General features: G+C 38.6%; 1 protein-coding gene across 12 annotated transcripts; it reads right to left on the bottom strand.

The window, feature by feature from the left end:
• Window positions 1–28,060: 28,060 nt before the first annotated feature.
• On the bottom strand, window positions 28,061–169,891 carry CNOT4 (CCR4-NOT transcription complex subunit 4). Of its 12 annotated transcripts, XM_033432389.2 has the most exons (13): window positions 169,665–169,891; window positions 168,859–168,946; window positions 108,734–108,999; window positions 94,241–94,438; window positions 87,082–87,168; window positions 86,222–86,323; window positions 85,355–85,480; window positions 82,473–82,606; window positions 64,076–64,133; window positions 61,229–61,478; window positions 59,836–60,336; window positions 30,128–30,340; window positions 28,061–29,444 (listed from the first exon to the last, which is right to left on the bottom strand). In XM_033432389.2, the coding sequence occupies exons 3-13, from the start codon at window positions 108,905–108,907 to the stop codon at window positions 29,143–29,145; spliced, it is 2,145 nt and encodes a 714-aa protein (XP_033288280.1). In that variant the 5' UTR covers window positions 108,908–108,999; window positions 168,859–168,946; window positions 169,665–169,891; the 3' UTR covers window positions 28,061–29,142. The 12 variants fall into 12 exon arrangements, 10 of the variants coding, with proteins under 10 accessions (XP_033288280.1, XP_049571044.1, XP_012389375.1 ...); XM_049715087.1 differs by lacking the exon at window positions 30,128–30,340 and having other exon boundaries at window positions 82,482–82,606; XM_012533921.3 differs by lacking the exon at window positions 168,859–168,946.
• Window positions 169,892–204,675: the final 34,784 nt, after the last annotated feature.

Raw genomic sequence — 204,675 nt, 5'->3', positions numbered from 1 at the left:
CTGAGGAAAAAAGAGGAGGGGCAGAAGGAAAGAGCGGCTGGCTGATTGGCTGGTTGGTTGACTGATGCTGGGTAGGCTACACAGAACAGCAGAGCGCGCAGTTTGCAGTGGGGGAGACGTGGTCTGTCATTCCCCTGCTTGGCAGCCATACGCACTTCACTTTCCCTCTCCCAGCCTCGGTGTCCCCTTCTAACTCTTGGATGGTTGCAAAAATACTCGAAGTCTGTGTGGCTGCCTGTTACGTGCGCCGGTGATTGAGCTCACCGGGCTGGGGCAGGTACAGCTGCCAGCAAACTCACCTCATACCTTCTCCCTGGACCCCTCGGAATTCTCAGAAAGGTGATGGGGAGGGAAACACTGACTGAGGGAAATGTTAGTTTGGGGTCTTTTTTTTTTTTTTTTTTTTTCCTATTAAGAGTCAATGACTCAAAGAGTGTTCTCAGCCTGATGACCTCTGAATGTTCTAAGTTCTGTCTAGATATCAACTTGGACCATCTGAAGGTTATGGAAACCACTTCTGTAATCGTTTTAAAACAGTTTTCTGGGAAATTGACCTTGTATGAGGTCCCACATGAAAAAAAAAAACTAGAACTGAGAGTGGGGAAAAACTTGTCTTCGTTGAGAACGGCTGGTTCTTCGCTTCTGATAAAAGTGTGAGACTTCTGTGAAACCCGTCAGTCATGGCTGGTAGAAAGCATAGGGCCTGATCAAAATACATCTTTTGTTGTAAACTACCTTACATCACTTATGCAAAGCACTGGGACAAAAAATAAAATAAGGTACACAGTGTACCTGAGATTCCTGTGTGTCAGAGATGAGTCACTAGCATATTAAAGACACACATAGAAACAAGTGACATCCCAGAGGTATTTTAGAGCAGGGGCTTCTCAGATGGAGGTGGAAGAAGTCCCATCTCAGGGCATATCCGGATACAGGAAGCGCCTTTATCCCAGGAGAATCCCTGGGCGGGAAAATTCTGTGAGCCTTGGAGCAGCTGAAGATCGCCTACAAATACCTTTTTGAAGGAAGAATGAACTCTTAACGAAGCTTCCCTGCCAGTGAGCACTGGTGTGAGAAGGGGGGCCACAAAGTCTCCTGGTTGGAATTGTCTGTCAACTCAACACACGAGCTGTAATTTCGCCAAAAGCCTTGCTCCAAAGAGGCACTGTGCTGAGGCTTGGCATTTTATAGTGCTTCACAGTTTGCAAAGACCTTCCAGTGCATCCTCTCGTTTGATTCTCACAACCCAGTTTAAGGATGAGGAGACTGAGGCTTGTCCGAGGTCCCCTTGTAAATGGGAGAATGGAACCCTCCTCTTTCGGTGTCGAGGGCAGCTGCTGGCAGGTGCTTCCCTGTGAGTACAGGGACAGCTTGCCAGCTCTCAGGAGCAGACCAGCAGAGCAGCAGGAGACTCTGCTGCAGAGGGAGCAGCAGTGGGAAGGAGGGTGCCTGAGGGGGAAGTGAATCCCTTGGCCCTCTGACTCCATCCATTCCCCATACAGCCTCCCACTCCCTGATGTGCCCCTCTAGCTTTGCTTCCTAACACTTCCATTCAGCTGACTCTAGCCAATGGGATTGACCATATCCCTCCAAACGTGGCCTCAATTATCCTGCCTCAGTGCCTTTGCTCACCCTGTGCTCCCTACCTGATCCCCACGACCCTGCTTCCCCTAAACCCACCTTCAAAGAGCTCAATGCCTCCTTTTCCTGTACCTCTTCTGCTTCCCCCACCCGATATGATTGCCCTCCTTGTACTCCCAACACATCTTGTCACTCTGTTATGTAATTCACCATCTTCTCCCTTGTATCAGAAATATTTTTTTATACCCCGCTTTCCCCTAGCTAGGCCGTAAGCTTTCAAGGTGGGGAAGCTGTCTTCCGCATGTTTATATCCCTAGAAGATTCTAGCAAAGCAATATGCACTTGAAAACCAAAAACATCTCAGAAAATGGCCTCTTAATCTGGGTGCTGAAACTGAGGCTTTGAAGAAAATGACAAGACAGGCCACCGAAAAAAAATCAGATGTGTCCAGACTCTTCCACTCCCCACTGGCCTCAGGTGACCAATGAGGTGGAAAACATCACAGCCTTCAGAAAATGGAGTCTTCAACTTATTTCCCAAGATTTTTTTTTTTTTGGCTTCCATAAGGTAGTGGCAGAAGTGTTTTTTCTTTTTTTTTTTTTTAAAAAAAGGCCCAAAATGGAGTCACTTATGCTAAGCCCCATGTTGGCAAACCAAGACTTAATATCTCAGCTAACTGCAGTTTCAGTCTCTCCCAGGAATGTAACCTTTAACCAGTCAGTCGAATTATCTGGTCAGCACTAGTGAGCTGATCTGCCTGGTAGACACCTGCTTTCAGGAAAGTGACCTCACCTGAAACAATCCACTCTTTGATAGAATAACTTCCTTGCCCTGCCTCCTCTGCCTATAAAACTCTTCCATTTTGTACAGCTCCTCAAAGCTCCTTTCTATTTGCTATGATGGGATGCTGCCTGTTTCATGAATCATTGAATAAAGTCAATTAGAGCTTTAAATTTACTCCATTGAATTTTGTTTTTTAACAGAAGGAATTCTGAGCAGAAGACAGGAGATTTCTCTCAGGTGTCTTCCACAATATTCCAGAAGAGATGGTCAGGGTCTCTTTACCAGAAGGCTGACCAGCAGTGGGCAGGGTCTGACAGCCTGGCTCCAGGTGATAGTTCTGAGGGCCCAGCCTAGGTTCGTGGGTGGCACCTGTCCCACAGACACTATGGCTGCGCCTGGTTGGGGGAGGCTCTTTCTGGCTACGGTGGGCAGAGGGTCCCCACTCAGTCGCCCCTGTTGTTTTTAGGTGGCCAAAATAGGTTGGAGAGAATGGTGGGACCAGGGCTCAAGGACGAGCTACAGAGGCCTCCAGATAGGTTACTGTCACTTTACTTCTCTGGGCCTCAGTTTCCTCATCTGTAAAATGGGAACAGAGGTGCATGCTTCATTGGCTTGAAGGTAGAAAACAAAGTACATAAAGTGCCTGGGGCATACTGGTTATTCAGTAAATGTTAGTTCTCTCTCTCTCTCTCTCTCTCTGCTTCCCTCTCTTTGTCTTGCTTCAGAAAGGGCTTCTGATCAAAGAAATCATAATGCTGAGAAACCTACAAAACAATCATTTAGACTCAACAGAGTAAAGCAAAGAGGACTTTTCAGCTCTCCCTTCTTCCTTTGTAATTCATTCACAGAGTTTGGCACCCAGGGAGGAATCTTTGCCTCTGTGAGGGTGAGGTTGGGAGGACAGCTCTAATAATCCAAAGTCTTACCTAGAACACGAGTCAATGTCCTTAGCACTAAAAATGAACCCACATTAGGACTTCATGCTGGGACCCCCTCCAGGCATCTTTCCTCCTTTCTGCTACTCCACCCCACCCCTTATGTTTCCCTCTCTTCTACCAGCGCTCACCAAGGGCTCGGGGTGCTCACAGCTGGTGATGGCAGAGTTCATGGCCGCTTAGGGTCTTCTCCTGTTGGCTTCCTCTCAGAACAAAAAAGAAGCCGCTCCAGGAGAGGAAGATTAACTTCTCACCGCCAGCCAAAATAATCAGAGAAAGAGGAGGATCTGGGCCAGCTCCAGGGAGGGTGGGGCCTCCAAGCCCCACCTGCTGGTCTGCAACAGACTCCCCCTCCAGCCCTCTCGGGTCACACTGCAGGGGACCAAGGTGCCTTCAGTGGCAGGGAATGTTTCACAATTTGATAAGTATGGGTAATTGCAGGAGAAGTTAATGATCCCTCTTGCTACCAAGGAAACAAATCAGGGTGCAGCCTCTTGGGATGTGGCAGGAGAGCACTTTCCGGAAGCCAGGTTTCCAGGGGCAGGAAATGAGGGGGATGAGGGTGAGGCTCTGGGCTGAACATAGAGGCTTTTCTGTGTTCTAAAGCTGATTTCTAGTGACCGGCTGAGCCGAAATGAAAGCATTGCAAAAGTAGCGCAAGTAGCCTGGCCCCTGAGATGTACTAATGCAGTCATTAGAGACGGAAAGGTGTTGCTGCTGACCTGGGAGAGGCCACTAAGGCTCATGGCGGGAGCAAAGGCCTCAGGTGAGAGACGGAGGAAAAAAATGCTTCTAATCCTTGGGTGCTTGTCTCCCTAATACCCAGAAACTTCTAATAACCCCCCTTTCAGAGAGACAAGTCCAGGAAGGTATAGTCTTGCTCTTATTCTACACACGGCACTAAAACGCTCCTCCAAAACTCTCAATAAACCCCACTCTATGAAGTCCAGTGCAAGCAAATACCTGCTATTCATAATGATGGAATGTTCTGGAATGGGTAGCACTGGGTCTCAAGTTTCGGGAAACACACAGTGGGACACACGTAGACGTTGATGGGAGTCGGTCCAAGAGGAAGCCCTGAAAAATACAACAATGAGAAGTCTGACAAGGGAGGGGACAGAGCTGACTTAGGCTGTAACAGAAAAACCAAAGTTAGAAGAAGAGAGTCAAAGGTCCGTAATTACTGAAAACTTTGCACTGCACTACACCTTTTTTTTTTTTTTTTGCGGTACGCGGGCCTCTCACTGTTGTGGCCTCTCCCGTTGCGGAGCACAGGCTCCGGACGCGCAGGCTCAGCCGCTCCGCGGCATGTGGTATCTTCCCGGACCGGGGCACGAACCCGTGTCCCCTGCATCGGCAGGCGGACCCTCAACCACTGCGCCACCAGGGAAGCCCCCCCCTTTTTTTTTTTTAATCTTAATGTGCACAAAAAAAACAGCATTCACATCCTTATTTTACAGGATTAAAAATCCTGTAAATTCAGGTTTTTTTAAGATTAAGAAATTTGGGTGTCGATGGGTTAAGCTATTTGCGCAAGAGTCATAGCAAATACAGGAGCCGAGATTCAAACCCAGACAGTCTTGTTCCACAGTCCTCGGGGCTCAAGGAGATGCCCAACAGAGACAGGCAAGCGCCCTGGGTCTGAAGATGCACAAGGTGGGGCTCGGAGGAGATGGTCCAGGGAGTGTGGCCGGAGGGGCTTCCCCATGCTACCTGGAAAGGAAACACAGATCCTCTACAAAAGGCACCAGGGGCTCCAAGTTCACCTGAGAAGGGAAGGTGAGGCTGCTCGGCTCCAGGCGGCATGGGTCCTGCAGCTGTCGGGGTCCCCTGGGCACACTAAGTGTTCAGTTCCCAGGGCGTGTGAGGCAGGAGGTAAGGAGAGAGACCAGGTGCCAACATTCAATGGACAGTGAAGACCACGAGCTTCGGCTGTTGCTCCAGGAAGGCCAGGCTGGGGGGTGCGGGGGTCCGAGGGGGGGCTGCCTGCACTACCCCCAGCCCCCCTACCCTCACAGACCTGTGGGCACAGGCAAAGTTGAGGTCACGCTGGACATCTCTTTTCCCTGTCACCTTCTGGGACGGCACAGAAGTGGGGGGCTTCTCAGCCTCTGCCCTCCCCACACTTAAGGTCCTTCCTCACTCCACTTCACCCTTTCCTCTCCCTGCCGTTGGCTGGGGTGTACAATTAAACTCCTCTGTAACCTGAGACAAAATGGTGCGGGATTAGCTACACAACTGAGGCAAAGCAGAAAGATGGTCTCCTGTCACCCCTTCGTTTGGTTGCCTGTACAGTGTGTTCAGAGCCTTCCTCCCTCTTTATCCTCAGGTTCTCTCTTCTGAGCCTGACGCTCTGTCCCACACGGTTCTTTGTACAGGCCCTCCCAGCGTTCACCCTTTGGCTTGCGGTCACCGCCGCTGTCCCCACCTTGCTCAGCAGCTCGGAGGCGGAGCCGAGCCAGTCCCTTTCCTCTTCCTCCACCTTCCACGCCTTAGAAGTCACTTCCAGGGAATTCCCTAGCGGTCCAGGGGTTAGGACTCGGCAATTTCACTGCCGAGGGCCCGGGTTTCGTCCCTGGTCAGGGAACTATAAGATCCCGCAAGCCGCGCGCCTCGGCCAAAAAAAAAAAAAAGTCACTTCCACAGACTAGTCCCTCCACTCATCACTAGCCAGGCCCGGCTTTGAAACAGGAGGGAAGGGAGCAGGGCATAGCCTTTAAACAAATGACATAGCCCTTAAGGATATGACGTGAACCGGCTAGAACCTACTAGGTCCAAGATGGCTGAAGATTCGACTCCCAGTAGCCCTTGAGCCTCGCTATACGCTCATTATAATATATTAACATGCTAATGACACACCCACAGGCGCCACGGCAGTTCTGTGGCCGACCATAAAAGGCCAAAAAGTGGGCGGTGGTTCATTTCCTGGAAATCCCCGCCCCTTCTCCAAGATAGTTGAAATAATCCTCCTCCTCATTAGCCTATGAAATTACCCAACCCATAAACACTAACCACCCCATATTTCGGGGCCCCTAGCCTTCTGAGATGGCCCACGCTCTGTCTGTGGAGTGTGTTCCTCCCATGGCTGCTCTCACTTTCCGAGATGACCCCATGCCCTGGGGCCACTCTTGCCTTTTGAGACTGTCCGCATTCTATGGAATGTGTATCTCTCTAAATAAATCCACTTCTTACCTATCGCTTTGGCTCTCACTGAATTCTTTCTGCACTGAGACACAAAGAACCTGAACCGGGCTTCCCTGGTGGCGCAGTGGTTGAGAGTCCACCTGCCGATGCAGGGGACACGGGTTCGTGCCCCGGTCCGGGAAGACCCCACATGCCGCGGAGCGGCTAGGCCCATGAGCCATGGCCGCTGAGCCTGCGCGTCCGGAGCCTGTGCTCCGCAACGGGAGAGGCCACAACAGTGAAAGGCCCGCGTACCGAAAACTAAATAAATAAAAAGAACCTGAACTTCAGTCGGTCCTGAGACCAGGTGTGTGATTTTAATTAAAAGACAGTGGGTTCAAGTCCCAATCTGGGTTTTGGCTGGGTTCAAGTCCCGTCTGATTTGTGCAGTTTCAGCTTCTGCTACCATTTCTCACCCCTAAGCCACGGTGGTACCCGCAACTCTCCCACGGTCTCAGCTGCCCCAGCTGGTGGTCCTGCCCTCCCTCCCCAGCTGGAATGATCCTGCTACCCCATACACACACCAGCCTGAGGTTCGCCACACACACCCAAAACATTCACATGTGATTATTATTTATGACGCTGTGTTTCAAGTTACGGAAATCTAGTTCTAATAATTAGCTCTCGCAATGAGAGAAATTGGTTTTAAGAACATGGAGTCTCTCTGGGAACCCATGATCTTTCCTCAAACACATGAAAGAGTTAAAACTCTTCCATTACATTTGCACACATAAACTTCTAATCCCAAATTTGAGGCAGTTCCTCAGGCCCCAGCCACTTTGGGAGGAGAAAGGCACTGGACCTCTCCATATGTAATGCATCATGGCCCCACCGAAAGCACCATCTTTGTGTGGAATAAGCTACACAGGGAGGCTTGACCTGGACCTTTTCACTGTTGAGGGCAGCTAAATTGGCTGTTGGCTGTCATAGGACGGAATCTGCCAAGAGACAGCCATAGGGCAAGTCACACCTGACAGCAAGAAGGAAAGAGGCCAGCAGCGTTTCTCAGAAGGTCAAGCTAAACTCAGGGCGCACCTCTTGGTTTTGCCATTGAGAATCCATTTAGCCTCCCCTCATTTTCCTCTTGGGAACCATCCTGACCCACAGCAACCAGTCCATGGGCTTCAGGCAGGGTTTCTCTGCCCCGTGGTGCCCTGCATGAGGGTGAGGGGCCAGCTGGAGCACTGCAAACTCCTGGCCACAGCCTTGGATTAGCAATGGTCATGGCAACCAACCAGAGACAACAGATGCAATGGAACTTTGCTGGGCCTCTGGGGAGAGAGGCATTCTCTCTTTCTCACTAAACCTGAACCTAAAGGATGCTGGTCTGTAGCTGCTGACAGCCATCTCATGATACATAGACCAGATCCCAGTGATATTTGAATCTATACATCAAGCCATACACCTCTGCTCAAAAGTTCTCTTTTTGGCTTAAACAAATTTGATTTGTGTTTTCTGTCATTTGCAACCAAAAAACCAATCCACAACTTATACTTTTATCTCCAGTCCTAGACTCGTTCTAGAATAACTTATACAACATTTGCCAACTATTTACCCTTCACCAACAATGACTGTTAAATTTCAAGGGCATTAAAAATAACTTAAACATCGATTCCAATGCTGACGACCTCAACATATTTCTACACAACAGAATCAATTGTCTAAAATGTGACAAAAACAACCCAAGAGAGTATTGAGGAAACAATTTAAGACTACTTGTCTCTGAGATGCTTCATTCAAATGAAAACCTAATTCGTTAATCTTATACTGTTGATGTGAAAGGCCAAGAGACCAACACTAGTCGTGGAGGCTGGGGGTTTCTAAATCTTTATCAAGCTCTGACTTGTTTTAACAGAAATTGAAGGTGTAGAATTTTAGGTTTGTATCTGCAAACTTATTTACTTCAAATTTTGATATGTGCAGTTTGGGAAAGCTGCCTCAAGTGGATTGTGGCTTTTAATTTATGACCTCCTGGTCTAAATAATTCCCATACTCATGCTTAATTAAATCCCCGTTTATAATGCAGGGATTGGCAAACTATGACTCATAGGCGAAACCTGGCCCATGGCCCATTTGTGTAAATAGAGTTTTCTTGGAACACATGCATGCCCATTCATTTATATATTCTCTATCGCGGCTTTTGTGTAACAAGGGCAGCGTTGAATAGTTGTGACAAGCCAGAAAGCCTAAAATAATTTATTAACTGGTCCTTTATAGAAAAAGTTCGCGGATTCTTGCTCTAGGACACCAGTCCAAAAACTTTAAACATCTTCAGCATATACTTTTTCACCTATAATTATACAATGGAGGTATGATTTAAATAAATAAATTTAAACAAAGTATAACTAAGAACTTTTTTAAAATCTTATTTTCTGGACTTCCCTGGTGGCACAGTGGTTAAGAATCTGCCTGGCAATGCAGGGGACACACGTTTGAGCCCTGGTCCGGGAAGATTCCACATGCCGCGGAGCAACTAAGCCCATGAGCCACAACTGCTGAGCCCGTGTGCCACAACTACTGAAGCCCACGCGCCTAGAGCCCGTGCTCTGCAACAAGAGTAGCCCCCGCTCGATGCAACTAGAGAAAAGCCTGAATGCAGCAACGAAGACCCAATGCAGCCAAAAATAAATCTTTTTTAAAAATCCTATATTCTCTTCTTTTTTTATATATCGTTTTCAGATTCTTTTCCATTATAGGTTATTACAAGATATCGAATATAGTTCCCTGTGCTACATAGTAGGTCCTTGTTGTTTATTTTATATATAGTAGTGTGTATCTGCCCTATTTTCTCTTCTTCAGTCGATATCAGTATTTGCATTTCTCTTCCAAAGCTCAACATACTACGAGCTTTCCTTTGAGTTCACTCTTCCAGAGCCCAGGTATGACTCCAGGGCTGCTTTTTTCTTTTTTCTCTGTTCTTGTGTAACTAAATCCTTCTGCTAACCCTTCAGCTTGTCTCTGTCTTTCTGTGTCCATGTCCTTCTGTTGGGCAAGCCAGGCCCAGGGAATAATATCCAGGTGGGGTCCCAGGAGACAGGGCTGGACTCCTGGATGAGATGGTACTGACGGGGGGGCAGCTGACTGTAAAACCAAAACCTGAAACCAGCTTGTGGGGTTGAAAACCATTACTCCAATACAACCAGGCAGATTCCAAAGTTAGAAAACAGGTTGCCAAAATTTAGCTGCTGCTCCAAGCTGCCCCTTGCCCTGCAGCCAGCTTTGGTGTCTTTTTCATTCCAGCTCTCCCTACAGCACCCTCTGCTACCCCCGCTGCCGGGTCAGTGAGACTTGGAGAAGAGGGTGGGGCTGGATGGGCAGAGACCAATGAAAGTCAGATGGGTTCTCATGCAAAGACACCTCTGGCATGAGAGGTCCTGAGTTTACAGACTCCATCAGCTTGAAGTGCCCTATCTGACCTTTTCCGCAGGCCTGAGCACCATTCTGCAGCCTTCTTGGGTCACCTTGTGACCCACATATTCCAGAGGGCAATATTCCAGAGCCCTTCTTGGCAACTCATAACTCACCCTGCTACTGCCTGGCCATTAGAGGATCTGGAAAATCAGAGGATGCCTGGTAGGTGTAAATCAAAGGCTATGAGTTAGTGTTCTTAGTTGCAAGCAACAGAAACTGACTTTGACCAACTTAAGCAAAAAATGGGCAGTTATTTGAAGAGCGCTGGTAGCTCAGTGAAGAGTTGAATGAAGAGTTGACCAACCAGGAGTTGGAAGGATAGCAGTAGTGGGTCTAGGGTCACAGCAGAAGGAACACGGACTTTCTCTTTCGGGGTATTACCTTCGGGTAACTCAGCCCCATCCACCGTCTCTTCCTTGTGCCATCACTCAGAAGTCAGACTCCAAGGAGACGGGATCTGATTGGGCCCGCCTGGGTTATGTGCCCACCCCTGCAGGCAGCCCACGGCATTAGGGTGGAGGTGGGGTCCTGCAGCTGGCAGCTCTCTGGGAGGCGTAGAATGGGGAAGGGGCAGTTTTTCCAAAGGAAAGGGAAGAAAGGCAGGAGGAAGATGCAGGAAGGAGGCAGCCACTCGGCACCGTCACCATGATAGGGAACATCCTGGGTGGGGGAGCCCAGCAAGTCTTCCCACGCATGTTCTGTGCTATTGCAGCAAGTGAACCGGCCATGTGGTCAGTAGGCAATACAACAGTGGAGTGGGCCTGCTTCTATGCTCCTGCCACGCAGAAGCGCTTTCCACCTCTACCCGCCACTAAGCACACACCTGGAAGGGGATTATCTGCTGCCCTCCCCACTTCCCCAAGAAACAGAAGTTTACTGTAGCTGGTACACCCTGGTTCTGCACTATTAATGCGTGTTTCTTGTGCAGATGTTTTCCTCTCCCCACTCTCCACCTATTCTAGATGACACAGCTCTAAGGCAGGCAGGCAGGAACCCTGAACTGATAAAGTTTTTTAACAACACAGTTAATTTCTTGCACCCTTTGATTTTCCGGACTGAGAGTCCTACCCTCCAGTGTGGAAACTCCCCTGGCTGGCTGAGGCTCCTCAGGCAGAGGCGACTCACAGACCCGAAGGAGCGCCTTTCACGGCTGTGGGGAGCCGGATAGAATCACACGCAGCAACATGGAGCCTCTCAAGTACAGGGCTCAGGGTGACTCCCCAGGCTGCAAGAGGGGGAGGGTCCCACAGAACACTAAATGGCTTGAGCAGATCCAGGGACAACGGCAGGACAAAGAGGGGGGGGATGCAGACTGTTACAGGCTGCGGACCAGATTCAATCCTGATTCACAGGAAAAGACTAGAAAAAGAGGGGCATGGAGGATGAAGTTTAAGCCCCCTACGCCAGACTTGGAATTTCTAAAAGAACTAACCCTCTTCCTGCAGAGGGAAGGGGCCATTCCAAGAGGCCTCTAGGGCAGAGTGGTGTTTGCCAGAACGTGGCACTGGCTGGTACCAGGCAGGTGTCACCGACCATCAGGCGGGAAGTGGGGCACTTTACCGGAGGGGCCCTCGGTGCCCAGCAAATGGTAGGGGCCGGACCCAATGCAGAAACTGAGTATGGGGGAGGATTCTGAACCCACAGCAAAGCTGGAGCAAATAAGGCATAGTTCCAAGACAGCTCTTCAGAATGTAGGGCCTGTGAGGGTCCTTTTTGTCTGTGCTTCCAGGAGTTTCTGCCATTTCAAGGGCAACTTGACCCATAGACTCATGAGCCCTCAGCTAAAAGTGTGGAAGTGAGGTGTGTGCTTGGGAACGTCTCAGGAGACCAGGGGCCCAGAGGCAGGAGCCATGAGGGTCCCACACAATCCTAGCCCCAGCTGACCCCCTACCCCTGCGATGGCAGCCAGCTGAGGCCCAGGGAAAATGACTGGAAGAAGCAGATGCGGCTGGAGACTGGGGGCAGGAAGCAGCCCACGTTTACTTGCTGCCTTTGAGGCTGAGAACCCAGGGAATAAAGCACCCCCTTCAGGTGAGACACTCAGAGGCTTATCCAGATTCAAGACAAGTTCTGCTGGGCCCCTGGGTGGGAAGGAGAGGAGGAGGGGCGGGCACGGTGCCAGGACGGAGGGGAGAGCTCTTTGCCCAGGATCCAGTCTCAGCCAGCTGTCCTGAGAGACCCTGGGGAGTGGCTCACCCACAGAGCCAGGCACAGTTTGTGCGGGGCAGAACCAGTGTCTGCTCCCCCCACCCCCTTCTTTGTTGGGACATAAGACTTATTAGGAAGACGCTGTAGAAGAATGATGTTTTGGAAATAATAATAGTGCTAGATTCCTCAGGCCCCCCAAAAAAAAAATCACTATTTATAAAGGGAAGGATTTCACCCTGCAGGTAGTTGAGGGGGGTCAATGATGAGGGGAAATGGAGAAAGTCAGAGCCTTGGGGGGCGTCTTCAAGAGGTGGCTGAGCCCCACTTCCTGAGGGAGAGTCCAGCAAGAGGACAGCAAGACCCAGAAGGGACCATCTGCATGACAGGTCCAAGTGGCAGGGACCCACACTCCACCCTCCCAGGTCACTGAAGCAGCTGAAGGATTCCTGGATCCTCGAGCCAGAGCATCAGAGAATCAGAGGTGATCATGATGGCTGATGGGCCTGAAATGACAAGAACCTTCTTGTGGGGACCTACGTGAACTGAAGAACATGGACCAGAGAGACAATAGACACCTCCGGGGACACCTGAGAGCACAGGTGACTCTGGGCCCAATGGGGCCTTCCCTAAAGCCTTGGCACTACCAATGTGCTCCCGAACTTAGCCACAAACTCCAGGAAAGGGGAAACCCCAGTCCAAAGGTTAAACACCTGCCATCCCAGTAGAATGGAGGGGCACAATAAAAATGAGTGTTTTCTACTTTTGGCCCACCTGCATTTTTCTGATTGAAATTCATACTTGTTACGGACACCATAAGGAGAAAGGAAGGCTGAGCCTCTGCATACGTAGAACATTTCTCCAGGAGTAGCAGCTGTGGCTGTGTGGGCCACGGGCAAAGCAGAGTCAGTGTTTGTCTTCCCCACACGCCACCTCCGTGCTCAAATCAGGGACTAGTTATCATGGAGGGGGCCCGTGGTTGGCCTCCATTGCACCATCCCCAGTGTTGTACTGGAGACAGTGGTGTCCTGGCACTGGGCTCCATCGTAGTTCCTCTGCTCTCCAGGGGTTGATGGCAGCAGAGTGGGGTGGGAGCCCAGGTCTGAGGACCCCACCCAGCTCCTGTATGTCTTCCCCACTCGAGTGTGGGCACCGGTTCCTCTCTGTGAACCAGCTGCAGCAGTTGTGGGAGCCCAGGGCCGGAGACCTTCCAAGATCTGTGCTATACACTGAATGTTTGCGCTCCCCCCAAATTCATATGTTAAATCCTAATGCCCAATGTGATGGTATTTGGAAGTGGGGCCTTTGGGAGGTGATTAGGTCATAGGGATGGAGCCCTCATAAATGGGATTAATGCCCTTATGAAAGAGACACCAGAGACTTCCCTCGACCCTTCTGCCATGTGAGGACACAGCAAGAAGATGGCCGTCTATGAACCAGGAAGTGGGTCCTCACCAGACACTGAAACTGCCATCGACTTGATTTTGGACTTAGCCTCCAGAACTGTTGTTAAAGCCATCTGGTCTATGGTATTTCTATTATTACAGCCCAAACAGAGTAAGACAATCTGGCATGTGTGGAATTCCCTTGTGATTGGCTTTACAAGGAGAGAGTGGCTTTGGCCTCTGGGCTTTTTTCTTCGCTCAATTTCTCTCAATAGGAGTTTGACCTAAATACTTTTTGCACGTGGTATCCGTCTTCTCATCGATCATTTCTAAGGGGGGCTGAGGAGCAGTGGAGCTTGGGCTACACATTAAAGATGCTTCTCCTGAGAGGCACACAAGGTGACCGTCATGGGTGGTTTCTGCCCAGCTCTGACCAAGACCCACGTGAACTCAGTCCTCCACTGAATGCCAGCCTGGCAAGATGTTCAAAGGCTGATTTCAGGGCCTACTAGTGTGAACATTGCTTCTCCCTTTTTTGCCTCCAACTTCTTTCTGGGAAGTAGAATTCTAGATTATGAAAGCTGAAAGGAACTATAGAAGAAACTAAGGTCCAGAGAAGGAGGGAACCTGCTTGGTCCACACGCCTCATCTCAGTGAATGACACCAGCATCCACCAATACCCAAGCCAGAGCTCAGTTCACCATATGCAAGTCTTCCCAAGTTCTACCAAATTCATCTTCTATAATAAATATATCGCATGTGTGTCCAGTTCTTCAATGGTAGCAAGTATATTAATTTCATCTAAGCCAACTTCATTACATCAACTCTTCAAACATAAATCTAGTCATGTCATTCTCCTTTTTAAAACTCTCTCTTACTCACCCATGCCCTGCAGATACAGTCAAATGAACACTTAGCCTGGCCTATGATGTCCTTCAGGATTGGCTCCTCCAAGCCCCATTGATCCCCATCAGAGTGTCTGGCACACACAGTAAGTCCTCCATGAAGAGCAACTGGACTGAATGCCATCATCCAGGCCTGTTCAATATGTCTCAGTCAATAACTTGTGGCTGTGAACTCTTGGGCTAGGTCTTGTCCACAAAGAGGTAGACTCCAACACCTTCCCTTCCACAGTCCACAGGTTCTGGCTACAAAACCATAGGGGATGCCTGGAAGCACAGGTTCCAGTCTTCTCTACCTGAGCCCAGGATTGACACCATGAGATGGACTACCGGTCGAGGAGCCCCCCAGGGCATGAGATGCTGCTGTCACAGCGGGGAGGAACTGGGCTGGGTTTTCTCTAAAACTTTAGAAATCTCATCTCCATTTCAGAGGATGACACAGCCCCTCCCTCAGAAAGGGGCATAGCTTAACCAAGGTCTTTGGCCTCCATGCTGGTTTTAAAATGTACCTGGGATTTTACTTTCATTCAGGTAAGATGAGGCCGACAGATTAGGAGATGACTGCCATTGAAAAGGTAGTTTGTTACTCACAGGTCCCAAGAAGCGGGGCATGGCCCACGACGTAGGGCCACACAGAGAAGCACCTGAGTCAGTCACGGGGCAGAACGAGGGAGGGGAAAGCTTGGGCAAAGGCCTGTCTTGTGTCTTTTTTGCAGGAAGGAATGAGTGAGGCAGGGTAAGTAGCTGAACAGGCTTAAGATTGGTTAGTGTGAATAATTCTGGGGGGCTCTGGGGCTTAGGTGTTGTCACCACTTGTGTGGTATCTTGCCCTGGGAGGATTAGGGCAGGGGGATGGATGGCGGCTTGGCCAGATGAAGGAGGTGGTTGAGGGTACGCTCTGGATTGGATGGTTAGCATATGAAAGGCACACTCACAGGTGAGTCACTTGCTATCTCTAAGAATTGGCTAGCCCTGAGAAGGGCAGTCTTTCTCTGGCCAGTGAGCCCCAAATGCCAGGAAACAAGAAACTATAGTTAATACAATACTAGATGGAGAGGTTTTAAGTGTTTCACAGTCTCACCGCTCACCAGAGCAGCTCCTCGGGGGTGCTACCTTTGCTCCCATCCCCTTTGTAATGACCCCAGAAGTCCGTTCTTCCATGAAAACGGCTCATGGAGAAGGACCATGGAAGGCTTCTGGGAGAGAGGAGTGAGAGTCCTAAATAAAACATTTCCTTGCCATCCTTTTTTAACAAGATTTGCAGTTTGGTGGGAAAAAATAGACTGATGTTGGAGTGGAGGTAGAAGGAGAGAGGTGCCAGAGAGCTCAGAAGAAAGTGGCTACAAGACGGCTTAGAGCCCAGGAGGGTCCCTGCGGCTTGAGTCACCTGCTCCTTAGTCACCTGGCTTTTGGTCTGGGATCAAACTGGACAGTCGCAAAGGTCAGTCCTTGCTGATGTCTGTCTCCTTCCCTCCCTCAGACCTGCTCTGGGCTGGAGCAAGGCGTGTAGAGAACTGGGAAGTGGGGGGCGGATACAGCTGCTATCAAAGCAGAGGCACAAGGAATTCCCTGGCGGTGCTCTTACTGCCGAGGTCGTGGGTTCAGTCTCAGGTCAGGGAACTAAGATCCTGCAGGAAAAAGAAAAAGAAAAGAAAAAAAAGCAGCACAATCAGGCTTAGCGACTTGGATTTGTGGAGAAGGAAGATATTAAGGGATTGCGTTAACAGCTCTGAAAACTATAAACAGGACGGGGGGTGGGAGGGGGTCGTTCTGTCAGGGCGACTGAGGAGTGAGTCCCCCAACGCTGAGCTCAGAGGTCTAGTCAGTTCCGTGTCTCACGGAATTTTCTTTGCAGGAAACTTGCGCACACCTGCATAAGTCTACACACCCTTCTCCTGATACTGTCTGGTTTTGGTTTGGGGTTTTTTCTTTCCCAGGATCCTGAAAGGGCTGGACCTTTATCTGCCCTGTGTCTTGTGTCCTGGGAAAGTCCAAAAGTCGCTCCAGTTGCTGCAGGGGATGTGAATGAGTTTCCTGAGCAACTCCACTCGCTGGGTGGACACTCAGAAGAATTTGGGGGGTAGGCTCAGAAGTCCCCAGAAGGGGTCTAAGAGGTCCTGGGCCACCAGGTCAAGCATACTTCTTCTAAGACAGTCTTGTAAAAGTGACTGCAGTGGCCAGGACACCCTCATTGACCAGAGGGCTCTGGTGGGTGCTGTGGGTGTGTGTTTGGAGGATGGGGGCAGGGGAAGAATGGTGAAATGGTGGAGCAGGGCAGGTAGAAATCAAAAGGCATCGTAATGGTAGGTTCAGCGGTGGCTGTTTGGGGCAGACATGTTATATTTTAGGCTCAGGGACTTCCATGGCGGTCCAGTGGTTAGGACTCTGCGCTTCCACTGCAGGGGAGGTGGGTTCAGTCCCTGGTTGGGAAACTGAGATCCCACATGCTGCGTGGCCGAAAAAAACTTTTTTTGAGGCTTAAACCATACACTCCATAAGTGTATGTGGAGGCTCTAGAAGCTGGTGAATCCGAAGTACAGTGTAATAGTCTTGGCATAAAATGATCAAGTCGTGACAGAAGCATTTGAATAAACCTAGACCCAGGCCAGGACAACCCTTGTAATAAGAGCCTCCTGATGGACCTGTCGCTCAGGTCTTACCTTCCCTCCTGTCTCAGAAATGGCAACCACCAGCCCTCACAAGGTATCCTTCCCCTCAGTGAAGCCCTGACCCCGTTATTTCCTGAACCCAAAGTTAGTTGTTTTAATGCAACACAGCACCCTGCTCCCCAACACTGAAAAGTGACCAGCCTGGCCCCCCGAACTGTCACCATGCCTCCAATAATTAGCTTAGAACGTGTTCCCAGACCAATGACCGCTCTGGGAACCCAGATGGGGCACTTAGCCCTTTAGAGAACAAAGTAGATGATTCGAATCCAACAAAATGGTTTTGGGAGGGAACAAAGAAGAACGTCCTGCGGGGAGGGTTGCATTTGTGCCAGGTCTTGTTGGGTCAGGGAGGGCTTCGTAAAGGAGGCTGGGCTGGGAGGGATGCTGCGGGAGGCTGTGCAGTGGGAGAACCGGAGGGGCTGGTGCTGAAGGCGCAGAGGTTACACACCTGCCGTCTCTATCGCCCCCCGCATCGCCTTGAAGCAGCCCCCGTTGCCATTCACAGGATGGTTCTGTGGGCGAGACCATGTCATGGTTCCAGTGGATGGCACTTTGGTTGATCTTACACTTGATAACACACTTTCTTCCATAATTGTTTCCTGGCATAGAGATAAGGGAATTGCTTCACTCAACTCTAGGATGCCCAGCGGAAGATGAAACAGATCCATATACCAACTTGGGGACGGTGGGAACTGTCGAGTGACTTCACGGAGATCATTTGGGATGTTCTGTGATAGAAATGCCTGTGGGGTTTTCTGCCCCGAAATGTTTTCTGCGGGACTGGAGGGCTGCTCTCTTTGGCATCAGTTCTCTTAATTCCGGCAGCTCCTCAGAGTCTCTCTAAGGACCCCTAGGACCCAGGCCGCTGCCCTTCTCCTTTCAGCTCGGACATCATCAAGGCAGGCTCAGGCCACTCTCTGGGCTCTGATGCTGAATGGGGTGTCAGCTAACAGGCTGCACTGTGCTGACCTGTCCCTGGGGACAGTGGTGCAGTCTGGAGCTCCAGAGGGTGAGCACGCAGCACACCAGCACACTGTGAACTCTCTCCACGCAAGGGGGACACACCAGGACCCTCAGCTCTCGTGGAACTCCTGAGCCCTCTGAGGATGGCTTCCACGGGGCAATGAGTGCCTCAGTCGTGGGCGCTCACCTGGCTGGCTCCGCTGTCTTCTCCTGTGCTGACCCTGTGGGTGGATGGCCCCAAGGAAGCAGGGGAACAAGGTCTCCCACACTCCTCCTTGCTCATGCCCGTCTCCCTGTTCAGATTTTGCAGGGGATGTGGTAGGTATGATAGGAAGACAGTAGAGCTGGGGGCATCGTGGCTGCAGGGAACTGCTGCAAGCAGAGAGCGCCAGCAGGGAGTGTCCCCAACCCTAGCTTTACCACTGAGGGCAAGTGGGGTCGCTGGTAAGTAGCACTCGAAGACTAAAACCCACCTCTGCGCTCCCAGCCAGCGTCCTCTGGACTGACCCAGACAATTCCTTTCCTGTCCTCTACTTGGGGCCTCCTTCGCTTTATCACCTTGCAGTCTGCCAGAGCCTGTGTGACAGAGAACGAGGGGAGCAGTGACACCCAGTGGAGGAATCATCACCATCTCTCTCCTTCCTGGAGACGGGAATTGGCCTGCCTTCTGCTTGGCCTGAATCCTGAACAGATCTCACCTTCCCAGGACTGGGCTTGAGTCCTGTCCGTGGTGCTGACATCCCAGGGTGGGAGGAAAGGCAAGCTGACTGGAAGGTGCCGGAAGGGCCTGACATGTGACCTCTGCTGCCTCGAGGGAAGCCCACGAAGCCACGCCTGGCTCCAAGTGCCTCTCCCAGGACCAGTCCACTTCTCTCCACCCAGGGAGGCAGCCCTACACAGGAAGAGGCACGTGGGGCTGATGGACGAGGTTGGCCTGGGGACACAGAGTCACCTTCCTGCCCTTTACCCTGATAGCTTTTTCACCCCGATAACTGGGGTTTTCAGAGGTACTTTCTCAGATGGACCACACCCTGATCTCTGGCCACCCCAAAACAATCATAAAATCTTGAATTTTGGAAGAAACTTTAGAGATCATAGAGAGGTCCAACTTCTGAGCTGGTGTGGCATTCCCCCATATGGCTCTGCCCCAGAACAGGCTGTTTAGTTTGTGTGCACAGCTTCATGAACACCAAGCCCTGTCCCAGGAGACTGAAGCATGGTTCAAGAGCACCCCCTACTGTCAGCCTTCTGTGGGCCCCAACCTGGTGGTGAGGGCACTTGGACACCTTCACCCCTCCCAAAGCCCCAAACCCAGGATTTTTTTGCCATGTCTATTTATTAAAACTCCTGGTACTCTCCACCACCTCCTTTCCTTTCTTTGCTGTAAGACTGATAAGTATTTTGGGGCGACATCAAATTATTCTGATGGGGTCTATTTCAGATATATGCTAACCTCAACTAGGCCCTTGCTACTTGTTTACCACTTTTTTTTTTTATGCATTCTCCTGCCTTCCTGCTACATTTTCCAAAGTGCTAGTTGTCCATTTTGTATGTTCTTAAGCTCCAAATCCTGATTCTACCTCTGGCCTTCTCATTATACTGAGTTTATGGATTCCCTTAAGATTTCTTATATTTACCTCAAAACCCTCTGTCTTATTTGCTACTATCTTGGAGGAAAAAGTATCCCTCTTCCTAAGAGTAAACCTCCACGTGTGCTCTTGAGTCAATTTGGCATTCTTGTTCAAATTTACTTTTCCCAATAGTTTTGTCTTCTCTGACTTCTAACAGGCTTACGGTTTCCTGGGGACAGGCGGGGCGGGGCAGGGGCGGGCAGGAAGCTGCCTTGACTCTGCTTTTGCCTCTCAGATTGTGTTGTCACCATCTCTTCATCAAACATCTTTGCCATACATTATGTCTAATCCTTTAATTCCTATTCATCCTTCATTCTTCAACCTACTGCCACAGGCTTTCAGTACCTCCTCTGGATTAAAACCAGTTCTTGGAAGATCATTACTGATCGCCTACCTGTAAAATTTACTAGTACCCCACCACCCAAAGTTTCCTTGCTTGCCTCATTTATTCAAACAGGATGGCAGGCAGTATGCTAAGCCCTGGGAACACGCGGACAGAAAGAAACAAAACATCCCTTCTTCATACAAAAGGTACAACAGGAGTAGGACCACCTAAATTTGAGAGACGTCTTCAAGGAGATTACCAGGGTGAGGATAAGACTGGTGTTCTCCATTCCAGGTTGAGAGAACAGAAATGTGTGGCACAGACAGACAGTCACATGAAACAGAGAGTATCACTGTCTGTCCGGGAGAAGGCCCTGGGTACCACACTAGCAAAACTTAAACTTCACTATGAAGGTATTGGGGGTGGGTGGTTTTGGAGAGTTTTGAAGGGAAGTGACATAACCCATTTTAGATGCTCTAAACCGCAGGTGCTAGCTTGTCTGCTGACAATTAATCATCAGCCCTACATCCTGCTACCCTCCCTTCGCATCACAGTTCTCAGGTTCCCTCCAACAGGATCCCAGGTTAGACCCTGCAGATAAGAGGCACAAAAGTGAAATTTGTGGGCTTCCCTGGTGGCGCAGTGGTTGAGAATCTGCCTGCTAATGCAGGGGACACGGGTTCGAGCCCTGGTCTGGGAGGATCCCACATGCCGCGGAGCAACTAGGCCCGTGAGCCACAACTACTGAGGCTGTGCGTCTGGAGCCTGTGCTCCGCAACAAGAGAGGCTGCCATAGTGAGAGGCCCGCGCACCGCCATGAAGAGTGGCCCCTCTTGCCACAACTAGAGAAAGCCCTCGCACAGAAACGAAGACGCAACACAACAAAAATAAATAAATTAATTAAAAAAGTGAAATTTGTAAGGTGAGAAAGAAGAAGTCTAACTCCTAGAATTGGCAGCTGTGGGCGGTGGGTGGCCACTGGCAAACGTGGGGTTTTGGTAGCTACTTTCCAGAGCCCTCCTGAGAATCACCAAGTTGGCGCTGCAGGCAGCTGAGAGAAAGCTCCTTGGCGAAGGCTTTCCTGGGGCCACAGCGCTTCCAGATCTCCTGAAAGCCAGCGAGGTCCTCCTGATCTTTCCTCTCCCAGCCCTTCCAGTGGTTGTAACATCCCTGATTTCCTGATGAAACCCTGATACAGGATGCCATTTTGAATAAGTCTTGCCTAGAAATGGTCCTACATCGACACCATATACTCAGTTCTCCTTCATGTCAGATCACTAATCTCTATTTTCCCCAAGATTTCTATCTCACTTCTCTCCACTGTAAAGATGACTCCAAAACTATATATATATATATATATATATATATATATATATATATATATTTACTTTTAGCCTTTCTCCTAAGCTCCACATCCAAATTTCCAATTATTTCCTGGACACCTCCACCTGGATGACCTGCTGAAACCTCTAACTCAACAAATTCGATAAGAATCGCCTTCCTTTTAGGGACTTCCCTGGTGGCGCAGTGGTTAAGAATCCGCCTGCCAATGCAGGAGACACGGGTTCGATCTCTGGTCTGGGAAGATCCCACATGTCATGGAGCAACTAAGCCCATGGGCCACAACTACTGAGCCTGTGCTCTAGAGCCTGCGAGCCACAACTACTGAGCCTGCGTGCCACAACTACTGAAGCCCATGCGCCTAGAGCCCGTGCTCTGCAACAAGAGAAGCCACTACAATGAGAAGCCCGCACACTGCATCAAAGAGTAGCCCCCGCTCGCCACAACTAGAGAAAACCAGCATGCAGCAACGAAGACACAACACAGCCAAAAATAATAAATAAATAAATAAATTTATTTTTTAAAAAAAGGAATAGCCTTCCTTTTAAACTACTTCCTTTTCATGAGTCCACAGTTCTTTTAAGCACAATACAGTTATTTATTCCAGTTATCTGGCTGAAAACCACAGGCACACTACATTTCACGCTCATTCAGGTAAACATTTATTGAGAGGCTACAATATGCCAGGCCCTTTGCTAAGTGCTGGGACTAGAATGGTTAACAGGTAGATGTGTTCCCTGCTCTCAGAGCTTAAAGTCCAGTGCAGGATCTAGGAGAAACCTAAACACATTTCTGAAATACCTTAAAAAAAATCCTTTACCTGTAACTTGCAAAAATTCAACATTCTGAAATATCTTTTGAATTATTTCCCCTTCTCTTTCCCACCCCCCTTATCAACCAGTAACATTCACCTGGACTATTTCTCTAGTTTTACTAGCTAGACCTTTTATTGCATCATGGGCTTTTTTATGTTTTGATGAAAAACACATGCATATACAGTATTTTGCAGAAAATTTCAGGGGGTCATCAACAGTCCCTTTGAGGCCAAACCCCAGGTTCTTGGGGTTTCTCATTAACCTAAAGAACCCCACCTCAGTGTCTCTCTCATCTTCACCATTCCCGCCTAGGGCTGTGTGTTTATAAAGCACAACCCTATCATGTCTCTCTCCTGAAACAGAAACTGTTAGTGGCCCATTTTCAACAAAAGCAGTGCCCAGTACACCCTCAGGCCTTCTCTCTCAAAAGTGCCCTGCACAAACCCAGGTTCCTTCCAAACTGAGATGCAACCCCCAAATACGCCCTACGCAAGCTCATCACGAGGGCTTTCTTTGCTCAGGCTGTCCCCTCACCCAAGTCTCAGCTTATCCAAAGCTCTCACTTCTTTGAGCTACTCTGACATTTTGTACTTCAGACATTTACATCCGGTCTTAGTTTTAGAGTTGATTATCCAAACTTTTTCAGAGTAAGAGAGCAGGAATCATCTTATCTTCGTACCTCCTGAAGCACCTGGCGTAATGCCCAGCCCAAAGCAGATGTTTGGAAAAAATGTTAGACTAAACTCAAATTTCCCTTTCACATCTTAGTCCCACTTGTGTCCTTCATGCTTTTTCCTCTCCTACGTAACTGTCCTTCAAATATTTGAAGACAATTACCTTGTCCCTTGTTCCTTATCTGCACAAAATCCAGAAGATCCTGGCTAACTTGGTGATCTAATTCAATGTCAACAATAGTCAGTATAAGCACAAAATAGTCAAGAAGTCCCTAAGGGTTCTATTTCCCAACTAACCTTCGACTCACACTCTATGATTTGGGGCAAGCAGTATCTCCTCATACCCTTTCTTCTACCACCACTTAGCTAAAATAAGAGGGAAACAAATCATCTCACCCTCATCTTAGTCATTTCTTGTAAACAAGAGAGGTGGCAAAGCACTTGGAGCTTTGGAACAGAAAGGGAGTATGACCAAAGTTATGGATAAATGTAACTGAGAATGGTTAACAACTAGCTTTAGCTCTGCTATTAAATCTGTGACCCAGGACAAAACTCAACTTTTTGGGGCCTGTTTACCTACTTTTTGCATATTACGGAGACTGATAAAAGCCGAGGAATTTACACCACTGAAACAACATTAAAAAAAAATCTTCTGGACGATATGTAATCTTCTGGACCTTAGGCATTTTATCAATTGTACTTCAGTTTTGCAAATACGAAAGCTGAAAACAAAAAAGCCACAGATCATTGTTTCTTTAAATTCTCTTATGAGTTATTTATGAGCCTTAGAGTTTTAAAATCACCCAGCCTACACAAAAAAAAGTTCTGTTTGGCCTATTAACCTCTATTGGTTTTATACACCTACTTCCATCAACTCTGAAGGGAAGTTGTGGAAGGAAGTGCAAGGACTCCACTTACAAACAGCTGCTTAACACACCCCGTTTCCCTCAGAGATGGATCAAATGCAGAATATATTCTTTAAAATGACCAATTCTTATTAGATGTGCCTTGAACATTTGGGCCAATGTTTATGTTCTTTCCCAAATTATTTGGGTTGCCACCAATAGAAACAGTTATCTTACCCTTTAAAGGGATATTTTTCTAATCATGTACTCATTTCTTTAAATCAGTTTGTTCAGAAACAATTTTAGAAATGAATTTTCAAAGGCGGCTCTTCCTGGTAGGAAATTGCCTGCATGTCTAAAGGCTATGTCTAGACTAAGTTAATAATGCGTTCAGCACAAAGAAGTAAGTACTGATTTTTGTGACAAAATAAGTATTTGGTTTTTTAAAGAATTCATGCTAATGTCCTCGGTCATCTTTCACTTGGATAGAACACTTGAGTGGAAATAGCCACATGTGACAAAGGATATGTCTCACGATTCTGTTTAAGGTACATAAGCTGTCAGCTCTTGAAAGTTTACATACCCTAAATATAATAAGGACCTTAAATCAAATGATGTTGGTAAAAACTTGATAGAAAACTCCAATAACAAGTGCAGTGTATATGCCATGTCTTCAAATTTGGGCAAGCGTTGGTGGAGATCACTAACTGCATTCAGCTCTGTATTGGTCATCATAGCATAATCCTGGTGGAAACACACTGTTGACAATTATTACCTGTTCACAAAATCCAATTCATATAGAGTTAAGGATAGGCTATTCTTTCCTCCTCTGCAGTTTCTGGAATTGCTCTAATTCAATGTAGCCTAGAAAATGACCCACAGCCATCTGACTTGCAACCTCCCCTAAGACTGCAGTAAAAGTTGCCTTCAACATCTCGACTAAAATTTTAACCATTAATATAATACCCTGTATGATGAGCTTTTGGAAAACAAACTACTGATTGTAAATCAAAAGAGCTTCATCGGAAAAGACGATGTTAAAAGGAGAGAAACCACTTCAAGTTCAACAAAACAAACATGTGGGCAGGTGCTATTCAAACCAAGGTCCATAGCAAGAAGCTCCCTCTACTGCCCGACAAACGATGCCTATTAGCTTATAAAACCAGAGCACAAATCTGCACTAAGGCGGTAGCTTAAACCTACACACTTAACTTAAAATTAGAATAAAGAAAAAAGTAGGGAAACCCTGAGAGCAGACGACAGAACAAAATGCGGTGACCGAGAAAGCAGCGGGTTGAGCTTCACTTGGCTGATTGAGAAGCTTCAAGCTAACAGCGGGGAAAGCTGAGATCCAACACAATTCACACCACAGAATCCTCAAGGGCACATAAACTGACAGTGCCAGGTACCCCTAGAACCAAGGATAAACTCTGCAGGGTGGGGCTAAAATAAAGATTACTGAGAAAGCTGTTTTAAGAAGTTAGTTCCCTAAATTCATTCCCCAACTCCACACCATAGCGCAACCACACTTCTCCTAAGTGGGCAGATATTTGGAGACAATCTCTGGAGAGAAAAGGACTGAAAACAGGGATGAAGTAAATATACTCATACTGAATACAGAGACCACCGCGACAGCTCCGGCAGTCAGACCCTCACCCTCTAGGCCGGCCAGTATAAGACTCTTCTCTATGGAATCTGACCAGCCCAGGAGAAAAAGCCCAAAGACATTGACATTAGAGCTTCCCCAACACAGAGCCCATCCAGATCTTCCAACAGTGAAGTTCAAAGTTGGCATGCCTTCATGTTTACAAAACTTCCTATCAGCTTTTTAGTCTTATTCAAGAGCAGGTATCAAGGGCTACCAGAGATCTGAGAAGTCTCTTAATATAGAAGATAGAGATCAAAGCAAAACAAACAGATAAAACCAACTTGAAGAAATAGAAACAATGCAAGGAGAATAAACCTATAAATATAAACAAAGTTGAGATAAAACTTCCTAGAAAGAAGAGCAAAAGACAAAGATGGCAAACTGGATAATAGGAGAAAGTCCAGAATAATGGGATTTTTAGAAACGGAAAACAGTGAAAATAATTGCAAGAAATTCACTGGTGAAATAAGTCAAGAAAATTTCCCAGAATTGAAGGACATGAGCCAACAGATTTTAAAAACCTAGTGTGTATCCACTGTGTTCAGCACAATGAATTAAAATAGACCCACACCAAGGAACACAGAAAACAATTTCTACAGGCTTCCAGAGAGGGAGACAATAGGATTACATATAAAGGATCAGAGTGGCTTTTGATTTCTTTTTAACAGCAATACTGAGAGCAAGAAGACAATAGAGTAATGCCTTCAAAATTCTAAAGGAAAAAATATCTACAACTTAGAATTGTCTATCCACCAAACTATCAACTGAAACAGAATATTTTTGTATATGCAAATTACTAAAATATTTATTTCCCACATGCATTTCTCAAGAAGTTACTGGAGGATGCACTTCAACAAAATTAGAGAAGAAGAAAAAAAAAGACTAAGAAATGGCATATAAAAATACAGGGGAAAGTAGACCCAAGAAAGGAGAGAGGTGAAAGGAAATACTAGGAATGTCAGCTGTGCACCAGATCTGAGTACTGTGAGCCGAGACAGACACTGAGGGTTGTCAGTACCAAGATTCCCACTGCTGTTAACACCAGCAGACTGCCTAAATCAGTTTGGTCCAGGTTCTTTTCTGTACTTATCTGATTTTGACCAAACCTAATGAAATTTCTGTTCTCCCCTCCACGCCCTGGTGAACTGATCAGCTGACGCTTATTTTAAACCACCCCACTCCCATGGGTTGGGCTTTGATCAACTCCAGAGGGCTGAGGGAAGCCACGGAGAGCTTAGACACAGGAAACAGAGAGCAGACCACTCTGCCAGACATCCAGGATCGGGCTCACAACAGCCCTGTCGGATGCCCTGACTGCACTGGACCCTCTTTTCCAGGATTCATTCATGACCTTGCACACTGTCTTCCCCAGAATTGGCTTTTATAAATTATCAGAGAAACTAAAGCCAAGCTATGACCTAAAGAATCTGTTCAATTTATCTTCCCCTAAAAGCCTTGATCTGATAGTGACAATACTGCCCTTCACTTACACAGCTAAGTTTTGATTTGCTACTTAGCTTTTTAAAACAAAGCAATGCATTATCCAGGGGTACATATGCAAGTGGCAAAACTCTAAAGAAAGATCAGCACAGAAATCAAGATAATGGTGATTTGTGGATGGTAAGGAAAGAAAAGGAAATAAAATTGGAAAGGGACAGATAGGAGGTCTTTCAAGATATTATAGGTTCTATTTTTAACTTGGGTGGTAGGCACACTGATTTTTATTGTTTTATTATTCTGTGAATGATATTTACATATTTTATAAAGTATTCTGTATGATTCATTAAACATACGCACAATCACAGCACAGCCATGCAGAACAGAATTTCCCTCCCTTCACATTTTTGTTGATATACCAATGTCAGGAATATCCAAACCGCCCCCTACAATCCCCCAAAGCCTTGATTACAATTCACTACTACCTGATATTGCTTGTGTGTCGGGCCACCACTTTCCAGTACAATGTGAAGATTCAGGTGACTGAAGCAAAGCCTACAGACCAGAGAAAGCCTAGTCTATAGAGACATTTATTTGAGACAATCTGCTTTACATTTTTCAAAAACTGTGTTAAAAATTTGTTTTTGGTAGCAAATTGAAGTACAGAGTAAATGTAAGAAGGAGAAAATCAATCTGAAAGCACAGAATGTAAAATTTAAAAGATCTCCTTAGTTCATCCTACAAAGATCCCCTTAATGGATGTAGCTGGAAATATGCCATCTCCAGCTTTGGACTTCTGAATGTAACCCAAATCATACAGATTCCTAGCAACCTTGTACCCTCTTTTGGTTAGTGGTGTGACCATCTCTCCATCATTAGGTACTCCCCAGAATGAATGGTTGGTCACGAAAGATTTCTCTGTGGGCTTCCTCTACCAGTGTTTCCTGATCTCTTTCCCGTCGTGGCGCTCACATGTGCTGCTAATTGTATGGCACCCTGACCGCTGGGGCTGCCAGGTCTCCCTGAGACGACCAACATCTCAGCACAACCCAGCCTATCTGCTTCTTCGTGGCCCATGAGGCTTCTCAGTTGGGAAGCTGAGAAGCTTCTGAGTTGGGAAGCTCTGGTCTGCACAACACAACAGCACAAAGAAGCATCTTCTACTGAAAGCCACCAGAAGAGGAATTCTTGAGGATAAGATGGGCTGACCTTCAAAGATGGCAACGACCGACAGTAAAATGAATTTTTTTCTGATTTCTTCTTCTAACCCATCCTCCCTATTGCTGAAGATGTAAAATCAATGGAAACACCTGACGACTGTCAACACAAAATGTTCCAAATTCACATGCAATAAAATGGAAAAACAAAAACAAGAACAACCCAAGGGTCATCATCAAGTTTTCTGTTTTATTTAAGATTTTAGTTTTAATTCTGAAGAAAGAGGTACATTTCCTTTTTTTAGTTTTAGCATTAGGTTATAACCAGGTTTCTGTTTTCTTTTCTCCTGTCTTTTCAATACTGCACAAATGTCCAGAAACCACAGGGTTAAGTAAAAGCTGCAGGCGAGGTCGTCAGAGATTTGCTCCTGATGGTGATCAGGTGGCCCCAGAGCAGCGCTATCTCAGAGTGCCCTTAGTCAGGTGAATTTAAGGTAAAAAGAAAAAAGGATTCTGACAGAGGAGAAAGATTGAAGAAATCACTTATATTTCAGCACTTATATTATGCATAGGTATTAAATCTGTGAATACTTTTTTTCTTTAAAACATTTGAATTTACTTTAAATCTAAAGCCAAAATTTTTTCTCCTTTAAAAAATCACTTCTCCCCTCCTTAAACCCTTTAGCAATAGGCCAGTTACTACCGCAGATCAATTTGTCTCTCCATCAACTTCCGATAAATTCTTTTGCTTAACAACACAATCGAGTCCTCTCCATCAACTTGCCAAAAGAATTAAAAATTAAATTAAAAGCATTTTCCCTGCAATAGTGATAAGTTGAATACAAGATGGATGCCAGGACCACTGCTTTCCCCCATGCATTTAGCCATCTCATTTCAATCAACCTGGTTTTCAAACTTCTGCAGTTGATAATGCATTTACTTCACCTTCCCTATAAATTAATCATCATTTTCTGCTAAGCAGATTATGTCATTATTATGCACAACAGACAAGCAGTAATTTTCTAAGTATCGAGACTGCCCTTTGATTTCTTTTCTTTCCTCCTTAAAAAGGCATTTTTAGAAAACATTCAACAGTGTCACTCAAATGCTGGATCAACAGAAACTTTTACAATAAAAAAAAAGATGGTAATGACCCTGCGATCGCATTGCATCTGGGGGTAGGGAGAAACAAAACTGATCAGGAACTGGATTCTTCAGAACATAAGAGATGAGAAGGGAGCTGTGGGTCGGCTGAGAGGGCGAAAACAGGGTGGGACAAATCCTGCATTTTCTAATGAATTCTCCTCTTTCCCTAATGGCGGTCCAGTGTTGAACTCTGTAACAAATCTGTGGGGGTTTTGCTGGGGGGTCTGAAGGCTGTCTGAAAGCCTGGGGGTGGCGAGTGAAAGCTGGAAGGATTTGAAGGAGGAGGGTAGGGATTCCAACTGGCTCTGTGCAAAGGGATCTGTGTGCTGAAGGGGGCGCTGTGGTGGGTTTGTGATGGAGCAGCATTGGGGCCGTCCATCTCTGTGAGGGCCTGAAGGGATTTTAGCCAGTGTGGAGGATTGTCATCTTGAAGAGAGTCTAAACTGTTTCCTGAAGATGCTGGAATACCTAAGGAGAGAAAAGAAAACAAGAAGGAAGATGGTGAGTTTGTGCAGAAAGCATAAGAATTTCATCAAACAAAAAATTTTAAGGCGCTTAGCTTCTCCAAAAAGAAACAAAGAATTACAATTTTAAACTCCTTCCAAATAATACCTTCTCAGTCTTACGTTCCTTTTATTCCCCACCCACAATGACCACGATTTATTGTCACACAAACCCATGCCTCCTCTTCAACTATACAGACATCATCCCCCAGTGTCACAGAGGCAGAGTTGCCAAAATGAGTCCCCAGGATTGCATGATGTTATTTCCCAATTGTGCTTCTCCTTCTCTAATAGGGATACATGAACAAGATAGCCTTATAATAGAGAGCTTTATTTTTTAAAGTGGAGTATGTTCCTTTGAGAGGATAAGTCAGATCCTTTTGTACTTTGAGACCTACAAAATACACACATTCTGTCAGATGTTAGCACCTACTTACACCAAAAGAAGCAACCTAGGTACCAAATGTCTTGTTACACAACTAGGCCAACAGAGTTAACTGAGGCTACGTGACCCCGGAGAACGAAACAAGCTACCACACACTTGTGGCTTTGGGAAGATTACGTTGAAGAGATCTCTTGTTTTTAGTTAATCTGTGCTAAAAACCAAACTGATGGCAGTCAGTGGAGCTGAAGGAGTGAGAAAGTTACCTGTGATGATGGCTGGGTCTGTCCAGCTGCCAGGGCTGTCCCAACTCGGGCTGTCGGTGGTGGCAGTGTTGGACGTTGGTGCACTGTGGCTGGCGTTGGAGGGGGAAGAAGAATTGGGCAGTCCACCAAAGTTGATGTTAATGTTGGGTAGAAGTGCCCTTAGCCCGTCCTGCCATTCCTTCATATTTAAACTCTCTACAGAACTGCTGTTGTCTGGGAGATTTACCAACAAAAAAATGAAAGATAAAAAAAAAAAATAAAAAGCTGACGTTAGAAACATATGTTGTTCTTTAGTGGTTAAGCGGGAGAAGAATTATTCTTTCTTTATTGAGCATTTAAAATGGGTTTTCCTAGCAAGATAAACTTGGTTAGGATTTTGCTCATGAGCTCAGAGCCCCTGAAATAAGTGAGGAAAAAATTGCTCAAGGATCAGGAGAGGGATCCTTGTCCTTCTTATAGACTCTTTACCATTTTCACTTGTAAGTCAATAATCCAGTTTAAAGACTCAATGCTCCAGAGCACAATTTAGTTCCAGCTACATTATAAAGTTTCAGTTAGTGGGGCATTTAGCCAGCTGAGCTGATTTACGCTATAAAAAAAACAAGGCTGTAAAGTTCAATATAGGAGTGTATTCTGAGCCCATTAAATGAAAGAAAAGTCATTTTATGAAGAATAAACATAAGACAATAGAAAAAGAAAAATAATTAAGTTCTTCCTGATTATAAAACTGATCATGTATTTCAGAGGAGAAAGGCAGTAATGAATAGGCTTTTGAATTTGAAAAGAGTATTTTTCCATTAGTCACAAAGGCCAAGGAGACAAGGGCGAAGCTACCTTTTAGATGGAATCATTTCCAGCAGTCTGCCCACTCTATTCTTACAGTTCTACCCATCATTTAAAACACAAGTCCTGGAGTACTACAGTTAGTTCTCTGGTTCTACTTACAAGTAGCATCAAATATGATAAAATACTATCAAGATAAAAAGGCTTTCATAAATTGTGACTAAACTCACTTGATCTCTACTGCCATCCAGAAGCCACATGGTATATAACTAATTGGCTGGGGGGAGGGGAGGGGAAGCGTAAAGTGTAACTACTACTTAGAATAACTGCTTTATTGAAAATAGGATGGTAGGTCAAACTACCAACTGTGGTTTTTGAGAAGAGCATAGAAAATTATTTCTGGTTCTACAGAATTGATGAGCAGTCACCACTGATGATGATGATGACGACGATGACAACGATATTCGATCAGGTACAGTCTATGCTATTTGGTGAATTCAGAGTTTTCTTTTTATAATGTTTCCTTTGCACCAATCACTAACCTATGCCAAATTATAACATTTCAGCAAGTGAAGCTTTTGATCCTATTGATGTTATTTATAAAAAGACAAAAAACTACAACCAAATGCAACAAAAGTCATCTCTGAATTTACTTAGATGAAGAAAAGACAATCTACACTACAGACTAGTCAATAGAAAGGAAAATAAATTCTTCAAACTGAATTCCAATTCACAATCAGTGTAATTTCCTGAAGCTTACCCTTCTATTTGCATCCTATCTGACATTTGCATTGTGTTGTACAATTCACAAAGCACTCTTATAGTCCATTATTATTTCATTTGATCCTCATGTTGTGAGGTAGGCAGAGCAGGGGGAATAGTGTGCATTTAACAGATAAAGAAATAGACTCTAGAATAATTTGCACATGTCACATGACTTGTACCATCAAGACCTGAAACCCAGACCCTGAGTTGTTTTTTGTTTAGTAACACCGAGCTCTCACTCTTATATAGACTATTTACTTTATATTTGTATAGACAATTAACTGGCTTTTTAATAGGTTAAATGTTTAAGGCAAATCCCAGGGGCTTGTGAGACCCATGATGAAAAGGAAGCAAAAAAGAAACACGGAAACATTATAGTATGTCCATCAGCCATGACTAGTAGGAGAAATACTTCGCTAAAGGAACAAACTGGAATTTGCAGCCAGGGGAGAAAAATTCTAATCAACAACACAATCATCAATTCCCCCCACCCCCTAGTCCACTCCAGCTGCATGAGGCATTAACAAGATGACACTAATAAAGTCCTAGAATACCCCCAATTACAGGAAGGTTCGGTGGCTACATTCTAACCTTTAAAGTAGTCACACTGTCAGACTGAATAACTTAACTTGTTTTCAATTAACCAAAAACTGAACTCTAAACAAGGAAAACTTCACAGGAGGGAAATAAAATCTCCCTGATATAAAAAGGTGATGTACAACTACATGGGAAAATTTTCAGGAAGATTAATGCTCTTGAACTTTACGTAGCCAAAGTCAATAAGAAGCCTATGCAGATGATTTGAGGTTCCCTCTTTCACTGCACAGGGAAAAAGAAAAAAACCCATAACTTAGTAAAACCCATTTTCTCCTTACTTTTGCTTTACAGTTAGTGAGAACTGGAATTAAGGAACTTTGCATTAACAGAATAACATTTGCATTTATATAAAGTTTATCTGAAAATCAGTATTACAATAAAATCGACAGACATTTGTTCACAGGCAGGGGATATATGGGAACTCTCTGTACTCTCCACTCAATCTTGCTGTGAACTTAACACTGCTCTAAAAAAATAACATCTATTTAAAAAACAGATATTTGTTTCTCTGGTTTTAGGCTAATGAAATCAAGCAAGAGTATGTTAGCCAAAGACATTCACAGACGGCACATGATATAGAAACAGTGAGAAACTTAGATCCTCCCAGGTGAACTATGATTATAAGATACCTTGGGGAATAAATTAGCTAGTTTATAATTCTCACAATCTTGCCAAAAACAAAGTCATGTGCCTAGACATCTTGGGAGCCTGATAGCATGGAGGATTGGTTTATAGTGGAGGTGTGAGTGTCACTAGGAACTGGACTGACGCATTAGCTCTGGGAATGGGACCACTATTCTAAGTAGTTTACAAGAAGAAAAGTTTTCTTCACTGTTTTCTCTACTACTGCTATGCCAAGTGTTGGCACAAGGAAGGGGCAAGAAAAAGGAAATCAGATAAATCCTAACCCCATGAAAATTTCAACAGCCACACTTGAAATCACCTCCTCTACCTCCCTGCCCACCCTCCCACCCCACCTCTGACCCAAATTTGTTTTGGCCGAGAGGGCTTCTGGTAATTCCATTCCTTGCGATACATACAGCAGGGCTGATTAACCTCAGCACTACTGACATTTTGGACTACATAATTCACTCCTCGTCGTGAGGGGGCTGTCCTGTGCACGGTAGGATGTTTAGCAGCACCGCTGGATGCTAGCAGTGTGCGCACAACTACCCCCACCCCCAATTCTGACAATGAAAAATGTCTCGACATTGCCAAATGGCTACTGGGGGGGCGGGCGCAAAACCATCCCTGGCTGATAACCACTGACACAAAGGAAGCTGATTCCTTTGTTTCTAGGACTCTAAATAATTCCACTCGAATACACATTTCCTTTTAAATAGTACCAGGACAGGACACCTGGATGCAACCTGACGCAACTTCATTTCCCTTTATTTATATACGACTTCACACTGGCATACGATTCACTATGTACAAGTCCGTAGGTCTAACGGAGAAAACACTGGGCTGAAAATTGCAGATGGGCTGTATAAGGCAACCGTAATTAATATAACCTGGAGCATGTAAGTAAGTCTCTTAGTATGCTTCATAAGTAAGAATAACATCTGCTTTCTTCTCTCGTAAGGATAAAATAAGAGAAGGGAAAGCAATTTGAAGACCATTTATTACTTGATAGGTGCCTAACAACAGTTTTTTTCTAATACTCAATACTGAATAGATAGTAGTTTCCAAAAAGCCAAGTTAAGAAGATTTCTCACTTGCCAGGAACTGGCTCTGGGCACAACAGTCTCCTCCTAGCAATGGAGGGATAATACCCGATATTCTCACAGAGGTACTGTGTAGTCAATCTAACTAACAAGCCTTCTCACCACCAACACAGTACAAAGACAAAGAAGACATAAAAAGCCCTTTAAACTTTCCATAAGCAAACTACAATGAAAATCAAGTCACTGAACATACTTTATACTAAATGATACTAATTTTATTTTTAAAGTATTTAATTAGTAGTAGTGTAATATATTAGGGAAGGATTGTATATTTTTAAAGGATTGCTAATATGTTTAAATGTTTTATGATGTTAAAAATTAATTTTAATTTATAATTTCCAAATATGTACAAAACCACTGTTTTCGGTTCTAAATAATTTGAGGGCAGGAGAGCGGGTGAAGTTGTTTGTAGTAGTTTTATTTTTCAGAGTAGAACTCAAAGACAGAATTTAAAGTACTTTCAAGATGCCATATACCACACTCTCATATTTCATTGTGTAAGAAGTACCAGTATACTTCAGTTTACCTAGCACAGGACACATTTTATTAAAGAAGAAATTATGGTTAAAATTCTGCCAGTTTGCTGGTAGCCTAACACCCAGTCCGTAACAAGCCAATCACCGCTCACTAAGCAGCTGACAAGTCTAGATTTTAGCAACAGTGGCAACAACAAAAAATGTATGTGTTAAAGCTGCCAAGATAAAAGTCAAAGCAACTATTTACTGAATGCCTACAGTGTCTAAGGAGGACAAAGCCCTTAAGCCATGACTCCTGTTTTCAAGGAGCTTAAAGTCTAGATGGTGAGACAATGCAAATATGGGAAAAACTCAATAACCACAACCTGATAAACCAACAGAAGAAATGTCATGGGGTTGTACATGATTAATAAAGGCTATAAAAGTTTACTAAAAAGAGAGGCTAGTTAGGCACACGTGTGGAAATGTGCTGGTGGGTGAACAAGAGTTGCAGTCTTTCATTCATGGAGTTAAGTTCATGGAGTTAAAATTCGTAGATGCCCTGAGCCTGAAAACCCCACGACAGGTTAAAACTATCTTTGGTATTTTTACATAACACAAAACTAGTCTAACTACTTACTAGGAAATACACATACACATTTTATAAGCAATGATTATATTACAAAATAAAATGAAGCTGTGTCTGACATCAGGCCTTTCACAGAAAATCATAAAGCAGGAAAAGACGAATGGCTTAGGCAAGAGCACACATTACAGCAGCCAAGTGGATTTCCTCAGATTAACTGCAATATATTGTTATAAAATGTAAAACTTTGCTACAGAGAACAAGGCTGTGGAAAATCTGCTCCTTGTGATAAATTGTCACTGGTGACAAGCCAATGAGTTTTTCTGGCTTGCATAAAATCTTCACCTAAAAGAACAATTTTCAAATTGGTTTCACGGACTGCAAAACCACCTCAGGAGCCACTGGGGAGGAAGGGGACAGGGTAGTAGGACAACACATCCCTCCCACCTCCTGATTTCATCTATTTCCATTTTAGGGTAGCAATAAGATTCCATTTGAAAAACAAGATCGCTAAGAGGGAAGACAGAAGATCTATGTATAATGACAACATGGTGAAATAAAGCACACTTAAGGGGGAACCCTAAAACAAAAGGCTATTCCAAGTTTTTGTTTCCTCTAATACAGTTTACACCACCAGGTCGGGATTCTGTCTCCACTTGGAATTTTGCCTCTACCTTCTTTTTGGTACCCCCTCCACATGGTCTTTTTATTATAAACACATAGGCCTTATTAATTAAACTAGCTAGATGTAACTACAGTCACAAATCCACCAATCTGTCCACTTTCATGTTTGGGCAGGGACAACTGGCTCACATATTCGGCCCTGATCCTTAGGCTACTCCATTCCCGACTGCAGTCCCTAGGACCAGAGACCTCTTATTTCAAGTTATTATATATTTCTGGTAGCAGTCTCCGCCAACTGGGAAGTAGTCACTGAGTGTTCCAGTCACAAAATATTCTTGAAAGAGTTTCTTCTGTTCATCCGTTTTTAATCCTTATCTCATAGCTACTTCCCAAAGTCTCAGTCTTCAATCTGATCTTTTTTTCTCACAAGATTTATCTTCCTTTTCTTCACCGCTGTCCTTTACAGTTCGAAGCCAGAGGCTACTTCCAATAGGTAGGTTACTTAGTGAAACAAATCTTTCTTGGTACAAGGGGTCCATCAGAAATCTAGTTCCCATTATGGTTAGTTCTTACCAGTTAGACTCTCAAATATTCATGCATTTTTAGAAGGACATACAGTACAGCCTGTCTCAGCCACTCTACCCCTCACTACACTCCCCACTCTGCCCCCAGCCCTGTTAAGATACTAATTCCTGTGAGTTTGGGGACAGAGTCCATCTCCACCAGTATATGATTTCAAGAAAGCCTAAACTTTCTCAAACTTCAACATATCTCTAAGCAACTCAAATATAAATGAATTATGCTTGTCCTATATGCAAAACCAAACTTTAAACAACACACAAAATTTCTCCTATCAGAACTTAAAGCCTTCATGACACAGGCATGTTGTTCTTTAGGACAGTCCCAAAAATCATTTCAACTTATTAACTAAAATATGAATGAATTCTTTCAAACAGATTTATAAAATCAGTTTGTTTGTGAAAAAATGTTATTCTACTTAAAAAGAACTGACCCTCAAATTTCTAAGATTATGCTTTATTATAAAAAGCAAGATAGACCACTACTGCAGAGCAGATTTGCTGGGGCACAAAATCTTAAGGATTTAATAGACCTGAAAGTAGAGATTAAACTATGTGAAAAATTCTAAGAACTCAATGAAAAAGAGTTCTGAGAACAGAAGAACTTGAACAATGTATTAACAAAAAACAGTCAAATTTTATTCCCACTAGCAGAAGGAAGTAGAAATGACATAAACAGGAAAAGAGAGGCCTTGAGGATTAACTAAATATGATTTAGGCTTTCTGGACTCTGTCTTTACTTCCTGCCTTTCTCTTTGTCTAGAATGCTTTCCCAATCTCTTTGACTAATTTTTATTCAATCTTCCAAAAGTCCAAGTCTTCCACTCAGATAATTCTGGATGACAGCACTGTGGTCTGAACCACACTCATGTGGCAGCACACTGTGCTGTGACATCCAGTATGTACACCCTTATGTGTACTCACATCTTCTCTCACAACTCTAATGAAAGGCCTGCAATAGGCTATTTTATAGATACTTGAGCATGCAGCTCAGTGTCTTAGAAACTTGATGTGTTTCAAGATATCTGCTGAGTCAAAGATCCAACTTGAGAGGAGCTGAAAAACCACCTTCCCCCAAAAAGCCTATTTATTTCACATCTGTATAATGCTACGAATCAAGCTGTTCTCTCAAAAAAGATGCAAATCTTTCTGACGGCAGGAATGAGCTAAATTTGAGGGCCCAAAAGGCCTCTCTGAAAAAAGAGGCCACTAAAATGCTGTTTTCAATACTGCTTGAGATGCCAAAACACAAGCAAATATAATTTTTAAAATCCAATGCACCAAAATAAATAAGGAATGCTTTTTAAAAAAGATATTCTAATATTATGTGTACAGGATAGTAAACAGGCCTATTAGCTATATTCTATCCACTTTTCTACTCTAGACACTATTCATTCACTCACTATGCACTTGATGTACTTGATTACCTTAGTACCAACAATCCAATGAACTAAGTAAGTAGTAGTTTCATTTTACAAATGAGGAGACTAAGTAGACTCTGGTAGTTTAAAGAATTTGCCAAAGGTTATATAGTTCAAAAGTGCTGAAGTCAGTAATCATATCCATTCTGACTCCAAAGTGTTCGTTCTCACCACTGAGCACACTACCAACTAGTCCGTGTCCTGGCAGGACTCATGGGCCAAGAGAAGGGGAGGTCAGACACATTTAAACAACTACACCATGTAATAGTAAGTGTTGTTCTGGTATGAACAAAGTCCTGTGGGGCACAAAGAAGAAAATGAACAATTCTGCCATTCTGCATGCAGGACAAATGATGACTGGAGAAGCTCAAGGGAAGAGAAGCTGATATGGAAAAGGGAAACGGCATTCCGTACAGAGAGAGCAGGAGAAGCAGCTAATCACAAAATACAGTAGGAACACTGCACGATATACGTAGATGTGTTTTACACAATGTGTACTTTTCTCTTCTAGAATGTTCCTACGAGGATCTATGTTTGTTTTGGGGGAAGAATCAGACCATCTAATGAGAACCAGGAAAACATCTAGATGTTTGCTTTATGAAGGATCTAAGGAAGTAAAATCTATTAAAAAAAAAACAGGAAAAAATACCTATGGAAAAAAGTCTATATATAAAGCTGTACATCGAATGAAGAAAAAGTAAACTTAAAAGTTAATGCAGAAGATAAATACATTCTTAGAAGCATTATAAACTGGATTAGATGGAACCAAGAAACAGAACTAAATGATGGGTAGGGACAAAAATCCATTATAAGAAATCTATAAAATCTGTAATTGGAAGCTTGGAGGAAAGCATTTAGGTGAGCACAAAACTGAGAACTATGAACAAAAGCCCCATGAGGACATCCAAGGACGACTGAAGGAACTTATCATCCAGGAGAAGATATACAGATCCACCAGAATATGATTTCACTGAATTATAAAACTGCAGAGACATGGAGGATGTCAACCACCCTGACATCTCTGAGATCTAAATCTACCAGAAGAAAATAAACCTGAGAAAATTCACCTCCTGACCACCCCTCTTTCCCAAGTTGGAAACGAGGGAAAATTTTATTCTGGACTTCTGACCAACAAAGAACAGGCTGGCTATTGTGAATACAATAGAAGCCCTAAGGACTTCCCTGGTGGCACAGTGGTTGGGAATCCGCCTGCCAATGCAGGGGACACAGGTTTGAGCCATGGTCCGGGAAGATCCCACATGCTGCAGAGCAACTAAGCCCATGTGCCACAACTGTTGAGCCTGCACTCTGGAGCCCGCAAGTCACAGCTGCTGAGTCCGCATGCCACAACTACTGAAGCCCACGTGCCTAGAGCCCATGCTCCACAATGAGCTCACGTGCCACAACGAAGAGTAGACCCCGCTCACCACAACTAGAGAAAGCCCGCGCATAGCAGTGAAGACCCAATGCAGCCAAATAAATAAATAAATTTATTTTTTAAAAAATAGAAGCCCTAAGAGTATGTGACATAATTTTAGGACTTTAAGAAGCAAGGAATGAGACTAACTAGATTGAGTTCTTGGATGGCTGGCATCCTGGCTACTTTTGCAATCACCACAGTGTATTGCATTCACCAGTTTATATATTAGTTCTTTTGCCTAGACTGTGAGCTCCTCCAGGAAAGGGCCTTGATTTAATCCTCTATGTATATAGTGAATAGTTACTGAACCTGAACCTCAAGAAGCATTTAATGTTTCCTAAATGAACAGCCCTGAACATTTGCTTCCAGGTTTTTTTGAGAAAACATCTTTCCAAAGGTTTAAAAAAAAAAAAAAGGAAGGGTAGGTCAGGATGGTCCCCTGGTTACAGGAGACAGTGATTCATAGGCCACAGAAGATGCTAAAATATGAACATTCTGACTATGCAATAAATAATTCTAATAAGGAAAAGAAATTGGGGCGAAATCTAAAGAAACCAGTTCTTGTGCAGGGAGAATCTCATGGGATAAGATGTGAAAAGCAAGCTTAGAAAAGCTGGATAGAGTTATGTAACCTACCTGTAGATAAAGTATCATAATCCTTGAGGATTAAAATCAGAATCCATAATGATCTGAAGCTTGTGAAAAATGCTGAAGGCAAAAAAAAGCTAAGTTTGGAAAAGGAGAAAATTAGGAAAAGCCACTGCTCAGCCTGTCATAATGCTAAGTCCTCAGAAAAGCCAGAACTATGTAGTTCCATCTTCATTTTGCTTCCTTCCATCTTCTTTATAAAACAGCATGATCGGGCTTCCCTGGTGGCGCAGTGGTTGAGAGTCCGCCTGCCGATGCAGGGGACGCAGGTTCGTGCCCCGGTCTGGGATGATCCCACATGCCGCGGAGCGGCTGGGCCTGTGAGCCATGGCCGCGGAGCCTGCGCGTCCGGAGCCTGTGCTCCGCAACGGGAGACGCCACAGCAGTGAGAGGCCCGCGTACCAAAAAAAAAAAAAAAAAAAAAAAAGAAAAAAAAAAAACAAACAAAAAAAACCAGCATGATCCTCAAACCAGAAAGGACAGATTAAGCAATGTGGAGAGAGAACTGTAAGTCAGAAGAGATGCAAAGACAGTAAAAGAACATCTATTCAATTTAAATAAGTTTAAAATTTCCAGGTGCAAAATGGATTCTATTCCAGGGTGTTAATCCTCACAGATGTCATCACAAAACCACTGTTAAGAGAAGTTCCGGGACTTCCCTGGTGGTGCAGTGGTTAAGAATCCACCTGCCATTGCAGGGGACACGGGTACGATCCCTGGTCCTGGAAGATCCCACATGCCGCGGAGCACCTAAGTCCCTGTGCCACAACTACTGAAGCCTGAGCGCTCTAGGGCCCACATGCCACAACTACTGAGCCCGCGTGCCTAGATCCTGTGCTGTGCAACAAGAGAAGCCACCACAATGAGAAGCCTGCTCACCGCAACTAGAAAGAGCTCATGCACAGCAATGAAGACCCGACGCAGCCAAGAAAAAAAGAAAGAGAAGTGCTGGGAAAGGAAGAAAAGGCAGACTCTAGAAGCTACATCATTAATATAAAATGAGTTCTTGGGAAAATTCGGAAACAGATTAGAAGCTGGATTTCTTTAGAAATGAATATGATAGGCTTAGCAAGCACTGCTCTACTGCTTACGTTTGCAGGCATTTTTTGTGAGAAATAATATGTAGCATTTTGGCTAAAACCTCAGCTCCTTTCCAAATGAAATACACAGGAAGTTCAACTTTGAGGTGGAACAGCAGTCATGGAGGCAGCTTCTACTGACAACTGTTTTCTACTGGAAATGTCCTCCTTCTAAATGCTATGGTCCATTTCCTTTCTTCTTCTATTGCCTGCCCAAACTCAAAAACTTTGCAGCTAAACTCCACTTCCAACCCACTGACACATCAATCCCATAAAACAAATGGAATAGAGTGATCAATGAAAGCCAAAATGCATTTCCATAAAGAACCAACCATATCAAAGTAATTTATCCTTTGGACAGGCTTTCTAGGATTGTCATAACTACAACAGATGTTGAATTCAGCAGTTTTTGGAAAGTTTTCTAGTGGTAACATTTTGGTATATGATAGTAAAGTACAGCATGGATGACAGCAGTGTTTAGATGAACTGTCACAGAATTTAAGATACTGTGTGTTAGCCTGAAAGTTCCTGAGATAGTGCTTGGCTTATCTTTGACTCCATGCTTTATATTATATTTAACAAAACCTACAAAGTTTATTTAAATATGCAAACAGAAAACTAATTCTAGAGAGGACAGAATCAATAATTAAAATTATACCTATTCTTAAATTAAAATTCTTAAAATCTTCACACAAATGTTATTACTGTTACTAATAACATTTATCTATCACTTTATAATCATGTAGTTTTTCATATGATAAACTTGTAAGATGGTGATATACAACAGGATACACTCTAACTACACCAAATCCAAACACATAAAATTTAACATGTATACATTCAGATTTTTAAAAATTCATTAGCAAAGTGTAGGATGGAAGAGATCTAACCAGTCATGTCTATGAAAAAAGGTTTAGTGGTTTCACTTATATCATTTGATATAACAATTGGGTAATGGATCTTCTAAATAGGTAACATTAAAGTGTCTAAATTAGCAATGGTATGACATTGAGCAAATCACAAATGATAATCACTCTGAGCCTCAGTTTTCTCATTTACAAAATAGGGATAATAACCCCACAGGATTTTTTTTTTTTTTTGCGGTACGCGGGCCTCTCACTGTTGTGGCCTCTCCCATTGCGGCAGAGCACAGGCTCCGGACGCGCAGCCTCAGCGGCCATGGCTCACGGGCCCAGCCGCTCCCTGGCACGTGGGATCTTCCCAGACCGGGGCACGAACCCGTGTCCCCTGCATCGGCAGGCGGACTCTCACCACTGCGCCACCAGGGAAGCCCCCCACAGGATATTTTTATAAAAAGACTCTGTAACCTCTAAAGGAATATACGAACTTTAGTAATAAGAACAGTGTTAATGAAAAAGGAGATTACCTAATCACGTCTGGATTATTAAAGTGTGAGCTTCATATTTTAAGAAAGGCATTCAGGGACTTCCCTGGTTGTGCAGTGGTTAAGAATCTGCCTGCCATTGCAGGGGACACGGGTTTGAGCCCTGGTCCGGGGAGATCCCACATGCCGTGGAGCAACTAAGCCTGTGTGCCACAACTACTGAGCCCGTGCACCACAACTACTGAAGCCCGCACACCTAGAGCCTGTGCTCCGCAACGAGAAGCCACCGCAATGAGAAGTATGCGCATCTAAACGAAGAGTAGCCCCTGGTCACAACTAGAAGAAGCCCGCATGCAGCCATGAAGACCCAACGCAGCCAAAAATAAACATATAAAATTTAAAAAAAAAAGGCATTCATTGTCATGCCAAAATATGTGTAGAGGAGAAGTGGGCTACAGAGAGAACTAGAAACCATGTTAGGTGTGAAAAGGTTAAAAGGACTAAGTTTGTTTCATTGAGGTCTAGTAGTTACTAGACAAGCGGAAACTGCCTTCACATATTTGACAAGAAGTATAAATGGGAAAAAGACTTTGGTTTAGCCAAGAGAAAAAATTCTTTAACAATTATAAGTTCCCTAAAGAGAGCTCCCTACTTAGGAAAGTATTAAGTTCCCCAAACAGCTCTTCATTACCCACACAGAGAGTTCTGGAAAATAAGGTATTTATTTAGAAAGACTTTCTGAATTGTGTGTATACATATGTATGTATATGTATGTGTATATATGTGTGTGTATATATATATATTTGTGAGTATCACAAATGAGAAATTGGAGGTAAGAAAAGTATTGGTTAGGTGAAATTTTTTAAAGTTTGTGTGTGTGAAGGGAGGGAGCAGTGTGTGATCCTTGGGAAAATAAGGATCAGTCAAGAGCTGAATTTCCAGAGTTCAGAGGTAAAGACAGAAGAGAAGGACTGATCATAGAGTGGTGAGGGGAATCTTAACACTGAACTGAAGGCCACAGTTCAACCAAGAGGTGAGATAATTCATGTGGAAACGAATCTAATTAAGGTCTCCAGAAGTCCAGATTTAACACAAAGCAGATCTAGATCCAGGCTTTGCAGACCTCCAGAAATAATAATCAGACACTAACATTACTCTCTCAGCCATGAGTTTTCATTCAACAAACATTTATCGAATATCTACTCTATTATTTTCTCTGGGGCTTGATGCTATAGCGTTTTACAGCAGCTTCCTAGAAGTCTTGCTGCTCTGCTTGTTTTGTATTTCTTCAACGGATCCCTGGAGTTTGGCTATTCAGAACAAAGCAGTGATAGCTTTTGATCGTTTAGTGCCAATAAAATATTTTTATGCGAGTATAAGTTCCTCTCCAGGCCTGAAGAGGAACTTGCACTAAGACCAAAGTATTTTGCTGCCTATGCAGCAAATCCCCATATGGTTATATGTCTACTGAAAGTCCTAAGGTTTCTGATGTTCATAATTTTCCAAACTAAAAGATTTCTAAATTTTCTAAAAGTTATTTAAAAACATACAGCCAGTTTTTACTCCATTTGATTACACAGCTCACTTTTGACAGTGAAGATCAGTCTCATCTTTTTCTGAAAGATGGCTCCTATCTTAAGGGTTTATATCAAAGACATAAAACTCCCCCCAAAAGAAGACTAAAATTATCCATGCTCTGAAACATGATTTTAATTGACAAATTCTTCATAACCCAACTCTGAGCTTTATTTTTAGAAAGTATCTTTTTAGGCATTAAAATAATCATTTGCTTTGTTTCTTAATTTTAGAAAAAAGATTATTTTTAGGAAACGAAGTAAATGCCTCATTATCCTGAAACTAAATAACATAGATATGGGTATAGTCATGGTAATAAACATTTCCAACCCAACTGACCAAGCATACATCTTTCTCCCTCACTATTTTCACAAACCAGAGATATTTGTTAAAGTTTGTTTTGAGGTTGTTTTATAAATAAACATTTGATTTTTCAAAACAAGAATGCAAATTTGAAATCTACTTATTTTTTAGCTATGTGAAATGTATGATTTAAGAAAAAATAAGACTATTTTGCTTCTTCTTCCTCCTTACTATTTATTCTTATACTGGGGAAAATACAGAAACTTTTTGCCTCCAATTTTCAAATTATGCTTCAATTTAGAAAGACTTAACATAAGACTGCATCCTTTCCAGAACTACAAAAGATGATACTCCTGTGGAGGAAAGCATTTCAAAAGGCCTATATGCTGATGAATTTAAAGAGCTATATGCTTACCATCAGTTCACTAAGGGGCCTTAGTTTAAAAATCATTTTTGAAATATACTTATTTAAGTGTTCATCCTTCGCTATGATTTATTATAGTTCAGTTGCAAAAGAATGCCAGAGATGGTCTTGACAGAACCAAATCTCAATCAGTGTAGAAGAAAGGAAAGCAGGAAGGAACGAGGGAAGGAAGATCATATGAACACAATCTTAAATATAAATTAGAAACTACAATTCCTATTTCACCACATCCAGGTTTATACTGAACTAGAACATTTTACTGAAAAAAAATTAGTTCTATTAAAAATCACACATATTTGTGAAGCACTTTATTTTAGTAGTATTGTCTAGAATGTATTTTTAAAGAGCTAGAATAACTTAGAAGTAGGAGAAAGTGAATAACACCAATCTTACAATGTCAAAAGTCTACCAATTTGACACTTGTTACTCAATCTACTCCAAACCCAGACTGTGCTTTCTGCTTAAATGTGCTGTTTTGATTTAAAAGAGAGAAGAAAAAAATAATATGATCATTTAAAATCAAAAGCTAGTTTGGAAATAAGACCAGATACTGAGAAGGAAATTGGGAGGTAAATGACCAGAGACTCTGAGTAAACAGCAGCCTGACAGAGCACTTTCTTCTCCTTTGAAATGGGAAAATTCAGGCCTGTCAGGGATCCTGTAGGGTAATCACACAGGTAGTGCACATTAAGATCTAGTCAAGACCGCCCCCTCTAATTGTGGTTAAGTTACACAGAGATAGAAACAATTTCTTGTTTGTCCAAAGAAAGAAAAAGAAACTGGATAGAGAGGTGAGTACAAACTATCAGAATAAGACTCCAGCTAGTCAGGAATTAAAACCTGAAAGCATGTTCTAAAACTAAGGTTGCAGGGCTGTAGGTATTTATTTGGAAATTATGTAAGATCTTTGCTTACTTTAGTAATAAGCTTCATTCCAATCACCTACCATTTAAAATACAGGTGAGGTTTTGCAGCATTGACTACACTAAGACTCAAGAAATGTCATTCTTATTTGTGACTCTGGGACTGGGGAAGGCCACTGTTAGGTTAATTAGTGAATGTTAATAGTTTAGATGTAAAAATAAAAAACAAACCAAAAAAACCCATACCTGGTAGCAAATCATACCCTAAGTGAGGGATGAGGGAATAGGGCATATATATATCAGTAATCCATAATCACAAACTTTATAAAAACGTATTTTAATAGAGAAAACATAAGTGCAACAATGGTATGTAGCCCAACACTCAGCTTAAGGCCAATAAGAAACCTTCCTACTTTGTTGATGAAGTCATAACCCAGGGCCTCCTTTTACCTTAAGCTGAATACTCAATTTATAGATGTAGTAAAGGAAAAAAATGAATGGTTTCAGGGTGTCAGTCTTCTTGCAAATGCCAACATATAAAACGACAATGTTTAAAAACATCCCAGTAATGTTCCAGATCACTATGTTCTGCTCCGTAGACACATTATTTCAGTACGCAAGACTGATAACAGAGTATAAACGCTAGTATAGTCCTTGGGAAGAGATCTCACCATATTAGGAAACATCACTAGGCTACAAAAGTTGATTGCAGTCAGCATTCCTGCATTTCTTCTTGGAGATGATGATGGTATTATCATCTTTAAATCCTTGTGGAGCTTTCCCTCTTTTTCATTATGCTGAAAACAACAACCTCCTTGATTGAAAAAAAAATCAGCAGATATGCTATCATTTTACATAGTGTAGCATATAGTAGCTCTTCAAAGATGAACCTAAAATCACCCCTTTAGTGTGGGTGTAGTATATCCTGGTGCCATTACTATAAGCATTTTTTTCATTCTGTAACATTAGAGATATCACCAGTCTAGGTGTCATGCATGTTGATCCTTAAATGCTCTTTGGCACTGCAGAAAAATGCTGGGTAAATTTAATGCCACCTGTTTTACTGTTTATTTTGGTTCTGACATTTGTACTTTAAGTCTACATTAAGAGTACCTGCAAGGTTACAATTTCCCCCCACTAAAGTTACTCCAAGGTCATTGGGCCACATTTAACACAAGGCTGTTTTAACAACTTACAGGATCTGTAATAACAGTTGCCAGCAGATACACAATCTGAAAGTCTTCAATTCATTACTTGCACTGATATTCACAGTTGAAAGCCCTTGACTTGTGAGAACTACTAAAATAAACTGTAAGACACAACAAAGTTTAGAGAAGAGACATATTCTGAATCTTGAAGTTTTTTTCTCCTTGAATTACATATACAAAAGCATATTCACATGGTGAGGGCTAGGAAAACATAAAACTGTGGTTAGAATGTGATTATGGGCAATCACAATCCTTCTGAGCCTTGTTTATTAATAGCGTTATTATTATTTGGTCTTTAAAAGTGGATTGTTGAAGACTGTATGTCTCATAGCTCTGAAATTTCATGATTCTAAAACGTCTTTTTCTTATTATCCTTTCCTTAGGTTTTCCAAAAGAGTAAGACATGGGATGGATATGCTTAGTAGTGGAAGTGAAAATTGATGAGAAAAAGCTATGAAAATATTTGTTCAGATAAAAGCATGACCAGGGGTGAAGTGGGCACCTGTACTGTAACCCTGCTGCATTTAAACAGGGTCTTAATTTCTTTTTTAAAAAAAAACCTTTAGAGAAAGTCACAGAGAGATGGTCTGAGATTTTTTCACCTGCCACATTCACTAAGTGGAGGATTTAAATGAAAATTACTATATATAAACGAATGTACATGCACACACACAACACTCAACCTCACTCCCAGACACAGAGCCAGGCTTATTTATTTCCTTTGCTAAGTAAGCTTTCTCTTAGGTGATGTGCTAATCAAATGTCATGAAGACAGAAGGACTATTATTACCACTTAAGAACTATTCAGACAGTTGCTTTAAACGTTTTTACCCGAGTCTAGATGCAGCTGTTACCACACAGCCCCAACAAGGACAGGCCAAAATTCTCACAGCCACAGTGGGTTATTTATTCAATTTTAACATTAAGATAATTAAAGAACAGTCCTACTGGGCCACCAAATTGTTCACTTTAAAGTAGTTAATTGTATGTTATATGAATTTCACCAAAAAAAAAAAAAAAGGTACTGGGTGCTTTAAAGGCTTTATAAATTATATGGAGGGGAAAAAAAACTTTTGGGGTGTTACACAATAGTGGGTCTTAGGACCAAACTGGAGCTGGAACAACAAAACTGTTCTAAGCACAGTATGTTCTTAGGGGTTGGGTCGGAGCTTCCAGGAACCTCAAAAATAACCATAAAATGTGAGGCAGGCTAAGAACAAAGTCAAGTCAATAGCTGCCTTATGAAGGCTGGTGTGAAGGAAGCTGGAGTAAATAGATTGGTTCTCAAGTACAATAATTACCAGCTGGTTCATGGAACTTCTAGGTACTTCTGTCCAATTCTCAAGCAGCTTATATTACTTAAGCTTGCCTTCAATTCTAGGTACCTGATAGGTATAAACTAGATTTTTATATAACTCAAACCCAGGGTATACTCTCCAAAGCGCCAGAACAGAGTAGATACACCTTAATTAATCTTGAATTCCCAAGAGTGATTCTTTAGAAAAAGCTCCTGGTTAAAGAAGCTGTGGTCTAATATGCCTAGCAATACAAGGTTGCTAAGACTACTAAATCACAGGGCAGTAAGGAGATCCAAGGAGCAGCGGCTTCTCAATCCATCAACATGGTTCCACAAACTTAGCATTCTTAAGCAATAACTTATACTTTGAAGCATTATCATTTTTAAATGTCACAGGTGATATCTTAGCTGACATATACGGAACAAGTCCAGTGAATTTAAAAATATTTTAGAAGGGCTTCAGGTAGGATTTTAATTTAGTCAGGAAATTAAGGATGCTTTCAAACTAGGCATGTTTGCTATTAATTGAATGAGAAAAAATATATATTATATATTCATATCTCCATCTCTGAGTTCAATAACTTGTAGGTTTGTGTCTATTTACAAAGCACATTCTCTTTTGGGGAAAGTTGTCAAAATATTTTTATAACCTGTTATAATAAAATTCTTAAGTTCTCTCTACTTTCACCAATCTACTGCTTTTAATACCAATTTGTCATATAATTAAAGCAGAATGACCTAGTCCAACTAAGAAGAGATACTTTCCCTATGTAGGTGGAAAGCTGATTCTTTCCAGTTTGCATTTAAGCTTGGGAAAAACTAGTTCACACCTGTAATATGGGCTCCTCAAGCTAGCAGACTCATCATATGGCACACCTACCCCCTCTGTCTAAACCTTTCATGTCATAAGTAACACACTCACTGGGCATACGTACACCTGTCCAATCTCATCTCTGGCTTTTCCCAGGCATTCCCTTGCACTCTGCGTTCACATCCTCCTACTGTGCTTTGAGAAAGCAATGTTTACTCCACTGTGGGACGTTTTCCTTTGAATCACCTTCAACTTATAGGAAACGTGATCCAGGTTCCCGCAGGCAATACCATGCTTTCTGCAATTCTCTCTCACACAGTCTGACTTCCTACTCTCAAAAAAGGACTGGAGGGAAAGCAGGGAGAGAAAAGACCACAGGGGTAACGAAAGCTTGCCTTCTTTCCAACCTCTAGCCCTAATGTTAGACATCTATCTACCATCCTTTCTCTGGTTCTCACTCATCATTTAGCACTGAGTGGTTATCATACTGACCACAGTCTCCTAATCTGTCCTTCCCTTAACAATACTATACCTGTTCTTTGTCCTCATCAAAACCTGAAATCAGTGAACTCCCTTCAACACACTCGCACCACTGGATATTTCCTGCCTTACTGGACTCTTCCTGATCACAAGGTTATATCAGTTTTGTCTTCTTAAATATCTTTGTGTCCTTTCCTTCTTCACCCTCTAACCAAACTCTCATATTTGCTTTGTCCACTCCTGATGCTTTGTGTTGAATCACTGGAACATACAAAACCATATATATCTGGACACTAAAATTTTAAATTTGATTCTTATCTTGACTCAGCAATTCTTAAATTTCTTTCCGATGCACTTCTAGGCTTATTCTCACAGACTTATTTAATTTCTTTCTTTCTTTTTTTTTTAATAGGTTCCCAACTCCACTCTTTCACCCCCATTTTCTCACACAATATGCATTCAATAATTACTGATATGAGCACCTTCATCTATTCTCATTTTCTCTAATCTCACATTCTCTCTCCTAGATTTTCTGATTGTTTTTACAAATAGCAAAGGAAGATATATCCCATCTCTTTTAAGTCAAACCCATAACCTTACTCCGTCTCAGGAGTTTATCTCCTCCCAGCACCTACAGAAATGTGTTACTCTACTGGTTAGCCTATCTTCTCTTCCGCACTATCTATGGTGTCCTCTCAATTGACTCTATATGCTCTGCCTTTAAAAATTTAGCTATCTCCCTTATCTTAAAGCAATGCCTTCTAAGATCTACCACCCATCTAATTAGCATCTTGTTTTTCTCTTCCCCTTTGTTGCCAAAGGCCTTCAGTCGATGACTGCTGTATCCATATCCTTGACATTTCCTCATGAATCCTAGAAATCTGCTTTCCATCTGTATCTTTTTATGAAAGTAACATTTTTTTTTTTTTTTTTTTTTTGCGGTACGCGGGTCCCTCACTGCTGTGGCCTCTCCCATTGCGGAGCACAAGCTCCGGACGCACAGGCTCAGCAGCCATGGCTCACGGGCCTAGCCGCTACGCGGCACGTGGGATCTTCCCAGACCGGGGCACGAACCCGTGTCCCCTGCATTGGCAGGCGGACTCTCAACCACTGCGCCACCAGGGAAGCCCCTGAAAGTAACATTTTTAAAGGTCATTAGAGACTTGGCCAAACCCAAAGCCCTTTTCCTAGATCTCATTCTTTCTGACTTCTAATTCATAATTTCTTCTCCAATCCTACTAGTTATTACTATTCCAGCCCAGGCCATCTTATTTGCAATGACATACTGGAACTGCTTTCTAACTGGTCCTAATTTCAAGCAAATGTATTACAGAATTAATCTTCTTAAAATGCTACAATCAAGTTACATCTTTGCCAAAGAACGTGTAGTTCTCTAACACTGACCACATCCACATCAAGACTAAACTATTCTTCCTAGTTTTCAAGGCTTTTGCACACTTATCCCACCTTCCTATATGACCTGTAATACCTCAGACGAGTCCATCTCCTTACTATCCTTCCCTCCTGACCCTTAGCAGACCATGCTAATCTCCATTCCCGATTCTTTGTTCAATATGTTGCCTTTGTTCAATATGTTGCCTTTACTGTATTTTCCACTTCCATCATTTAATTTCAAGCCATCCTTCAAAAGCAAAAAGCCCCACACTTTTTATGAAGGTTTTCCCTGAATCTGCTCACAGTAACTTCTCTAACTCCTATTTTTACTTTTGTATCAGCAAAGTGTCTGATACACTACAAACATTTCTAAACATTTCATGTGTGAATACCTGTACATACTACTACCATTTATTCAGCACAAGGAGACAACGTAGTAGATATTCAAATAAAAAGACTGAGAGAAGACACATAGCACTAATGGCAGAAGGACTAGCTTGAAACCAGGTAATTGACTTGGTTATATTTTGTAGAAAAAGACATATATATCATCATTTTGTGATATTACCTCTTTAAAAGAAAAAAACATTTTTAAGTTATTGTGCTCTCAATTGTATGATATACAACTCTTAAGCAAATATGGGAAAGCTTCATGATCAAATAAACAAAAGAATCTAAAACCTTACAACTCAATATAGGATAAAATGTCCCCCCGTTTTTATATATGCATAAATAACATGGTGGTCTTCATTTCGTAAGATTTCAATGCACCTGCAATTCGTTCCTTTCTCTTGGCTTTCTGAGGTAAGGCCTCTGTGGGAGTAGCTCCCTATGTACCTGTATCACAGCAGAGGAGAGCTCTGTCAGTCTTGAAGGTGCTTGGAATACTGTACAAATAGGAGCCATGTCAGTAAAAATGTGCACACAATGCATTAAAGTTTTCTTTCTTTCTTTCTTTTTTTTTTTTTTGCGGTACGCGGGCCTCTCACTGTTGTGGCCTCTCCCGTTGCGGAGCATAGGCTCTGGACGCGCAGGCTCAGCGGCCATGGCGCACGGGCCTAGCCGCTCCGCGGCATGTGGGATCTTCCCGGACCGGGGCATGAACCCGTGTCCCCTACATCGGCAGGCAGACTCTCAACCACTGCGCCACCAGGGAAGCCCTAAAGTTTTCTTTAAAAGAACATATATAGAGGAAGCTGTACTTAATCGCCACAACACTAAGAGTAAGACATGAGCACACACACGACTGAGAAATACTTAAATTAGAATAATGAATGTATGTCTCTCCCGTTAAAATTTTTTTCACTCTCTCCAAATTATCATATATTTTAAAATTTCAAATATCAGTATTCAATACCCTTTGTTGCCACTGTCAGAGCAATGAATAATGAAATGAGTCTGGACTGCTCTGGCTGTTCCTGTGGTTAAAATATATCAAGAGCTGACCCTATAGAAATAATTGAAATAAAACTGTCACTAGACTGTTACCCTTGATAATAGGATCTATACTTTATTCAGCCTTGTATCCCTCAAGATCTAGCTCAAGTCACTACAAAGAATAGGCACTCAAATATTAATGCTTCGTTGAAATAAGAGGAGAGTATACAAAAGCACCACCTGTAAAAACAAAATGCAACAGTAGAATGAAAAGGAAAGTATTATTAATCAGAAAATATTTTCTAATGGAATCTTTAAGAAATTAAAAAGAGGCACTTGACATTCATCATAAGATCAAAATCATTCAACCCAGGTCTATATCCTACACACTGGCACTAAGAACTGCTGCTCTGAAATGTTTTTTTAAAAGTTAAGGATATAAAAGCATATAAAGTTTCCCTTGTGTATGACAGATCAATCAGGAAGGAATTTATCAAAAACTAATTTGAAGTTTTTAGAATTTCTCATTCTTTACCATCATTTGGTTTCATCAATTTACTTGCTAAGTGAAGCAGTACTTTCTTTCACATGTTGTGTAACTTTTTCTGTGTTTTAGTATAATTAATTCTGACTGACTTTAAGACTTCACTTTTTAAAACCATAATATATATATTAAGTAAGCAAAACAGCGAAGCTTACTTGTTTAGGCTTACAAAGTCTTGGAATTACAGTTAGTTAAATGATAATCTTTAGCTAGTATATGTGAAAATATCTAAGTTGAAGCCTAATTACCCAAGAAAGCATTTTTCCCATTATGGTGTGTATGTGGAAAGTGGGGGCGGGGGCAGAAGGGGAAGCAGGCAGAAAGACAGTCCTGGGCTCTAGCAAGTCTGGTAAACTACCTGACAGTTTTATGGCAATGGCCAGGAATGAGAAAGGATAGAGAAAGCTACCACAGGAAAAAAGCCTTGTTTAACAAGTATATCTCTCAAAACAGTAAGTAAATGGGAGCTAACCACCTCATGTTTTTGTAAGAAGATCTGAGTGATGAAAGGCTTGCACTGAAGGCTGGAGAAAACTATGCGCTAGTAAGCCCTATTACAGGGAGCCCAAGTTTGTTCACAAAGCCAAGGAGCCTCAGCACCACGGGAGACATTAAGTGGATGTCTTGGCCTCTCACAGCAAAAATGAAACCATAATCAACACATACTAAAAGACTTCATATTCAACACATGCTAAAAGGCTAAGAAATCTACAATATTTTATTTGTATTTTCTAAATTTCTCATAACGCTGTCTTAAAGTCATTTCTAGATAGAAGTTAGAGATTATCATTTATGCAGAATTTTACAAAAATAATTAAAATGGCTAGATAATTAGTTGTTTCTACACCCTCAGCTAACCAAATTGAAGGATATCTAAGAATAGATTTTAGTTTACCCACTATACCTCAGGACAAACCCATTTAACTTGTGTATTATATCTAATAGAAAGTTATTAGACTTTACATAGAGAGGGAACCCTGAAAACTCCAACTCCAACATGATATTAAGTATCACTCCTAGTAAGGTATTTCATTATTATCATTATTATTATTTTAAATCTCTAGGCTTCCTTTTTTGGTATTCATGCTACTCTTTTAATATTTTTTTTAATTAAGGCGTATCTTTTATATCACAATGTTTTTTTTTAAAATCTCAAGAGGAGATCTGACTTTCCCCTTTTTTCCCAGATGCTTAATTTAGGCAGAACATAGTCATGTTTTCTGAACCAGCTTTTGTCTAATGCTCAGAACTGAATTCAGTTTATTTTCTTTCATTATCAGCTTTAGAACTATTTCAAGAAATTGTCTATTATCCAAAAACATCACTTCAACATTATAGCCGAATAAAGTACACCACTATTCTCTGTGATTAACTAAAATTACCTATGACAACTTACGTGGCCTAATTTTAGAGGATCCCCAATCTCTTCTCTTCCACCTTAGTCTCATTCTGGTCAGGTACTTGTAATATAGTTTTATTATCACACTTCAATTGTGAAACAATGAAATTTCCAAACAAATATCCCACAGAACTACCATTTTTCCAATAAAAATGTTACACTACTATGGTTGCTTCTCACATACAATATTTACCTCATATTCAAGTTTCTGATAAATCAACTGTAAGTTGAAATTCTGTTTCTGAGGCAATTTCCCGGTATACTAGGCAGTGCATTAGAAAAGAGATTATATTGCATTTAGTCTATAATAATTATCTCTTAAGCGTCTCTATATAATTAACAACCATTCAAAAAGAAAGTGCAAATGTGCAAATCAGAGAGAACAAAGACAGTTTCTAAACATGTAATGCATAATATAGGATAAATCCATACAACTACAAACAATTGCTGACAACATTCTTCTGAGCATTAAATGACACCACCAATTTTGTTTTATATGTATTCTTTCTTCTCAAGTATTCAAAGAATGCAAGACATTATCTTCTTAATTTTCAAATTTTCATGAATATATTAGGATATTACCATTTTTTCACAAATCAGAAAACAAGGAACTACCATTATCTTTGAATATTTTCAATTAATAGAGCCAAAATAACAATTCTAGCTAATCTCATCTGGGATCTTAATTATAGTACTACAAGTTTATTTGTGTGAGTTAAAAAATAGTATCACTCATGAGAAACAATGCCAAAATTATTATGCTAATAAATTGTGTTAAAGGCCTAATGAAGAAATACTTTAGCAACTATGAGGTAACACACTAGTTGTAGGCATGAGGAACGTTTATATTGGCTCTTTTGGGTGTATACATTAAATGCAAAATCAGAAAGGAATCATGCAAAAATCCGGTTGCCCATGCAAGCACCCCAGAGTCTAATCCTCTCCTCTCAGTTCTGTTGTCAGGCCACAGTAGTGTGGAGACTTGTAGGCTGCTGTCCTTGTTGTAATGAATGGGAAGAGGCTGACAGTGGCATGGTCGAAACCTTCACCTCTTCTTCCCCTGTGGAAAAGTCAGTCATGGTCTAGTTATGGGTGACTAGATTTGTTAACAGTCCCTTTAAAAATGACTTCAATATTTGGAATACTGATACATATATAAAATACATGCGTAATGGCTGGAATGCGGGTGTGAAACAAGACATGAATTTTAAAATATAAACTTATCAAGTACCTAGAAAATAGTTATACTCCAATCACACCCTTAAATTTAACACTGTCAGATTTAAGAACAAATATAATAGATTTAGAATTATAAATATACAAAAAGGAAAAAAAAAAAGAGACCAGGAAAGCCATTCTTTTCCAAGCCAATTGGACCCCTTATATATTTAGACACTCCTAACAGTAAGCAGTATTTTGTGAAAAAATTAAAACTAAATTCACAGAAGTGAAAATGTGATTTTTTAAAAGGGAAAAATGACAAATCCATGTTTTAAAAGCAGTAATTATGTTTAGAAAAAAGAAATAAAAAGATGTAAATATTAATTTAGCAAATTACCATACAGCATCTGAAAATTCAATGTGCACTTTTGAAGTAATCAGCAAATAGTAAAATGCTAACAATACAATGATCCAATTGACTGAAAGTGAGATGACTACTTCTAGGTCAGAGAACTGTACATGAAATGAGATCAGTTCTCCCAATTATAATTGATAATGACTACAAGTGACTTGTTTCACACGTGACTCAAAATTCAATCAAGTCACTGTTAAAACAGCTAATTCAGAAACTAAGAATTTTTTTTTTAATGCCCTCTCTTAAGTAAAATTCAAATGAACAAAAACACGAACAAAAATCTAATCCTAAACAGTTTCAAATATTTTTCTAGGTATATTCCGAAACAACAATGTTTACAGACTTAGACTATTATTTGTCTTCCAAATAATTTTTAGCATTATGGAATAAAAACATCTTGGTAGGGAGTCCTTTGAAAAACACATCTGCAAAGTTACACTTGGAAAGACAGCTTAACTGATAACATGAAGATAAAGACTTTCAGTCTTTAGAACAGGTTATTTCATAGTGTTTCAGTAAATTGGCAAAGATTCTATAAATCCCAAATACATAGCAAGGAGGCTGTGTAAAGGAAATTTTAGACTAGAGTTCTTGGTGAGAACGTGGTACTTAGAAGAACTAAGCAAGAGATTAATTTTCATCAAGTCAATGAAATTCATTCTATTTTGTAACTACAGGTCATATTCCTGAGATGGGCCAACTGTCTCATGAATAGATACTGTTGATAAAAAGGGACCTCCCAACTGTGTGAGAGCAAAAATCACTTACTATGGGAAGAAAGCCATGTTAAAGTAAATGCCAGTAATTTTCATTTATGAAGGAGAACATCAATGTTGTAATGAAAAACCATTTTAGTTACTAAATCTGAGATCTGGGTTCTTATCCTAATTCTACTACTAATTGAATGTGTGACTTTTAACAAATTATTTAACCTTTCCAGAACACAGCTTTGTCATTCCTAAAATGAAGGAGTTGAACAAGGTAGGTCAATTTTTAGGACTAGAAAAGTCACTTTTTAAAACAAAAGCACGTGGTTCCAATAATAAAAAAGGTCTGAATGGACTTCACTATTACTGCCCACTGATCAAAGTTTCCCCTCAAGAATATTCCAAAAATCCTTCTAAATTTAGCAAACTGAATATGCAGCCAAGAAAATGCTGCTAAAAAGATTTCACTTAATTAAGGAAATAACTAATTTTAAACACAAAAATGATTTCAATTTGGCAGAGGAAATGGAAACCATGTTTCTGTCAAACCTCTGGCAACTGTCCTTCCCATGACAGGTTTCAGTGTATCAAATTTTAATAATTAACTGAAACAAACCAAAACTTAAAATTTAAATACAAATATATAATAAATATAGACATAGTTTCTGTATGATACACAGAAGACTGACACCTCTGAGTATTTACTCCTAAAGTTCAGGAACCTCATTTTGCTCTACATATCTAAAGAATAAATATACATGCCTTTTCCAGCACTGAATATTGTCTAAGTATATCTTAAAGTGGCAGGCCTCACTAAAACAGTATGTACTCTCCACTATGAAGCACTTGACAGCTACCTGTGTAAGATACCATGATATTCACTGCAGAATACAGAGTTAGGCCTTTTTCAATAGTTCAACTCAAGTACAACTGAGTTACAGCTAGGGGTGGGAGGCAGATATTGCCTACCTATTAAATTGCTTCAAATAATTCACAGTTAAGATGTACACAGTTTTTCATAATTTTAGTTTGTCATTTCTAATTGTTACTGAAAATCCTCAATCATCTGGCTACAATTATAAAACTATTCTGTTTTGAGGCTCAGCACATTCAGCTTTCTGAGGTATTTGCCAAATATTTATAAGCCATGGAAGGATTCTATAACTCTTGATAACAATTTAAAATATTTTGGTACATTAAAACTAAAATTTCTCTAGTCGTGAGAGCCTTAAAAGTAATCTAACAATAAGCTTAATCATAAGTCACCATTTAAATACCAAGGTAGTATGCATAGTCAAAAACTGAAAATCTGAAATAACAAACTCTCCCCACCTCCCACAAAATACAACAATGATTCAGAACCTATAGTCGGTGACTTCATTCTTAGAATTTCTGGGAAAAAAATGTATTTTATGCTCTATGGTTGAGTATACGCTAAAAGAAAAGCCCACCAAGATAGGACCATAATTTAATGCCACATTTTTTTCATAAAGCACCTACTTTAGATGAAGATTTCAAATGACTAACATGAGGACAACTACACTCAAAAATCAGTGATTACTCATCACCCCTGTGGCATCTCCAGAATATATACTGGCTTGAAATATTTGGTTTAAAACTGCTCATTTTGTACTAATGGACAATATGATAACTATGAAATCAGAAGAACAGATAATTTTTGAAGATGGTCATGTAATAAGTCAAATAAAAGTACACAATGAAGACAGCTAAGAACTAGTTCCACAAAGGCATCATCCTTCCTATCAGATCAAGTCCATACTGTTTTGCCTCACCGTCAGAGCTCTCCGTCCTCTCATCCATTCTATGTATAAAATATATGAAGGACCTCCTGGTATAGAAGGCAGTTCTAATGCTTCTTAATGTAATGACATACTAAATCCTGCCTCTACGCCTTCATTCAGGAGTTTCCATCAACATAAAAGGTTTTTTCCTTTCCCTCCTGCTAACCCAAATCCAGGATACAGATCAATTCCTATTTCTTCAATGAAGCCTCCCCAACAATTTATAGGCTCCACTGATGTGTTTTGGATTCCAGTACCATATGGTTACCACTTTCATACACAGTCTTATTTTATCTCGTCAACTATACTGTACAGTACCTGGAAATAGTAGCCATATTTTATACTTGTTCTGTATTATCCACATGGCCCAGTTCATTGTTGGGCAAACAGATACCCAAATATTTATAGTATTGGTTTAATATTTTATTGTTAAATGTTTAGAATATTTAGGGGAACTTAGCTTTAACTTTTAGTGTTATAATGTTATGAGATACACTACTAGTAATTTAAATGCCACATTTCTAAATGGTTGAAACAAAGCAAAACAAAACACAATTACGTTCTAATATGCTGTCTACAATGGATGAAAAAAAGAGTACCAGGAACTGAACACTTAGTGTTTCACAAGTGAATATCATGTAGAAGAGGACTGAAAAATGTCACTCTCGATTACCTACTAACTACCATATCAGATGAACAAATAACATGAGTCCCACCAATGTGCAAACCACTACATTAGGTGCTATCATGCTTATATGTAAATTAACTTCACTGTATCAACAGCCACAAACCATACTCTCTTAACCCAACTACTTGTCTTGAAAATGAAATGTTGTTGGTCACAAAGAGAATAGAGCCAAAGAATTTTGATGGATCTCTGTAAATTTATCTATCAACCTTGCTAAAAACAAGAGAACGAACGCTTTGCTGGTAACAGCACATTATTACAATAATGCTGTGCCACGTCATATCACAAAGGCCATGAAAAGGGATAAAAATAAATTTTATAAGTTATGTAACAGAGTGAAGGACTATTCTATTCTACTTGAGAGAATCAGGAGAGAACAAACTCTTTTACCAGTCATATCTAAAGCCCAAATTAAATTTTGAAAAACCATTAATAAGAAAGATTCCTTTAGATATAGAGGTCACTTGATCTAATAAATATCATATGGGACCTTAAAAGCCAAAAGTTCTGAAACCTTCAAGGGTAGCAGTACAAAACCAGAAGTATTCTGGCATCACTTACAGGAACCTAATATTTACCCCAGAAATAAAAACATGACAGACTAAAAGGAAAAATATCTCTCCTTGAACAATTTCTTTTTCACAGAAAGTATACTTATACACATATGTGTGTGAAACACTAATAATGAGAGTTCTCAAATATTAAGTCCTTTATTAACATATAGCACAGTTTTGATGTGTGTGTGTGTGTGTTTGTACGTGTCTATCAGTCAAAATAAGTAAGTTGTCAAAAGGAGTTAAGAGAGTGGCTTTATCCCTCATGCTCTCACTAATTACCATCTCTAAAAAATTTTTTTGAACCAGTTTACTTTTAGAATGTATAATCAGAATTTTTACCATGGTGTTGGACTTTATGGCACCATAATTTCAGAGCCCTTCTTTTTTCTTTGTCTTTTTGCATTTATATGCCATAAGAAAGTCTGGTAACTATTCTATTAAGTAAAATGCTTCCAAGCAATAACTAGGTATAATACTCCACCATCCTTATAAAGCTCACTATTACAAGGCATCCATCCAATTAAAATTTTTTTAGATTATGATAGTTTTTCCCATTGAAATTTCCAAGACTGATGATAAATACTTTCTGTTATTCAAAAGTTCCCTCCCTACCCACCCAACAACCTGAAGGCATGAGTTATTCACAAATTCTCAAAGGCTATAAATGAACCTACCTGCTATAGGGATCCCTCCCAGACCTGTGTTGTGCTGTGGCGGGAGATTCAAGTCCAAGAAATTACTATTTGAGGTGGGATTTGCTGTGTGGTTCAAGTGCATGATGCTATTGCGTGGAAAGGCCATCCAAGGATAGCGGGCTGCCTGGCCTGGAAAACTGAATGAATTATAAACCGCTCGGTGCTGCTGAAATTGAGGGAACCTCTGTGGCAAGACCGAAAAGGTACTATTCAGACTCGAGTTGGCATTTGCAGGTGCAGCAGGATGCAGGAATCCAGAGCCCGGACCTTTGGCGGTTGTAGTGTGTGAAGAGGAGTTCTGAAGAGATGTGGGCGAAAGGGAAGGTTGGTCTTGGACTGACAGTTCCTTTTCAATCAGGTCTGCTAAGGCTTTTCGAGTGACATCAAAGGGATCAAAACCCAAGTCATCCTCTGGTTGTTTAGAAGAACCAAAGCCAAATGCTGCTTGCCAGTCTGTAGAAGACGATACTGGGATTGTTTCTGGTGGGAAAAAGAATGAGCGATGAATTTAAAATATATAGCTCACTTCCACACTAGTGCAACATCATACTATAACACAAAGGCAAATATATGCAAAATCTACATAATTTCTTAGAACATTACGATTGTAAAATTACAAAAGTCCTCAGATACTTCTAGCAATGATTTCATCCATAAGTTACTAACTTCAAAAACTGAACGATATAGACTGATTTTGCTGATCAAAGAAAACAAAGTACTACTTGAAACCCAAATTATACTCTCAACTATTCATCATCAAAACCCAAAGTAAGTCATTTAAATGAAATAAATAAATATAATAGAATTTAATTAGTAAAGTTTATTTTTGAAATGTATTTATCAAAGACAAAGTATATGTTTGAATATACGCTTTACATACTACTACTATAACTTAATGAAAAAAGTATCCATTTAACCTTCATATTTTTAAATTGTCTTAAAAAAATTGTCTTGATTTTGTGTTATCCTTCACATTAATGAGAACTTACAATGAATGAAATTGGAAATGTCTCAAAATGTAACTTTAAAAATTAACTAACATACTTCTTTGTCAGCTGGGGAAACATTTCTAAAAATATAACTATACAAACACAAATCTAATTAAAAATTGTAAGCCCTTAATACTTCCTAGAGGAATAAGCATTCGATTATTGGAAAAATGATCTAACCCTTGATTTTTGGAGAAATTTGTCTGTTAACATGGTAAGTTCTAGGTCACAGAACTACTTACCTAACCATCCAATTCCTTGCCATTTAAAAGTTTACATTTTTATGAAAAAGGGAGTGGACAAAAAAGGGATAAAAACACATCCAGCAAAGGTCTCATTTTAGTCTGAGTATAATTACTAACACACATAGTATTGTTATATACCTGATGTGAAGAGGCTCTGTGGTTCTGGTGCTGTAGGCCAGTCACTGGATGCCTGTGGGGAACTGGGGAAAGGAGGAAGCCCACTTGGGATAGGGTTGGGATGGCGAAAATTGTCTGAGAATAATGACTGTGACTCAGTTACTGCCCCTTCAAAAGGAGACCGTGCACTGTGATTGGATGAACTGATGGGGATGACTGGATTGGATTTTGATAAACCAGGTGGTGGTGAAGGTGTATCACTGTTAGATATCTAAATAAAATGGAAAAAGAAAAGAATAATCAATATAAGTTTATACAATGTAATAAGCCATAGTTTAAAAGGCTTGCAATGAAAGGTATTAGAATAGTGATTTTCAAAAACTGGGGTACTTAAAGACTTTTTTATGAGAGCATAAATTTTCAAAAAAATCCATCAACTTACATATGTACTCTTTTATAAAACTGACCCTCCTGAAAAGACACAGCCAGTATCCTCTCCTTTTACAACCTAATTTCTCTTACTTTACAAAGACAATACTATTTCTCACTCTCTGGGATCTAACTATAGTATTTTGCCCAAGTGTGAAAACTTTCTGGGAGCCAAACAAAACTTTATTAGAAATATTAAGATTAGTGATGACACAGTGACTGACTCTAATGACTAGATTCTTTGGCAAACTAGATGATTCCCAATACTTCAGTTTTAAACAAAATGGAAAGAAGATCTAATCAAGCTATTTCCAAAAGCATCATTAAAAATAGTTTTTATAAGAAATCTTAATATGATTCTTAGGTATTTAATTCACAAGGAGTTCAAAAATTTGAGTGATATTGATATAATAACTCTTTCTTCCATCTACTTATTTATATGAACAAGATGTCTCAGCACCTGTATTTAGAAAAATGAAAACATGGCTAGATTGCTGCTGAAACATCTCCTTGTACCAATAGGTAATATTCATCCATGCATGCAAAAAAACTAATTTTAAAATGCCCTATCCACTTCATTAAGAGGTAAATTTCCAATACAATTTTAGTGTTTATGTTTAATGATTTTTTAATCAAAATCTATGCTTATATATATATTGCTTTGATCAAATCAATACTACAAATAAATTCAGAAGAAAGAAGTTTGGCATTGTGTCAACAAAATATTTTTATTTCCAATTCAAAATTTATATGTCTACTTTTATTTGAGAGAATGCCTATCAAGCATAAACTATATATATATATATATATATATATATTTAATTTAATTTAATTTATTTTTGGCTGTGTTGTGTCTTCATTGTTGTGCGTGGACTTTCTCTAGTTGCGGTGAGCAGGGACTACTCTTCGTTGCAGTGCACGGGCTTCTCATTGCAGTGGCTTCTCTTGTTGCGGAACACGGGCTCTAGGCACATGGGCTTCAGTAGTTGCAGCACGCAGGCTCAGTAGTTGTGGCTTGCAGACCCTAGAGCGCAGGCTCAGTAGTTGTGGCTCACGGGCTTAGTTGCTCCGTGGCATGTGGGATCTTCCTGGACCAGGGCTCGAACCCATGTCCCCTGCATTGGCAGGCGATTCTTAACCACTGAGCCACCAGGGAAGTCCCAAGCGTAAACTATATTGCATTAAGAAAAAATTCTGTAATACCAGTGAAAATTAAAAAATGAGTTCAAGTAATGATGTAAAATTTCTGATTGTTAAAGAATAGCTTGTGTAAATGGATGAGGGAGTAACAAAACATTCTGATACTTAAATCTCTCAGATACTTATTAAAACCCAATGTAGCATGTTTATTTAAAAATACCAAAATTTATAATAAGCTGGAAATTACATCCTTTGCAGCTATTTTTAACTTATTATGAAAAAAATTTAATGTTAACTTAAAATATACAAGGGGATATAAAGATTTTCAAATTCTTTCATGGAAACTGTGAACAACAAGTTTAGAAAAACAATGTATTTTAGATCTCTAAGTTTCTCACACTGTGGGGAACTGGCTGTTCTTTACAGAAGAGATTAGAAACTACACTTTTTTTTTTTTTAAACCAAAGTAAGAGGTGTACAGAAACTTAAGTAGTGAAAAGCTAGCAACTAGACAAGATGATACAAGGCATGCTCTAAAGATCAGGACCTCATTCTGTATCATAGTGGATGCAACTTTGAACTTAACTATTTGGTTTATCATTTCAAAGCCAAAAGTCATTTGAGGGAAGGGGGAAAACTTGGGGTCAAGTTCACCGAGAGAAATAGAAAATTAAAGTTAGTTTGGGATTAGCAGATGCAAACTATTATCTATAGGATGGATAAACAACAAGGTCCTACTGTATAGCACAGGGAACTATATTCAGTATCCTGTGATAAACCACAGTAGAAAATAATATGAAAAAGAATATATATATGTATAACTGAGTCACTGTACTGTACAGCAGAAATTAACACAACATTGTAAATCAACTATACTTCAATAAAATTTAAAAAAAAAAAGAAAAGAAAATTAAAGTTGACAGCAAGGGACAAGGGGAGCATGGGGCAGAGAAACAACTCAAAATCAAGAATGCAGAAGGCGTGTTAGTCTGGGACCATTTCACGTAGGGTCAGAAAGACCAAGAATATCAGGGACTCCAAGGACACTAATGTATTAGCACACAGTACAATAACATATGGTCATAATGATAATTCTGAGTGATCAAGAAAGGGTTAAATTGTGCTCTATTCTGTGGAGAAAAAGAGGGCTAATACATTTAACAAAGATGTCCACTAAAAGTGTTTTTAAATTGTTTCAGTATTTAAAGTATTTTTCACTATCTAGAAAATTCACTCACATAGAATGTCTTGTTTCAGCAGATGGCAGATAAATGAAAGAATACAGTATCAAAATCTTACCTGCTGGGAATTATCACCATTCCCTATGCTGAGAGAATCGGAAGGTTTGTCAATGGGGCTGTAAATAGGAAAAAATAAAATCAAATCAGAGTACATTTACTCCCCACAACCAAAGCCAGAAAAATAGACATTTTATCATCTTAACATTTATTGAAGCACTCTGATGTAAGACATTAGGTTAGATGCTGGGGACACAAAGAAGTATAAGATAAAATCTCTATCCTTGAGCAATTTACAGTCTAATTAGATTCTCAAAAAACAACGGGTGAAACAATGGCTTATGAAAAGAAAAGTATTGCTTAAAATGGATACTAATCCATTATTTAGTTTTGTGCCCATGATAAACACATTCCCCATTAAAATTCTTGAAATAATACTCACCTATTTTTCTAGTGCTTAATGGAGGGCATAAAAGTTACTGAAATGTTATCTACATTTCTTAAAGGCAATACCTTTCTTTAATACTTCAATATCCTAATCATAACCCTAGAGAAGGCATATGTAAGTGTACACACACACACACACACACACACACACACAGGAGAGTAACAGAAAGAAACTTTTGTGCAAACTATTGCCTCAAACTAAAACAGTAAAACTTGACTTCCACAAGAGAAAATGCAGTATCACAGTAAAGTAACACAGATTTGCTAACTTCAAGTCCATTTTAACTCATCTGACTTAAAAACAAAAATCTTTATAAACATTATAACACTGACCTAGCAAGTCATTTCTACAACTAACTTTAACCCAGCACATGAACAAAAGATAAGTATTAGTACCCATACACTAATACTTATTTCTGATACAATATTATAGCAAAAAAATTTAAGATTCCAAATTTCTCAAAATTATTTTATTGCCTGGAAACATATACAAAGTCACCTTACAAACAGACAACTTACTGGTACCATATTTAATTGTTCTAGAAAAATTTAACAAGAACCCAACCTGAATACCAAGTGTATCTTCTGCAGAAACACTGCCAGATGCTCTTGAATCTGATTGATAAGTCTGAAATTTACTTGAAGAGCATATTTACTTCTTATTATTCACAGTATATCAATAAATCAATTCATAATATTGTCAAGTGGGTAATACAAATAATTTTAAGATATAGCACTGAGCCCACTTAATTTAGAGGCAGTTGGGGAAACAAAACAGGTACACACCAACAAATATCAGCCAGTGTCAACTATTAAATGAACTGTTTAAACATTAAATGCCATAAATCTTTAGAAGAAAGAGAAGCCACCCCAAGTGGGGCAATTAGGAAAAGTCTCCTAGGGAAGTTCAAATTTAACTAGGTCCTTAAAAAGATGTGCACATTGGGAGGAGGAAGGGAAAGGGGGAAAAACAGCATTAAAGGTAGGAAGAGCAAGTGTTTCAAGAATCAAAAGGTCATAGAAAAGGTTGAGAGAAAGGTAAGTAGTTTAGCTAACATATAGGATGATTTTAACAATGGGAGGTAAGGATAGAAAGGTAAGACACCAGAGGCCAATGGAAATTTTTTTGAGCACAGAAATGTTATGTAATAAATAAAGCAGTGTTTTAGAAAGATTAATTTGGTGATAGCATGAAGAACAGGCTTGAATATAATTCAGATAATCTGAGATAAACTTGCAATATTTTTAAAAAATTTACTGTGGTAAAATACACTTAATATAAAATTTACCATCTTGACAATTTTTAAGTGTACATTTCAGTGGTATTAAATACACACACCTTGTTGTACAACTATCACCAACATCCACACACATAACTCTTTTAATCTTATGAAAATGAAATTCTATACCTACTAAACAACAACTTCCCATTTTCCCCTCCTTCCAGCATCTACCATATACTTTCTGTTTAGATGACTTTGACTATTCTAAATGCCTTGTATATAAGTGGAATCAGAGTATTTGTCTTTTTTGTGACTAGCTTATTCCATAAATAATGTTCTCGAAGTTCATCCATGTTGTAACATACTGCAGAATTTCCTTCCTTTTTAAAACTGAATATTACATTGTATATATGTACCACATTTTGCTTGTCCATTCATCTGTCCATGGACACTGAGATTGCTTCTACATTTAAGCTACTGTGAGTAATGGGGCTATGATGTAATGGTACAAATATCGCTTTAATATACTGCTTTCAATTCTTTTACATGTATATAAAGAAGTGGAATTGGTGGGTCATATGGTAATTTTACTTTTAATTTTTTGAGGAACTGCCGTACTGTCTTCCACTATAGCTGTACCATTATACATTCTCACCAACAGTGCACAAGGACTCCAATATCCCCACATTCTTTCAAACACTTGTTTTCTGCTTTTTTGATAGCGGCTATGCTAACGGGTGGGAGGAGAATGGGTATGAGGAGATGTCTCATTGTAGTTTTGAGCTGCATATCCCTAATGATTAGTGATGTTGTGCATCTTTTCATATGCTTATTGGCCATTTACATATCTTCTTTGGAGAAATGTCTATTCAAGTCCTTTGCCCATTTCTGAACTGGGTTATTTGATTTTTTTGTTGTTGAGTTTTAGGCGCTCTCTACATATCCTGGTTAATAATCATTATCAGATATATAATTTGTAAATATTTTTTCCCATTCTGTAGCTTGTGGATAGTGTCTTTCGACTTACAAATATTTTTAAGTTTTCATGAAGTCCAATTTGTCTATTTTTTCTTTTGTGCCTTTGGTGTAATATCCAAGAAATCACTGCCAAATTCAATGTCATGAAGCTTTTGTCCTATACTTTCTCTTAAGGTTTTTTTGGGGGGGGGGGTGTTTTAGGTCTTAAATTTAGGTGCTTGATCCATTTTGAATTAATTTTTGAATACGGTGTTAGGTAAGGATCCAACTTCATTCTTCTGCATGTAGATACCCAGTTTTCCCAGCACCATCTGTTGAAAAGATTGTCCTTTCCCCAGTAGTCTGGCCTTGGTACCCTTGTCAAGTCATTTGGCCATATTTGTGACAGTTAATATTTATGGACTGTCTATTTCACTGGTCTATACGTCTATCTTTATGTTGATCCCACACTATTTTGATTACTGCAGCTTTGTATAAGTTTTGAAATCAGGGAGTGTGGGTCCTCCAGTTTTATTCTTCTCGTTCAAGATTATATTGGCTATTTGGAGTCTTCTGAGATTCTATATGAATTTTAGGATGGATCTTTTACCTGCAAAAAATGTCACTGGGATTTCTGACATGATTGGGATTGAATCTGTAGATTGCTTTGGGTAGAATTGACTTTTTAATATTAAGTATTCCAATCCATGAACATGAGATGTTGTTTTCATTTATTTATGTGGCTTTTTAAATTTCTTTCAGCAATGTTTCATAGTTTTCTTGTACAAGTCTTTCACTTCCTTGGTTAATTCCTAAGTATTTTATTCTTTTGATCCTACTGTGAATGAAATTGCTTTTGTAATTTCTTTTCAGATTGTCCACTGTTCATGTATAGAAATGCAAATGATTTTTGCGTGTTGACTCTGTATCTTGCTACACTGTTGAATTCACTTATTAGTTCTAACAGGTGTGTGTGTGTGTGTGTGTGTGTGTGTGTGTGTATGATCTTTAGGATTTTCTACATCTAAAACCATACCATCTGCAAAAAGAGATAATTTTACTTATTCTTTTTTTTTTTTTTTACTGTACGCAGGCCTCTCACTGTTGTGGCCTCTCCCGTTGTGGAGCACAGGCTCCAGACACGCAGGCTCAGCGGCCATGGCTCACGGGCCCAGCCGCTCCGCGGCATGTGGGATCTTCCCGGACTGGGGCACAAACCCGTGTCCCCTGCATCGGCAGGCGGACTCTCAACCACTGTACCACCAGGGAAGCCCAATTTTACTTATTCTTTTCCAATTTAGATGCCTCTTCTTTTTCTTGGCTAATTGCTATGGCTAGAAAATACAATACTGTGTTGAACAGAAGTAGTGAAAGCAGGCATCCCTACCTTGTTCCTCACCTCAGAGGAAAAGCTTTCAGTCCTTCCACCATTGAAAAACCACTGTGGTTTTTCATATATGGCTCTTACTATGCTGAAGTAGCTTCCTTCTGTTCCTAAGTTAATTGTTTTTGTCATGAAAGAGTGTTTAATTTTGTCAAATGCTTTTTCTGCATCTATTGAGAGGATCCTGTGGCTTTTATCCTACATTCTGTTGATGTGGCATATTGAACTGCTCAAGTTTCACACATTAGACCATCCTTGCGTTCTAGGAATAAACCACACTTGGTCTTGGTGCATAATCCTTTTAATGTGCTGAATTCTGTATGCTCATGTTCTGTTAAAGATATATGCATCAATGTTCATTAGGGGTTCAAAGTTTGCTTTTCTTACAGTGTCTTTGTCTGGCTTCCGTTATCAGGGAATGTTGGCCTCAAAGAATGAGTTAGGAATCATTCCCTTCTCTTCAATTTTTGGGAAAAACTTGAGAAGGATTGGTATTAGTTCTCCTTTAAATATTTGGTAGAATTCACCAGTGGAGCCATTAGATCCAGGACCTTTCTTTGTTGGGAGATATTTGATTACTAATTCAATCTCCTAACTGGTTATACATTTATTCATGTATTTTATTTCTTTGTAACATAGTCTTGGTAGGTTTTATGTTTCTGGGAATCTGTCTCTTTCATCTAGGTGATCCAATTTGTTGGCATAAAACTGTTCACAGTACTCTCTTATAATCCTTTTTATTTTTTGTAGAATCTGTAATGTTTCCACTTTAATTTCTTATATTAGTAATTTGAGCTGTCTCTTTTTTTTCTTAGTTCACCTAGCTAAAGCTTTGTCAGTTTTGTTGATATTTTTGAAGAACCAACATTTGGTTTCATTGATTTTCTCTACTGTTTTTCTATTCTCTATTTCATTTATCTCTGCTCGAATCTTTATTATTTCCTTCCTTCTGCTTGCTTTGGGCTTATTTGTTCTTTTTCTAGTTCCTTAAATTATGAGGTTAGATTGTTGACTTGGGATCTTTCTTATTTTTTTAAATGTAATAATAGCACTTATAGCTATAAATTTCCCCCTTAGCACCACTTTTGCTGCTTCCCAGAAGTTTTGGTATGTTGTGCTTTCATTTTCATTCATTTAAGTATTTTCTAATTTCCTTGTCATTTCTTCTTTGTTTGACCCATTAGTTGTTTAAAAGTGTTGTTTAATTTCCACAATTTTCTAGATTTCCTTTTGTTAATGATTTCTAATTTCATCCTATTGTGGTCAGAAAAGATACTTGGTATGTTTATCTTTTTAAATCTATTGAATCTTAATTTGTGGTCTAACATATGGTCTATCCTGGAAAATGTCCCACGTGCACTTGAGAAGAATGTGTATTCTGTTGTTGGGTACAGTGTTCTGTATATGTCTGTTAGATCTAGTTAGTTTGTATTGTTTAAATCCTCTCCTTATGCTTTGTCTGATTGTTCTATCCATCATTGTGAGTGGGATACTGAAGTCTCCAGCTATGACTGCAAAACTATTTCTCCCTTCAATTCTGTCAGTTTTTCCTTCATATATTTCGGTGGTCATTGGGTGTGTAAATGTTTATCACTGTCCTATCTTCTTGCTGTAATGAAACTTTTATTAATGTATAATGTCCTTCTTTGTCTCATATAATCCTGTTTTATTTAAAGTCTGTTACGTCTGATATTAGTATAGCCACCCCTGATCTTTTTTGGTTCCTATTTGCACAGAATTATCTTTTCCCATCCTTTCACTTTCAACCTGTTTGTGTTCTGGGGTCTAATGTGAGTCTCTTGTAGACAGCATATAGCTGGATAGTGTATTTTTATCCATTCTGCCAATCTCTGTCTTTTGATTGGAGAACTGAACCCATTTACATTTAACATAACTAGTGATATGGAGTTATTATGTCATCATGCTATTTGTTTTCTATATGCCTTATAGCTTCCTCCACACTCCTCATTTCTTTTATGTTTGATTTTTCTGTAGTGAAATGTTTAAATTCCTTTCTCATTTCCTTTTGTGTATATTCTAGAGCTCCTTTCTTTGTTGTTAGCATGGGAAATACATTTACTATTCTGAAGTCACAACAGTCTACCTTAAATTTATACTAACTTAACTTTCATAATATACAAAATTTCTGCTCTTTTACAGTTTCATCCTTATCCCTTTTGGTTACTGATGTCACAAAATTACACCTTCATACATTGTGTGCCCCCAATAATTCTTTTAAATGCAATTTCTTAAATTATGTAGAAAACAAGATTTGAAGTCACAAACCAAAGTTTCAGTAATACCAGCTTTTACACTAAAGTACTGGACCTTAAATGTACTAACCTCAAGTCATATAGGAAGAAAAAAGTATAGTGACAAACCATTGTTATAATAACACTAGCTTTCATAATAGCTCACTTATTTACTTTTATTGAGATCTTTATTTCTCCATACAGCTTTGGGTTACCATCCAGTGTCCTTTCATTTCATCTTGCAAGACTCCTTGAGCATTTCTTGCAGGGCAGATCTAGAGGTCCTGAACTCCCTCAGCTTTTGTTTATTTGGGAATGTCTTAATTTCTCCCTCACTCTTTGAGGACAGTTTTGCTGTACAGAAGATGCTTGGCTGGTGTATATACGTATTTTTTTCCTTTTAGCACTCTGAATCTATTAGCCCACTGCCTTCGGGCCTCCAAAGTTTCTAATGAGAAATCTGCTGATAATCTTACTGAAGATCCCCTTCTATGTGATGATTTTCTTCTGCTGCTTGCAAGATTCTCTCCTTTGTCCTGATTATCATGTCTGTCTCACTGTGGATCTCTGAATTCACCTTAATTAGAATTTGTTAAGCTTCTTGGATGTTTATATTTAGCAAATTGGGGAGGTTTTCAGTCATTATCTCTTCAAATATTCTCTCTGCATCTTTCTCTCTCTCGTCTCCCTGGAACTCCAGTAATGCATCTGCTGGTCCACTTGGAGTCCTACAGGTCCCTTAGGCTCTGCTGACCTTTCCTCAATCTTTGTGTGTGTGTGTGTGTGTTCCTCAGACTAGATAATTTCCATCACCCTATCTTCAAGTTTGCTGATTCTTTCTCCTGCCTGCTCAAATCTGCATTTGACTCCTCTAGAATATTTTTCATTTCAATTATTATACTTTTCAGCTCCAGAATTTTTTAGTTTCTTTTAAAAATTTCTACCTTTTATTTTTTAAAATATTTATTTATTTGACTGCATCGGGTCTTAGTTGTGGCACGCAGGCTCTCTAGTTGTGGCACGCAGGCTCTAGAGCATGTTAGTTGCCCTGCGGCATGTGGGATCTTAGCTCCCGGACCAGGGATCAAACCCATGGCCCCTGCACTGGAAGGCGGATTCTTAACCACTAGACCACCTGGGAAGTCTACCTTTTATTGATGTTTCCTTTTTTGTTCACACATCACTTTCTTGACTTTCTCCACATTTTCCTTTAATTCTTTAAGAATCTTTAAGAGAGTTGCTTTAAAGACTCTGTCCAGTATATCTGCCATTAGGTCTTTTCCAGGGATGGTTTCTGTTGCTTTATTTTCTTTTGAATGGACCATTCTTTTCTGTTTCTTTTTATGCCGTCTGATTTGTTGTTTAACACTGGCCATTTGAAATCTATCTAGTAACATGGTACCTCTGGAAATCAGATTCTTCCCCTTCTCCAGTGTTTGCTCTTTTTGTTACTGGTTGTTGTTTTGTTTTTTTCTTTTTTGATTGTTGTAGGCTGTCTCTGTGCTGAGAATCGGTCTTAGGTGTAAACTTAAGGTCTTCTCAGGTCTATTCTGAGCCTTCCCTGGACATGCAGTCACTTTCTAATTTTCCCCATTATATGTGGTTGTTTTTGAATGTCCTAGGTCTTAGTGTCTGGCTCCCAAAAGGGGAAAAAGCAAAAATTAAAGGAGTATGGCAGGAGGGTGTCAGTCCTTTAAATCCCCTGAAATCACTTCAGAGAGGAAGGGACTTGCAACTTGGGAAAGGTGCAACAATGACTGCCTGCCTCTTCGTCTGCACCTGTGATTGGAAGCAATAATCAGCATTCAGAGCAGAGATCCTCAACATTTGAGAACACGGTCCTCTTTCTCCACCCTGTCTCCCACAAGCTATATGCAAGCTGCTCCAGGAACATGTACATAGCACCTGCCATGTGGCTGGGGGTGGGGGAGGGGTAGCTGCTACTGTGCTAAGGCTGAAATTGACCGAAGTTAACTGCCAAGTCTTTCCCTGGAAGTTGCAAGCCTTCAAAAGACCTCAGAGTTCCAAAATAGTTACATCAGACAGATTAAGCAAGTGTAACTGTTGCCCAGGTGGAGAGAGTGATTCCTGGGGCTATCTACTCTGCCACCTTCCCCAAATTTGCACTATTCTTATAAGGGAATACAGGCTTCAAGTTGAGAGGAAGGAGTAGTCATAGAAACAGATGGATGAAATCAAGCTATTACATAGGAAGAACTTCAGTGTCTTGGTCTTGGTTCACCTCCTCAGTCGCCACCATTAAAACGCACTAAATAATAATTTTCAATATAGATGAAGTCAATCTTGCTAATGTCAAGGGCAATATATGAAAATATTATGACATTCAGAATTAAATCTTGAGACTGTTTCCGGACTACAACTAATTAGGATAACTTATATCATCTTTTCCACCATGCCACCTGCAGTTTCATAAGCAGTGATTCATTGACACTTAACGCTTTACCTGGGAAGGTTTTATCAAAGATCTCTAGATCAAAATTTCTAGATCACTGTCATCAATCCAAAGACAGCTGCTGAAAAATCAGGATCAGGGCAAGATATTAGTAAGCTTAAGTTCCATTCAGTTTTAGTATATTCTTCAATTTATTTTAAGAATTAACAAATTCAAGGAATAATAAATGAGAGCTTTAGAAATAAGGATATAACTAGAAAGTTTTATTTTTTAGGTAAAAGGTCAATTAAAATTAAACCTGCCATAGTAAGTGCAACTGTAAGTGCAAAAATGGCAAATAAAGATGGGGGACTCCCTGCAAATGAATGTATAAACCCAAAAGAAAGAAAAAGTGTATTTTTGAAGTCTAATTGCAATAAATGTGAACTTCTTGCACTCTGATGGCTGAACAGAAAACACGTATCTCAAAGCTACCACTAACAGGTCAGAGTTCTCACAACTCTCCTGGCATCAGGTGTCCAAATTCCATTAAGCTCTGTCATACTAACAAATTTGTTGTTTTACATTCAACATCCATCCACCCATTATCATGCCAAGATGGTGAAGAAAAGAAAGCAAACTTTAATAAATATCACATTTACTAATGAAGATAGAGACCTATTTCCTGGGGTTCCCTGGGAATGGCTCTAGAACAGGCTCCAGGTTTAGTACTGGTCCTGGGTTTGGTTCTGGCACTCTTTGTGATACCATGCCTAGTGTGGGCTCCAGTGCTGGTCCCAGATCCAGCCCTGCTCAAGCAGTGGCTCTAACTCCAGGCTTAGCTCTGGCCCCCTGTGCCAGTGTGGGCTCCACCTCTAATGACTCAAGTTCTGGCTCTAGTGGTTGTTCTAGCTCATCCACTTGTCTGTTAGAGACCACAATGAGCCTATGTTTCAGGTTATTTCCTCTGTTCCTGAAGATTAACTCTCTCCTGGTAGTAGCACCCAAAAGCCTCATCCCTGGGGCTTCAGGAGTAGAGGAAGTACAGCAGGTTCTCGGGTAAGTCCGCCTCAGTAAGAGGTTGGTAGTGGTGGACTTTAGTTAGCACGAATGACTGCAGTACCTCCTGGTGCAGGGCTGCACTTCATCATCGTTCAACCAAGAACAGGTAATACCCCCTCCCAATGATTCACTTAAGTGCAACAGAAAGGTATCAGAGATGGTCTTCAGTAGCTGGCATTCCTGGCGGTGTTGGAAAAGAACTGCCGATTCTAGGGATGTGAGCTGACCAGACTGAACCAGAGAACCAAGGACCAGGCAATCAAGAGTAGGTTCATGTTAGAAATAATCACCACACAGAGGGTATCTGTCTTCAGCTCCTGCTTCAGATCCTGGTAGGTGTATCCGACCATGAAGCTGATAAATGTGTGATTCCTGTTGCACCCAGCAGTCCCCTATTGTTGCCCTTTCCAGAACCACCTGAACACGGCTCCACCAGTCAGGCAGCCAGAGTACCAAATTAAAGCCTGACTCTGCTCCTTCTTGGGGTACAAAGCTTTCTGGTTTGAAGTCAGAATGTTGAACTTCTGGAAACTTTGTACAGTTGGCCCTCAATATCCATGGGTTCCACATCCTCAGATTCAAGAATATTCAGAGAAGAAAACATTTTAGAAAGTTCCAAAAAGCAAACTTGAATTTCTCTTGTGCCAGCAACTATTTACTTAGCATATACATTGTATTAGGTATCATAAGTAATCCAGAGATAATTTAAAGTACACAGGAGGATGTGTGTAGGTTATGTGCAAATACTACACCATTTTATATAAGGGACTTGAGCATATGAGGATTTTGTTATCCTAAGGGACTGATCCCCATGAATACTGAAGGATGACTGTAATTGATGAAGCTTACAGTCAGTGGAGACTTTTGCAGTCAGTGACCCACTGTCTTCCTGGAATCTCATCAGCAGCCTCGTCTGGACAGTGAACTTCCTCCCCATCTTGAGGATGAGGGGTCAATGGGGAGTTTAGGAAACATAGGGCTGGGTTTCTACCACAAAGGCTAGGAACAGATCTAAAAGCAACTCTGTGTATGGGGCCTTCCACAGGTCCACCCCTTTAGTCAGAGGTCATCCTGACAGCTAACCAGGCAACTGAGTTCCTTCAGCAGCTGATTCAGGTGAAAGAACAACTTTGCTCCAGCTGTGAACACTTCTCCAGCTGATTCAACCCATCGTCCAGGGGGGGCTCCAGATGCAGGTGTTTTGCTGCTGGACCTTCCATTAATTAGGGTGATTAATTGGCCTAGCAGTGCTTTGGAGGCATCCAGCACCTCCTTTCTCCTTTAGTCCAGTTCACTGAGAATTTCCTGCAAAAGCTGCTGCTGTCTGGTCTGACGGGCGCCCATAGAGGGTATTCTCACTGGGGTCTGGGTCTTACATGGGAAGCAGAAGACATCCTGCTGGTCTTTCAGTTGGCTGATGGATTTCACCAGCTTCTCCATCATAGCCCTTAATTCTAGGGTCCAGGATTCAATCTCATGCTGCTGGCTTTCCACAGGTGCTTCGAGGTCTGCCTCTCCTTGCTCCGAATGAGCCCTCTGAGCCTGGATCAGAATTAAAGAGATCAAAGATTGTCTCAGCCAATTAGGTATGGCCCCGAGGAAAGGCCAGAATGTCCCAACAGAATTTTTGCAAGTTGTGCTGTAGTAACAAACACGCAAGGTCCTGGCTGCATCCATACTCATAGTTCAGTTGGTTTAAGAAGTGGAAGAATAGCATGTTAGCCCTGGAATCATTGCTGTCCAGTAATAACACGAAGGGAAAGAGAAATTGAGACCCCTGAACCACACAGTTGACTGAAAAGCAATGGCTTCAAGTGGGATTGAGAAATTCTAATAGGTAGTTAGGGTTCATAACAATCAAGATATTATTTCCAGAAGGTAAAGCTGTGTGTATAAATCCCTGCAGATAAAAATTTGTAAACGTGTTTTCATACAGTCTCATTAAAAATCTTTTTTAAGTTCTAGTCCTAAATAGTTCTGAAACCTATGGCGAAATTACAGATTTCTCAGGATTAAATATTTTCCAACTAACCCAACAGTTGGAATCTGGTGCTATGGAGCTTTTCAAAATATAAATATTTATATTTATCTATTGAAAGTATAGAGTATATATAGATCTAGATTCTGTCCTTGAAGATTCTGATTCAGTTAGTCCAAATTGAGATACCTAGTGTCTGATGATCACTGCACTAGTGCAAAAGGAACACAGTGAAAAGGCATCAAGTCTCCTCAAAGTCTCTGAAGTTATTAGACTTTAGAGCCAGAAGGAATCATTAATATCAAATTGAAATACTCTGTTTTACAGATAAAGAAACCAAAATTCACAACTATCTGAAGCAGGTAGTGTGACACTGCTGTGCCTCCGTTTGGATCTTCAGATGCTCAGCCAACTCTGCTACCTTCTAACTGGCCCTTTGGGCAGTTTTGAGTTTGATTTCCTTTTATTTCCTTGGTGGCGACAGCACCAAATTCCTAAATATAGTCTTCTTGGCTGCTTTCTAAAATTTGCAACATAAAACAAGTAGTCACATAGTAGAAGAATCAAAGAAAAATTCATTTTTAAGAACTGGGAGTGGGATAGGAAAAATACTGAGGAAGTCTAGTTCCCTTGTTTCTCACTTTCACAAGATAAAAATAGTAGTCATGGTTGTACTAATTTTTGTTGCATTTTGAATATAAAGTAAAATTTAAGCCAGATGTCAATATAATGGACATTTCCAAATTTCTGTCATGTTACTATATACCCAAGTACATATTCACACCGCTCCTAAATATTCCCATATTTATTGAGAATAATTCATTTTAATTTTTCATGCTCACCAGAGTCTTAAATAACTGAGATAAACATTTGCTACTGCAAAGGACGAATTTAAGTTATAGACAGGAAGCTTGCTTTTATAGAATTTATTTTGATACAGGGGCTTCAAATATACATTAACATTGAAAATATCACTTTGCTACTAAAATATGGCCACATCTTAAGTAACATGACACAATTAACATGGCAAGAAAAAAAAGCCTCAATAAACCTAGACTAACTGTAGGTGGCAAATATGATTCTAATTGGAATTTTCTCATAACTCCAGGACATACCAAATATGAATGAAAATAAATGTTATGATTACTAGTAAGCACAAAAAATTAATTATCATTAATATTAAAACTGAAGGATGGACATCCACCATCCTAAACATATCATAAGACTGTGGCAAGCTTTCAAAAACAACAGAAAAATCTCCATCTATTCATTATAATTTTGTATTTCAGTAATAAAGTTTGATCTTAAAAAGATACTAAGTTGAATTTAAACACACAATTGCTCATCTGATGTGCCTTTTCTTCTAGTCTAAGAAATAAGGGCACCAAAAACTCTATCTCTAACCGTTTCCTCCCATCCCTCCCAACATAACCCTTCCCCTCCCTTCCCCTCCCTCATTACACCCACCCTCTGGAAAAAATACCAGTAGCTCTCTATCCTTTTTGAAAATATTCTACTTAGGTGGAGCAAGATACCAGAGTTGACTTACTAGTTTTCCAAGTATGTATGTGTACATGTGCAGTAACTTTATATATCCAAATACATCATGGGAATAAAATTTAAGAAAAATAAGGAAAGACTGAGAAATAAGTTCAGAAAAATCTCATAATTCATGAATTTTAATGTAAATATCCAATTTTAGCAAACTTTACTATCTACTTAATTTACTAGTAAGCAGCCCTTAGTTTTATACAAAAATAAAAGTAGGGAACTGCAAATCATCTACCTATTTCAAAAATGGGAATGCCTTTCTGGGGATCCATTTTACAAAAAAAAATGTAGGCTACCTTTCATGGCACTTGGCCATACTTTGAGAATTACTGCTTTACACTGCTCCTCCTCCAGAAAAATTTAGACACACACACACACACACACACACATACACACACACACATTTCACATAAAATTTCAGAGATCACAGATACTCAGAAGCCTATGCGTGATTTAACACGCTCTACTGAGACTATTTTGTACAAGTCTCTGGACCATATCCTTTCTAAATCTCAGGGATTTACCAAATGATGTTAGTACAGAAGAACAGGATTCACGCAGTGACTACCCCCATTCTGCTAAATAAATAAGGCACTCTGGCTATGGCTTCTGTCTCTCAGAGCTTATATTTGACTTTCAATAAAAATATAGCTGTATATATTTTTTAAAGATGTACATTTTCCTTCAATGTGATAAAAACTGACAAATTTCTATAGAAGTTTTCCATTCATCTTTTCTTTAGCTTATCCTCTACTGCCACCAATCTGTGGTTTAGGGAAGGTTTTGCTTAACCTTCCTTGGAATTTACAGTACATCCACTATATTTAAGCCTTAAGTACCAGAGATCTTTAAGGTCAAACTACATACAGTTATGGCATAGTTTCATTTAATTGATTTAGTTTGATTCATGTCAGAGTTTTTAATTCATGTTAGAGTCTTAAATTTCACCTATTCTAGACTAAGAAATGGCAGAGTGGGAGAATGAGCTTGGGCTTAAAAGTGACAGAGACTTTAGGTCAGAATCTGGTCTATCACTTATTTGTGTAGGATACTGGTAAATTATCTAAACTCTCTGAGACTTAGTATTCTTGCCAGTAGTAAAATACCAATGATGGCTACCACACAGGACTACTGAGGAGATTAAATGAACACAGAAGACACCAAATTTCTGTTCAACCCTCTTTCTACCTAAATCTAAAGCTGAACATCTTGATTCCTTCAACGGTGGCTTCTTTGAGCCACATAAAGTCAGAACCACTTACCTTGAGTGATCTGCACACCCCATAATCTGTCCCCCACATACTTGTAGGTAGGCCTATGCACTGTCCTGGGCATATAGCAGCCATCTAGCTACTACTATTCCTGTCTCAGTCTTCAGTTGGTGCACAAATAGTGCCTCAATGTAAATAAAGGTATCTCAAAGCCCCAAACTTAAAAACAAAATATCCAGTCCACAAGCATCACTACTGCATGGCTCCCTTACTCCCCATTCTTTACATTTGTATTCATCATTTCAAAGTAACTTACTAATATAGAAAAACAGCATATCTACAGTCAATACTCAATCTGACTGATACACTCTCAAACTCATAATAATGGGGATGTGTGTGTGAAGAACAAATGACACACATCCTCTAATTTATTACTCAAGTGAGACAGGAATAAGACATATTATAGAAAATTTCACTTACTAACATTAATGTGCATCAGGGGACCATGTCAGGGTTCAGTGACGATTAGTAGCTATGATACTTTTAATATTTGTACTCTGGATTAATTACAAATGAAAAATGTACATTTTAAGTTTAATGTCAATCTATAAAGTTCCAAGTTTTGTTTTCTTGCAATTCTTCTAAAACTGCTACTCACTACACAGGAATGCCAAGAAAAGAGGAAAAGGAACCATTCTTTTTCTTTGTGTCCCTGGAAAGTCTAATTCTCAATTTATCTTGAATAAGAAAAATGTTCTCTGTAGGGCAGGACCATAGAAAGAGTTGTACTGCTCATCTTTCTAACTTGGCAGACTAAACTTATCTACAAATTTATATAACTTTATACAAACTTATCTACAAATTCATCCCTACCACTGTACCTTGTATGGTGGCAACGTAGAAATGAAGACCAAAGCAGACTTTCAGTAATACTGACAGTCAAACTTACTCTCTTACAGGGGTTAGCATGGAAAGAAAACAAACTATAGGAGCTGCCAAAAAACCAAAACAACAAACCCACAACTCTCTGTAACCTGGGCCATTAACTGTCCTTAATAAATTTGGGGGACTTGCATTAAACAAACAAAAAACAACCCTTCTCCCTCCCCCCAAAACCTTCCTATATCATGTACTTATGAAAAGCAAAGGTAACTATGTCAAAATTTATTCTGGTCCCCGCTGAAGTTCAGTTGCACTGGTTTTGGGCAAAATTATCAAATGGGAATACTGTTTTAAATTCCCCTTTTTCTTCTTTTTTCCCTCTACAACTTGTGGCTGCTATAACACTCCTCTCCTGTTACTGAAACAGTTACAAATGTGCTCTGACTACACCTTATATGAAGGCAAAGTCAATAAAATATTAGTAAATCTATTAATAAGGGATCACAAAAAAAATAAAGAAAGCTAACTACTGTTAAAATGCTAAAAAGACATTTGTAAATTCCAATTTTCACTTCCAATCTAAAGAAAAAAGCTCATAAATTAAAAATAGCAAGGTATTTTCGCATTGTGATTAAAAATTTATCTCAAATAAATGGTTAAAATCATATTTAAGAGTGAATAAAACACTGGAGAGATCTCTATAAAAGTAATGCAACAGGATGCCTGCTAGCACCACTTTCTAACACTGTTCTTTAATTTTTAGCCTAGGGATTCTCAAGTAGGAAGAGATGATGGTGGGAGATCCGATTTTAAAATGCAGGGAAAAGACCAAAAAAAATCTTTCCTGAGAGACACCAAAGACTTAAATAGAGAGATATACCACATTAATGGTTGAGAGGATTCAATGTTATACTGCAGAATATAAATTCTCCCAAAATTGATCTATAAACTCAAGTATTTTGAAACAAACAGACTTGGTCAACTAATGGGAGAAGCCAGTCTATATACTGCACAGAAAACACTTAAATACCAATAAAACATGGCAAAGAGATACGAATTCACAATGCATAAGTTCACTATATTAATCAACTATAAATCAAAATGAGATTTTTTGTTTATCAAATTGGTAAATGTGCAGAAAAAAATACTCAATTCAAGTAAACAGGTACTCACAATCATTGACTCAGAGGTTCTAAGAGCATCAAAACTATAACCAAAATGTTTACATGAAAAAATGTTCATCACAGTATTATAAATAATAGCACCAAAATGAAAGTAAGATAATATACATCAGCAGGAGACTGGTTTAATAAATTTTAAATACTCACATATAATGGAATACTACACAGTCATAAAAATTGCTTTCATAACATGGGAAAATATTCATAATAATGGGTATTAAATTTTAAAATGTAACAAACCAATGTGTTTTGTGTATATATACATTCACAGGAAGGAAAAGGACTACAAGGAAATATACACTGCAAGGAAGATACATCAAATCATTTTCAGTGAAAACGTCTGAGTATTGAGATCACATACAATTTTTACTTTCTTCTTTATGCTTTTGTATATTTTTCAGATTTCCTTCAATAGAAACATGACTTTTATATTCAGGGAATAACAAATGTAGCAAAGAGAACATCTAAATTTTACGTTTCTGCTCTGAATTCTCTAGGGGCTATAAACCAGAATATGACTTTAATTAGAATGACAACACTTTTAATGAGAATAAAGATGTGTATTTAAAAGCATCTGAAATAAATTTTTACTACAATAACCTCATTCTTATATAATGCACTACAGAGTTAGCAACCAATGAGGTAAATAATAGCATAGGTTCATAATAAAATAAACATATGGGGTGGGGACAAAAAGATCAACGGAAAGGGTCAAAGCTTATCAACCCAAAAAGATTTTAAACTTAGCTTTTATTCTTAGCTTTGATAAAACAAATTTCACATAGTTTATTATATAGTAATCTTATGTTTTGCTCTATGGCCTCATATATTTATATACACATGTACATATGTGTGTGCAAATAAATAGGAAGTATTTAAATTTGAATTGCCTTTATAAATAATCTTTACTATCAAAGTGAATAAACTTAACAAGGACTTCAAGAATTTAAATACAAGAATAAGTTTTGAAGAAACTGGCTCTGATAACAATTCCTGTAGTTATTATTAGCTATGTTTAAAAAATGGCCCTTACATTATTTTAGTGCTAAATAAACATGGGACTACAATGCGACTATGTAATAACCAGACATTTAAAACATCACTTAAACGAATTTAACTTTGGAATAAATTTTTTTAAAAAGAAAATCGACCTATTTAAATTAATTACAGCTATTTACTTTAAATGAATTCACTTTACAAAAGTCAGACTTATCAAAAAAAAAAAAAGATCCTGACACATCAAACTTAAGGTACATTCATAATAAAGTATAACCCCCAAATTATTGTTTTATTAATCATACCATTTTCTCACAGGCCATAACCAAATACAATCCAAGATGTGAAGATCACCATATCAGAATAAGACTCAATACATAAAATTATAAATTTGTTTAAACATCAACAGAATATAGGTCTACGCAAAAATAAGTTGTCTCCAAGATGAATAAGATCTGAATATGCGATACCCTCCTCACTCAGAGGACATAAGACTTCGGTGATTCCTGAGACTAGACAACCATGAATACTTCTATCCCCAACAAAAAATGCTTCAGATAACGCCCACTGTCCCTTTTACAGTGTTTTCCCCCTCATTACATCAGGAGGGAAACCCCAATTAGGTGACAAGAGCCTTTTAAATAACCCACATCTCTTAATTTCCTTTTTATCAAGGAGAGTGTTCCCAGGGCTCAGGGTAGTCTGCAAATCAATGCAAAGGGGAAGCATCAAGAGGCTCATCTGCAGTATTACCAGGGAGCAGCAGGCAGCAAATATTCAAACCCAGAAATTGTGACTCAACATTTCCTATATAGTACAACAATTCTGCACAAATGACAGACATTGTCAAGAAGGATCCTGCCTGAAAAAGATGTAGAATGAAAAGAGAAGATTGACAGACATGAAGGTAAGGTATCTGATTACACTAATATCGGTACTTACGTATCATACCTCTGCAGTGGTGTCACTTTGTTCTTATTCTTATCAACTGAACCCGTAGACAGCTGAAGAAAATTGGGGTTTAATTTATATAATTCTTGAAGTAGCTTCTGTTCATATTCTTGGTGTTTACCCGCCTAGTGGAAGAAGAAATTAAAACTGCAGTGGGACTCACAAAGTGGCTGGTATAAAATGCTGATGTACTTTATGAATTACTAAAGCTATTCTAAATAAAACACATAAGGATTTGTCATGGCGTCAGAGAAACCTGTGAGGAAAATGTCACAGAACTTCTAGACCAATGAAAGTTCTTGCAACAAAACTACAGGAGACATATTCCATTAACTAAGGCATTTCATCACCCACTTTATGTGGAGAAAAGAATATTAACAGACAACATTTTTGCTAGTTTAAAAAACTAGAGGGGCCCTTTTAAACTTACTTCCCCATCTTTCACATAAGAATTAAGTCTTCTAACAGGTCATTACAGAAGTTTCTGAAAATCACTGAAAAATTAGTCTCTCTTTTTAGAAGATTGATAAGTAACACACAGATGAAGAGTTTTACTATATTTTTCATTATCCTAACACTAATTAGCACATTAATTTGTTTTTACATAAAAGTTAATATATTTTAAACTTTAGACCAGAGGATGGCAATTTAGAGCCAGCCACTTTGTTTTTATAAATAAAGTTTTACTGGAACACTCATGCTCATTCATTCATGTGTTATCTATGACCTCTTTTGTGCTACAACAGCAAAGTTGAATAGTTGCTGCAGAGATCATATTCCCAGAAAACATAAAATATTTACTAACTGGCCCTTTACATAAAAAGTTTGTGAATCCCTGCTCTATACACAACAAAGACAACTCTGTATTTACTGGAGTTGGTAGCTGTCTATCAGAAGGCAGTGTCACAAATGTGATGGAATAAATCAGAAAGACTGACTGTGGAAACTAGGCACATACAAAAAATAAATTACAGTACAATGAAATTACTCTGAATAACTTTTTACTATCTGCATGTATATTATGACTGCAATGACATTTTTTACTTACCTGCAGGGTTGTTAATTATTTTAAAAGTGTGGTCTAAATAGATGTTATGGGAAAACCAAAACCAGAACAGAACAGATCAAAGCAAAAACAAAACAATAAAAACAAGGGCAGTATCATCTAATTGAGCACAACTGTATCATATATATTGCACAATGCATTGTTCCCTGTTCTGAGAGGGCTCTTGCCTGTTCACCTGGGTCTATAAATATTTCATATGGTACTAAATTTTGAGTTATGCAGTAACAAGGAAAGATCTGGTTTTTGCCATGATATAATTTGCTCAAGTTTCCTTTCTACATTGACAAAGTGTTTTAACGAGGAAACCCCTTTTCAAAGTAATTCTGAACTAAGATAAAGAAGAGCAAGATGAATTCAGGACAACAATATGAAATGAATTTTAAATTGTTAAGAAAAAACACAGTTTAGATGCGGGTTTTACATCTTTAAAACATAAAAAGCCCTGAAAATTCTTTCTGCAAGCAATACTTCAGGAGATATTATGGCTTTCGTTAGCCACAAAGAGCTCAAATTGGTATTCAAATGATTTAACAGGGGCAGTTCATAGAGACAGGTTAAATCCCATTACAAATAAATTCTAAGGGACTGTCCATCCATGTCCTTTTACTCTTCAATAATACTTAAGTGAGATCAACTGGGGCTTAGAAATTCCTTGACAGAGATTTTCATTGTAATAGTACCCATAGGTAAAACACAGTTCCCACTAGTCAAAATTCAGCATGAAATGGTTCAACCTTAGACTTCATCCAAAAGAAGAAAAAAATCAAGATGCATTTATTGGATAAGCAAGAAATAAGTCAGTCATCCATCCCCGTTAAATATCACAGAGAACTTATTTTAACACTGTTTTTAGATCATAAAGACAATACATACTGTCAAGAAATCCCAATATATTTATTATAATGGGATTTAATCTGTAGTAACTCCAAGTCAAAAAAGGTAATATTTCATTTCATTTAACAATCTGCTCTGAAAGGAGCCCCTCCTAGACTGTCTCTAGCTTGACTTGGAGAATGAAAGGCAGTAATCAATGCCCCCCACCTTCTAAATGAGAAGTATTCCTGCAAAAGTCCACAGCAACAATCTGAAGTCCTCACCTATAATAGGGAAGTGCAGTATTGTGCTTTGGCATAATCCTCATTTAATATGCCGTATGGTCAACATTTTTACTTGTAAAGGCATGTTTATACTACAAATTGAAAGGAGACAGGAGAACAGGAAATGTAAAAAAGAACACAGGAAAATAAGCCTTCAATTCACCCTTTACAGGACACTGACTCACTGGATACTTTCATGGGAAGAATCATTTTATAAAAATAATGTTAGCTTTTCAGCAGCATCTAATAGAGTATTATTTTCTAGCATGCTCTGTGAAGAGTAGAGATGGGGTGGGGGACCTCATAATTACAATATCCCACTTAGCTTTCATTTTGCTGACATTCCCCCTAAAGTAGCATTTACCAAAATACTTTCCTTGGTCAATTAAGTCCTGGTTCTACATACCCCTCTGGGATATGTATTAGCATATTAAAGACTCTAAGAAGTGTTGCTGGGGTTGGGGGGGGGAATCTGTTTATCTTCATTAATCAAGCATTTTCAAACTTAGTGGACCACAGAACCACTTTTATTGTAACAATATCCTGCAGAACTGGTATTCCATGGAACACTATGTATTTGGAAAATGCTACTTTAAAGTAATACCAGTTTAAAGAAAAAGAAAATTCTTAGTTTTTGCTTTTGTAATTTTAACTTATAAAGAAAAATACTTCCTTTTCTGCAAAGTTGATAATTCACATTACTTTACTACCTGCATTTCCTCTTTTGTGAAGCTGGCCGCCTCGTCCCCCAATTCATGTAGGTACATGCAGTCAGGCTTTGGACACTGCATATTCTTTAAGAAGTAACTGCAGTATTTTGTTGTACCTAGAGATGCCTGCAGCAAGAGGAGGAAAGCGGAGGGGGGGAGGGAAAAAGACCCAAAATGTGAACTGACACCACAATGAAAATTTCCATATTTAGTGTTTTCATTTCACCTAAAATGAGGCACAGGCACAACAAAACAAAGTATGGCTGTGAATACTAGAGAACTAAACTATTATTAGCAGGATTTATTAAAGATGATGATCATTTAAAAGAACTAAAAAAAAAATCTCGGCCTATGGTTTCCAGAGCTTGAGCACCCAGATTATTTCCCTAGAGGTCAGAAGAGTAGAAAGACAAAATCTGTTCCATGTTTTAAGTGGTTAGGCACATAAGGCAAATTCCTTTTTCTAATTATGCCATCCTTCTTCCACTTACTTAAAAGCATTGCTTGGTGGGACCCTTCATGCAAACCTGAACTGATCAATGCCCAAATATTTAAGGACAACAAATCAGAACAATTATCTATTTCTGACAAGGAGAGTAATAAATCCATTTTCACAAAATATGTGTAAATATAAGGAGATTTTTAAAGATTATCCCTTAATAATGAATGTGTTTACTCCTAGCTGGTAAAACAGGACCCTACATAGGTCAGCTATAAACAAATTAGCTGTCATAGGTTGGAATGGATGCCTAAGAAGCAATCTTCAAATTAGACTCCCTTCATGTAATATGTAAAAGCTACGCTCTTCTCTAGTTAATACATGTTATCCCTTCCCCCTTAAAAAAAAAATCAAGAGGACCGTATTACCTTAAGTGTTCTGCCATCTACCACCACATTGTTGACACACTGTATGGCTCTGAGAGCATCTTCCGACCGGATATAGGTTACGTAAGCACTGGCGCTTGGACCCTAAAGTGAAAACCCACTGTTATTAGTATCAAATTCAACAAAAACTTAACAACAACAAAATTATCTTGCAACCTGCCTAAGGAATTCTAAAGGCCTTTACTACTACTTTCATTAATAATAATGATAATGATTAGAAGTAGTAGTAGCTTTGATTAAACCATATACTAGTTCATCTTAAGATAATCATACTTAATGAATTTTATCTGATTTTAAGTAGACTAAAATAAATATGAATAAAATATCATCTTTGGCTTGGCATATATTTTTTTAAAAAGTCATCTGACAGGCTCGTCAAGGTTACAAAAAAACATACTTTGAAAGTTAGATTAAAAAAAAATAAGATTTGAAGACAGTGTCAAACTATGTTCTCCCCAAAATAAATACAATCTGTAAGAGTATTCTATCTGCTAATACCAGCATAACAAAGACGCTGTATTAAGTTCACAATATCTGAAAACATTATTAATTAGAAATCATTATATAATTTAACTGCCTGATAATAGACTCAATTCCCCCTCCCCTTCAAACCATCACTAGATCTTTGTTTTACTATTTCCGTCTTATTACTATCACAGTTAAGTCCTGAAAAGGTCAAATAAGCACCAAAAATTCCCCCACCCCACCAACAGAGGTCACTACACTGCTTAAATCTTTGACCCTTAAGCTTTCTAATCACAGAAAGCAAGTTTTCCTTCTGAGCAGCCCAGGTCAAGCCCAGACCATAGGGAGGAAAGGCAAAAATCCCTATAATTAGTTACCTGTGAGCCTGCATATGATGTGCTATTATTGATGACAACTTTATGTATTTTACCAAACTTCCCAAAATATTCTGGTCGTTTTAAAACCTATAAAAGAAGAAGAAATAAGGTATAAACTGTCTCCATTTCATCAACTTTATCCTTATAATGGGGACATATACCATCCCTCTTCAGTGAAAATAAAATAATTTTTAAAGTTTTCTAGTAAATGTGACTACTTCCTAATTACAATTTGTGTGGTTAACCTACAGGAAAACATCAACAAAGTCTAAAAGCTGTTCTTTATTGACCCACTGAATAGAAACTGAGAATAAGTTCAGTATTATCTATTACATTCTAATATCTACACCAATAATCTAAGGGATTTTAGCTTCACAGTATTCTTAAACACAAAACAGATCAAATATCTTAACCACATTTTCATTAATAGATGATCATTATAAGAAAGTAATTCTCAGAACAATGACCAAGATTATGTATTAAACAGAAACAGAAACTCAAGAACAGACACCAGTAGAGACAGTCTTTACTCATAAATCTATTGTATATAATATTTTATATATTATATTAAAGCATTATTTATAAGTTATGCATTCCAAATATGGTAACAGAATGTTCTTCAAACTTCTATGCTTTATTACTCTGTGTGTGTCAATAAATTTTCCTTATGTCAATTTCACCATTTCTCAACTGTCTCCTGTTTTTTTTTCTCTCTTTTTCCTAATAAATAACAAATGTGAGGTTATGGATGAAAAAAAAACTGGGGAAACAAATTTATACAATATTTTCTCTACTACCTGGTTACTTCTTTGTGGTCATTTTCCCTCATACTTGTGTCATCTCCTTTACTATGTGATCACTATATGCATTCACTTAGCTTCTCTAAAACTTACTTAACCTTGGCTAACCTGATACAAAAACCTCTCCCATGATTTGCAACTACCTCAAAATTAAATTTGTTCTTTTCCTAGAATTCATCTATAGACCTACTGTTCTTACAATCTCTCCAAATAGCAAGCTCTCTCTCAATGAAAGCTTTTTTTTTTTTTAACATCTTTATTGGGGTATAATTGCTTTACAATGGTGTGTTAGTTTCTGCTTTATAACAAAGTGAATCAGTTATACATATACATATGTTCCCATATCTCTTCCCTCTTGCGTCTCCCCCCTTCCCACCCTCCCTATCCCACCCCTCCAGGCAGTCACAAAGCACCGAGCTGATCTCCCTGTGCTATGAGGCTGCTTCCCACTCAATGAAAGCTTTATGCACATATCTGTTCAAGTGTGTGCAAAGTATCCTTACCAAATACTCTTATACTCTTGATAATATTCTCACATACTTGCAACTTAGCTAATATGTTCTGCATCTGACAGAACCAAAGCTTTGTGAAACAGTCTGTGATTGGGGGTGTCATTAATTCTTAACAGTTTTCAACTTGATTTATTTAAATTTTTTTACCTTATTTTACTTTAGGTTTTTATAAGTATAGGGTTTAGGCCTTATGTTTTCTACAGCCAATTTTAATGGATTAGAAGGTGAAGTGACTACATTGGCTTTCAATCTTTCTTCTACCCAAATCCCCCGAGGGATATGGCGGTAGGTGTGGTAAAGGCAATGACTCTTGGGTTGTTCACAAAAAAGTCTTAGAACAGAGGGTTAGGGAAGAGTATACCTTGAAAAGCTTTCTGGCCAGTGGAGTATAGAACTGTATTCAATATTCCAGCTTGATGCATACCAACTCAGCAAAAGGCCTCAGCCAAAATACCTGCTTCAAAGGATTCAGGCTGGTTACAAGTTGTGCTGCATCAGCAGCTCATATCATATCCAAGTTTACGGCAGTAGTTCTCAATAAAGGCAGCATCAAGGGAAGCTGGAACATTTTGGAACTCTGTGGGAGCTTTTATTAGGGGAGGTTGTCAAAGTAACTGGGAGACACTATTCGTGTTCAGTGGATGGGAGCCAGGGAAAGCTTACAGCACTCAGGCTAGCCCTGTACCACAAAGAATTGTCCTGCACCACTTTTGAATGTTCTACAAGACATTCATCTAGCTGAGAGGCCTGTTTACAATTAAGTGAACCTAGAAACAAATTATAAACATAAAGTAGTTCCCCACAGTTTTGACATATGTTGAATTTAAAAGCAAATAGTGTGTAATTAAGGGACTACCACAAGTGCTTTGTTTGAAATTTTACTAAGAATTGTTTCAGAAAAATCACATCATTGGCACTTCATGGTACCTGAGGTGCCAATACATACACCTGTAACAATCTGCCTTTGTAGTTGTCATATTCACAGTGATTCTACAAACAGATGCAAGCACCTATTTTATAACATACTGGAAAAAAAAGTACTTTACAAACTTATATATGCATACAAGTCATTTGAGAATCTAGTTAAAATACATATTTCAGACCCTGAGAGTCCGCATAATTAAGCTCCCAGGTGATACTAATGCTACCAGCCCAGCGGCCACACCTTGAGTAGCAAGGTTCTAGAGCAGAGCTACCCAAGTATTTACATGCAGAAATAGTCTTTTTATAATTTTTAATTTCTCCTTCATTTTTTTCAAAGTATGTATCTACACAGACAGATATTATCAAGAAGTCATTGCATGAAACTTAAAGGGTGTTATAAAATATAAGTTTAAAAAAAAGTGGGTACTGGGTCTGAAAGGTTAAAAGCTGGCTTATGGATAACACCTTCATAACAACATAAGATTTGTACATAATTACACTGAGGAGCCAGAATAATATTTTCAAAGCACAAATCTAGCCATGTCATTCTGTTCTTAAGAATAGTTAATAGCTTCCCATTGCCTTTAAGATAAAGTGCAAACTCGTTAGCATGTTTTAAAAGCCCTTCATTATCCCTTACCACTTACCTTGTCAGCCTCCTCTCTCACCATTTCACTCTAATTTTCCAGCCAAACAAATCATTTGCAGACTGAGCTCTTTCTCATCCAGAAGCATTTGTATAATTCCTGTATCTGAAGCACTTTACCCCAGAGATAGCAGGAGAGTACACATCTTCCCCCCAAGGTCAGGTACCATCTCTTGTGCCTCCACAGCACACAGCACTCCTCATAGTGTACTGTTGCTTTTATAAATAAACAGGGGCTACCTTTTTATTGGTTTATGTTCAATGTCTTACACAATGCCTGGCACACTGTAGGTACTTAATAAATGCTTATTGAAAAATTAAACTGTCTTAGTATTGAACAAAAAGAGTAACATGGGGGACTTCCCTTGTGGTCCAGTGATTAAGAATCCGCCTTCCAATGCAGGGGATGAGGGTTCGATCCCTGGTCAGGGAACTAAGATCCCACATGCTGCAGGGCAACTAAGCCCACACGCTGCAACTAAGACCCAACACAGCCAAATAAATAAATAAATACAGATCTAAATCTTAAAAAAAAAAGAAGAATAACATGGATATAAAACACTACTGGGCCTTAATGTATTAGAAAATGGCCTATGGCTGATAAGAAATGGTTTGCCCAGGCAAGGGAAATTTAAATAATTTAGACGCTCTATATTAAGTTGCACATTACAGATTCTGTCTGAACATAAGTCAACGAGCAAAACAATACTCTAGTAAATAAAAAAGGTAAAGAGTATGGGTAGCAGGCAGAACACCCTGCATATCACCACATTACCCATATATTTAATGTCCTATATTTACTTCACAGTGAGCCAACTTTAGTACTCATTACCATATAAAAGGCCACATGATAGAATTATAAATTCCCAATGGCATACCTAATGTGTAAAATGTCTTCCTATATATTCTTTGGGAACACAGTCAAGTGTTCATGAACACCACAGAGAAAATAAAAAATGTGGTAAGCAGATGGAAGGATGGATGGATAAATGGACGGATGGAGGAACAACAGACCATTCACTGGTGTAAAATACATTGGAATAGGAGCTTTAAGACCAGGGAGGGGAGGATGGGGCTGGGTTTCTAGCCCTGGCTCTGCTATGAAATAGCTGAGTGATCCTAGGCAAGTCACTCAACTTCCTTGTTCCTCGGTTTCCCGTTTGTAAAATGAAATGTTTGCGTCTTTAAAGTCTTTCAGTTCCTCCAACAAGCTGCTCTTTCACACAGTCACGAACCTGAAACATCCTTGTCCTTATTCGCTGCCCAGCTAATTCCTAATCATTTTTAATCATCCTTTCCTCAGGGAGGCTTTTTGTGGATCTCTGTACTAGCTAAATTCCCCACTGTTACATGTTCTCAAAAAGCCCTGTACTTCCGTTTATAAATGCTCAGCATGCCTACAAGGACTTAATTCTGTCTTCTCCACTGTCTGTAAGCTTGTACGGGTAGAGACTGTCTGCTAAACCACTTCATCTCCAACGTCAAAGTACCTAACAGATTGTAAGTATTCAAGAGTTAATTTACAGAATGAATGAATTAGGTTCTGACAATATAAATTTTTAGGATTTAGGAGATGATTACCTCTAATCATTACCTCTAATTACCATATCTTCTAAGATAGTTTTTTTTTTCTATTGAGCGATAAATGAATACATTTGACTATCAATCTTGGCATGAAGTTTTCAGATGTACAAAAATTATTTTCAAAACAAGCTTTAAATTTTCCTAAATGTTCCTGTTTTGCTAATCAGAATTCAGTCAAATATCAAACTGTCATCATCCAAAAATAAGTAAATCACAGGGATCTTCTTTGTCTCAAAAGTTACCCTAACAATTTGAAACTTCGAGTTTTCTAATGAAGCTGACTTTAACTTTTCCAATCTGAAAGGGTTAGACAGTTACATTAAGAAAAATTTTAAAGATAATATTTAGAAGTAGTAGGATTTAATAACTAAAACACTAATCTCTGGTCTTCCTAGGCTTTCAAGAGAAATAAGAGAGAGAAACTAATGTTTAAGAAAATTCACGGGCTTCCCTGGTGGCGCAGTGGTTGAGAGTCCGCCTGCCGATGCAGGGGACAAGGGTTCGTGCCCCGGTCAGGGAAGACCCCACACGCCGCAGAGCGGCTGGGCCCGTGAGCCATGGCAGCTGAGCCTGCACGTCCGGAGCCTGTGCTCCGCAACAGGAGAGGCCACAACAGTGGGAGGCCCGCGTACCGCAAAAAAAAAAAAAAAAAGAAAATTCACTGTCCTCTCACCAAGCACAATGATTTCAAAAGTATAAAACCAGGACAGTGATTTTTAAGTATATTTAGACTCATGATAAAATGTTCTCTCTCACTAGCCAACCCCTAGATTAATTTCTTTCTGTGTAATAGTTCTTCAGATTAATCTTACTAACATCATGTTATTTGAAATGAAAATAAGAAATCTCTGTACATAAGTAAAAGCAAACCACAGATTCTAGAGAAGAGGTAGGAAACCTATAATCCAAACATCAGACTGAGACTATGGCTTAATTTTATCCAGCCTTTGGGTGGTGCTCTGTATGCCTCCAGTACCACAGGTGACTGGATTTTGTATTAAGAAAAGCAAGTACATCCATATCCAAGAGTTATAAAATCAAAATAAAAGTTCCATTAATTTACTGGAGTAGCAGGAAATTCCCTGGTCGCCTAGTGGTTAGGATTCCACGCTTTCACTGCCATTGCCCAGGTTCAGTCCCTGGTCAAGGAGCTGAGATCCCACAAGCTGCATGGTGCAGCAAAAAAAAAAAAAAAAAAAAAAAAAAAAATTAGTAGGAATAAATAGAGGTAGGTAAATAAAAAACTTGCAGAGGCAAGAAATGATCTCTGGTTGGAAAAAAAAATAGTGTTGAAAGAGGGAGACAGAAGCGTTGGGACAAAGTTGTGGCAGTGTTCAAGAGTGAAGTGGGATTCTGCCTGTCTGGGGAGTTAAGTATTAGATTTAGGAAAAAGGGAGAAGTGGCTGCTGAGGTTAAGTCATAGGCCTAAAATGAGCTCTCTCCTTATCATCTCTTATTAAAGAAGTCTTCTCCAGTATGAACCCTCTGACTTTGGAAAGAACGTCTCCGGAAGATCATGTAGCCCACTAATGCCAGCATCTCTGGACCTAGGTCCTAGTAATTCTTGAGCTGCCTCCACATTTATTACCAATGATAAAGCCTTCTTAGTAAGGTCACCCTCATTTTTCTCCTCTACTGATCATGAAGCCCTTCACAGCCTCAATACACAGTAAACTTATCAGCAATAAATATTTTTTATTGTCTCTAAACTGATTTGTACAAAATCAATGTATAGACACCTTAAATTTCCTCCTTCTGGGGCCTTTAGCCCACTTAGCCAAGTTCAAAGATTCCCACCTCCCTAATCATATTCACTACAATCCTCCCTCTGATTGCGACCATCATGAGCATTACTTCAAACCCTTCTCAAGGAGTACTTTTGACAGATTCCCCAAATTCGGCTCTCTCCAACATTCTGGTTGCCAGTCAGTTTCTATCTGCCTTCCCAACAATCTAGTCAGCACCTCCTGGTATATCAGAAACTAAAAGTTAGCAGATGTGCATCCATGGGCATCAAGGAAAGTTATGAGTTCAACATTATTCTAATAAGGCTGGTGGAGGAAGGAGAGAAAAGAGTTAAGTAATAAACAAAAGGGTTAAGACGTCCCCTGCCTCCAAACGAATGACAAAGAACCTGGTCCACAGTTTCCGTTCATCAAATTCTCCCTCTTTCCCCAAAACTGGCTTAAAATGAATGAGTAAAGAATGATGATACAGTATAGCAACAGTTCTATCACTGTTCTATAACCGAGGTTCACTACTTGGGCACGATTTAAAAAAAAAAAACACGGATCTTTGGTGGGTTTATGAAACTGCATCTCCACTGTTGGTCCTTAATACAGCTACAGAAAAGAGGAAACACACACAGAGTAGTCATGTCACATTAGCCTTAAGAGCAAAATAGAACCATTATCCAACTTTCACAGGTTATTAGCACTAAAGGGGACTTTAGAGATCTAGTTCAACTGCTTAGTTTTACAACTGAAGAAAATGAGCCAGGGAAGATTAATACATTTGCCTAAGATCACAACTGGTCATTGGTTTCTTAGTGATTATTAAAAAAATATTTCCCATTTTCTCCTAAGTTTTAATATTTTCAGGTAAATCCTGCAGTTGGGCAGAGTCAGCTATTATTTCCAAATATACAAAAAGAAAAAATGCCAAGTTGAGAAAGAAAAGAGAAGAAGACTTACCTCTGGGTCTGCTAGGCGCTGAGACAGACCTACAACAAAGACGAGGTTTTTTTGTACAACACGTACACTAGCCAAATGTTTGCGATTTTCTGATATTTTCTGTTTTCTCTCATTTTGTTTCTGTTTTTTCTCATTCTTTATCCTTTGCAGTTCTTCCTGGGAGAGTGGTTTATAAACTGCTGGGTCTTCTGGATATGGCTGTAGGCATAAAACAAATATAGAAGTTAGCATTAAATAAACAGAAAACTGTATGAATAACAATTATTAAATTCTGGATGATGTGTATGCACATCACATCTCCCTTTGTTACAACTCCCTTTTTATGAATCTTTTCAGTTTTTATTTAATAAAAGTTAAATGTTATATAGAATTGTTTTAAAATACTATTTAAACCACTTATTGTGCTGAAATTTGAAACATCACCAAAGGTTCTAAAATTTAAAACAACAATATTGGTATTCCCTACAATGCCTAGCACACAGTTTACAGGAAAATTAAGCTTCTAAGGTACTGTGTAAGAGGCAAAGAGTATAAGTTCTCTCATCTAAATATGGGTTTATGTATTACAATCAACAAATATTTAATGAAAACTTACTATGTGCTTGGAGATTAATGAAGTACTTATTCCTTAATACATTCCCAGTCTAAGGACACAGATGAGCAAATAAACAGCAATACATAGATCCTCTGGCCCAGGAGTTTGAACTTAGCTTCAACACTTATTATCCACGTGGTCGTAGACAAGTCAATTAAACTCTATGCCTCCATATCCTCATAAGTAAAATGAAAATAATCTTAAAGGCTGGTGTAAAAATAACACTCATAAAGCAATTATTATGTGTAACTGGCACACAGTAATCCCTCAATAAATACTAGTAGTAATTACACTCTTACAATGGTTTCCTCTCTCATCATTGTAATTTTGTTTTCATTCCTATTGCTAATGCCAAGACTACTGATGGCCTGAATAAGAGCTGTGGGCTCACACTGCCTGGCTTTGAATCTTGGATCATTCTTTACCAAGAGACCTTGGCAAAGTTATGTAATCTGTCTGCCTCAGTCTTCTATTCTGTAAAATGGGAATCAGAGTACTTTATTCAGAGGGTTTCTGTGAGAATTAAGAAAGACAACACACTTATAAACTAATTAAAATTGTGTTCTTTACAGAAGCATTCAATAAGTCAGTTATTATAACAGCGAGCCCTCCATATCTGCTGGTTCCACATCCTCAGATTCAACCAACATGGACTGAAAATATTTTGAGGTAAAAAATTCCACAAAGTTCCAAAAAAACAAAACTTGAATTGGCCATGCACCCAGCAACTGTTTACATAGCATTTACATTGTATTTACAACTATTTATATAGCATTTACATTGTATTAGATATTATATGTAACCTAGAGATGATTTAAAGTATATGGGAGGATGTGCGTAAGTTATACCCCAATACTACACTGTTTTATATAAGGGACCTGAGCATCCACGGACTTTGGTAGCTGCGGGAGTGGGGTGTGGTGTTCCTGGAAACGATCCTGTGCAGATACCAAGGGACAACTTAACTACTACAAAAAACAGTCAATAATAAATGGAAGATGGAACACACTAAATAATAATATCTAAAAGCTGAATGTGAAGAGATCCCAGAAATGGGAAACTGTGTCTATCAGAATATCAGAAGTGGGGATTAACAGAAATCCTGCCATCAAGAAAAAAAGTGGGGGACTTCCCTAGTAGCGCAGTGGTTAAGAATCCGTGTGCCAATGCAGGAGACAGGGGTTCGAGCCCTGGTCCGGGAAGATCCCAGATGCTGCGGAGCAACTAAGCCCATGCACCACAACTACTGAGTCTGTGCTCTAGAGCCTGCAAGCCATAACTACTGAGCCCACGTGCCACAACTACTGAAGCCCGTGCGCCTACAGCCCGTGCTCCGCAGCAAGAGAAGCCACCGCAATGAGAAGTCTGCGCACCGCAACAAAGAGTCGCCCCTGCTCGCCGCAACTAGAGGAAGACCGCGTGCAGCAATGAAGACCCAATGCAGCCACAAATAAAATATAAATAAATAGGGCTTCCCTGGTGGCGCAGTGGTTGAGAGTCTGCCTGCCGATGCAGGGAACACGGATTCGTGCCCCAGTCCGGGAAGATCCCACATGCTGCAGAGCGGCTGGGCCCGTGAGCCATGGCCGCTGAGCCTGTGCGTCCGGAGCCTGTGCTCCACAACAGGAGAGGCCACAACAGTGAGAGGCCCGCGTACCGCAAAAAAATAAATAAATAAAAAAAAATAATATATATATATGTGTATATATATACACATATATATATATAAATAAATTTATTTTTTAAAAAAATGAAGAAAGAAGTGGGAATCAGGAAGAGAGGAGGGAGTATCCACAAGCATGAAAACTTGCATGCCTTTAACATAAAGTAACTTTCATCTTTTCATACATAAAGTTTTAAAAATTAATTAAAAAAACAAACATCCTCCAATTTGTGAGCACACTTTGATTAATGCTGAAGGCAATTAAGAAAGTGAGATTTCCTTTTATGTTCCTCAACGTCTACTAGTAATAACATAAAGTCTCCAAAAATCCTGTTCTTAAATATTCAGGCATAACTCTTGGTGGTCCTGCAGGATGTAAGCATCCATACCATTCAATTCCCACATTTAAAGATTTGAGGGGCTTCCCTGGTGGCGCAGTGGTTGAGAGTCCGCCTGCCGATGCAGGGGACACGGGTTCGTGCCCCGGTCCGAGAAGATCCCACATGCCGTGGAGCGGCTGGGCCCATGAGCCATGGCAGCTGAGCCTGAGCATCCGGAGCCTGTGCTCCGCAATGGGAGAGGCCACAGCAGTGAGAGGCCCGCGTACCGCAAAAAAAAAAAAAAAAAAAATTTGAATCTATTTGGCATACTCCAACTTACTAGTGAGTGGGAGGCACAGAAAACAGAGGACTCAGTAATTTCCCTGACTTTTGCATGACCTGAGGGCTTTCTCCAGGATCAAATATAAAGTTTATGTCACACATTTTAGGGGTTCAATAAATATTTGCCACCTTAATACCAAGCTACTCTCTAGAAGTGGAAATTTAGCACTACTAATTTTCTTTTTAAAAAAAAAACTTATGTCGGGCTTCCACTGTGGTGCAGTGGTTAGGAATCCGCCTGCCAATGCAGGAGACACAGGTTCGAGCCCTGGTCCAGGAAGATCCCACATGCCGCGGAGTAACTAAGCCCATGCGCCACAACTGCTGAGCCTGCACTCTAGAGCCGGTGAGCCACAACTACTGAGCCCATGTGCCACAACTACTGAAGCCTACATGCCTACAGCCCATGCTCCACAACAAGAGAAGCCACCACAATGAGAAGCCCGTGCACCACAACGAAGAGTAGCCCCCCCACCCCCCGCTCACCACAACTAGAGGAAGCCCGCGCACAGCAACAAAGACCCAACGGAACCAAAAATAAATAAATAAATAAAAAGAATTGGCTACCATCTTTAAAAAAACAAAAAACTTATTTCAAAGTGTTCTTACATTTTAATTTGAGGAACCAAATGGTTAAGGATCTATTACAATAAATTCAATTCTTCAATCAATGATGTAATCTTCCCAATTTAAATCTCTTCTCTCTCCACTCACCCTTCTGTACCTATATCTCCTTTCAAATCTTAATCTATCTGCCTGGATGATTTTAATCCCACGAAGCTATTCAAAGCTATATGGGCACAAGTATAAAAATGAACTACATACAAACCAATTAAAATATCTTTCCACAAGATCATTTAAAATTTTCATTTGCACATGGAAAAGCTATTTTCTACCACAGGATTTCTGGGTAGCTCCTTTCGGAGTGTTTATCATTAAGTTTATTTGAAAGCTGTTGCCCTTCATTAACATCTATAGTGGTGATAGTCTACTCCCTGAGTGGATCAAGCATATAGATTGTTCCTAGTTCCATTTCAAAGTCTAATCCACGCACTGAATCTTACCAGTCCATGATAAGAGAAGTATAAAAATTGAGAAAAAGCATTTGGAAACTTTTATAGCAACTTAACATTGCCACAACATTCAAGTACCTCATCAGTGGGCTCTGAAGAATAAGGTAGTTATCTGTGTGGTTGTTATCGAACTTAGGTGGTAAATCACATGACACAAGCTGGGTACTAGGCATGCTTAATAGGACCCTGTATCAGTCACCAACAGACTGTGGTTGGGGGTGGGGGTGGGTTACAAAAAATCTGGTTCTGCATCAGAGATAGTCTGAAAAACACTGATGTAACTTTTAACTCTTCTGAAAACATGAAGGATTTGACAAGCACTCCGGTTTTTTTCTTTGCTAACAATCTCTGACACTGTAAAATCCTGATAAAAGATGATGCAAAGTAATACAAATGCCAAAAAAATTAAAATACATACACACACACACAAAAATGGAGAATGACAATTACCAAAAATTGGGTCGCAGTATCAATTCTCATCAAGTATATTACTGATGCACCACCATGTTGAGTATATAACACTGGTTACCCCAATCTTCTTCTATATTATTCCAAGTTTTTTCTATGGAAATATACTTCCATAAGGCTTCAAAGTCAACTTAAAGTCAATTTTATTGGAATATAACTGCTACATAGTGATACATTACACATACCAATACAGAAAGATACCAACACAGGAGAACAAATTAGTTTACCATGAATTCCATGATCGTTCCTCCTCCACACACACACCACCATAAAAACCTACTCTACAAATCCAATAATAGAAAATTAATAAGCTCATATAGTAGATGAGGAACGGAGGTAGATTAAAGATGGGATATGAAAACACGTAATTTGAATAGCTGCAGAAAGAGACCGTGACCCACAAAGCTAGTAATAGTACTAAAAATGAATATAAAGAAAAATATATCTGGTCTACTTTTTGACTGAAACAGATAGGTTAAACCTAATTTTCTAGGAATATAGGATCAAATAAAAATTACAAGTAAAAAATTTTTCTTTAAAGGTACTACTGCATGTTACAAACTAGTGTTAAATAGGACACCTGTGGAGAAGCATTTTTAATGTGTAAAATATTTCTAATGGTGTTAATTTGTCAACAAATTGCCAAACTACTAATTAAGATGGTTTATAGTCTCTAATGTAATCATTTAATTCCTTTCATATGTTTAGTTATGTTTCCACTTTTATTCCTAATTTACATGTGTATTTACATGTGTCTTCTGTTTTATTTTCTGATCAGACTTACCAGGACTTTATTTTATTCGTTGTTTCAAAGAACCAGCTCTAACCGTTACTGAAATATTGCTTTTTTCCTATTTCACTAAATTCTACTTAATCCCTACTTTCCACTGTCGCAATGTTTATTCTTTTTCTGGTTTCTTAACCTGGAAATAAGTTCATCTATTTTTGTTCTTCATTTCCTAATTAATGCATTTACAGCTTTATCTCTTCCTCTTGCTAAAGACAACGAAAAATACTGTATAAAACTTTTTCCTAACCAACATCTTAAAAACAATAATGATCTGCAGTGGGGAAGTCCCAAGACAATTTTTGGATAAAAGTCAAAACCCAGAGAGATAAGTGGAAAGTCTGAGTAACAACAAATGGGAGAGAGGAACAAATGGGGGAAGAGGGACAGCATTAAAAGTCCAAGGCCAAATCAAGGTGAAGAATTTTGGGGGAGATCACTCCCACATTAAGCTGAGACCCAGCCCACTCTCAAAGAACTCATTTTGTCTCAGGGTAAGTAAAAACTACACAGAGGTCAGTACACGATAAGAAAAAAGGAAAAGGGTGTGAAGAAAACCATCCTAGAGAAGTTGAAACCAACCCCAGGGAAGATGTGCATCCAGGAGAACAAAAGACCTTTACGTTTAAGGCATCCCTAACGGCAATGTTTACAGGATCCAGCAGAAGTCAAATCAAAGCCTCTCTATCGGAGGGCAAATTCATCTTGGGCCTTGGAGAACCTTACAAATAATTCAATGACAACCATGAAGCAGATACAGACAACAAATCACATAAAGAAATAAAACAACATGAACAACAACCAACAGAAACATCCCTCACAAGACTTCAGCTTCTGGAATTACTGGACAGATTTTGGAACAATAATTCTAATCTGTTTAAACAAATATATGACAAACTTGAAAATATCTGCATGGTATAAAAAGCTTTTTAAAAAAATCAAGTATCAAAAAAGAACAAACGTTACTTCTAGAAATGGAAAACACAATGGCAAAATTTAAAAACTCAGTAGACTAGACCTAAAAGAAAAAATTCTGATTGATCAGAAGAGATCATCCATTAATGCATGAAAGGAAGAAATAGAAAGAAACAGAAAAGAGATTAAAAGACATGGCAGATAGTGAAAAGATCTGGAAAATATTTAATCAGAGTCTCAGAAAGAGAGGAGAGAGAATAAATGCAACAGCTGAAGAGATAAGAGCTTAATTTTTTCCAGAACTAATGAAACTCACCAAATCCACAGATTCAAGAAGCACTACAAACCCCAAGAAGAATAAATAGAAATACACAAGTGAGTTCTACTTTCTGCAACTGATTAATATATCCATTGTGGCCTAACAGTCAATTTTTGTACCCACTATACCTGTATTTTAAAGTTTTGTACAAATTTATTTGTACAGAGTTGTGTGCATGCACAAACACACACATGCTTGCTAATTGTGTTAATCAAATTTTCCATTTCCTTTTTATTGTGTACTTCATATATTTCTAAAATACAGAAATTAGAAGTCTCTCCATTACGCACGTAGGTGCAGTTTCTCCTGGTATTTACATCAGCTCAACATACTTCTTAGCTCTGTTAAGTAAATAAAAGTTTTGTGACTTTAGGGGACCTTTCATCAGTAAGAAAAATATTCTCTTTATCTTTTTAAAATGTGTTTGATCTTGAATTTGATTATGACTAACCAATATCAGTATTATTATACTTTCTTTCCTATGATTTCCATTTGCCCACTCTATCGTTTTTCCCCTAGTTTCACTGATATTTTTCTTATATGTGTTCCTAGTCAAACAGTTCTACAAGGTTTATTAGGAAAAAGAGCAGTCCCCCATATCCTTCCTCCCCCTCAACAGTTGCCTCTCCCTAAAAATAATCTGCTTATTCTTTCAGATGATTCTTTTGTCATTTACTATCACATCATTAAATAACATGCTTGTATTGCTACTTCCTGATTTTTCAGTATTAAATATTATTACATTATGCAAATTGAAGATTTAGATTTCTTTCAGCCAGCCTAACCATACATTCCAAGCCCACTTTCCAACCTTTGGTTAGGTCAAGGGTCACAATTACATTATTATGAAGTTCAAATATTATTTACACACTTCAACCTCCAGCCATGGCAGATTAGGTGATAAAAGACTAGGGCTACCAGCATAAACAACTAGAAAACTAGACAAAATATATGAAATTACTGTTTTCAGACACTGAATGACAGACAGTGAACAGCAGGTCTATGACCTCTGAGAGAAAAGAAAGAAGACAGATGAAAACCACAAGTGTCCCAGTTTTCTGCTCTTCTGGCACTTACTGGACATTGGCACTGGGTCCAACTGTCTCAATGAGCAGAGGGGGACAGTGTTCAAAATTTGAAGACGTTGAGGCAACTGAAATTTATGGGGCAAAATACCACACAGGGGGAACTAGTACAAAAAGAATTCCAGAAATCTACATACAGGAATCCTGTGGTAGCCAGTTTTCATAACAGCCCTCCTGAAAACACCCTGATAGAGTGAGTATAAACAATGAATTTAGGGAGGAAATAAAAAAGAACACCAGTCACATGTACTCTTTCAGAATATAGAGGAGGAAACATTTCCTGAAACCAGTATTTCTTTGGTACCAAATCTAAAAACAACATAAAAGAAAGCCACAGATAAATACCTCTCATGACACAGACGCAAAACTCCTCCTGAAAATATTAGCAAATTGAAAGTAAAAAGGATAATACAACATGATCAAATGAGATTCACCCTTGGGAGGGAAAGTTGATTAAAAAAAATCAACCTAAATCACTGTTTCTACAGAACGAAGGAGATAACACACGATCATCTCAATAGAAGCAGAAAAGGCATTGGATAAAATGCAACACCCACTCATGATAAAAACTCTCTGTAGGCAAAGAATAAAAGCAAACTTCCTCAACCTGATAAGGACCACCTACAAAAAAATAGTGACATACTTAATAGTGAAATACTCAACGTCTTCTCACTAAGATTGGGAACAAACAAGGATATGTGTTCATTCCACTTTTATCCAAGGTTATAGTGTAGGGCTTACCCACTGCAATAAGGCAAGAAAAACAATTTAAAGAAATAAAGGTTGGAAAGAAATAAAACTGTCTTTATCCACAAAAGATGTGATCATCTATTTAGAAAGTCCTAATGAATCTATTTAACAAAAATCAATTATTCTACATAATGACAATGAACAACTGGAAAATGGAATTTTAAAAACAGTATCATGTGCCAAAGCACAAAATCACAGGGACCTCCCTGGTGGTCCAGTGGTTGGGACACCACCCTTCCACTACAGGGGGCACAGGTTTGATCCCTGGTGAGGGAGCTGGGATCCCACATGCCACATGGTGTGGCCCAAAAAAAAAAATTCCCCCCCCAAAAAAACAGTTATAGGCAAATATAACAAAGCATGCTGTACTCTGTACATAAAAACTACAGAACATTGTTTCTGAAATGTTTAAAACCTAGAAAAATGGAAAGATAAAACTTATTCATGACCTATATGAGTCAACATTTTCAAGATGTCGTTTTTCCTCAAATTGACCTGCTTATTCAATGCAATCTCAACCAAAATTCCAGTAGTCTTTTTGTACAAAATAACAAGCTAATTAAAAAACTTATGTGGAAAGGCTAAGGTTCAGATACACAGAATAAATTCTAAAAAGAATAACAAATTTGAAAGTTTTTATTATAACAGATTTGAAGATTTAGAGTAGTCAAGACAGTATGGTATTGACAAAAAGATAGACATAATCATCGTGGATGAGATACAGACTCTAGAAATAGACTGACACATTTATCAGCAACTGATTTTCATGAGAGTCCAAAACCATTCAAAAGTAAAGGGGTAGTCTTTTCTATAAAAGATGCAGTAACAACAGGATATCTGTATGGAAAAAAATAAATCTCAACCCCTACTTCATATCTGAGCCATTGCAGCATAATATGATTACTTTTTCTGTACAAGTTTTTGTTTCCTGTAGAGTTAATAACTGTGTTTTGTCTGATTAGATCTCTATGTGTTTATTACTAATTCAACCATAAAATTTCCTCCACTTGTTGAAATGGCTTCACAAGACATTTCTCTTTAAAAACACCAAGTATTCTTTCATTTTGATCTTTTTGTAGAGATTCCCCTTGGAGCTTTCTGATTTGCCACATTCTGGATTAACTGCCCTCTACAGGTCACATCTTTCATCCTTCCCCATCATCCAAGAAATCCCACTGCTTCTTGTCTATGTTTAATTACCTATTTCCTCTATCCCATGTATTTTTTTTTATCTTCTTCATTCCTTTATATTGATGGGGCATATCCTCTAGTAAATTTCTGAGAAAGAATGCACAGAAGGTAAAATATTTTTGAGAACTTTCAGGTCTGAAAATGTCTTTTCATAACACTGGTTTATAACCTGTAAGTTTCATGTGTACAACGTTATATTTCTACTTCTATGTACCCTACAGCGTGCTCACCACCAAAAATTTAGTTTCTGTCTGTCACCAAACAGTTGATGCCCTTTATCTATTTCACCCTCCCCCTCTGCCTCTTCCCCTCTGGTAACCACTACTCTGTTCTCTGTATCTATGTGTTTGTTTTTATTTGGTTTGTTCATTTATTTTGTTTTGTTTGTATATTCCACATATGAGTGAAATCATACAGTATTTGTCTTTCTCCATCTGACTTATTTCACTTAGCATGGACCCTTCAAGGTCCATCCATGCTGTCACAAATGGCAAGATTCCACCTTTTGATGGCTGAGTAGTATTCCAGTGTGTGGAATACACATCTTCTTTATCCATTCATCCAAAACACTTAGGTTGTTTTCATAGCTTGTTACTGTAAATAATACCACAAGGAACATAACAGTGCATATATCTTTCTGAATTAATGTTTTCGTGTTCTTTGGGGCCTTTTTAATCTGAAAATATGTCCTTTGGTTCTGGGAATATTCTTCAATCATATATTATTGAAGACAATTTTCCTCTGTATCATTGTGATCTCTTTCTAGAATACTAACTTATTTGTTATGTGACCTCCTGGACTGATCCTCAAATAAAAGTTATCTCTTCTCTCATACATTCTCCTTTGCCTTTTTGCACTACTTGTTAAGAGATCATCTCAACTTCATCTTCCAACTCTTTGCCTGAGTTATTTCTGCTATCATATTTTAATTTTCAATAACTGTTTCTTATTCACTGAATTTTTTATACCATACTGTTCTTGTTTCATGGATTCAATATCTTCTATTATTTCTGAGGTGAAAATAATACCCTTGTTGAAGTTTTCATTTCCTTGGCCAGTCTCTAATTTCCATGTGAGCCAATGTTGTATGGTGCTATATCAGTAAACCACCCATGTTCCCACATCTGCTGTTTCCACCAGATATTTTTCTCAGACATGCTGCACTAAAAGGACATGCAAAGGCAGTCTAAGGCATGACCTGCACCTGTTTAGGGAAGCACTAAGGTCCTTTTGACTCCACTAGGCTCAGCAACTAGGACCAAAGAGAAACATTCAACTTCCTATGTTTTTAAAACCTGCCTCTCTCTCTGCTTTTCAAAGCTATTAAAACAAAAGAGGCCCTTTCTGCAGACAGGTTTCATCTTGTGAGCCAAAATCAGGAGCTGGCTTCAACTAGCGCCACCTGCATCTCCAAGTTTATTTAAATCATCTCAATTTGACATCTCACAGAACGCCTTCTACAGGCTTCTCCCTGCAGGGTTGGGCTGTATCTAAATTGTAGCTTCACGGTCCTCTCCAGAAACACTTGTGGTTTCCTTCCATGTTAACACAACCACTGAGGCTGGGCTCCAGAGATGTAAAGATTTGCTGGTCCCTGACTGAGATGGGCAGCTTCATAATTATGTGTGTTCAGCACTCTCTAGCAAAGCTAAGCCAGATTCCAAGACTTTGTGTGTCCTGCACTGTCTGCCTTCCGTGACTCATGCCATGAGACAGGTATGAGCAAAGTCTGGTAGTTAAGAAACTAAGGAGAGGTTCTAAGAGTTGTGGATATTAAGTGGATATTAAGTCAACAAGAAATTAAAAAACAAAGACAAAAACAAAAAAACCTCCTGGTCTGACTATTAACAATAAGTGCCTCAGCTAAAGATTCTAACTTGGAGACCCAAAAGGAGGTTGTCTCATATTTCTTTAATCTGGATTTTTTTTTTCTTTTCTTTCTATAAATGTTGGAGAGCCTTGGTGTTCATCCTTAGACAATCTCTCATTTTTTCCACTGACCCTCTCTGTGATTTCATCCAGTGTCATTAATTTATAAAAATATTCTATATCTTGATTAACTCCCAAATTTACATCTCCATGCCCAAACCAAACTTGAATATTCACCTGTCTAGTCAATATCTCCATTTAAGTCTCTAACAGGAATCTCAAACTTAACATGTTTAAAACCGAGTTCCTGATCTTCTCAAAAACCCTATTCCTAGAAGATGCAGTCTTCCCCATCTCAGTTAATGGCCATTCTCTACTTCTAGTTGCTCAGTTCAAAATCTTGCAGTCATCTTCAACTCTTCTAGTTGTATTGTATAGTGGATATTAAACCTGATTAATCTTTGTATGTCTGTAAAATGTTTTATTATGCTTTCAAATCTGAATGAAATTGAGAATTCATTAACTTATTTTCACTCAAAAATTTGGAAAAACAAATTTTTCGTTTGTGTTCTCTTTTCTATGGTTGTAAAACAAAAACACTGACATCAGTTTTATTCTTGTTCCTTTGTGATCTATGTATTTTTCTCTCATGGACTTTCAGAACTTTGTCTTTATTCTAGATATTCTAAAATCTCACAATTATGTAAACAGATGTTGATATTTTTCAGTCATCTTGCTTCATACTTACAGAACTCTTCTAATCTGAGACAACTGCTTTTCATAGTGAGTAATTTTCTTCTATTAGTTCTTTCATTATTTCTTCTGATCCATTCTTAGCCCACTGCTTCTAAAACTTCTCTTAGCAGAGATTAGAACCAGTAGATCTCTCTTTTACATTGCCTAACTTTTCTTTCATGCTTTCTATTTTTTAAATTTCTGCACTATATCCTGCAAAAAAATACTCAGCACAGTCTTCCAACTCGCTAATTTGCTCTTGAACTGTGTTCATTCTTTTCTTCAATGTATCTATAGGATTGTTTATTTTGAAGATCTGTTTTTTTAAAAAAAAAAATGTTCCTTCTACATGAATATGTCATTCTCTCTTACCTCTTTGAGAGGTACCAATGACACTTGAAAAAGTTTCTTTCTGTTTGCTTACTTATGTTAGATTCTTCTATATACTGATTTTTGTGCTTCTCTTCCATAATGTTGGCTTTCCTGAAATACCTATTGATTCTTGGTTGTTGCACATGTAAGAATTCTGTCAACCAGTCTAGAAAATACTATTTCTGTTTGCTGCGGGATGTTTCTTTGTGACCACAGAGAGGAAAAACAGCTCAAAGGGGTAGGCTAATAGTTCATCTTCTGAGCATAGGAGGTCCTAGTTCCTCCAGGGTATTTCTATCCCCTTTAAGGCTCCGACCTAAATTTATAATCAGTGTTCCACCCAGAGGGCATCTGTACCTGCTACCTGGCATAAAAGTTGGACTGTTGTTCCAATGCCTCTGTACTCAACCAACCACACTGACAGTTTTCCGAGGATCTTGAAGCACCACTATTATTACCCTTTTTCAAGTCTTCTCCTGAATATGTTTTGAGTTAACACTTTTTCTTTAAATTGATCCCAATGGCCTTCTGCCCTCCAGATTCCTCACACTAGTCCTCCCAGAAAGGAACCCTTTTACTAACAACCAGCTTTGCTGAAGTTACTCTGTTTAGTTTTTAATCTTAAAGTTTTTTCTATTTTTTGCTCCACTTTCTAAGGATTTGAGGTGATTCTAGGTAATCCCTTAAAACTGAAATGAATTTCTTTGCCATTTCCTCAAATAGTCTTAGGTTATCCTGAAAGTCACCACTTTCAACATAATAGTTCAGTACAATTGTCCTCTAATGGAATGATGGGGAACTGATTTTTTAAATACAACTGAATGTTTTAAAATTCATTAACACAAATTTAAAAAGCTAATGTTATCGTTTTCATTTACCTTTCCATTCACATTCTTAAAGTATATGAACTATATAAAAAGATATTATATACATTATAAACACCTACTGTTATATAACTTATATATATATATATATAACTACATTAATTAACATTTAAGTAGAGCTCACCTTTTTTCATTCATATAATCTACATTAACTGCCCATTAGATTAAAAAAAAAAAACTGGACAATGCATTGCCTTCTGAGATTTTTTTTTTAATAACCTAGGTATCTAAAACACATTTCCAATTCTCAAAATTTGGTAATAATGAACCAAGAGCTCTTTGAATGGGTAAACAAAAGAAAGTTTAAATCATACAAACAGACATTAAAGATAAGGCAAAAAATAGCTATTTGCATTAATCCCTAAGGTGGTAATAAACCTTCAAAACAGAGATGCAGCAATCCTACTCACCCTAATAGGTCACTTACTACACTGTAACTGCTGCATCTGCTTATAAAAACAACAAAACCCAGAATACTATTTTAAAAATCATAGACACTTTAGATTTAGAAAGGATTCAAAGGACTTGCATTTGACCCCCAAACCTACTACCCATTAGTTGATGCCTTCGATAAGTTACTTAAAAGGCCTAGTTTCCTTAAGCATACAATAGGGATAGCACTATCAGCCTAGGATTGTCATAAGGACCAACAAATGAAGTTAAGTATTACCTTCTAAACCAGGATTTCTCTTTTCATTTTAACTCATGATCTTTTTTAGTAAACATCAAAACTTCTCTACTATTTTGTACTAGAAAACTAAAGCAAATTTCCCCCCAGATGTAATACTGATTGTGCTTTTCCAATTTCACACCATCCTATCTAAATCTACTGCCTCTCTCTACTCCTAATCCTATTAAACAGCCAGCACCACCAACCTTGTCAATCTCCTCAGATAAGAAAACTAAGGCCAACCAGAGAGGTTATGTGGCTTCACCAAGGTCATATACTTAGTTAACAATAAAGGCGAGACTCTGACTCCCAGGGCAGTGTTCTTTCCACTTCATTAAATCTTAAAAATACAATGCTACACATTATCTCATCTGAGGTTTGTAGATTCTTTTAAATCTACTTACTCATAGGCATGGGGAAAAAAACTAAACACAAAGTTATTTTGGAGTATTTACCTTTCTGCATGCAGGACAAAGCCCATTTTCATCAGTGCGAATTCGATGCCAACAAAATCGGCAAATCTGGTAGCCACAGGTGCAAGGGAAAAAGTTGATATCATCTATCTCCAAGGGCTCCATGCAAAGAGGACATTCCACAGGGTCTTCCTTCACATCAGGACTGCGAGACATCTTCACGTTTATTAAACAGCAGCAAAAGTTTATAATAATTTAAGGGAGAAGGAGGTTCAGCGCTAGGAACTAAACTGTAGAACTTCGAAGACCTGCATAAGAAAAAACAAAATATACTGCTTACTACTGAAAAAATATGGCATATTCAATGATCAAGAATCAAATTGCATAAAAAATTTGAAAAATATTAGATCAATTTTTGCTATCTCAGAAGATGGAATTCTGTATATTCTTCATGTCAAGATAAAAGGCGTGAGGTTGTTAAATTTTTTGATTCAACAGAAACACAAAAGAACTTCCTTTTTTTAGCTAAAACATTTAATACTAACCAGTACTAATCATAGCATATTTTAGGGGAATAAATACTATGCAGAAACATCTTCACCTTAAAACATACTCTACACTGTCTTATCTTTCACCTAAAAGCTAGTAGTAATACTGCCACATAACTAAAAGAGTATTATAGTAGTCTAAAATGTGTCCTAGTTTACAAAATAAAACTAATGAAGAAGAGCAGTTTCAGTTACTTGTAATTACATGTTAATATCAAACCATTACCACAGAAAACATAAAACTTGAAAAAAATATGCCATAGAACTTAATTGTTTACAATTAAACATGTATTAATATGCCAATGAAAAGTTCACTTCTGGGAAAATACACACGTATTAAACAAAATTAAAATATTCCTTTTTATTATAGAAATGCTACAAAAAGCCTACAGAAAGGGGGAAGAGAACAAATAGACATCCATGCCTCAAAGTCTTTTTAAAAATTAAATAATTTATCTTTTTAGATTATGGAGAATTGAAAATTTTCAGGCTAAAGTCACTGTTAAATTAAAACGCTATGTCAAAATAACGGAGATATTTTGTTTGTTTACATAATTTGACAAACTAATTCTAAAGTTTACATGAAAGAGTAAATGCATGAGACATGCTTTGAAACTTTTGTGGAAGAAATGTGGGGATCTGCACTATCAGATACTGAACTGTACTACAAAGCTACAGTAACAAATAATTTGATATTGGTACAAAAACAGACAAAAGATCAAAGAAACTAAATAGAGAATCTATAAACAGAACGATGAATTAATGAGATTTTAATATTTGATAAAAGGGACATAACAAGGGCTTCCCTGGTGGCGCAGTGGTTAAGAATCCACCTGCCGATGCGGGGGACATGGGTTAGAGCCCTGGTCTGAGAAGATTCACATGACGCAACCAAGCCTGTGTGCCACAGCTACTGAGCCTGCGCTCTAGAGCCCGTGAGCCACAACTAATGAGCCCGCGAGCCACAACTACTGAAGCCTATGCGCCTAGAGCCTGTGCTCTGCAACAAGCGAAGCCACCGCAATGAGAAGCCCATGCACCGCAATGAAGAGTAGCCCCTGCTCATCACAACTAGAGAAAGCCCATGCACAGCAACGAAGACCCAACGCAGCCAAAAATAAATAAATGAATTTATTTTAAAAAGATGTGGGGGGACATAACAAATCAATATGGTGAGGATGGACCCAATTTAAAAGCAGTAACAGGGTCCTGGTCTATCCATTTTAAGAAAGAAACAGTATATAGCTATCTCACACTGCAATCAAAACAAATCCCATATGATCTGTCTAAAGAGCTATACACCGAAATAAACTATTAAAGTGTTAGAAGAAAATAGAATTTTTAAAAATCTTGGGATACAGAAAGTCTTCCTAAGCAGAAACAGAAATTCATAAAAGATAGATATGATCAACTTAGCAATGTGAAAAGAAAAAAACAGACAAATTAAAGCAACAGAGTAAAGCAAGCAACAGAGTAAAGGATATATTCACTGTATACAAGAGTCACTATCCAGACTATATAGAAATCTTACAAGCAATTTTTAAAAGGCAAACAAGTCAAAAGAAAAAATGAGAACAGAATATGATGAGTAGTTCACAAAAGAATTACAAATGATTACAGCATATGAAAAGATGATCAACCTCTTTAGTTAGTAAACAGTGAGGTAGCATTTTTCCCCCACCAGCCTGTCAAAGTTAGTCTCCCCTGGCAAAGCAGAGATTATCACTGATCTAAGTTCCTCTTTACAAAGGGAAATGGGAGCACAAAGAGTACCTTGACTTAAATTGCACAGCTATTAAGTGGTGCGGCCTGGATTCATTCCAGGAATTAGCCCCACATCTGTGCTTTTAACCACTCCCTTAAACCACCTTAGACTCTATCCTACATAAATACTCACACATGTGCACCAAGTACTTTGCTATATGTTTTGCAGCATTGTTCATAAGAGTAGAAAACTGCAAACAATGTTAACTATCCATCAGCTGGCAAATCATTAAGTAAATAATGATATAGCCGTAAGGTTGATGTGTGTTGAATCAGGAGATGTCTATTATATACGATTTTTTAATTTGTAAAAGTAAACTGGAGACTAACGTAAATATATAACTACTTCCACATAAATATAAAAACTCTATGTGTATATATTTGATTTGTTTCTCGAAGAAAATAAAGCACATTGAAGGTTATACACCAAAATGTTATCCATATCACAAAAGACAAAATGGAGGTACTAATTTTATTTTGAAAATCTGTATTATCTGTATTGCCACAACGAACATTTTTGCAATTCAAATGGCCAAACTTAAAAAAAGAAATTATTTTCATCTCTTTTAGGAAAATTAAATCTGACTTTTGTTAATAATTAGAAGAAAAATAAAATGAAATATCTTTTTATGAACCTATAATTATTTCAAAATATAAGTTTCTTAAAAAGAAAAAAATGGTATATGTATTTATAAACAATTCAGGAATCCTGGTCTGCAGACCCAGTTTTGCCACTATCAGTTTCCTCATATATAAAATGAGGGGTTTAATCTTATGGTTACCAGGGGGGGAAAGGGGGAGAGGGATAAATTGGGAGATTGGAATTGACATATACACACTATTATGTATAAAATAGATAACTAATAAGGACCTACTGTATAGCACAGGGAACTCTACTCAATACTCTGTAATGACCTATATGGGAAAAGAATCTAAAAAAGAGTGGATATATGTATATGTATAACTGAGTAACTGATTCACTTTGCTGTACAGCAGAAATACAACACTGTAAATCAACTATACTCCAATAAAAATTCAAAAAGAAACAAACAAACAAATAAATAAAATGAGGGGTGTTAAGGAATGCAAAAGTAAGACTGCCAACTTCAAAGCCCATGTCCTTTCCAATATGGTAAGACAGAAGTTATGATTACTGAAGGCTCGGTCGCATATTCTTCGGTATATAGCGCAAATGTCCTCAAAGTAAAAGTGACATTACTCTTTCAAAAATTTAAATTCTACAGGAAATCTCTACTTCATTATTTAAGTTCTTGTTCTCTATATCACCTGCAACTAATAACACAACACAGTAGAAATTCTTTTTTTTAAGTTACAAGATTTATTACTTAGAAATCCCAGAAATGGGGGGGGGGGCGCGCAGGGGGACCACACTGAGCTGGGGTAAGGGCAGTCCTCCACTTCAGGTTAAGAGTGAGCCAGAGACAGAGAGCAGGGTAGCAAGCATGTGTTGGTTGGGGCAGACTTTTCTTGGGCTCAACTCTAAGCGGTCATTTTTTTTTAATAGATCTTTATTGGAGTATAATTGCTTCACAATACTGTGTTAGTTTCTGTTGCACAACAAAGCGAATCAGCCATATGCATACACATGTCCCCATATCTCCTGCCTCTTGAGCCTCCCTCCCGTCCTCCCTATCCCACCCCTCTAGGTCATCCGCAAAGCACCAAGCCAATCTCCCTGTGCTATGCTGCTGCTTCACACCAGCCAACTATTTTACATTCGGTAGTGTATATATGTCGATGCTACTCTCACTTCACCCCAGCTTCCCCCTCCCATCCCATGTCCTCAAGTCCATTCTCTATGTCTACATCTTTATTCCTGCCCTGCAACTAGGTTTATCAGTACCTTTTTTTTTTTTAGATTCCATATATATGCGTTAGCATACAGTATTTCTTTTTCTCTTTCTGACTTACTTCACTCTGTATGACAGACTCTAGGTCCATCCACCTCACTACAAATAACTCAATTTCATTTCTTTTTATGGCTGAGTAATATTCCACTGTATATATGTGCCACATCTTCTTTATCCATTCATCTGTGGATGGACATTTAGGTTGGTTCCATGTCCTGGCTATTGTAAACAGACAACACGGTACAAATTCTGACATACATAAAAACGCTCCTGCATCACCAAAAACCTCCCATGTAGTAAGGGTACAAAATAAAAATCATACACTCAAAATCATGCTCAAAAGTTCCTTATCACTCATAAAGTGCTGTATACATGGTTTTGTACTTAGGACCCTGTTCAAAAGATTTGTATAAAATACACTATAGTGGGATAGGGAGGGTGGGAGGGAGCCTCAAGAGGGAGGGGATATGGGGATCTATGTATACATATAGCTGATTCACTTTGTTATACAGCAGAAGGTAACACAACATTGTAAAGCAATTATACTCCAATAAAGATGTTAAAAAAAAACAACAACATAGGGCCACTACTGTATAGCATAGGAAACTCTACTCATTACTCTGTAATGGCCTATATGGGAAAAGCATCTAAAAAAGAATGGATATATGTATAGGTATAACAGATTCACTTTGCTATACATCTGAAACTAACACATTGTAAATCAACTAAACTCCAATAAAAATTAAAAGAAAAGAAAAAAAACACTATAAAATGTCAAGAACTGCAGCTGCTATGGAAAACAGTTTGGTGGTTCCTCAAAAAGTTAAACATGGAATTAGCATCTGATCCAGCAATTCCACTTTGGGGGATATACCAAAAGAATTGAAAGGAAGGATTTGAACAGAACTTGTACACAAATTTCATAGCAGAATTATTCACAATACAACCCACGTGTCCATCAACAGATGAATGGATAAACAAAATGTAGTGTATACATACAATGAAATGTTATTCAGCCATAAAAAGAATGAAATTCTGATACATGGTACAGTGTGGATGAACCTTAAAAACATTATGTTAGGGGCTTCCCTGGTGGCGCAGTGGTTGAGAGTCCGCCTGCCGATGCAGGGGACACGGGTTCGTGCCCCGGTCCGGGAAGATCCCACATGCCGTGGAGTGGCTAGGCCCGTGAGCCATGGCCACTGAGCCTGCGCATCCGGAGCCTGTGCTCCGCAACGGGAGAGGCCACAACAGTGAGAGGCCCGCATACCATAAAAAAAACAAAAACAAAAAAAACCCATTATGTTAAGTAAAATAAGCCAGTCACAAAAAACAAAAACTGTATGATTCCACCGATACGAGGTAACTAGAATAGGCAATTCATTGACACAGAAAGCAGAACAGAGGCTGGGAGGGGGAGGGAGAATGGGAAGTTTTTGTTTAATAAGTACAGAGTTTCTGTTTGGGATGATAAAAGGATTTTAGAAATAGAAAGTGGTGATGGTTACACAACATTGTGAATATACTTAATGCCACTGAATTGTACGCTTAAAAATACTTAAAATGGGGGCTTCCCTGGTGGCGCAGTGGTTGAGAGTCCGCCTGCCGATGCAGGGAACACGAGTTCGTTCCCCGGTCCGGGAAGATCCCACATGCCGTGGAGCGGCTAGGCCCGTGAGCCATGGCCGCTGAGCCTGCGCGTCTGGAGCCTGTGCTCCGCAACGGGAGATACCACAACAGTTAGAGGCCCGCGTACCGCAAGAAAAAAAAAAAAAATTAAAATGACAAGTTTTACGTTACAAATAATTTACAATAAAAATTAAAAATGAAAATATAATTATACACACTTAAATGCAATATGTAATAAACAGCACTTTCGAAAAAAGTACTTGGTTGCTTAATTTAATTAATCCTTTAATTTTCTGCCAATGTGGCAGTGAATTTGTGATAAATGTGTGTATGATGCAATTCCACTGAATAGTTACATAGAAATTACATTCCTGAATACATTATACACCCCAAATTATATGTACACTATAATTACACATAAGAGAAAAGCTATTTATAGATATGAAATATACACACATACATTTTGAATGGTAACTAGAATAGCATCTTAAGTTTCCATAAAAACCATAAATTCAATATATACATATAACTATAAACTAACATTTTTTAAAAACCTATAATAAATTTATGTACAATACCACACAGCTTATATTTTACTTAGCCAATGTTTTATTAACTAGAAATTCTTGTTTCTTTAACAATCAGTCCATTCTCAATACAATGGACGCTCCAGGAGAGAAGTTAACTGGTGCATCACATTTACGATGGTATACCAGGCAGCTACAACATGACTGGGGGTAAATAGTAAGCAGTCACGTATTTGATGAATGAATAATAAATAAAAGGAGGAAAGAATTATTTGTTATATGTCAGTTTTGGTTGACAACACTCTTCAAAAGTAGGAAACAATGCTCCAGGTTGTTCACTGTTTCTGTATTAGGCATATACTTCACAAAGCATGTTACTCATATAAACTACACAAAGGCAAAAACAGATTGAACAGTAGCTATGACCAGTTTGCAAGTGTAAGAGCAAGGTAAGTCAACTGACTAAATATCAGCACCAATACCTCTTCGCCTTTTTAAATTAAATACCAAAATACCAATATACATATACCATGAATGTACATTTACAACGGAACTTAAGACTGCCTATACCCAAGTTAGGAAGGCAGGAAAGCGTATTTATTTTCTCATAGAAATAAACATCTCGTTTAGACATTTTCTCATAGAAAAAAAATCTACCTAAGAATTTAAAGTCTCTCTCATAAAAGGTTAAGCTGCAGTTATACAAAAAAATTGATTATGTGGGGCTGCTTTCTACCTCCCCACCAATTTGTTCTTTATTTATTAACTTATTTGTACTTTATATTCTTTTTTTTTTTTTTGGCCGCTGCATGGCTTGTGGGATCTTAGTTCCCCAGCCAGGAACTGAACCTGGTCCCAGGCAGTGAAAGCACCAAGTCCTAACAGCTGGACCGCCAGGGAATTCCCTGTACTTTATATTCTTAAGATGTAAATAAAAATCAGCATACAAGTCATCTCACATAATATATCATGTCCCCAAAGTATCTTTTGCAGGAGAAGGGGTAGATAGATAAGGGTGGAAGGAGACAAAAAATGTTTTTCCAATAGAAAGCAACCTCCATGAGGACAGAGACTGTTTCACTTGTTAGCGTATCCAAAAATCCTAGAAGAGTTCTTGGCAGATAGCAAACACTTAACAAATATGTGTCAAATGGAAGGAAAACAAGAAAGAAGGGATGGAGGAAGAAAGGGAGTGAAGGAAAGGGAAGTACCTATTCATTCATCCATAAATGTGCAAGCACATATTGTAAGAGTCACTGAACAAAACTGTGCTAATCTTTACAAGTCTACATGTAGCAAATACACATTAGACATAGTAATAGACTTCTGTGAACACCTCACTGAAAAGGCAAAGGTTTTTCTATTTTCTTATGATGTAACACTACTAAAAAAAGTAATTTCTAATTTGCATGTAGTATTCATTTGCATAGTTAGAGCAATGTGATGTTGATTTGGGAGAGTTGTTCAACAAAATCCACCGATTTATCAGCTGTACAAAGACCACAGAGATGACAAACCATTTAAATCAAAGCCATAAAGAAACGCAACTGCTGCATACAAATATATTTTCAAAAACCTAACACTATGAAAATATAAATGTATAAAAAAACTGAAGATGATCATTTTGTGAAAATCAATTTTAAAGAAAAAAGGTTTGTGACAACTTTCCTTTAAATAAAAAAGTTTTCAAACACATTTAAAATGGTTCAAGTAAAAATATCTAATTCAAGCCAATTTGGTAAAGATCTCTACCATGAAAAGCATAGTACGCAGAACTTAACAATGATTAGTCTTTTAAAGGGGGAGAGAGTTTAAAAAAAAAAAAGAGCACATTTAGGCTCTCTTATCAAGAAAGCTGATTATTCTAATTGTACCCAGTATACCAATAACATTACTTATTATTCTCTCTAGGTAAAAAGTTTTAACTTTATTAGAAAACTTAGATGGCTGGCCACTGAAGGTTTTTGCCATCTAAAAGTTTGTTTTTACCTTCATTCACTCAGTGATTCAATAAATAGTTATTAAGCCCTTGTTTCAAATTCTAGTCTAGGTCTTTGGGATACTTTAGTGACCCTAACAGGCAAATATCTCCACCTTTGTTTCCTGTTCTAATTCAAAATCTAAACAAAAATCATAATAAGTCAGTAAATTAAGTATGATAAAAGGTGAGAAAAGGTACCAGAGTCAGGCTGCAATTTAAATGGGCCAGTTGGAGTAGATTTCATTGAAAAGGTAATATTTAACAGAGGAACCTGAGTAAGCCATGCATACACTGAGAACAGACAAGGCAAGGAAAAAATCAGTAGGGAGACCCAAAGAAGGAAAACTGCCTGAAATGCTTGAAGAACAGCAAATTCAGAGTGGTTAGAGTAGAATAAGCGAGGGAAGAACAATTTGAGATAAGGTCAGAGCAATGTGGAGGTCCAGGAACTGGCAAGGGTTCATCATCGGCCATTGGAATAGTTTTGGCTTTCTTTGCGAAATACATGAAGAGGACCCGAGAGTTTTAGAAAGAGGAATGGCAATGGATTTGACTTATATTTTCAAAAGATCTCTCTGGGTTCCACTTCCAGCGTGACAGTGTAAGGAGCTCCATGAGCTCATTCCCCAGCAAAACTGCTGAAAACTATTTAAAACCAACCATTTAAACTATCCAGAAATGATGCTAAGAGCATAAGGCAAATGAAGAAATGCTTATTCAAGAAAATCTACTAAAACTCAGGAAAAACAACAATACTATGTGGTATCTGACTAAAAACTGTTCCCTCTCTCCTTCCCTCCCCCATCTCAGTTCAGTGAGACTCAAACTTCACTCCAGGCTGGCGCTGCCAAGAACACAGGGTTACCACTCAGAGAACCATCTTCCTAGGAGGGGCAGGATATTAGCATTTCTCATCCTGCCCAAAGCTACCCGATGCTGAAGCTAAAGTTCCACGTTAAGTGCAGCCGATAGATGGAGGCTCCCCTCTTCCACCCAACTGCCACTCATGGGAAAGAGGACCTATGTTGCTGCTGCATGTTGAAAATACTATGACCCCAGACTGCCCTCCAACCAGCTACTTCATAAAGCTGGGGTCCTGCACCAGGAAACGCAAGAGACTTGAGGTTACTGTATACCCCTTCAATGACTGCTCAGTTACTAAACTGGGAGTGTCACACGGAGAAAAAAGTACACCACTGCCCCCCCTACTCAATGCCAGAGCTTAGCCAGATTTTAACAGGAAGGTAAAGCAGGTCTTAAAACAGATAGCTCTGAATCTCTTTCCAAAAAACTGACTTCATTTGTGATGGTGTCTGAAGTCCAAACCTAAGCACAATCTCAAAACCACGAAGGCTGTAGTGAAAGACAACTGGGAGGAGAGTCAGACACAGGCTGAACTGTAAACCAGCTACTCTGCAGGAAAGAATAAGGAGAATCGGGTTCTTAACTGCTGGATGAACCCTCCTGGGGTCAGAATAAATTTCAAGCTCTGACCTCAAGAACTATGCCTTCAAGTGAGCTCAATTTTTTTTTCAATCAGGCTGAGAAGCAATTTATGTCCTAGGGCATTGTTGAGCAGTCAGTGCGGAGTTTAACATCTGGGTGTGGTCAATGAAAGAGACAGTGGAAGAGGGCCCTGCCCGAAACACTGTCATCCCAGGATGCATGTGGACATACCCAAATCTGCACACCCCAGGGACACCAACAGATGCTTAACACGGCAAGAGGGAAACAGACTTCACTAAATTAATCCACCCAGGCACTAAACAAATAAGCAAATAACAATAACAAACCCTGGGAAGGGTAGGAGGAGACTAGTACCCAGAGTTGCTATAATATTATATAAAATGTCCAGTTTCCAACCAGAAATTACAACTGTGCAAAGAAACAAGAAAGTATAACCCATACGCCAGGAAAAAAACAGGCAACAGAAACTGCCTGTGAGAGCCACCAGATGTTGGATTTAACAGACAAAGACTTCAAAGGAGCCATTTTAAGTATGTTCAAAAAACTAAAGGGAACCATAATTAAAGAAGTAATATATAATGACAATGTCACATCAAATAGAGAATTTCAATAAAGAGATAGATGCTATTTTTTTAATGGAAATTCTGGAGTTATAAGTACAATGACTGAAATTAAAGTCACTCAAAGCCTGTACATGTAGACTGGCAGAAGAATGAATTGGTGAAAGAGAAGATAGATCAATAGAGATTAAGCAATCCAAAGAACAGAGGGGGAAAAATGAAGAAAAATGAACAGAGCTTCAGAGAAATGTAAAACACCATTAAGCACGTCAACATACACATCATGGGAATAGTAGAAGGAGAGAAAAGGAAAAGAAGAAACATATTTGAAGAAACAATGGTATAAAAATGAAGAACTATAGCTACACAACAAAGATGAATCCCAGAAGTACAGTATTGAACAAGGAAGCAAGAAGTAGAATATAACTGTGCTCATATAAATTTCAACAGATAAAAGAAAACTTTTAGAGATGCACATAAGGTGATAAAAAGTCAGGACAGCGATTGCCTCTGGGTGAAAGGGAGAGGGTTATGAAGAGGTGAACAGGAAGACGTGTGTATGCTTGGTGGGGGGCGGGGTGTGTGTGTTCTGAAGTACTTGAAATATTCTATTTTTTTTAATTCAAGTATAGTTGATTTACAATGTTATTAGTTTCTGCTGTACAGCAAAGTGATTCAGTTATACATATGTATACATTCTTTTTTATATTCTTTCCCATTATGGTTTATAACAGGATATTGAATATAGTTCCCTGTGCTATACAGAAGGACCTTGTTGTTTATCCATTCTATATATAATAGTTTGCATCTGCTAATCCCAAACTCCCAATCCATCCCTCCCCCACTCCCCTCTGCCTCGGCAACCACAAGGCTGTTCTCTATGTCTGCAAGTCTATTTGCTTTGTAGATGGGCTCATTTGTGTCATATTTTAGATTCCACATACAAGTGATATCATATGGTATTTGTCTTTCTCTTTCTGACTTACTTCACTTCGTATGACAACCTCTAGCTGCATCCATGTTGCTGCAAATGGCATTATTTCATTCTTTGTTATGGCTGAGTATATTCCATTGTGTATATATATGTACCACACCTTCTTTATCCATTCATCTGTTGATGGACATTTAGGTTGTTTCCATGTCTTGGCTATTGTAAATAGTGCTTTTGTGAACATAGGGGGTGCGTGTATCTTTTTGAATTATAATTTTGTCCAAATATATGCCCAGGAGTGGGACTGCTGGACCATATGGCAACTCTATTTTTCGTTTCTTGAGGAACCTCCATACTGTTTTCCATAGTGGCTGCACCAACTTACATTACTACCAACTGTGTAGGAGGATTCCCTTTCTCTAAACCCTCTCCAACACTTGTTGTTTGTAGACTTTTTAATGATGGCTATTCTGACCAGTGTGAGGCGGTACTTCATTGTAGTTCTGATTTGTGTTTCTCTAATAATTAGCGATGTTGAGGATCCTTTCATGTGCCTGTTGGTCATCTGTATGTCTTCTTTGGAAAAATGTCTATTTGGGGCTTGTGCCCATTTTTCAATTGGATTGTTTTGTTGTTGTTGTTTTTGAGATATGTGAGCTGTTTTTATATTTTGGAAATTAAGCCCTGTCAGTCGCATCAGTTGCAAACATTTTCTCCCAGTCTGTAGGTTGTCTTTTTATTTTGTTTATGTTTTCTTTTGCTGTACAGAAGCTTGTAAGTTTGATTAGGTCCCATTTGTTTAGTTTTGCTTCTATTGCCTCGGGAGACTGACCTAAGAAAACATTGGTATGATTTATGTCAGAGAATGTTTTGCCTATGTTTTCTTCTCGGATTTTTATGGTGTCATGCTTTATATTTAAGTCTTTAGGCCATTTTGAGTTTATTTTTGTGTATGGTGTGAGGGTGTGTTCTAACTTCATTGATTTACATGTGGCTGTCCAACTTTTCCAACACAACTTGTTGAAGAGGTTGTCTTTTTCCATTGTATATTCTTGCCTCCTTTGTCGAAGACTAATTGACCATAGGTGTGTGGGTTTATTCTGGGCTCTCTATTCTGTTCCACTGATCCACATGTCTGTTTTTGTGCTAATACCACACTGTTTTGATTACTGTAGCTTTGTAGTATTGTCCCAAGTCTGGGGGGGTAACACCTCCTGCTTTTGGGAATTCTGAGTCTTTTATGGCTGCATGTAAATTTTAGGATTATTTGTTCTAGTTCTGTGGAAAACATCATGGATATTTTTGATAGGGATCACATTAAATCTGCAGATTACTTTGGGTAGTATGGCCATTTTAACAATATTAATTCTTTCAATCCAAGAGCATGGGATTTGACTTTGCTCACCTTCTTTGACTCACCTTCAATGAAATATTCTATTTTAGACCTGGGAAATGGTTACAAAGATGTTTGCCATATAATTAAAGTCTACATGTTTTACATGTGTATGTTTTATGTTTCTGAATATACAGTTTTTACTTTTTTCAAAGTCTTAAAAGAAAAAGATAATAGCTGCAATTTTCCCAGAAAGGTTAAAAACAACCCCCTGCCCCAGAAAGCGCAACATACCCAAGTGAGATCAATAAATCCACACCCAGACACAAGACAGTAAAACTGCAGAACACTAAAAGCAACAAGAATTTCAAAAGCAAACATTTAAAAAGAACCCTTCACCCAATGAAATGATAATTAGACTTTACAGCAGATTTCTCAATAGCAACAAGTGAAGCCAGAAGGGAAAGACAATATTCAAGATTCTGAGAGAAAATACTGTCAACCTACAGTTGTGGTCCTTGAAAACAATAACCCTTAAGAATGAAAGTAAATGATAAAACAACATTTTTTGAGATAATCGAGCTTTTCACATGGACTGATTATTAGAAGACGTTAGTTAAATATGATAGTAGTATTGTGTTTATTTTGTTAAAAAGCTCTTCTAGAGGAGATACATTCTAAAGTATTTACAGACTTCATGGTATGATATCTTAGCAGGAAAGGAGGCACAGAATGGGGAAGTGATGAAATGAGAATAGCAAAAGTCCATAACTACAGAAACTGAGGGATGGAAATAATTGGGTTTCATCACACTATTTGGTCTACTTTCACATATGCTTAAAATTTTCCATGATAAAAATAACTGATTTTAAAATAAGGCTAAATTAAAATTAAAACAAATAAACAAAAATAGAGACAGTTTACCAGTAAGAGACATCCATTAAAGGAATTTGTGAAGATATTCTTCAGGAAGAAGGAAAATGATCTCAGAAGAACAGTCAGAGATTAAAGAAGATGGTGAGGAAAGAATATAGTAAAAATACATGTAAATTGAATCATATTTCTATAGAATATTCTATTTCTGTATAAAATAATATAACTTGTTGGATTTAACAAGGATAAAATAAAACATTAAACAACAACATGGCAGTTGAGAGAGGACTGATATAAGATAAACTGCTATAAGATCCAACTTTAAGAGCAATACAAATAGTAAAATATCAAGGATAACCACATATTCTCTAAGATCTACTAATTGCACTTCCTTTTATCTTTTTTAGAGAAACCAGTGCACATTTTAATGAGGCACCATGTACAAATAGTTCCAGCACTGTTTGTAACAGCAAAAAAACTGGAAATCTAAATGCCCATCAAGGAATTCCCTGGCGGTCCAATGGTTAGGACTCCGCGCTTCCACTGCATGGGGCATGGGTTCGATCCCTTGTCAGGGAACTAAGATCCCGCATGCCACAGTGAGGCCACACACACAAAAGAAGTCCATCAATAGGAAATGGCAAATTTATGGCATATCAACAAAATGAAATACTACAGCAATTTAGAAGACTAAGGTAGATCTGTACATACAAACATACTGAATGAAAAAAGCTAATTGCAGGTACTATATGACAGTTTTTACATTAAAAAAGAAACCATATGTTTTCTTTATATACAAACATACAGATGGTCTTCAACTTATGATTGTTCAACTTGCAACTTTATCATTATGCAAAGCGATGTGTGTTCGGAGAAGACAAAACATACTTCGAATTCTGAATTCTGATCTTATCCCAGGCTAGCGTTATGCAGTACAAAACTCTCCTGTGATGCTGGGTAGCGGCAGTGAGCCGCAACTCCCAGTCAGCCACGTGTCCCTGTTAGCCACACCATCAGACGGGTAAACAACCGATACACTTAAACCATTCTGTACCCAGATAACCATTCTGTTTCTCGCTTTCAGTACAGTATTCAATAAATTACATGAGATATTCAACACTTTATTATAAAAAAGGTTTTGTTAGGTGTTTTTGCCCAACTGTATGCTAATGTAAGTGTTCTGAGCACATTTAAGGTAGGCTAGGCTATGCTATAATGTTCAGCATCTTAGGTGTACTAAATGCACTTTTGACTGACAAGATATTCAATTTACTGGAATATAATCCCATAATAAGTCAAGGAAAATATATAATTTTATATGCAAAATCACAGAAAAAAATTAAACACAAGGTGGTAATAGTGGCTACACCTATGAAACAATGAAGAAAATGGGATGGATTGGAAACTTGAGCCTTGTCTATGATTTTTGTAAAGACAGACTATATTTATGCATTTCTCTATAACAACAAATTAATTTTTAAAAATAACTTTAAGGACATTAAACTTTGAATTCTTTCCGTTTAAAGATTGTGTCTATTGTGTTCAACCCTGTACCTCGGGCAAATGTAGAGCAAATAATAGGTTCCCACAACTGGGAGAGGTGGAGGGAGATATGGAAGAGTGACTCAAAAGAAATATACCAAAGTAGCAGACTTTTATCACTTAGTAGAGCAGTTATAAGTAGCTTCTTTTCTTCCTTTTATTTTCTTCTATTTCCCAATTTTTAGAAAATAAACATTTATATTTACAATGGGAAAAGCTATTTTAAATTAGTTAAAAACTAGGTACAATTGACAAATAAAAAGAAACAAAGTGATGAGATGAAAAAACTTTTAAATGTATAATTAGAGAATTAGCATTAATGTGTTTCCTATTAACTTAATGCTCTCTCAGAACAAGGCTAGGAGTATAAAAAATTAAAGGCCTGATGAAGGTCTTATTAATAAGATAAAATCAAATCTGTATAAAATCAAAGCAGAGACTAATTAATGTGCCAATTAGCTCTGCCATACTTGGGCAGGTTGTCAACAGAAGTAGTTGCCTACATCAACGTATTTTCAATTCAGGAAAAAGAACAGATCTATTTGGGGGAAGGTGCCTGGTAGAAGTGTATGCCTATTTTATAGAGTTTTTAAGAACTGACCCAGAGACTATCTGAAACAAATGCATCCAGGTACCAAAAGCTTAAAACCCTCCAAGTCACTCTGGACCTATTAAATTAGTTCTTTTAGAGAGGCTTCTGTATATCAATTTACAATATACCAGTAGTAACAGATAAGATAGAAAAAAATTAATCCAAGGAGAAATACTAAACTGAAGTGCAAGGGCCAGGATCATCCTCTCAGAATTAAAAAATAAACAAATAATAATGTTTATTAGCATGGTTAAGTGTGACCTTTTCTTTACCCAAATCTAGATTCTACCATCTCCTCAATTCTGATCCCAGATCACATGGTGCCAATCAAATGCTCCTCTTCCACCATGAGATCATTTCCAATTCAACCATCCCTAAGTTCTTTTATCCTGCCAGCACTTTGGTGTTCCCACTTCATGTCATGCACCGACTAATAAGGAAGTACATCCTTTCAATTTTTTGTCTGGGTGAGACACAGAAGGGTACAGTAGACAGGAAAGATATGAGATAATCTGGTTTAAAAGTGCCTTTTAAATGGAAAAAATGAATTTTAAACATTAATGCCAAACAAATATAGGAATCAAGCTTATATATGAATACTCCCGGAATTGTCAGTATTATGTACTTCTAGATACATTACCATGCAGCCCACCCAGGATAAAATTAAAAGATTAATAATAAGGGTATTTAAGGAGCCTAAGATATAGAAATAATAGCTAATAATTCTCCTTTAAAAAGAAGACAAAAATCAATGTTTCAATTTGTTTTCTTCCTCCCTAATCTTGACATGTGTCTTGCTTCTATTGTGACACAGTAAAATCCAGAATGGTAACAGTTTTACGCTATAAAGCCAAGTAAAAATAGTACATAGTTCAGAATCCTCTGTACATGTACAACTAGTTCATTCCTACTTCAAACAGAAAATGTTAAGCAAACTGTATTTCTGGAGAAAGTCTCAAAGAGAATGTGTGTGTTGGAATGTTTTAAATAATAAAACATTTTATAAACAATAAAGGACCATTGTTACACGACATTAGATCCAATACAATAGTAAAACACACATCATTACCCCCTAAGAAAAGAATTATGTAAAAAAAAGTGGCTTCAAATCTGCATAGAAATGGAAACTCATTCAACCAACTCAAAGGCTGTGTTTCCAATGTGCTTGTTTTAGTAATCTTTAAATTGCAAATATAAGGGAATTCACTGGTGGTCCAGCGGTTAGGACACTTTCACTGCTGGGGCCTGGGTACGATCCCTGGTTGGGGAACTAAGATCTCGCAAGCCGCGCAGCACGGCCAAAAAATAAAATATAATTAATTAATTTGCACATATAAGTATACTCTATACACATACTTTAAAAGTTCGTGATCGGGGCTTCCCTGGTGGTGCAGTGGTTGGGAGTCCGCCTGTCGATGCAGGGGACGCGGGTTCGTGCCCTGGTCTGGGAAGATCCCATATGCCACGGAGCAGCTGGGCCCGTGAGCCATGGCCGCTGAGCCTGCGCGTCCGGAGCCTGTGCTCCGCAACGGGAGAGTCCACAACAGTGAGAGGCCCGCGTACCGCAAAAAAAAAAAAAAAAAAAAAAAAATTTCTTTCTGCATCTTCATACTCTTAACTATAAAATTTCACAAACTTGAAATAATTCGGGGTCATAGCCTTGTTTTCCAATTAGACAAAATTCAGAAAATAAATACAGTAACTGAGAAATACTGACATGAAATACTTACCTACCACATGACAACTACAATGAAACCAAGATCATTCTCAATAATACATGTCGAAGCATTAAGTAAAACTGTCCCTAGTGATGTTAACCAACACTAACTAAACGTTTACAAAATGTTCCTGATGTTGAGGGCCCCAGTAAAATTCTAAAAACTCATACTATCTGTATATAAAAATACAAAGAGTGAGAAAGTTATCTAGAAGTTTAGAATTGGGTACAGTTTCATATTTCATAGAAGGAAGAAATTCTGTTGGGGGTGCAAAAAGGAGTAATAATGAAAATAAAATATGAATACCGAAAAATGCAAGAGCAAAGGAAGTAAAGGTATGGAAGTGAGATTAAAAAATTATTAGAGTCTAAGTTATGTTTTAACAAGAAAGGAGAATAGCCAAAGGTAGCCTACTGAGTTTAGCATCACAAAGGAAGCAGCTGGGTTTTATTAAAGAGAAAACAGTTTATATGAATAACGGTGGTGAGGGATACAAGGAGAAAGAGGGAATAAAAAAGAAAATAATCAAAATAGAACATTAAAATTAAGTCACCATTTAGTTACAATCCACCTCCAATCATTTTTGCAATAGAGTTGTAGTCATTATATAGAAGTATGCAACCATTACCTTCCAATTACTGTAAAAATCACAGTATACCTATTAATGGGAAAGTTTAAGAATCAAGCTGGTAATATCAATAATATGCATGCATAATAAACTGCTGTACATAACTGTAAACTCTGTTACTACACTTATAACCTGTGAAAGGGTCTAACTTTTGATAATGGCTAGAACTTCAGCACTTATCCACCAATTTGGCGGGACGAGGCAAATTACGGTAAACTGTTTGGAACACCTACAATGCTTCTAGAAGCTTTAATGCACAAAATAAGAATTGTTTTTAAAAAAGAAAATTCTGCTTTAAAGCAACAGAAATGTGTAAGAATACATTAACCAAGCAGAAATCTACATCAAACTAAGAATCAGAGAAGAACTAGCTTGAAGCTTCTGAGTAGCAACCTAGACTACAACCTACTAGGTGAAAAAAAATTGCTCAAGTAGCAAAATTAGATTTATAAGAGTATGTCTCCTAAACAAAGACTAATAAGCAAATTAGCCTTACAGTAAGGAACAAGTATAAAGTGCTCTGTAGGTGTAATTGTAGAGAAGGATGAAGTTCAATAAAATGGGGAGGGAAGGAGAAAAGGATAAAACAGACAAGAGGGAACTATATCATAAGCTTAATATCAAAATCTGAGTAAAGAAAACAACAGATCATTCTCATGAAAACATAAATACAAAAATCCTAAGTATAATATTAGCAAATTCAATAATATTAAACTAAGTAGAGTTTTCCCAGCAGTGCAAGGACTTCATAATAGGGAATTATTTATCACCTCAAAAGGTCAAAACAAAAAAACTGTCCACCTCAAGAAATACTAAAAAGTCACTTAATAAAACTCACTATCTTGTCCTTATGACCTCTCTTAATAGGAATAAAAAGATTATTCTATAACGTGATAATGGATATCTACCCCAATACATTCTAATGATGAAATGTTAAAGGGATTCTCACTAAAATCAGGAATAAGGTAGGATGCTATCATTACTATTAACATTATTCCAGAAGTTGTAGTCAATGCTATATAAAAATTTAAAATTAAGCAATATTATTATATGTAAAGAAAAATTAAAAACAAAATGTAGAAGACTAACATGTGTTACCAATATCATAATGAAATGGGAACATTATTACAGATACCATAAGAGGAAGTAAAAGCATAAAAGGAAATGCCTAGATTCTGTAAAAACACAAGTTTCTAAAACTGACCCAAGGGACTTCCCTGGCAGTTCCATGGTTAAGACCCCGCGCTTCCACTGCAGGGGGCACGGGTTTGATCCCTGGTCAGCGAATGAAGATCCCACAAGCCACGGGGCATGGCCAAAAAATAATAAATAAATAAATAAAACGGACCCAAGAGGAAATAGAAAATCTAGATTGTCCTCTAAAGGCTAATGTAATTTAATATATATTTTAAAACCTTCCCAGATGGCTTCATGGGTGAATCCTCAAAATATTTTAAAAATAAGTAATACCAAACTTAGACAAACTCTTTTAGAGAAGAGTGGAATAGGAAAACACTTCCCAAGGCATTTTATGAGGCAGCACACTGTTATCATAACCTGACAAAATCATGACAAGAAAATTACTGAACAAGAATCTTCATGAACATAGACCAAAAAAAAAAAATTTCTTTAAAACTTAACAAACAAAATATAGCAAATATATTAAAGGAAATATATCATGACTGTGATTATCCCAGGGATGCAAAATTAATTTAACATTCAAAAATTAGTCAGTGGATAAGTGTACAAACTGCCAAGGAGAGTATACCAGGATGCCAGTGACACTGAAGAATAGAATATAATGTCAAGCAGACCAGGTGTGAAGACTGGCCTGCACAACCCACGGCCTCAGTGAGCAAGTTCATGTGAAGATGAAGTTGCTTGATGAACATGGAATCAGAATAAAGCTGCTTGGATATAAACCTTGAATTATCAGTGGGCTCTAATGACCCATTACATTCATCCTCATTTATTCATCCATATGTATATTATAAATGTCTTATAAAGCATAAGACAAAAAGGTATTTAAAAACTACAAACAATACTTGTGAAATAAACATTACGAGTTCACACACACACCAAAAAGTCAGTGGAATTCACCACATTAACCAAATAAAAAAGAATCATGATCACCTCAAAAGATCTACGTAGAAAAGTAAGAAAATTTAACATCTATTCATGATAAAAATTCTCAGCAAATTAGAAATAAAAGGAAACTTCCTCAATGTGACAGAGTATCTATAAAAAGCCTACAGCTAACATCATACCTAACGGTGAAACACCGAACACTTTCCCTGAAGTCAAAAACAAGTCAAGACAGTCTGCTTTCAACTTACCTATTCAAACATTTTACTAGAAGTCCTAGCCAGTACAGCAAGACAAGAAAAGTAAACAAACAAATATTGTTAAACTAAAACCATTGTTTATTTGCAAATGATGTAACTTCATACGTAGAAGATCCAAAGGAATAGAAAAATTACTTGAACTACTAAGTGAATTTAGCAAGACCTCTGGATACAAAAGGAATACACAAACATCTATTGTATTTCTAAATACCAGTAATATACAATAGAGACATAAAGTAAAACCACAACACCACTTATAATAGAATTAAATAAAACATTACTTAGGAATAAATATACGGAGAGATGTGAAATACATCTACATTAAATCACAAAATACTACAGAGAAAAATGAAAGAAGACCTCAATAAACGGAGAGATACACAATGTTTATGAATTGGAAGACATGATATTTTTAAGATATCAATTGTCCTCAAATTAATGTATATATTCAATGCAATCCAAATCAAAATCCAAATGGACTTTTTAAAAACAGAAATTGGCAAGCTGATTCTAAAATTTACATGGAAATGTAAAGGAATTAAAATACTCAAGCAACCTTGAAGAAGAATAAAGTTGGAGAACTTACACAACCAGATTTCAAAACTCAGTGTGAAGTTACAGTAAGTAAAAACAGTGCTGGCATTATTGATAATTAATTTTTGGACAGACACCAATAAAATTCAATGGAGAAAGATAGGTGCTTTCCATATATGATATTGAAGAAACTGAATATCAATGTGGGAAAAAAGTGAACCTCTACCTAACATCATATACATAATTAATTTCAGGTGAATCACAGATTTAAATTTGAGTGCCAAGCTATTGATATATATTGTTGACAAAAGACTCGTATCTCAACTGTATGAAAAATCCCTACAAAAAATAAAGGAACAAATAATTCAATTAAAAAGTAAATGAGAATATACATAAAGCTTTTAGAGGAATATTTAGGAGAATATCTTCATGACTTTGGGGCAGGGGAAAGATTTCTCAGCACACAAAAGGCAATAAACATAAACTTTTTAATTGATAAAACAGACTTCATCAAAATTAAAGCCTTCTGCACATCAAAAGATGCCAATAATGAAGTGAAAAGGCAAGCTAATATTGCAAGAAAACATTCACAACACATCTAACAAAGAATCCATATCCAAAATACATAAAGAACTCCTACAAATTAATAATAAAAGACAGTACAATTTACACAAATGGTCAATAAGCACTTAATATGTTCACCACCACTGGTCATCAGAGAAAAGCAAATTAAAACTACATTGAGACATCACTACACAATCACCAGAATAGCTATAATCAATTCCAAGTGTTAGTGAGGACATGAAGCAACTATAACTGCCATATTTTGGGCTTCCCTGGTGGCGCAGTGGTCAAGAATCGCCTGCCAATGCAGGGGACATGGGTTCGAGCCCTGGTCCGGGAAGATTCCCACGTGCCGCAGAGCAACTAAGCCCGTGCACCACAACTACTGAGCCTGCGCTCTAGAGCCTGCGAGCCACAACTACTGAGCCCAAGTGCCACAGCTACTGAAGCTTGCGCGCCTAGAGCCTGTGCTCTGCAACAAGAGAAGCCCGCACACCACAACGAAGAGTAGCCCCTGCTCACCGCAACTAGAGAAAAGCCCATGTGCAGCAAAGACCCAACACAGCCAAAAATTTTTTTTAATTAATTAATTTTTTTAAAAAGTGCCATATTTTGATTAGAGCATAAAATGGGACAACTATTTCTGGAAACTAGCAGTTTTTAATAAAGTTAAACACACACCTACCCTATAACCCAGAAAATTCTCTCCTAGATATATATTCAAGTGAAATGAGTGCATATGCCTACAAAAAGATTTGTACAAGAATGTTCATAGCAGCATTATTCATAATAGCTTCCCCTCCCTCCCCCACGAAAAAAGGAAATGATTCAAATGTCCATCAACAGAAGAGTGGATAAACTGTGCTATATTCATACAATGGAATACTACTTCTTAACAGAAAAGATACTACTAATACAAATAACTACTTTGATAAATCTCAAAAGTATTATGTCGAGAGCAAGGAGCCAAGCACAAAGGAGTACAAGGTTTCATTACAGAAAGTCTGAGAATAGGCAAAGCTAATCAAAAGTCAGAATGCTTGCTTCTTAGTGGGAACGGTGATACTGACTGGAAAGAGGCAAAAGTGAACCATCTAAAGTGACTGTAAATGTTCCATATCTTGATCTGGGTGTCGGAGACAAGTGTGCATACATATGTAAAAGGTCAAATGTTTACTTTTATATGAACTGTCCCTCAATTATGTACTCTGCAAAGGAAAAGAAGAAAAGGGAGGTGAAGGAAAGAAGTGCCATTTTAATCTAAATTTCATGGTCTAAATCAAAATTTAGGGACACCAACAAATCTTTTGTGGAAGGGAGTGTTCTCTATGATACAAAATTGTATTATTTTCTTTGAATAGCCCATTGAAATGCCATTGTTACATGTTCAGCCTACTGACTGTCCAAGGATAATATATTAAGAGGATTTTGACAGCAGTTCTATTTTCTTTCATTTGTCCAAAGACTTCTAAGTTTCATCAGAGTATCCATACTTCTAATACTATGTTACATATTAATATATTATCTCTTCTAGAACTTTGTGACTTAAAACTCTATTCAAGTTTAATTTTTTTCTATACCAAAAAGTCAATTATTTAATTTCACTATAAAATAATTATCAGTTACAAAACTGCAACAATTCAAAAAAAAAGTGTAAGTCATCCACAATCCAATATTCTAGTATATAAAGTTTTCTGTACCTACACACCTCAAGTACATATTATAAATGTCTGTGTGTTTTGAAAGGGGGAGGATCATCCTGCACACTGTTCTGGAATCTAGCCCCCTGCTTAATGCAATTCATATCTTCCCTTGCATAAGTCATGGGTGATGTCACTCAATGTGTAATATTTTTCTATACAGATGTCCTGTAATTTATTTAATCAGTGCTGTTACTAAAAATTTGTTTCCAACTTTTTATTACTGTGAACAATATTATAACAAACAGTCCATCTGTGTTGATTTTCTTTCTTTTTTCTTTTTTTTTTGTGGTACCGGGCCTCTCATCGCTGCGGCCTCTCCCACCGCGGAGCAGAGGCTCCGGATGCGCAGGCTCGGCGGCCATGGCTCATGGGCCCAGCCGCTCCTCCGCGGCATGTGGGACCCTCCCAGACCCAGGCACGAACCCGTGTCCCCTGCATCGGCAGGCGGACTCCCAACCACTGCGCCACCAGGGAAGCCCCGATTTTCTTCATTTCTATTATTTTTACTGTAAATCTGAATGGCTTAAAATGGTTCTTTATGACCATTTAGAGCCTTCTCTACGATTCTGTTCAGCTATCGACAATTGTTTTCTTCAAAGGCCAGATAGTAAATATTTTAGGCATTGAGGGCCACGTACAATCTTTATTGCATATTCTTTTTTTGTTTTGTTTTGTTTTTACAAACTTTTAAAAATGTTAAAAACCATTCTTAGCTCATGGACCTTACAAAAACAGTCCGTGGACAGGATTTGGTCTGCAGGCCACAGTTTGTTCACAGATGAACAATTTTAAAGGTGCTTATCAGAATCAGTGGTTTTGCTAATGTTCATAACTCTTCAACTACTTTTATCAAATATTCAGAAGATACTCTTTGAAAGGCTACTGCCAACAAACACTGTACTCCCAACTGTGGCTACATAATGACTCACAGCTATAAGAATAAACATTGTCACCTAATTGTACCCATCTTATTCCATAGCGTGTCCTCGTTTTACCTATAAAATCTTTATAAAAAACAAGTGGAAGAAATACAATAAAGATAATATTAAAAAGTAAGTTGTTTACCAGTGACCTTTCAGAGAATTAAAAGAATATCTGCCTTATGAGTATATTCACTTTATATTTTATGTTCCTTTGTAAAAAAAAAATTACTAAGCAAACAATGTTTGAAGAAGGATAAAAGGAGTTTTTTAAAAAAGAAAACATAGAAGATAGACTTTACAGGTGTAGGCTGGAAAACTAATGGAAAGAGAATTCAATACGTTTATAATACTGCCAACTTTGGTTAAGTCGGGGATGCTTCTAAAAATCTGGTTTTGGTTCCTTTGGTTTCTAGTGACTGGGCTGGAACATCAGAACCAGTATGGAAAGTTACAAAACATAATTAACCTACTCCAGTTTGACCCTGTCTCCCTAGGTCCAATCTCCCTATAATAGGTCTACTTTACAGTCTTGCTATCTGCACTCAAAGAGAGAAAGGAGAAGGGAGAGAAGTAAAAAAGAGATGGAATAATAAAAGACTGGATAATTATCAACCACATATCACTAAGACAAAGACTTAAGACTTTCTCACAGGCAATTTCACTTTCCCAAACTACTTTCGGCCGTTATAGGTTTTGGCAGATTTTCTTACCAATTAAAGAAACAAACATGCAAATATTGAGCTCATTCTCTATTTCAATTAAACTCAAAGTTAGAAAGGGTCAGAAAATAAGGTATATATAGCAGGAGATCTAGGTTACAGTTCTGATTCTTACAATAACTAGTTTTGGGAAACTGATCAAGTTATTGACTTTCTAGGGGCCTGAGGCTTCTTTGTCTGTATTATAAAGGGATTGTATTAGATAAATCACTGAGGTCTCTCCTGGTTCTAAAAATTCTAAAAATGCAAAGTGATTAAACCTCCTACAATTAAGCACAAAGTATTTTAAGGGGATTATATAATGGCCAAAAATAGGAATAAAATAAAATGTTACTTAGGAAACATTTACTGATAATCCAGCATCTTGTGATTCTAAAATTCAAAATTGTCACCATTCTCAAGAAACTTGTAAGATTTATTTAATAAAGCCCAATGTTTTGACATTTAATGTTAATAAATGGCTCTTAATTTTAGTGTTAAATAGCTAGAAAAATCTAAAAAGTTACTGTATAAAAAAAGTTTTTCCTATACAAACACAGTTTTCCTAATTTAGACTGGAGGAGAGTCTGAATTAGCAGAGTACTTCTTTGTATACACACTGTATCTAATACATTAGGATTGCTATTGACGGCATAAATTACCAAAGGTGATATGGAAGACAGCTTGGCTACTAAAGCAGATTCTTAGATAAGTCTGGCTTATTTTCTAGGCTGCTGCTGTCTAGTTCTAGTAAATTAATTTTAAATAAAAGGATAGGACTTGGTTACATAAACCAAGAGTGCTGTATCATATATGTAATAAAACCAGATGAGAAAGTGCAGAAAGCTTCCTAAAACTCACTTAAGGGAAACAATAATTTTAAACACTTTTTTAAGTGTGTGTATTTGTGTGTATGTATAAAATCTCAGAAGTATAAATGCCAAACTGACCAGAGGAGTTAGCTATCTAAGTGATCTGGATGGGCAGAGGGCAGTGGGGTTCAATTAAGAGGGACTTTGCTTTATTTGCACAGTTTGAATTTTTCTAAAAATTCATAGCTTGTGTGACTAAAGGTAAATTTTTTAATTTTTAAGAACAAAGTTTTTCAGAAAAATACACTTGAAAAACATCATATTACTACAATACAATGATCACTGGTTGGGGCAGGTTTACATGCTATATTTAAATGTCTAGAAAAAAGATAAATGACAAGAAATAAATTCACATTTAAAAAAAAAGAACTTTATATAGACTAGATATTTAGACCAAATTCTTACTCCTCCCTAAAATACATTTCCATTTCTAGGACTGAGCATTTTTAGCAGTGTTTACTTTATCTTTCACCATCTGTGAATTTTCCAGGGAACTGAAGTTCATCACTTTTAAAGCAGCAAATCCTATGTACCTACTATGTGTCAGATACAGTGCTAGGCACTGAAGAAGATGATGATGATGTTGATAATCATAATGAAGTTGTTGTTGCTTGGGGGAGAAAAATTAATGACTAATAAATTTATTATACACTCAATGACCTTTACTCTATTTACACAGGCAAATTTCAGGTTCTTCCAGATTTAAAAATAAATCAGCTATGTTCTAAACATAGCTGTGCAAACTACTGTGCAATTCTGTCTACTCCATGCTGCTGTGATTTTCCCCATCATCACTATGAGTCAACCCTTTTTAGTTAACAGTCTGTGATGCAAAGATGTAAACTTTCCAGAAAATCTGAATGTCTGAGGAAAATAAAGGGTGGAGTGGTAATGATGAAGTCAAGAGCAAAAAGAAAGTATAAATGCTGGTACTTTAACTGATTTAGGCCGCACACATTTCTTTTCTTCATCTCCTTTACAGATTTTAAAGTCATTTATTGGCTTGGAAAAATAAAATGGTTACAGATTACTTGATATGTACATTAAGATTATATTTTGGATATTTAATTTGTAGACTGAAAGCAAAGACATAATATATTTTCCCAATTCTCAAGCAAACCAGAAAGAACTCTACTAGAAATTTTCCTTCAAATTTTACATATCTATTCCTTCCCTGAAGTTTTATAATAACCACTGGTATATTTTCTACTTTCTCCTTAAAGCAAATCAGTATGTAGCTCACTGTATATCACAATCACTTAAAACCCCATGCCTTACTCCAAATACCACACCTTTAACCTTCCTTTTTAAAAAATCTACCTTATACCCAGGGAAGGGCAGAGAGAAAGAAATGAGGACACAGGACCAAGACCAGAGTGATTCCAACCTTGTAGAGACTGCAGTGGAGAAAGGGATGCATATAAAGACCATGAAGATACTCGAGAGAGAGGCAGGAGAAAAAAGAGCATAGTTACAGTAGAGACTGAGAAAACTGAACAAGTTTGAGAAATATTCTGGCAGGAGGATAGACTAGATGTTAGAGAAAGGAAGAGAAAGAGGTTTTAAGAATGACTCTCAATATGACTCTCAGCAATGCCCAAGAACATTCACTCATTCATTAAAATATTTACTGAGCATCTAATATACACAATGCACTTTCCTAAGCATGGGGGTCACTTGAATAACCCTATCTAGAGTTTAGTGATATGAGGGCTATTGAAATATAAATTTTAAACTCAGATACATATTTAGTATTTAAGGTTTTGATGATACTACCTGGGCTTTCTCATTTATGTGACCCAAAATATTCTCCTTGTGTTTAAGCCAGTTTGGGTCAAGTTTTATGTCATTTGCAATAAAAGAGTCCTCTTCACAAGATCTTCCTTCTTCAGCCTCACCTTTAATCCACTCTTCAAAGAGCGGTCAGAGTAAAATTATACACTTGATAATTTTACTCTCTCCTCTTAAACCCTTCCATGGCTTTATACTGTACTTGGGATAAATCTTCTTTATATGACCTAGAAGGTCATTCATGGTATAGACTTTTTTTTTTTTTTTTTTGCGGTACGCGGGCCTCTCACCGCTGCGGCCCCTCCCGCTGCGGAGCACAGGCCCCGGACTCGCAGGCCCAGCAGCCACGGCTCACGGGCCCAGCCGTTCCACGGCACGCGGGATCCTCCCGGACCGGGACACGAACCCGCGCCACCTGCATCGGCAGGCAGACTCCCAACCACTGCGCCACCAGGGAAGCCCCATGGTATGGCCTTTTAAGGTGTCTCTCACTTCCATTCCCCTCTAAACACTGGCCTTGGGAAAACATTTTTTAATCAGACACTTACCATATAACCTAGCAATTCCAATTCTAGATATTTACCCAAGAAAAAATGAAAACACATGTCCATAAGAGCTTATACATGAATGTTCATAAACAGCTTTATTCACAGTAGCCAAACTGAAAACAACCCAAATGTCCACCAATGTATGAATGGATAAACAAACTGCGGTATATTTATTCAATGGAATACTACAATACTACTCAGCAGTAAATAGGAACTGCTGATAGATATGACATGCACAATCTCAGAAGCATTATGCTAAGTACAAGAAGCCAGTCACAAAATTATTCCACTTAGGGGCTTCCCTGGTGGCGCAGTGGTTGAGAGTCCGCCTGACGATGCAGGGGACATGGGTTTGTGCCCCGGTCCGGGAAGATCTCACATGCCGTGGAGCGGCTAGGCCCGTGAGCCATGGCCGCTGAGCCTGCGCATCCGGAGCCTGTGCCCCGCAATGGAAGAGGCCACAACAGTGAGAGGCCCACGTACCATTGGTCTCTGGACTAGAATAGAGATAGGGGATTCTAGTTGATAAAAAGTCGCTATGCATGCAAAACCAATCAGAGACCACTCAAACTACTGGAAAAACTTGATATTTTAAAGAAACTTTTCTATTGTAAGTGACTTTATAAGACACCTATCTTATAAAACTTGAGATTCCTCAAAAAAATTATTAAACTGTAGAATACTTTGCAATTATGAATTATTATGAGAGTAGTGACACAGGCCTAGAAGCTGCACCTTCACAACTGGTACTAAAATTGTAAATAAGTTAAGTACTTATGAAAAAATCATGTTAAGACTAATTTTAAAGAGATCTGATAAAATTATGTTTGGGGAAGCAAAATCATCAAGGGATAAGCAAAGTTAAAGGTAGAAAATAGCCGTGAAAGTGAATTATTGATTATTCTTTTCCTTCTCTTTATTCAGCTCCTACGTACACAATGACTTGTATTACTCATAATTTTCTTATGTTATATCTGTGAATCTTGTAATTCAGCTAGCCTACATGCCAGTGCCTTGAAGGCAGTGTCCCTACACCTAGCACAGAGCTGGAAGGCACACTTAGTAGCCAAATGAGCTCTTGTTATATAGCATATCAAAGGTTCCTCACTACAAGTAAGTGATGGCAGAAAGCATCTAACAGCACTTAAGCAACCCTTTCAAACTAGCTCTAAAGATAATGATTGGCTCCACAAGAAATTAAACAGAGAAAAAAACAAAAAAGAAACTTAAGTATCAACCTCACAAATTATAAGAAATTCTAAACAACAGTTAAAAATAAATCTTTTAAAAGATGCAATTATAATTTCTTATCTTGCTAATATTAAAAAAGTGATTAACCTGCCTTAGAATCAGGTTTTAATAAAATTGTTGGATGGCTTGGAGGCTGAATAAGTCTTAAAAGTGTCATAAATGGGAAAGTAAATAAAAATATTCACTTAACCTATTTAAGTATTCCTTATTTTCTAACAACTGAACTAGTGATATGCTGAATTTAAAAGATTATTTCTAAGTTTCTCTTAAATTACTTATAGTTTTAAAAACTACATTCAAAAACAATAAAAGTGGGGCTACACTAATTTTCTTGTTAAATATAAAAGAATAAACAAGAAAAGCTATTAAAACATGACAAAAATTGTTTTTTATTCACTTCCTTGCAAATTATATTATGGCATTACTAACTTGGCAAAGAAACAAACAGTTATTTTTTAATTGACTGAACCAAGCAGACACACAGACAGATTTAAGCACAGTGACTGTCAAACTCCTGGATAAAAGAAGCATATTATTCTATTCTGAGCCTAGAGGGACATAAGACAAAAGAACTCCTCTGTTCCAAGAGTACAACAGTACTCTTCATGACATTCATTCCAGGGACACTCTCTTTCATTATGCTAATAACCAATCTTAACTTTTAAAGCTGTTTTGATTCAAAACAATAATGCAGTGAAGGCTGCATAACCAAATGCTCTAGTTAGGAGTTAACATTTTCCCATGCCGCTTCTAATTTGTTGTTCCTATTGAATTTCTACACAAAGCAAATGAAAATATAACTCCACAAGACCATTTTACTCCTAGTTAATATTTTCAAATAATGATAACTAATTCTAAGGAAAATACATTGAAATTGAGGTGTTTATACACTGCTGATGGCATTATAAATTGATTCAATCCTTTTGAAAATAGGATTGAATACAATGCAAAGACAATGCAAAAGCCTTATATAATGATGTCCTCTGCTCCAGTATTTTCATGTCTGGAAACACAGCTTAGGCAAATAATTTAGCTAAAAGAAATATAAGCTATTTCGACCTTGCCTAGCACTCGAGAGTCCAGTTAATATAATTTTGCTGTCAATTTAAACCAGCTGAAGTCTGATTTCAGTCAGCGTGAAGATCAGTATTTCCAAGATCGAAACTGTCTTGCACTACGCCGAAGGCTTTATCTATGTGGTAGAATAACCAATAGCAACTACGGAACAAAACTTTATCAAAGATATGAAAAAGTCACATGCAGACAGAATTCTACATTTCAAAATCTTATCATTGGAACAGGAAGCCTCCAAAATAAAAGGTCAAAATCATGCCCAATGCTTTTAGGGTGAAGAAGAGCTGAAATAACAAAAGAACTGAAAGATTTCTGAGACTCAGTGAACATCACAGAGTTAGCAGTCCTATAGTATCAAACAGAAGTTGCTTACAACTTTTTCATTGATTAGCTAGGAAATACAGCATCAGCTTTTTGCCCAATTCATAAAGAATATTAATGGCAGAGTTAATAAACAAAATTAAGCAGACCATGACAAAAACTGCACATGGTAAAACATTCTACTAAAAACTGATGGGTCAACTCTTCTTGACAAAATTTCAGTGTACAATATGTAGGAAAAGTGAATTTGGTAGAAGCAACTTCAAATGAAAACTAACAAATACCAAAGCTATAATCCTCAAAATTAAGAATAAAAATCTAATCAATAAATTGTATGTTCATTCTAAAGTGTAAAAGGAAAAGAATAAATCCCAGTAAAAATAATTTGAGTAAAAAAAAAAACCTAGAAAAAGAAAGTTAAACAAGTTTTAATGTCACTATGTAAGAAACTGGCCAATAAATTTAAATGATTTAATACAGTTTTCCACGGAAAATAATCTAATTAAAATTCATTCATGTTGGTGTAACTGATTGAAATGCTTGCATTTGCAGTATCCTTGGAGGATCAGTATGTCCACTGGGTCAAAATGATACTCAATTAAAAAGGTACACTCTTGATGAATTGGGCAATTGGGATTGACATGTACACACTGATGTGTATAAAATTGATGACTAATAAGAACCTCTGTATTAAAAAAAAAAGGGTACACTCTAACATCAAAAACAGAAATACCCAGAAGTCCAATGGGGGGAAAGTTTTCCTACCCAGGGAGGCTCTGTCTTCAACTCACTAGGGAGCTTTAAGAGTGACATACATGCAACCATGAGGAAGACATTACGCACCCAACCCACCAAGATCAGCCATCAACCCAGGAAATCAATATGGTAACATACACAACCATACTGCCTTCCCATCAGAAACATAATGGAACATTATGTTTAATACTGGCTCTTATAAGTTTATTTTACATCCCCATCTTATTTCAGAAAGTATGGTAAAGTGTATACAACAAACACTAATGTTGCAGTAAATAAACTAATACAAAAAAACAGAGAGAGAGAAAATTAAAAGATTGAAAGGAAACACAGTAAAACAAAATTTTTAACAAGCGTCAGCTTTGGGAGACTTCTCTTCTACATGTCATTTTCACATTTTCTACAGTGAATATATGCCGTAAATGTTTAATTTTACTTTTACTAGTTAGTAAAATTGATCAAAATTAAAACACAATAAGGGTACCTATTAACTTTGTTTCCACCTTTTAGGGCCCTAGTGGCAACTACTGTAAATAATTCTTATGTATTCTTCCAGATATATTCAATGTATATATAAGCATATACTCATATGCATCTCCTTTTTAAACTGAAAATGAAAAGGACTGTGTGCATTGTTCTGAACCTTCCCTTTTCACTTAGCAGACACTAGAAATTTTTCTATCTTAATACATATATCTCTACTTCTTTCCTTTCCATGGCTACAACATATTCCATTATATAGATGCACACATAATTTAACAAGCCCTACTGACATTAATTTCAGTCTTTTGGTATTACAATACTGCAATACACACCCTTGAACATATGTTCCAGTATGTTAGTATATCAGAAACCAACCAATTCTCCAAAATTCAGTCTGCTGAATAATAAATTCACTGAAATTGCCAAATTTATATATTCATCTCAATGATCTGAACAAATCGGACACATGACCCTGATTATATTTTATATTAATATATACCATATTGGTTGACTAATACATTGTTATATGTATTTATAGTATAACCTGTATGTATAAATTATTTTTAATTTAATAGATATATCTGTACTTACAGTTATCTATATGTAAAAATATGTATATTTATTAATATAATAAATATAGATATCTCATACTTATTTATAAATATTTCTATAAGTATCTTATATTTATTAATAAACAGATTTGTTAGTTTTGTATTTCTAGTCATTAAATTTACTAATCTGTCTTTTGTGGCAAGATTTAGGCCACTTTTTCAAGTTCTTCCACACGCTTGTTTGAGTGAAATATTTCATTATTCCAGTCTTTAGGTAATTTTATTATTATTCCCCAAGGCCTCAATGAAGACATTCTTAATTTTTATAGCGATTAATAACCAAGATATTAGCATTTCTTACTGATGTGGTTGTTCTAGATATTTTTCAGATATCTGAAAAATACATGTAAGATTTACAGTGAAATAATAATTACCGATTGTGAAATGTTTTTCTGAATATTAAATATATTCATAAAAATCAACCAACCTATGACCCTTAGCTTCCAATATTCCTTAAAATGAGGGGGGGGGGAATTGTAAACCAAATTCCATCAAAAATCTTCAAAAGCTATTAAAATCATTCCATCCAATATAAATAACTGTAAATTTTAGTCAAATACATAAAAAAACCCAAGCCTGGTAGATGCCTTTTGAAACTGACAAAAGAATCCTAAAAATATCAAAATGCTAGAAAAGAAACATAAAATAACTCTTCAAGGACTGGAAAGAAATCAGAGTAAACTGAAAAATTCTCCTATGAAATAAAAAATGCTATTTTGTCTATATTCATTAGAAAAATATTTTCCTGAATACATAGATACAAAGAATTGGTGTATGTGACAAATCAGCCTTGTAGTTTAACTGAACTAGAGACAGTATATTTGCAGAACACATTCCTAGACGTGAAATTGCTAGATCAAGAATGGTATGTGCAATTTTTAATTTTGATGAACACTGGCAAATTGCCCTTTAAAAAGTTGCACCAGGGCTTCCCTGGTGACGCAGTGGTTGAGAGTCCACCTGCCGATGCAGGGGACACGGGTTCGTGCCCCAGTCTGGGAAGATCCCACATGCCATGGAGCGGCTAGGCCTGTGAGCCATGGCTGCTGAGCCTGCGCGTCCGGAGCCTGTGCTCCGCAACGGGAGAGGCCACAACAGTGAGAGGCCCGCGTACCGCAAAAAAAAAAAAAAAAAAAAAAAAGTTGCACCAGTACTTCCCTGGTGGCGCAGTGGTTAAGAATCTGCCTGCCAATGCAGGGGACATGGATGGGTTCGAGCCTTGGTCCGGGAAGATCCCACATGCCGTGGACCAACTAAGTCCGTGCACCACAACTACTGAGCCGGCGCTCTAGAGCCCGCGAGCCATAACTACTGAGCCCATGTGCCATAACTACGGAAGCCCGTATGCCTAGAGCCTGTGCTCCGCAACAAGAGAAGCCACTGCAATGAGAAGCCTGTGCACCGCTTCAAAGAGTAGCCCCAGCTTGCCGCAACTAGAGACAGATTGCCCGCATCAATGAAGACCCAATGCAGCCAAAAATAAATAAATAAGTAAATGTGTGTATATATATATAAAAGTTGCACCAATCTATATTCTCACTAAAGCCTATTAGAACCAAACATTTTAATCCTTACCGATCTAAAATGTAAATACTGGAATCATTGTTATTTTTAATTTGCATTTTTAAAAATTTGGGTGAGAGTATGTATTTTATAATGGGAAAAGTACTTTAAATTAATTAAATTATGAAAAAATATAAAACATTTATATAATAAACATTTAAAGTATACAACAGGGACTTCCCTGGTGGTGCAGTGGTTAAGAATCCGCCTGTCAATGCAGCGGACACACGTTCGAGCCCTGGTCCGGGAAGATCCCACATGCCGCGGAGCAATTAAGCCCGTGCGCCACAACTACTAAAGCCCACGTGCCCTAGAGCCCGTGCTCTGCAACAAGAGAAGCCACTGCAATGAGAAGCTCACGCACTGCAACAAAGAGTAGACCCTGCTCACCGCAACTAGAGAAAGCCCCGCGCGGCAACAGAGACCCAACGCAGCCAAAAGTTAAAATAAATAAATAAATAAAGTATACAACAATATAAAAACAAGTTCACATATTAATAAAAAATCAAGATAACATGCAAAAATAATGAAAATGCTGTTTATTTTAGGATTTTGTAATTATAAGTTTTTTCCATTCGTTCTTTAAGATTTTCTCCAGTGTTACTTATTATGCCGATTTTCCATTAACAAAAAGTTCTAGTAGCCTGAGACTAAAGAATAATCAGTTTTTTATGCCACCCAGGCTTTTTATTTCCTGTCAATGGCCCACCCAGTTTTCAGTTGCCCAGTGCCAAAACTTGATCATAATCTCCAATTTAGCACTCTCCATTCTCTAAACCCTTTAAAAAGGTCATTAAACCCTACTGATTGTATTCCTTTAATAAGACTCTCTTATATGCCCTTTGGTCGCCATTCAACTGGATAACTAATATAGGATCTACATGAAATCTCTCTCCTCTAGAATCCTATTCACACACAGTTCTGTCTGATTAACCTCCCTTCAGACCAGTGCTTATTAAACTTGATCATGCATACAAATCACTTGAATATCTTATAAAAAATGTAGATTCTGGGACTTCCCTGGTGGTCTAGTGGTTGGGACTCTGTGCTCCCAATGCAGGGTGCCCGGGTTTGATCCCTGTTCAGAGAACTAGATCCCACATGCCGCAACTAAGGATCCCGCATGCTGCAACTAAGACCCCGTGCAGCCAAAATATTTTTTTTAAAAAATGTAGATTCTGATTCTGTAGGTCTGAGTTAAGGTATTAAAATTTGCTTTTCTAACAAGCTCTCAAGTTATGCCAACACTTTATACTCCATTCTTCAAGTCACTCTTCAGAATGAGAACCTTTAAATCTGCTATTGCCTCCTGCTCAAATTGAAGCTCTTTCTTGTATTTGGAACCCTCCCTCTACTTGTTAGTAGAGCTGACCCTTGATCAACCTGGGTTTGAACTGGGGATCCACTTATACATGAATTTTTTTCCAATAAATACTACAGTACACAATCTGCAGTTGGTTGAATCCTCGGATTTGGAACTGGGGATATGAAGGGCCAACTGTAAAGTTAGGCACCACAAACCCCCAAGTTGTTCAATGGTCAACTACTGAATAACCCCACTGCCTCACAAAATGTCCCCCTCACTCTCTCCCACAGGTCATACTCATTTTTGTTCAGCAGTCCCCTTATATAATGTTCCCCAGTTTCACTTCAACTTCCTTTCCCACTCCATCTACCACTCACTGAAATAGAGTTGGCCCTTGAACAACATGGGTTTGAACTGCACAGGTCCACTTACATGCAAAGTTTTTCAACAGTAAATGCTACAGTACTACATGATCTGCTGTTGGTTGAACCCGCAAATGCAAAACCTCAGATAAAGAGAAATCTCAGAAATGGAAGAACTGCATATATTGAGGGCCAACTGTAAATTACACACGGATTTTCTTTTTTTAAATTTTCTTTATATGTGGATTTTCGACTGCATGGAGGTCGGTGTCCCTAACCATCACATTGTTCAAGGGTCAATCGTATTATTTTTTTCACAAGATCACACAAATTAATCCTGCCCACATTCTTTAATTACTCCTTTTCTGAATTTCTATAGTACTTCTCCATTAAGCAGCTGGTGTCTGCTGTCTTATACTATTAGAAACATTGCATAAGTGTTCATCTTGTGCCCCATGAAGTGCCTTGAGAACACAAATTTTCCTCCCATTTAATGCAGAGCAATATGCCTAGCACATAATTCCTATTCAGTCTAAGTTTATCTACAGAATCATACTTTGTGGTTGCCTTTTTAAAGAAAAATAAAAACACACACCATATTTCACCTTGGAGTAGTAACATTTCAAGGTCAACTTGCCACTAGTGTAAGCACAAATTACATTGCCAACATAAAAACTAGTGACTATTTAGAACAAAGAATATTAAATTTTGTTTAAAACTACAGAAAACATCAAATGAGACATGGTACATAAAAATAAAGAATTTATGAGAAATAAAAAATTATAAAGGGAGAAAATAAGAATAAATGTTAATGATGCTATACAAACCAATAATAAGGAACATGAACCAAACAGAATGGATGGGGCAGGGAGTAAGAAGAGAGTTGCATAGGGAGAGGTAGGTGGTATTCCAGTAAGACTATGTAGAGTCAAAAATAAGTAGGAGGGGACTTTCCTGGTGGTGCAGTGGTTAAGAATACACCTGCCAATGCAGGGGACATACGTTCAATCCCTGGTCCGGGAAGATCCCACATGCCGCAGAGCAACTAAGCCTGTGCGCCACAACTACTGAGCCTGAGCTCTAGATCCCACGAGCCACAACTACTGAAGCCCGCGCTCCACAACTACTGAAGCCCATGCACCTAGAGCCCATGCTCCGCAACAAGAGAAGCCACTGCAATGAGAAGCCTGCGCACCACAACAAAGAGTAGCCTGTACTCGCCACAACAAAGACCCAACACAGCCAAAAAATAAATAAATAAATAAATTTATTTTAAAAAAAAAAAAGTAGGAGAACATATATTCTTTTCAAGGACCCATAGAACATTCATCTAGATAAATAATATCCTGGGCCATAAAACCTCAACAAATTTCAAAGAACTTATATCATACAGATTGTGTTCTCTGACCATAATGGAATCCAACTGGAATTCAACAAATCTCCATACACTTGGAAATTTAACAAAGATACTACTGAATAATCCATGAGCCAAAGAGGAAGACTCAAAGAAAATTTAAAAAATACATAGAGCTAAGTGAAAATGAAAATACAACATATCAAAATGTGTGAAACACAGCTAAAGCAGTGCCCAGAGGAAAATTTATAGCGCTAAATGCTTACACTAGGGAAAAAAGGCCATAAGTCGATAATCTTAGTTCCTATTGCAATAAACTACAAAAAGAAGAGGAAAATAAACTCAAAGCAAGCAGAAGGAAGAAAATAAAGAGCAGAGATCAATAAGATTGAAAACAGAAGATAAACTGATAAACCTCTAGCAAGACTAACAAAAAGAGGAAAGACTGGAAGCATATCAGAAGGAAACAGGGGATCACTACAGATCTCTCAGCCACTAAAAGGTCAATAAGGAAATACTGAGAACAACTTCATACTCATAAATTCAACAACTTAGAAAAATTCTTAAAAAAACATACATCATGTGGGGAATACAATAAACAACCATGTAAATATCTTTGTATGGTGACATATCATAACTAGACATCATGGTGATTATTTTGACATTTATAGAAATATATAATCATTACGTTGTATAAAAAGAACTAAAGTAGTATTGTAAGTCAGTTATACTTCAAAAACAAACAAACTCATGAAAAAAGAGATGAGATTTGTGGTTACTAGAGGCAGGGGGTTGGGGGGAGGGTAAATTGGATGAAGGTGGTCAAAAGGTACAAATTTCCAGTTTTAAGGTAAATAAATACTAGGGTTGTAAGGTACAACATGATGAATAAAATACTGCTGTATGTTATATATGAAAGTTGTTAAGAGAGTAAATCCTAAGAGTTCTCATCACAGGGAAAAAATTTTTTCAATTTCTTTAATTTTGTATCTACATGAGATGATGGATGTTCACTAAATTTATTGTGATAATCATTTCTGATGTAAGTGAAATTATGCTGTACACCTTAACCTTACACAGCGCTATATGTCAATTATATCTCAATAAAACGGAAAGAAAAAAGATAAAAACAAACAATTTTTTAAAAAACCACACATCACCAAAACTCAATACAGATGAAACAGATAATCTGAATAATCCTTTAAGCATTAAAAAAAAAAAATTTGAATCCATAGCTCAGAAGCTCAGGAAAAAGAAATCCCCTGGTCCAGATGGCTTCACTGGAGAATCTTACCAAAAATTTAAAGAATTAGTTCTATTTTTATACCATCTTCCAGAAAAGAGGAGGAACACATCCCAACTCATTTTATGAGGCCAATATTACTCTGGCATCAAAACCAGACACAGTACCAAAAAACATAAACACTTCAGACCACTATTCCTCATGAACTTAGATGCAAAAATCCGAAACACTATGTTAGCAAATAAAATCCAGAAACGTATAAAAAGACTACTGGGATTTATTCTAGGTGCAAGGCTGGTTCAACATTTGAAAATCAATCGCTGTAATCCACGAGATAAAAGGGCTAAAGAAGAAAAATTATATGATCATATCAATTGAGAGAAAAGCATTTAACCAAATTCAAAACAAAAATTCTCAGTAAACTAGGAATAGAGAACTTCCTCAACTTGCTAAAGAATATATATTAAAAAACCCATAGCCAACATCACAACTTAATAGTGTCCATGCTTCCCCCGTAGCTAACATCACAACTTAACAGTGAAAATTATGTATTTCCCCCATAAGCTCAAGTTCAAGGCAAGAATGCCTGTTCTCACCAATCTCTTTCAACATAGTTAATGGAATTTCCAGCTAGCAAATAAGGTTAAGAAAAGGAAATGAAAGGCAAACAGATTGGAACAGAAGAAAAAAATATGCCCCTGTTTGCAGATGACATGACTTTCCACCTAGAAAATACCAAGGAATCTACCAAAAAAATGCCCTAGAACTAATAAGTGAGTTCTGCACGGTCAGAGGATACAAGATTAATACATAAAAATCAACCACATTTCTATATAATAATAATAAACATGTGAAAACCTAAATTACAAATACAATGCCATTTAAAATCACTCCAAAGAAAATGAAATACTTAGCTATAAATCTAACAAAATGTGCAAGGTCTGTATACAGAAAATTACAAAATGCTGATAAACAAAATCAAAGAAGACCTAAAGAACTGGAGACTTAGCATGTTCACTGACTAGAAGACAACATAGTAAAGAACAATACTCCATAATTGATATAGATGTAATTCTTAGCAAAGTCACAGAAAGATTTTTTATAGGTATAAATAAGCTTACTCTAAAATCTGTATGGAGAGGAGATCCTACAAGACCTAAAGCAATTTTGAAAAATAAGAATTAAGTGGGAGGAATCGCTTTTCCCGATATTGAGGCTTACTATATAGCTACAGTAATCAAAACAGTGTGGTACTCGGGGTAGGGGGGCGGTGGTGGGATGAATTGGGAGATCGGGATTGACATATAACCCTAATATGTATAAAATAAATAACTAATAAGAACCTGCTGTATAAAAAAATAAATTAAAACAAAACAGTGTGGTACTGATAGAGAGAGAGACATACGGATGGATGGAACAGAACAGAAAACCCAGATATAGGCCCACACGAATATGCCCAACTAATTGCTGACAACAGTATGCAAGCAATTCAATAGAGGAAAGACAGCCTTTCCAACAGAAGGTGCTAGGACAAATGGCCTAAAAAGAAACAAAAAAATCCTCAACCTAAACCTCATATCTTATACATAAAGTAGCTCAAAATGGATCATACACTTAAACATAAAATGTAAAACTCTAAAACTTTTAGGAAAAAACTTAAGAGAAAATCTTCAAGACTTAGGACTAGGTAAAGAGTTCTTAGACTTGACACAAAAAGCACAATACATAAAACAAAGAACTAACATACTGGCCCCCATCAAAATTTAAAACTTTTGCTCTGTGAACAGCCCTATGAAGAAGATGAAAAGACAAGCTACAGACTGAGAAAAAATATTTGCAAACCACATACTTGACAAAGTACTTGTATCTAGAATATATAAAGAAACTCTCACAACTCAAGGCCAAAAAAGCCCTCAAATTAGAAAATGGGCAAAAGATGTCAACAGACATTTCACCAAAGAGGATTACAAATGACCAATAAGCACATGAAAAGATGTTCTACATCTTTAACCGTAAGGAAATGCAAATTAAAACTACCATGAGATATCATTACACATCTATCTGAATGACTACAATAAAAAACAGGGCTAACACACACCCACTTTGATTAGAACGCAGAGAAACTGAATCACTAATACAATGCTTGTGGAAATGCAAAATCATACAGCAACTCTAGAAAATAGTCTTACAGTTTCTTTTAAAACTAAATATGCACTTACCTGATGATCCAGTAAGTGTGCTCTTGGGCATTTATCCCAGAGAAATGGAAACGTCTATTAACGTAAAAATCTGTACACAAACGTTCATAACAACTCAATTAGTAAAAGCCAAAAACACTGAAAACCCGAATAAACTGTGATATATCCACACCATGAAATACTACTCAGCAATAAAAAAGTACAAACATTTGATGTAAACAACACAGATGGATTCACAAGTTATTCTTATAGATCAACCCAAACCTAAGTCTGCACAGCCAACAGAAATCAGGCCTATCCTCAAAACTTAGGAGGAACGAAACAGGTTAATAGGGTATTCTAAGATCCAGAAAGTTGACAGGTAGCAAAATCTTTGTTTCAGTCTATCAAAGAGTCTATCAAAATTATCCTTCCACTGAGCATCTAAGAATGTGAACTTTAGTGAGCTCACTTTTCTTCTTCTTTCCCACAATCCCTATTATCTCTATTTCTCTATCTTTTCTCCCTAGATATCTTTTATCTTTTCTCCCCTAATTGTCACTTTCAAACCTACTTTTTATCAATTCCAGTCATTAAAAAAAGGACCTAGAGACTGTCATACAGAGTGAATAAGTCAGAAAGAGAAAAACAAATATCATATATTAACGCATATATGTGGAATCTAGAAAAATGGTACAGATGAACCAGACTGCAAGGCAGAAATAGAGACACAGATGTAGAGAACAAACATATGGACATCAAGGGGGAAAAGGGGGGGCAGGGTTTGTGGTAGTGGGATGAATTGGGAGATTGGGATTGACATATATGCACTAATATGTATAAAATACATAACTAATAAGAACCTGCTGGGGCTTCCCTGGTAGTGCAGTGTAGTTAGGAATCTGCAAATGCAGCAGACACGGGTTCTATCCCTGGTGCAGGAAGATCCCACATGCCGCAGAGCAACTAAGCCCATGCGCCACAACTACTGAGCCTGCGCTCTAGAGCCTGCGAGCCACAACTACCGAGCTCACGTGCCACAACTACTGAAGCCAGCGCTCCTGGAGCCCGTGCTCCGCAACAAGAGAAGCCACCACGATGAGAAGCCTGCACACCGCAACGAAGAGTAGCCCGCGCTCACCACAACTTGAGAAAGCCCACACACGGCAACAAAGACCCAATGCAGTCAAAAATAAAATAATAAAATAAATACATTTATAAAAAAAAGATCCTGCTGTATAAAAAATAAAATTAGGGGCTTCCCTGGTGGCGCGGTGGTTGAGAGTCCGCCTGCCGATGCAGGGGACACGGGTTTGTGCCCCGGTCCGGGAAGATTCCACATGCCGCGGAGCGGCTGGGCCCGTGAGCCATGGCCACTGAGCCTGCGCGTCCGGAACCTGTGCTCCGCAACGGGAGAGGCCACAACAGTGAGAGGCCCGCGTATCGCAAAAAAATAAATAGATACATACATACATAAATAAATAATAATAAATTAAATTAAATTAAATTAAATTTTTTAAAAAATTCAAGCCTTTTGGCCCAAACTTTTTTCTTATACACTTTCTTCTGAATGTGCTTTTACATAATTTTCAAAACCTAGGTGCTGTGGACTCTCTGAGTAGGTGAAACTAATAAAATAGCTCTCCAGTAAATAAATTATTTTCAAATGCCTAACAAACCCATTTTTATTAATACCTTTAAGGTCACAACATATCATGGATTACTTTGAAATATATTTTGGAGCTCAGAAATCAAAATCCCCCTTTAAATAATCCACAGCTACCCAAATCAGTTTTTCACTTAAAAACTACCCAGATCTGAGCTATACACCACTTGGTTTTAAACACAGTTCGAGGCTTAACCCTAAAAAAAGGATTCACTGAACCCAGTATGAATCTTTTTTTCAACAGATCAAAAAAGGTAAGAGTAATAAAATCATAAGCTTAAATCCTTAAAGGACTATAACACGGAGGGAAAAACAATAGTAATGATGCTAAGGTCCAAGTTTATGAAAGCGTATAAAACCTGTAACATGGGCTTCCCTGGTGGGGCTGTGGTTGAGAGTCCGCCTGCCGGCGCAGGGGACACAGGTTCGTGCCCCGGTCCGGGAAGATCCCACATGCCGCAGAGCGGCTGGGCCCGTGAGCCATGGCCACTGAGCCTGCGCATCCGGAGCCTGTGCTCCGCGACGGGAGGGGCCACAGCAGTGAGAGGCCCGCGTACCGCCAAAAAAAAACAAAAAACAAAAAAACCCTGTAACAACAGACTAAGTCAGTGTAGGTATTTTTTGCTTGTTTATTTGTTTGCTCAATCATACAAATTTATTTGCATGTTCAATCAGTCTTTCCTCACATGTGAAATTTTCAATCCATTTTCTTTTTTACCAGATACAAACTGCCTTTACTTTAAATTTTAAAATTTTACATTAGTAACAGAATGATTTGTAAAATACACTATTAGTAGTCCTAATATTATTTTAAGAAGTAAATAAAAGATCAACTTTTAAATTCCTCCAAAAATTTTCCAGGCAATATACAGAAAGAATCACTTATGCCTATGTAGCACCATGAGAAGGGTATGACAAAAGTCAAAAGGTTGAAAAAAAAAAAAGACAACTCAGAGCTTAAGAAAGTGAATACTAAGAAGGATAACAACATAAAAGTATTAAACTTCAGGAAAAAATCCTTTATAATACATAATACCAAAATCATTTTTAGTGAATACATAACAGATTATTAACTGAGTTAAAATAACTCAAAAGTGTTAGGACAAAAAGAAAGGTAAGTATAAGACAGCATTGTCAAAGAGAAATATAATGTAAACCATACACAGAATTTTAAATTTTCTACCAGCCACATTAAGAAAAAAGAACCAGTAATTAATTTTATTTAACCCAATATATCCAAAATATTATGAACTCAACATGTAATCATTATTTTACACTGAGTACACATCTTAATTCAGACTAGCTACATCTCAAGTGCTCAATAGCCAACATGTAGCTTGTGAATACCATACTGAACAACACAAGTCTGTGAAACAGCTTGAGAAAACAGGCATGTATCTACCCACAGACCAATCTCTTGGTACCAATCTATGGTACTATGCACCATAATAAGAAAAGATCTGATATCAGTAGTAATGTATACACAATATCACAACTTGTAATATCATTGCTGATCCCAGTATAAGAGAACACTCTGAAAGGAAATCAAAAGAAAACTAATTAAAGAACATTTGCCTTCAGAGAACAGAAGTAAAGACATAAAGGAAATGAACTGTGAAGTTCTTTTTTCAACTAATCTCCAAGCTTCTTTATATGTTGCATTACAGTGTAACTCCTCTAGAAATCATTAGCATTATGACAAGTACATTCAGAGTACCCAAAAAACATATCTTTCATTTTCCCCACAATTTTACACATGATGTCTTCTTCACCTATTTGTACCAATTTCCCTTTTACTGTCATGTTCAGCATCATTCTGTTGGAAACTTTATGAATAAAAGTAAAACCAACTCACATCAGAGACTTAAGAATGGGTTATCAAGATATCTGAAAAGAGTTTAGAGTATAAAATACTAATTCAAATAGAGCCAAAAGTCTTAAGAAATACAATATATCCATCTGGAAATAGGGAAAAACAGAAAGGGCAGGAGTAGAGGGTGGACACTTAATTTGGCAGGGGTTGGGGAGAAAGCAAGTATTGCTAAAGGAGGTTAGAGGTAGCAGTGAAATAACAACAGATCTCTATTTTTTTTTTTTTTTGGCCACGCTACGTGGCATGTGGGATCTTAGTTCCCCAACCAGGGATCAAACCCGTGCCCCCTGCAATGGGAGCATGGAGAATTAACCACTGGACCACCAGGGAAGTCCCCACAGATCTCTATTTTAAAAGGGTGGTCCAGTCTTCTACTCAAAGCAACTTTCTGCATTAGCAACCAACTCATAGCTTCTCTTTCCAATTTCCTCTGGGAGATAGGTGTCAAGTCTTTCTGTGTATAGGGTGGAGGAAGGAGGGTTAGTGAGGAGAAAAGAAGCAGGCCATGATCCAGCAATGACAACTTCCCCATCCAATTTTATGCCATAAAAATTGACATAATCAAAGACTACATTAAATGTACCTTCAAGATTTAGTAAGATAAGATAGACTAGAATAATCTCTAATCTTATCAATTCATGAAATTTCTTAAACTCAGAGCAAATCTTGCCATCTCATTTATGTTTTCAAAGGATCATTCTGACAGCTGTTAGTTAACAGACTATAAAGAAAAGAGTAAAAGCAGGGAAGTTGGTTAAAAGGTTGTTGCAATTACCCAGCAAGAGATGATGATAGCTATGGAGATGGGAAAAACTGGTTGAATTCCGGGTATGTTTTAAAGGTAGAGCCAACAACTTCCTGATGAAATGAATGTGGGATGTGAGAACAAGAGAATCAAGAATGATTTTACCAAGGTTTCTATCCTGAGCAACTTGAAGCTGCCAACAACTAAGATGAGGAAGGCTTTGTGGGTGATGCAGGTATGAGAGGGCAGACTTGGTGGGGGGAAGAGCAAGAATTCCATTTTGCACATGTTGAGTTTGAGATGTTTAATAATTATTCAAACGGAGATAGTGAGTAGGCAACCAGGCATACAAATCTGGAGTTCAGGAGAGTGGTCTGGACTAGAGAAATAAATTTGAGTCTCATCAATATTTAGAATTCAAAGCCATGAAACTAGCAGAGATCACCAAGGGAGTGAGAGCAGATAAAGATAATCAAGGAGTAAGCCCTGCCTGGGATCTACAAGAAAGACTAAGAAGGAGCAGCCAATGAGTTTTGAAGAAAACCAAAAGAATGTGGTATCCTACAAGGCATGTGAAACAAGTGTATCAAAGAGGAAGAAGAAAGTAACTTTGTCAAATGTAGACTGATTGCATAAGACAAAGAACTGACTACTAGATTTAATAATGTCATTGTTGGGAGACCTGAACAAAAAAATCTTAGCATAGTGATAGGGGCAAAAGCCTGATTGGAATAGGCTTAAGAAAGAACATGAGAAAACAATTAGAACAAGTGCACTTAGACAATGCTTTAAGAGGTTCTATAGCAATGGAAATAAAAAAGAGCAAGGAATAGTGATCAAGAGAAGATATTTTTATGATGAGAAAAACAGTATGCCTGTACACTGATGGGAATGATCCAGAAGAGAAGGAAGAACTGAGGATGTACAGAGAGGGAGGAGAATTGCTAGAGTACTGTCTAAAGTAAATGAAAGGGGATGGGATCCAATGCATTAGTCAGAGGAACTGGGATTAGACAGAACCAAAGACAATTCATCCATAGTAATAGAAGGCAGGCAATGTCATATCAGTAGGTACATAGGTGGTGGAGTCTATAAATATTCTTCTGACTGCTTCTATTTTCTCAATGAAGTAGAAAGCAGGTCCAACAACTGAGAGTGAGTATGAGGACAGTTGGAAGTTTGAGGAGAAAGGCAAAGGTATAAACTAGGTCATCTAGGAGAGGGGAAACCAAATGGACTAAGGAAATAGACTACGATTTCCAGACAATATTAAGGGCTTTTCAGTCTTTAGTCCCTGTCAGCTGCACAGGTGCAGACATGAAGAACTCAGAGAATCTGATTTAACTAGGGTTAAGGTTTCGCCAAGTAAGTATGAAGAAGCAAGAAAGGAGCAAGAGAGGTGAGGCCAATGAAAGCGAATGAATATAATGATTGATACCTAGGTAATGAATGTAATACACTAGGTAAGAAGGGAAGAAAGGAAATCAAGGGTGGCAAAGGACAGTGCAAAGGGAATAGAAACTGGACTGGAGGTCCTAATGATAGTAAGCTTGTTGAGTTGGGAAGTACGTGGAAGGAGCTGAAAAGACGGATGGTGGTCAGAGAGGGGCTGCATGAACTGCAAGTCATGGTGGGGTGGGGGTTCATGTTATTGGTAATAACAAGGTATAAGATATGACCATGGGGACTTCCCTGGAGGGCCAGTGGTTAGGACTCTGTGCTACCATTGCAGGGGTCATGTGTTCGATCCCTGGTTGGGCAACTGGGATCCCACATGCCATGAGGTATGGCCAAAAAAAGAAAGATATGACCATGGAGTGGTGACTGAGATAGAGTGGAGAGCAAGATCATTAAAGAATTTTAGAACTTAAGAGGCCACAGTAATAGAAGCAACACAGATGGTATATGTTGAAATTACCAAGAATTTTAAAAGGGATAGTGTTGGGCTTCCCTAGTGGCGCAGTGGTTGAGAGTCCGCCTGCCGATGCAGGGGACATGGGTTCGTGTCCCGGTCCAGGAGGATCCCGCATGCCGCGGAGCGGCTGGGCCCGTGAGCCATGGCCCCTGAGCCTGCGCGTCCGGAGCCTGTGCTCCGCAACGGAGAGGCCACAGCAGTGGGAGGCCCGCTTACCATTAAAAAAAAAAAAAAAAGGGATAGTGTTATTAGCAAGAATGACAGTAAGTTAAGAGCTAGAAGTGAAGAAGAGATGAGTAACTCAGAATGCAAGAAATGCCAGCAAACATGAGGGTTTTTGAACAATATAACCAGGCTCACTTTTTGACTCCTATTCCATGGAAGAGGTCAGAATGGGAAATGCAGTCTTAAATCTCAGTGCATGGACTCCTCACTGACCCCTGATGATAGTATATAAGAAAAAAATGAAAAACATTATAGCCAACATGTACAAGGCAGTGTCTTCAGAAAAGTACAAAGTAGAGGAAGTGTTCAGGAAAAAAAAACAAGGATACAAGAAATTTTGCTGATGATGGAGAGGAGTGAAAAGATAAGAAATATTCAGAAAATTGTGAGGATTCAAGTGTGAGACATGAACTGTCACCTGGAAGGATGGTAGTAACTGACATAAAAAGGGATAAAAGATATAATGAGATTAGTCCTGATGGACTTTAGGCAAGCTGTAGTGTCTAGGCTGTGACTGCTAGAGGGAGGTATCAGAAGCTCCCTGTCAATGGAACACAAAAATCTGGGGAAGCACTGCCCTTTGTCTCAGTGCAAAGGGCTTTTCCTTCACCCCTAATGACAGCTTACAAGGAAACTGTAATGTACTTGTAAGGCTGTAGAGTTTTTAAAAATTAATAATATAAAGAAGTTAGAACACTTCCTAGATTCTAATAAGCACACAAATATAAGCTTTTATTAATCGAATACAAAATATAATTATTATAGGGAAAAAAAAGAGATACATCTTACATTTTTTTCCCTCAGTTAAATAAGTATCCCAAGTGATTTCCAGGAAAACCAGTACCAAAATGGACTCAGAAAACCCATTTGAGAAGACAAAGTCTCTGAGATCAACTTCTATGTAGTGTCCCTCAATCTCAGAAAATTGGCTCTCCTCCAAAAATGTATCCCCACCACCACTTAAACTGATTGCCCCATCCACCCCACTTCAATGGTAAAATAAGTTACTCATTCAATGAGCATATACTGAGCACCTACTATGTACCAAGTGCTATTCCAAGAACCTGGGCTACATCAAAGAACAAACATCCCCATCCTAGTAGATGAAGATCAACAACTAACAGCATATATAATGAGTTAAGTGGATTATATGATATGTTTGGAGATAAGTATTATAGAAAAAAAAAGCTTTAAAATGCAAATATTAATATTAGGGGAGAGGGGCCTGGATGCTAACTGTAAATAAATAGGGCAAGCCTTAGTGAAAAGGACATCATGTGAACAAAGTTCTGAGGGAGTTGAGACAGCTATGTAGTAATTAGATAAGTGTTCTCCAGGCAGAGGGACAGTCAGAGCAAAGATTCTAAGGCTTTTCCATTTAGCTCTTACCACTACTTGGCAATAATTTTATTATTTTTTTTTCTATTTCTTCTCTTCTATCGTCCAATCCTACTCTCTACGTTACTTCAGCAGTGGATGATAATAACAGCTAATATTTATCAAATATTTACTATATACCAAGCATTGTTGTAAGAGTTTTAAAAAGATTAAGTAATCTAACAGATCTATGAAATAACATAGATCTATGAACATAACAGATCTATGAAATAGATCTCCATCATTCACAAGGAAGAAAACTGAGGCACAAAAGATTAAGCAACTTTCTTCAAGATTACAGAGTTATCAAGTAGCAGAGCCCTGAAGCAGCATGTGTAATAAGTCTTCTGTACTGTGAAACTTAAGAACATTCAGCACAAAGACTGCCTCAAGTTTTCTCATTTCTAATAAATAGAATCTCTCATATTACACATTCAATAACCGTGAAAGCTGCTATTATAATTTGTCTTCTTGCCACTTTTATAGTCATTACCTACTACTGAATAGTCTTTAGCTACAGTCTCTACTTAACATCCTTCTTAACTTCCCGCCAATCTGATTTACATTCTCAGTCTACTGAAATCGCTCTCATGTGATTAGTGATTGTCACACACAAGCCAAAGGGCTTTCTCTATTCTCATTTTGCTTGAATGTTGCATTGAACTATGTAAATTCCTTTTTTCTTCTTGAAGTTGAAGTGGTATCATCCTAGATCTTCCTATCCCCGTGACTTCTCTCTCTTAGAAAATCCCTTCCTTTGTTTTCTGAGACAAACTTTTCCATCTTCCTTTTACCTCTCTAATTGTTCCTTTAATAATACTTTTTTCAGGGACTTCCCTGGTGGTTCAGTGGTTAAGAATCCACCTTCCAATGCAGGGGACATGGGTTCGATCCCTGGTAAGGAAACTAAGATCCCACATGTCGTGGAGCAACTAAGCCTGAACACTCTGGAGACTGTGCGCCACAACTAGAGAGAAGCCTGCGCGCCGCAATGAAGATCCCGCGTGCTGCAACAAAGACCCGACGCAGCCAAATAAATATTTTAAAAGAACAAACTTTTTCACTTCTACCCCTTTAAAGGTAGGTATCCAAAAGCTTACTTTCCTTTGTGCTTGTCTCTGTTAACTCAGTCCCCCTTAAGGTTTATTCATCCAATAAGTATTTATTGAGCACCTACTATCTACCAGGCACTATTTGGGTCACTTTGGATATATCAGTGAACAGAATAGACAAAAAAAAAAAAATCCTCTTATCCACGTAAAATCAAATAATTCTATGCTACCAAGGACACTCAAAACCATCTTCCCCTAAATACTATTTTAAACACATCACTCCCCTGACTTAAAACAAACAAACCTGCAGTGATTGCAATGATTCCCCTCTTATCAACCACATCTAAATTTCTCTGCCTTAGTTCAAAATACTCCATAATTATTTTCGATCATACCTGTCCAGGTTCATTTTCCATTACTCTTTGATTCAAAAGAATTCCAGGTAGGTCAGTCCTTTGATTACCCCCTAAAACACATTACCTGTGTTTCCAGCTGGTCAAGTAACTACTAAAAACATATGTCTACTACCCAGACATTAAAAAGTACACTGAATAAAAAGATAAGTCTTCAAAAATAGATTTTTAAAAAATTCTTTCAAACATATAAAAACAGCAAACACGTATCCAGGGCTTACTATATGCCAAACGCTATTCCATGCACTTTATATACATTAACTCATTTATTCCACACAACAATCTTAATAGCTGCATTCTACAAATGAGGAAGCTGAGGTCCAGACAGCATAAGGTAACTTGCCCTAGGTCTGACAAGAAGTGGTAGGAGTAAGATTCTGGCTCAGGCAGTCTGGTTCCATACTAAACTGCATGCTCCCAGCAGAAGCCATAAATAAAAGTAGGGGGAATTGAAAGGGCTGGCAAGCAAATCTATAGACCAATGAAAACTATGTTCAACTATAAAAAAAATCATTTAAGTTAGCCCGTTACTCCAAGAGCAATATTTCCTTTAATATAATGTCAAGTTTTAAAAATTACAGAATTTAGTAGTATATAATAAAAAGCACAACCTGTAAACACAAACACATCATATATTATTCAGAGTTCTCCAAAGCTGCTGAAAACTTGCTAGGCGTGACAAAAAAATAGAGGGCAACACATGACTAACAAATGTTGTTTTGTTAGCACAGCTATATTAAAGTATTTTACTGTCATACTTGTTTTCATTAGGATCAAACAGATTTGAATACAGTGCAGGGATGGTAACTACCTTAAAAAATACTACTAGCTTTACTTTTAAGAAGCAAAGTTCACATCTAGGACTAGGTCCAGGACAACAGAAAAGATTTCAGTAGAAGCAAGAAATTCCAAGAAAGTACCACGAAGCATCTAACATCAGTACTCTTCAACCTATCACCAACTCTATTGCTAAAGGACATTTTAAAAGATTTCTAAGTATTAATTTAGTAAATTCATGAAACTACTTTATAACTGATTACATAAAATTAAAAATGAAAGGAAGAGGTTCTTCTATAAAACAATCTTAGAATAACCTTACGCCAATACATGAGCAAAATGAGGAGTATCACACATATTATTTTCTTCTCTTTCCCATTTCCCCCTTCCTTCTGGCAGATTAAAGACACAAAAATGGTCAGGTTTTGAGCTAGAGAGGTTAAAATGCACAAGCCTGGACAAGGATGCTAGTCTGACTTAGAAAAGGCTAAAGTCTGTAGCCTTCCCAACTAGAAGCCTAACTTAGAAAAGAAAACCTAAAGTATGTAGCCAAAGGCAGCAAAGGAGCCAGTGCCATCAATGCCTTAGGCAAAAATGCACCGTGGTCATTATTAGAATTTGAAGTGTTTCACTGTATTTTCTGCCTCTCCTCCCTTTTCCTAGGTTTGAAATGCACCTGCCCTCCCAGCTACCCAAGACACCCCAAAGCCACTCACACAAAAGGGCTCCCTCCCAAGAATTTCATGAATAAAACTATGCAAAATACTAATAATTTGAGATTAATTCAAGTTGTTAAAATCTGGGAGAGATTTTTGGAGCATGGAACCATTTTCTCCTCTCCCCTCCACCACCCACTGTGACACTTTTAAGCGGCTCCACACTCAAGGCATTAAATTAAAAGTTCTTGGGGAAAAGAATGGATTGGCAGCTACCACTGAAAATATTCTCAAATACTAAGGTTCTCCTATACTGCATATTTGATATTTACTTCCTTCCCACATACACTGGGTGGTAATGAGAAAGAAGCATAATCCTCCTCAAGATTCTCCTGCACAAAGGCGATAGCAATTCAATCTTAAATCCACAATTAAAATATTAAAGGCTCTGTTAAAACATACCCAAGCAGAAGGCAATAGCTTTCTATTCCAGTGACCATATTAGATAGTACGCATAACCCGCTAAATAAAGAAGGAAAAAAATGTGAAAAATAGTTCTGTCACATCACCAGGATTAAGGGGGTTTAGGATGGAGGGAACATCCATGAAAAACACATATTTCCCAACAATGCACTATATTGCAACATTATCTTTATCCTTATTAATATTTCCCAAGTACCCGAAAGGTCCATGGCATTATTGTAGGTTATACCTTTTATAATAATAGGAAAGAAAATGATTGGTAAATTAAGGTAAATTAAATTTTGAAGCTGTAAGCACCTAAGCTTGAGATGTTTTCAGACTCAACTATAAGAATTCTTGAGATCCACATGCTAAATATTGTAGAAAGGGAATACATGTGATACTGAGGGAAGCAGGAAGAGAACAATGGCAATACAGTATTATTCATCTACTATTTACAAAGCCAGAAACAAGAAATCTACTTTTCCCCTGCTGCTTTAAGATAACAAATGAAATTATCCTTCACAAAACAAAGCAAGCATGCTATCCAGAAATACACAATAGATGAAGAAAGTTGGTTTAATGAAGAGTGAACAAACCAAAACAAAGAAAAGAATAACTTCAAGGGTCTGAGAACTTAAAAAACATTTTCAAATAAAATAAATATGGCTTTTGTGTAACCAGATCTGTTTTTAATAATACCTTTGCAAAACAAAGTATATCAAAATAAATCAAAGAATAAACTTTCACTTAATAATGTCCCTACATTCTTCTTTGGCCTGCTGACCTATCCTTATCCATCCTTAAAGGAGGTTGGGGCTGACAATATTAGTGCCCTATTCATCAGAATTTTATGCCATTCCTTCTGCATTAATCAGGTCATTATTAAACTTTAAAGCTATCCAGTAATATATACTGGTTACAAGCTGTTCAAATATACATTTCCTAATACTTCTTCTGAACTCTTACACACATAAGAAGCAGATGAGGCATCAATTTCCCTTTTACAAATGAAATATGTTCCACCACATTATCATGTAATAAAGATTTTCTTTATTTTCCAAACTCCCAGTGAATACATATCTAAAATTATTTGAAAACACTAGTAGCTATTTTCTGCTGAATTTTCTTGAGATTGTTATTTGAGTAATCATGCATCACTTCCTTTTCAAAAGCTGGGCTTGGATAACAAATTGCAGTTTACTATCAAAGACAAATAGACATTTCTTCAGTCCTCTATTCTCCAAAACCTTGTTGTCATTTCTGGATATAAGGACTGAAGAGAAGATGGAATCAATTAGGTGCCAAATCGTGTAGAATATCCACACCAACATCTCTACTCATGGCCTACTCATTAATTTTTCACATTCAACTGTCAACCCCAAAATATGCTGCACACTACTGAAGAAGGAATCTTTTTCTAAAGAGTACTTTCATCATGTCATCTCCTGCCCCCAACCAACTACTGGCTCCTTACCGTAGCTGATCAGATTCAACCTGACACTGAATACACCTCATAATCTAGCCCTACTCTAGCATACTAATTTCTCTGACACCATTCTCAGAAATTAACACCTTATTCTACTGAGATCAGACTCCTTACACCTCTCTCACATCATGCTGGTTCCCACCAAGTGTTTGCTCCTGCTTCCAAGCCCCACATGGAACGTATGGAATGTTCTCCTTCTGAAGATGATCTGCCTATGCAGACAGTACATATTCTTTATTCAAGTCCCACTTTCTCAAGGAAGTCCTACTCCTAGATAACCCTATACTAACATAATGGACTCAGACCCATGTATCAAAGCGTTAGTTGTATAATGCTTTGGATAGTGCTAGTTATATTATTATGAAAGTATACCCAACAAGATAATAAACTCTTAGAAGAGGCTGGGCCATTTCCCAAGAAGTAGGTCTATAATAAGTACTTAAAGACTATTTGAAAAATTGATTGAATAATCCTGATTTTTTTAAAAATCAAGGATATTATATGTCAAAAAGAGTTCTAGTACAAATGAAATAATTGTGATGACGAGAATTTGCTTCAAAATAATCCAGGTCAAAGAGTACACTAAGTGGGGGCATAGGTAAACTAAGTGGGGGCACAGGTAAACCCAGACTGACTATGAGTTGATGATCTTTGAAGTGACACACATATAGAGATCTGTGTCTACTTTTGTTTAAAATTTTTCATGTTAATAAGTCAATTTTTTTAACACTAATAATGTCTTTACTTCACTTTAAATGACAAAACCAAGGCATATCATAACACTTTTCTTTACCCAACAAATACCTAAGTCCCCATTTAAAGTATGAAAAAGAATTCTGGAAAGATCTAATTTGACAGGAAACTTGTAAGAGCTAATTCTCAACTAAGAATTAATTTTAAAATTAAAGGAAAAAATCTAATCGAAATGGAGGGGATCTCCATCAAAAGAAAAATTAATCTTACTACCAAAAGCAGTACTGCTGAAATTAGAACACTCCCTAACACCATACACAAAAATAAACTCAAAATGGATTAAAGACCTAAATGTAAGGCCAGATACTATCAAACTCTTAGAGGAAAACATAGGCAGGACACTCTATGACATATATCACAGCAAGATCCTTTTTGACCCACCTCCTAGAGAAATGGAAATAAAAACAAAAATAAACAAGTGGGACCTAATGAAACTTCAAAGCTTTTTGCACAGCAAAGGAAACCATAAACAAGACCAAAAGACAACCCTCAGAATGGGAGAAAATATTTGCAAATGAAGCAACTGACAAAGGATTAATCTCCAAAATTTACAAGCAGCTCATGCAGCTCAATAACAAAAAAACAAACAACCCAATCCAAAACTGGGCAGAAGACCTAAACAGACATTTCTCCAAAGAAGATATACAGATTGCCAACACATGAAAGAATGCTCAACATCATTAATCATTGGAGAAATGCAAATCAAAACTACAATGAGATATCACCTCACACCAGTCTGAATGGCCATCATCAAAAAATCTAGAAACAATAAATGCTGGAGAGGGTGTGGAGAAAAGGGAACACTCTTGCACTGCTGGTGGGAATGTAAATTGACACAGTCACTATGGAGAACAGTATGGAGGTTCCTTAAAAAACTAAAAATAGAACTACCATATGACCCAGCAATCCCACTACTGGGCATATACCCTGAGAAAACCATAATTCAAAAAGAGTCATGTACCAAAATGTTCATTGCAGCTCTATTTACAATAGCCAGGACACGGAAGCAACCTAAGTGTCCATCAACAGATGAATGGATAAAGAAGATGTGGCACATATATACAATGGAATATTACTCAGCCATAGAAAGAAACGAAATTGAGTTATTTGTAGTGAGGTGGATGGACCTAGAGTCTGTCATACAGAGTGAAGAAAGTCAGAAAGAGAAAAACAAATACCGTATGCTAACACATATATATGGAAGAAAAAAAAAAGGTCATGAAGTACCTAGGGGTAAGACAGGAATAAAGACAGACCTACTAGAGCATGAACTTGAGGATATGGGGAGGGGGAAGGGTAAGCTGTGACAAAGTGAGAGAATGGCATGGACATATATACACTACCAAACGTAAAATAGATAGCTAGTGGGAAGCAGCCGCATAGCACAGGGAGATCAGCTAGGTGGTGTGTGACCACCTCGAGGGGTGGGATAGGGAGGGTGGGAGGGAGGGAGACGCAAGAGGGAAGAGATACGGGAACATATGTACATGTATAACTGATTCACTTTGTTATAAAGCAGAAACTAACACACCATTGTAAAGCAATTATACTCCAATAAAGATGCTAAAAAAAAAAAAAGCAATACTGCTTATATTTCAAGTTTTCATTCAATTACAGCATTCACAAAAGGGTCCACCCAAACAATAGCTGAAAATCACAAAACACTGTTTAAAAAAAAAAAAAAAAAAGCATAATATGAAAGGCAGAAAATAAAAAGAAAAAAAGTTGCTAAAATCAATGTTCAATAACCCGAATCAGCCAATGTTATTTCAAGAAATTCACTATCTGAAGACACCAATTGCCCTTAACAGGGACTGAATTAGTAGGTTCTTAAATAATCAGGAAAATTAGCACTTCCTCTTTATTCTGAGACCTGAAAAATATGCTTAAGAAATTGCAGATATTTGGCTTGATGACAACATATAGCTCCACCCCTTTGATATTTCAGTCTATAACTACTCTTCAAAATTCAACCATTATTTCCCTACATCATCGTTCACTAATTCCTTCCAAAAGCAGTGATACAAACATCTATCTTTAAATGCTTCTTTAATTAAATGCTCTAATTACACTGCTTCTTTGCCTTGACTTTTTTCCCCCCAAAACTGGTTTTAGGCATATATACAAACCAATCTGATTATTCTGATTTCCCCTTCTCCATATTTTCTCTAAATACTCAAGAGGGGAGGTTTTAGATACCATAACTAAATAACATATTTGATTGCGAACAGATATCCGATGTATACAAATAGCAAGCTTTATCCCAATAGCAATACATCATCTGCCCATCACCCAATGCAATTAAAGTTTAAAACAGGACAACTCTCTTGTATAAACAGAGTTTAGAAAGAATGAAACCATCCTCACAAATAAACTCCTTAGGAGAAAAATAAACTCATACTCAAATTGCCTTGTACTTGCCCTATCTTTAAAGTTTCATTTTCCTAGCAAGTGAAAGTAATCATCTTCTTTTTAGTAGCATGTAATTTCTCTCTTCTAGTAAAAGAAAAACTGTTACGGTAAGGCTAATCTAAGGGGCCAAAATAGTGTTGAAATTTTCTCTTCTATAAACTACTTTCTGATTAACAAATAAAAGAATCATGCTACAAAAAAGAAATGTGACAAAACCCATTGGGTTAATATTACTACACGTGAAAAAGTTGACATTTACTACACAATCTTTTCTAATAAAGAAGGCCACATAAATATCAGATTAAAAACAATTCTGAAAAAAGTTTTTTCAGAAAACCACTAAATATAGGATTAACAGTCCCACTATCTTTTCATTGCATCACTAAATAAGTGAGTAAATTATGCCATCTTTATAATTTGTGTACTCTCAACTTTTGAGAAAAAATATTACTCTCTTTAAAATATCAGTGGTATTGCCACATTTTATATAAGCATGGGCATTTGCAGATTTTTCCTAATATCTCTGAGGTAACACAAAATATTTTAAATCTCAAAATGTGTTAACAAGTTTTATCCAATACATGCTATTCCAGTGGGATGAAAACCATTTACAAGTTCCACTTAGATTAAGAAATCCTTTGAGAAAAGTATGTAGTACATTCTAGTTATACTATTTCTAGAGCACTAAAAATCTCTATAACCTATTTCCCTACTGTTTTTCTTTAGAACTAACAGAGATGAATGTAACTTCCTTCACAAAAAGTCAAGACAGTACTATACTTAATGACAGAAAGCTAACTGAATTTTCAGCAGAGGTTTAAGTTTTCATAAACTAAAACTTTCTATTTCATTTGAATGGTCTATAAAAATAATAACACTGGGCTTCCCTAGTGGCACAGTGGTTAAGAATCCGCCTGCCAATGCAGGGTACACGGGTTCGAGCCCTGGTACGGCAAGATCCCATATGCTGGGGAACAACTAAGCCTGTGCACCACAGCTACTGAGCCTGTGCTCTAGAGCCTGCGAGCCACAACTACTGAAGCCCATGTGCCTGGAGCTCGTGCTTCACGACAAGAGAAGCCACGGCAATGAGAGGCCCGCGCTCCGCAATGAAGAGTAGCCCCCGCTTGCCTCAACTAGAGAAAGCCTGCATGCAGCAACGGAGACCCAATGCAGCCTAAATAAATAAATAAACAAACAAATAAATAACTTTTAAAAAAATTTAAAAAAATAATAATAACATTGAGTTGAAATAGATTCAATCAAGTGCTATCTGCAGGCACCAAAAAAAAAAAGAAACTTTTTTCTAATGAAGAGTGTAGCTTAACCTTAAAGCAGGAATAGCGAAGGAGAGAAAGGGAAGATTTCTAAAATCATACTGCTTAAACTGAGAAGATATTTTTTCATTATATTGATACATATAACATCATTTTAAAAATAAAACTCCCCTAATGCAAGGAGTTCATCCTTAAGCAATGCCCTCTTTCTTTTACAAAGTAATAAACTGCAAGTTATCGCTAGTGCTCCAATCAGACTGAAGTTGAAGGGCATTACAAAACAATTTTTCTGTATTTTGCCATTTGATTATAACTGTCTCATCCTAATAAAATTAAAGATTTGTCTATGGAACTTTGTGAAAACAAATTTCATAACAAGTCAACCTCAAGTAACTCATGTTCAAAAACCCTTCTGTAGAAATAATCTATTCAGTTGAAGAATTCAACTACTGAAACTGGCAGAAAGTATTCCAAACTATCCCAAAAAAAGAACCCCACGAAATTATGAAGCTACAATACTCAAAATGTTACATTTAAGAAGTTAAATCACACGGGCTTCCCTGGTGGCGCACTGATTAAGAATCCGCCTGCCAATGCAGGGGATATGTTTCGAGCCCTGGTCCGGGAAGATCCCACATGCCGCGGAGCAACAAAGCCCGTGAGCCGCAACTACTGAGCCTGCGCTCTAGGCCCGCGAGCCACAACTACTGAAGCCCGTGCGCCTAGACCCCGTGCTCGGCAACAAGAGAAGCCATTGCGATGAGAAGCCCGCGCACTGCAACTAAGAGTAGCCCCCACTCACGGCAACTAGAGAAAGCCCGCGTGCAGCAACGAAGACCCAACACAGCCAAGGATAAATAAATAAATTTATAAAAATAAAAAAAAGTTAAACCATACAAAAATACTTCGAACTCTCAGCTCTGTATTTCCTATCAAAATATCAAAGAACTTTAGATATCTTCTTCAGATGTGTTAAAGATTCCAAAGTAAATTCATTTTGACTTCACAGTGCTGATAACTAAGAATTTGATGATGGCAGGAAAAAAACTATAGAGTGGAGAAAATTACTTGAGAATGCTTTTATTGAAGCAAAATATCTTTACAAAAGAAAAGATGTATTAAAATAATTTACCCTCTTCTGCCAGACAAACAGTCCTCTCCTAGAACACACTGCTTACAATTCAGCCAAGTATGACTGCCAAGGGTTTCTAAACCCGTGTGTTAGGCTTGTTCAAAGTGGAAAGCTTCTCCACCAGTGTATTACAAAGAAAAATGAAATATATTTTTTGCTTAGAGTTGAAGATCAATTGTATTAAATATATTCCTACTGATAAACTAAAAGTAAGTAATACTTTTTTTTAAAAAAAAACCTCAGGTCATAACTTAGGACAAGGTTTGCTATATAAATTGCTTCCAATTCTCAGAAAAGTCGGGATTTATTTAGTTTCCCCAAATTGTGGCTTAAGTGGCTGAAAGGAAAAATGAAGTTTTATAAACAGCTTTCCTAACCTCCGTTTACATTTGATGAAACAGACCATTTATCACAATCAAGCGAATATAATGTCAAATGTAAGATTCCATCAAGTATTACAGATAAAATCTGTAAAAAAATCACAATTATGCAGCAACATCCAAAAGTGATTTAATGGACAACTATATGTATTTATATTTACACTTGAGGTATTATTACTTTTGCAAATAAGAGGTATACTGCTGCATGAGATTGCTACTATGACTTAATATTTTTACATACATCTTAAGAACACAATGTCTTATTTACGTTTAAATTTGAGATGTATGTATCTGATCTATGTAATCCTGTTTGTTTTTCTGGTAATTCTTTACTTCACAGTAGTCTGATTATAGCAAAAGCTCCTTCTTCACAAAACAGACATCATAAGCCACCACTGGCTTCTAGTTTTCTGCTTTTTAATGTAAATAATAATGACACTGAGTGTTACCAAATGCATTTATGTGCACAGCTTTGTCATTTCTTTCCCAGCCCCCTTCTTTTCTATGGAAAAAATGAGATTTAGTTTTGAAAAAAAAAAATCGATTTTTCCTTTGCTTATAGACCTAATGGTTTTCAAGAGAAGACAATTTATTCAGATACCTACCATTCTAGATATGTTAAAAGAAAGAACTTCCCAAATCCAAAAATATCAAGTCAGATATTAGCTGGAGAGGAAATTTCCACTCAAACTATAAATAAAATGTCATCAATTAAGCTGAACATCAATAAAACTAAGTCAATAATCAATTCTCAATTTGGAAGGAATCTGTAACCCACATATAACCTGCTTATAATCAGAACACCACTTATATTTGCTTGTGGAGCTCACAGATGAATTTGGTTGTGTGCCAGATTTATCTTATTTTTAAATGCCCAGGCTAATATTTGTTGGTATAATCAGAGCCCACATTAAGTATCCTGGGGAGACTCAATTCAGAAGAAGGCTTGGTAGCATGGAGAAACCGGTCCAAAATGGAAAAAAAACAAAACAAAAAAAAAAACCACGTCCCAACAGAGCGAATAATCCACAAATAGATCATTGAAAGCAAAACGAAGACGCTCCTCTCCGGAGTAGGCTGAATAAACGAGCTTCACTCAAAATGTTTAACAGTATCCTACCTCACTTCATTCACTTCCCAACTTCCTTGACTTTTCAGGGGCCAACACGGGGCATCCCTTTTTTTCTGGAAGTGTATGCTGAAAGAATCTGTATAGGAAAGAGGGAAGGAACGGACAATACCCAAGAACGCTGTGAAACAGGTGGGTCAGAACGAGCAGCAGCATAATCTAGATACTTAAGGGGCAGCTTTAAAATGACAGATGTGGTTAAAGGAAAGACTGCAAATCGGAAGAAGCTCTAGGGTAGCAGATAGGCTGGGGACTAATGGCAAGCACCGGGGTGAGCAAAGGCTAACTCCACAGTGGTAGCAGCGGAGCAAAAAACAAGCGGCAGGACCGAGTGGGCAACGAGCAGTGGGATTAATGAGCACCACGGGTCAGAGTGGAAGTGATGGCTTCGGTCTTGGGAGACGGGAGCCACTGGAGAAGGACGTCAGAGAGGGGCAAGGGGGTTGGGAAAACAGGGAGTCCTGAGACCTAAGATTCCTGCCCCTACAAAAACGTAGGGGAGAGCACTGAAGACGAGCAGCCGCCTCGGCTGCCCAACTGAAGAGATTTTTGAAGCAGTCGAGGCTCGCCGCCGCGCAGCCTTCTGCCCCGCTCCCTTTTCCCGGCGGTAACTGCTGTGGCGTAGAGGGGAGAGAGAGGAAGAGGAGGAGGAGGAGGAAGACCGAGAAGGAGGCTGAAGATGAGGCGGGGGGTGGGGAGAAAGGGGGGTGCGGCCTGCACAGTCCCAGTGAAGCCTCCGCTCTCTCGTAGCCGGTAAGCCCCGGGTTTCCCCTAAGCCCAGCCCCGCACAGACTCACCCGCCTGCCTTGCCTCGCTTTTCCCTTATCCGATTCCACGCGTTGCCGCGTCCTCACAAGAGACCACTGAACGAGTGTCGGGGAAAAAACTCTTCAGAAACGGGCCTGATTGCTTCAGCGAGTCCGACCTTTACGGCTGAGAGAGAGACTCTCAGCTTTCGGTGGGTTCCACAGCCAGACGGGCCACCATCTTACATTAGGCTAAGACTCCTCCGGCCTCCGGTGCGCAGGCGCACGCCGATCCGACAGGGGGGGCGGGGGAGGGGCGGGAGGAGCGGCGGGGGTACTGCTCCCGCAGCATCCTGGGAGTTGTAGTCCTCGGAGGGTAACAGTCCAGCGGCAAGCCGGGAGTTGATGTTCTCACTCCGAGGGCGGATGGGATCGCCCACCTCACGTGCCTGTTACACTATTGCCTTTCTTCGTGTTTTGCTTCCTTCTTGACCCGCGTGTGCTGCTCCGCTGTCATTTGGTCGGCGGCCTTAGTGGTTAGTGGTTCCGTTTCCTCGGTGTTTGCTCAAATATGGGAGACCAAAACTCGGGGCGGGCGTAACCAATTTTCGGGGAACCGAGACCGTTCTCTGCTCTGCCCACCATGGGTATTAAAGAGGGCGGGGTACAGTCAGGTTGGAGGTAGGAGGAGCGCGGGATTTGATCTAGAGTGGGAATTGGATACTGAATTGGCGTTTGTTTGCGAAAAGTGTTAACTCGTTGCCACTGTTTGCGCGTTTTGGAGTCACCACCCTTGATCCAGTCCTCACCATTAATCTCCAGTGAAGAGATATCCTAAATTGTCCTTTACAGAAGTACAAGAGAAGGGAATACCCACGCGTTTACAAAAATGTGTTTCTAATGATATAAATTTGAGAACAGTATGCGGACTTTGCAAATTGTTAGTTCGATTTCCAGCCTGCACAGCTCTGCGCGCGGAGTTCACAAACCCTACACACATCAATACATCCCAACGAATATAAGAACGCGTTCGCAATTTCTACGAGCGCCGAGGAATCCTCAATTTCAAAAATCAGTCACACACATACACAAAAAAATCAGTCAATTTACTGGTCCCTCCCACATGCCTCCTAGAATTCTGGTGGAAGTGGCGCTCGACGCAGTCGTTTTTGCTTATTGTGTGTATTCTTCACCCATTCATACAACAAATACTCATTGAGCTCCTCCTGTGTGCCCGGCACTGTTCTATACATGGGGAGGAGACGGTGAGCAAAATAGACAAAATTCCCTGTTCCTATTCTAGGAATTCCTGTGTCTATTCTAGTGTGTGTGTTAGGGTGACAGAAAAGGGAGATGAGGCAATTTATAAAACATATGATTGAAATGCATAGTATATTGTAACTGATGAAAAATTCTAAACAGAAGGAGAATGGGGGAAGGTTTCAGTATGAAATCTGTGAACTTAATCTCATAGTGAGAAGCTTTCATTTCATTTTTTAGCAATACATTAGTTCTTTGTGCTTTACTATCAAGCCTAGAGTCAATTATTTGGTGAAAACTTAAAATATGTATTAAACTCACAATTCACCAAAAATTTGAAATTGTAGAATCATGAGATTATTACCTAGCAAGGAAACTTGGGAAATCATTTGGATTCACCACCTTTAGGTAACTATTTAAACATTCAGTATAGGAGACATGTATTATTTTAATGTGTGTTTTTTATATTACCAATTTTACAGTGAAATGTAAACCAAGTAACGAAAAGAACAAAATAAACAGAATCCTTACCATTATTAAAGATAAGAACCACCACATTAAGACTGGAAAGGATCTTAATCATCATCTAATCCATCATCTTATCCTACACACCTTTTTTTAAGAACAGTATCTTTACAATATCTCTTGTATTAGCCTAAAATGAAATTCATGGATAATTTATGAATTTCATCTACATACATGATCTTGTTTTAAATCAAAATAATGTCCTATATATGATATAAAAGTAATTTATAGTACAATGTTTTGTATTTCAATATATAAATGCTCAGACATGACAATTCTAGAAAATATAATCAAATCTTCATTTGCTGGCACTTATAAATCCCCATGAATGTGAAAGCTCCAAATACCAACTGACACAAGTATGGTGACTGACCACCTCTGGTGACAACACTAATCTGTCCTCAGTGTCCAGTGTAGATGCATTCCTAAAACACTCACTTTTAGAGTTCTGTAATAATTTAAAACAGCTTTGTGTTCATATGCAAAATAGGTCAGGTTTTAGGTACGGATCATATATACAGGTTTCTCTCCTGCACTGGGGGCATTTAAAAGTCATGAGGGATGGGCTTCCCTGGTGGCGCAGTGGTTAAGAATCTGCCTGCCAATGCAGGGGACACGGGTTTGAGCCCTGGTCCGGGAATATCCCACATGCCAGAGCAACTAAGCCCGCGAACCACAACTACTGAGCCCACGTGCCACAACTACTGAAGCCCCCACACCTAGAGCCCGTGCTCCGCAACAAGAGAAGCCACTCCAATGAGAAGCCCACGCACCGCAACAGAGAGTAGCCCCCACTCACCGCAACTAGAGAAAGCCCGCACACAGCAATGAAGACCCAACGCAGCCAAAAATAAATAAATTTAATTTAATTTTAAAAAAAGAGCCCTCTTTAAAAGTCATGAGGGACACAAAATAATTTTTCATGTAAGGAACAGTGCCCTGTTTTGCAGAAAGTCTAGCTTACCTGGCCCCTACCCTCTAAAGGTCAGTAGTACCTCCCAGAGTATCCAACACTAGGGGACAATCCCATACCTACTGACAGTCATTTATTCCTGGAGACTAACAGTAAGGAAGTGACATTTCCTAGGTCACCACCTAATTAGTGACAGAGCCACTATCCTCCCAGGCCAATGCTCCTTTTACACTGTTTTACAAATTTTTCATATATATGTGTGTGTATGTTGTATGTGTAATTTCATATAGACATCCATGTAACACATATCATTTAAAAGGTTAATTAATATGCAATTCTAGCTGCCTAATGTTTCCTCGGTGTAGGACATACCATTTATTCACTCCATAAATGTTTTTTACCTTTGAGTATTGTGCTAGGTGATGGTGGTACAGCAAAACACTGTCTATGTCCTCATAGAGCAGGGTGCCTCGTGGAGGAGGCAGAGATGAAATCATCAGACATTTAAATAAATACAAATGAGCCTTCCCTGGTGGCGCAGTGGTTAAGAATCCGCCTGCCAATGCAGGGGACATGGGTTCAAGCCCTGGTCCGGGAAGATCCCACATGCCGCGGAGCAACTAAGCCCGTGTGCCACAACTACTGATCCTGCGCTCTAGAGCCCGCGAGCCATAACTATTGAAGCCCGTGCACCTACAGCCCGAGCTCCACAACAGGAGAAGCCACCACAGTGAGAAGCCCACGCACCGCAACGAAGAGTAGCTCCCGCAACTAGAGGAAGCCCGCACGCAGCAACGAAGACCCAATGCAGCCATAAATAAATAAATAAATAAATTTTAAATAAATACAAGTATATACATATAATTTCTTATAGATTATTATAACTGGTGATGAGTACTGTGAAGGTGTTTACAAGATGTTATGAGACTGTTTAAGAGGGGAACCTAATTTGTTTTCTTTTTTTCTTTTTTATAGTTTGCCTCTCCCAACCCCAAACTCCCAGTCCATCCCTCTCCCTACCCCGCAACAACCACAAGTCCAATCTCCATGTCTGTGAGTCTATCTCTGCCCTGTAGATAGGTTCATTTGTGCCGTATTCTAGATTCACATATAAGTGATATCATATGGTATTTGTCCCTGTCTTTCTGACTTATTTAGTATGATAATCTCTAGTTGCATCCTTGTTGCTGCAAATGGAATTATTTTGAGGGGAACCTAATGTAGATTGGTGAGCAAGAGGAGGATAGTCAGGGAAGATCTTTACAGGTTAAGAGTAGAAAATATGCAGGGATTATGAATGAGGTGGAAAAAACCTTACTAGAATGTTAGTGTGAGTTATGGTAAGCAAGCGGAGGTGGGGTGTAAGGTGGATTAAATAGAGGCAAGGGCCATATCATTCCAGAGCCTTGCAGGCCATGGTAGGAAATGTGGATCTTCTTCCATGGGAAAAGGAAAGCCTTTGAAGAAAGAGGCATGATCTCATTTACATTTTTAGAAGAACACGCTACTGAATGTTCATCACTGAGGAAGCTATTAACTTGATTTTTGTACTTCCATTCTCTGGAATAATACATAGCTATATGAAAACGAGAAAGGGAAAGAACTATATATTGACCTGAAAGAATGTCCATGACATGTTATTAGGTAAAGAATAAATAAGTAAATTATAACATGATATATTGTGTATAATGTTACCCATTTTTTTAGAAATAAAAAAGAATCAATCAATGTTTATGTATAGCACAGGAAAAAGAATGGGAGAATACGAACACATCAAAATTTTGTGTGTGATTGCTTACTTGGGGGGACTGCAGTTGGAAAGGGGTGGAGGGAGTATACAACTTTGCCTTTATGAATTGCTATATGGATCTATTATGTGTATGAATTAGTTTGATACATTAAAAAATAGGTCACTCTGCTGTGTGGTGAATGGATAGGAGTAAAGCAAGAATGAAAATGGAGCAACTAATTAAGAGAATATTCTTGGTTCTGATTGTGGTGGCAGTGAAGATAGAAGAGAGGTGATGAGTTCAAGAGATATTTCCTGAGGTTGAAACAATAGGACTTGGTGATGTAATAGATAAGGAGGAGGCGTTCCCATGAATAGCTCTCATGTTTTCTGACTTAAATGGCCTTGTAGATGGTGGCTTCTTTGGTCCAAGGAGAATGGTGACTATTAAAATAGCATCTGTAGAGAGAAGAACAGCTTCATCAGAAAAACAACAGCATTTCAGGGAAATAATGATTGCCCATCTGAGACTGGTGAACTTAAAGTCATGCTGATTATATTTTGCCCAACTTAGTGGTTTTTCTCTAATAATGCTTTTCTGCTTGCGTTCTGCCAAAGAAACAACTTACAGTTTGGCTTATCTAGGCTGGAGAAGGAGAATGAAAGCAGGGGTTGTTTCCCATTTTTCCAACCTTCACAAATTATTAATATATGGATATTTTAAATAAATAAAAATTTCAAGTTATATTCTTAGGATATAGTCTCAAATGTAGACCTACTGGGCCAAAGGAAATGATCAGTTTTATGATCCTTGTTATGACCAGATTGCTTTAATATTAATGAATATTAATGCCACTTTATATGTGAGGCTTTTTTTCCAAAAATCCATTTGCTTGGAGTTTTATTGTTATAATTTATCTTTTCTAGTTTTAATTATTTAGTATTTGAGTGCTAAATATTGGGTATATGTAAGTGAGCAAAGCACTAAGCTCCTTCAAAGATCTTAGGGTTTAAAAGAAAACACAGAATATAAGTTAAATAATAAGCAAGTAAAACTCTACTTATTTGTTGGATTAAGAAGGAAAAAGAACAGAGTAATAGATATATCAGGAAAGAATTTACTTTAGACAGCCTCTCTAAAGAGATGACAATATGAAATTGGAAGGGATCACCCATTTAAAGAATGGCCTGGGCTAAGATCCCAATGCAGGAATGAATTTAGCATATTCCAGGAATGGAAAGTTAACCAGTGAAGTTGTGACCATTCAAAGAGTGGTAGGAGGGGCTTCCCTTCCCTGGTGGCGCGGTGGTTGAGAGTCTGCCTGCCGATGCAGGGGATGCGGGTTCGCGCCCCAGTCTGGGAAGCTCCCACATCCGCGGCTGGGCCTGGGAGCCATGGCCGCTGAGCCTGCGCGTCCGGAGCCTGTGCAAAAGAGTGGTAGGAGATGAAGTTAGGGAAGAAGGTAAAATCCAGACGAAGAAGGGTTTTATATGGAATTTGGATTTTGTTCTAGATTAAGAGACAATTGGGGACTTCCCTGGTGGCACAGGGGTTAAAGAATCTGCCTGCCAATGCAGGGGACACGGGTTCGACCCCTGGTGCAGGAAGATCCCACATGCCACGGAGCGACTAAGCCCGTGCACCACAACTACTGAAGCCCGCGGGCCTGAGCCCATGCTCCTCAGCAAAGAGAAGCCACCGCAATGCGAAGCCCGCGCACCACAACAAAGAGTAGCCCCGGGTCTCTGCAGCTAGAGAAAGCCCGCAAGCAGCAACGAAGAGCCAAGGCAGCCAAAAATAAGTTAATTAATTAAAAAAAAAAAGAGAGAGACAACTGAATGGTTTGAAAAAGAGAAGTGACATAATCAATTTGTCTTTTCAAAAGATCAAGGGGGGCAGCCACATGGAGAATGGATCAAAGATGGGTGGCAAATATACAAGTGGAGAGACCAGTTAGGAAGCGATTGCAAAAGTGCCGCCTGGAGATAATAAGTAGTTTAGACTATGGCAGGGCTGGAACTAGGATGAGGTGAGGGAGACACTTGCCTTGGGCACAAAATTTAAGCAAGCACTCAAAGATGCAGTCATCAAGGTAAATAACATTTTGATAGAACACTTTTTAAAAATCAACATTAATGCAAAACAAATCCATGATGAACAAAATATTAAAATGTAAAATAAAGACAAAATCTGACCCTGAGTTTTACACAACCCTGCCTCACTTTCCTCCCACTAATTCTGGCCCTGGTTCCAATAAAAGTTTTTTTACCAAGATAAGTAGCTGGCTGGCAAGTTCTTTGCTGAAAATAGCGGCCAAAAATAAATAATCAGATAAAATTAATTAATTTTTTAAAAGAGCACTGGAAATAACTCAAATGTAAATCAATAGTAAAATGGATAAATTGAGTAATTTAATACAGTGTATTACTATACAGCAAAAAAAAAAGGAATAACTACAGGTATACATTTCAATTTCAAAGAATGAATTTCAAAAACAAGATATAGGGCAAAGGAAGAAAATCACAGATGAATATATAACAGTATGATACATTTTATATGACGTTCAAAAATAGGCAGAACTAAATAATATTATCCAGGGATACATAGGTAGAGTTAAAATTACAAAGAAAAATAAGAATATGTTTTATACAAAATTCAGGACATGGTTATCCCTACACGGAGAAAAAGGGACATGACCTTGGAGGGTTACACAGGGAACTTCTAAAGAACTGATGCTATTTCTTAATCTATCTTGTAGACCTACAGGTGTTCATGTTACCATTATTTTTAAGAGATGCAAATGCATTTTGTACTCTCCTTTGTGTGATTTCTTTCACGGTGAAAACAATTATATTATTCAGGGACATACTCATGAAAAAATTGAATAGTAATCAGGTTTCCCTTGCTGAAAGGCACCAAGTCTGAATAATTTTACAGGCTTATTTTGCCAATCATTCAAGAAATCGATAATGCCTCTCTTATTCAACTCCTTCACTTATGGAGATAAATGCAGTATAATTTACCGCATCGACAGATTAAAATAGAAAATACATATGATCATTCTAATAGTTGCAGAAAAAGCTCTCAATAAAAGACAATGTTCAATTATTAAAATATATACTTTAGCAAAACAGGAATAAAAAAGAACTTCCTTAATCCACTAAAAACCTACAGCAAACATTACACATAATAGTGGAATTTTTAAAGCATTTTCTTTAAAACACAGCAAGGATGTCATGTTATCATAGTTACCATCCAGCATCATACTGGGGGGTCTAGCCAATGCAAAAAGACGTCAAAATGAAAGAAGAGATATAAGAACTAGGAAGAAAAAGGAAGAAAACCCTCTCATTATATACAAATATTATGATTGTCAGCATAGAAAATTCAAGAGAATATATGAACAATGAAAACTAAAGAGGATTCAGCAAGGTCGTTGAATACAATATCAACATACAAAAATCAGCAGCATTCCTATATATCAACAATATCAATATGAAACTGCAAAAAACGCACATGACAAAATAGTGATATTTGTTAAATTTGGGTGATTGGTTTTCAACAGAGAGATTGGGATTTCTGGTTTTTGGTAACAGCATACAAGATGATTCTGACCAACCTTTCCCCTTATTGTGCAAAGTGAGCAGAGGCCCACACACTCCTAGTTCTGTGTAGTATAAATACAAAATAAGATTTAGTGGGGAAAACATTCTGGAGATGCAGCACGAGCATTATTCCTCATTATCCCGCACAGGCACATGCTTAAGCCTGGCATAAATAGAGTGGGTATACCCCGAAAAGGAGTTTTCCAGGTGATGGACCACACTCCTCTGATGTTTTAACTACTTATACAAAATGGGAAATGGGGGGCATCTAGGCAATTATGTAACAATGAGAACCTCCTGGTTGGGGAATGACCTGTTAGAAAAGTAAAGCTTCTGGAGCTCAGATTCCGATAATAGCCTTTTTTTAAATCTGTTGCAATAACTTGCATCTGCTGAGCCAGCTTCGTGTTAGGCTACCTGTATGATTATCTATTGCAGCAAAAGTGCTGTGTAAAAAACCCCACCCACAAATGCAGTGACTTAAAAGACTTATCATTTGTTTTCTCTCATACAACTATAGGTCAGCTTGGGGTCAATGTATCTAAACTGAGCTCATCTGGGTGGCTCTGCTTTCAGCTGCAAGTCCACTTGGGGTTGGCTCTTCTGTAGGCTGGGCTCAGGACTGCTTTCATGTGTGTTCATTCTGGGGCCCAGGCTGAAGGGGCAGCAGCTTCCTGAGGAAAGTTCTCATGGCAATTGGGGATGCAGGAGGGCAAGTCCAAATGTGCAAACACATTTGACAACATCTCGGTAGTCAAAGCAAGTCACACAGCCAAGTTCAACATCAAAAGAGCTGGGAAAGGGACTTCCCTGGCAGTCCAGTGGTTAAGACTCCACCCTTCCAATACAGAGGGTGCAAGTTGGATCCCTGGTCTGGGAACTAAGATCCTACATGCTGCTCTGCTAAAAACAAAACAAAAAAGGGCTGGGAAGTAGACTCCTCTTATTGGGTGGAATGAATATTTGCTGAACGGTAATCTAATCTACCACAATACTGCAAGAGGGACAGGAACGAACCTCTAGGACCGTCCAGATTTGCCTCTCTTCACTCCACTTCCTGGCTTTTGGGGCCTCATTAGATATGAGTCCCTTTATCCCTTCACTAAAGGCAACTGAAAAAAAGTTGGATAAATACCAGAAGCATTTACTAAAAAGCATCAAAGACATAACTGGTGGTCCAGGGGTAAAGAATCCACCTTCCAATGCAGGGGATGCAGGTTCAATCCCTGGTCGGGGAACTAAGATCCCACATGCTGTGGGGCAACTAAGCCCACGTGCCGCTAACTACAGAGCCCATGCGCCCTGGAGCCCATGTGCCACAACTAGAGAAGACCCACACAACACACCGCAACGAAAGATCCCACATGCCTCCACAAAGACCCCACGTGCTGTAACTAAGACCTGATGCAGCCAAAAAAATTAATTAAATAAATTTTTGAAAAAAGATCCCCCTCTTGTTAAATATGCTAAAGAGCTACTGATTTTACCCTCGTGCCATTTGCTAATCTGAGGGGAACAGCTGAAAAGTGGAGTAGCTTCATGGACAACTGGGGTTTAAGGAACAGGGGTTGGAATTCAACACATCTGAAGGTGGAGACTCTCTGCCCTTGGCTGGGGCCCTGAAATGTCCTACTTCAAAAAGTAAGGGTAGGTACCCTTCAGTGGGTCATCTCAGGAACCCAGTCTTGCCCTTGACTTCTCGTACCATCAGGTACTTGGTAGAAGAAAACAAAAATCCGCTGGAGGAAACTAACATTAATTAAATTAATCCTAAAGGTAATGTTTAAATTAAAATGTCTAAGAAACACTGAGAGATTATGGAAAATACCTCAAGTCAAAACAAAGCAGGATTGAGCACCAGTTGCCCACTACGGTAAACTGATCATTAATGTGCACTTTTTCTCTCTTTCCTCTCTTTCCATACTTCTCCTGTACTTCTGCACTTCCTGGAACCATCTCCCACATGACTAATTTCACCCAAGTTCTTACCTCTGGGTCCGCTTCTGAAGGACTCTAAACTCATCCAACAGGTATACAATCATATAACCCCCAGCAGGATCATGATATAGGACAGTGCCCTCACCCTAATAAGTTTCCTCTTACCCCTTTGCAGTCAATCCTCTCCTCCTATGCAATTCTCAAACAACTGCAGACCTGCTTTCTATAACTATCATTTTGCTTTTTACATATTTTCATATAAAATGGAAACTTGATTTAAAATTTTTTTCATCTTATTGATTTTATTGCATGGAAGTTTAAAGAGAATTTATTATATGTGATTGAAACTGCTAATTTTGTCCAAGAAGGACCCCAAGGAGAATCTCATTTGTACCTACTGCTAGGATTCATACAAGTATGATGCCTCTGGGAGACCGAGGGATGGCCACCAGAATTCTACCTGTAGAAGATCCCCCAAAATCTCCTGAGAGACATGAGTCTCCAGGGGAGAACCTGGTATACAGGATTGTAACAGAGCCTTAGTCATTGGAGGAACAGGGGATGATACTGACTCATGTGTGTTACTCAGATTTGTGTCCCAGTTCAGCCCCCTCCATAAACTCATATCTGAGTAATGTGGGCACCCAAGTGCAGGTGTATGTACCAGGGAGAGGAGGAAGTGTGAGCTGAGTCAACTCTGAAAGAGCAGTGTCCCTAAAATCTCTGTGAGACATTGATATACGAGCATATCATGTCATTAATACTCATTCATAAAGTATGACATCCAAAGCACATTTGCCCAGAATGCAGAAGAGCTTTGGCACCTTGAAAAATCCAGCATATCTTCCATGATGATGCTCAGAGAGGGAGGCGATGGCAACTACGGCAAGTGACAGCTTGGTGAGCACTAGTAGCCATGATGGGAGCCTTCACGTGGCTTGGCAGGTAGCAAAACCCTGAGCAATTACTGCTGCTGGAGTCCAAGTAAATAATATATACCAATGATTAAGAATTTGGACTTTGGAATCAGACAGGTCTAGATTGAAACCACAAATATTATCCCATCCTACCTACATGAGGTGCCCTGATGAAGCGCCAACTAACGGTGGGTGTCCAATTTTAACGATTCTTTCATTCATTCAACAAATACTTATTGAGGACCTACAATGTACCAGGCACCACTGAGGATATGGCAGCGAGGAAAGCAAATGAGTTCAAGGGCTCAACTCTCTCTGTACTAGTTTCACAAAGAATCACTCAGCCTCCTCATAGTGTCTTACTGTTTCCAAGTTATAGATCCTTTGCCACCTTCCACCAAGCTCCCCTTGAACAATTGGATTTGGAATCTGCAGTTTTACCCTGGATATCTTCATCAATTTCCTCTTCACTCTCTGCCCTTCCCCTCTCCTGCATGCAACCAGCTCCCATTTGCTGGAGAGAAGAGCATTCAGACATTTATCCTCCAATAGTCTTAATAACCTCATCCGAAGGAAGGAGCGTTATCTAATCCCCAGAGACCAGTGCCGCCCTTATGTACCTTTGCCCTGCTTTTTACTTTTCTGGCCTTGCATGTTGAGACCAAGTCTATAGGCCAGTGTCAGAGGTTTTCCCTTTTAGGACCCAGTTCTGGGGATCTCTGTCCTTGTCCTTATTTCTTTCAGAGGCTGACCCCAATCACTTCACGTTCACTGTATCAGTTGGGGTTCTTGAAGACAAAGAACAGTGATGGGTCCTGGCTAACAAAAGTGGAAAATAAATGTATTAGAAGGACATTGGATGACTCACTCAGCTGGCTTGGAAATGCAGAAAACAGGCAGGAACCAGGGGGCTGGCAGCTGAAGCAGTCTGGTTAAGAGCACAAATGTCACGGGCATCGCATCCATCACCATTGTTCTGTTGCCTCTGTTGCATACTGCCACAAGCAAATCTGACTAACCCTTCCTCCTTGCATCACTCAGAGTCCTAGAAAGAGCATCTAATTGCAGACCCTAGGTCACATGCATGGTCTTTAGCTGTCCAGATACTCAGGCAAAACTTGGTGGCATATTGATTGGTATTTTTGCTTTGTTGCCACTGGCTTCCCCTGGCTGATACTCCTCCAAGTTGAAAGAATCAGGATCGGTCATGGAGATGCAAAATCACTTTGGCAAAGAGGCTTCCATGGATTTCATGCTGACCCTATTTGGACTGATCATTGTATAGCCATCCTCTGGATAGTTAGCCTTTCTTTTCAACTCAAGACTTGCCCTTAGTTCCATTATAACTCTCTTGCTCTCGTTCTCTGCCTTTCCCTTTGCCATGCTTCTCTGCAAAACTATTTGAACCTGTTCCTTCTACTTTGTTTTCATGACTAAGACCCTTCTCCCAGCCTTAATCATTTCAAATTTGTAGTCCCATGTTTTATACCTTTTCCAGCTTTAAGGCTTTTGTACAATGGAAAAATCTGCACACATGTAGCTAAAGTTGTTTCTCTTCAACCGTCTTGTGCTGCTATCCAAACACTTCACTTAACTCTTTTTTTTTTTTTTTTTTTTTTGCGGTACGTGGCCCTCTCACTGTTGTGGCTTCTCCCGTTGCAGAGCACAGGCTCCGGACGCGCAGGCTCAGCGGCCATGGCTCACGGGCCCAGCCGCTCCGCGGCATGTGGAATCTTCCCGGACCGGGGCACGAACCCGTGTCCCCTGCATCGTCAGGCGGACTCTCAACCACTGCACCACCAGGGAAGCCCTTCACTTAACTCTTAAACCAACCTATTCATAAAGAGGACATTCATTCCAAAAAAATCCAGTTTTCTTCTGCATGTTACAAACCTCTAATTTCTATTATACTTCATTGTCCTACTAAATTACTAGAGATTTAAATTTTTTTCCTTTTTTTAAAAATTTGAAAATAAGTACCCCTAAAAGGATTTCAAAGAGCCTTTTTTTCCTGTGTTTACCTAATATTTTTTTCCTTCTGAAATACCTGTGGTCTGTATGTTTAGGTACATTCTTTTCAGTATTGTTTATAATAGCTGGTAATTGCTTATAAATATTCTAAATGTCCAATGATAGTTGACTGGCTAAAGAAATTATAGTATATTCATATAGTGGAACTCTGTGTAGTTCATGTAAAGAATGATATAGATCCATATGTGCTGGTGTGGAGCCATGTCCATCACGTCCTGGTATGTGGAAAAGAGAGACAAGAAGTATGTGTATGGTATATTATCATTTGTGAAAAAACATTTTATGTGTGTGCAAAGAATGTCTTCAGAAGGATATATAAAAAACTAGTAATAGTAATTCCCTCTGGAGAAGGAATCTGTTGCCTGGGGAAAGAGGTGAGAGGGAGAGATTCTTTTCATTTCATGCTCAATGTGGTACCAAAATAAAATAAATTATTTCTACTTGGGGGAAAATTCAGACACAGAGACAAAAACCATAATAATTTATGATTCATCTGAAAGACCTTGAGAAACAACGCCATTTAAAGACTTTGGGTTCATGGTTTCTGATTTCTCATTTGGGTTTGATTGCCACAAAAACTTTGGGGAAAACAGGATTTGGGGTTTCACTTTTATCTCTTTGGAGAAGCTGATCTGCATTTTGGTAGAGCCATTCTAGAACACAGGAGTTGGATATCTAACCTTCTATGTTACTCTCTCTTCAACAAGTATTTATTGAACACCTGTGGGGATACCAGGGCCAGTGCTACACACTGAAGTGGCCCATATGCTGCAAACAGGTTTCATATTCTGATGAGGATAAAGTGGGAGAAAATATAAACTTGACTATAATAACTCTTGCTCCATCACTGAGAACACAGTTCTGTGTGATTTTCTCATTCCAAGTCCTTGAAATACCAGTAAAGAGACTCAAGAATTAAAAAAAACTTTTTTATGTTCAGGCACATTTACTTCCAAACTATGCCTTTTATTCCTCCCAATATTCCAGTAGGTATTAAATAATTTCTAAGAAACCCGGATCCTATTTTCATGGCACAAGCTTTTGTAGGACAAATCAAGTAAGTAATAAACTGCAGAAAATGTCATAGAAGTTTGTTTGAATATTTTAAATATGTATATTTAATTTTGTTTCAACATTTTATCACAAAATTTACTTGGGACCTGAGGGATTTCAGCAAAATAATGCTGCATGTTTGGAAATAAAATCATTCTTTTAGCCTTTTTTTCCCATTTGGCACTCTACTGACATCTAGCAATGCTATGAAAATCCAGTCCTTTCGTTCTTTTCCAAAAATTTAGGCAACTATTTCCACCTTGGGACATTTGTAGAGACTAAATAAAAAGCAGCGTAACTGAGACAGAAATATCTGGTACTTTACTCAGCCAAGTTGCAATTGTAATGTTCATCATCTTTCCACTGGGGGAGGCCAGTGAAAAATAAGTGTGAGCCATCAAGAAGCCACTAGGAAAGCTAATTGACCACAAAAGCCTAAGGAACAGCAGTCCCAGATTACATAGTGCATACAGATAGATGTTTCATTCATTCATTTATGTATTTATTCAGTTTAGTAGTAATGTGGACGCTGGAGTCAGACTGCCTGACTTTTAATCTTGACTTTGTTACTTATTACTAGTGTGTGACCTTGTTCCAATCATTCAACTTCTCTGTGCCTCAGTTTCCTTATCTGTAAAATAGTACATAGTGCTTCATAGGGTGTTTAATATTTGCTCTTTGAACAGTGCCTGGCCCATAGTAAACATTATAGAAGTGCTTGTTAGATTAATTTAACTCAATAGTTTAACAAATATGCATTGAGCAACTACTATGGTCCAGGCACTGAGTCTGATGCTTGGGTTACAGTGGTTAATAAGAGAGTTACAGAATCTGCCGCCTTAACTTTAAGACGACGGAGAAAGACACAATTAAACTCATCATAACAGAAAATGTGAGGAGTATTTTGACCAGGAATGTATAAGGCATTATGGGAGCACAGTGTGGAGGAACATCCCTAGCCTATGTCAAATGGAAGTCTGGCTGTTCTTGGGAGGAGCTTTGCAGGCACCAGAGGGGCAGTACAGTATAGTGGTTAAGTGGCCCTGAGAAGCCCAGCTTTCTTGGTCTGTATCATGGATCTCTGTCGCTTACTGCTTATGTGCCCTTGAGCAACTTACTTAACCTCTCTGTACCTCAGGTTCCTCATCTACAAAATGGGAATCATAATTGTACCTGCCTCTTAGAGTTGTAGTGCAGATTCAATGAGTTTACACATCTAAGATACTTAAACAGTACCTGGAATATTGTAAGTACATTTTAAGTGTCTTAATAATGAGTATTACTTGAGTATTAGTATTATTACTTAATAATAAGTAATAATTGAAAGTAGGATGATAATATGATAATACTGTCGTAGTTGATCTTTTTTTAAAAAATATACATTTCTTTATTTTTGGCTGCGTTGGGTCTTTCTTGCTGCGTGTGGGCTTTCTTTTCTCTAGTTGCGGGCAGGCTTCTCATTGCAGTGGCTCCTCGTATTGCAGAGCATGGGCTTAGTTGCTCTGTGGCATGTGGGATCTTCCTGGACCAGGGCTCGAGCCTGTGTCTCCCGCAGTGGCAGGCAGATTCTTAACTACTGTGCCACCAGGGAAGTCTCTGTTGTAGTTGATCTTATCTAGCTCTCTTCTTCAGCTTTACCTCTCCTTTTATGAGACAGGTGAAAATTTTAGAGCATTTTAGAGCGTTATGTTTTTCCTGCATCTTTTGCCTAAATCCGTGGTATAACTAAAAACTTCCTCCTTACTTCCTCCCCTTTGAAGTCTAGCTTTTTTTTTTTAAGTTTTTCTTTTTTTTTGATGTGGACCATTTTTAAAGTCTTTATTGAATTTGTTACAATTTTACTTCTGTTTTACGTTTGTTAGTTTCTTTTTTTTTTTTTTTTTTTTTGCCTGAGGCATGTGGGATCTCAGCTCCCCAGCCAGGGATCGAACCCGCACCTGCTGCATTGGAAAGCAAAGTCTTAACCACTGGACTACCAGGGAAGTCCTTGAGGTCCAGCTTTTAGTACAGGTTTTAAAAGGGATCTTTAAAATGCTAGAAGCTGGAGCCATTGCATGCATGGATAATACCAGCATGCCTTCTAATGTATTTTGGCTTTCCGCTTCTCGAAAGAGCACTCAACTTGCAGTCAGAAGACTTAGGTTTCATGCCTGGCTGTGCCACTTTCTGGATGGCAAGACTTTCTGGTCTTGGGCAAGTCACCTAATTTGTCTGATCTTCAGTTTACTCATCTGTAAAACTGGAGAATAATAACTCCTCATTTGGGCTTCCCTGGTGGCGCAGTGATTGAGAATCTGCCTGCCAATGCAGGGGACATGGGTTTGAGCCCTGATCAGGGAAGATCCCACATGCTGCAGAGCAACTAAGCCCGTGCGCCACAACTACTGAGCCCACATGCGGCAACTACTGAAGCCCACGCGCCTAGAGCCCGTGCTCTGCAATGAGAGAAGCCACTGCAATGAGAAGCCCGCGCACTGCAACGAAGAGTAGCCCCCACTCACCGCAACTAGAGAAAGCTCACGCGCAGCAACAAAGACCCAACACAGCCAAAAATAAATAAATAAATAAAATAAATTTAAAAAAAAACCTCCTCATTTACCGAGTTGTTACGAGGACAGATGAGAATACATAGGAAGGAAGGAGGACTTTGTAACCTGTAAAGATCCATTCAATTAGAAATACAGCTGATCTCCCTTATATGTAGAATCTAAAATAGTCAAGCTCATAGAAGCAGAGAGTAGAAGTGATTGCCGGGAGCTGGGGGGACAGGGGGATGAGGAGGTAATGGTTGAAGGGTACGAAGTTTCAATTATGTGAGATAATTAAGTTCTGGAGATCTGCTATACAGAATAGTGCCTATAGGTAACTACTGATTAGTTAAAATTTGCTAAGAGGGTAATTCTTTTTTTTTTTAATTTTTGAATTTTATTTTGTTTATTTTTTATACAGCAGGTTCTTATTAGTTACCTATTTTATACATATTAGTGTATATATGTCAATCCCAATCTCCCAATTCATCACATCACCACCACCACCCCCGCTGCATTCCCCCCTTGGTGTCCATACGTTTGTTCTCTACATCTGTGTCTCAATTGCTGCCCTGCAAACCGGTTCATCTGCACCATTTTTCTAGGTTCCACATATATGCATTAATATACGATATTTGTTTTTCTCTTTCTGACCTACTTCACTCTGTATGACAGTCTCTAGATTCATCCACGTCTCTACAAATGACCCAATTTCATTCCTTTTTATGGCTGAGTAATATTCTGTTGTATATATGTACCACACCTTCTTTATCCATTCGTCTGTCCATGGACATTTAGGTTGCTTCCATGACCTGCCTATTGTAAAAAGTGCTGCAATGAACATTGGGGTGCATGTGTCTTTTTGAATTAGGGTTTTCTCAGGGTATATGCCCAGTAGTGGGATTGCTGGGTCATATGGTAATTCTATTCTTAGTTTTTTAAGGAACCTCCATACTGTTCTCCATAGTGGCTGTGTCAATTTACATTCCCACCAACAGTGCAACAGTTCCCTTTTCTCCACACCCTCTCCAGCATTTGTTGTTTGTAGATTTTCTGATGATGCCCATTCTAACTGGTGTGAAGTGGCACCTCACTGTAGTTTTGATTTGCATTTTTCTAATAATTAGTGATGTTGAGCAGCTTTTCATGTGCTCCTTGGCCATCTGTCTGTCTTCTTTGGAGAAATGTCTATTTAGGTTTTCTGCCCATTTTTGGATTGTGTTGTTTGTTTTTTTTAATATTGAGCTGCATGAGCTGTTTATATATTTTGGAGATTAATTCTTTGTTCGTTGATTTGTTTGCAAATATTTTCTCCCATGCTGAGGGTTGTCTTTTCGCCTTGTTTATTATTTCCTTTGCTGTGCAAAAGCTTTGAAGTTTCATTAGGTCCCATTTGTTTATTTTTGGTTTTATTTCCATTACTCTAGGAGGTGGATCAAAAAAGACCTTGCTGTGATTTATGTCAAAGAGTGTTCTTCCTATGTTTTCCTCTAAGAGTTTTATAGTGTCTGGTCTTACGTTTAGGTCTCTAATCCATTTTGAGTTTATTTTTGTGCATGGTGTTAGGGAGTGTTCTAATTTCATTCTTTTACATGTAGCTGTCCAGTTTTTCCAGCACCACTTATTGAAGAGACTCTCTTTTCGCCATTGTATATCCTTGTCTCCTTTGTCATAGATTAGTTGACCATAGGTGTGTGGGTTTCCCTCTGGGCTTTCTATCCTGTTTCATTGATCTATATTTCTGTTTTTGTGCCAGTACCATATTGTCTTGATTACTGTAACTTTGTAGTATAGTCTGAAGTCTGAGAGCCTGATTCCTCCAGCTCCGTATTTTTCTAAGAGGATAATCCTTGAGTGTTCTTATCACATACACACATAGACACACAAATAACAATAATAATACTAATGAGGGAGGTGGGAGGAAAATGTGGGATATATTTATGGCTTTGATGGTGGTGGTTTCACAGGTATATACTTAACCCAAACTCATCAAGTTGTATACATTAAATATGTACAGCTTTTTACATATGAATCATATCTCAACCAAGTGGTAAGAAAATTAGAAATACAACCACATGAATATACCTCTTAGAATATCTGATCTAGTTTTCCACATAGCTGGTCACTCCTGTGGCCCATTCATGTTGCCCAATAAATCCTTAGCCATCTGCCCCAAAGCTTTGGCTACTTATGTCAATTCCAGATCAATCTCAGAGGCCTAACTAGGGTTTAAATTGCGAGAGGGGTAGGTTTGTGGGTATGGGAAAGAAACTAAAATTGTTTTCTTCTTTTTTACCCCGTTCTCTTTCTTCTCTCTCTCCTTTACTTCCTGAAAAACCTTTGAACCACCCATTCAACAAAAGGAAAAGAAGTAAGAGGAGTTTTTCTTTCTGTCCCTTATCTGTATTTCTATGGTCCTTTATTTCCATCTGTATCACATAGAGAGTCATGGTGTATTGAAGTTATGTGTTGATATATCTGTTATTCCAACAGATCTCTTTTTTCGTTTGTTTTTCATGGTGGGTTCTCAATAAATATTTGTTGGATTGAATTTACCTGAATAGAGTGTAATATAATTGACGCTATTCAGAGCTCAGAGCATATTTCACACACTTAGATCAAGTGATTTATTCAAAAACAGTTTCATGGGAGGGTAAAAATAGAGATCTGGATCCAGGCAGTTTTGTTCAGAGAATTTTGAGGGGGTAAAATAGCTCTGGCTGCAGGCTAGGGTCTTTGTAATGAGAAAAATGCAAATATGAAGAATTGCAAAACACCACTGGGGAAATGTCTGGGTATTTTTGAACCTTTGGCAGAGTTGTATTTCTGTCTGGAATACACTTCCTTCTCTTCCCTCATGTCTCTAATCTTAGTCATAGCTTAACCCAGTAGCACATAATAAATATGCAAATTTTATAGAAGTCTTTTTCTAAATCCTCATCCCTTGAAATTACGACCTGGCAATTTCTTCCCCCACCAATAATTCTGAATTCAACATGGAATATAAATATGGCAACTGCATATCCTGACTTTTCCACCACAGTTTTGATTTAAAATATTATCTCAGTATCAGACTTGTTTCCTTTTTGTTTCATATTTACGGGGGTCCTATAATAAATAGGTTATGTGAGAAAATGACTAGCTGACATTATTTTTAAGGTATTATGATTTATTTAATTATGTTTTTAAACATAAGGTAGGGAGAGTGTTTGAATTCCTAAAGAAATATATTTCAACAAATTACCGAACTTGACCAGCAATAAAAAATGCAAGTTAAAATTAGATATCACTTAAAAAAAAACTACCTAATAACATATATTTAAAAGTCATAATACTTAGTGTGGGTGAAGGTTGGAGAATCAGGTTCATTCTATGGAAGGAAAGTAAATTCTTTAAAACAATTTTGCAATATCTATTGAGAGCATTAAAGAATTCATGCATGTTAAACTAATAATGTTACTGCTAGGAAACCTTTCTAAAGAATATGGACAAAGATTCATACATAAAGATATTCATCAAAGTATTTATAACAATGAAAAATTAGAAGAAATCTAAATATTCAGTATTAGAAGCTCAGCTACATAAATTTAGGACTGTATATCCATGCACTGGATTAATACACTGGCTTTTGAATTCTTAGTACATAAATGTTCTCTGAGCAGAATGACAAAGTTGAAAATGGTGATTTCGAAGAATATTTAATGATAAAGAACATAAGAGGGACTTCCCTGGCAGTTCAGTGGTTAAGGACTGTACACTCCCATTGCATGGGGCCTGGGTTTGATCCCTGGTTGGGGAACTAGGATCCTGCTCGGCCCCAAAAAAAAACTACACATAAGAAACAATGTAAATACATAGTATTAATAATTTATATTAATATCAATATGTCCAGCTGGAATTAAAGCAAGATCTCTAACGATGGGATTACAGCTAATTCCAGTTTTTATTCCTTGAACTAGTTTGTGTTTTCTAAATGCTCAGTGATGAGCATGTGTTATTGTTATAATCAGAAAAAAATAATTTAAAATTATGGATGCATAACAGTGAACCTCAACACAGAGATAAACTATTATACTAGAAGCCAGGTTGGGTGAGTGAGGGAGTCAGGAGAGGTTTGTCAAAGAAATTCTTGCCTGGAAAGAGCATTGCAGTGGACCACTCTGCAGACCCAGAGGTGAGAGCTGGGCTTTGCCTGTTGCCATCCAGGGAATATTTAAGCACTGAGAACTCAGAAAGCCAAGATCGTGGAAGAATTTGGTTTGAACATGTTTAAAAGAATTGAAAACCCCTCTGTCTTGTAGGAGAGAGGATCAGAGAAGAGAGCACCAATAGTTTAACAAAAGCTAACAACTATGAAGTCACACAGCAATGCAGAACAGTGTCCTGGGAAGGTCAGCCAGTCACCCAGATAGGTCCCCCACCTCTGCCCAGGAAGGTGGAAACTAACAAATTATTCTCATTTATTTAAGATATTTATTAAGCACCTCATAAGTACCAGGCACTGTGAAAAGCCCAGGGAATATATTGGTGAATAATATACCAGGAACACAGGTATCGCTGAACAAGCTGAGTTTATTAACTCATTGTTGCAAATGAGTTAATAACACCATGGGGAAACGAGGGGCATTTCAGTAAGAAGGTTTTAGAAAGGACTTAAAAGATTTGGATTTTGTTTGGGTAATTTGGGGGAGGGTTCAAGGAAACAGAGGTTTGGTCTGGATTGTGTGCTTTCAGGAAGCAGGAATAATTCTACGATTCATCATATCATTCTATCTTATCTATAGGGAGGGCAGACTGGAGTAAGGCTAAAACTGTAGCTGGGAAAGAAGTGACAGTCACTCACATTAGCTGGAGGGAGGATATTTGGCATTTTATAGCTTGGAAAATGTTATCATTTTCTCTCCTATTCAGATGTGATTACAGAGTGGTCTTATTTTGGTCTTGATTCATCATGGTCACAGAGTGCCTTTATCTGCTGTTGATATTGTGTGACATTGTTTATATTCAGTGGGAAAACATCAAGACCTAGTTATGAGCACTGGGCCAACTCACAGCAACACCAAGGCCTAAGTGATTATATCTGGCCAGCTCCTGGATATCAGGGGGCTACTTTTTCTCACAAGTAAGTAAGTAAATGTGGAACTTCAGATTATGCTAAGTACTATACAAAATTAATAGGATGCAATGATAGAGAATCAAGGATGGGGTGGGATCCATTTACATAAGTTGGTTAAAGAAAACTTCTCTTAGGAAGTAATGTTGCAGTCAAGGCCAGAAGCACATTACATTTTCTTATATACATGTGGATCCTGGATGATGATGTAAATGTATTTCTTATTGTGGGTTGTCAAAAGAAAAAAAAAAAAGGAAAACCATCGCATGATGAAGATATGAACATGCGTAAAACAAAGAGACAAGGTTGGATCCAGATCATACAAGTCCTTATAGGCGAGGAGTTTCTGTTTTTTGGTTTTTTGGGTTTTTTTGTGGTATGCGCACCTCTCACTATTGTGGCCTCTCCCGTTGCGGAGCGCAAGCTCCGGACGCACAGACTCAGCGGCCATGGCTCACAGGCCCAGCCGCTCCACGGCATGTGGAATCTTCCCAAACCGGGGCACGAACCCGTGTCCCCTGCATCGGCAGGCGGACTCTCAACCACTGTGCCACCAGGGAAGCCCTCTGTTTTATTTTTATTAGATTGATCAACATAAAATTGTTGATTTTCACTTTTGACCAGTGATTTTGATGCTGAAAACATAGCCTCTGTGCACTGGTGCCTACTGAATCTTGGAGACAGAGTTTTGGATGAAGTAGAAAAGAATAGCTTTATTACTTTGTCAGGCAAAGGGGGACACAGCAGGCTCGTGCCCCTCAAAACTGTGTGTCCCTCAAAACTGTGTGTCCCAACCCGGGAAGATTTGGTGAAGGGTTTTACAGCAATGGTTCAAGGGCGGGATTGCTGATAAAGATTAGGGTGTGTGCAGGGCCTGCACTCCTTTAATCTGACCTTAGGTGGTCTTCTTCTGGAATGAAGAATAATAACATCTTCTATTTGTTGGGGGTTTTAGTCCTGTAAAGAGCTCAAAGATGTTGTTATGTGTATCCCTTGAGGCTGAACCAGGACCCTGTCCCAAGGCTGCACTATTGTTTCTGGCTGCTCCTCCTGTGTCTCTGCATCCCCTCCATTCTCTGATTAGCAACCCTTCCAATCTGCCCTTTGGGACTCCGGGAAGGTCATGGAGGCTGGATTCTATTCCCTATAAACAAGTAACAGGGGACACAGAAAGGCTTCTGAGCCCAGGAGCCCCACAGAGTCCTGCTAGATTTCTATTTCACTTGGTTCAACTTAATGCAGTTAAACACCTTTAAAAGTTCTAAGCAGGGGCTGCAATGACTGGATTTATGTTTTAAAAAATCACCCTGGCTGCTGGGTGGAAGATAGATGGGAGGCAGGTCAGAGGGCAGGGAAAAGATCAGTAAGGATGTGATTACTTTGAAATAACCCTGTTCTGATACAGAGTCCTCGCATTGGTTGACTTAGAAATCTGTTTTATTAGTTATGCAGTGGAATGTGGGCAGTAAGGAGTTGACTCATGCTAGAAAAATTCACAAGAGAGTGATAATAGTAGAATCAAAATGCCATTTATTAATTCACAATGAAAAATAAAACAGTCAGGCAACTGAATTCTTGTGTTTATTGATTAATGTCATCTTTTTACATGGGTAGCTAAATTCAAGTCAATAGATTATTTGATGGGATTGCAAAAAATCAGAGCGAGGGGAATTAGCCATTGCTAGCAAACTTTGTTGGCATGACCCCTAGTCGGAAGTACATTTTACATGGAGACCTAGTTTACACCACGCAAAATAGAGCTGAAACAAAATTTTTACAAATCAGAACATACCCTTATTACTCATGAGACACTGATACTTTGTTGTATTCTATCTTTTTTCAGTAAAAAAATATTGAGGCATAGGCCCAATAAATTGATTTCAAGATCTACTAATGTGTGACAGCTTGCAATTTCAAAATCAGAGTCAAATCATCTTAATGCTAGTTGGCATCACACTGTGATAGTCCAGTTTGGGATGATGCATCAGTAGCACCTCTAGATTCAGGGTTAGGCTGCCAGCTGCCCTCTGCAACAACTTCCTGGCTTTCAAATTTCCTGGCAATGGCCCCAGGCTCTGTCTCCCATTATCCTCCAAACCCTGCTGGGGGCCTTCCCTTGCCGCAGTTCCCCCCCACCCCCCCACCCCCCACCCCCGTCTCTGCTCAGGCCCTAGCTGATGGGTAGCACCTTGCTTGAACTGCCTCCGCCCTCAACCTCACCTTGCCTTTACCCTGTTGAGCAACAGTGGTCTTTCTCACTCTGGGTAGGACAGAATGAGAGAATGAGTCACCTGTGCAGCTAACGGCCTATGCCCCAAAGTTTGACTGTGCTACTCAGCTCCATATTTCAGATTCAGCAAATTAAGGTTAGCTATAAGGACGCAGTTCCACCTCCAGTGGAGGTCCAGGACTGATCGGGTTGCGGATGAAATGAGGACTCTGCAAATTAGAGTCATGATCTGAAACACCCAGGAGCCAAGAGGCCAGCAGCAGCCCCTGCAAGTGAGGTTTCTCCCTGGAGATTTTTCTTCTCGCTACTGATCCAAGTTTCCTACCAGAACAGCAAAAAGGGAAATGCTTCCCAGAGCTCCATTAGGTCACCCACCAGTGAGCAGTTTAGGGGTAGGGGCGATAAATGCTGAGACGAGTTAGAGGTCAAGAAGGCCAAGAAGGCCTGTTGCAGGAGTGACCTCTGGGGAGGCCCAGATGCAGGTGTTGTTACTCTAACCTCTTTTGGTTGGCCCTAAGTAGAAATGTCGCCCTGCATTATTGTAGGTAGTACTGCCACTCACATCTATGTTCAGGTCCTGGACTGGTTTTCGTTGTTGAAAGGATTTTGTACCTTTTCTTTTTTTCCTTTCTTCTTTTCTTTTTCTTTATTTTTTATTAAGGTATAGTTAATTTACACTGAGTTAGTTTCAAGTGTACAGCAATGTGATTCAGTTATACATGTATATATTCATTTTCAGATTTTTTTTCATTATAGGTTATTACAAGATATTGAGTATAGTTCCCCATGCTATACAATAGGACCTTGTTGTTTATCTTTTTTATATATAAGTGTGTATATGTTACTCCCAAACTCCTAATTTATCTCCCCACCCTCCCACTACCTGCTTTAATAACCATAAGTTTGTCTTCTATGTCTGTGAGTCTATCTCTGTTTTGTAAATATAAGTTCATTTGTATCAATTTTTAGATGCCACATATAAGAGTGTCATATGATATTCATCTTTCTTTTTCTGACTTACTTCACTTAGTATGATAATCTCTAGGTCCATCCATGTTGCTGCAAATGGCATTATTTCATTCTTTTTATGGCTGAGTAGTATTCATTGTATATATATATAACACATCTTCTTTATCCATTCATCTGTCGATGGACATTTAGGTTGTTTCCATGTCTTGGCTATTGTAAATAGTGCTGATATGAACATAGGGGTGCGTGTATCTTTTTGAATTATAGTTTTGTTGGGATATATGCCCAAGAGTGGGATTGCTGGATCATATGGTAACTCTATTTTCAGTCTTTTGAGGAACCTCCATACTGCTCTCCATAGTGGCTGCAGCAATTTACATTCCCACCAATAGTGTAGGTTATTATAAAATATTGAGTAAGACATGCTTAACTTTCATTCGGTTTAAAGTATCTTCTAATTTTGCTTGTGATTTTTTTCTCCTTGGGTCCTTCTCAGTAGTTTTTTCTCTCTCAATCTCACTCTGCCTTGTGCACCAACATTTTTTTTACTGTATATTCATTCATTCAACAAATATTTATTGATCGCCTGCTATGAAGTGCTAGGTACTGTTCTAGGTACTTCAGAGACAAGAGTGAATAAAATAAGTATCCCTGCCCACACAGAACATATGTTTTAGTAGGAGTTACTATTTTATGATTTGGCCTGTATTTACTCCTATCAAAGGGTCACCTTCCTTTTGAAGTCTTGACATACTATTTCCTTCCTATATCTCCTTATGACTTTACAGAACTTATTTACAACTATGCAATGATACCAGGGACTTTTACATTTAAAAAGTACTTAATGCCTCTTATTTATATTATACTTAAACAGTAGATTCAAACCTCCTGTCTGCATATTTCCTAAATTTATAATCATCTTTTTGAGAGAGATGGTATTTATTGGGAGATGTGTTCTTCTCTGTCGTATTTATGCCTTGTTCTCTCTGAACTCAGGAAGATGGACTGAATTTTCATAAGCATTGGCTAGCTTTAGGATTGAATCATAACCAAGGTTTCCTAACATTGTCAACAAAAAAAAATTCTGGGATTATGCTGATTTAAACTTTCTCTTTTATACTTTCACTGTTTGAAAAATGAACAAAATAAGGAGACTCTCCAACAACTGTGAACATAATTAACAACTTTTCCTGGTCACTTGTGGAGTGATGATAGTTTTTAAAATAATGCAGTAAAAAACCAAATACATATAAAATGAAACCAAAACATGAATAGCTGAGAAGGGATTTATATCCACAATATATAAAGAACTTTAAAAATCCAACAACAACAAAAAATCTATTTAAAAAATGGACCAAGGACTTGAATAGACATTTTTCCAAAGAAAATATATAAATGGCCAATAAGCACATGAAAAGATGTTCCACATCATTAATCACTATGGAAATGCAAATAAAAACCAAATGAGATACCACTTCATACCCATTAGAATGGCTATTATCAAAAAAATGAAAATAACAAGTATTGATGAGAATGTGGGGAAATTGAAAAGCTTGTGCACTGTTTGGTGGGAATGTAAAATGGTGCAGCTGCTGTGGAAATGTTATGGTGATCCCTCAAAAAGTAAACACAGAATTATCATATGATCCAACAATTCCACTTCTGGGTATAATTCCAGAATAATTGAATGTAGGAACTGGAAATATTTGTACATCCATGTTCATAGCAGCATTATTCACAATAGTCAAAAGGTGGAAGCAACCCAGGTGTCCAACAGATGAATGGATAAACAAAATGTGGTCTACACATACAAGGGGCTATTATTTAACCTTAAAAAAGAAGGAAGTTTTGATAACTGCTACAACATGGATGAACACTGATATTATGATAAGTGAAAATAAACCAGTCACAAAAGGACAAGTATTGTATGATTCGTCTTATATGAGGTACCTAGAGTAGTCAAATTCACAGAATCAGAAAGTAGAATGGCGGTTGCCCATGGGCTGGGAAGAGGGGAGAATAGGGTGTTGTTTAATGGGTACAAAGTTTGGATGGGAAAGATGAAAAAGTTCTGGAGATGGATGGTGGTGATGCTTTGAGAACAGTGTGAATGCACTTATTGCCACAGAACTGTACACCTGAACATGGTCATAATTTTAGGTTATGTTTATTTTATCACAATTAAAAAAAATGAATACCCAGACTTGGTCTAGGTACCGTGCAGGTGTAATTTTAGAAACCAAGAAGCAACAATATTTTAATGCTAGAAAGTACCTTTTTTTTTTTTAAACTACATTTTAAAAATGATTATCTTGCTTTGGCATTGTCACGCTTATGACTGGAGATTAAAAATCTTAAAATCAGGACTTCCCTGGTGCAGTGGTTAAGAAACCACCTGCCAATGCAGGTGACATGGGTTCGAGCCCTGCTCCGGGAAGATTCCACATGCCGCAGAGCAACTAAGCCCGTGAGCCACAACTACTGAGCCTGCGCTTTAGAGCCCACAAGCGACAACTACTGAGCCTCAACTACTGAAACCCATGCGCTTAGAGCCCGTGCTCTGAAACAAGAGAAGCCACTGCAGTGAGAAGCCTTCGCGCCGCGACAAAGAGTAGCCCCCACTCGCTGCAACTAGAGAAAGCCAGTGCACAGCAACGAAGACCCAACACAGCCAAAAATAAAATAAATAAATATATTTTTAAAAAATCTTAAAATCACAATATACTCAACTAAGTTCTAGAAGCTACATTAATTTTCTGTCTAATTTTAAAAGCATCTAAATTAGCCTTATTACTACTTATATGCTTATTAAATGAAATGTGTAAATTAAAATGTATAAGGTTATACAACATGACTGAGTTAACGCTGCCATGAGAGCCTCATTAAAAGAGTTCGTTGATGCTATGCTATTATTAACACAGTCACCCCTGGGTATTCACAGGGGATTGGTTCCAGGACCCTCCACCAATACTAAATTCTGAGGATGCTCAAGTCCCTTATATAAAATGGCGTAGAATTTGCATATAACCTACACATGTCCTCCCCCCAACCATACTTTAAATCATCTCTAAATTACTTGTAATACCTAATACAATGTAAATACTATGCAAATAGTTGCCAGCACAAGGCAAATACAAGTTTTGTTTTTTGGAACTTTCTATAATTTTTTTTCCCCCAATATTTTTGATCTGTCTTTGGTTAGATCCTTAGTTGTGGAACCCACGGATACAGAGGGCTGACTGCAATTAATACAATGTATCTTTATCAGACACTCATTCAATGGCTCCTTTTTTCTTTATTTAATCCCCATATTTTACCCTCATTGTTCTTTATACTGATCGTCCTATGACTACAGCAGAATATCTTCTAAGTGTTTTATGTTAAATTCATATGTTATTTTACTGAATCCTCACAGCAATTCAGGGAAAGTATTATTTCTATTTTAATGGATGAGGAAACTCAGAGAGGTTGAAAAATTTGCTTACTATCACACAGTGAGTCACTGGCAAGGTAGAAATTTAAGATTTTATTTTTTTAAAATAAATAAATTTATTTATTTATTTACTGGCTGCATCGGGTCTTTGTTGCTGCACACGGGCTTTCTCTAGTTGCAGCAAGTGGGGACTACTCTTTGTTGTGGTGTGTGGGCTTCTCATTGAGGTGGCTTCTCTTGCTGCAGAGCACGGGCTCTAGGCGCGCGGGCTTCAGTAGTTGTGACACGTGGGCTCAGTAGTGTGGCTCGTGGGCTCTAGAGCGCAGGCTCAGTAGCTGTGGTGCACGGGCTTAGTTGCTCCGCGGCATGTGGAATCTTCCCCGACCAGGGCTCGAACCTGTGTCCCTTGCATTGGCAGGAGGATTCTTAATCACTGCGCCATCAGGGAAGCCCAAGGTAGAAATTTAGATTCAGGGCAACCTGTCTCAAAAGTCTCTTCTTAATTCCACCAGCACGTAAACCTTACACTGCTGATTAGTCCCTTCCTAAAATCTCAACTCTTCCATGAAGCAGGAAGAGAAGATACACAATACACATCACTGAAGTATGGCCCAGGCCAAAATGGAAGCAGAGATATGACACACACAACAGCTTCATGGTAATCTGGTGTCTTAAAATCTTCTTTCTCTAATTTATTTATTTTGCATTTGTTTGCACTTGGGAATGTTTCCTATTGTCCTTTGTTTCTGAGTTTACATCATGTCCTGAACAGTACGGTAGTTTATTTCAATTAATGCTTTCTTGTTCCTTGTACATAGTTTCATTTGAGTATTCTTCTGATAGCATGAATGCTCTGCTTTTTCATCACACTCAGACAGAGCTCTGCTTTCCTCAGTAACTCCCCACTGTCCTTCACACACTGCTGCCCAAGACTGGAGCCAAGTATTCATGCTAATTCCCAGAATACAACCCAGACTCTTTTTTGATCAGGTAAATGGACTTTGCCACCAGCACTTTTACACTCCTTTGCTCCTGCTCGTTTTCCTGTTCTATGTCACACACCTCTGTGGCACATGCCTCCTGTCAGGACACAAGTTCTCACATGTATGTATAGGAAAACCTCTCAAGAGGATTCAACCAGCTAATTCCTTAGCTGGAGCCCTGGTGTTTTTCATATAACGAAGTATGGAATACCCTATCCCCTTCAGGTCCGTATTGGCAATCCATGCATGAGGAAAAGAGGGACCAGCCTTCTTTTCCAAGAGTTTTCAGGCACTTGCAAGAGAGATGGTGGTATATGAAGCCGTTTTCAAGGAGCCCACGGTATAGTCTGGCAATGGGTAGAAGACAGCAGCTTGACCTTTCCTTACCTTTATTCATTCAACAAACGTTTGTTGGCTACTAGCTGCCTCTACTCTTCTGCGTGCAGCTTTCAGTCCAGGAGGACAGACAAACTTTGGGGAAATTATAGTACATTATTGGAGAGCACAGGATGGTGTGTAGTCCAGGCTGAGGTAGGAGGGGCGGGGCGGAAGTGATGTAACCAGATGAGAAGAGTAACCAGATGAAGGGGCTAAAGTTATTCCTGAATGAGAAGATAGTGCCAACAAAGATTTGGAGGGAAGAAGGAGTGACTCCAGCAGCTAGTTGGAATACCCCATGAAGAAGGGAGCTGCCCTGGTAAAGGGCTCCAGGAGCTGAAGAGGCTCAGAATGTGTATCTAAGTAACCCAGTAATCACTAAAGCACCTAAGGGGAGTAGGTGTGAGTATAATTGAAGAGGCCTGAAGGGACCAGGTCGAGAACTGCCTTGTATTCCATTGTAAGAAGTGTGGACTTGTCCTCAGGATAGTGACAAGAACTTGAAGGGTTTTAGGGGGAGGATGAAGTGGACCCTCTGGTCACACTGTGGAAGGTAAACCGGAAATGAGTGGGACTGGAGGCAGGAAGACCAGTTAGGGGGCTGTTGGAATAATCCTGCCTTCGAAGGGAGGCTTTTACACAGAGTCATTTGCTGCGTTGTGGTTGCGACTCTCTCAGGGAAAATCTGGGGAAAATTTGTTTCCTACTCCACCAGAGACTGCCAGTGTTCCAAGACCAGTAGCTCTGCCACTGCAAACCCACAGCTGGCCACTGACTGGGGGCAAACATGACGGTGAATCTGTCATGCCTGGAGTCCTCCCCTGGCAGGATATGGAAAATCACAGAACTTGAAACTCACCTAAATTTCTAAGCCTTGTCCAGAGGAATTCTGGCAGCTCTGTAAATATGAAACCTTGGACTTTGTCACTTTTTCACTGATCTGTTCCCCCACTCCCAGCCCCCACACGCTCTCGTGACCATGTAAAATTCTAGCATCTGTCCATTCATGTGCCACTTCCTTCATGTAATTTTCCAATTTTTATTTCCTGGACTCCAAATAAGAGTTAACTGTCCTGGAAAGATATCTACATCCCCATGTTCATTGCAATCTTATTTACAACAGCCAAGATATGGAAACAACGCGCCAAAAAAAAAAAAGAATGAAATCTTGTCATTTGCAACAACATGGATGGACCTTGAGGGCATTATGCTAAGTGAAATAAGTCAGACAGACAAAGATAAATACCATGTGATCTCACTTATATGTGGAGTCTTAAAAAAACCCAGCAAACAGGGAATTAATTCCCTAGCAGTCCAGTGGTTAAGACTCAGCTCTTTCATTGCTGGGAGGCTGGGGTTCAATCCCCAGTCCAGGAACTAAGATCCCGCAAGCTATGTGGTGCAGCCAAAAAAAAAAAAACAAAAAACAACCAAACGTTATAGATACAAAGAACAGATTGGTGGTTACCAGAGGCAGAAGCTGGGGAATAAGTGAAATGGGTGAAGGGAGTCAAAATATACAAGCTTCCCAGTTATAAAATCCATAAGCCACTGGGATGGAATTACAGCATGGTGACTATAGTTAATAATACTGTATTGCACATTTAAAAGTTAAGACAGTAAATCTTAAAAGCTCTCATCACAAGAAAAAGGATTCTGTAACTGTGTATGGTGACCATGTTAACTAGACTTATACGGTGATCATTTTGCAGTACATACAAGTGTTGAGCCATTATGTTGTACACCTGAAACTAATGTAATGTATGTAATTATACTTCATTTTTTTCAAAAAAGAAAAAAGAATTAACTGTTCTTATTTTAAGATTTCAAAGAATTTTGTGTATACAGTTAAAACAATTAATTGGAGCAATGAAGGAAGTTACAAACAATGGATCAATTAGACTACGGCACAGTTCTACCACTCACCCCAGATAAATCACAAATTGGTTAATTGCTATTACTTCCATGTTTGCAGTGCACTCTTACAACTTGGTTAAACTCCACTTAGCACTTATTTTGCCTTAGAAAAAGTTTATTTTTGTTTAAACAGCACTCACAGAGCGCTAAATGTCAGGCACAGTCTAAGCACTTTATGAATAAGCCTCTTAACGACTCTACAGTGTAGATACTAATATTATCACCCGCATTTCGAGATGAGAAAACTGAGCCACTAAGGAGGGTTTCACAGCTAATAAGTAAGGGACACAGAATTTGAATACAGGAAGCCTAGCTTTAGGGTCTGTGTTCTTAGCCACAATTGCATACAAGTGGCCTCTCTCTCCGCCCGTAGATCTTGCAAGCACCAAGGTCTGCAACTTGTTTTTTCCTGAATTGTGACTGTAAACCAGGGATGTGGCAGCAGCAGGGAATACAAATGTAAAAAGACATAGCTGTTGCTCTCTGGGAGTAAATCAATTGTTTATTGAACATAACCAACCACAAAACTGTGGTCTAAAACAGCAGCCTTTTACTTGCTCACAATTCAGAACTCTGGGCTGGACTCACTTACCCATTGCAGTCAAGTGATGACTCAACTAGGACTAGAGCATCCGAGATGGCCTTACTCATGTCTAGCATCTCAGCTGGTTTAGCTGGAACGGCTGGAGGCTGGCTAGGCTTCTCTCCTCCTGGTCTTTCATTCTCAAGGAGGCTGGCTGGGGTTTCCTTTCATGATATCTCAGGGCAGTAAAAAGCAAAAGTGGAAGCAGCAAGGTCTCTCAAATGCCAGGCTTGGAACTCACCCAACGTCACTTCCGCTGTACTGTTTTGGTCCAAGCAAGTCAGAAGGCCCACCCAGATTCAGTGTGGCAGATGATTACATAATGGCTTGAATTCAGGGACGTGGGTGGTGGTAAATTGGTGGGTGGTTGACAGAGGGACATAGAAAGAAAGATAGGTATTCCAGGCGGATAGGAAAGCAGATGTACAAGTACGTACCAGAAAGCATGTTGTACCTGGGGAATAACAAATAGTTCAGAGTGATTAGAGTAAAGGGCACTTGAGGGAGAATAAGCGTGAGGAGGTTGAAGAAGGAGGCGGAACCAGATCAGGAAGTGGCATGAGTGCCTTCCTAAGAAGTTTCAAATGTTACCCATAGGAACTAGGTCACTGAGAAATTTTGATTAGGGCACGTACATGATATGATTTGTGTATTTGAATATCACTTTGGGAGACCATGAGAAGGGGTGAGATGGAAATCAGGAAGACCCTTGAGAAAGCTATTGCAAAATACCAGGTATAAGAAGATGAGACCTCAATGGAACAGTGGCATAGGGAGCAGAGAAAAGAAAAAGGACTCCAGAAATATTTATGAGGCAAGGTGAATAGGATATGGCAATTGAAGGAAGAATATGGAGTGAATCCCAAGTTTCCAACTTTGGTAACTGAGTAGATACAGGGGACTGAGTTTTGTGAGAAAAGTGCTCATTTAAGCTTTGGATCAATTGATTTTGAGATGCTTTATGACAGTCAATAGAAGCATGGGTAGACAAGTTGGATATACAAATCTGAATCCTAGGAGAGAGGACTGGATTAAAGATACAAGTACAAAATTCATTAACAAACAGGTGGTGGTAAGAAGCCATAGATCCCAGAAGCATGTAGAATGGTAGAATAGAGGCTGGGAATGACCAAAAGGGAAGAACAACATTTAATGACGAGAAGAGAAAGAGAAGGTGCTTCCCTGGTGGCGCAGTGGTTAAGAATCCGCTTGCCAATGCAGGGGACATGGGTTCAATCCCTGGTCTGGGAAGATCCCACATGCTGCAGAGCAACTAAGCCTGTGCACCACAGCTAGTGAGCCTGTGCTTTAGAGCCCGTGAGCCACAACTACATGAGCCTGCATACCGCAAGTACTGAAGCCCACGCGCCTAGAGCCGGTGCTCCACAACAAGAGAAGCCACTGCAATGAGAAGCCCGCGCACTGCAATGAAGAGTAGCCCCACTAGAGAAAGCCCACAAGCAGCAACGAAGACCCAACACAGCCAAAAATAAATAGATAAAATAAATAAATTTATTAAAAAAAAAAAGAGAGAGAGGAAGAGAAGGCCATATAGGAAACTTAAAAAGGAGAACTATAAAGACAGGAGGAAAACTAGGAGGGGTGGTGCCCCATAAGTCAAGGGAGAAAAGAATTTCTAAGGTATTCGGAAAAGTGCTTGTGGGATTTGACAATCGATCACTGGTGACCATGCTGCGAGCAGTTTTAGAGGAGCTAAATAACCCAATTGCTATGGATTGAGTAAACCTCAATCAAGCGAGAGCATGCCTGTTATGTGAGATGATGGGTGAGGGGGAGTTGCAGGAAGTTAGATTTCCTTCATCGAAAGTGATCTACCAAGAGGGAAATGTGTGGGCTTAAAGAGTGTGTGAGGGGAAGGCTCATAATAGTTGTGCTGAGAAAGAAAATCTTCTTTGAATGCCACTTCCTGCCAAGTTTCTGCTCAATATTTTTCTCACTTTCATGCTAAACTTCGGAAAAAATCCCTTTACCTTTTCATTCTCTCTTCCCGTTCACTCCTTAAGACCACTTTCACTGTAATCCGGCATTTGTCTCTATATAACAATAACTTTCAAAAAAATTACCCGTGACTTTTGTGTTCCACCTAATGTACATTGTGTCATTCAATATTATTGGTTCAGAAGAATGAATATGCTTGCTATTCTTAACAATGTACTCTGTGATTTTGTTTAAATTATTTAATTCTGATTTCCAGTAGTGAAATGAGACTATAAACTCTATTTTCTCCCAATCTCAGTGGAATGTTGGAGGAGTTGATAAAGTGAGGTTGTGAGGTACATGGAACATCTATGAAGTAAGCAGCTATAATTATATTTCCCTAGTAGGATTGTTTCAGGGATTAAATGAGATAATGTAACAACAACAACATTCTTAATAAATATTCTTAATAAATATCTGGTATATGATAGCAAATTCATTTTTAATTTATTTTTTATTGCAGTATAGTTGAGTTACAATGTTGTGTTAATTACTGCTGTACAACAAAGTGGCTCAGTTATACACATATATACATACATTCTTTTTCCTATATTTTTCCATTATGGTTATCATAATATATTGAATATAGTTCCTTGTGCTATACCGTAGGACCTTGTTGTTTGAAAGCAAATTCTTAATAAATTCTTAATAATTATCTGGCATATGATAGCAAACGGTAATGACTGTATTTTAGTTTGAAAATTAGCAAACTAAAATTTAGCAAGTGAAAACAGAAGGTCCAGTTATTTGGGGTGCTTAGGTAGAAAAATATTTGGTGTTTATGAAATGATATGTCTGCAAATTGCTTCAAAATAATCTCCTGTGTTGGGGGTGAGGAACAGGAACTGACCAGCTATTGAAGCTGGTCATTCATTATTCTAATTTTGTATACATCTGAAATTTTCATAATAAAAAGTTATGATTGTTTAACTGCATGCAACTATATTGACGCAATACA

This window comes from Orcinus orca, chromosome 9, assembly GCF_937001465.1.
Source record: "Orcinus orca chromosome 9, mOrcOrc1.1, whole genome shotgun sequence".
Lineage (NCBI taxonomy): Eukaryota > Metazoa > Chordata > Mammalia > Artiodactyla > Delphinidae > Orcinus > Orcinus orca.
Note: the sequence above shows the minus strand (reverse complement) of the source record. Positions and strands in the feature narration are given on the sequence as shown.

Excerpts from the sequence above, each read along its gene's own strand:
- CNOT4 (XM_033432389.2), bottom strand. The coding sequence starts at position 108,907 with ATGTCTCGCAGTCCTGATGTGAAGGAAGACCCTGTGGAATGTCCTCTT. Across the intron at positions 94,439-108,733 it reads TTTGTCCTGCATGCAGAAAG|CCATATCCAGAAGACCCAGC; the intron begins GTAAATACTCCA and ends TTATGCCTACAG. Across the intron at positions 29,445-30,127 it reads AGACCCAGCCATCATCACAG|GTATTCCAGCATCTTCAGGA; the intron begins GTAACTTTCTCA and ends TTCTCTCCTTAG.